This window comes from Lynx canadensis, chromosome B3, assembly GCF_007474595.2.
Source record: "Lynx canadensis isolate LIC74 chromosome B3, mLynCan4.pri.v2, whole genome shotgun sequence".
NCBI classification, from domain to species: Eukaryota; Metazoa; Chordata; class Mammalia; order Carnivora; family Felidae; genus Lynx; species Lynx canadensis.
Window position 1 is genome coordinate 84,331,846 of NC_044308.2, and position 288,358 is coordinate 84,620,203.

Genomic DNA, 288,358 nt, shown 5'->3' on the forward strand with positions numbered 1-288,358 from the left:
CTTTCCCAGAGGAGCAGAGTAGCTAAGAGTATAGGCTTCAGAAGCAAACTGCCTGACTTTGAATCCTTGCTTGGCTGCTTACCTGCTGTGTCCATGAGCAAGTTTCTTTCTTCCTTCCACCCCCTGCTTTTTTTTTAAAGTAAGAGCATGGGCAAGAGGGTCAGAGAGTGAGAGACAGACAATCTTAAGCAGGCTCCACGTTAAGCACGGAGCCCATCGTGTGGATAGATCCCACATCCCTGGGATCGATGACCTGAGCAACAGCCAGATGCTCAACTGACTGAGCTACCTAGGAGCCCCATGAGTAAGTTTCTTACTCTCTCTAAGCTTTTGTCTCCTCATCGGTAGAATGTTGGTAACTATAGTAGTACCTCACAGCTGTTAGAAGTGAGGAAGAGTTCATACAAGGAAAGTCCTTAGCACAGTATCTGGGCTCCATAAGTGAAGCCACTACTATGATTTAAAAATTTTTTTATGCTTAAAATCAACCTAAAGTGCATTTTTCGTTTTACTACCTTATTTTTTCTTATGTGTCATTGATAGTGATCCCTTATTTGAGGGATGGGATAACTTAAAAACATTTTCTATTAAAATATGTATGTAGCTATGATAAAACCATAAGAAAATCTTGTTGTTTTATTTGATGGACATTCCTGGTTATCAAGTTTTAGCTTTGTTTTCCTAGCTTTTCAGAGAAATAGGTGGATCCAACTACACCTTTTTAGATCTATAAGCACCATTAAGTGATAAATTTAGGCCACAATTATGTTTTCAAGTAGATATATTAATATCTGGATGTGTTTTTTTTGTCATAGTGATATAATACAACTTACACTACCAAGGTAAATGAAGGAAAGATTTGACATATTGCTTTGTTTGCCCACTTTTAGTTGACCTATGACAGTCTGGAATAATGACAAAAATGTTAATGCCCAAAATAAAACCATTAGAATTTCTATGCTTTTCTGTTGCTATCAGTCCTTCATTTGTAATAGACTGCCCTTCAAATGCTAATTTGTGTTAAAAAAGTAACTCTTAGGAAATGCTTCCAGTTCATATTGGGATATGACTTGCATTTTGAATTTTCAGTTAACTAAGAAATACACTTGTAAACTATGAACACAAGTCCTGCTTCAGCAGTGAAAATTGTAATTTGATGTTTAATTACCAATTTGCAAAATAAAATCATGCATTTGTAAACATTCCACAAAATTTTTAAATAATATCGTTGATGTCGTTAAGAGGAAAGGGATTTTGAATACAAGTAATGCAGAACTGTTCTTGTTTATGAAAGCCAAATCATAAGGTCTTTAACAATTGGCTCTTTTTCTTTTCAGTTTATTGCAGAGATTGTTTTTGCTGTTTTGGACTGTCTCAACCCTTGCTAATGACACTAGGCAGCCTCAGATCATACTACTAAAACCTGTTTACCTTAGCAACAAGCTAACTTGATTTTATTACCAGAAAATGGATTATGAATTCCCAATTATTAAAATGTTGGTTTTCAAATACTCAACTTTTGTCTTTAAGGTTTTTGGTTTTTTAGGTTATAGTTACATGCAGGATAGAAGTGTACAAAAATATTAAGCAGAGAGTAAGGAAAAACAATTTTTGTACAAGAGAGAAGGGAATATTTAAGATTACAGGGGTGTGGACCTTGTTGGGGTCAGGTAGAATTACAGATACACTACGCCATAACTTTGGAGAGTATTTCTGGATTTTGACTGGCATAAAAATGGAATTTAAAGTATATAACGCTCCCTGTGGCCCAAATAATGTATTTTATTTTTGACCTCTACAATTCACAAAACCTTGTGTGAAAACTTTCATACTAAAACTACAATAAAAATTTTAGCTGGAAATGCTCCAACTAGTTTAAGTAATACTGTAATCGGTGCAATCATGACTTTAATTTGGTTGAACATTGGGAAAAATGGGAAAAAATCCCCTTATACACGAACACACGCTCCTAAAACATAATAAAAATATGCCTTGTATTTGTCAAAATGGAACCTTGGGGCTGCCCTTTGCCCTCCTTCAGATATCACTTAACTTTTTCTCTAGTTATACTTAAGTATTTCAGAGAAGTGTAAACAAAATTTACCTTTCAGGCTCTTATTTTACGGGTATTTTGGCTAGACTGTCATCCATGTTAGGTATGGAATATGCAGCATGAGCCGTACATCTTAAAATCTATTTGACAAACCTTTGAAGCATACTACAAGGCTGTTTGGTTTTACAAGTGCAGAGACCAAGATCTGAGAGGGTGACTGCCCAAAACGCAGCTGCTGCATGGCTGCCCCGGGATCCCCAAGGCCAAGCTCCAGGTGCAGGTACGAGGCATGACGTCACCGGTGGTGCCAGGCGGCGGCTCCGAGAGCTGCGGACATGGGCTGGGCCGGAAGCGGTGCTGCTGGCGGCCCTCCTCGCTCCGCCCCACGCGAGCTGGTCGCTGAGTCGCCCAGGCCGCGGTCTGCCAAGCCGGAGTGGGGGGCGAGGCGCCGTCCGGCCCCGCCCCTCAGGCAGGTCCCACCCATCAAGGCAGCCCCACTCCTCCTGCCTTGGCGTGGCCGGGCGCGGCGCGAGGTGGGCGCTGCCGGTGAGTGCCAGTTCGTGACGGCCGGCTCGGTCCGCGCCTGGGTGGGGAGGCGGAGAATGGAAATGGGCTTATCGGCCATTACGTTCTATCTTGCCAGCGCCAGCAGCCCTGTAGCGGTGACAGCGATGGACCCGGAGCCTCTGAGCCGTGCGGAGGGAGAAGCAGTAGGAGCCTCTGGAGCTGCGGCCGCCGCGACGTTCAGGGAATCGACTCGGCAGGTAGGTGGGGCCGGCGAGGGAGGTGGCGGCACGGAGGCTGGGGCTAGGAGAGACTAGCTGAGAGGAGACAGCCCTCGTCCGCCGGCTGCCCTCTTTGGCCTGCGCGGTGTTGTGTTCCTCCCAGCAGGCCGCCCGCCGGAGGTGCGTTTCGGGGTTCGTCCTCACGGTATCCTCGCCTCTGCCCAAAGGCACCGGCTTGGGGCAAGGGGCGAACGCCTCGCCACAGCAGGGCGTCCCTCACCAACCCTTTCCGCTGGCAGCTCTGCGGACTGTGGGGGGCTCCCGGGGGTGCTATTCCAGCTTGGGGTCTGCGAGCGAGGAACGAAGGCGTGGCTCCGAAAGGCTGTCCTTAGAGTAGCTGGAAGCCAGGTGACGGCGGCTTCAGACACTTCCCTGACTCTCCTTGTGCAAGCGCCTGAGTTGTCTTGTTTGTGCCCTTTGGTTAGCTAATAGCAACTATGTGCTGAGCGTTTACAGGCTTTCTTTCACTTAATCCTGATAACTTCTGCATGATGTGGGCGTTATCCCCATTTCACTCGCGGGGTAACTAAGGCTCGGAGCTGCCCAATAGAAGCATAATGGGAGCCACATTTTCTAGTAGCCATTACTTAAAAAGTAAAAAGAAATTTTAATTTTTAATTATATATTATTAATATTTTATTAACCTAATTTAACAAAAAACTTAAATATGTAATTAATGTGAAAGTTAACAATGAGATATTTTACGTTCTTTTTGGTACAAGGCTTAGGAATCCTGCGTGTGTTTTAGACCTACTGCACATCTAAGTTTGGGCTATCCTCATTTTAAGGGAGCATTAGCCACATGTGGCTAGTGGTTACTGTGTTGGACAGCAGAAGTTTAGAGAGGTAAGGTCTGGAGGTTTGTTTTGTTTTCAGTTTGATAGTTTAAAGTAGTAGTTTAGGGGAGCCTAACTGGCTCAGCTGGTGGAGCATCCAACTCCATCTCAAGATGGTGAGTTCAAGCCCCACTTTGGGTGTGGAGACTACTTTAAGAAAAATAATAAAGTGTTCCTTTATTAAAAAAAAAAAAAGTAATAGTTTAGGAACTTTGGCCAAGTAAAACTAATGAAGAAATTGTTTCACCTGAAACTAGCTTATTAGTACAGTGTGGGCCATTAAGAACCTCGAGTTGCTCCTATGTAGAAATCTTTCCACCTTCAGTGGAAATGAAGCTTTTTGGGTAGCTTCAGTTTTGAGACTAACCACCACCTGAATGTTAGTAAGACATTTCCCCCAAACTACAGTTTCCTAGGGAATAGTGCGTGAATGCGAGTGTAGCTTCTTGTAGTATAGAATGTAGTTTGCATGAACAAAAACTTTTCTCCATACTAGTTTTTATATGGAATTTCTTGTTTTTCTCCTACTTGAGAAGGAGAAAAGTCATCAGCAAGAAGGAATTCAGGGGCAACACTAATTGATTAGGGAGCCTCTTTTCATTTTCAGTAGAGACCTGTTGCTGACAGGTACATGTGAACTGGACCTTTAAGTCTGTAGTGTTCGATATATTTTCATTTGGTTTTTCCTTCTGTTGTTATCATTGTTTTCATCACTGCTTCAAGCTTTGAATCACTCTAATAGCAAAGTAAACATACCTGTATTGATTTATCAGCTAAATATTGTTTGAAGAGAGGCTCTTTGTTTTTTGGTTTAGTGATATTATATTATTTTCAGATTCCTGGTTGAAACATAATAAATATCTAAACAGTAAAGGAGGCTGTTGAACAAAAAGTAGGAAGTCATAAGAATACCCCCATCACCAGTATCTCACATTCACTTTCACCAAAAGTAAGTTTCTGTTGTGATCATTCTGAGATTTCCTATACATACATAGTCTCTTCTGCATTAAACATAAATAGGTTCATACTATGCAAATGGTGTTCTGACTTTCCCTTTTTTGCTGTCTCATTCACATTCCTGAAACAGAAACATCTCTGGGAACCCCAGATCTATGCCTTTGAGCATATTTAGAGCAAAGAGGCCCAAGTGGGGACTTGGGTGGAAGGAGAGCCTCCTGTCCTTGATCAGTTGTCTGAACTGAGAAATTCTAAATGCAGTGTAGGGAAAGGAGTAAGAAATAGGAGCTTGGCTTTGTGTTTAGAATTTCACCTCAAATCCGGCCATTCAGTACCTGTTGTGATATCCTATCAGGCAGGTTCTTTGACTAGACTTTTAACCAAAATCTGAGCCTCAATATTATTAAAGGAGTGAAAATTTTAGTGCTACACATTCATTTATGTAGCACCTCTGATACCAAGAACTTATGATGTGCTAGGAACTATCTAGTGAAGGATACACACTCTGCCTACTTCCATGTTGCTACCTAGTTGGGGACGGTGACACAGAATAAATTCCATGATGTGCAGTACATGTTTTAAAGAAGTTCTTGGTGCTATGAGACTGTGTAAAAAGAAAATTGCCGTTAAAATCAGGCCCCGAGGAACTAGATAAGTTAATTTACAGTCTAGTCTGGTTAACTATAAAATGTGAATTGACAATGCATCTATTAATTTCCTGATGTTAGGAACCTCTTTTCGGATCTTTGGAATTTGTTAAAATGGAATTTGTATTATGGACAGTGAAATTTTTCTTACTAAGAGGTTTATTGTTTATCAGTAAAAAAGAAACATTTGCAAAATTCAGAGAATCACTTTCATTTATAATTGTTGGGAATTTTGCACCAGACTATTTTCATTTTCTGGTTGGTTTTACTCATCAATGCCTCCCTTCACTGTTCCCCCTTTCTTTTTCCCTAGAGGTTGGAATCACATGTCATAAACTGTCTTTCACAGGTTTTTTTACTTGCCACTCTCGTTCCTTAAGATGATGGGTTGACCAAACTATAGCCTATGGGCCAGATTCCCACTAGCCACTATATAAACTTTTTTTGGAACACAGCTGTACCCATTTATTATGTATTGTCCATGGCTGCTTTCACAGAGTTGAGTAGCTGTGATAGAAGCTATATGGCCTGCAGAACCTAAAATATTTACCATCTGACCTTTACAGAAAAGGTTTGCTTATTCCTGTTTAAGAAGATAAACCTAAAACTTGGGTTTTACTGTATCAAAAATTAATATTAAATTTTTAAAAGGAAGCCATTAGATAAAAGTCTCTTTAATAAAAATCTTTATATGAAATGTTACTAGAGCAAATAAAATGCCATTTTTAATTCTATATTGTGTGTAGAGAATATTACTCAAAGTTTTGTTTAAACTTAACCTCAGTGTTGGAATGAAAAATATGAATCATGTTTCAGCCTTCACCTTTGCAGGTTTTAAAAAATCTTTTGGAAGGAATATTGCCATGAGTCACAGCTAATGGAGATAGTAGCTAAGTTTATACTAATTGTTATGAACCAGCCAGAATGTTTTGATGTATTCAAGTTGTCCAAGGAAGGAAGGTAAAGTAGTTGAGCCAATGAGAGATATGCCTTCTCCTTTGCCTTTATCTAAGAAAGGAAAAATTAAGCCGATGAGAAATTACCAGAGGGAGCTGTGAGAAGCTGCTTCTGCTCTCATGGGGGTGGAACGGGACATGGTGATGTGCTGTGAAAGGTCTCAGCTCTGTCTACCGACAGGGACTGTTACTTTGGCATCAGATCCATCCAGATAGTGTGATGACTGGAGATATAACCCAACTCCTCTGACTTTCCCTTGCTTGTGAAGGGATCCGCAGAGCTGAGTAATGGTTCAGAAGGAAATATTGACATCAGAACACCTATAAACCAAATCTTATTTCAAGGGGAAAAATGAAATTGAGTAGGAATGGCTCAGTGTGCCTAGGGACCAGGTAAACCTGGTGGACCATTTGTTGTTCATTTTGTTTGTGGACATAATAAATGGGCTGGTCTTTCTTTATTAAGGGCCAGCATTTGTTTGAACCTTCAAGACAGGGTAGGGAGAATTGTGGCTTTTGTTTTTTCAGGTTAATCCAAAGTTAGCCCCTGGTCTCAAGATTTTCATGATCTCAGTTCACTGTACAGGAGTCGTAGATGCTGTCAGTGATGTCTTCGTGTGTCTTGGAGCAATGTATGTGTTCTTTGAGTTGGTTATAGCTGGATTCAAATCCTGGCTAATGACTAAACTTACCTTTGGGAAGTGAAGAACAGAGAGGCCATATATTTTTTCGAAGAAGGAACTTAGAGGATTAGAGGAAATAATGCAAAAGTAAAGTTACTTATATTTGTATAACTGGGCAGTTCTAGTCCACTATTTTTATCAGTATAATCCCATCTCTGCAACTGCAGTTCAAAGAATTTTCCTGTTGGTTGAACAACATTCATGGTTTTAAATTGTTTGGTCATATATACAAGTGTAAGACTCCTTATAGAGGACGAAATTTTTGAACTCTGGACTATTCTAGTATTTAGTACCTGTCCCTAGGAGTAACCACTTGCCAGATTTTTCTTCACAATTGCACTGGCCTTTTTGAAATATTCTAGCAAGGAGATGAAATAAAGCCTTTCTTAGGAGTTTAAACTTGAGGCAAGGTGACAGTGAAAAACCTTGTCCTCTCCCACAATGTGCATTTACTCTGAGTTTGGAACATGGCTATATATGTGAAGTAAAATTAGTATTTCCCTAGGAATGAGATTTGAGTGTAATTAGAATTCCATACATACTGTTATACTGAAATTTGTAAAATCCTTTTACTATCAGGAAAACTGTTGTCATCTATACATTACTGACTAAGAAATATGGAAATTTAGAGATAGAACACTTATGGCCTGTTTTCCAGATTTGATTTACAAATGAGTTTCATTTGGACTGCACAGTTTAAAATTTTTTTTCGGTTTGAATGTCTTCATGGGGGATGCTTTCAACCCAGGGTCTACCCTTCCCTATATAGTTTTGCTCACTTTTGGTACCAGTTGGCGTTAAAAAGCATTTTAATTAGGAACTTTTGGGTAAAGGAGAGATGCAGAGTTAAGTTATACTAGTTTTGTTTTGCCCACACATAGCTAAGCCCAAATCCAGGGATGTAGAATTCTCTGCCATGAACTGTTATTTTATTTTATGTCTCTACTGTATGTATATGTGCATCTATATGATTTTCCTTTGATATTGTACATTAATCCATAAATAGCATTATTCTTTAAATGAGTGAAGTCCAGAGTATCTTCACATATTATATAGCATTGGAATTGCTATGACTTGAAGTGCAGTGCTTGATTTCTTAGCTGTTGACTTCAAGAACGTTTATTGGTTAAGTTCTGTTTTTTACCCTCAGTAGTGAGTGTGCATGTGTTTGCATTATTATTCATTAAACTCCACATTTATGCTGACACTCTTGTGTGTATGTGACCTCTTTTAAAAAAACATTTAAGGATTGGTTTATGTTTCTTAATTCCCTACAATACAGCAACTAAGAATCTTTTCGCCATTTGAAAGATTAACCTCACTTGAAACTCATTATCTTATTATTGACATTAGATGAATAGTGAAAGAGGCTTTGAAAATGTAGAACTCGGAGTCATAGGAAAAAAGAAGAAAGTCCCGAGGAGAGTCATCCACTTTGTGAGTGGTGAAACAATGGAAGAATACAGCACAGATGAAGATGAAGTTGATGGCCTGGAGAAGAAAGACGTTTTGCCTACTGTTGACCCGGTAAGCTTGATACTTCTGTCAGTGGTTTTTAAAATTGATTTGTTTCCCCTTAAACATTGAATGAAGGGGCCTTTTGAGGTTTAAATTAACTATATATTGATTATCAAATTATACATTATGATTTTGGTATAAAATAGTATTTTTACAAATATAGATGGAAATATTTCCTGCATTTCAGTAGTGTGAAATCATTTGAGTGTCAGAATTCTTTGTCAGTGTAGCTAGGTTTCTTTAAGAGTTATCTTACTGAAGAGTGTTTGAATTCCAGTCCCTTTGAATTAAGGACTATAATAGTTTCCACCTAAAACTTAGGATTTGTCAGTTCTTTTTATATTGCCTCAAAGTTTGAGTAGAAGATGGGAGTGTACAGGGATGCCTGGGTGGCTCAGTTGGTTAAGCATCCGACTTCGGCTCAGGTCATCATCTCATGGTTCGTGGGTTCAAGCCTATGGCAGGCGCTATGCTGACAGCTCAGCGTCTGGAGCCTGCTTTGGATTCTGTGTCTTCCTCTCTTTCTGCCCCTTTCCAGCTTATGCTCTCTCTCTCTCTCTCAAAAATAAATAAACATTAAAAAAAATTAAAAAGAAAAGAACATGGGAGTGAATAGTTCTTAATATTATGTGCCTTATCAGCTAAATTTAAGAATTTCTAAATTATACATGATGTACTATAAAATTATAGGACTAGCTGTACATTCTTAAAAAGGAGTGTTGTCCTTCTAAGTAGGTTTTTGAGTGTTTAGTTGATCAATATTTACTGACTTTCTAATGGGTTCTCTTTCAGGCACTGGTGATACAGCAATGGGTACATAAATTTCTATTACATGCTAGTGGGCAGACAGGTAATAAATACATACTATAATTATTAGACTGAAAATTGCTATAAAGAAAATAAACTAGGATAACAGGATAGAGAATTATTAATTTGTATTCTATTTTAAAAATGTTATTACTAGTTTTTTATTAGATTCCACTCTTCATAAATTTTGGTTATTAAAAAAACATCAGATCCAGAGTCTCTACTATAGAATATATTCAAAGGACTGTGCAGTATACTCTGATGGCATTTCCAAATGCATGGAAAACATTGCAGAGGTGTTTCATGCACTGGGAGAATTGTTGGAATAAGTGTTTTTCTTTTAAATTAATTTGAAGTGATTCTTATTTATATACATTTGTGTATATATGTATGAATTTAATTTAATTTAATTTAATTTTTATGTTTATTTTGAGAGAGAGAGAGCATGAGTGGGTAAGGAGCAGAGGGAAGGGGAGAGAGAATCTAACACAGGTTCCATGCTGTCAGCATGGTGCCCGACGTGGGGCTCACAGACTGTGAGATAATGACCTGAGCTGAAATCAAGAGTTGGTCACTTAGCTGACTGAGCTGTCCAGGTTCCCCTTAAAAGTCATTATCTCAAAAGTTTCTCTCTACTTACAAAGAAACTGATAATAAAAGCATTGCGTAGAAACGAATGCATTCTTACTACTTTCCTAAAGATTAACTCTTTTTTAAAAAAGCTTTATTGAAGTGTGCCTGTGTGGCACAGTCAGTTGAGTGTCCAGCTCTTGATTTCAGCTCAGATCATAATCCTGTGGTCATGGGATCAAGCCCCACATTGGCCTCCACACTGAGCGTGGAGCCTGCTTAAGATTCTCTCCCTCCCTCCCTCCCTCTCTCTCTCTCTCTCTCACTTTCTCTCCCTCTGCCCCTCAACCCTTGCTCTCTCTCTCTCTAAAAAAAAAAAATTAAAAAAAGGAAATAAAAGCTTTATTGAAATACAGTTTACTTGGCATACAATTCACTGATATAAAGTTACAGTGACCTGGCATTTATTTATTTATTTATTTATTTATTTATTTATTTATTTAAATGTTTTATTTATTTTTGAGAGAAAGTGCACAAACAGGGAAGGGGCAGAGAGACGGAGAGAGGATCTCAAGCAGGTTCCGTGCTGTCAGCATGGAGCTCGAACTGACAAAGCAAACCATGAGATTATGACCTGAGCCAAGATCAAGAGTTGGACACTTAATCAACTGAGCCACTGAGGTGCCCCAGGTCTTTGATCTATTTTGAGTTAATTTTTGTATATTGTTTGAGGTAAGGGTCTAACTTCATTATTTTGCATGTGGTTTTCCATTTTTCTCATTCTTTTCTCATTGTATGATCTTAGTATTCTTGTCAAATTTGATCATAGAATGTGGTTTTATTTCTAGACCCTCAGTTCTCCTCCACTGATATATGTTATATGTCTTTCCTTGTGCCAGTACCACACTGTCTGGGTTACTGTTGCCTTATAGCAAATTTTGAAGTTGAAGGCATTGAGACTTTCTACTTTGTCCTTTTTCTCCCAAGATTGTTTTGACTATTCTGGGCCCCTTTCAATTCCATATGAGTTTTAGAATCAGCTTGTCAGTTTCTGCAAAGAAGTTAGCTAGGGATTATGTTGAATCTGTAGATAAATTTTAGAGCATTGATGTCTTAAGACTTTTGATTCATGAATCTTTAACTTGTTTAGATGTCCCTTAATTTTTTTCTATACTGTTTTGTAATTTTCAGAGTATAAGTTTTATACTTCATTCTTAAATTTATTTCTAAGTTTTTTTTTTTTTTTTTTGATGCTACTGTAAGTGGAATTGTTTTCTTACAGTTTTCTTCTCTTCCAATCTGGATGCTTTTTATTTGATGTTCTTGCCTAATTACCCTAGCTAGAACCTGCATTACAATGTTGAATAGAAGTGCTGAGAAGTGGCCATTCTCATCTTGTTCTAAATCTTGCGCAAAACTGTTCCATCTTTTACTGTTAAATATGATGAGGGTTCTGTGGATTCCCTTTATCAGTTTGAAGAACCTCCCTCTATTCTTAGGCTTTTTTTTTTTTTTTAATCATGATGCAGCCTTGAATTTTGTAAAATGCTTTTTCTGCATCAATTGGGATGGTTTTGAGATTTTTGTTCTTTATTGGTATAGTGACATTAATTGATTTTTTGGATGCTAAACAAGCCTTACATTCTTAGGATAAAACCCACTTGATCATTGTATATAATTATTTTTATATGTTCCTGATTTGGTTTGCTGGTAATTACTGTGAATTTTTGCACCCATATTCATAGAAAATACAGTAATTTTCTTGTAAGGTCTTTGTCTGGTTTTAGTACCAGAGTAATACTGGCCTCCTAAAATGAGTTGGGAACTGTTGCCACTCCTGGTTTTTTGGAGGGGGAGTGGGGGGAAGAGTTTGTAAGAATTGGTATTCTTTTATTTTTTTAAGTTTATTTATTTATTTTGAGAGAAAGCAGGGAAGGGACAGGGAGAGAGGGAGAGAGAGAATCCCAAGCAGACTCTGTGCTGTCAGTGCAGAACCTGATGTGGGGCTTGATCTCATGAACTGTGAGATCATGACCTGAACCGAAATCGAGTCTGATGCTTAACTGACTGAGCCACCCAGGTGCCCCCAGAGTTGGTATTAATTCTTATTTAAATGTTTGGTAGACTTTGCCTGTGAAGCTGCCTAGGCTTTTCATTGTGTCTGTTTTTTTTTTGTTTGTTTTTTTGTTTTTTTTTTTTAAAGTTTATTTATTTTGAGAGAGGGAAAGAGTGCAAGTGGGAGAGTGGCAGAGAGGAGGGGGAGGGAATTCCAAGCAGCTCCACTGACTGCAGAGGATGACTTGGGGCTTGATCCCATGAACTGTGGAGTCATGACCTGAACCAAAATTAAGAGTTGGACGCTTAACCGACTAAGCCACCCGGGCACCCTGTGTATAGTTTTTTTTATTATTATTACAAAATTGTCTTCTTTCTTTTTAAGTCCATTGTGGCAGTTCTGTTTATTTCTCATAGGTAAGTTATCTAATTTGTTGTTATGCAGTTGTTCACAGTATTCCTTTATAGTTTTTTCTGTTTTTTCATTTCTGATTCTAGTAATTTGGGTCTTCCTTTTTCTTGGTCAGTCTAGCAAAAGATTAATCAATTTTGTTGATCTTTTCCAAGAATAAGCATTTGGTTTCATTGATTTTCTCTTTTATTTTTTTTCTCCATTTCATTAGTTTTCACTCTGGTCTTTATTATTTCCTTCCATCTGCTTGCTGTAGGTCTAGTTTGCCCTACTTTTTCCAGTGTCTTGAGGTGAAAGGTTAGGTTATCTTCTTTCTTAATTAGCTATGAACTTCCCCTTCTAAAAAAAATTATTTTGGAGAGAATGTGTGAGCAGGGGAGAAGGGCAGAGGGAGAGAGAGACAGAATCTCAAGTAGGCTCCATGCTCAGCCTGGAGCCTGACACGGGGCTCAATCCCATGACCCTGGGATCATGACCTGAGCCAAAATCAAGAGTTGGTCATCCAACTGACTAAACCACCCAGGCGCCCTGAAATTCCCTTTTAGAACTGTTTTAATTACATCTCATAAATTTTGTGTGTTACATCTTCATTTTCATTCATCTCAAAGTATTTTCTCTTTGACCTATTGGTTTTTTAAGAATATGTGTTTTATTTCCCACATATTTTTTTTTAACTACTTTTTTTTTTTAAGTTTATTTATTTTTGAGAGGGGGGAGACAGAGAGAGAGAGAGAGAAAGCGTGCAGGAGGGTTAGAGGGAGAGAGGGAGGCGGAGAATCTGAAGCATGCTCTGTGCCATTAGCTGATTGCGGAGCTCGAATCCACTGACCATGAGGTCATGACCTGAGCTGAAATCAAGAGCCAGTTGCTTAACCCACTGAGTCACCTAGGCGTCCCTATTTACCCCATGTTTCTTAAATTTTCACATTTTTTTTTCTTTCTTGATTTCTAATTTCACCCCCATGTGGTTGGAGAACATACCTTGTATTCTTTCTCTCCTTTTAAATCTATGGAAGTTTGTTTTATGGATATCAGCATGTGGTCTGTCGTGGAGAATGTTCTGTACATACTTGAGAAAAATGTATATTCTGTTGTTAGGTGGTGTGTTCTATAGATATGTTAGGTCTGGTTGGTTCATAGTGTTTTTCAAGTCTTCAATTTCCTTGTTGATCTGCCTGATTGTCCTATTCATTATTCAAAATGCGGTGTTGTCTCCAGCTGTTATTGTTGAGTTGTCTATTCCCTTCATTTCTGTCAGTTTTTGTTGAGTCCCTCTTCTGAATTTTTCATTTTAGTTATTACACTTTTCAACTACAGAATTTCTATCTGGTTCTCATTAATAATTTTCATTTCTTTATTGATTTTGTCTTTCTAAAAAAAAAATTTTTTTTTTAACACTTATTTATTTTTGAGACAGAGGGAGACAGAGCATGAACAGGGGAGGGGCAGAGAGAGAGGGAGACACAGAATCTGAAACAGGCTCCAGGCTCTGAGCTGTCAGCACAGAGCCCAACGCGGGGCTCGAACTCACGGACCGTGAGATCATGACCTGAGCCGAAGTCGGACGCTTAACCGACCAAGCCACCCAGGCACCCCTGATTTTGTCTTTTTGATGCAACATTGTTATTCCTTCCTTTATTTCTTTAATTATGTTTTCCGTTACTTTGATGTTTTTTCTGTTAAATCCAACATCTAGTCACTCATGGGTAGTTTCTGTTGCCTGCTTTTCTTCCTGTGTACAGAGTATACTTCTCTGTTTCTTTGCATGACTCTTAGTTTTTTGTTGGAAATTGTACATTTTAGATAACATATTGCAACAACTCTGGGTAGTGCCCCTTGCCTTCTCCCTCTCCTCCCTCCCACCCAGTCTTATTATTTGCTTGTGTTTTTGTTTTGTTCTGTTTAGTGACTGTTGGATTATTTTAGTGAAGTCTGTCTCCTCCCCATGTCCTGTTCTCTGCTACAAACTAGCTGGCCTAAAAAAAAAAAAAAAAAGCGGGGGGGGGGGGGGCGCCTGGGTGGCTCAGTCGGTTGAGCGTCTGACTTCGGCTTAGGTCATGATCTCACAGCTCATGAGTTCAAACCCCGTGTCGGGCTCTGTGCTGACAGCTCAGAGCCTGGAGTCTGCTTCGGATTCTGTGTCTCCCTCTCTCGCTGTGCCCCTCCCCCATTCATGTTCTGTCTCTCTCTCAAGAATAAATAAAACATTTAAAAACATTAAAAAAAAAAAAACTAGCTGGCCTATAGTTTAGCCTGCATCTTTATAGACTCTAAGAACTTCCTCTCAATTACCTTTCACCATAATCTCTACTGATTTTGAGAGCACCCTTTGGGCTTGAACTTTTCCAGCTCTGTTGCAAATGAAGTCAGTTCCTTTGGGAAAAGATTAGGAACTATCTGTTTTATGGCTTATTCTCCTGGGCAAAATCTCTTAACCAGAGCTCTGAAGTTGGTGGTAGGGACAGTGGTGCATTTCTGAGTGACACACCTACTTTAAGAGCTGACTGCTTGGTGGAGGTGGGGAGCCTTAGATCTTTTTTGTTTTTTTTCACTGCCTCATGAACTGGGCATATCAGTGCCCCAATATTCTTAGTGGCACCATGCCCATGGTGTAGCCTCCATTCCATGAATGGGGGCTGACAGAAGGAATCCCCTGCCTGTCAACTGCATTTACCTGGAACTTAGTCTCAGTAATAGGTGGCTTGTGGGCAGGATCAGAAATGCTGATTGATGGCCTATCATGCAATATTTGTCCTTCTGAGACTGGCTTATTTTATTAGCATAATGTCCTCAGGTTCATCTAGGTTGTTGTATATGATAAGATTCCCTTCTTTTTTACGGTGAATTTTTCAATTATATGTATACACCACAATTTATTTATCCATTCATTTGTCAGTGGACATTTAGGTGTTTCTCCATCTTAGCTGTTGTGAATAATGCTATAGTGAAGATGGGAGTGGAAGTAACTCTTCAAGGTCCAGATTTCAGTTCTTTTGGGTAAATACCAATATTGTAAATGGGAAAAACAGCAGGATAGAGAAAGTATGACAGTGTTGTAAAAAACATACACACTTAGGAAAAGACTGAGAAAATATACTAAAATATTAATGATAATTATTTACAGGTAGTGGAAAAATGGGTGGCTTAGATGTTCTTTATATTTTGCCCCATTTTCTAAGTATTATACAGTAAATAAGCATTACTTTTGTAATCTAAAAATAAGTTGTTCAGTCCTAAAATTTGTATGGAACCACAAAAGACTCCCAATAGCCAAAGTAATGTTGAAAAAGAAAACCAAAGCTGAAGGCATCAAATCCGAGACTTTAACCTGTATTACAAAGCTGTAATCTTCAAGACAGTACGGTACTGGCACAACAGACATATAAATCAATGAAATAGAATAGGAAACCCAGAATGGACCCACAGATATATGGCCAATGAATCTTCAACAAAGCAGGAAAGAGTATCCAGTGGAAAGAAGACAGTCTCTTTAGTAAATGGTGCTAGGAGAACTGGACAGCAACATGCAGCAGAATGAATGTGGACCACTTTTACACCATACACAAAAGTAAATTCAAAATGGATGAAAGACCTAATTGTGAGACAGGAAACCATCAAAATCCTACAGGAGAAAACAGGAAGCAATGCTTTGACCTCGGCCACAGCAATGTCTTACTTGACATGCCTCTGGAGGAGGCAAGGGAAATAAAAGCAAAAATGAACTATTGGGACCTCATCAAGATAAAAGCTTTTGCACAACTGGGGTGCCTGGGTGGCTCAGTCAGTTAAACGTCTGACTACAGCTCAGGTAATGATCTTATGGTTTGTGAGTTCGAGCCCCACATCAGGCTCTGGGCTGTGGAGCCTGTTTTGGATTCTGTGTCTCCCTCTGCCCCTCCCCTGCTCGCTCGCTCTCTCTTTCTCTCTCAGAAAATGAATAAAACACTAAAAAAAAATCTAAAAAAAACCCAAAAAACTTCTGCACTGCAAAGGAAACAATCAAAAACTAAAAGGCAACTGACAGAATGGAAGAAGATATTTGCAAATGACATATCAGATAAAGGGTTCGTATCCAAAATCTATAAAGAATTTATCGAACTCAACACCCAAAGAACAAATAATCCACTGAAGAAATGGGCAGAAGACATGAATAGACACTTTTCCAAAGGAGATATCCGGATGGCTAACAGACACATGAAAAGATGCTCAACATTGCTCATACCAGGGAAATACAAATCAAAACCACAATGAGATATCACCTCACACCTGTTGGAGTGGCTAAAAATAACAATTCAGGAAACAACAGATGTTGGTGAGGATGTGGAGAAAGGGGAACCCTCTTGCACTATTGGTGGGAATGCAAACTGGTACAGCCTCTGTGGAAAACAGTATGGAGGTTCCTCAAAAAGTTAAAAATAGAATTACCCTACAACCCAGCAGTTGCACTACTAGATATTTATCCAAAGGATACAAAAATGCTGATTCAAAAGGCTACATGAACCCCAATGTTTATAGCAGCACTATCAACAAATAGCCAAATTATGGAAAAAGCCCAAATGTCCGTTAACTGATGAATGGATAAAGAAGACGTGGTATATATATACAATGGAATACCACTCAGTGATGAAAAAGAATGAAATCTTGCCATTTGCAACAATGTGGTTGGAACTGGAGGGTATTAAGCTAAGTGAAATAAGTCAGAGAAAGACATCACATGATTTCACTCATATGTGGAATTTGAGAATCTTAACAGATGAACATAGGGCAAGGGAAGGAAAAATAAGGTATAAACAGAGAGGGAGGCAAACCATAAGAGACTCCTAATACAGAGAACAAACTGAGGGTTGATGGGGGTGGGGAAAATGGGTGACGGGCATTAAAGAAGGCACTTATTGGGATGAGTACTGGGTGATATATGTAAGTGGTGAATCACTGGATTCTACTGAACCAAGACTACACTGAATGTTAACTAATTTGAGAATAAAAAACAAATAAAGCATTTAAAAAATAATAAAAATAAGTTTAAAAACCAAAAAGATAGCAAGTCTTAGTAGTTCTCTATTAAGGAAGAGATGGATACTTTATTCAGGAAGAGATTGATACTTAAATTTTTGTAGAAAAAATGAATCAGCTTGAGTTTGTATCATAAACTGGAAGTCTTGAAGACCAAGATCTAGTCCATTTTTCTTATTACTGGGATGGTGGTGGCGGTAGCGATGCTGGCAGTAGTGGCAAGGTTCCATTGTAGGCTCTTGAGTCATCTGTCCTTTTGATTCAGTGAGGTCAGTGTCTAAACAAAGAACCCTATACGTTCATTCTGTATAATTGTGTGTGATGATAGACGTTATTCGGGGATCCTTATCCAGTTCCTCAGCTCTGGAGCAGGTTTGACTTTTTGGTAGTCACCACATGGTTATTAGCAATTGTTCTCTTTAGAAACAACCCCAGGAAAATTGGTCCACTTAGAAATATATGCTTTCCTTCAAAAGTCTGCTTAAACCCTTTCTAAGTAGTTTCTTGGCCCTATCATTATAATGTGTTATAGAAACTGGTTCCATTCCCTAGATTACTGCACTGTCCCATTTGCTGGAAGCACTGTAAGGTAAAACATGAAGGGGGGCCTGGGTGGCGCAGTCGGCTGAGCGTCTGACTTCGGCTCAGGTCGTGATCTCGCCATCTCTGAGTTCAAGCCCTGCATCGGGCTCTGTGCTGACAGCTCAGAGCCTGGAGCCTGCTTCGGATTCTGTGTCTTCCTCTCTCTGCCCTTCCCCACTTGCTCTCTCTTTATCTCTCTCTCTCTCAAAAATAAGCATTAAAAAAAAAAAAGGTAAACATTAAGATGAGAGCATCTTAAACAGAGTCCCTAAAATAACCCTTATCCTCAAATAAGAGAGATGCTTCCTGCTCTGAATGTAGAAGATATACATATATTAGATTTGATTGAGGAAATCATAAATATACAGTATTTTCTTAGTTGAATGTATTTGCTTGGACACTCATTCTTGTGTAAATAGAAGTGGAGGAGCTAACTCACTTCAGTGTCTTTCCAAGAATCCTGTTAACAGAAATTCGCTTACCTACTTTTCATGAGAAGATTGTGTTATATGTTTCCCCCTTTTCTCTTTAGTTCGTCTACCCAGTTACAGATATTCTTGTGTTTGCTGTTTTAATACCCTTATAATCATGAACATATCTTAGCTAAGAATGTTATCTTTTTTCTCCTTCCTGGAAACAGTATTAAAATAATAATAATAATTGTTATTTGATTGATTGTTCTCTACTTCCTTTTGGTAAACAAAAATATTGGTATAGTGAAGCATGCTTATATTACTGATTTCATCCACAGAGGCAAACTGTCATCTGTGTGGCAAGCTTCACAGAAGTATTCTGTGGGAAGTGCAGCATCAAGATTAACAATGGAATTGTACAATGTAGATTGCATTCTACCATTGGTCCTGTAAATATACAGTCAGCTTGTCTTGGGCTATATGGTCTAGTCCCTTTATAACCTTTAAAGAAACAGAAAAACTCATCTTGTTGCTTATTGGTCATTTATTTTCCCACCATTGAAAGTTCATTTGATATACCCTTACTTATTCTGCTTCATTTATCTGAATCTTAATTTGCCTACTGTATCATAAAGTATGTTGTACTGTATGATTTAAAAAATTTTTTTGAATTAATTTGTTTTTAAATTTACATCCAAGTTAGTTAGTATATAGTGCAACAGTGATTTCAGGAGTAGATTCCTTAATGCCCCTTCCCCATTTAGCCCATCCCCCCTCCCACAACCCCTCCAGCAACCCTCTGTTTGTTCTCCATATTTAAGCATCTCTTATGTTTTGTCCCCCTTTCTGTTTTTATATTATTTTTGCTTCCCTTCCCTTATGTTCATCTGTTTTGTATCTTAAAGTCCTCATATGAGTGAAGCCATATGATATTTGTCTTTCTCGTACTGACTAATTTCGCTTAGCATAATATCCTCCAGTTCCAACCAGGTGGTTGCAAATGGCAAGATTTCATTCTTTTTCATTGCCAAATAATACTCCATTGTATATGTGTATATCACATCTTCTTTATCCATTCATCCATCGATGGACATTCGGGCTCTTTCCATACTTTGGCTGTTGTTGATAGTGCTGCTGTAAAAATTGGGGTGCATGTGCCCCTTCAAAACAGCACACCTGTATCCCTTGGATAAATACCTAGTAGTGCAATTGCTCAGTCATAGCAGTAGTTCTGTTTTTAGTTTTTTGAGGAACCTCCATACTGTTTTCCAGAGTGGCTTCACCAGTTTGCATTCCCATGTACTGTATGATTTCTTAAGGTCCCTTTCTATTTATTGCATCATCTCTCTGATACTGTGCTTATCAATAATAAAGACAAAAAACAGCAAGACAGGAGAAAGGCTATAGATTGTCAATTCATAAATAATCAAGACTATGACTTACCAACTCCATTTTTAGGGGCTGCTGCCTTTTTTGGTTATTCCATGGGTTTAAGGTGGTGGTAGTTAAATGGGCAAATATAAAATGTCTTTGTAGAATTCTGTCTATAAAACTTCTAAATTTTTAGTTGGATTGTAGTCTATAGTACTATTTAAAGAATGTTTTATGTGCCAACCAAGTATTTGATTACTTCATTCTGGCCTAAATATACAGAATGAGTTTAGGTATGAATGTTGCTAACCTGGCTTCTTGTTGCAGACAAAACTTACCTGGGGCCCCTACTTATGGTTTTACATGCTTCGAGCTGCCACATCAACCCTTTCAGGTACTACTTTTCTGTTTGAGTATTGTATAACTATTATAATATGCTCCAAAAACAGGAGCTTTGCCAAATGGGGTGTTTCCAAAGTGAAGGAGAAACAATAGGGAGGTAATTACTTTACTTTCAGCAGCTAGCTAGCATTAGAAGATGTTAATCTAATCTTCAGCTTCTGGTTGTGGTGTTTTTTTTTTTAAAAGAACTGAAAAATGGCTTTATTAATTTATTTTATATTAATTTTTGTGTTTTTGAAACTTAGTTCTGTCAGCAGCTATTTTGCTATTTTGTTACATGATTTCCTACTGATACTGTTGTCATTCTGTCTGCTTATTCTAGAGCCTGTAGTTACAATTCATTTATATTTTAATTTCATTAATATTTCATATCTTAAGTTGAGCTGTAACTAAGTCATATTTGAAGGAAATGAATTATCACATTATGACTTAATCATGCTAACTTTAAACATAGGTTTTAAATCATAAAGCTTTCCTCTGTTTCCAGTTTTAACTCCCTCATAGCTTCTGTCATTTTCTGCTTTTTACTAGAGCTAATTTTGAACAGTAATTCATACAAGAAACGTTTACTGAGCACTTAATATACCTACACAGTGTGGTGTAATGAAAAGAACATGAGCTTTACATTCAGACCTGGATTACATTTTGGATGTGCTTCATCAGCCCTTCTGAGTCTAACCTTTCACAGTGCCTGGCATGTGGCAGGCACTCAGTGAGTGTTAGAGAACAAGCCCTTCCTCTCCTACAGCCTAATGGTGTCCCAACTCTCTAAGAGTATATGTTTTTCTTTAAAAAATAGACACATAATAGATAATTATAATACATGGTGATATGGGTTATAATTAGAGGTATAAGGAGAGTGTTGTTAGGAACAGAAGGAGCCACTACTGCCTCTTGGGGAAATCAAGGAAGATACACAGAAGAGATGTATTAAGTGTTCACAATCTCCCTGAGGGCAGAGACTGTAACTTTTGTATTTTTACAGTGTCTTGCACATAGAAAATACTTAAGAAAAGTTTATGGAATTGTGTAAGTCATCTAACTTTTGTATCCTTAGTATGTGACTTTCTTGGAGAGAAGATTGCATCTGTTTTGGGCATCAGCACCCCGAAATACCAATATGCCATTGATGAGTATTACCGGATGAAGAAGGAGGTGTGTCTCCTTTTTACATTTTTTTCATTCAGTTCGGTTTACTGTGGACTTCATGGGTTGTGTAATGAGCATATATATCGTCCTTAGCTGCCCAAAAGAGAGCTCCCTTAGGATAGGCATTTCATTCTAGTGTTATTAATTTATCAACTTAGATATTTTTAATTTATGTATTTTTTAATACTGAAATTTCTCTAGGATCTTGGTGTGAAACTAAGCTAGATTTCATTGTGCTAGGTGTTATGTGAGGTGTTATTTAATCTTCATACATCTCTCTTTGGATTATTTTTGCAATTTTAAGATGAGCAAAGAAGACTTAGTCTCTATACTTAGGATATATAGATGTGGAGGGTTAGGTGCACAGAAAATTACAAGTATTAGAAATGTGTAAGTGCCAGTTGTTAAGGCACAAAGAGGTGAAGCAATTTTGTCTGCAAATGTAGTGAGGTCTTAGGGTGGGGGTAAAATGGGTTGAGCCTTAAGGAATGAGAAAAGTTTAGCTCTCAAGAGCATGGGCTGAAGAACCAAAGGGTCTGAATTCGAGTTTTGACTCTGCCACTTCTAACTTAGTAACCTTGAGCAAGATGCTTAACGTCTGTAAAGCCTCAGTTTCTTTTTTTTTTTAATTTTTAAAAATGTTTATTGATGTTTTGAGAGAGGAAAACAGAGTGTGAGTTGGGGGGAGGGGCAGAGAGAAGGAAACACAGAATCCGAGGCAGGTTCCAGGCTCTGAGCTGTCAGCACAGAGCCCAGTGCAAGCTCGAACTCGTGAACTGGGAGATCACAACTTGAGCCAAAGTCAGGCACTTAACTGACTGAGCCACCCAGGTGCCCCATGTAAGCCTCAGTTTCTTCATCTTAATAATCAGAAGTGTGGCATCCATGTTCAGGGTTGCTCTACAGATTAAATGAGTTAATATGTAAAATGCTTAGAAAAAGCACCCAATGTATATAGATGAGCATGGGATAAATATTGGAATCTTTTATTATTTTCCTTCAAGCAAATGGGGAGGGCAGCTCAGCTAAAGCTAGAATGTAGAGGCATGAAGAGAAGTCATGTATCTGGAGAAGTGGCAAGAATAGTACTTTGTCACTGGAGCAGAGTGCAACGGGAGAGTGCCTAAGGCAGCTTACTTTATATTTGTTATATGGTTTCAAAAATGTTTTATGAACTGGGGCGCCTGGGTGGCTCAGTCGGTTGAGCGTCCGACTTCGGCTCAGGTCACGATCTCGCGGTCCGTGAGTTCGAGCCCCGCGTCGGGCTCTGGGCTGATGGCTCAGAGCCTGGAGCCTGCTTCGGATTCTGTGTCTCCCTCTCTCTCTGCCCCTCCCCCGTTCATGCTCTGTCTCTCTCTGTCTCAAAAATAAATAAATGTTAAAAAAATTAAAAAAAAAAAAACAAAAAAACAAAAAAAACAAAAATGTTTTATGAACACATGAGTGTTTTTAACACTACCAGCCTTGTTTACAGCCTCATTACCTCATCTGGACTATTAAAGAGTCCTAAGTGTTCTCTTTTTCTTGTTTTCTCTCAAGCAAGCTCTAGAGTGATCTTGACAGGTTACTTATTCTGTACTTACTACCCATATTGTGTTGACTGATACAATTGCCACTTCTTCCATGAATTTAGTAGTTCTGGAACTAGAAATTACTTACTGTCTAAATCTCTATAGTGCTTATTCCTTTCTGTCTTAGTACTCTTTTTACATGTCTTAACTTCCCTCCTAGATTGTAAACTTCTTGAGGGCAGTGACTGCCTTATCTGTATACAAGCTGCTTACAGAAGCATTAACCATGTTATACCATTTAGTGAATAGACCACCCTATTCCACTGAATAGGCTGATATCCTATAATTGAAGTGATACAGTATTTAGCAATTAAAAAAATTTTTTTAATGTTTATTCTTGAGAGAGTTAGAGCATGAGTGGGGGAGGGGCAGAGAGAGACACACACACACAGAATCTGAAGCAGGCTGCAGGCTCTGAGCTGTCAGCACAGAGCCTGATGCAGGGCTCGAACTCATGAACCATGAGACCTGACCTCAGCTGAAGTCAGACACTTCTTCAGCTGGCTGAACCACCCAGGCGCCTCTAGCAATTTGTTAATTTAGATTAGAATCTGAAAAGATATAGCCTTTGTCAAAGTTAATTCAGGTCCCATCTAAGGGAAGCAGTGCTGTACCATGTTTTAAAAATAACATCACTTTCGGGGCGCCTGGGTGGCGCAGTTGGTTAAGCGTCTGACTTCAGCCAGGTCATGATCTCGCGGTCCGTGAGTTCGAGCCCCGCGTCGGGCTCTGGGCTGATGGCTCAGAGCCTGGAGCCTGTTTCCGATTCTGTGTCTCCCTCTCTCTCTGCCCCTCCCCCGTTCATGCTCTGTCTCTCTCTGTCCCAAAAATAAAAATAAACGTTGAAAAAAAAAAAATTAAAAAAAAAAAAATAACATCACTTTCTTTAAAATGTCATATAATAGTTTCCATTTCAGTTTGGGAACAGGGGACAGGGAGGTAAGTCTTGTCTTAATTTGACGAAACTGAATTGGACATGACACTAATGTTTTAGTTTAAGAAAAACAAAGGCACAAGTAGTTGAAAGCAGGGGAACAAATATTTCTTCTGGGCATTTATATTTCAACAATTCTTGATATTTCCTCTTTTTAGGAAGAAGAAGAAGAAGAAGAAAACAGGATGTCTGAAGAAGCAGAAAGACAGTACCAGCAGAGTAAACTGCAAGCTGATTCCATTGTCCAGACGGATCAACCAGAAACAGGGGCATCCAGTTCATTTGTGAATCTCAATTTTGAAATGGAGGCAGACTGTGAAGTAGTTATGGAAAACAAACAAAATCCAGTCTCTGTCCCACCGTAGAATGAAATGACTATCAAACTTCAAACTCTAGGGTTTTTATAATACCAGGAACTTTCACATTCTTTATTCAGTGGGACTTAATACAATTATTTATATTTTAAATTATTATCTGGAAAGGGAGAAATGTTTCTTTATTCTTAGGCTCTATCTAGCAAAAGCCAAATCTGAAATTTGGGCATTTATATTATGCTTTTACTGTATGTCAAATTAGTGCTTTGGTTTTAAAATATTCTTTAGAAATATAAGGACATTCTAGAGCCGTAATTGCCAATTAAGAGTTAAATTATCAAACGTGTCTGTTATTTGTGTTTGTAAGAAAAAAAATAGTTAAATTACTGATGAAGACTAATTGGAGCTGATCTTCCTGGTCTCAGATTAAAATGAGGACTTTCCCCCATAGATTTTCTCATGTTGTCTTACATTTATACATCTAACCATTAATTTCATACTAAGGATGGTTTACCGTGTGTAATAAAAGGAACAAGACAAAAGCACTTTGATTTTTCTTTCCTTGAGAATATTTTATGAAAAGATGATAACACCAATTTTAAGATGGGTTTACTTTTTTTAATGCAGGTTACTACTTAATCCTTCTCTTTTTCAGTACTCAAATAACTAGCTTTGAAAATTATGTTAAAAACACTAGTTACGGGATGAATTTATTAACGTGTTTGTATTCAAGTGGTAACACCTAGTGGTTATCCACATGGCATCCTGGTTTTGTCACTCAGTGGACCCTGAATGCTTCCTATGGGATAAGTCGTTGCAGTGAGGTGGGTGGAGTAAGGGACAGATGAAGACTTAACCCTTCCGGGGCTCACTGTTGAATATTGTATAAGGTGCCATGGTAGCATAGTGGTGACTGGTTATTACCTTTTCAAAGTAACAACAGTAAAGTGGACAATTTACTTAACCCAGGTATGGTCATCTCTCTAGAGTCCACTGTGCTATTGGCAAAACTTACAAAAGTGTAATATGAAACTGATTTTGAAAATATTCCTAAGTATGTGCTCATAGTCTTACAGATATCTGTATGTATGACTGATTTATAACTAAATGTGGGTAAGGAAGAATGTGTGGAGTATTTCAGAAACGCTGCTCTTAAAAGCTTTTTCACAAACTTAAAGCTTTCAGAGATTAATGGTTGTTCAAAACAGCATTAAGCTTTCAGTCTTAAATATTTTTATATAAAATATGGCTTCAGAGAAACTCTAACATAGGGTACAGTAGGCCTGTTAAGGAAATCTTTTATCAGTGAACACGAACATTTGGCCATTAAGTTCTTCAACTAAAATTTGAAGGATTTAGGAAAGATAATTTTTCATCTGGAATCTTCAGTTACAAGGATTTGTGGTATGGTACTTCATGGTATATGATGGTAATTTTTTGGTCATGGGTGTAAACTCTTTAATTTAGTACTTAAAGGATTAATCTTCAGATTATGTAATTAATGTCACCATAAATTTTAGTTTACCAGTAACGCTAAAACATGTTAACCTGACCTCCTCCAATTTGTTTTAAACTTCATTTGAGATAGGACCTCTAACTCAGATATTTATTGGTTTATCCAGTGAAGGCATGCATATCTAAAGATGATCTGAATCTTCTCTCTTGAAAGGCACTAGATCTGAAAGTTTACCTAGAAACTCTTCTGATTGTAGTAGAAGGAAGATGAATTATGAAGGTTTTGTTTCTTAAATTTCACTTTCTCTACTTGTCCAACAGTGGCCAGTTTGTAATGTTTATATAGTTATTCACTGTGCCTTAAATTTTTATACTTTACTTATGCAAACTATAAAATTTCCCAGAAATGCATTAAATGGTTTTGTCTTATTTTTAAGCCTCTTTCACTTTTCCTTCCTTTTCAACTCTTTTTATAATTACTATTTCCTTTGGATCATAGTTCATGATATTTTGCCCTCTTCTAATCTTTCTTCTCATAAACAAATTAAACACAGAACAGTATAATTGAGAATCTTTACACTGAGTTAATTTCTCTAACAAAATCCTTAACGAAATGGAGTTTTGTACAGTGTAACCCTGGTACTGGTTAAATAAAGCTAGACAGATTTTAAAAAATACAATAGTGTTTTTAGTTGAAATATTAACTTGAATACTTTTTATTGAAACATCCTAAAAAGAAACATCACATCCAAAGACTTCTAACCCAGAAATGAAATGGCTCTCTTCTAATGAATGGGTAAGTTTATAATCTCTGATACACTTAATGCTTTAGAAGACTCAAGGTTAAGTGACCACATATAAACAAATTATCCCTCAAGTATGCAAATTCTTAATGTCTAATGTCAGAAATATCCCATGAAAACTTCATTTCTGAAGATGATATAGGTTTAAAGTGGACTCCTACCTTTACCAAATCACACTTGCCTTACTTGAGCTAAGTGGAACCAGAATTTACTACCTCCTAAAACATTTCATCCTATTGCTTTCCAACTACTGCAAACAAAATTCCAATAACCAGAACATTTGCTGTGTTCTATAGGCATATAAAGTATTTTATTTAGGCCATTTCTAAGGATCCAGCTTGAAAGGTTTTGCATGCAGCATTCAAGTTTATCTTAATGAACACAGTCTAGTCTTTGAGAGATCATGTATCATCAAGGTCTGCAGAGTTTTCATTGTCATTTGCAACAAGGGCTTCTCTGTTCTCATAAGTCCAGAAGCCATTCAGATCGATTAGAATGGTGGTGACTGTGTCTCCTTGATTACTGTTGATTAAATCCTGAAGAGAGATTTTCAAAGGATCCTTTGGTTTAACCATGTCAAAGATTTCATCCTGTGAGAGAGAAAAAAATAACAATGAAACCTGGTACCTGATGAACTTAATTTCTTTCATATAGTGATGTGAAATTCAAGGCTGGCACTTGACCTCATGTAAAATTCTTTGTTCCAGTTTTTTTCTTTTCCATTTAACACACAACTCCTTTTCCCTACACACAAATTTTTACTGGAAGATTCCTTAGGTATGTGGCATCTATCTCTCATCTTAAGAGAGAAAGAAACTGAGGCTTGGAGTTTCATCTGATCCAAGCTATATAGCTAATTAGTGGTAAAACTAATGCAGTGTTCTTTGAATACATGATAAGTATCTTATACTTTAATGTTGTCTTCTAATTGTTGGTAAAGCAAGGTCTTGATTTAAGTGCAAACTCAGCTCAAACTAAAAACTTAAATGCTTCCAGAGCCAAGATAATGACAACGCTTCATTTCCAATAGTGATGTCAATGTTTTATACTCTGGATCTAAGATGGGTGGTGGGTGAGGGATATTCAGTATCAAGGAATTCCAGAATGACCATGAAATTGTGCTAAAAGTTACCGGAATAGATGGAAAAATCTCTTCTATATTATGAGGTATACTATATGAATATTTACAAGGAATTAGGTGCACGTTTTCTAATCTTTTTGCAGGAAAATTACTCAGGATTTAGTAGCATTTAAAGAGGGAGATTACATTTTAAAAAGATTAGAAGAATTCAGGTAAATGAAATCTATGAGCTTTTAATCTTGTATGTTTGTGAAACGTCCCTTTCTAGGTTAGTGGCAATTTAAAATTACTAATTCTTAGATTGCCTGTTGCATAGTTTCAGATTTGTCTCATTTATTATTATTATTATTATTATTATTGTTTTATACTTAATTAAAACTGGATGTGTTATTTTATTATTTCTTAGCCTGAACCTGAATCTGTACTAGATACTGAATGTTTTTCTTTTTTTTTTCTTTTTTATTTTTTTTAATGTTTATTTATTTTGGGGACAGAGAGAGACAGAGCATGAACGGGGGAGGGGCAGAGAGAGAGGGAGACACAGAATCAGAAACAGGCTCCAGGCTCTGAGCCATCAGCCCAGAGCCCGACGCGGGCTTGAACTCACGGACCGCGAGATCGTGACCTGAGCTGAAGTCGGACGCCCAACCGACTGAGCCACCCAGGCGCCCCAAATACTGAATGTTTTTCATAGCCGGTAAAGTCTACAAAAATGCTAAGTAGCAGCACGTGTTTCAAACAGTGGTAGTTTTCATATTGTAAGACTGATGTCTCCGTAATAGTATCAAAGCAAGCAAGACCTTTGAAGTAGCAGATTTAAAAAGTGTCCAAACCTAAATATAGTTGATTCTCGAACAATATGGACTTGAAATGGATGGGTCCGCTTAGACATAGATATTTTTGATAAATACAGTATACAGTAAATGCATTTTCTTTTCCTTACGATTTTCTCAATATTTTTTCCCTAGCTTCATTTTTAAAAATATAGTATATAAAACATGTAATATATAAAATATGTGTTAACTGTTTATGTTATTGTTTATGTGAGGCTTCCAGTCAAAAGTAGGCGATTAATTAAGTTGCAGGGAGTCAAAAGTTATAGGTGGGGGAGAGGGGGGTGCCTGGGTGGCTCAGTTGGTTAAGCATCTGACTCTTGATTTCAGCTCAGGTCATGATCTCACGGTTCCGTGGGATCGAGTCTTGCATCGGGCTCTGTTGACAGCGTGGAGCCTGCTTGGGATTCTCTCCCTCTCTTTGCCTCTCCCCTGCTTGCACACATACTCTCTTTCTCTCTCAAAATAAATAAACATTTTTTAAAAAGTTATACGTGGATTTCCAACTGCTTGGGTGAGCAGGGAGGGTATTGCCCCTAGCTCCTGTGTTGTTCAAGAGTCAACTATAGTTACCAAGTTAAAAATTCATTTTAACTTGGAATAGGCTGCCAAAGGATGCAGGTTATATGGATTCTCTTAATTTTCAATCAAATGAATGAATGCTTCCAATGAGAATACAGACTGACATGCTAAAATCATTAACTATACAAATCATTAGTCCAAGTGTGGTCTCAGTTACTAATGATTTAAATATTGGTTCAGAGCAAGTAACAGCAAATACTTGATTTCATTCACTTCATAGTTCATAAGTTTCTTTCATATAAAATTTCATTTAATATAGGTGATTATCTGTATTACATATATTAAAAGGTAGAGGAGCCTGGCTGGCTCAGTTAGTAGAGCATGCAACTCCTGGTCATGACTTCAAGCTCTATGTGGGTGTAGAGCTTACTGAAAAGGAAAGAAAAGGTAACCTTGACATCTTGAAACGAAACCGGATCTTGTCCATGGATTTTCATTAGTTCCTGTATGGCCTGTATGGATAGAAATAAGTCTGTAAATAAAAAATGCACAACAGCCCCCTTCCTGTCCCATGGCCCCTTTCTAGTTCCACTTCCTTTCCTATCAGACCACAAGCCTTATCATTTCAACCACTCTTGCCAATATTCTCAACTTCCTTGACCTTGCTTCACCTCCAGTCGGCCAAACTTAAACAATTTCAGTGTAACTACCAACCTTTCAAGATACATAACGTTGCTATTGAGAATTCCAGAAAAAAAGTCTACAGATTATTGCTACCATATAGGAATTGTCTCCAACCTCAGATCGGCCTTTACATGGCCTAGCGATTAATTTGTGATACCTGATCCACTCATTTTCCAGGAATGCTGTTCATACCCTCACCGTTCTTTTTTTTTTTTTTTTTTAATTTTTTAATGTATGTTTATTTTTGAGAGAGAGAGAGTGCGGGAGCAGGAAAGGGGAAGAGAAAGAGGTAGACACAGAATCCGAAGCAGGTTCCAGGATCTGAGCTGTCAGCACAGAGCCTGACACGGGGCTTGAACCCACAAACCGTGAGATCATGACCTGAGCTGAAGTCGGCCACTTAACCTACTGAGCCACCTAGGCGCCCCATACCCTCACCATTCTTTAAGACACCCAATACGCCACCTCTGCCTCCCACCCTATACTTTGCCTTCTACTTGACAGAAAAAAATGTAAGCAAAACTCCCTCAAACTTTTTTATAACCTTTAAGAACAACAACAAAAAACCCTAACTAAAGAAACTACTGTGATCCAGTTGGACTAATAAATATTTTAGGTGAGAGTCATTCACTGGAAAATTCTTGGTAAATAGTCAAATAAATACGTTGCAGGTGCTTACTCAGTATGTGGTGCCACTGGTATCAGTGTGTGCACAGGACATCTCTTTGAAGTAGATGAGAATCTTTAAGTACACCCCCAGCTACTAGAGGGGTAGACCTGGAGGTATGATCTAGAGTGCAACATCTAGGCCCACTTTATAACTGGAATATTGACGTACAAAGACTTTATGAACAGCTTAGGACTGCAGGACTCAGTACCAATAAATAATTACCTTAGCCCACACAACCAAGCCTAAATACTTTGATAAAATAAATGAGAGCAAGCAGGAGGGGCAGAGGGAGAGAGAAAGAATCTTAATCACACAGCTCGATTTTGCGACCGTGGAATCATGACCTGAGCTGAAATCAAGAATTGGACACTAAGCGAATAAGCCACCCAGGCACCCCAATATAAAATATTTGGCAAAATTTAGTATTATAAGAATGTTATAAAGAAATCTTTATGAAAAAGAGTTGAGGGTTTAATTTCCAAAAGATACATTTACTTTGTTTTCCTAAAATTGAATCTTCATTGAATAGGTCTGCCTAAAGTGGGAGATCCCTATGATGAGTTGGTATTATATTCTTATATTAGCCATTGACTCAATTTCTAAAAAATGTATACTAATACTGCAATTGTAATTTATCCTAATATTTGCAGTCATTACGACCTAGGAAATCATAATGGAAGTTTTAGAGAATGTAACATGAAACTAAGAAATACATAGTATGAAACTCAGAAACCAAATAGTTATTTTTAAAATATCTAAAATTTTTAAATGGCAAAGAGAAAGCCTCTGGAGAAAAATGGTTTATGAGAAAGATGTGAAAATGTCATTTTTTATCATTTAAAAAAAGCCATTTCTTCCTACTGTTGTCTTAACCATATAAAAATCACTTAGTCTTCTAAGGTAATGGAATGAAATACTACTATACAAAATTATTCTACCAAATGGAAAAGTCACCAAATTTAGGAATGATTTGTCTTAAAAGGGCAGACATTCCTATTTTTATACCTTGTGCATCTGAAGGCTTATCAGATAAGATACAATTAAATTTCCCTTCAGAACTCATCATGTTATTCCCTGAGACCACCTAAGGTGCAATATAAGTACTTCAGCAACAATGTTTTCATGCTGAAATGTGGCACACAATTCTAGCCAGTTTTAAATTTATTATTCCTATTTTTAAGTTACTTTCTTTTTATTAGAAAGTGCACGTGTGACACAGGGGTGAGGGGCAGAGGGAGAGAGAGAATCCCAAGCAGGCTCTGGGCTGACAGCATAGAACCTGACGTGGGGCTCCATCCCATGAGTCTGGGATCATGACCTGAGCCGAAATCAAGAGTCAGATGCCCAACTGACTGAGTCACCCAGGCGCCCCTAGCCAGTTCTAAAATTATTTTAAATATGATAATAAGGGGCGCTTGGGTGGCTCAGTCAGTTAAGCATCCAACTTCAGCTCAGGTCATGATCCCACAGTCTGTGAGTGTGAGCCCCATGTCGGGCTCTGTGCTGACAGCTTGGAGCCTGGAGCCTGCTTCGGATTCTGTGTCTCTCTCTGCTCCTCCCCTGCTTGTGTTCTGTCTGTATCTCTCTCTCAAAAATAAATATTAAAAATATATACATACAAAAATAAATTTATTTTTTACAGCACAGCATTTAAAAGAATCTACTACTGGGGCGCCTGGGTGGCTCAGTCGGTTGGGCGTCTGACTTCGGCTCAGGTCATGACCTCACCATCCGTGAGTTCAAGCCCCACATCAGGCTCTGTGCTGACAGCTCAGAGCCTGGAGACCACCTCGGATTCTGTGTCTCCCTCTCTCTCTGGCCCTCCCCTGTTCATGCTCCGTCTCTCTCTGTCTCAAAAAAATAAATAAACATTTAAAAAAATAAATAAATAAAAAATAAAAGAATCTACTACTACCAAAGTCTGCAAAAGTTCTACCTTTTCTGAACTGTTTAATTGAAGCTTCTGTAGGATTTTACACATTAGTTTTTGATCACCAAAGCAACGAATTTCTCATGCATATCTGTATCTCCATGTCCAGTATAACCCCTTACATATTTGCACTTTTTTAGTGTTCTACAACTAATCAAATCAGCTTTTAGTCAATTTAAATAGGAAAAAAAAAAAAACAAAACTAAAAGCAGACTTGATTTGCTTCTAACATCTATTAGTAAACGTTTTGTTAAATGAGACTTACCCTGAAGAAGTAATTAAGTGAAAAGACATTCAGATATCCTTTGTTCTCAATATCAAGTAATTTGAAAATATACTGCAGAGCTGCAGGTTCTTTTCGATTCTCTAACGCAAGAACAAAGTCCAGGTAGGTCTTATAGTCCTACAGAAAAGGATGTTCATTAGAAGCCTTATTTGGAATTAACTTTTCAAGTGAGTATCTAATGAATTGAAGCCATTTTACAATCAAAGATGGCAATTTTTTTTAATATGAAATGAGACATCCACTTGTATACTTAATATTGGTTTCTAGGAATTCTACTTGGCAGTTAATCTGTATTGGGAATAGTCTGGGGGACACAGCTCATTTTCTTATGAGACATTTGCTGCTTTAAGGAGTAATTTTCTTTGATTATGCCTTTGAAATGGACAGGACAGTGACCAAGCTATTGTACAATGCCACTAAATTAGCATCTTCATTTCAATGTGGTCAGTTTTGGGGGGGGGGGAGTTTATCTGGAATGAATAGAATAGTATGTTTAAATAGTTACTTTGAAATACTGTTTAAACATTTTTAAATCAGATGATTTCCAGTAAGAAGCCATCTTAAGACTACCAGACATTCTACTTTAACTGAAACTGTTCTCCTGCAAAGAAATGGAAAAAAGCACAAATAAAAGCTAGAATGACATAAGGAGAACAGAAAGCTTTCTCTACAAAAAAGGCATATTCAGAATACTTTTGCATGGTGAAAAGAACACTTGAGAGATTCTCACTTAGAAAAAAAATTTATATTCTTGGAAAATACTTTTTTAGGCTAACATTAAGAATTCCTTTTTGGGGCGCCTGGGTGGCGCAGTCGGTTAAGCGTCCGACTTCAGCCAGGTCACGATCTCGCGGTCCATGAGTTCGAGCCCCGCGTCAGGCTCTGGGCTGATGGCTCGGAGCCTGGAGCCTGTTTCCGATTCTGTGTCTCCCTCTCTCTCTGCCCCTCGCCCGTTCATGCTCTGTCTCTCTCTGTCCCAAAAATAAATAAACGTTGAAAAAAAAAATTAAAAAAAAAAAGAATTCCTTTTTGCATAAATTGCAATATAAAGAGCTAAAGAGATGCAGCCTCATCATGGTCTAACTCCGTTAACAGTTGAAGCCTCTGGTTTACTTTATTCACCAGAAGTCATTAGAATAGTACAAGCTCCTCACTCGAGTGTAGACAGCCGTAGGAGTCACAAAGCAGAGTTTCTGCACCTTTCCCTCCTTTTCCTGTGCCACCGGCTATCAATTGTGTTATTCAGAAAACTGCTATTAAAGCTAAATGATAAAACCTAAACCCCAATTCTCTTCTGACAATATGACCATTTCTTAACTGTCATTCGTTTGACAATTTATCAGATCCCTAACGTGTTTTTAACAGCAAGGATGGTGATTTTAAAACGCTAGATGGGCACCTGGGTGGCTCAGTCAGTTAAGTGTCCGACTCGGTTTCAGCTCAGGTCGTGATCTCACATTTCGTGAGTTGGAGCCCCACACTGGGCTCTGTGCCAACAGTGTGGAGCCTGCTTGGGATTCTCTCCCCTCTTACCCTGCCCTTCCCCCGTGCACTCTCACTCTCTCTCAAAATAAATAAACAAAAAAACATAAAATACTAGTTAGAATTTCCTAAAGTATTTTGCATTGTTGGGATAAAAGGACAGGTGCATGTTAATTGTTAGGTACTAACATAGCCACTTACAGAAAATAATACAACCTGATTCTTAGATTTAAACCATGGCATCTGTGGTACTATATCTGACCTGGTAGTTTAAAGAATGAATCATCTATATGAAAACAGTTGATAGGATTTGCCCATTTTTGAGATTTTTTTTTGTTTTCTCACTAGTCCATACTCTTCAGGGGAGGTGGGCAGAGGATAGGCTAAATGGGTGATGGGTATTAAGGAGGACACGTGCTGTGATGAGCACTGGGTGTTATATAAGTGATGAATCACTAAATTCTACTCCTTAAACTAATATTACACAGTATGTTAACTAACTAGAATTTAAATAAAAACTTGAAACATTAAAAAAAAAAGAGACGATAATGAAATGAAAATATTAAAATTTTGTATTTGTCCTGAGTCCATGTTTAAAGTGAACTTTCCTTAAGATCAAAGTCTCCAAAACTCAAACAATTTGATTAGTTCGGACTTTTTAAGATAGATGTAAAAATAATGCTGTATCACATCAAGAAAAGGGTTTGTGGGAGTTGCGGGAGCCTAAATTTTTAAAACTTATCAGAGCTTTAAACTACTACCATTTCTCCATCATATGTGAGACACTCCTGGAAAACACGGTCTAAGAAGACATTGGTCATGGTTGCTGTTCCATAGCGGGAGAGTTCTTCTTTACTGAGCATGCCATTGTGATCCTTATCAAGATTCAAATACTGGCCTTGGGAACAAAAGTTATAAAAAGACATGACAAAAGTAAAATTCTGATTAGAATACAAAAGAATAAACACAAAAAGTTCTTTCTATTGGTTAATACTTTGATTTTCAAACTATATTAGGGTAGTGCCCTAAGATCAACTATCCCTGGACTCTGTCACACCAGCCCTTAAGCTAGAACCAGTCAAAGAAAACCCATCATGAAGGCCATGGCCTTTGGGCTATTCCACATCATTATTTGTTTTCAGTTTGCAGGTGTTTAAAACTTTCCTAGGTGTTGAAATTAGAGAGAGATAGGGGTCAATAAAAAGCACTGAAATGTTAGTATTTGAAAGCAGAGATCAAGGATGCCAAAATGAATCAGAAGACCACCCAAAAGAATAGTGTAGCAGACTAATGAAATTAAAGGAAATAAGCAAACAGTCCCTAGAACACCTGCCTCTGGATACTGACAGCAGTGGCATTTTAATCACAATGCAAGATAATAGCTGATGTTCATAAAAATGCTCCTGAGTCATTAAGAAAGGGTCAAATTACATTCTGTATGTTCTATTAAAAAGCAAGAAAATGACAAGTAAATTTTAGTAATTTATAATACTAGCTCTTAAGGTAATTAGAATACTTTGATCCTAAGCTAAATTAGCCTATGTATAAAACTGTTCTTTGAACACCAATTAACTGAGGAAAGGATAACTCAAATTTTAGCATTATGATAGGAACCATACCATAAACCCTTAAGGCAGAAGGTGCAGAAAACCAATTAGTTTCTTGACTCTCTTTGGACAGTTCCTCATCCCTTAACTAAATAAACACAGAGACATGATTAGAAGACAGTAACTGTCAAGTGATATAATTAAGTATTTTAAAAACATATTTACCTCCAATAAATCATCTAGGAAGCTGCATGCTAAAATATCTTGAATTTTAATTTTCCCTTTAAAGAACAAACACAATTTCATTTAAAAAAAATAGAGGAACTCAATTTTATAAAGGTATTTTAGAAGAGTAATCACACAATTGGTATTTTAAAGTTTCATATTTTACATCAAAAAGAACCAATCTCCGTATATTACATAACAGGAAGAGCAAGTATCAGAATAACTGTTTTTTAGAACTGGAAGGAGCCACTGATTAACCAATTCATACACCATTTCAGAGGTTAGGTGACATGCCCAGTGTCACACAGCTGGTTATAGTTGGTGCAAATAAATCATAAAAGATATTTATATATTAAGGGCAATGACATGTTAGAAAAATAAATGACATCTTCATGACTTCTCTGCTTATTAAGATTTAGAATAATATCCTTATAATATCTAAGATAAGATTTTCTTTTACCTGTTCTTAGAGGGTCTAAAAAGAAGAAGAACTTCCTAACTGCTGTACAAACATAAAAGGAGTAAAAAGACTTTTCCAGCCCATCTAATTGTGGCAAAGTAGGGATAAGTTCCAATATGTAGTTTTCTAAGTCCTGAAAGAATAAAACAAATCAAAATGTTAAATCAAAGTGTTAAATGTCTAATCTTGTTTCTTCATTAGATACTGGAATATTGAATTTCAGTCCTAAAAATCATTCAGCATTAATAGTATATTAACTATGTGAGTGGTAAAACTTAAATAATTAAACTACTTAAATTAGTTATATAACTATGTGAGTGGTAAACATATTAAATTGTGTTTCTACAAATTTATTTTTTATTTCAATTTTAACATATTTTTGAGTAATACATTCTACAAAATTCCAAATTCAAAAGGAACAAAAAGTATTCATTGAAAGTCTTGTCTATTTCCTCTTCCCAGAGGTAACCTATATCAGCTTCTGATGCATCTTTCCAAAATAACTTATGCACATACAAACCAATACATATATATGTGTATTTCTCTTTCTCTTAAAAAAATTTTTTTAATGTTTATTTATTTTTGAGAGAGAGAGACAGAGAGAGAGAGAGAGAGAGAGACCGACCATGAGCAGGCGAGGGGCAGGGAGAGAAGGAGACACAGAATCCGAAGCAGGCTCCAGGCTCTGAGCTCTCAGCACAGAGCCCGACATGGGGCTCAAATTCACAAGCCTTTGGGGCGCCTGGGTGGCGCAGTCGGTTGGGCGTCCGACTTCAGCCAGGTCACGATCTCGCGGTCCGTGAGTTCGAGCCCCGCGTCAGGCTCTGGGCTGATGGCTCAGAGCCTGGAGCCTGTTTCCGATTCTGTGTCTCCCTCTCTCTCTGCCCCTCCCCCGTTCATGCTCTGTCTCTCTCTGTCCCAAAAATAAATAAACGTTGAAAAAAAAAAAATTAAAAAAAAAAAAAAAATTCACAAGCCTTTGAGCTGTGAGACCATGACCTGAAGTTGGCTGCTTAACTAACTGAACCACCCAGGAGCCCCTCTCTTTCTCTTTTTATGAAGGATATAGCAGCAAACTATGCAAATTCTTCTGTATCTTGCTTTTATCACTTAACAACATACTTTACAGTCATTCAATCCTGGCTCTCAAAGAGCTTCTTGCTTTTAATTTTTAAATTTTTGTATTTAAATTTTTAAAAAAATATTTATTTTTGAGAGAGGGAGAAAGAGAGAGAGAGAGAGAGAGAGAAAGGGGGACAGGGGCAGAGAGAGAGGGAGGCACAGAATCTGAAGCAGGCTCCAAGCTGTGAGCTGTGAGCACAGAGCCTGATGTGGGGCTTGAACTCACAAACCATGAGATTATGACCTGAGCTGAAATCGGACGCCTACCTGACTGAGCCACTTAGGCACCCCAAGGTTCTTGTTTTTAAATAGTTATGTATTTTTTCATTGTACAGATGTACCATAATCCATTTATTTTCAAAAAAAAATTTTTATATTTATTTTTGAGAGAGATAGAGAGAGAGAGAGCATGCAAGCAGGTGAGGGGCAGAGAGAGAGGGAGACAGAGAATCCAAAGCAGGCTCGAGGCTCTGGGCTGTCAGCACAGAGCTGGACGCGGGGCTCGAACTCATCAGCATGAGATCATGACCTGGGCGCTCAACCGACTGAGCCACCCAGGCACCCCAATTTTTATTTATTTTTTTGCTCTCTTTTCATTTTTTTAATTAATTCATTTTTTTTTTTTTATTTTTAAAAAAATTTTTTTTTTTCAACGTTTATTTATTTTTGGGACAGAGAGAGACAGAGCATGAATGGGGGAGGGGCAGAGAGAGAGGGAGACACAGAATCGGAAACAGGCTCCAGGCTCTGAGCCATCAGCCCAGAGCCTGACGCGGGGCTCGAACTCATGGACCGCGAGATCGTGACCTGGCTGAAGTCGGACGCTTAACCGACTGCGCCACCCAGGCGCCCCTAATTAATTCATTTTTAACGTTTATTTATTTTTGGGACAGAGAGAGACAGAGCATGAACGGGGGAGGGGCAGAGAGAGGGAGACACAGAATTGGAAACAGGCTCCAGGCTCCGAGCCATCAGCCCAGAGCCTGACGCGGGGCTCGAACTCCCGGACCGCGAGATCGTGACCTGGCTGAAGTCGGACGCTTAACCGACTGCGCCACCCAGGCGCCCCAATTCATTTTTAAATTTACATCCAAGTTAGTTAGCATATAGTGCAACAATGATTTCAAGAGTAGATTCTTTAATGCCTCTACCCGTTTAGTCCATCCCCCTTCCCATGAACCCCTCCAGCAACCCTGTTTGTTCTCTATACTTAAGAATTGAGTCTCTTAACGTTTTGTCCTCCTCCTTGTTTTTATATAATTTTGCTTCCCTTCCTTTATGTTCATCTGTTTTGTATCTTAAATTCCTCAAATCAGTGAGGACATATGATATTTGTCTTTCTCTGGCTAATTTCACTTAACTTAATACACTCTAGTTCCATCCACGTAGTTGTAAATGTGTACCATAATCCATTTAACCAGTCTTCTACTGATGGACATTTAGACTGTTTCTAATCTTTTGTGATACTAAAAACAATACTCCAGGGACAATAAGCTAATTTTCCATCCACAGATATTATGAGAGAACATGGGACATAATTTCTGTAAGTGAAATTGCTGAGTCAAAGAATGTGCATGTTCAGGGGCGCCTGGGTGGCTCAGTCGGTTAAGTGTCCAACTTCGGCTCAAGTCATGATCTCACGGTCAGTGAGTTCAAGCCCCGCATTGGGCTCTGTGCTGACAGCTCAGAGCCCGGAGCCTGCTTTGGATTCTGTCTCCATCTCTCTCTGCCCCTCCCCTACTCATGCTCTTTTCTCTCAAAAATGAATCAACGTTAAAAAAAATTTTTTTAAGAATGTGCATGTTCATAATTTTGATAGACACTGGCAAATTTCCCACCTTGCCCCAAAAGCCCACACCTACTTTACACTCCCACCAGCAAGTCAAGGCTAAACCAACAGTTCCCAAATTGTGCCCCAGGAATGCTGCAGTAAGCTCACAGGGGTGCAGCAGGGTATTTTCAAAATTTCAGGAGAACAGTGACATCTGCCAGAGAGTACATAATAGATGTCACTATGAGCTAGAACTATGAGCTCAAGGTAGTTCACATTTTCAACACTGATTGAGATATGTGCTTTTTAATGACATCAATCTTTGCAAAGCTAGGTTCTTGATGGTTGTGGTGATAAAGCAAGTACCACAGGAAAATTCGTATGGAATAGGAAATGAGGATGACTGTCCAATCTAATTGCCAAGTTTGACTACCCATACATTGCTCCATGGGCACAGATTCCGTTAGTAATTGTAATTTAAGAATGAAGCAAAAATATTACTTATTTTCAACTTATGTGTATTATTTTTTCAAATGGCTAATACAATAATAAGCTTAATGGATACTTTCATAAATTGTTTAGAACCAGCTGGTTAATAAATGCAACTGTTAGGTATTTTTTTTTTTTTTTTTTTTTTTTTTTCAACATTTATTTATTTCTTGGGACAGAGAGAGACAGAGCATGAACGGGGGAGGGGCAGAGAGAGAGGGAGACACAGAATCGGAAGCAGGCTCCAGGCTCCGAGCCATCAGCCCAGAGCCCGACGCGGGGCTCAAACTCATGGACCGCGAGATCGTGACCTGGCTGAAGTCGGACGCCCAACCGACTGCGCCACCCAGGCGCCCCAGGTATTTCTTTTGATGTAGAGGAACTATGCAAAAATTACGGAGATACTAAGGGCACCATGAATTGAGAGTCTGGGAAACCACACCCTGTTTTATATTCCCTTCTTAAATGCATTATTGAACTTTTTGATCTTTGTCAGCCTGAAAAATTCCTGGCCCTAACATTTATGACACTCATGAATAACCAAAAGCTTTCCTCTGTTTCTTTAATGAGTTTTAATGCTGTTAAAACACTATATTCTTTTTATTTTCTTTTTGAAAGGCTCTTTTTAGAAGTTGGAGAAAAAAAGTTGGAGGAAAAGAATCTAAAAAGGAATTCTTGTGGTCAATGTACGTTTTAAAAGTTTTTTGGGGGAAACACATTATTTGCAAAAACAAAAACAATATAAGAATCACCTGTAACCCAACCAGTGATAACTACTGTTAACATTTTGGTGTCTACAGTAATTATTAAAATAGGTTAATACTTACAGATTCCCGAAGGTACCCTTGTCCAGCAACATCATATAAACTGAGTCCTATTCTTGTTTGATGAAGCCAAACTGACAATACATAAGAAGATGAAATGTAATTTTAAGATCTGTCCTTTAGCATATATTTGGATAAAAGGAGATAAACGGCTAGATTAGGGGGACAAACTAGTAACTCTACAAACATTTCTCACACATATATTACCCCAAAATTGTCTGTAATGAAATATACCATATAATTAATGGCAGATATCAACACGTCTACCCTGCCTAAAGTGACAATAAAGTTCATGCCCTTGAGAATATTGTTCTACATCCATTAAACTTGGTGTTTCACCAAAAAGGGACAGCAATTGTAATGTTATGCCTTCAATGAAGGTGCATTTATTCTACCGAGGTTATTACTGTGACTAAGTATTAGTTAAAAATCATACATCTAGAACTTCACAGATCTTTCTGGAACTTAATAGGAATCATAACTCCAGGTTGTTTAATAAAAACTCCTAGAATGTGATGCTACAATTTTGAATTTGAAACTATCCTCAGGCAACTCAACCTACAATACAGCTGACCCTTGAACAACATGGGTCTGAACTGTGTGGGCCCACTTATACATGGATTTTTTTTCAATAAATACAGTATAGTACTATAAATGTACTTTCTCTTCCTTATGTTTTTTTTTTTTTTCCAAGTAGGCTTCATGCCCAGTGCAGAGCCCAATGCAGGGCCCAATGCAGGGCTTGAACTCACGACCCTGAGATCAAGACCTGAACTGAGATCAAGAGTTGGAGACTGAACTGACTGAGCCACCCAGGCACCCCTTTTTTTTAAGTAATCTCTACAAACAACATGGGGCTCGAACGTACAACCCTGAGATCAAGAGTTATACACTCCACTAACTGAGCTAGCCAGGTGCCCCACCTTACAATTTTCTTAATAACATTCTTTTCTCTGGTTTCCTTTATTGTAAGAATACAGTATGTAATACATATAACATATATAATATGGGTTAATCAACTGTTTATATTATTGGAAAAGCTTCCAGTCAATAACAAGCTATTAACAGGTCAGTTTTGGGGGAGTCAAAACTTATACTCATTTTGACTACATGGGAGGCCAGTACCCCAACCCTTGTGTTGTTCAAGAGTCAACTGCATATTGGTGAAATAGAATTACCAGTGAATTAAAATAATTTAAATCACCATACATTAAAACTCTTGGTTTAGCCTTTAATATATAGTATATATGTATGTATGTATGTATTTAATTTATTTAGAAAAAGAGAGCATACAAGTGGGGGAGAGGGGCAGAGGGAGAGAGAGAGAATCTCAAGCAGGCTCTACACTCAGTGCAGAGCCCAACGAGGGGCTTAATCCCATGACCTTGGGATCACGAGCCAAAATGAAGAGTTGGATACTTAACCAACTGAGCCACCCAGGCACCCCTAATATTTTTCAGTTAGTATCTTTAGGATACATGTTTTTGTTTTGTTTATAATAATGAACCCAAATTTATGGTAAGAAATCTCAGCTCTAGTAAATTCCAGGAGAGAAATGGAGTAATAAGAAAACAAATCTGGGTCAAATTCTGCTATTCAGACTTACTAAGAGAGTTGTTTCACATGGAAGGGATACTATAAAAGCATGTACCAAAAACTCTTTGATTCCCAGAGGAATTTAAGCACAATGAAAATGAAATCACCTTTCCTCATGACATAATTGAAGAATTGCATAATAGAAATTCTTCCGTAAGAGTCTGTATGAAGGAGTTTAGCAAAGACTTTTGCTGTAAAAAACTGCCTAAGGAAAGGAAATAAAGATTAAAATCATCTGCCAACATAATATTAAAATGACTTCTATATTGAATTAGTTAACAACAGCATGAATCCAAAGAATTAAAAATCAAAATGAAAAAAATCAAAATGAGAATCGTAGTTCAAAACTTAAAATATTAAGTCATACATCTTTGTATTTTATCATCCTGAGAATGAAAGCCCATACTGTTGTAAATAAATGTACTATATATATGTAGTTGCATGGTATGTAAATACTCCATATTATAAAGTATTATTTCTTTTAATAACTTCATACCAATAGAATTTTGACTAATTTTATTAAACTTGATTAATAACTCAAATGGACTCAAATTGTCACCCCACTGGCTTATACTTTCATTAACATTTATTTGAGGCATTTAAAATGTTTAACATACTCCTTTGTTAGTTATACTATTCTTACTTGCACTTTGGTCCAGCTTTTTCACCAACTTTCAAAAAATTTTCATAATTAATCATTGCTTCCTCTCCAATCATAGGTGGTGTTTGGTGCTTATCCAGCAAAAACCATAAGTTCTTAGGAGAATTGCAGAAATGAAGATGTTACAGTTAACAAAACAAAATTTAACATTGGTTAAATGTGTTATTTCCATTAAAATGGTAGCCTGATAGAAATTTAGTATTAAGATGAATCTTATCCCCTATTACCCTTTTGATTACTAAGAACTTAATACAAATAGCTAGCATTTATTGAATGCTTAAGTTTAAAGTTTTCTTATACAGCACTTCCTTAATCCATATTACTATGTGACATATACACTGTTATCTCTACTTTATAAATGAGATTTGGAGCACAGAAATGTTAAGTCCACTGTCCAAGATCACAGAGCCTGGCTAGGATGTGAACTCCCCCACTTTGACCCCATACTTGTGGCTCTCAACTTTGGCCTTGTTAGAATCACCTAGGGACTATTTATTTATTTACTTTTCAATATATGAAGTTTATTGTCAAATTGGTTTCCACCTAGGGACTTTAAAAAACAAAACTATTTTGGGGAGAACTGTGCCCAGGCAAGTTCTGCAGCTGACTTTGACAGGAACCATTGCTCCAGGGCCTTCACCCACTCTGCAGCAGTGATTCCATTAAGAAACCCTGAGATCCTGTATGACTTTAGTACAAATACAAAATAGCTAACATCCAAAGCAACCTTTTATTCTATGCTTACCTGTAATTCTTCATTATCTAATAGTTCTCTGCTTTTCCTCTGCAGAAAGACAGCTCTGGATTCCTCTCTTAATTTTTGTAGTAAGACTTCATCTTCAGCTGGCAGCTAAAAATACACTAGAGTTAATTTCTCTACACCTAAATTCTAGGATTTACACAGTTTTGGATTATGTAAAATATATTTGGCCTCATAAAATAGTACATAAATTAAGTACACACCCTCAAATTACTTTTTGCATCTCAATTTTTCTTAACTTCAAGTTATTAATTTAAAAAGTTCATTTAGGGGCACCTGGGTGGCCCAGTCAGTTCTAAGTGTCCAACTTCGGCTCAGGACATAATCTCACGGTTCGTTGAGTTTGAGCCCTGCATCGGACTCTCTGCTGTCAGTGCAGAGCCCATTTCAGATCCTCTGTCCCTACCTCTCTATGCCCCTCCCCTGCTTGTATGCACACACACTCTCTCTCTCTCAAAAATAAACACACATTTAAAAAAAAGATCCACAGAGAATTCAATGATCAGCAAGACCATATCCCCGCCTAGAAAGAACTAACGGTCCAGCCCAAGTTTCATTTTATATTCTCAGAGTGCTCTTTCCACTATAACCTTAGACTGACAAGATGAAATTAGGACTAACTGAAGATAGACCGCCTTAGCAGAATATGACTTCTGAGCCTGGATGATCTTACTCCTTGGAAATGGTCAAGCCAGTGTCTATTATGTTCCCCTCCAAGTAGAGGGTGTGCCCACTGGAGTGATTTCCATAAACAGGGCTTAAAAATGACTCATTCCAATTCGACTTCAAACAATTTGCTTCAAGGATTTCTTCTTCCATATCTCTGCCCCATTAAATGTGGCTAAGTAACCATAATCCAAATTAGCCATGATTTCCACCTTTCATTTCCAAGAATTAAGATGCCATCCCTCCCATGAAAAGGAAGAAATATTGGGAAGTAAGGCTGGGGATGAAACTCTGACTGTGCTCCAGTGGCTAGTCAACCAGCTAATCTGCCAAGGAGAGAAGTGGTGACCAAAGATAAAGATACTAGGTTCTCCAAGGCTGTGGAAAGACAGAGAGAGAAGAAACAACAAAAAGAACATCCCACAAATCCACATCTGCAGACAGGAAACCATCTGGGATCTGGAAGAGGTCACAGAGAGAAGGAAGAAATAGAAATGGGACATAGGGGTTTCCCTCAGGAACCACAATGGCGAGCCAAAGGTTAGTACTGGAAATACAGGAAAATGGACTCCTGGGTTCAGAAATGGGATCATATCAACATCTAAGGGCTGTTCCTGGGTTAGTAAGATACTATTTCATAATCCTGATTAAATGAAATCATGAATATAAAATGCTCTGAAGTACACTGGCACTCAATAAATGTCAATTCCCTTCCTGTGCCCCCAGACTACCAAAAATTTTCAGTTGTCTAGTGGACTGTTTAAGAAATTATGAAATACAAAAAGCAGAAGTATGTATGATATCATCCCATTTTTGCTAAACACATACATGTACACAGAAGTATGTAGAAGAATTCATGCAAAAATACTTATATGTCTGCAATGTTATGGGAAAATATCAGCTGTATTTTCTCTTTTCCATGACAAATGTGGCTTAGTTATATAATTTTTAAAAAGATTTTATTTTTAAGTAATTTCTACACCTGATGTGGGGCTCAAACTCATGACCCCAAGATCAAGATTTGGATGCTCTACCAATTGAGCAAGCCAGGCACCCCTAGTCATATAATTCTTAAAAGACTGCCAAACAGTATTATAAAAAGGTTTCCAATAAAAATGGTTTACTTGGAAAAAGTTTTTTTTAATATGAAATTTATTGTCAAATTGGTTTCCATACAACACCCAGTGCTCCTTCCAACAGGTGCCCTCCTCAATGACCATTACCCACCCCACCCTCCTTCTCACCCCCCCATCAACCCTCAGTTTATTCTCAGTTTTTAAGAGTTTCTTATGGTTTGGCTCCCTCCCACTCTAACTTTTTTTTTTCCTTCCCCTCCCCCATGGTCTTCTGTTAAGTTTCTCAGGATCCACATAGGAGTGAAAACACATGGTATCTGTCTTTCTCTGTATGACTTATTTCACATAGCATAACACTCTCCAGTTCCATCCACGTTGCTACAAAAGGCCATATTTCATTCTTTCTTATTGCCAAGTAGTATTCCATTGTGTATACAAACCACAATTTCTTTATCCATTCATCAGTTGATGGACTTTTAGGCTCTTTCCATCATTTGGCTATTGTTAAAGTGCTGCTATAAACATTGGGGTACAAGTGCCCCTATGCATCAGTACTCCTGTATCCCTTGGGTAAATTCTTAGCAGTGCTATTGCTGGGTCATAGGGTAGAACTATTTTTAATTTTTTGAGGAATGTCCACACTGTTTTACTTGGAAAAAGTTTGTACTTGAAGAAATAAATTTGTACTTGAAGAATATCTGGATAATTCACTTATATTAATACATTGCTCCTACTTTCTTTGTAAATATTGTTATAATTGAGTTTAGAAGGTAACAGGTTTAAGAGACATTCTGCTAAAATTCCACAGTTAACTTTTCTACAGTGGTCACATTTTACATAATACTAAATAGGTCTTATTCCTTCAACTTCAGCTCTAAGTAGCTTTCTTAAAGTCTTACTGTTTACTATAATCTTTATCAAAGACTTCACGGTTTTGGCATGAGGAAACATAATTGAGTCTAACTTTTCAAGTTTTCCATTTTAATCTATTTTTCAGTTCAACCTTGAGCAAAACGTATTATACCTTAGAACACGAGTAAAAGACAAAAGTTAAAAATGGTGATCAGCCAAGTAAACCTAAGTCTTATAAAAAGACAACATAATCCAACAGAATACCTACCACAAATATCCATAGGAAAATGAGGAATAAAAAGCCAGTAACCCAACAAAAGGGGGCCAAGTAACAACTTTGTGTTCTTATACTAATTTATATCAAGCCCTGAGATATATCAATTCCAAAACAATAAAATCAACTACAATGAAAGACTATATAAGATTTTAAATATAATCCTGTATTTATACAAAATAAAAGATGCTGATCCCATTTTAAAAATTACATTTCACTTATAAACTCTGTAAGACATTTGCTTAGATACTACTTACCCTATAATAAAACCGGGGAATGGTCTTATAGAATTCATTTGTGTTTTTCCTATCTCCTTTCCATTCTGAGTAGTATTTGGTAAATAAATCCATTTCTTCATCTTTTAATTCTTGTTCACTTTTTTTTTCTGGTAACAAGATAGATTAAAAGGGAAAAGCACTTTTGGAATAAGTATTTTTTACCATAGGGTAATTACAGTGCAAAAAAGACATTGAAAATTGTGCTTAGATACTGAACATCTATATTAATTTTCTGAAAACAGGAAGAATCACTATCTTCCACTGAAAAAGCCTCCCCTGCAACTTCAACCATATCTCAGCTGCTCCTTTCACTTCTTTTTATCACTATACTTGTCTCTTCCTCAAGTCACTGCCTCCCTTACAGACTTCTGGCATGTTCATGATTCATTCCATCAAAAGTATTTACTGAGCACCTACTACGTATAGAGCACTATTAGACACTGGGGCTAGAGCAGTAAGAAAACAGTCCTGGACCTCATATGAGTTTCAGTTTGCAATCACTGTTCCTCTACCTAATGCAAACCCCGTCCATCTGAGCTCAGACCTCAGGATGCTATTACCCACCAAACCACCTGCAGCTGGCCTATAGCCATCATATTTAGTCAGTCTGCCAGTATGTTGACCATAGCAACTGGTGCAGTGTTCTTCACCTCAATGTCTTGCATTAATCATCAAGGAAGGATAACGTTTATGATAGTAACCATGACACCTCAACTCTGAAGAGGGGGTCACCTCTGTCACTCAGTTCCATGGCAAGACCGCAGATCTTATCTGCTCCTAAATATACTAACCTTGTATAAAATCTTAAACTCTCATATACCCTCAGATAACTTTTCTCTCCTTCTGGTATTCAAAACCTCACTGTCATCATACCTACACTTCAGCCTCACTGAAATCTTCAATTCTGGGGTCTATTTTCTCAATAGTTTACTTTCCTCCTCCTCTTCCTCTTTCCACTTCCTTCCAACATGCCTATAGTTGTTCCCCTAAACCTCTCTTATGCCTGCATTTCTGCCACATGTGCCATGTTAATTCCTAACCTTGGACCACACTGTCGATTCTCTTATTTTCTGGCCATTTATTTTTGTTACTCTTTCTTCCTCATTTCAACTTTTGTAGTGTGACTTCTAAGTCCCAAGTGTATGTCACTAACACAGACACTGCTCTTGAACTCTAAACTCATACATTCAAAACAAAATATTTTCATCCTCACACTCCAACATACCTAATAATTTCCCACTCCTCACCTCACTACTCTTCTCCTAATTCCATGTTTCTATCCCAGTTAATGGTATTCATCCAGTCACCCAAGCCCAAACCCCTAGAGTCATTTTCATTATTTCACTCATTCTTTTTTCACTCAACTATTCTAGGGACACACAAATATGTGTGTGAGTGGACACATGCACATGTGTCCATACATACACACAACACTTTCAACAGTGTCTGGGAAAGCTTCATGAAGATGAAACTGGGCAAAAAACTGAAGAAGGCAAGGAAGCAGGCTATCCAGATATCATGGGAGAAGGGCATACCAGGCAAGGAAATAGCCAGTGCCAAGGCCCTAAGATAGAGGAGTGTGCCTGGTGTGTCCAGGGAAGAGGGAGGCAGTGAGTGTGGCTGTAGCAGAGTGGGCCAGAGGAAACGTAGATGAGGGAAGGCAGATTAATGGGAGACAAGGCCACTAGCTCATTGGTGAGGGAGAGAGCCACCAGAAACAATTAGGAGGCTAATGCAGTAATCCAGGTGACAGATGGTGGAGGCCTGGATCATGGTGGCTGCAATGGAGGCAGTTAGGAGTAAATATTCTAGATATATTTTCTTTTTAGTCCCAGGATTTGCAAACACACTGGATGTGGATATCAGAGAAAAAGAGCAGTTGAACATATCTCTAAAGATTTTGACCTGAGCAGATGGGGTGGCCAATATCAAAAAGGTGGAAAGCTACCAGTGAGCAAGTTAGAAAGGAAAGCAGGAGTTCAGTCTTGGATAAATTAAGATTAAGATACCTATTACAGGGGTGCTTGGGTGGCTCAGTTGGTCGAGCATCCGACTCTTGATTTCAGCGCAGGTCATGACCCCAGGGTCATGGGATCAAACCCCACTCCTCACTGAGCATGCAGCCTGCTTAAGATTCTCTCTCTCTCTCTCTCTCTCTCTCTCTCTCTCTCTCCCTCTCCCTCTCTCTCTTTCTCCCTCTGCCTCTCTCCTGGCTTGCGCACGTGCTCTCTCTCTCTCTCAAAAAAAAAAAAAAGAAAGATTCCTATTAAAACCAAGTGGCCATGTCAAGTAGGCAATTAGATATATGAGTCTGGCATTTGGGAAGTGGAAATACACATTTAGGAGACAAAAGCAAATATACAGTATTTAAAGCCTTAAAAATAATGGTTAATTTCACCATGAAGGTAAGTGTAGATAGAGAATAGAATAGAAGCTGACCAAGGACTTAGCTTTGGGCACTCTGATGGTAAATTGCTGGGGAGAAGAAAACAAAGATTGAGAAGGGATGACTAGTGAGGTGAGAAGAAAACTAAGGGAGTGTGTCTCCCAGAAACCAAGAGAGAAAAGTATACTTAGGACAAGAGTGAACTACTATATCCCTGGCAGGTCAAGGAAAGTGAGGACTAAACACTGACCACGGGAACAACACAGAGATCACTAATGATCTTGACAAGCAGGAATTACAGTACAGATTTAATCAACAGGGTTTTTTTTTAAAGTTATTTATTTTTGACAGAGAGAGAGAGAGAGAGAGAGAGAGAGACAGACAGACAGACAGACAGAGCATAAGTGGGGGAGGGGCAGACAGAGGGAGACACAGAATCCGAAGCAGGCTCCAGGCTCCAAGCTGTCAGCACGGAGCCCAATGTGGGGCTCGAACTCACGGATGGCGAGATCATGACCCGAGCCGAAGTCAGACGCCCAACCGACTGAGCCACCCAGGCGCCCCATAATCAACAGTTCTTTTTAACAAGCAATAATATAAGGTGAACAGGGAAATGAGGCATAGCTAAGAGGTAGAAGTTTAAGACAAGAACATTTCTTAAGGTGAGAGAAATACCACCATGTTTAAATACTGATAGGAATGACTGAGAAAGAAAACCTGGTGCAGGAGACAGAGACAACTGCAGGAGTACACCTTTGAATAGGTAAAAATGGGATCTAGCACACCACTGAAGGAAACAGCCTTAAATAGAAGCTGTACAACCTAAATGATTTACTTATTATTTTATTTATCTCTCCCAACACTAAAGCCTAAGTTCTACAAGGACTTTTTTTTATCTGTTTTGTTTACTGCTATAGCCTAGAACTGTACTTGGCACATAACAAGCATGCAATGGGGTGGGTTTAAGAGCGAAGCAGAGGGGACGCCCGGGTGCCCCAGTGGGTTGGGCGTCTGACTCAGGTCATGATCTCACAGCTTGTGAGTTTGAGCCCCCACGTCGGGCTCTGTGCTGACAGCTCAAAGCCTGGAGTCTGCTTCAGATTCTGTGTCTCCCTCTCTCTGACCCTCCCCTGTTCACACTGTGTGTCTATCTCTCAAAAATAAATAAACATTAAAAAAAAAAAAAGAGCAAAGCAGAGAATGGGGCACGTGGGTGGCTCAGTCGGTTAGGCCTCTGACTTTGGCTCAGGTCATGATCTTGTGGTTCATGAGTTTGAACCCCACATTGGGCTCTGTGCTGACAGTTAGGGGCATGGAGCCTGCTTCGGATTCTGTGTCTCTCTCTCTCTGCCCGCCCCCTGCTCGCACTCTGTGTCTCTCTCTCTCTCAAAAAATAAATAAATGTTATAAAAAATTCAAAAAAGAGAAGAGTGATGAGGATGTACAAGTACGTGTAACTTTTCCTATAAACGGCACAGAAAAATGTAGCAAAAGCTGGAAGGAGATGTGAGAAGAAATGTTTTTCTGGGTGGCTCAGTCGGTTAAGCTGCCAACTTCGGCTCAGGTCATGATCTCGCGGCCCATGAGTTCGAGCCCCGCATCGGGCTCTGCGCTGACAGCTCAGAGCCTGGAGCCTGCCTAAGATTCTGTGTCTCCCTCTCTCTCTGCCCCTCCCCTGCTCATGCTCTATCTTTGTCTCTCAAAAATAAAATAAATGTTTAAAAAAATATTTTTCTTACATGGAGTATATTATAACATGTTTGTCAGTTGATGGAAATGATCCAATAAAGAAGGAAAATCTGATAATAGCTGAGAGAGAAGATGAGAGTGAATAAAAGAAAGGGAGCATGATCTAATGTTGGAGTGGAGGAATTGTCTCAAATAGGAGCAGGGACAATTAGTTCATTTTAACAGTAAAGGCAGAGTGTATGGGGATCTACGGTGAGGAAAGGGCTGATAGAAATGGTAAGTGGGAACAGGTGAGCTCCGACTTTCTCAAATACATATACAAGTTCATCAACTGAAGGGTATACTGGAGAACTGGATGTCTGGAAGATGAGAACTGCCAGAACTGAGTGTAAGGAAACAAGGAATATGTGTAAATAAATGACTGAAACACTTCCTTTAGGTTCGTGGACATGAACTAAAAGTGAGACCATTCACCATGGTTTCGTTTTTCTCCAGCCACTTTTGGCTACCCTGAAGGCACGTGTGAAATAGGAAAGATAGTTTTAACCAGGTTGGTTAACAGGCAAGCGTGAAGGTGAAGGGAAGGGATAAGGGAAAAATATATTATGAAATCTAAAATGTATAAGGAGGGAAGTAAAAAAAAGTGTGATAATAAAAAGACAAAAGATCAATGGATTATAGGTTATAGTAGGATTAAAGAGTCGTTGGGACTGGGATTCTCAATTATTCCTCAAAAGCCTAGGTCACAGCCACGTAAGTTGGTGCTAAGGTAGCTCCTCATTCCGCAACTCCTTTTCCCGGGAAGTGGGGATCAAACCTTTCAGTAACCCTAAATCACAGTCCAACTGCCTTTGTCGAGAGAGCTTCCATAGAAGCGTAAAGTGCGGCTCCCAGTAGCTACTTCTCCATCTCCCCGCATCTTCAGGAATTTAGGGCCTGGCTATCTCTGCGAGCAGCCCCTCCCAAACTCACTGTTAGTACCGGTGCTGGGCGTCGCTAATCGCCGGCGAAGAATTTCTTTCCAGTCCATGGCTGACTCCCGCGCAGAAGCTCCTGCATTTGCTGTTTACTAACCGCTCCACCCCCTACCAGCTCAGACAGCAATCACCGCCCAACCCCGTAAAGGTCAGGAATATTCAATCGCCATGTTGGACATGGGCGGAAGTCGGCTGAAGAGGCGAACAAACGATTATTGCCACTGCGGCGAATACAGCTAATCACGTTAACAGCGGGCAACACGGACTTGAAAGGGACGTTAAAAACAATCCTCTTCAAGTCAGCACCCAACTTCACCAAGTCCAATTTGAAAGGTTCAGGATAAGGAAGCCCCACGTTGTTCTTTAACTTGGGGCCTAGGCGCGTATGGGCCACGTGACTCAGGAGTCCTTAAGCGTTTCCGGCCCGGGGATGGGGCGGGGGGAAGGTTTTCTTCCTTCACAATTTCTTTTCATTGCTCATTGCTGATATCTAGAGGCCATAAAGGTTCCCTGAATGTAGCAGACGTCAACAGCCAATTCTGCCACTAAAAGCTTCAAAGTAGTTTTTTTAATCGCCCTACGGCCCAGCGAAACGCTCGCGTCGAGTTCTGTCACGCCCCCGCGGTCCGGGCCCTCGCGGTGCATTCTGGATGCGGTAGTTTCCGCCGTGTTTATGGTTGCGTTCAGCGTGAGTGCTGAGGTGAGTTGTTGAATGGGGTGAACATTGTTTGTGATCGGTTCGTACACAGCAGGCAGTGACCTTTGTGTACCTCCCTTCCTTACTTGAATTGTTGGCTCTGCTGTCTCCCCACCTCCCCTGCCCTCATATCCTTACCTGACGTCTTTGGCGGCCTGGGAGGGTTGTAATGCAGGCCCAGGGCTCCTAGACTTGGGCTTTCGCCGCTGTCCATGCTGCTGCTAGGTCTGGGGTTGGGGACTCCTGGTAGCGGTTTTCCACTTTAAGCCCTTCCGTCAGCAAGGCTCCCATGGGATCCTACCTTTTTTCAAGGGCACACACGCGAAACAAATTGGACGGACCTCCTTGTGCTTTTTCCTCAGGTTTATAGGTTGGAATTTATCTGCCACCAGAAGATTCCTGCCCTATCGCCTGGTTCTGGGACTTGTGACTAACATTGGCTGTCCCTGGATGGTTGTTTAATGGAGAGAACTCACCAGACTTCGTTGTATTAATAGCGCAAAAAGCAGATCCTTGATTTGTGAGAAAATGAAAATCATCTTTTAAGAAATTGTGCTTTGGTTCTTCGCCCCTCACGCCCAATTCCTTAATTACGCTGTAGAAGCAGGGGCTTTATGAACATCTCTCTAATTATATCTGGTGCTGATCTCACCGCATGATGACTTTCTGTTTCACTGGTATTAGAAGCCTTCCTAAGTTTTGGAAGAGCAACCCATACCTTAGCGTAGGCCCAGGACACTCTTATTTCTCTCTCTTTCTCAAAGACTATTGTGGCATCAGGAACCAACAGAAGTGGTTTTCTCTTAAAGCGGTGTCTCCACAAAATACTAAAGCAGTGAATCTTCTGATTGCCAAGGCCAGATATCTCAGGAAAGGAGATGAAGGCAGTAATCAAGTTTTTTCTGATTCCCATCTTTTTGCTGCTGGAGCAGCTAAGAAGAGATCACAGATGAATACTAATAGGGAAGATCATGGCTTGCCACCTGTGAGGAACACTATTCAACTTCCAACAAGACCTCTGAATTCAGAAGAGTGGGATAAATTCAAGGAAGATTTCAAAGGAAAGGCTAATTTTGAAAGTTGGATCATTTCACAAATGGCTCACTGCCATAGCTCTATAGATGTGGCCAAATCTTTGTTAGCCTGGGTAGCTGCAAAAAACAATGGTATTGTAGGCTATGATTTGCTGGTCAAGTATTTGTATCTCTGCGTCTTTCATAAACATATATCAGAAGTTATTGATGTCTATGAAATCATGAAAGCCAGATACAAGAGGTTAGAACCTGGAGGATATACTCTTCTCATCCAAGGATTAATCCACTCAGACAGATGGAAAGAGGCCTTGCTGCTGTTAGAGGATATCAAAAAAGTCATGATTCCTTCAAAAAAGAACTACAATGATTGTATCGAGGGAGCCCTCCTTCACCAAGATGTAAACCTAGCGTGGAATTTGTATCAGGAATTGTTGGGTCATAATCTTATTCCTATGTTGAAAACTTTAAAAGCATTCTTTGACTTTGGAAAAAACATAAAAGATGATCAGTATTCAAACAAGCTATTTGACATTCTTTTGTATCTAAGAAATAATCATCTATATCCTGGGGAATCATTTGCACACAGTATAAAAACATGGTTTGAGAGGTAATTTTAATTTTTTTATATGTATGTTTTTAATTCAATACCGTTACCTAAAAGCAGCTGCCTCCTTTTTTTGTTGCTGAGAATTACTCTATTCAAATTATACTTTCCTTCCTTGAGATTTATTTCTCCTTAAAGACAACATTTTCTCTCTTTAAAAAAAGTAATAGCATAAACAAGTTGTTGTATTTTCCATTCATCACATAAAAGTGAAATTATAAATCATTTGTATGTTTGTATGTATTTTTTCTGTTTGGAAGGATCATCTGTTTTTTCTGAGGTATTCACTTTGATGTGCCTACCAATAGTACTTATGGCTGGAGTTTATAGCAAGAAAACTGGAGCTGTCTTTGGATCATATTAGTATTTTCAGAAGTTCTTCTGAAACCTAGTGACTGGTATCTGTTTAATCTATGCATTTCATCAACTTGGATGTTTAGAACAGATAAGGGAAGCCTGAGCAGACATGATATGCGAGTGTTAAAAATGGAAAATCTCTTCATTCCAGTTCATTTTGTATCTTTCCATCACCCAACTGCTCTCTCCAAGGCTCTCTGCTTTCTATTTGCTTTTTGTTCACGTTCCTGGCTGTGACCCTATTTATTGCTTCAGTTTTTTATTCACTGATTCACTACTAATTTTTTTAGGCACTTTCAAAAAATTCATTCTTTTTCTGTTTTTCTCTTTTCAAGTATATGTATATCCTTTGCACAGAGCTTTGAAGTAGCAATCATGTTTAATTATTTAACAAATTTGTTGAATATGAGTGGAGGAGCTAGATTGTGAAATTATTTGAATGCCAAGGATTTTGGGTTTTGTTCTGTTACCTTAGAGTAGAGTTCCAGGGCACCTGGCTCAGTCGGTTAAGCATCCCACTCTTAATTTTGGCTCAGGTCATGAGACCTAATCTCAGGGTTATGAGATTGAGCCCTGTGTCAGGCTCCACGCTGAGCATGGAGCCTGCTTAAGATTGTCTCCCTCTCTCTCTCTCTGCCCCTTCCCTGCTCTCTTGCGTGTGTACTCACTCTCCTCTCTCTCTCAAAAAATAAATTAAAAAATAAAAATAAAAAAGGTAATTGCCAAAACAGAAAAAAAGGTTGGAGAGGGATTAAGATTGGAAATAGGAAGATCTGTTTGGAGGCAATTGTAGGTTTGAATGAGAGATGATGAGATCCTGAATATGAACTAGGGAAGGAGAAGGCAACAGAGTCCTTAGAAACTGATGGTAGTATATGTGAGAGAAAAAAAAGGAATACATTGATTGAGCAAATAAATCAGGTAGTTTTGAATGCTTCCATTTGGGTAGGCACTTTGGGTGTTTTGTGATGTAAGATCTATTATGATGGCATTCACAACCTAATGGAGAATGCAATACTTGACAGTTAATGGTGGTGTATAAGAAGATAGTGTAAGGGAAGGAATTACTCTGGGCAGGAACAATCTCTGGCAGCTTCATGGAGAAAGAGTTGAGTTTGATTTAGAGGTTACACTATTAATGTTAGCTGCACAATCCCGTGAAAGTAGATTTAGACTTGAAGATGAGGGTTGAATGACCAGAGGAGAAGTGAAGGGAAGGAGGTCCACAGTAGGGTACGGTTCCCTCCTTAGCCCCATCACAGTGTATCACCCACTCTTCTAATTAAACCATCCTGGGGAAGTATCCTGAACATTTCAGAGCTCTTGCCTGCCGAGTTTCTAAATACAGTTTCTAAATAAAATGCCTATTTTTTGGTTCTATGGGAATCTGACCTTTTTTCTTTTTTTAAAAAAATTAGAATTATTATCTCATTTATTTTATCAATTTGTTTATATTGTTTTAAGTTTTAGGAATCTGACGTAATGATTTGGTCTTGTAATCTTTTTTTGTAGTGTTCCTGGGGAACAATGGAAAGGACAGTTCACAACAATCAAGGGAAGGTAAAGACCAGTATTTTATTTTTAACTTGTTTGATTCAGGTTTAGGAGGTTTTGTTGCTACCGATCAAAAAAATTTTAAGAATATTTTAGAAATAGGATAATTAAGAGAGTACCCAAGAAAAAAAGCCATATTTGGCATATGGAAGATTTGCAGTGCTCAACATGTTTTTCCCATAGGTGCAGTGAGCCTCATGTGAAGCCTCAGAGATATTTTGCCCTACAGATCTGGGACCCAGTTGTGTTTTGGGAATAAGTTTAAATACTTTATCTGGATGCCCAGCAGTCTACTTTTTTGGGTTTTCTGGCATACCTAATGTGTGTTATTATCAGTTTTACAAAAAATTGCATGTGATGATCACAAAGATTATAACATTCTTTTTAAATTACCTTTCAATTTCTTTCTGTCCTAGGATTATTCATTCTAGAGAAAATTCTTTTCCAGGATACCATTTAACACAAACTTTTGTAATTACAGTGGTCAGTGTTCGGGCTGTGGAAAAACCATAGAGTCTCTTCACCTGAGTCCAGAAGAGTATGAATTTCTCAAGGAAAAAATCATGAGGGATGTGATAGATGGAGGTGATCAATACAAAAAGACAACCCCTCAGGTGAGTCCTGAACAGGATTTATTCCTTTTTTTGGATTGCTTTTCTAGAGTAGGGGTTGGCAATTTTTTTTCTATAAAAGACTGATAGTAAATATTTTAGGCTTTGTGGGCCAGTAAATATTTTGGGCTTTGTAGGCCATACAGTCTCTGTTGCAACTTTTCAACTTGAAATACAATACATAATATAGTACAAAATGAATGAGCATGGCTGTGTTACAGTAAAACTATATTAATGAAAATAACAGTGGGCTGGATTTGGCCTGCCAGCTATAGTTGCCAACCTTTAGGAGAGACTCCTTAGAATTTAATAGAATAATTGGGGTAGACTGTCATCCATGTATTGAAGTCAGTTCTGTTTCGTGTAGATGCAAGTCCACTTAAGCCAAAAAGATAGGTGCTTATTTTTTTGTCTAAGTATTTCCAGAAAACTGTGTTCAGTAAATTCCCATGAAAACATGGCTTTTCACAACTCTTCTAATCAAGAGAATTGAAGGTAACTTGACAAAATTATTTCCAAATTTTCTAAGTATTGAATTTGATTCTGTAAGTCATTTTTAATAGCTTCATTTTGCTAATCTTCAGTACTTTATACTGGTTCACTAAGATTAAGTTGAAGAACTAAAATGCTTTTACAACTTGGGGAAAAATTGCTTATCATCTTACTAAATGCTTTTTCTTCAAGATACCAAATAAAAATAAGAAGTAAAAATAGTTTTGCCTTCTCCCCTTGACTTAAAATTGTCACAGAAGGCCCCTAGATCATATGAAAACTTTTAATCCTCAAAATAAAGTCAAAATATGGTCCATAATAACATTAGCTTCATTTTATGGAATACCTTTTAGCTAACTTTATTGATAAATAAAATTAGTTAACATTTATTAGTGATGCTAAGTATTTTATATTCATTATCTTATATATTATTTAATTTTTATAACCACCCTAAAAGGTACTATTTTATTTCTGTTTTATAGAGAGAGTGACTGAGGCTTTGGGAGATTAAATCTGCCCAAGGACCCCTCACTAGGACTGACTGACCCTAAAACCTTTACTGTCACACTCTATTGCCTCTCACTGCATGACAGTCCATAGTTCCATATAAATCTGACAGCCAGCTGGTTGGAGCAGCTTTAAGAATTTCTGCCAGCTGAGGGGCGCCTGGGTGGCGCAGTCGGTTAAGCGTCCGACTTCAGCCAGGTCACGATCTCGCGGTCCGTGAGTTCGAGCCCCGCGTCAGGCTCTGGGCTGATGGCTCAGAGCCTGGAGCCTGTTTCCGATTCTGTGTCTCGCTCTCTCTCTGCCCCTCCCCCGTTCATGCTCTGTCTCTCTCTGTCCCAAAAATAAATAAACGTTGAAAAAAAAAAATTAAAAAAAAAAAAGAATTTCTGCCAGCTGAAATACGATTTAAATAAATAAATTTCATTTCCCTCATCAAACATCTGTTGAACACTTATCTGTTAAGATAGACGCAAGGTTGTATACAAATTATGCTGTTTGCTGCCAAAAACTTAACCATTTCTGTTGTGGATTAATTGAAGTTTTCTCACCTTTCATTTTTTATTTAATAGTCTTCAACCTAAAGGAAAAATGAAAGAATAGCACAATAGACACCTACATACTCTTCATTTTGAGTAACCAATTATTACCATGCCATTTATGCATTCCCTCCGTATGTTTTTATGAGTTATATAAATGTAGGTTGTGGGGGCACCTGGGTGTCTCTCAGTTGGTTGAGCATCTAACTCTTGTTGTCAGCTCAGGTCATGATCTCAAGGTTTGTAAGTTCAAGCCCACATTGAACTGTTAGTGTGGAGCTTGCTTGGGATTCTCTCTCTCTCTCTCTCTCTCTCTCTCTTCTTTCTCTGCCCCTCCCTTGCTCACTCTTTCTTTCAAAATAAACAAATAAAAAAAAATAATAGGTTGTAGACATATTACCTTAAATATTTCAGCCTGTATCTTCTAAGAATAAGAAAATTCTGTTATTAAATACCATTATCACATCTAAGAACCTTCATATTAATATAACTTAATAAAAGGCACATATTCAAATTTTTCCAGTTGCCTCCTTGAAATGTATTTTATAACTTTTCCCCCCACTGATCCAGGATTCAGTCAAGATTTGTTCATTGCTTCTGGTGGTTAGGTCTCTCTAAATCAAGAGCAGCCCCTCCCACACTGCTTTTTTTTTTTTTTTTTTTTTTTTTTTTTTTTTTTAATGACATTGATGTTTTTTTTGAAAAGTCTAGGTGTTTTGTCTTATACTGGACTTCTCAAACTTTGTACCTGTGAATCATTTGAAGGTCTGGTTAAAATGCAAATTATGATTGAGTTGTCTAGGGTCCCAAGACTCTGTATTTTGAACAAGCTCCCAGATGATATGATTCTGGTCTTTAGACCACATTTTGAGCAATAAGACTTTAGACTGATTGATTGCTTTTTATTCATTAATTCAGTATAAAAGATTTTGGGTAAAGTATGTGGGTGATGCTGTGTGCTTACTGCAGCCACATAATACTAGGTTATTTTCACTATTGATGCTAAGTTTCATCACTTGATTAAGAGGACAACTGCCAGATATCTCCATTATAAAGGTACATTTTTCCCTTTGTAATCTTTGTAATTAAAAAGTGGGGTGCCTGGGTGGCATAGTTGGTTAAGCGTCTAACTCGTGATCTCGGCTCAGGTCATGATCTCACATTTCATGAGTTGGAGCCCAGCACCGGCTCTGTGCTGATGGTGCAGAGCTTGCTTGGGATTTGGGGCGCCTGGGTGGCTCAGTCACTTGGGCATCTGACTTTGGCTCAGGTCACAATCTCATGGTTTGGTTTGTGAGTTCGAGCCCTGCATCAGGCTCTGTGCTGACAGCTCAGCCTGGAGCCTGCTTTGGATTCTGTGTCTCCCTGTCTCTCTCTGCCCCTCCCCTGTTCACACATGTGCACATGCATACTCTCTCTAAAAAATAAATAAACATTTAAAAAGTAATCTGTGGAGTAATATTTCAGGACTATGCAGATATCCTGTCACTCTTGCGGATTTCCTGTTAACTCTTCACCTAGTGTTTTTCACATCATGGAGATGATCTCTACTTTTGGAGGTTGCACAGTGGTGATCTTCGAGTTATTTTATTCCTTCCACATTTATTAACTGGTACTATTCTATAAATGGTTTTTCTCTTTCTTGGAGCTCTTTTGTTTGTTTGTTTGTTTTTTAAACATTATTTTTGAGACAGAGAGAGAGAGAGCATGAACAGGGGAGGGTCAGAGAAAGAGGGAGACACAGAATCTGAAACAGGCTCCAGGCTCTGAGCTGTCTGAGCCTGACGTGGGGCTCGAACCCATGGACTGCGAGATCATGACCTGAGCTGAAGTCGGACGCCTAACCAACTGAGCCACCCAGGCGTCCCTGTTTTGTTTTTTTAATAATCTATATAGACATAAGGACAAGGACTTTTTTTTTTAATTAATTGTGTTAGAATCCATTACCATCATTATTCTTTTTGGTGCTCAAATTGTCTTGGATTTATCTTTTAGGAGCCCCCTTGAAGCCATCTCCTGTTTCTTTTTGGCATTTCACCACTACCCTATCAGTTTTTGCCCCCAGCTTTTGCACTTCTCTTCTTTCTGGCACAATCACTAATAGAATACTTTTGTTTGGCACCTCTCAGTGGTTAAACATTGCTTTAATTCCTTTTTAATGAATATCACTTTAAATCTAGATTAATAGAAGGAAGATTTGTTAGTATTCTCTTTTGGAAAAGACTTAGAACCCAGAGCACATCTTCTCGTTGGACAACGTTATACTGCAAGAGGAGTTGCAGGCTCCAGACTATGGTGAGAGTAGCAGAGAGTAGTCATATATTTAATTACTGTAATTGACAAAGTAACTGATTATATTCACCGAAGGATTGGAATATTTTAGGGCAAGGGAAATTATTCTCTTCAGTATGCTTCCCCGTTCCCCCTGAAGGTCTCCAACCCTATATTCCATCTCTTGAAGCTGCCTTTCACCTTCAAGCTGTTAACATAATAATAATTGCACCATTTATGGAATGATTATCATATGTCAGGTACTTCAAGATCTGTTACACTCATGACAACATTGCAAGGATATCACCCTTCTGAAGATGAGGAAGCTCAGGATAAGCAATGTATCCATGGTTAAAGAGCAGTGAAGAAAGTCATATGATGTGGCTGGATTGTTCAGGGTTTAGTTTTTGTGGTATTGGTGGAGGAGAAGGGGCAGGGATGGATCCAGAGCACCGCTAGTGGATTGGAGTAGAACCAATTCTTTTTCTGGGACTAGAGCCCAAGGCAAATCTGTCGTTTGAAGGTGTGAGAAAGCATATAGCCTAAGGAGCCTTGAGGAGAGTTTTAAGCCTTGGAAGTTTGGAATATTTGGGAGAGGATTGGAGAAAGTATTACTGGATGGTGCTGAAGTCCCAACTGAGGGTGGAGAGCATAAGTTTGTAATGGCATTGATCTGTGAGACATTTTCGGCATTCCTGGGCCATCTAGGAATAGGAATTGGGAAAGCAGATAGATGGGATGGTACAGGATTTTGCTAATCTGGTATAGTTGAGGGAAAACAGGAGTTGAAGGTGTAGGTGAAAGGATGGATCAGTTAATGGGCCAGGAGATCAAGCTTGATAGGAAGGAAGTAAAGATGGGTGGGAGCTCATGGATTAGGAGACAATAGACATAAAAGTGGATTGGAGGCTCATTGAGGTTGAAGAGCAAGCATAAAAGGAGTGAGAATGACAAACAGAAGATTTTGATCAGTGTGTATTAGAGTTTAGATGTTAGAGATTGAGTGCTCTACAGTGATGACAAAGTCCAGAGTATGACAGTTACGCAGATGAAGAGACTGAGAGCCATAAGTGCTAGATGGTCATCCACAGATTTATTGAGTGTCCATATGATAATTTTTTAATAATAATTTTAAAATTATTTAAATAAATAAATTGTTATTTAAATAAATTTAAATTAATTCATGTGGCTTTTTAAAATAGCCACATTTTATGGAATGCTTACCAGGTGCCAGGCACTGTGCTTTGTTATTTAGGCTGGTGATAAGGACTGAGTCGGATGGCAAATTCTTGATGCATGTAGAAATGTCTGGGGTGACACAGGTGATAGCAAAGAGGAGGAGTCAGCAAAGTATGGTCTGCAGACCAAATCCAGCCCACCACATGGTTTTATGAATAAAGTTTTATTGGAACACAGCCATATGCATTCATTTCTGTATTGTCTATGGCTGCTTTTGCCTTGCAGAATTGGGTACCTATAAAAAGACACCATGTGGCCCATAAAACCTAAACTGTTCACTATCTGGCCCTTTACAGAAAAATTTGCTGACCACTGGTATAGATGAATATCATAAGCCTTAGTTGATGTGAGGATTGGAGTCAGTGATTTTGAAATTTTATTTATTTTTGAGAGAGAGTGAGAGAGAGAGATGACAGTGTGAGCAGGAGAGGGGCAGAGAGAAAGAAGGAGACACAGAATGCAAAGCAGGTTCCAGGCTCTGAGCTGTCAGCACAGAGCCTGATGCTGGGCTAGAACTCATGAACTGCGAGATCATGACCTGAGCCGAAGTCGGACGCTTAACCAACTGAGCCACCCAGGCACCCCAAGACATAGTGATTTTGAAGGAGCAGTGGGTACTAGAAGAGGGCCTTTTCTTTCTCCTCAGTCCTATAGCATGCTTTGAGAGAATAGGTTCCCTAAGAACTAAGTAACTAAGAAATCATTGGTAACCTCAGGAAGAGTAGTTTTGATAGTACACTGGAGGCCAAAGCCAGCCATGTTAGAGCAACTGAGTGAACACACATTGAGTGTAAACTATACTTTTGAGAAGATTAGATGAAAATCAATTAGAAGAAATGGGATAGTTGTGGCTGGAGGATGGTAGACGTCAAGGGAGGGGATATAGGGAGATGGGAGAGACTTGTGCATGTTTAGGTGATGGAGAAAAGGTGTCAGTAAAGATAAAAATGTTGAATAAGCAGGACACGTAAGAGAGAGAATGGATTATGAATGACCCAGCTTCAGAAGTAGGAGGAGTTGCCAAAAAGAGCACAAATGGGGAGGTTAGAAATGAGAGTTCTTATTTGAGACTGTAGAAAAGAAAGTGAAGATGGGTGCAGATATAGATAATATATAGGTAAGAGGGAGAGAAGTTTGAGGGAAGTGGCATCTGTGTCAAATGGATATAAGGTGAGAGATTGGAGTCAAGTGGAAAGTCTAGTCAACACTAGAGACAGTAGAGACGGTTTGGAATGGTTCTTAAGGAGAATGGCAGAAATGCTAACTCAGGGCAGAAGGATTATGACAGGGTGGGTGCTGAGATTTGAATCAGTAATTTGTAGACATTACATGAATGTATGATTTAATATTTTTCTGACAGAGCTTGACTCACCTAGAATGGTAGTAGTAAAGACAAAATGTAACATTGGATCAGATTTTGGGTTTTGTTGGTTAGGGGTGACAATATGATAGGGAGCAAGGGAAGGTAGTTCTGACAGAGTAGTTAACATGATCAGCATGGGGCTCAGACTAGATGAGGAAGAAAGGTCAGAGAGCACTGTCTAGGAGAGTTTAAGGGACTAGTAGTCTCAATGTGGGGTAAAAGAAAAGGTATAGTGGGAGTAAAGGAAACAATACGAGAAGGCTGAGGTCAGAGAGCAGGTGAAATATTTGAGGTTAAGATTTCACAGGAAGAGCCATACCATGCTCTGGCCAGATCCAGCATCTGGTTTGGCATATACCCCAGGGTAAAGTTCAGCACCAGAGTATACCACAAACTGGATGGTTTAAACAACAGAAATTTATTTTTGCACAGTTCTGGACACTAGATGTCCAAGATCAAAACATTGGCAGGTTTGGTTTCTCCTGAGGCTTCTCTCCTTGACTGGCAGATCACCCCTTTCTTGCTTTATCTGCATATAGACTTGCTCTGTGTTTGAGCATCCCCGGTTTCTCTTTGTCCAAATTTCCTTTTCATCCAAGGACACCAGTCAAATTGGATTAAGGCCCGTCCTATGGCCTCATTTTACCTTAAACCACTTCTTATCTCCAAATATAGTCACATTCTGTGGTACTTAGGGTTAGGACTTCTTCAACATATGAATTCTGAGATGGCCACAATTCAGTCTATAACACCATTCATTGCCATATGTATTAAAACTATGTTGTATTCAGCATTTTCAGTTATTTTGTACTAGGAACAAATAGCTGAAACTGAGTTCAATATTGCTTTCTATAGTTTGCTTATAATTTAGAAATGGAAGGTATAAACCAACGAGTAAATATCCCATCCATGTTGAGTTTCTTTGTCTACTTAAGGAAAAAGTATGATATCAGCTGACCTCCATAAGCACCTAAAATGAATTCATCAAATAGAATTCTTTTGTTCAAATGAGTTGGCACCCTCTGATAAAATAGTTTTCAACCTTGGCTGCTGATTAGAATAGTTTGGGAGATGCTTAAAAATTAATGATACCTGGACTCCACCCTCTATAGATTTTGGCTTTAAATGTACAGTTCAGTGGTATTAAATACATTCACATTGTTATGTAACCATCATCCATCCCCAGAACTTCTTTCATCTTTTTTTCATATCTCTTTTCATCTTGTAAACTGAAACTATACCATTAAATAATAACTTCCCATTCTCTCCTCCCTCCCAGCTGCTTGCAACCACTGTTATACTTTGTGTCTTTATGATTCTCACTACTGCAAGTACCTCATATAAATGGAATCATACAGTATTTGCCTTTTTGACTGGGTATTTCACTTAGCATAATGTCCTCAACATTCATCCATGTTGTAGCATAGTGCAGACTTTTCTTCCTTTTTTTCTTTTTAAGTTTTAAAAAATGTTTATTTTGAGGGGCGCCTGGGTGGCACAGTCGGTTAAGCGTCCGACTTCAGCCAGGTCACGATCTCGCGGTCCGTGAGTTCGAGCCCCGCGTCAGGCTCTGGGCTGATGGCTCAGAGCCTGGAGCCTGTTTCTGATTCTGTGTCTCGCTCTCTCTCTGCCCCTCCCCCGTTCATGCTCTGTCTCTCTCTGTCCCAAAAATAAATAAACGTTGAAAAAAAAATTTGAAAAAAAATGTTTATTTTGAGAGAGAGAGAGAGAGAGAGAGAGAGAGAGAGAGAACATGGGGGAGGGGCAGAGAGAGGGAGACACAGAATCTGAAGCAGGCTTCCGGCTCTGAGCTGTTAGCACAGAGCCTGATGCAGGGCTCGAACTCAAGAACCTTGAGACCGTGACTTGAGCCAAAGTCAGATGCTAAACAGACTGAGCCACCAAGCTGCCCTTCCTTCCTTTTTAAGGCTGAATAATATTCCATTGTATGTATGTACCATATTTTGTTTATCCATTCATCCAGCAATGGATACTTCAGTTGATTCTACATTTTAGCTATTATGAAAATGCTGTTTATGAGCATGGGTGTACAGATATCTCTTTGGGGTTCTGCTTGCAGTTCTTTTGGGTATGTTACTGGAAGTGGAATTGCTATATCATACTGCTAAATCTGTTTTTAATTTTTTGAGGAACTGTGTTACACAGTAGCTGCACCATTTGACATTCACACCAACAGTGCACAAGGATTCCACTGTCTCCACATCCTTGGCAACACTTGTTTTCTTTTCTTTTATTTATTTTTTTTAATTTTATTTTTAATTTTTTTTAATTTACATCCAAATTAGCATATAGTGCAACAATGATTTCAGGAGTAGATTCCTTAGTGCCCCTTACCCATTTAGCCAATCCCCCCTCCCACAACCCCTCCAGCAACCCTCAGTTTTTTCTCCATATTTATGAGTCTCTTCTGTTTTGTCTACCTCCCTGTTTTTATATTATTTTTGTTTCCCTTCCCTTATATCCATCTTTTTTGTCTCTTAAAGTCCTCAAATGAGTGAAGTCATATGATTTTTGTCTTTCTCTGACTGGCTAATTTCACTCAGCATAATACCCTCCAGTTCCATCCATGTAGTTGCAAATGGCAAGATTTCATTCTTTTTGATTGCTGAGTAATACTCCAGTGTGTGTGTGTGTGTGTGTGTGTGTGTGTGTGTGTGTATCACATCTTCTTTATCCATTCATCCATCGAGGGACATTTGGACTCTTTCCATACTTTGGCTATTGTTGATCTTTTCTTTTTTTTAAATAGTATCTCTTCTAATGAGGTGGTATCTCATTGTAGTTTTAGATTTGTATTTCCCTAATGGTTAGTGATGTTAAGCATCTTTTCTTGTGCTCTTTGGCCATTTGTATATCCTCTTTGGAGAAATGCCTCTTCAATCCCTTTGCCCATTTTTGAATCAGGATTTTGTTTTTTGTTGTTGAGTTTTAAGTGGTCTCTATATATTCTGGATATTAATTTCTTATCAGATAATATGATTTACAAATATCCCCTATTCTATGAGTTTCTCTTTACTCTATTGATAGTGTCTCTTGATGCACAAAATTTTTTTATTATTGTGAAGTCCAATTTGTTTGTTGTTTTTTTTTGTTACCATGTGTCTTTGGTGTCGTATCCAAGAAAATCATTGTTGAATTCAGTTTTTGTTCTGTTTTCTTCTAAGAGTTTTACTCTTTTAGGTCTTAATATTTAGATCTTTGATTCATTTTGAGTTCATGTTTGTGTATGGTGTTATGTAAGGGTCCAGCTTCATTCTTTTGCATGTCGATATCCAGTTTTCCCAGCACCATTTGTTGAAAGACTGCCCTTTCCCCGTTGAATGGTCTTGGCACCCTTGTCAGAAATCATTTGACTATGGATGAGAGGGTCTGGGTTTATGTCTATTCTGTTGGTCTATATGTGTGTTTTTACACCAGTACTACACTGTTTTGATTACTGTAACTTTGTAGTAAGTTTTAAAATCAGGAAGTATGAGTTTTGTTCTTTTTAAAGATTGTTTTGGCTATTCAGGGTCCTTTGAGATCCCATATGAAGTTTAGGATGAGTTTTTCTATTTCTACAAAAAATATCATTTGGATTTTAATAGGGATTGCATTGAATTTGTAGATTGCTTTGGGTAGTATCAACATTTTAACAAGGTTAAGTCTTCCAGTTCAGGAACATAGGATGTGTTTCCATTTATTTATGTCTTTAATTTCTTTCAGCAATCTTTTGTGGTTTTCATTATAAAGTGTTTCACTTCCTTGATTAGGTTACTTCCTAACTATTTCATTCTTTTTGATACTATTGTAAATAGAATTGTTTTCATCATTTATTTTTTAGATTGTTCATTGTTAGTTTATAGAAATGCAACCAGTTTTTGTATGTTGACTTTGTAATCTGCTACTTTGATGAACTGATATATTGTAACAGCTTTTTTTGGGTGTGGAATCTTTAGGATTTTCTGCATATAAGATCAAGTCATCTGCAAAACAAAAATAATTTTACATCTTCCTTTCTGACTTGGATGCCTTTTACTTATTTTACATGATTAAATTGCTCTAGCTAGAACTTCCAGTACTATGTTAAGTAGAAGTAGAAGGCATCCTTGCCTTGGTCTTGATCTTAGAGGAAAAGCTCTCAGTCTTTCACCATTGAATATTATGTTTGCTGTAGGTTTTTCACATATGGCTTTTATATTGAGGTAGTTTCTTTCTATTCCTAGTTTTTGGGGCTTTTTTTAATCAGGAAAAGGGTTTTTTGTCAAATGCTTTTCTGCATCAGTTGAGATGATCATGTGTTTTATTTTTCCTTTATTCTGTTGATGTGGCCTATTACATTGATAGATTTTCATATGTTGAACCATCCATGCATTCCAGGAATAGACCTGCTTGGTCATATTGTGTAATCCCTTTAGTATGCTGTTAAATTTTGCTTGCTAGTATTTTGTTGAGGATTTTTGCATCACTGTTCATGGAGGATCTTGGTATGTATTTTTTTTGTAGTGTCTTTCTCTAGCTTTGGTAGAGCCAGTGTAATGCTGGCCTCCAAGAATGAATTAGGAAGTATTCTCTCCTCTTCAGTTTTTTGGAAAAGCTTGAGAAAGATTGGTATTAATTCTCTTTTGTAGAATTCACCAGTGAGCCATCAGGTCTAAGATGTCATTGCCGCCGTTGTTGTTGTTGTTGTTGTTGGGAGATTTTCTTACTGGTTCTGTTTCCTTACTACATATAGGTATATTCAGATTTTCTTTTTCTTTGTGATTATGCCTTGTTGTCTGTACCTCTGTGATCAAAAGCAGCGATCAGCAGAGCGTAGATCCCCAGTATTTGGAAGACAGGATCCTTTTTGTCCACCCAGGCTCCCATAATGCGTGCAAGCTGCTCTAGGAACATGACAGATGCCTGCCATTTGGCTTCGGGTGTGGAATGGGTAGTTGCTACTGTATTAAGTGTTAAAACTGAACAAAATTAACCACAGTTTATCATACAAGGCTCCTTCTGCAATTTGCATGCCTTCAACAGACTCCAGAGTTCCAAAATAGTTACATCAGACAAATTCTGTCAGTGTAATTGTTATCTAGGTGGGAGAGACAAATTCCTGGTGCTTTCATCTCCACCATCTTCCCCTCAACTTAGTGAGTTTTGACACATATATACTCCCGTGGAACTGTCACCACAGTCAATATAATGAATATATCATCTCCAAAAGTTTCTTTGTGCTACTTTCTAATGACTCCTGTACCTCACTCTTTCCTTGCCCCATGCCCCATAAACACCATGGAAGCACACCATATATAGTATTTTTTGTCTATTTTTTTTTAATATTGAGCATAATTTTGAGATTTCATTCATATTTTGTGTCTCAATCAATTTTATTCCGAGTAACATTCTGTTGGGGTGGATATACCACAACTTATAAATTCTTTCATTTATTGATGGACATTTGGGTTATTTCCATTTTGGGGCTATTCCAAATATAGCTAATAAGAACATTCTTTTATGTGGTGCCTGGGTGGCACAGTCAGTTAAGTGTCTGACTCTTGATTTCCACTCAGGTCATGATCTCATGGTTCATGAGTTTGAACCCTGTCTTGGGCTCTGTGCTGACAGGATAGAGCCTGCTTGGGATTCTGTCTCTGGCTTTCTCTCTCTGCCCCTCCCCCACACATTCATGTACTCTCTCTCTCAAATTAGTAAATTAAAAAAATATAAAAGAACATTCTTGTACAAGAGTTTGTGCTTTGTTCCTCTGTGTTTGTTTCCTAGGGGTGCCTAAGGATGCCAAATTGCTACAAACTGGGTAACTTAAAACATCTGTTCTCTCATAGTTCTGGAGGCTAGAAGTCCAAAATCAAGGTATTTGTAGGGCCATGCTCCTTCTGAAGGCTCTAGGGAAGAATCCTTCCTTCTCTTTTTCTAGCTTCACAAGCTCTTGACTCCTGGTAATCCTTGGTTTTTCTCGGCTTTTAGGTGTATTTCTCTGCTTCTTTGTGTGCCATATTTTCTTTTGTCTTTCTTTTCTTTTGTTTTTAATGTTTATTTTGAGAGAGAGACACACACAGAGTATGAGTGGGAGAGGGGCAGAGAGAGAAGGAGACATAGAATCTGAAGCAGGCTCCAGGCTCTGAGCTGTCAGCACAGAGCCCGATGCGGGGCTCAAACTCATGGACTGCGAGATAATGACCTGAGCCGAAGTCAGACGCTTAACCAACTGAGCCACCCAGGCACCCCTGTGTGCCATCTCTTCTTATGAGCACATCAGTCATTGGATTCAGGGCTCATCTTATTCCAGTATGATCTCATCTTAGCTAATTATAACTGCATCCAGATAAGGTCACATTCTGGGTGGACATGAATTAAAAAAAATTTTTTTTAATGTTTATTCATTTTTGAGAGAGTGAGAGATAGCACGAGCAGGGAAGGGGCAGAGAGAGAGAGAGGGAGACCTAGAATCCAAAGCAGGCTCCAGGCTCTGAGCTGTCAGCACAGAACCCAACACAGGGCTCAAACCCACGAACCATGAGATCATGACCTGAGCTGAAATCAGATGCTTAACCGACTGAGCCACCCAGGCGCTCCTGGGTGGGCATGAATTTTAGAAGGCATACTAACCACTAAAACTTTTCTTTCTCTTGGGTACGTATCTAGCAGTAGAGTGGTTGGGTCTTATGGTAGGTGTGTGTGTGTAGCTTTTTAAGAAACTGCCAAACTGTTTTCCAAAGTGGTTGTCCCATTTTATATTTTTATTAGCACTATATGAACATTACAGTTGTTCCACATCCTGGTCAACACTTACTATGATGTCTCTTTACCTTTAGCTACTCTAATGGATCTGAAGTAGTATTTCATTGTTTGTATTTTTTTTTAACATTTTTTTATTTTTGAGAGATAGAGTGGGACAGAACACAAGTGGGGGAGGGGCAGAGAGCGTGGGGGGGAGACACAGAATCCAAAGCAGGCTCCAGGCTCTGAGCTGTCAGCACAGAGCCCTACTGGGGCTTGAACTCACAGACAGTGAAATCATGACCTGAGCCGAAGTCGGACGCTTGACTGACTGAGCCACCAGGCACCCCTCTCTTTGTTTTAATTTATGTTTTCCTAATGACTGATAATGTTGAGCATCTTTTTATGTGCTTTGGTGAGTGCCTGTTCAGATATTTTGCCCATTGTTAAAACTGGGTTGCTTTCTTATTTAGTTGTAACAGTTTATATATTCTAGATATACTTCCTATGTCAGATTTTCTGCAAATATCTTTACTGTCTGTGGCTTGCCTTTCATTTTAATAAAATAGAGATTTGATTTAATTGTTCTGGTTTTAGGTCCCAGGCATCAGGATTTTCAAAAGCTCCGAGGTGATTTTAAAGTGCAGCCAAGGTTGGGGCACCCGTGTGGCTCAGTCAGTTAAGCGTCTGAATTCGGCTCAGGTCACAATCTCACAGTTTGTGGGTTTGATCCCCACATCGGGCTCTGTGCTGACAGCTCAGAGTCTGAGTCTGCTTTGGATTCTGTGTCTCCCTCTCTCTCTCTGCCCCTGCCTCACTTTTGCTCTATCTTTCTCTCTTTCAAAAATAAACATTAAAAAATTTTTTTTTAAATAAAGTGTAACCAGGGTCAAGAACCACTGCTTCTGATGTGAGGTTTTGGTCTACAGCCATACCACGATGAATGCATCCAATCTTGTCTAATGTGATGTTTTGCAGAACCCTAATGTATGTATGGCAGCTTCTTTTCTACAGGATAATTTTGGGAGAAAACCTCAGTCATAGGTAAATTTTTAGCTTTTCTGTTTTAAACCTTTGTTTACTGTACTTAGACATCACAGCCAGCAGATGGCAATAGTATCACATGTAAAAATTATTGTATAGTCAGATCAATTAGGTTAAAGGATTTGCTAACCTTATTTAATTATTAAACTGAAAGAAAGGCACCTGGGTGGCTTGGTCAATTAAGTGTCTGACTTTGGCTCAGGTCATGATCTCGTGGTTTATGAGTTCAAGTCCTACATCAGGCTCTGTGCTGACTGCTCAGAGCCTGGAGCCTGCTTTGGATTCTGTGTCTCCCTCTCTCTCTGCCCCTCTCTTGCTCCTGCTCTTTCTCAAAATAATAAACATTAAAAAATCTTTTAAAAAATTATTAAGCTGAAAGATATGCATGTCATTTTTAAGTCTGGTTAGTGATAGTAGGTAAAGATAGGAGCTGTATAAGTGACTTTGAAGTGAACAAAGCAGAACTCTGAATGGTATGTGTATCTTGCTGATTTAACTATATGAAACTAATTGAGAGAAGATCAGTGGAGATCAAAAAGTGTATTTGGAGGACACCTGAGTGGCTCAGTTGGTTAAGCATCTGATTCTTGGCTTTGGCTGTCATGATCTCATAGTTCATGAGTTTGAGCCCCACATCAGGCTCCACAGCTGGCAGCCTGGAGCCTGCTTGGGATTCTCTGTCTCCCTCCCTCTCTGCCCCTCCCCCACTTACACTGTCTCCGTCTTTCTCAAAATAAATAAACCTTTTTAAAAAGTGCATTTGGAGGGCACCTGGGTGGCTCAGTCAGTTGAACATCCAACTCCCAACTTAGGTCATTATCTCACAGTTCATGAGTTCTAGCCCCACATCGGACTCTGTGCTGACAGCTCAGAACCTGGAGCCTGCTTCAGATTCTGTGTCTCCCTCTCTCTCTGCCCCTTCCCTGCTCACACTCTCTCTCTCAAAAATAAATGAAACATTAAAAAAAATTTTTAAGTGCATTTGGAGCTATGTAGATACTGCTAGTTTAATATTAATAGTTAATAATTATGTTAATTTTTAATATTAAGATTTCCTCCCTTTATTTTCCTTCATTCTAAGCAGTAATGTTACTTTACAGTCCAATTTTTTTTTTAAATTCAACTGCTAAGTCTGAATTCACTTCTTTCTTTAATCTTTTTATTAGTAAAAATTTCAAACATCTGTCAAGGAGAGAGACTGGTATAATGAACCGCTAGCTCAATGATCATTAACTCATGGCCACTTTTAGTTCATGAACACTTCCACCTGTTTCTTGTTTGCTCCTCAGATTGTGAAGCAAATGTGATCTTAATCATTTGTCTTGTTAATTATAAATTCACTTCACTTGTTTCTCTTACCTAAAAAATTCTTTACACAGTGATTTTCTCTTAAAAACTAAGAAACACTTGGGCACCTGGGTGGCTTAGTCAGTTAAGCGTCCCACCCCTGATCAGGTCATGGTCTCACAGTTCGTGGATTCGAGCCCCACGCCGGGCTCTGTGTGGACAGCTCAGAGCCTGGAGCCTGCTTCAGATTCTGTGTCTCCCTCTCTCTCTGCCCCTGCCCTACTCACTCTCTCTCTCTCTCTCTCTCTCAAAAATAAACATTAAAAAAAAAAAAAGCTAAGAATACTTTAGAACAGTAAAAATTGTCAAACTTTTTGGTCTCAAGACCCTTTTACATTCTTTTTTTTTTTTAAGATTTTTTTTTTAATTAATCTCTCCACCCTATGTGGAGCTCAAACTTACAATCCCAAGACCAAGAGTTGCACGCTCCACCAACTGAGCCAGCCACGTGCCCCACAACCTTTTTATAGCTTAAAATTAAGGACCCCTGAGAGATTTTATGTGAGATTATATCTATTGATAATTACTGGATTAGAAATTAAAACTGAGAACCTTTAAAAATATTAATTTATTTAAAACGACAATGTAAATACTATTACATGTTAACATAAATAATATTTCCTTAGTAATAACTATCATCCAAAACAAAAAAAATTTGTGAAAAGAGAGGCATTGTCATGTATTTGGAAGTCTCTTTATATAACTTAATAGAAGACAACTGAATTTTTATGTCTGCTTCTGTACTCAGTCTATTGTATGTGATTTTGGCTGAAGCATATGAAAAAAATGTGACCTCATATAGGTAAACATAAAAAAGTTAAGAGTATTTTATTGACATTTTCGGGTAACTGTGGTTATTCTTTGATATTCTACCAAAACTCCACACTTTTGAGCAAATGAGAATGGAAAAGGCAGATAACATGTTAGTATTATTATAAAAATCATTTTTAACCTCACAGATTTCCCAAAGGGGTCTTACAGATGCCCAGAAGTCTGCAAACCACAGTGTGGGAACCACTGCTCTAGAAATATTCCACTGCAGATGTAGTTTCCTTTTTCTAACTCTTTGAAAAGTTTAAGTAAAATTTATTTCTCTCAGTTTTATTCTACAGACATTAACAAAAGAAGTTAAAGACAACAGTGTCACTACTCAGCTTATTTTCTATTTAGGGTCTTCTCTTTTAGCTCTTATTGAGACTTCCTGACCATTGGTCACTTTCCAAAATGGAAGTGCCTTTTGTTCTAATTATAAAAATGATGTTTATTAATTATTTAAAAACTACAGTTAAAATAGATAATTCTAAAGAGGGAAATAATAGCCTACCAGGGTCCTCTCAGTTTGAACTTTTAATAAAACTTTTTTTTTTAACTCTAAATGAAACTTTAATCACAATAGCAGTCCCCCATAATCCTGTGATTTAGGACTTCTTAAAAAAAACTTTAATGACTTGGGATTCTGTTTTCTGAAAAAGAAATTGGAGGAAGGCAAATCACCTATAGTACATTTAATTGAGTTTTTGTTACGGAACCTGGTCTGGATCACCCAGTGGAAGAACCAAGCAGTACTTGGCACTCAGAGATCTTGAAAGGCAGGAGGTTTATTTTACACCTGTGGGCTCAGAGGAGCTAACTCTCCAGAGGTCTGAGCCCTCAGCATACACAGAGGGAACAATTTATAGTCTGTTACTTAACGCATTCCGAATTAGTAGTAATTTGGAGCAATGCTGCAAGCAGGGTGGGAAGAAGAACCTGTCCTGTCGGTCGGGGACAGGAATTTTCCTATTAGTCCTGTCAGCCATCTTATAACAGATTTTTCCCTATCATTTTTAGGGCTAAGTTTAAGTCAAACAATTTGTTCTGCTTGATGATATCTCTTGAGTTAAATGACAGAAGGGAGACCTTCTGGTGTTTCTCTAACTACAGATTTAAGACAGCACATGTGACCCAAATGAATGTCAGTATAAGAAGTGATCCAATGAGGGGTGCCTGGGTGGCTCAGTCAGTTGAGCGTCCAACTCTTGATTTCAGCCCAGGTCATGATTTCACAGTTCGTGCGTTTGAGCCCCGCATCGGGCTCCGCACTGATAGTGTGTAGCTTGGTTTTCTCTCTCCCTCTCTCTGCCCCTCCTGTGCATGCATGCACTCTCTCAAAATAAACTTAAAAAAAAAAAAAAAAAGAACTGATCTAATGTAGGTGTTTGTTGTTGTTTTTAGTTTGGGTGGCAGCTGCAAACTTGAAAGATGTGAACTAACTGAGCCCTTTGTTGCAGTCTTCAGAACTTTGCTCTCTCATCTTTCTGGGTTTGAGGCTCCAGTTATCTCTCTTTTTTTTTTGCTCATTATCTTTTACGTGAACTATGAGGTTCCCCCCCGCCCCAGATTTTAAAAAATGTTGAATGGCAAATGGCAAACTTGAGGGGTTTGGTAGTTTAAGAAGAAAACCTGAGAAAGAAATTTATATGCAAAGTATAGTTTTAAATCCATGTATTTTGAAGTCTTTATTTATAAAAGCCCATTAATGAATATAGTTCTTAACTTAAAAACATTTTACCAAGGCATACTTAATTAATCACTAATTTTATTCCCCATTCCCTCTTCTTCAGCTCCACAATTGAAAACTGGAAGGGACACTTGGGTGGCTCAGTCAGTTAAGCGTCTGACTCTTGGTTTCAGCTCAGGTCATGATCTCACGGTTCATGAGTTCCAGCATGGGGCTCTGCTGATAGCATGGAGCCTCGTTGGGATTCTGTCTCTCCCTCTCTCTCTCTGCCCCTCCCCTGCTCACTCGCTCACTCTCTCTCAAAATAAATAAATAAACTTAAAAAAAAAAAAAGGAAAACTGGAAAATAGGCATGTAATCTCTAGATTGTCCAGGGTGTTGGTGCAAGAATTATGGTAAAATGTAATTAGAAAACTTAGGTAAAACTTCTAGAAAAATCAGTGAGTTTAGAAGTACAGGAAAGGTGAAAATGTAGAAAGAAGCAGGCTGATTCTTTGCAGTGGACTTCTCAATGTGAAATATTCTCCTTATTTCTATATTCTTCATTTTCTCTTATATAGTACTTACTGAAATTCTTCCAACTGGGATCAAGTCATTTTTATTAGAATTAACTTTAAGCAGTGCATTTCCTCCTGATGCTTTGCCGAGTCTTGTTTTACAAGGGAATGAGAATTGTGTGTGGTCGTGGGTGTTTGGTGGCTGCTGTTTTAGAACTGCGTGGTCATAGAGAACATAAAACATATTTCCAGGCAGATTTGAAGACAATGCTAGAATAGGAGGTTTCATGGAGATTACAGTGTTACAGGCAGAGGATAAAGGTGCTTTTAGACCCTTGATCTTAGCCAAAAGGCCGAGAAGCTTTAATAACGGTGCTTTTAGTTTAAGTGATTTGAACAAGGTGGGAGTGTGCAAAGGAGAAACTTGACTAATTTTTCTCTTAGGCCAAGGGCAGGGAAGTCTGGTCTTTCTTATACGCTGTGATCTTTTCTCCCTTAGATTCAGGCTGGCACAGTTTTTGTTATAATGTAGTTCCATTATCTAGTTTGGCATGGAAACCAAGTCATTTCTTTCTTTCTTTCTTTTTTCTTAAGTTTATTTCTTTTTGAGAGAGAGAGAGAGAGAGAAAGCAAAGTGGGGAAGGGGCAGAGAGAGAGGGAGAGAGAGTCTGCTGACAGATTCCCCTGAACCATGAGAACCTGAGCTGAAGTCAGATGCTCAGTCCAACTGAGTCCCCAGGTGCCCCAAACCAAGTCATTTCTTATAAACTTGTATTTATGAGAAAAATATTGTGAGTTCTAAATGACCATTTTATAAGTGAATTTTTAGAAATAATGTGTTGGAAGTGGAGCACTACCCAGAGTGACCACACTTTTAAGTTTTCTTTTCCTTAGAAACTGCTGCCCTAGATTTCTGATTCAGTTTTTTCTTTCACTATTGAATAAATGTAGTAGTTTTTATTGCCTTTTCATTTGTTCTCCCTAGAGAATAGAATGGTGTAAATAAGAGATTAGAAACGGTAACAAACTGGTTCTGAAGACTGTTTACTTGTGAGGAAAGAGAAAATTATTAATGTGATATGGCAGCAGCAGAAATATTGAGAATAAGGGCAGAAGGTCTCCTTCATCCTTCATAGTTCCAAATTCCTGATCTTTGTAAAGATACCCTTCTTCCAGCCTTTCTTCTCTCAGTAAATAAAACTTTCTCCTTCTAGTTATTTAGATATCAATATAAATGTCACTCATTCTTGACTTCTCTCTTTCCTTCATACCCTTCTTCCTGTCTACCAGAAAGTTCTGTTGATTTCCTTCAAAGGATATCGGACCATTTCTCATCACGTTCATTCACTACTACCAAGTTTTTGATCTAAGCCACCATCATCGCTAGACCAAGCAATTGCAGTAGCCTCCTAACTGGTTTCCCTGTTTCCCAGCGCCCAAGTTTGTTTTCAGCCAGAGTGATCCTTTTAAATCCATGTTGGATCATATCTCTTCTCTGCTGAAAACTTTCCAAGAGCTTTCCATGTCACTCAGGCTGAAAGTCAGTCTTTACAGTGACCTGAAAGGCTCTGCCTAATCTGGCATCCCATAGCCTCTCAGATCTTGCTCCATTCCAGCTGTATTGGACTCTTGTGTGTTTCTTTTCTTTTTCTTTATATTTCCTTCTTATTTCTCAATCCTACCAGATATGCTCCTACCTCAGGACCTTCACCCTTGCTATTTCCTCTTCCTCCCAATATCTGCATGATTATTTATCCACTGTTAACTCTTTTCTGAAGTATAGACTTGTTAGAATGTTTTTTTCTGACCACTGCATTTAAAATTGCATATATACCCTCACACCTTGCCCAAGCACTCTGTCCCTGCTTTATTTTTTCCATAGCACTTATTATCATCTGACATTACTGTATATTTTATTAGCTTTTAATATTTTTTTTCACATATTAGACTAGAAGCTCCATGATAGTAGGAATTTTTGTCTGTTTGAACTCTGTGGTATTCCCATATCTTAGAACAATGCTTGGCATGAAGATTCTCACTTTGTTGAATTAATGAATAATAGTTACCATTTACTAAATGCTGACTATGTATCAGGCACTGTGTTAGACCTTTGTTATCTTTAATCCTTTTGATAATTCTCTAGGGAAAGCAGCATCTCTTATTTGCTAGGTCTCAGAGAGGTTAAGGGACTTTGCCAAGACAAGCTTTTTGGCAGAGCTAGGATTAGAACTCAAGTAACAGAGCTAAGATTAGAACCCAAGTCTCTAAAATCTGAGTTCTCTTCATTAAGCTTACCTGTGTTCATAACGAAATACTAGGTCACTATGAAATTTAATAAGATTGTTTAGTGTTCTTCATTTGATAAAGGAAAGTATGCAATATATTTCTAACAATTTCTGTCTTGGATTATCTTGACTTTAAAAAATTAATATAGAGGGACACCTGGGTGGCTCAGTCAGTTAGGCATCTGACTTCAGCTCAGGTCATGATCTCGCACTTCATGAGTTCGAGCCCTGCGTTGGGCTCTGTGCTGACAGCTTGGAGCCTGGAGCCTGCTTGGATTCTGTGCCTCCTTCTCTCTCTGCCCCTCCCCTACTTGCACTCTGTCTGTCTCTCTTTCTCTCAAAAATAAAAAAAAACACATTTAAAAAAATGTAAAGATTAATATGGAATAAAGTTGGTTATTTAAAGGAGCAGTTATCTTGAACATTTACTTATATATAGAATATATTATTCCCCCAACATGCAAGGTAGAAGGGAGTGTTTATATTCTTGAAGAAATTTGAGAGATCCTTTCAAATATTAATTTTGCTTTTTAATTAGTTTTAACTATGTTTTTTAAAATAAAGCATGCATTTATATAAGGCTTATTATATGTTAGTCACTTTTGTGAGGATTTTATAGCTATTAACTCATTTAACATCATCTTCATAACCATTGGCAAGTTACTTCATTGCAATAGTGTCTGTTTATCTGCAGTTTCACTTTCTGCGGTTTCAGCAACCTGTAGTTAGCTGTGGTCTGGAAGCTGACTATCCTCCTTCTGACGAATTGTCAGGTCAGTAGTAGCCTAAAGCTGCATCACAATGCCTGTCATTCACCTCACTTTATCTCATCACATAGGCATTTTATCACCTCATATCATCACAAGAAGAAGGCTGAGTACAATACAATAGATATTTTGAGAGAGAGGGAGAGTGCATTCACATAACTTCTGTACAGTATGTTGTTATAATTGTTCTATTTTGTTAATAGTTATTACTGTTCATGTCTTACTGTGCCTAATTTGCAAATTAAACTTTATCGCAGGTTTGTATGTATGAAAAAATATAATGTATTTGGGTTTGGTACTATTCCTGGTTTCAGACACCCACTGGGTCTTGGAATATATCCTCTGCAGATAAGGAAGGACTACCGTATTCTTGTTCTCTGTTCCCTCATCGTTAAACAGAGCAGATTGAAAAATAAAATTAAAAAAAACATTAAACAGAGCAGATTGGACTCCCTGATCTCCAAGGCCGCTTCCAGGTCTGAAATGTCAAGACTTTCTAACTGTTGCCAGGCAATTTAGTTATGTTTTAGTCAGATAAGGTAGTCTTTCCCTAGTGGGAGTAGAGATGAGGGTGGAACCCTGAAAACAGTACAGAGTAGAAGAGGAAGTTGTGATTTAGATGAATAAAAATGCAGAACTTGGGGGTGCCTGGGTGGCTCAGTCAGTTGAGCATCTGACTCTTGATTTTGGCTCAGGTTGTGATCCCAGGGTTGTGGGATCAAGCCCTGCATTGGGCACCATGCTGAGCGTGGAGCCTGCATAAAATTCTCTCTTTCTTTCCCTCTGCCCCTCTCCCCTGCTTATGTGCTCTCTCTCTCTCTCTCTAAAAAAAGAAAACAATGCAGAATCTGTATCTAGCACAGTATCAGTCTGGGAAGGAAGAAAGGGAGCATCAAATCATTGTTGAGGTTTCAGTGGTGTGAAGCTCTTTCCCTCCCTGCCTTTCAAAGGTAGAAATTTGAAGTTAAGTTTTCAGCAGAGCATATGACACCTCCTTAATATTCAGTACTACTTTTTAGCAATAGGTTGAAACTTGGCCAGTGTTTCTTCTCTCCCTAGGTTTCAAGAAATAGGAGATAAGAGTTAAGAATCTGGTACATGAAAGTGTCAAACTTGAATCTGATCAAGCATCTATAGCCAGCTACTAATTTATAGGAAATATAGGGGAAATGTTACACCTAGAGGATACAGTACCAAATCCAGTCCATGGGAAACTCTGAGACAACCTAGTATCTTCTAATAAATCAATTGCAAGGAAACAGAGACCTGTAGATCAAAAGCAGTTTGTAATATATCAATCATTTGCAGAGTGTGTACTGTATTTGGCTTTTAATTCCTGATTTGAACAATCAGGGAAATCTGAACACTGATTGTTGGAGACACTAAGAAATTATTGTTTATTATTTTTTAGGTATAATAATGCTAGTGAGTTATCTTCTAAAAACTTTATATTTTAGGGGCATCTGGGTGGCTCAGTTGGTTAGGCATCCAACTCTTGATTTTGGCTCAGGTCATGATCTCATGGTTCATGAGTTCAAGCCCTGAGTTGGGCTCTGTGCTGACAGCATGGAATCTGCTTGGGATTCTCTCTCTCTCTCTCTCTCTCTCTCTCTCTCTTCCCCCCCCCCCCCCGTATTCTCACTCTGTCTCTCAAAATTAACAAACATTTAAAAACTTTATAATTTAGAGCTACACTCTAAAATATTTATGGATGAAAGATGTGATGCCCAAGATATGCTTCAAAAATAGCTGGGAAATGGGGGATGGAATGGGTACAGTTAGATATGAAACAAGATTAGCCATGAGTTGATAAAGTTAGTTTGTGGGTTCATTGGGATTTATTATATCATTCTACTTTGTATATGTTTGAAATTTCTATTGTAAAGGTCTTTTTAAAAACCGACATAAATACACATATGCTTTCAGGATAGAAATTGTGAAGAGGGAGTTTGATAAAACAATGCATCTTTAGTGAATTTCATGCAGAGGCAACATCTTTCTATAATATTTTCCCCAAACATATATTAATTGTCAAATACAAAAGTAGTTTAGAAATGTCACTATAGAAAGTGAAAATCCCCTTCTTTCATCAAATATTTAAAAATACTGAAAATTGTCATGTCTTTTGCACATGATAAATATTCTTTTTTGCATTTATGAAATGCATGAAAGATGAAATTTAGATCAAGAGCAGGAGAGAGATTTTCTATTGAACTACATTGCTTTTGCTTTGCAAAAAGATTAATGTCTGTTCTGGAGTTAAAAAAAAATCCTTTACATGTTAATCCATTCTGTAGTGAAAATGATAGCTAAAGTGGCAATCTGGAATGCTCCAGTGTGCATCTACTCCTGTCTTTAGTGCAGGTGGCAACTGCAGATTAATTCCAGTGTGGTTGGGCCTTCCATGAAGAGAAATTTGAACCCAAGAGCTTATGTTCTCAAGCAGTGCTAATTGGAAGATGTGGAGTAAGGGGATTTCCACTCTTTGTTAATAAGATCTCCAGGCGTATTTCCTCTTTGTTTTTGCATTTTCCTGAGCTATGAAGCAGCTGCAGGGTAGTAAAATGTGATTTCCTGCACTTGCAAGTACTAGGTTTACTTCTGGAGACTTATAATTGGAAGAGTGGAATGCATATGGATTGAGCTATTCACACAGCTGATTTAAACAGTTGTGTTGTTTTGTTTGTTTATAAATTCACTGCATTTGTGCCATTTATTCCGATGATTTGAAGTAGCAGATAACTCAGTTGTCTCAGAGGTGGGCATCCATCTTGACAGACCACTGCTTTATTTAACAGTAAGCTTCTTTGCAAACTAACTGAAAAAAACTATGAATGGCAAAATTGCATTCTGTCATCTTAATAAAAATATTATATCTCCTTTGCAGATTAATGCAATGTAAATGCTTGTCTTTGGGGTTGAACTTATTGTTTAACCTATAAATTCTCCAAAATGAGAAAAATGAGAAGGGGTATTTTTCAGGAACATGGGATAAGGCCATATCAGGTACTGCACGTGGGTGCAGTGTCACTGGGAAGTGAAAAGAACTTATTAGAATAAATGCTCAGGAGCTATTAAGCATTAGGTGAAAGGAGAAAGGCATTATCAAAAATGTATACCTTTTCTGTAGTCATTGTCTCATGGCCTAATAACCATGGTTCATTTTTTCAAAATATATTTAGGGGCCTATATTTTCGTAAATATAAATGGGCCAGTCCTCTGGATATAGAAATTTTTGAAGTGACCTCTTTTCAGGTTGCTTAATATTGTGTTAATAGTATAAGGCTTCTGTGTCTGCAATCCGAGAAACTCCATATGATTATTAGAAAACAAGAACCGATTATTATTTTTAATGTTTCCAACTTTATTGAGATGCAATGACATATAACATTGTATTAGTTTAAGGTGTATAACATAGTGATTGGATATATATAAGGAACTGATTGTTGTATAAAGTACCAAAATAACCTGACAGATCACTTCCAGAACTAGCAGAGCTGACCGATCAGATCCGAAGCACAGCATTCATTGTTCCCAACTGTCAGCTATGTTATCAGTGAAGCTGAGCTAGTATTAAAATCCAAAGTGTTTACTTTTAATTAACATTATTGTGTTAGAATAAAACTTTTAAAGTAGAATAACCTTATAAAGCAAAGGAATAATAGTAGATTTGGGGAGGAGGGAAAAGGAACATAACTCTTCCTCCCCTTGTTTTGTAATTAACTCTGGTGGTTCTTAGGTCTTGTTCCATAGGATTCTGATACCCCAGAAACTTTAGTAAAATTATGTGTAAATATGTGTGCAGTGTTTCAAGTGGGTTTTGGATTAGTAGGTAGACACCACACTTATATCCAGGGTAAAATTAGATTAAATTCCCTGTTTATATAGCTACGGACACCAAAATTTATCAGGCCAAATATAGGGGCGCCTGGGTGGCTCAATCGGTTAAACGTCCGACTCCAGCTCAGGTCATGATCTCGTGGTCTGTAGGTTCGAGCCCTGCATCAGGCTCTGTGCTGACAGCTCAGAGCCTGAGCCTGCTTCAGATTCTGTGTCTCCCTCTCTCTGCTCCTCTCCTGCTTGAGCTGTGTCTCTCTCTTTCTCTCAAAATAAACATTAAAAAGAGAAAGAAGAAAGAAAGAAAGAAAATGGCCAAATATAGAAGAAACAAGTGCAGTGTATTTCAGCAAACTTTCCCTAGGTCCCTGGAGTCCCTAATGGGGCTGAGCAGCCAGTGACAATGGCCATCCAAGGTAGGATCTCCCTATGTTAATTCATATTGCATCACAGATCTTTTATACCTAGGCTGACCACTGTTTACAGAGACAATCTGGATGCCTCCTTTAAGAGGACTTTTATGAGTATTGGGCTCTCCTGACTCCATAGCCCCTCCTCACCAGAGGAGAAACCACATTTCCCTGCAATGGAATGGATTTTTCTCCTGGAAGAAGACCAGAGCCTTTATAGTGTCCCTGATGGGATTTTTTTTCCCTCAGCTTTAATGCTGTTTTGTCTAAGTGACTCCCAAATTGTTTTCTTAATTCTGACTATTCTCTTGAATGCCAGATCAATGTAATCACTGCCTTTGTGACATTTATATGTAATATGCCATTATGAACTCAATTCAGTGTGTCACAAATCAAATTCTTCATAAACGCTTCTTCTCTTCTATCTTCTAGCTTCTGATCACACACCTTGAGTTTCTTTTTGTAACTTTCCTCTTTTCCACTGAGACTGAAGAGAGTAAAACTGCTTTGACTCCTCTCGTATCCTTAACCTTTGTGGCTAATCAGTCATGAATCTTGTTGTGCAGTATTGCTCTCATCTGCCTCCGCTTGTCCATTTCCACTATTTCCATCCCTTCACTACTTCTTTCCTCAACCATCAACTCCCATTTTACTTCCCAACTGGTTTTCATGTGTCTGCACTCTCCTCCTTCCATCTCTCTTTCACCACTATTGCTAGATCAGTTTTATCAAAACACTGATTTAGTTGTATTATTCCCTTACCCAAAAACCTTTTGCAGTTTCCCATTCCTGCCCTAAAAGTAGCTCCTTTTCTGGTCACGACCCACTTTTTTAGCCTCATCTCTTATTCTCCTCTACAAACACCTGCTGCAGCCAGAGCTGACTCACTGGCTCTGGCCTCCTTTGCTGCTTTTTTTCCTCTGCTTTTTCTCCTCCTCTAAAATGTACACTTGTCTCCAAACCCTTTTCAGACTTTTCCTGACCTCTCTAGTCTGCATTTATCTTTTCCTTCTTTTGAACTTGTAGCATTTCTGAACCCTGCCACACACTTGTCGTTGACCCTGTACTGTGTTCTCATTCTAGTGCTTGGTTTCTCACATCAGTATCTGTTATCTCTTCACTCACATTGTAAACTCTTGGAAGGGCAAGATGCCCTTCTTTGTATTCTCCACAATGCTTGGAATCCAGTAGGCATGCAGTAACTATTGTTACTTATGTATTATCACTCCAATGTTTATATTTCTTTTTTTTCAATGTTTCTATTCTTATGTAATAGCTACCATATACTTAATATATTGTTTAATCTTTACAATGATTTTGAGGGAAGAAGTATTTTATATACTTTACAGATGAGGAAATTGAGGCTCAAAGAAGTTCAGTAGCTTGCCAAAGCCACACTGTTTAAGTCATGAATCCAGGATTCAAACCCAAGTCTTTGGATTCAATTACACATGCTATTTACACTTGCTAGTAATTCTACTTCCTATTAGTTTGATGCATGTTTTTTGAGGGTGGAAGAGTGCTTAACACTTACCTTGCTATTACTTGCTTAATTAATGGTAGCAGAAAAGATGTGCAAACATGGATTAGCAGTAATTGCTAACAGGGATATGCAAACAGATGCAAACTGTACCAAGCAAACTGTGTCAGAGTTCACAGGAACTAAAATTTCCCCTTAATCTCGTTGCTTACTGGTGGAGTGACCTCATCTTCCAGTTGTCCGTTGTTCTTAGCGACTCAATATTTGTTTAGGTTGGACATGGGAGGGAAAACCACTGATGAGATGTACAAGACAACGTCATTTGAGCTTATGAGTATTCCCAGGGATATCCCCAAGATGTCTGCCTGTGTATTCTTGCCTCTCCCATTTACTGTTTCAGTCTTTCATCTTTTGGATTTCTTTCAGAGTGAAAATCACTTCCCAGTTCCTTCTGCCTTCCATGTAGACAGCTTCAGTGGGCTACTTTTACTACTGTGGTGCACAGGGATTTACTGTCTGCTTCTTTTACCTTAGTCAGATTTTGTATTGTTTACTCAGGCACTAGGAAATCCCAGGAATTTAAAATTTTCCCTTCTCTCTTCTCCCTTTTCTAGTCTGATTTTTTTTTTCACTGAAAGAGGACAAAAAGACAGCCCAAACCATTTTCTTTTTTAATTAGCAATAAAAATGAGTGTAGATGATAGTAGATTCATTCAGCTTTACTGCTAATGAGAAGACTTTAAACTTTGATGGCTTTTGCAGATACAATGTTGTTTCTGCTTTATAAAGAAAAGAATAGCTTATTGAGCTCAATAAAGTAATGAGTTAAGTAGGAGTCAGAAATAGAGGTTCTGTATCTTTTACGTAGTCATTAACTTTTTTTTTTTTTTTTTTTTCTGTATCCTCATTTTTCTAAGAGGGTTGTTTGGAGGACAGAATCAGAAGATATATTCAATTGTAAAGCATAAAGTAGTTTTCAAGGATGCACGACAGGCAATCCCAGGGGAGAACATTTGGTTTATAAATTATCTTTACTTGTGTACGGCAAAGGCAGTGGATCTCGTCTTAGACCAAAGCCCTTCTGAAGGGGGTGGGCTGAACAGTTTCTTTGGCCCCTGAATCAGAACACCTGGGGGAAAAAATGAAGTGTAGACATGCTTTCCTCACACATCTGGAGGCAGGTTATTGATACTTATAGGGATCCATCTATTTTACCACGATGTTAAGATAGGAGCAGGGATAGTTATTTTCCTGGTATCCTTTTTTAAAACCAAAGAGTTATATCTGGTGACAAACTATTGGTAAAACTTGTGCTACTGTTTCTATTTACCTAATGCACATGTTAGAGGCTTGTGTAGCGTAGACTTTTTGTAGTCAAATCACTTAATTTTATTGAGTCCTTACAATAGCTCTTTAAAGTAGGTACGTAGCTCTACTTTATACCAGAGGAATCTTGAGGTCCAGAAAAGTCCAGTGACTTGACCAAAGTCATATAAGCTAATGGGTGGCCCAGCAGAGAAGATGCAAACCCAGATCGGCTCCTTTAGTACCCCCACAGCTCCTCTGAGGGTTTGTACTTGTTCCTGGGAGGGATAATAATAATAATACAGTGTCCAAGGTTATTGTTAAAGGAAACATTTTGAATTTGATCATTTTTTAGGGTAGACAATGAAAAATCAGTAATGATTCTTAAAAAGAGCCTTGGGCAGCCCTCTGTAATTGCTTTTCTCTGGGAATTCTTCTTGAGGGCTTCAAGTTCTGTCTATATATAGTGCTAATTTTCTTTAAGACTTTTCCTTGTTTGAAAAGTGTTTATTTTCTGATTTTTTTTTCTGGGAAAGTTCTCAATGAGCTTTAGCTGTGCAATATTTAAATTTTGTATGTTTTGGGATCATCCATTGAAGGGACTTAAATTTTCTGTTTGCTTCCCAGGAAGGAGGGAAGTTAGTTAGGTACAGTGTTGGTGCTCTAGAGCTGGTTCCTGGTTGGTTGTGAAGTAGAGGGGATTTCCAGGATGTGTAAGCATGGATGAACTCCTTTAACTAAAGCAGAATTAAAAAAAAAAGTGATTTAACCAGCATTTCTGGGAGCCAGGTTTGTCATGTTCCCTCGTCTGATTTTTTCCTTTCTAATTTGGGAGTCTGCAATTAAAAATGGGATTGCCTTTTTGGGGGCGCCTGGGTGGCTTAGTTTGGTTGAGTGTCTGACTTCGGCTCAGTTCATGATCTCATGGTTTATGGGTTTGAGCCCCACATTGGGCTTTGTGCTGACAGTGTAGAGCCTGCTTCGGATTCTCTCTCTCCCTCTCTCTCTCTGCCCCTCCCCTGCTTGCGTGCGTGCACTCTCTCAAAAATAAACATTAAAATAAATTTTTAAAATTATTTTTAATGTATTGCCTTTTTGTCTTTCTGTTAGCTGGTCTTAAAAAAATTTTTTTAAGGTTTATTTTTGAGAGAGAGAGAGAGAGAGAGAGAGAGAGAGAGACAGAGTGCGAATGGGGGAGAGGCAGAAAGAAGGAGACACAGAATCTGGAGCAGGTTCCAGGCTCTGAGCTGTTAGCACAGAGCACAACATGAGGCTCAAACTCATGAACTGTGAGATCATGACCTTAGCCGAAGTCAGACCCTTAACTAACTGAGCACCCCAGGCTCCCCTTAGCTGTCTTTATAACTCAGTCAGGGTATGATATGAACAGAAAGGAGAGTGGGATTATAAAGAATACAGCTTTTTATTCTACCTAGAAGTTTAATTTATTTATTTGTTTATTTTATTTTAGAGAGAGAGGGAGAGGGGCAGAGGGAAAGAGAAAGAGAATCTTAAGCAGGCTCCACGCTCAGCACAGAAGCCCGTCATAGGGCTCTATCCTCTACCCTGGATCATGACCTGAGCCAAAATCATGAGTTGCATGCTTAACTGGGTCTGCCACCCAGGCACCCTTAGGAAGTTTAATTTTTAAACTATTTTTACCCGAATCAGATCTGTTTCCCCAAAGCCCATGCAAGATTTAAGAAATAACTTTAAGGGGTGCCTGGGTGGCTCAGTCAATTGGGAGTCCAACTCTTAGTTTCAGCTCAGGTTATGATGTCGTGGTTCGTGGTTTTGAGACCTGCATTGGTCTCCATGCTGTCAGTGAGGAGCCTGCTTGGGATTCTCTCTCTCTCTCTCTCTCTCTCTCTCTCTCTCTCTCTCCCCCTCCTGTGCTTGCTCTCTCTGTATGTCTCTCAAAAACAAATAATACAAATTTTAAAAATTTTAAAAAAGAAAAATGACTTTAAGCTTGTGAGTATGTACCATTCTGGTCTGGGATATTTAGTAGAAAAATCTATGTGAAAATACACTTACCTGCTAGAGAACACTTGTCTTCAACTCTGAATTCTAGATAGTTGAGAATTTTTTTAGGGAAATTTCCAGTCCTTTTTGCAGTTAATATTAGGCTATCATTGTGTTTCAAGGCAAAAGATAGATTATCTTCTTCCCCCCACTCCTCTTCCTTTTCTTCCTCTCTTCTTTTTCTAGCTGTATAGTTTTGCATTGTATAGGATTGTAATGGAACGCAAGGGGTTTACCACTTGGAGGGCAATCAATTAAACACAACCCAGGTAAATATTGAAAGCAAAGAAAAAGAACTTTTATTACTTGTTACAAGTAAGGAGACAAGGAGATAGCTCCCAAAGCCTGCCTGCCTCTGGGATTAGTACAGAAAGTTTTTATTCAGTGTGTTAGGGGGTGGGGCAGAGAGTTTGCAGACAGCTTTTGTTCAGTTGCACATGCCTAGCATGGCAACTGCTAGTGCGTACATTGTATGTTCAAACAATGGCAGAAAACTCTGCTCATAGCAAGAGATGTTAGTATTATAAGAAGCTAAAGGTAACTTCACGTCAGCTCCCGGGCCTCCTGCACAGCTCCTTAACTCGAATCCAGCTCAAACTGGCTCATGTAAAAGGGCTGTCAGGCAAGACACAACTAGCAAGGGCTATCAAGTGAAACACCTAATTAGTGTCTCTTTGGCTGGAACTGTTGATTCTGCAAAACAAAATACATTCCTTCCCTACTTTTGTCCCTTCTCCTTCTCCTTTCTGTTTGATAGCTTTCAGCCCTCTTATTTGAATAACTTCCCTTTGTATCCTAGCTAACAGAATGACCATAATTTACTTATTAAAGGATATTTAGGTTGTCTAAATTAAATCTTACTATTGCAAAAATGCCACAGTGAATCACCTTACACATTTGCAATTTCTCACATATTCCAAGATACCGTAACATAGATTACTGCAAGTTGAATTGCTAGGGCAATGGAAAAAATCAATTTTGATTGGCCTCCATAGAAATTTATCGGTATATATATATACATACTGATCAGCAAAGTATGAGAATTTTTGTTTCTCCACACTTTTGTGTTCCAGTGTGTCATCAAACATTTTGATTTTTGCCTATCTGAAGTAAAAAAGGGAATCTCAGTATAGGATTAATTTACATTTTTCTTTTTTTTTTTTTTTTTAATTTTTTTTTTTTTCAACGTTTATTTATTTTTGGGACAGAGAGAGACAGAGCATGAACGGGGAGGGGCAGAGAGAGAGGGAGACACAGAATCGGAACACGGCTCCAGGCTCTGAGCCATCAACCCAGAGCCTGACCGCGGGGCTCGAACTCCCGGAGGACCGCGAGATCGTGACCTGGCTGAAGTCGGACGCTTAACCGACTGCGCCACCCAGGCGCCCCTCTTTTTTTTTTTTTTAATTTCTTTAATGTTTATTTTTGAGAAACAGAGCATAAGCAGGGGAGGGCACAGAGAGAGAGGGAGAACACGGAATCTGAAGCAGGCTCCAGGCTCTGAGCAGTCAGCACAGAGGCCGATGCAGGCTTGAACGCACGAACCGCGAGATCATTGACCTGAGCCGAAGTCGGACGCTTAACCAACTGAGCCACCTACGTGCCCCTACATTTTCTTAATGATAAGTAAGCATTTTTTCATAGGTTTTAAAACCACTTGTATTTCTTTCTGCAAACTGCTTGCTTCTGTCTTGCTAGATTTTGAGTTACTGAGAGTTTTATAGATTTTTAGGAGCTTTTTATCTGAAAAAATTATGATTTGAATTTTTGAGACTTTCTTGTTTTCTTTCTTTCTTTCTTTTTTGTTTTTTTTTTCTTCTTCTTTCTTTCTTTCGTTCTTTCCTTGCTTTCTTTCTTTTTCTTTCTTCTTGCTTTCTTTCCTTTCCTTCTCTTACGTGTTTCTTCCCATGCAAAATTTTGAATAGTAAAATTTGTCAAACTTTCTCTATGGCTTTTGGGCTTTAATATTTTTTAGGAAGACCTTTTCCGTTACAAGATTATTTAAAAAATGACAAAGCAACAACCAAAAAAAAATCCTCCTTTTGTTTCCCCCACTGCTTTGTTTTCCCTCACATTTTTGATGCATTTGGAGTTTTTATGGTGTAGATGTAGTATAGTTCCAACTGACTTTTTTTGCACCAGCTAATTGCCTAGTTGTGTCAACACCATTTTATAACAACCTATCTTTTCCTCTAGTAGGTTGGTATCCCACTTTTAACATATATCAAATTCCTCATATATTTGGGTCGGGGTCTTGGACTTTCTATTCTAACTCATTAATCTGTGTACCTGACCATACTGTTTTGATTATTGGTAGTTTTTATATATATCTTAATATAGTAGAATTAATCCTTAGAGTTCTGACCCTTATTTTAATAAACTTTCAAGGGACAAATAGTACAGGGCTTATGATAAAATGTATTAATAATGTTCCCTTGGACAAAATCGTGTTTTGTATGTATGACAGAGTCTCATTACTTTTAATTTTTTTGGCTACAATTCAAGCACAAAACTATATTTTATGTAACAACCAATGTTACAAGTGAAAAAAATTTACATACAAAAAATTATGTCCTCTTGGTACAGTGTTGTATCTAATTGTATACTTTCCCCCCACAAATGCTGGTTGCAACCTATGAAACTAATTCGTAACCCAGTACTGAGCTGTGACCCCGCAGTTGAAAAATACCTTATTAGAATTCTATTCAGGTGAAATCCCATTAGTCTATAGTAGTCATTTTTTTTTGGAGGGGGGGAGTAGGAGGAGGGGGGATATCTCATCCTAAATAAATAAGGAAAGACCACTTCAAAGCAAGTAGAATTTCTCAACAAAAGAACTCAGAAATACATTTGCATTTCTCTCCCATTGTTTGCAAGTACTTTATAGGAGAACATAGTAGTCTTGATTGGCATGCCTTGTATAAGAACTTAGGCCACTTTTGAATGCAAGGTGTTGCAGCCAGTCTGGAAAATAGAACTGCCCTACAATCCAGCAATGGCATTGCTGGGTATTTACCCAAAGAATAGAAAAAGCACTAACTCAAAGGGATACATGCACCCCTATGTTTATTGCAGCATTATTTACAATAGTCCTGATAGGGTAGTAGCCCAATTGTTGAGGATATGGGGAAAGGGGAACCCTCTCAACCTATTGGTGGGAATGCAAACTGGTGCAGCCAATCTTGGCAAACAGTGTGAAGTTTCCTCAGAAAGTTAAAGGTAGAATTACCCTATGACCCAACAATTGCACTGGTAGGTATTTATCCAAAAGATACAAAAATACTGATTTGAGGAGGCACATGCACCCCAATGTTTATAGCAACACTATTAACAATAGCCAATTTATGGAAAAAGCCCAAATGTCCATTGGCTGATGAGCAAATAAAGAAGATGTGAGATATATATTACTCAGTAATCAGAAAGAATGAAATCTTGCCTTTGCAACAACATGGATAGAACCCAGAGTATATTTTGCTAACCAAAATAAGATAGTCAGAGAAAGACAAGTACCATATGATTTCCCACATGTAGAATTTAAGAAACAAAACAGATGAACATAAGGGAAGAGAAAGAAAAATAAAATAAGATAAAAAACAGAGAGGAAGGCAAACCATAAGAGACTCTTAACTATAGAGAACAAACTGAGGGTTGCTGGAAGGGAGGTGGGGGGGGATGGGCTAAATGGGTGATGGGCATTAAAGAGACCACTTGTGATGAGCACTGGGTGTTATATGTAAGTGATGAGTCACTACATTCTACTCCTGAAACCAATACTACACTATATGTTAATTACTTGAATTTAAACAAAATCTTATAAGAAAATACATTTAAAAAGAAAAATTAAATAAAAAGTAGCCTGATAGACGAATGGATAAAGTTGTGGGCTGTGTGTGTGTGTGGTCTGTGTGTGTGTTGGTGTGATGGAATATTACTCAGCCATAAAAAAGAATGAATCTTGCCATTTGCAACAGCATGGATAGAACTAGAGAGTGTAATACTAAGCAAAAATAAGAGAAAGACAAATACCATATGATTTCTCTCTTATGTGGAATTAAGAAACAAAACAAATGAGCCAAGGGGGAAAAAAGAGATAGAGAGGTAAACCAAGAAACAAACTCTTAACTGTAGAGAACAAAGTGATGGGTACCAGAGGGAAGTGAGGGGGTGATGGTAAAATAGGTGATGGGGATTAAGGAGTACAGTTGTCCTGATGAGCACTGAGTGGTTTAAAATAAAAGCTTTTATTTATTTATTATTTAAAACTAAAAGAACAGCTTTTTTTGTTCTGTTTATTGACTTTTGAGAGAGAGAGAGAGAGTGCCAGTGGAGGAAGGGCAGAGAGAGAGGGACAGAGGATCATAAGCAGGCTGTGTACTCACAGCAGCAAGCCCGATGTGGGACTCGAACTGAGGACTGTGAGATCATGATCTGAGTGGAAGTCACACACCGAACCTTCTGGACTGCCCAGGCACCCCAAAATAAAAACCTTTAAGAAAAAAAAAAGTACATAGGCCGCTTTTTAAATTGGACTATTTGGGGTTTTTGCTATTGAGTTTGAGTTCTTTATATATTTTTCATATTCCCTATCATATATATATGGGCTGCAAATATTTTTCAAACTATTGCAGAAGCCTTTTAGCTTGATGTAGTCCTACTTTTTATTTTATTGCTTTGCTTTAGGTATGATTTCCAAAAAATTATTACTAAGACCCATGTGAAGGAGCTTTTTCCCTCTGTTTTCTTCTAGAAGTTTCATGGTTTCAGGTTTTACATCTAAGTCTTTAATCCAGTTTGAGTTGATTTTTGTTAGTGGTTTAAGATAGGGGTGAAGTTTCATTGTTTTAAATGAATATCCAGTTTTCCCAGCACCACTTATTGAAGAGACTATCTTTTCTCCATTGAATATTCTTGGCTCCCCTTGTTAAATTTTAGTTGACTGTATATGCTTGGACTTATTTCTAGGCTCTCCATTCTGTTCACGGGTGTATTTGTTCTTAGGCTGATATCATACTGTCTTAATTATTATAGTCTTATAGTGTAGCTTGAAATCAGGAAGTATGATGCCTTGTTCTTTGTTCTTTTTCAGTATTTCTTTGGCTACTTGGGGTCTTCGTGTTCCATATAAATTTTAGGAGTATTTTTTCTATTTCTATTTTAAAAATGCTGTTGGAATCTTGATAGGGATTGCATTGAATCTATAGATGGCTTTTTGATAGTATTGGCATTTTAACAGTATTCATTCTTCCAATTCATCAACATAGGATACTTCAGCTCGAGACTTCAGCTCGTGTCATGATCTTACAGTTAGTAATTCGAGCCTCACATCTGGCTCTGTGCTGACAGCTCAGAGCCTGGAGTCTGATTCTATGTCTCCCTCTCTCTGCCCCTCCCCCACATCCGTGCTGTCTCTCTCTCTCCTCTCTCTCTCTCTCTCTCAAAAATAAATAAACATTAAAAAAAAAGAAGTTATATGAATGGCCAATAGGTACATGAAAAGATTCTCAACATTACTAGTTATTAGGGAAATGCAAATTAAAACCACATGAGATTATCACATTACACCTGTTAGAATGGCCATCTTCAGGGAGCCTGGGTGGCTCAGTTGGTTAAGCATCTGACTCTTGATTTCAGCTCAGGTCATGATCCCAGTTGTCTTGGGATCAGGCCCCGGATTGAGGTCTGGTGCTCAGTGTGGAGCCTGCTTAAGATTCTGTCTCTCTCCCTCTGCCTACTTTGTACATGTACTCTCTCCTCTCTAAAACAAACAAAAAGAATGACCATTGTCCTGAGACAAGAGATAACAAATACTGGTGTGGATATGGGAGAAAAGGACATCCTTATGTACTGTTTGTGGGATTGTAATTTGGTACAGCCACTATGGGAAACAGTATGAAATATGGAAGTTCTTCAAAAAACTAAAAATTCTAGTTCTGGGAACATATCCAAAGGAAATGAAAATACTAACTCAAAAAGATATCTACACTGCCATCTTCTTAGCATTATTTACAATAGCAAAGACAGGGAAATGACCTAACTGTCCATCGATGGATGATGGATAAAGAAGTTACACACACACACACACACACACACACACACACACAACACACACACAGACGGGAATATTATTTAGTCATAAAAAACAAGGAAATTTACCATTATGACAATATGGATGGACCTTGAAGGCATTATGTTAAATGAAATAAGTCAGACAAGACACTGTTATGATCTCACTTACATGTGGAATCTAATTAAAAAAAAAAAAAAAGCAAAACCCCCACCGAACTCAAACAAAAAGAGATCAGACTTGTGGTTACCAGAGGCAGGAGGTCGCGAGGAGAATAGGGGAAGATGGTCAAAAGATACAAACTTCCTGTTATAAGATAAATAAGTACTCGGTATGTAATATACAGCATGATGACAGTAGCTAAACCTGCTGTAGGATATCTAGGAAAAGTTGTTTGGAAGTAGCTCTTTAGAGATCTCATCACAAGGAGAAAATTTTTTTCCTCTTATTGTACCTATATGAAATGATGTTAAGTAATCTATTGTGACAATCATTTTACAATATATGTAAAGCGAATCTTCATACTGTACACCTAAAACGTAGTACAGTGATGTGTGTCATTTATTTCTCCAATAAAATGGGAAAAAAAGAGCATAGGCCACAATTTATTAGTATGTACTGTCCAGGAAGAAGGAAAAATTATTCCGAAGCAGGTGCTGTGGGGTTCAGGCCCTTCTGAGGACTACTCCACCATCTTCAAACATAGTCATTTGGTTGTCTTCTGGTTTTTGTGGTTGCCAGCTTGATTTGGGTTTCTCTGAGCTGTTGTAGAACATATGAGAGCATGGACTTCTAGGTTTTAAATCCCAAGTCCACCACTTACTAGTTATGTGACTGGCTTAACTCTCTGTGCTTTCATTTTCCTAATCTGTTAAGTTCCTAACCACTTTTTAGGAAGGAGGAAGTTAATATATGAAAAGACGCTTAGAATTCTTGTTTTTCTCTATGTTGTGATCTGCTTGTCACATAGAAAACCCTATAAAAAGTCTTTCTGTAACTCTTATTTGACTTGGATGTATATAGGATTTTCTGCAACCTCAAAATTAAAAATTTTGTGAGAAGAGGACTAGATGAATTTTTCATTAAGTTTCCCTGAATTTCATGAAATCCTTAAAGACTTAGATTTTTTGTTTAATATTAGGAAAGATTTTTTTTAAATGATTAGTTCTCATCTTTTGTTCTTTTTAAAACAGTTTTTTAACATTTATTTGTTTTGAGAGACAGAGAGAGGCAGAGCATGAGCAGGGGAAGGGCAAAGAGAGAGAGAGGGAGACACAGAATCTGAAGCAGGCTCCAGGTTCTGAGCTGTTAACACAGAGCCCAACATGGGGCTCAAACCCATGAACTGTGAGATCATGACCTAAGCCGAAGTTGGACACTAACGGACTGAGCCACCCAGGCACCCCAGTTCTCATCTTTTTGTCTGATTTATTCCTCATTGTTGTGAGGCTTAAGTTGTCTCTGTTCTCTGTCCTTTGTATCTATAATGTTTTTTTTCTCTTAACATTTCTTTTAGTTCTTTTCCCTCTGCATTCTTGTAGAATTTCTCAAAGTTGGTTCACCAAATCCATGTTCTGGTAAATTACTCATCTAATCTTTATGGCTTTTCATGGAGATTTAAATTCTGTAGTTGCAATTCGTTTTTTCTTGCATTTCTTTTATTTTTGCCAGGTCTCTTTCTTCATAAATGCAACTGAATTGTCCTCAATAATAAATAAACACTAATAAAATATGTCCCTATCCCCTGAGTTTTTGTTGTTTCTGAACTTCTGCTTTCTGCTTTTGCTACACTACCCATTCCTTTCTGGCCATTTTACCCACTCTGGTTTCTCTAGCACCTGTGTGCCAAGGACTCCAAGATATAATAGCTCTAGCCCTCACATTCTCACCGAACCCCAAACTTCCTGTTGGGCCATCTTCCTGAATACCATCCTTTCAGTGACAGGATGAGAGTGGTAAACTATTTATTCTTGTCTGTAATGTCTATTTGATGATAGTTTAATTACATGAAATTTAAATGTCTTTCCTCAACACTTTGATGATAGTATTGCAATATCTTCTGGTCTCTATTTAGTTACTATTGAGAAGATTGCTTTGGTCCAATTTTTTTTTTAAAGTTTTTTATTTAAGTAATCCCTACACTTAATATAGGGCTCAAATTCATGACCCCAAGATGAAGAGTCCCACACTCCTCCAACTGAGCCAGGCCAGGTGCCCTATCAGTCCAATTTTTGTTCTGTATATCATCTCCATCCTCCTTGTTGCTCTTTAAAATTGTTTTCACTTCTGCTGTTTCACTATGAATATGTAGTATGAATGTATTTCTTTTTCCTGCCTGGGATTCCACTGAGCTTCTTGAATCTGATGTTCATATCTTGAATCACTTCTGAATAATTCTCAGCCCTTATATCTTCAAATATTGCCTCTCCTGAAATTCCCATTAGACATTGTGAGACCCTTTCACTCTCCTCTATGTCTCTACTCTTTCTTTCTTTCTTTTTTTTTTTTTTTTTAGTATTTATTTTGGGCAGAGCACAAGTCAGGGAGGGGCAGAGAGAGGGGAACAGGGGATCCAAAAGCAGGCTCTGAGCTGACAGGCTTACAGCAGTGAGCCTGATGTGGGAGCTCGAACTCACCGAACCTCAGATCATGACCTGAGCTGAAGTCATACACTGAACTGACTGAGACACTGAGGTGCTCCTACTCTTTCTTTCATATTATTTCATCTTGTTATATTTCTGAAATGCATTCTGGGTAACATTTTTAGATCTATCTTCTAATTCACTACTTCCTTACCTCATATGTGTCTGTTCTTCTCTCTATACATTCATTTCTGGGCTTTTCCCCTATTGTTTCAATAATTTACAGACCACAGAATTCACCATTTTAAGTGAACAGTTCAATGATTTTGAGTAAATTTATATACTTGTGTGGCTACCACCATGATTCAGCTTTAGAATACTTCTTTCACCAAAAACTTTCATCATGCCCTTTGGAGGTCAGTCCCTGCTCCTACTCCTATAACCCCAGCAACCACTGAGCTGCTGTCTGTCTCTGTAGTTTTGTCTTTACTAATAGTTGTGTATAAATAGAATCATATAATCTGTAATGTTTTTGTCTTTAACTTAAAATAATGCTTAAAAAATATTGTTTTTACAATATATTAGATTTAGTTTGAAATATAGTGTTTTTGAGTTTTTGTTACATGTCAGTTATTTTTTCATTGCTGAGTGTATTTAAGTGTGTTAATACATCAGAGTTTGTTCATTCGCCAACTGATGGACATTTGGATTTTCTCCCATCCGTTTAGTTTCAGTTAGTTATTTTAGGATGTTAATTTAGAACTTCTCTTTCAATTGTTTTCGCTTCATTTTTTTCATGGTCTCTTTCTTTTCTTACAGTTTTGATTCTTTTGTACATTTTAATTATTTTTACATATTTTATATTGTCTCTTCGGTTTCTCCATTTTTCCTTTTGCCTGAACTCTTTGGGCATTAATCCTTCGGTGTGTCAGAAGACTCCCACATGGTAGATTGTTTACTCTTGTGTTTTTAATGTTAAATTGTGAGTTTTGGTTTTAGGACTTGCTCTTTCTATGAGTGTCCCTTTGTTGCCTAGATTATTGGTATTATCTCTCTGGAGAGGTTTGGTATTTGCTTCTGCCAAGTGTCCAAGAGATGTTACTGGATCAGAACCAGGTGTGTGTGTGTGTGTGTGTGTGTGTGTGTGTGTGTGTGTGTGTGTTTTAAAGTAAGCTCTACTCCCAACATAGGGCTTGAACTCATGACCCTGAGATCAAGAGTTACATGCTCTACTGACAGAGCCTGCCAGGCGCCTCTGGATCAGAACTAGTTTTTATGTAATTTCTCAGTGGAACATTTTAAAACACATTTAAAACACAAACCTGGAGTTTCTTTTTGTTCAGGGATTTTTTTCCTCCTACTTAGATCCCTGGTAGAGATAGAAAGGGTGGTGTATTGTGTTTTGACATCAGGGTTCCCATCTGTAAAGGTTCCTCTTTTATTCGGGAATTCACTTCCAATTTCTCCCCTTCATTTGGAAGGTTTGATATATCTCCAGGTTCCATGGTGGTATCAGAAACCAGGCTCCTGTTTGCTAATACCCACTCCATTTCTTTTCTTGTCTCCTAGACAACATTAGCATCAATTTTTATCCTTACCATTCTGATTTTCAGATTTGGCTTTATCTCTGGCACTGGGATACTTTTTCTTTTTCTCTTTCTTTCTTTCTTTCTTTCTCTCTTTCAAGTTCAACCATGCATAGGTATTTTTGTTGTATTTTACACAGCCTTTTAGAAACTTCTGGCAGAAAGGGTTTGTTGGGGTTTTTTTTCATCTTTCTGGAATCAGAAAACTCAGATAAGATTGTAAGTATTTAAAAACAGAGTAGCCATAGTATAGTAGTTCTAGCTATAATTACTAAATGAAAAACATCTCCTAAAATATAACTTGTTATTAAGGGAGTGTAAGCTTTCTAAGACTATTAGTTTGTTAGATTGCAGTGACATTTTCTAGACATACAATTTCGTTTTTCTTTGGCTACAGTAAGGCAATCATTTTAGTGTTCTTTTATTTCACACTTATTTGTATCTCATGGGGGTAAAGAAGGTATGCAAAGAAATTTGTCCATTAGATGCAGAGATGGATTTTTTATTGTGGTTCCATGTTAAGAACAGTGCTTCCCACCAAAATAGCTGGTATTCCCCTGTTTTTCCATATCTGTTATGACTAAAGCCAGTTGTTTTAATACTCCCTTTCTTCTAATCTTTGGAAAATATAATGATTGTTGTAGTACATTGGATATAATTAACATGTTGAGTTCATTGTTTCTTTTATGATGTAAAGTTTTGAGTATACATTGTTGTAGTCCTGTTTCCCCTGAGTTGGGCCATTGTAGAGGAGGATGTTAACTCAATACAATAATGAGAGAGATCTGTTTTGAATTTCCTGGTGAGGTTTATATCAAGTCTCCTAAGTAAACTGCTATAAACATATGGACCATCATTTCAAAAAATTGAAGAATTTAACCTCTTCTAGGTAGAAAGGTAAAAGAGAAGTTTTAGCATCTCTTGGAATATCATTTGTTGAGAAAAATCAGTTGCTTAACCTCTTTGCCTTCTCATCCATAATGTAGGAGGAGTAATAAATAGAAGAGTCAATTTCCTATTGCCATGTATATTGTGAGAGTCATTTATAATTAGGAAGTCAGATCTGTGATGGCAGGTGCTGGAATCATCTGTGTAATGTATATGCTGTCCCATTCCTTTATTTCTTTTTTTGATGCACATATTTGGATCATTTTTGCTACTCATTTATGATTAGGTAACAACTACAAAACAATAAATATCAATTCTGCTTCTTTGTTTCAAATAAGAAATTGGATATGATACAGAATTTAAAACTTTTGATTAGCTGTTTTAGAATTGTTTACATTATTTCCTCTTTCCCATATTGTAGTAATAAATAAGAATTGAATTTTTAAAACTTAAACTCAAAACATAATACATAAAAACTTTATAGTTATTTGAACTTTCAAATTGCCTAATCATTAATCATCAAATGTTCAAAGCTTTTGGTGTTTAGTTAAGGGCCTTGGTTGTTCTTTCCTCTGCCTAAAAGGCTCTTCCCTCAGAGGAAGCATGGTTGTTGACCCCTTCACTTCATTCAAGTCTTTGTTTAAATGTTACCTGATTAGAAAGACCTTTTCCTTTCACCATATCTAAAGTAGAGAGGGGCTTGGAAGAGTTGGGCTAACACCCTGCCCTGATTAAATTTTCTTCAAGGCACTTTTCTCTACCTAAAATTAAATATCTATTTGTTAACTTGGTATTGCTTGTTTCCTCTACTAATATATAAATTTCTTTAGCTCAGTGAATTTGTTCACTATTCTGTTCTGTTCCTAGGAAGAAGAATATTATTTGGCAACATAACACATGCTCAATGAAAATCTATGACTGACCAAGTGAATGTATTATAAACTTGTGGTCTGCAGGTGGAATCTAGCCCCAAAATGTTTTTGTTTGAGCTTCTTTGTATTTTATTCTTTTTAATAGTTATTTAACAGTGTTTCAAAATGCCAGATTTTTTATTTTCCTTGAAAAATTAAATCTCCTAGCCCTGAGTATTTATTTCATGTGGCAGCAATTAGCTGGACTGAGCACTGGGCTACTCCCTTTGTAAGGGACCTACATTCTCCAGTTTGTCAGCCTTTACTTCTTTCTATAGAATCTTGGACCATGAGACTTACACTATTTGCCCTTTATCATTTTGCCTGCTCTGTTGTGTTTTCATAGACTTGGCCCATTTTACTTATTTAGGTCACCTGCCTGGTCCTTGTAGACATTTGAGCTAACAATCTCTATTGCAAGTTATGGTGTTTGTATTTCCTATGCAGTAACACCTCTTAGATTTAAGCCTAGAAGTGTAAAATGAGTAAAGATGATAGAAGTTGTGACTTTTTATTGAAGGAAATATATGTTGAATTTGTAAAGCCTATATGTCACACAAATGAATTCCTTTTAGGCCAATGAGCACACAATAAGATGCTCAACATCATTAGTCATTTGAGAAATGTACATCAAAACCGCACTGAGGTACCATTTCACATCTGAAAGTATGAGTATAATAAAAAACACATAAAATAACAAGTATCGGCGAGGCTGTCGAGAAATTGGAAGCCTTGTACATTGTAGTTGGGAATGTAAAATGGTATAGCTACTTGGAAGACAGTCTAGCAGTTCCTCAAAAAGTTAAACAGAGAGTTACTATTATTACATATGGTAGCTCATGACAGTTTCCCTCCTAGATGTATACCCAAGAGTAATGAAACGTACATCCATCTAAAATTTGTACACAGATGTTCATTGCAGCATTGTGATGGAAGTGGAAATAATCCAAATGTCCATCAACTAATGAATGGATAAATAAAATGTGGTATAATCCATACAATGGAATATTATTTGGCAATAGAAAGGAATGAAGTACTCATTTATAATACTAATGAACCTTGAAAACATTATATTGAGTGAAAGAAGTCAGTCACAAAAGACTATATATTTGTATAATTCAGTTTGCCACGTGGTAAGGTAGTGGAATGGGGATTGACTGCTGAGCATGGAGTTTCTAGTAGGAAAGACAGAACTAAAATTGGATTGTAGTAATGTTGCACAACCTGTGAATTGTATACAAGTGAAACCTTGAATTGCAGCTGACTTGTTCTGCAAGTGTTCTGCAAGACAAGAAAATATTTCTAATAAATTTTAACTTGATAAACGAACGATGTTTTGCAACATGAATAATAAGTGATGCCGAATGCGTGATCACATGATTAAAACTGAGATGGCATGATCACAACTGAGCCAATGGTTCTGGAAATTTGATTTGGTATACAAGTGCTTTGGATTACAAGCGTGTTTCTGGAAGGAATTATGCTCACAAACCAAGGTTTTACTATACTTCAAATGAGTGAATTATATGGTATATGAATTATGTATCAATAAATTTTTTTCAAAAGAACTTCTTTTGTTAGTCAAGAAACAAATGATCAAAAGATTGGTGGATTTTCATACTTTAAATCATTAGCCAATCTAATCAAGTACAATCCCAGCAGCAGCACTAGAAAGAAATAATTTAAATTTACCCTCCATTAAAACACTTAAGCTTGCAGATTTGTATAGGCCTATGCCATAGTTAATATGCTGTCTCAGTAGGTCACCTCTTTCTTTGTCATGCCTTATCAGCATGATCTGCTCAGTGGCTTTTGAGTGCAACGACATATAAACTTGTTATTTTGAAAAGTGAGCATCTTGGATACACACAGAAAGTATTACAAAGTAATAAATTGTTACTCCTCGACTGGTAATATTTAGTAAATGGAGATTTCATAATGGGGGAAAAGCCCAATCTGACATTTAAAATTTTTCTGTGTATTAGATACGAATCAGGAGGCTAAATCTCCAGATGGAATTTTACTACACATTCTGTGATTGCACAGAGGTTCCTGAGACTCACCTTTCAAACAAACCATCACGAGTATAACCTTTTCCATTCTGTGATTTTAAGGGATTTCCAAGTCTTGTTAACATAGAATATCGGAACTGGAAGGGGACTTTGTAAGTTATCTAGTACTGACTCTTGATTTTCCAAATGTCCATTTTGCCAGTCACGGTGAACTGCCTTGCTTTGTCATTACTCCTGAGGTGAATACAACATAGTACTAAGAGCAGCACCACAATGATATATTGGAAGTATAGTGGGAAATCTTTTCCATGTTAATTAGTGAAACCTGAATTTTAGAATTTAATGCACTTGTTTTGTTTCCCTTGGTTCATTCAGACAAAACAAGAAATGGTCATATTGTATGCAAACTGTTTTAATTCTCCTTGATAGTTTTATTTCCATTTATAAAAAACAGTATTCCTATTGCAACTTTATTTAGTTAGTTTTGATATTAGTTGGAACTTTCTAAACATTTTTCAGGAAATATATTTGAGCAAAGAAATTTTTAAAAAGTGTTATGCTGAGTAGAAAGGAAAGAGGTTGGTCCCATACAACTGGAGTTGGCAAGGATAGAAAAGCTAAAGAAGTCAAGTGAGAAATGAAAGCATGCATATGGATTAGTGGTTGTTTTAATTTTATTTTTAACTAATTTAGTTTAAAATTTTTTTTTCAACGTTTATTTATTTTGGGACAGAGAGAGACAGAGCATGAACGGGGGAGGGGCAGAGAGAGAGGGAGACACAGAATCGGAAACAGGCTCCAGGCTCTGAGCCATCAGCCCAGAGCCCGACGCGGGGCTCGACTCCCGGACCGCGAGATCGTGACCTGGCTGAAGTCGGACGCTTAACTGACTGTGCCACCCGGCGCCCCTAATTAATTTAGTTTTAAATGAAGCCTGGTTGACATACAACATTATAGTAGTTTCAGGTGTACAACATAGTGATTCAACATTTAAATTTTTTTTTTTTTTTTTTTTTTTTTTTTTTTTCAACGTTTTATTTATTTTTGGGACGAGAGAGACAGAGCATGAATGGGGGAGCAGAGAGAGAGGGAGACACGAATCGGAAACAGGCTCCAGGCTCTGAGCCATCAGCCAGAGCCTGCGCGGGGCTCGAACTCACGGACCGCGAGATCGTGACCTGTGAGTCGGACGCTTAACCGACTGCGCCACCCAGGCGCCCCGTGATTCAACATTTATATACATTGATGCTCACTGAGGTAAGTATAGTTATCATCTGTCACCATACAAAGTTACTACAGTATAGATTATATTTCCTATGCTGTACTTTACATCCTTATGACTTATTTTAAAACTGTAAGTTTGGGTGGCTCAGTCAGTTAAGTGTCTGACTCTTGATTTTGGCTCAGATCATGATCTCAAGGTCATTAGATCTAGCCCTGCGTCGAGATCCATGCTCAGCATGGAGCCTGCTTGGGATTCTCTCCCTCCCTCTCCCTCTGCCTCTCCCTCACTTGTGCATGCTCTCTCTCCCTCTTTCTCAAAAAAAGATTTAAAAGAAGAATAATAATAAAACACCATACTGTCGTTCACATTTTGCATTTCCTCTAATTTCTGCCTGCTTTTGGTCATTGTCTAGTATCTTCAAATAGTTGGTTTTTATGTAAAATTTATATTATCTCATAGTCCAGGACAGACTATTCCATCATTACCAGAAATGGAGCTCCTTCTCCTCCTTTTCTTCCTTCCATAGCACTCATCACATTTGACATTTAATATAATTTATTAACTTATGTGTTTATTTTATGTCTCCTTCCACTAAAATGCAGGTTCCACTAAGTTAGAGTTTTATCTGTCTGGTAACTGCTGGGCACACAGTAGATGCCCCACAAATATTTGTTGAATAACCCAACTCTTCAAAATAGCCAGAAGTAAATAAAAACCTCTTGATGACCAAAGAGCTATTGTAGAGCCTTGTTCTTTCAACACAGTTGCACTAGTAGACTGACATATCTGAGGTTTACTTCTCCTTGGCATACAGAACAGGATATAGAGATTTTGACATTTCATTCTCATCATAACTACCATGTAAGTCAGTTTAGTAGGCAATAGCTAGGTGCAGATCGAATGAAATAGCATGTGAAAGTACTCTAGGAAGTGTACAGTGCTATGAGATTATAAGGTATATCAGTTAATTACATGTGGTTGCATTTATTAGTCTGGTCTTTTTGGATTTCATTTTGAAAGTATCTTTGTGTGCATTTAAAAAATTTTTTTTAATGTTTATTTTTTTATTTTTGAGAGAGAGAGAGCAGGGGAGCGGTCAGAGAGAGAGAGAGAGAGAGACAGAATCTGAACCAGCCTCCAGGCTCTGAGCTGTCAGCACAGAGGCCGATGCGGGGCTTGAACCCACAAACTGTGAGATCATGACCAGACCCTGAAGTCGGGTGATTAACTGAGCTACCCAGGTGCCCCTTTTTGTGTGTATTTTTAAGGGATGAATATATTTACTTATCAGAACAATAATAAAAGTCATAACAGTGTGTTTATGATAAAGCCCTTGCTAAGTTTTATTGTTTTATCTGGCTTTTCTTTTTTAGGAACTTGAGAGATTTCAGAACTTTGTAAAATGCTGTCCTCCTTTTGATATTGTCATTGATGGGCTCAATGTTGCCAAAACATTTCCTAAAGCTCGTGAATCTCAAGTTGTAAGTACAAGTTTTATTTTGTTATTCCAAATCTCTAGAAATATTTACTGTACTTATTTGTGATCTTCCTTGGATGTGTTAACTCCCCATTTTTCCTTCCTCTAAAAATAAGTTCCTAAAGGTGTCACAGTAACCAACCACTTATCTAAGATTCACTGTTTTCATCTCTGGCAAGAAAGTGACTCTTATAGGCTGGCCACGAGTGATTAAAAAGCCATGTAGTAGAGGGCCATTTCAGCCCTTTTTCTTTCTTTCTTTCTTTCTTTCTTTCTTTCTTTCTTTCTTTCTTTCTTTCTTTCTTTCTTTCTTTCTTTTTTTATTTTTTTAATGTTTATTTTTGAGAGAGAGAGAAAGAAAGGGAGAGAGCACAAGTAGGGGAGGGGCTGAGAGAGAGGAAGACACAGCAGGCTCCAGGCTCCCAAGTTGCCAGCACAGAGCCCAAGGTGGGACTCGAACTCATGAACTGCAAGATCATGACCTGAGCCGAAGTCGGACACTTAACCAACTGCACCACCCAAGTGCCCTCAGCTTTTTTACTTATATAACCTTTAACTAACCTTTTTCTTTTTTTTTCAACGTTTTTTTATTTATTTTGGGACAGAGAGAGACAGAGCATGAACGGGGGAGGGGCAGAGAGAGAGGGAGACGCAGAATCGGAAACAGGCTCCAGGCTCCGAGCCATCAGCCCAGAGCCCGACGCGGGGCTCGAACTCACGGACCGCGAGATCGTGACCTGGCTGAAGTCGGACGCTTAACCGACTGCGCCACCCAGGCGCCCCTTAACTAACCTTTTTCTACATCTCTACTCTTTCTTTGGGGTTACTCTGTCATTTCCCTGTGAGTCACATTCCTCTATTTGAAAATTTTCAACATAAACTAAGAGATGTTAATATACCCATACTTGTTTTTTCCAAACATAGTATGTTCATAAATGAATCTAACCAGCTCTTTTTTTTGTAAAGTAATCATTTGTTCTATAAGTTTATAAGTGTCCTGTAGTTTCTAATAGGAATATCATGATTTTTAATAGCAGTTATATAAAATTTTACATATAATTTATAGCAGTTTTTATACTCTATAGCAATTATTTTAATCCTCATTTTTATAGATTAGAATACTAGAAAAGTGAAGCCAATTTTGTATAGTAAATCTGTAGAAAGCAGTCATAACATCAGAATTAAATTGTAGACAGCTCCTGGATTTCAAGCTTAGCTTGTGGTTCGTACTGCTGGGCAATCTATGGCGATTCATCTGTAGTTAATCTGTGTTATTTCTTAAAATTACTGCCAATTTAAAAGCTTTTTCTCAGAGATGCGACTAGTCCCCGTTGGCCATTTATACTCAGAAAAGCTTACAAGTACAAGGCGAGGTTGATTTACAGAAATTTCTTTATATGTCTATCCTTTATGCCTACATTTTATGGTCAAATATTATGTACTTTTCAATCCTTTATTTTTAAAAAACACAAAAGCAAGTTGAAAATATTTTTGTCCTTTAGGTACTTGAAGGGTTATTTGAGGCAGCAATATTGAAAAGGGCAAAGCCAGAAAATGAAGCATAAAATTACTATCACTAGTACATGGTGGAGCTCAAAATCAGAAGTTCCTCAGCTAATCTGTGTAAAGTTTTGTATTTGTTTACCTTTTATTTGACATTCAGCTTCACACAAAGCAGTAAAAATTGGCTTGCCAGAAATATATAGCCCAAATTGGGTGAACATTTTTGGGGAAAGTAACACGTTGAAAATGCTGTAGTGGATACATCCCCTAGTATTATAGGAGATTTTTTTTTAATTTTTTTTTAACATTTATTTATTTTTGAGACAGAGACAGAGCATGCACAGGGGAGAGGCAGAGAGAGAGGGAGACACAGAATCTGAAACAGGCTCCAGGCTCTGAGCTGTCAGCACAGAGCCCGACGTGGGGCTCGAACTCACGGACCACGAGATCATGACCTGAGCCGAAGTTGGACGCTTAACCAACCGAGCCACCCAGGTGCCCCTATAGGAGAAAATTTTTTACATTTGGAAAGATCTTAGCAGATTTTGGCAAACCAAGAGGCAAAGAACAAAGATTAACCTATGAAATCATAGGCAGCTGCCACCACTTTTAGCTTTCACTCTTAAAATAATTTAATGTTAACAACACTTTATGTGGACAGGTAACTGTTATTACTCAGCTCGTAAAAGCACCCTTATCTTGTAGCAGTACATTGGTATTATATTTGGGAAACTGCAGCTCAGAGGCTCTCAGCTTAGAGATGCAACCTGAATAAGGAAAAAGGAAAAAATTTCCTTCTCAAGTTTTTTGTCAAATCTCCGAATCTAGAGATTTATATTTAAAAAAATACAGATATATCATATTTCTCATAGGCCTCTCCCCCCCCCCTTTTTTTTATATCTATTGTCAGACCCTCTTGTGGCTTAGTTTTATTCTTTAACACTTTGTAGGTTGTCAGAACTAGCTTCCCAGTTTTTCTGTTAATCTTGTAAATAGAATTTTAGCTTAGAAGTTAAGAATAAGGATTCCGGAGTCAGACTTTTTGAATTCTAGTCCTGGTTCTTCCACTTTCAGTAGCTTTCATGGTTTGAACAAATTACTTAACCTCTCTGTGCCTTAGTTTCCCAGTGTGTAAAATGGAGATAATAATAGTACCTATCTCACAAAGATGTTATAAAGAATAAATGAGTTAATATATGTAAGCATGTGGCACATTGTAAGTATCTAATAGGTGTAACTATTATTCTGATTACTATTCAGATTGATTTCCTATCTGGAACCGTAATTCTTGCTTTCAGTAGACCCTTATTTGGCAGTTTTTTTCCGTCGTATCATCTATGTAAATAGAATTAAAATACAAAATTCTGCCTTAGTATTAGACTGAATCTAGGTCAGGTATTCAAATAATAATTGAGAATTGAAGGCAGTACTACAAAAAACTTAAGAAAAATTTTAAATGCAATGATGTTTTTAAAAATGTTTTTACGTTTATTTTTGAGAGAGAGAGAGCGAGAGCAAGTGGGGGAAGGGCAGAGAGAGGGAGACAGAGGATCCAAAGCGGGCTCTGTGCTGAAAGCAGATACCCCAATGCGGGGCTGGAACTCAAGAACCACAAGATCATGACCTGAGCCTAAGTTAGATGCTTAACCTACTGAGCCACCCAGGCGCCCCTAATGTGATGATTTTAAGAAATTTTAGTTTCCTCTGATTATAAAAGTAATGCATGTAGAAAATTTGGAAATTACAGTAAATAAAATTATATATAGCCCTATCATTCAACAATAATCATTGTCAGTGTTTTATTTCCTTGCAGTGTTTTTCCATTTTCTTACCTAATTGAGCTTCAACTGTGTAATGACTATATATCTGCATTTTAATTCACAGTTGTTGAAAGCTCTCAATAAAAACGAAATTCTAAAAGGTATAGAACTACCCATTTAAGGGGCGCCTCGGTGGCGCAGTCGGTTAAGCGTCCGACTTCAGCCAGGTCACGATCTCGCGGTCCGTGAGTTCGAGCCCCGCGTCAGGCTCTGGGCTGATGGCTCAGAGCCTGGAGCCTGTTTCCGATTCTGTGTCTCCCTCTCTCTCTGCCCCTCCCCCGTTCATGCTCTGTCTCTCTCTGTCCCAAAAATAAATAAACGTTGAAAAAAAAAACATTAAAAAAAAAAATATGTTGAATCTAGAATTTGGGGCGCCTGGGTGGCGCAGTCGGTTAAGCGTCCGACTTCAGCCAGGTCACGATCTCGCGCTCCGTGAGTTCGAGCCCCGCGTCGGGCTCTGGGCTGATGGCTCAGAGCCTGGAGCCTGTTTCCGATTCTGTGTCTCCCTCTCTCTCTGCCCCTCCCCCGTTCATGCTCTGTCTCTCTCTGTCCCAAAAATAAATAAACATTGAAAAAAAAAAAATTAAAAAAAAAAAAAAAAGAACTACCCATTTAAAAATATTTGAGGGGTGTCTTGGTGGCTCAGTTGGTTAAGCATCTAACTCTTGATTTTGGCTCAGGTCATGATTTCGCAGTTCTTGAGATCAAGCCCTGCTTCGGGCTCTGCACTGACAGCACAGAGAAACTGCTTGGGATTCTCTCTCTCCCTTTCTGTCTGCCCCTCCCTCGCTCATGTACATACTTTCTCAAAACTCTCAAATAAATAAACTTAAATAAACAGTTAAAAAAATAAAATATTTGAGATGGAAGCACCTTAAAAGAGCACATAAAAAGGGGTACCTGGGTGGCTCAGTCTGTTAAGCCTCTGACTCTTGATTTTGGCTCAGGTCATGATCTCCAGAGAACTCTTAATGACATTGAAGAATTACCTTCCTGAATGGCACCCCCAAGGCATGGGTATAAGATTAAATGACCTTTTAAGGTAATGACCCTTTAGAAAGTTTAATCTTGATTCAGAGGCCAAATCTAGACAAGCAAGTCATTTTGGAGAAAATAAAATAGCTGAATCCAGCTAGCAAACTGAATATTTAGTGAACTACCCTTTAAAAAAATTTTTTTTAATTAAAAAAATTTTTTTTCCTCATGATAAGTGCACCCCTTAATTCCCATTACCTACTTCACCCACCCACTCCCTCTTCCCCTCTGGTAAATCCATCAATTTGTTCCCTGTAGTTAAGAGTCTGTATCTTGGTTTGTCTTTCTCTTTTTCCCTCTGCTCATTTGTTTTGTTTTGTTTCTTAAACTCCACAAATGAGTGAAATCATGGTATTTGTCTTTATCTCTTTTTTCTTTTTTTTAATGTAAGTTTTTTTAATGTTTACTTTTGAGAGAGAGAGAGAGAGCATGAGCAGGGGAGGGGAAAAGAGAGAGATACAGAGGATCTGAAACAGACTCCATGCTTGACAGTGGAGAGCCCAATGTGGGGCTCAAACGCACAAACTGCGCGATCATGACCTGAGCCAAAGTCCGACACTTAATTCACTGAGCCACCCAGGTGCCCTGGTGTTTGTCTTTTTCTGACTTATTTCATTTTCACATTATACTCTCTAGCTCTGTCCATGCTGTTGAAAAGGGCCAAATTTCATTCTTTTTTTTGGCTAAATGATATTTCATTATATATATATATATATACCATTTCTTTTTTATCCATTCATCTGTCGATGGACACTTGTGCTGCTTCCGTTGTTTGACTATTGTAAATAATGCCGCGGTAAACATAGGGGTGTATGTATCCTTTTGAATTAGTGTTTTTTTGTATTTTTTGGGTAAGTACCCAGTAGTGCAATTACTGGATTATAGGGTAGTTTTTACTTTAATTTTTTGAGGAACTTCCATACTGTTTTCCACAATGACTGCACCAGTTTGCGTTCCCGTCAACAGTGTGAGAGTCTTCCTTTTTCTCCACATTCTCGTCAACACTTGCTGTTTCTTGTGTTTTTTATTTTAACCATTCTCACAGGTGTGAGGAAATATCTCATGTAACTTGATTTGCATTTCCCTGATGATGACTGATGTTGATCATCTTGTCATGTGTCTGCTGGCCATCTAGATGTCTTTTTTTTTTTTTTTTTTGAATGTTTATTTATTTTGAGAGAGAGAGTGCACGAGCAGGGGAGAGGCAGAGAGAGAGGGAAAGAGAAAATCCCAAGCAGACTCCACTCTCAGTGTGGAGCCCAAAGTGCAGCTCAATCTCAACAACCATGAGATCATGACTTAGCTGAAATCAAGAGTCCAATGCTTAACTGACTGAACCACCCAGGCTCCCCTGGATGTCTTCTTTGGAGAAATGTTTGTTCATGTCTTCTGCTCATTTTTTAATTGGATTGTTTGTTTTTTGGGGGTGTTGAGTTATATCAGTTCTTTATTTATTTTGAATACTAACCCTTTATAGGATATGTTGTTTGCAAATATCTTTTCCCATTCAGTAGGTTCCCCTTTAATTTTGTTGACTGTTTTCCTTCACTGTGCAGAAATTTTTTATTTTGATGTAGTTCCAGTGGTTTATTTTTGCTTTTTATTTCCCTTGCCTCAAGAGACCTATCTAGAGAAATGTTGCTAGGGCCAATGTCAGAGCAATTACTGCATGTGCTCTCTTCAAGGATTTGTATGGTTTCAGGTCTCACATTTAGGCCTTTAGTCCATTTTTAGTTTATTTCTGTGTATGGTGTAAGAAATTGTCCAGTTTCATTCTTTTGCATGTAGCTGTCTTTTCCCAGCACCATTTGTTTAAGAGACTGTCTTTTTCCCACTGTATACTCATTCTTCTTTTATCAAAGATTAATTGACCGTATATTTGTGAGTTTATTTCTGCGTTTTATGTTCTATTCCATTGATCTACGTGTCTGTTTTTGTGCCAGTACCATACTGTTTTGACCACTACAACTTTGTAGTAAGTTTTGAAGTATGGAATTGTGATACCTTCCCTTTTTTTCTTTTTCAAGATTGCTTTGGCTATTTGGGGTCTTTTGTGGTTCCATACAAATTTTAGGATTGATTATTCTAGTTCTATGAAAAATGCTGTTGGTATTTTGATAAGGATTGCATTAAATCTGTATATTGCTTTGAGTAATACAGAGATTTTAACAATATTTGTTCTTCAACCCATAAGCATAGAATGTTATTCCATTTCTTTGTGTCCTCTTGAATTTCTTTCATCAGCATTTTATAGCTTTCAGAGTACAGGTCTTTAATCTCTTTGGTTAAGTTTATTCCTAGATATTTTTTATTGTTTTTGGTGCAATTGTAAATGGGACTGTTTTCTTCATTTCACTTTCTGCTGCTTCCTTATTAGTGTATAGAAATGCAACAGCTTTCTCTACATTGATTTTGTATCCTGCAACTTTACTGAATTTATCACTTTTAGTAGTTTTTTGATGGAGTCTGTAGGGTTTTCTATATATAATATCATGTTATCTGCAGATGATGAGAGTTTTACTTCTCCCTTACCAGTTTGGATGCCTTATATTTCTTTATGTTGTCAAATTGCTGTGGCTAGGACTTCCAGTACTATGTTGAATATAAATGGTGAGAGTAGACATTCTTGTCTTGTTCCTGACCTTAGGGGAAAAGCTCTCTTTTTCCCCTTTGAGTATGATGTTTGCTGTGGGTTTTTCATATAAGGTCTTTAGTATGTTGAGGTACATTCTCTGTAGACCTACTTTGCAGAGTTTTTTTTTTTAATCATAAATAGATGTTACACTTTATTGAATTCTTTTTCTGTGTCTATTGAAATGACCTTATGTTTATTATCCTTTCTTTTATTGATGTGATATATTATACTGATTGTTTTGTGAATATTGAACCACCCTTGCATCCCCAGAATAAATCCTACTTGATCATGGTATATGATTTTTTTAATGTATTGTTGGATTTAGTTTGCTAATATTTTGTTGAGGATTTTTGCATCTGTGTTCATGAGAGATACTGGTCTGTAGTTCTCTCTCTCTCTTTTAATCTTTTATCTGGTATTGGTATGAGGGTAATGTTGTCCTCATAGAATGAATTTATAAGTTTTCCTTCCTCTCCTATTTTTTGGAATAGTTTGAGAAGAATAGGCATTAACTCATTTTTAAGTGTTTAGTAGATTTTGCCTATAAAGCTGTCTGGTTCTAGACTTTTGTTTTTTGGGAGTTTTTTGATTACTGCTTCAATTTCATTGCTGATAATTCGTCTGTTCAAATTTTCACTTTCTTCCTGCTTTATTTATTTATATGTTTCTAGGAATTTATTCATTTTTCCTAAGTTGTCCAATTTGTTGGCATGTAGGTTTTCGTAATATTGTTACAATTGTTTATATTTCTATGGTGTTGGTTGTTATTTCATATTTCATTAGTGACTTTGTTTATTTGGATCCTCTCTCTCTTCCTCTTTTTATTTTTTTTAGATGAGTCTGGCTGGAGGTTTATCAGTTTTGTTGATCTCCTCAAAGAACCAGCTCCTGGTTTTATTGATCTGTTCTGTTGTTTTTTTAGTTTATGTATCATTTATTTCTGCTCTTATCTTTATTATTTACTTCCTTTTGCTGGGTTTGGGCTTTGCTTATTCTTTTTCTAGCTCCTTCAGGTATATGGTTAAGTTGTTTAGTTGAGATTTTTTTTTTGCTTCTTGAGGTAGGCCTGTATTGCTATATGTTTCTTCCTTAGAACCACTTTTGCTGCACTGTGTGGACATGTTTTCTGTTCTCTTGGATCTATAATTGGGAGTAGAATTGCCAGGTCATATGGTAATTCTCTATTTAAACTTTTGAGGAACTGCCAAACTTCCAAAGCAGCTGCACCATTTTACATCTCCATAACAGTATATAAGAGTTCCAGTTTTTCTGCATCCTCACCAACATGTTACTATCAGTCTTTTTTATTATAACCATTCTAGTGTATACGAAGTGGAATTTTTTGTGGGTTTTGATTTGCATTTCTAATGACATAGGATGTTAAGCATCTTTTTATGTTTGTTGGCCATTTGCATGTCTTCTTTGGAGAAATATCTATTAAAATCCTCTATTTGGGTGGCACCTGGGTGGCTCCATTGGTTGAGTGTCTGACTCTTGATTTTGGCTCAGGTCATGATCTCATGGTTTGTGAGTTCAAGCCCTGTCTCAGGCTCTGCACTGGCAACAGAGAGCCTGCTTGGGATTCTCTGTCGCCCTCTCTTTCTGTCCTTCCCCTGCTTGCGTTTTCTCTCTCTCATTCTCTCTTTCTCTTTCAAAAGTAAATAAATAAACATTTAAAAAATACTCTATTTTTTAATAGTAACTTGTCTTTTTATTGTTGAGTTGTATTTTTTATATATTCTGAATATTAGATCTTTATCAGGTAAATGATTTGCAAATATATTCTCCCAATTAGATTGTCTTTTGAAGCACAAAAGTTTTTAATTTTAATGAAGTCCAGTTTATCTATTGTTTTTCTTTTGTTGCCTGTCATTGTTGGTGTCATATCTAAAAAAAAATCATTGCCAAAAATAAATTAAAAATAATAATAATACATAAAAAATTAAAATATCATTGCCTAATCCTAGATCATGAAAATTTATGCCTATGTTTTCTTCTAAGAGTTCTATAGTTTTAGTTCCTGCATTTATGGTTTCTGAATATTTAGAGATATAGTCATGGGTAGATGATAAGCAATAATTTAGAAGATAGATTCAGATAGGACTACCTTTGACTGTTTCTGATTCATTGGTTTAATCTTTAGTAAATCTGGGGAAAATAAGACTTGTTACTAATCTTGTAGATATTTTTCAAATGTAAAGTGTATCCTGCTTAAAAATATATATATCTAGTTTCAAATTTTCAGAAGAAGAAAAGATCCAATTTGTATTTTTATTTTGAAAAGTGGGAAGGGTTCTGGGTGACCAGTGGTTAATTATATAGTCTCCTTTTTGAGGACAGTTAGAACATCTTAGCCAGGAATTACAATGTAGATTCAGTTACTGTTTACTGAGCACCTATTCCATGTCAGATATTGTTTTAAGATGTGAGGATATGTCCGTAGGCCAATAAATGCTAGGAACATAATTGGGCTAATAGGTATGTTATCTAAGCAAGACATTTGTAGTATATTGTGCATTTTGTTGTCCATTAACAGTGATTCTTATATTTGTATATGATTCTTTTTTTTTTAAATTTACTTCAAATGTCAGAGTAGAGAATAACGTTTACCCAAAATACATGGGCTAAAAATTTTTTTAATAAGTTTTGCAAAACAGTTTTCATAACATTCAGTTCTCCAGAATGTGTTGTAATTTGGGAGAAACTAAATTTGATTAAATTTTAAACTTTGACTAAAGTATCAGGTATGAACTCTTGCTCCATTGAACCCTTGACTCACTTGAACTGGTATCTCTTTAGCATTACCTTCTGCAAGATACAGTATTTTGGATTTTCTTCAATTGCATTTATTGTCTTTTAATTTAATAAACTTATCTTTTTAGCGTAGTTTTAGGTTCATGAATCTCTTTATTAACAACCATCCAACAGCATGCTATTTTGACTCTTACAAATCCTTCTAAAGAAAGGGGCACCTGGGTGGCTCAGTTGGTTAAGCTTCCAACTTCAACTTAGGTCATGATCTCACGGTTCATGGGTTCAAGCCCTGTGTAGGGCTTTGTGCTGACAGCTCAGAGTCTGGAGCCTGCTTCGGATTCTGTGTCTCCCTCTCTCTCTGCCCCTCCCCTGCTCACACTCTGTCTCTCTCTCTCTCCTTCAAAAATAAATAAAATATTATAAAATAAAATAAATCCACAAGTCTTCGGAGGAAAAGCTTTGCATAGCCAGAGGTAGAAATTAACTTGTATTTTTTAGAGCTTAAGTGAATAAGTAATTGGCACCACCATCTTCCCAGTTGTTCAAGTCAAAAACCAAAGATTCTAGCCTCAATTGCTCTTTTTCACTAGCTCCAAATCCAGTTGACTGACAAGTTTTTTTGTTGTTTTTGTTTGCTTAAAAACAATTTTTTTAATGTTTATTTTTGAGAGACAGAGACAAGCAGGGGAGGGGTAGAGAGAGAGAGAGAGAGAGGGAGACACAGAATCCGAAGCAGGCCCCAGGCTCTGAGCTTTCAGCACAGAGCCCAGCACGGGGTTTGAACTCATGAACCACAAGGCGAACTGAGATGAAGTCGGATGCTTAACTGACTGAACCACCCAGGTGCCCCGATGACAAGTTTTATTGGTCATAATCCCCAGATATATCCCATAATCTTATCTCTTTCCATCTCCATTCATATCATCTCTCATCTAAACTCCTAAGTGGTCTCCTTGCTTTTTCACCCTTGCCCTAATGTCTTTCAGTTACACTTAGAATGAAATCCAAGTTCCTTATCATGGATTATAGTACTGTTTTTTTTTCTTTCAATGGATAATGGGCACACTAGCATTTTTCCTGTTCCTCAAACACACTGAACTTGTTCCTGCCTTAAGGTCTTTGTACTTGCTATTCCTTCAGCCTTTAATGTTCTTTCTTCTTAAAATGGCAGGGTCATTATCAGCACCTCAGAGGCCTTCCCTAATTCTTCTGAAGTAACCCCAGTCTGCTTTCCTACCTTCTGCCTGCATTTTCAGTTACATCAACCTTATTTACTTTGGTAATGGATTAAAAATGGCCACAGATTCTTTGCAGCTCCTCTCATATGGAGATGGAGTCTGTTTCCCCACATTTTGAATCTGGGCTTGCTCTATGACTTGCTTTGGCCAGTAGAATGTGGCACAAGTGACATTGTGGGACTTCTGGGCAAGGGCGCAAGAGGTCATGCGGCTATGCTGTCACTCTCGAGGAATTACCACCTTGTGAACAAGCCTACATCAGTCTCCTTAAGAATGAGATGCCACATAGAGAGGGAGAGGGAAAAAGAGGTTAAGAAAGATCAGGGACACAGCCATCCCAACTAAGGCTCCAAACATATGAGTAAGGTCATCTAATACCAGACAGCCTCTGGACAACCTGCCAACTGATTGTGAACACATGGATTGGCCTAACCAATGCCATGTAGAGCAGAATAACTGTCCAACTGAGCCCAACCTAAGTTGCCAACCCATAATACTGTGAGAAAATAGGTGGTTATTTTAACCCAAGTTTCAGGGTAGTTAATTATACAGCAATAGTTATTTAATTCCTTCATAGCACTTAGTATCTACAATTTCCGATACATGTCTCTGTTTACTTTATTAACCTCCATCAGAATGAAAATGCCCCAATGTTGAAGATCTTGTACATCTTGTTTACAGTTATAGTTTCAGCACTGAGAAAAGGGCCTTACACATAGTAAATTGCTCACTAGATACTTAGTAAATGAATGAAAGGATGAACAAATGGATATAGAGTTATAGGAAATTATATAAACTGTTAGAAATAACTGGGTTTGGGGGTTAACTCTGAAAGACTTCTTGAGTTTCACTCTGCAACTTCATTCACTTGCTAGCTTTATGATCTAGGCTGTTAAAGCTCTTCATGCCTTCTGTAAAGATCAAATGAACTAATCATTGAAAAGCACTTATTGCAGTGCCTGGCACATAATCCAATAAATTTAAGAAGAAAAAAAAAAAAAAAAAAACCACCACCACCTTGTGAGTGCATTTAGTTGTCCATGGTCTTAACTTTGTAGGTACCAAAGTATGGTAGTTTTTTATGATGCGTTTAGTTTCCTAATTTAAATATAACTGACAATCTGCTCTTAGTTTTTTCAATTTGGGGGTCTTCATTGTTTTGAACTGATGCTTAGAATCTAAACCTGAGTGTCTAAATAAATGGCTAACTTTTCTGTAAAATAATTAAATAAGAAATATATTAATGGTACAGAGAAAATAAAAGACTGTATTAGTATTCATTAGGATAGGTTATGTAATGCTGCAGTCATAAACCCAAAATTTCTGGGGCGCCCGGGTGGCTAAGTGGGTTAAGCATCCAACTCCTGACTTTGGCTCAGGTCATGATCTCGTGGTTTGTGAGATTTTCTCCTTCTCTGTCTCTGTCTCTGTCTCTATCTCAAAATAAATAAATAAAATTAAAAAAAAAATAAACCCAAATTTCAATGGCTTAAAACAAATTATTTCTTGTTCATGCTGCATGTTCAGTGTGGATCATCTGTCTCATTGTCATCCTTATTCCAGGATTCCGCATAATTTTCTGAAATATTGCCAGACTGTGACAGAGGGAAAAGGGAAGGTGTAGAGCACATGCTGACTCATAAAGCTTCTACTCAGATCTGATACCTATCACTTCTGCTCATAATTTATTAGCAGCTAATGCAAGCTATGCAGCTACACCTGAGTTCAGTAAGATGGGGACTGGGGGGAAATCCTACCACATGTGCCCAGAAGGAGAAGGAGAATTAATGTTTTTGAATAGCTCTAATGACTACCACACTGAGGTTGGTGATGTCTTGCTTGTTACAATGGTCAAGTGTAGCCCAGGAGCTAGAAATGAGTTTCAGCATGACCATGCAAACTGTCTTCACCTAGGTTCTTTTTTCCAGTATCAGTTTCCTTCACCATGGTTTTATGTAGAAAGAACTGATGGTTGATTTTTTTTTTTTCTAGAATGAACAGATAGGAATTCTAAAGTCTCCATGACTCATATTTTACACTTTCACTACTTTCATTTTCAGGATGAGTTTTTCTTTTGAGCCACCAATTCATCATTAATAATTGGCAATGTGAGATCATCTTGAGGGGACAGGGACACCGTACTAACTTTTTACCTAGAAAATAAAAGGATATAAATTGGAAGGGTTCTTATTTTGAGTTTTCTCTCTTGTCTCCCCTGCCAAACACACACACACACAGGCTCACGCTCCTACCCATAATTCAGTCCTAGTGTCCTTGTTCCTTGCTCCTTTTGCAGCTTGCATTTTGGATTTTCGTTTGTTCATAATAAGCTCCTTTAGTAGAGGGTGTAGTGTATAGGGGGAAAAGTACATCATTTTAGTTAATTTTGCTAGCTGTTCAAAACTCTGCTACCAATTTTTGTCGATAACTGAGAATTGGTTAAAATAGCTTCTATAGAATGAAAATATATAATGTAATTTAAAAGAATTATGGCCAGACATCAGCACTGAATGCTTTATCCTTACAGCATGCTTGAGGCATTGAATAAAAAGTAGTTTGGTGGAAACACTGCAGAATTTGTTTTGATTGCCACCTCTTAGTTGGTTTTACTATAGTGAGAGAAAAATTGAAGCATGGGTATTAGCCAGTAAAGGTTATTTGGCAGTAGCATTTACTTAGCAATGAGTTCTCTCTTTTTTTTCTGCCACCCAAGTTATTTTATTTCTTTTGGTTGATTTACATACTCTTGTAAATGTTTCAATACCATAAAAAACCTAAGATACAATAAACTATGCTCAGTGTTTTGTGTGGTGTGTGTGTGATCTTGGGCATTTTTTTTTTTTTTTTTTTTTTTTTTTTTGCTCAAACTGTGGAAATATTGTAGAGTTTAACACCAACTGTGCTTGAAATTATGTTGTTTTTTTTTTTTTTTTTTTTTTTTTTAGCGTTTATTTATTTTTGAGACAGAGAGAGACAGAGCATGAACGGGGGAGGGTCAGAGAGAGGGAGACACAGAATCCGAAACAGGCTCCAGGCTCTGAGCTGTCAGCACAGAGCCCGACGCGGGGCTCGAACTCACAGACCGTGAGATCATGACCTGAGCCGAAGTTGGCTGCTTAACCGACTGAGCCACCCCGGCGCCCCGAAATTATGTTTTAATAATATTAAAGTAGCACAGAAACTCTTAAATTATCTTACTGTGTTTGCAGTGGCAAATGTTAGATTAAGTATTGAAGTATTTTTATTAATAATACCTTCTTAACTTTTAAATACTTTTCTCCATATATTTTTTCTTCCTACTTAAAGACTAGCTCTTAAGGACTGGCTTTAGAGGTAGAAGGTCTTGTTCCTTGGGTCTCAAAACTAGGATGTCATGCTGCTATTGTTGCCTTCAGAAAACATGTACTAACCCCCATGTTTCCTCTGAGAAGGTGTTTGAGTAACTTTTTTCTGTATTGAAATGTCAAATTGAAAACTTGTCATTTTTCTCAGTTTACTTTCGTAAGTTTCGTTGATTACTAATGATTGGAAATAAGTGATTGGAGATTGTTTCTAAACATGTTCTTAATTTTAGTCAACTGGTTAACAATAGTTTCTTTCCAGTGGAATTTAAAGACTGGTTCTTTCAGTGTTTTTAAGGCTAGGAGCTGTAAGAACAATTATGAATCCAGTTTTTTCTAGGTTAAACTGTAATCCGGCAAAGGACTTCACTGTTCACTTTATCTTTCTTTAGAAAAAATTAACATATTTTTAAAGAAAAAAAACTTTGAAATAAATATGTAGTATTACAAACTTAACCTCTAGTGATTCGGCTATATTTTAGAATATTGACTCTCAGACTTTAGTGTGCCTCAGAATCACCTTGAGGGCTTGTTAAAACAGGATGCAGGCCCTACCCCCAGAGTTCCTGATTCTGAAGGTCTGGGGGTGGGGCTGAGAAGGTAATGCTGATGCTGCTGGTTTGGGGACCACATTTTGAGAACCACTATAATATAAAGACAGTTTCTCAGAAGTGTGATCATACTGCTTTACAAAAACAAGCAGTTTATAAAAGGTAAACACTCAAAATTATTAGAAGTCTTAATAATTTTTAGATCGGGATTCTGCTTTTTTAACTGAATATATGAAACTCATTTTAAGGTACTGAAACTTGGTCCTAAGAATAATATACTTCTTCCACTTTCAAAGTAGAAGTTTGTCATGTTTCCATAACCAACAGTTACATTATCGAGTTGTTATATTAGCATTATGATGATTTTCAGGTACCTAGAATATGACTTTAAAAAAATATGTTAAGTAGCCCAAAGAGAATGTGCTAACTGGGGAAAGCCTAAGACTCAATTAATTAATTATAGGGAGTATCAAACCAGTGGAATTGCTTGTTTCTCTCTAGGGCATCTGAAATAATCACCCAAATAAGTCATTGTTAGTATGTATTTATAAGCCTAAGATTAAAAGAAAACCAGTGGTAACTATAAACTTGGACTGTGAATCTTAAGGCAGCTAACCTGTAGCAGCATTTAAGTTCTGTTTTATTGGGACTTTGGAAGGGCTGATAAGAGTTCTCTAATCTATAAACTTACTACATGGGAGAGAAAAAGTAGGTCTAATCTTGATTCCTTATTTTTAGAATAATTATATCTAGCTAGTCAAAGATGATCTAAGTGACTTGGGGAAATAAATAGGCATTAGTGAATGCCAATCTAGAATTTACTGAAAAACACAAAATATGTTCCTTTTCTTACTATTCATCTTTCATGACATGATAACTCAAGGAGGTCACATTACCTGCAATCAAATAATGCCACACTGACTAGGTACTTCCTTTCATCCACGTGCAATTCCACCCACTCTACCTGCCTGACACACATAAGAATTCTGTTTTGTTATGTGACTGCTAGAATAGTCTACACCACTCAGAATTATTCTTACATGTACCAACTGCTAATGGGGTGAATGATCAACTGTCACATAAGTGGGGTTTTGGTGAAGTAATCAAGGGAATAAGTAGAAAGATGAATGAAGCCAGGCAAAATTTCTATAATGATGTTAGCCTCATGTCCCTTTCTTTCCAGACGTCTCCAAAAAGGTATTATTTTGCATAGTGTTTGAAAGAAAATTTCCCCCATTGCGTTACTCATTCAAGTGATTGTGTGTCTTAGAACAGCATTGTTAGGAATACAGCGTTGCCAGGCTTCCATATCTGTTGTCTCTCTGACAAAATCTCAATGACAAGTTGATTCTTCTCTTGATGTGCCACTGATAATGTTTGTGTGATAACTGTTTGGGGTGTGGTGAGATTATCTTTGTGAATCATTATTGTGTGTACCTTGCTTCTATGACAATGTTTTAAAACACTTCCAGGAATGTGGTAGGCAGAGCTCCCTATGAAAATATAATACCCACTTTAATCAAAATTTAAAAATATATATTTGTTAAATCTCTAAGGTAAACAGCAATTCCAGAATGAGTAGTAAGTTTACTTAAACATATTTTTGGAGTTATATCAATTATTCTTACCTATTATTGCAGTGGTAATACTTTATTAGTCATTAATTTTATATTAAAATATTTATTTTAAAATAATTCTCCTTTTAAAATAGCTTCTATTTCAGACTTTTAACTACTGAAAGGCTGATTTTTCTCCCAGTCAAATACAATGAAGATCGATTGATTGAGATCAATTCAGATCTTAGATTTTATTGCAATATTTCATTTAGACGTGGTTTTTTTTCCTAGATAGTATTAGGAAGTGTATATAGTTCTTCAGGTATTCATCTCCCCCTCCACCATAGCTATTCTTTATTTGTAGATTATCTGTGTCCCACTTTGTTCTATGAGATAAAAGATGATTATAATAATGTGTACACTGCAGGGGCGCCTGGGTAGCTCAGTCGGTTGAGCGTTTGACTTCAGCCCAGGTCATGATCTTGCAGTTTGTGAGTTCGAGCCCCACATCGGGCTGGCTGCTCTCAGCGCAGAGCCTGCTTCAGATCTTCTTTCCCCCCCTACTCCACCCCCGTCCCTCCCCTTCTCATGCTCTCTCTCTCAAAAATAAATAAAGCATTAAAAATTAAAAAAAAAATAGTGTGTGTAATGCAGAAAATAAACTTAAAATAAGTTAAAATAAAATGAACTTAAAATAAGAGCACAAAGGGAATATAAGCTTAGGAAAAATAAGAGGCTTGAGTTTGGTTCCACAAAATTTATACCATGCAGTACTCTAGTAATTTGGCTGTAAATTCTGTCAACAGACTTGAAGATGAAAACATGATTGCGGAAGAGTAGGGGTTTGTCCTTTTATCTGCCTGTACATCATTCATAAGCACTCCACACTGCCATTTATAAACACTCTCTTTCCTTAAAGAGATTCTCACAGAGACTGGGATGGGTTTTGGGAGAGTGAAGAGATAATCAGAAAGTAGAGCAGTTTGAAGACACACAATTCTGGTACACCTTCTAAAGAAATTATTTCCACTGTAAGGTTCATTGATTTGGGGGATTCATGTAATTCATAAGACCAAATGGAAACAAATTGTTTGGGGAAAGTACCATTATTTCTAATATTTGAACCAAAGAGATTTCACTTGCAGGCCTTTTTAGTATAGGGCATGTGGGCACTGTGGGTGCTCTTTACAACACCCTTGTTAGGACCAGGCGAATGGACTGTGTAAGTATCAGCAGTAAAAGAGTCAGAAGAATAATATACGAGCTTGAGAGAACAGGCCTCAATAACTCATTATCATTAATGCTGTCTCAAGTTGGTGAGAAGGCCTGGTAGCAGAACTCATGCTTCTTGACCTCTTTGGAAAATGGGTAAGCTGGTTTTTCACTTTGGATCCACAGTAATCCACAGTGGTACTAGACCTAGTTTTTATTTTATTTTTTATTTATTTTTTTAAAATTTTTATTTATTATTTTTTTTTTTTAATTTTTTTTTTTTTCAACGTTTATTTATTTTTGGGACAGAGAGAGACAGAGCATGAACGGGGGAGGGGCAGAGAGAGAGGGAGACACAGAATCGGAAACAGGCTCCAGGCTCCGAGCCGTCAGCCCTGAGCCTGACGCGGGGCTCGAACTCACGGACCGCGAGATCGTGACCTGGTTGAAGTCGGACGCTTAACCGACTGCGCCACCCAGGCGCCCCAAAAATTTTTATTTATTTTTGACAGAAAGAGAGACAGAGCATGAGCGGGGGAGGGGCAGAGAGAGAGGGAGACACAGAATCCGAAACAGGCTCTAGGCTCCGAGCTGTCAGCACAGAGCCTCACGCGGGGCTTGAACTCACTAACTATGAGATCATGACCTGAGCCGAAGTCGGATGCTCAGCCAACTGAGCCACCCAGGCGCCCCTAGACCTTGTTTTTAAAATATATAATTTGATTTCAGTTTTTTAAAAAATCTGGCTAGGAAACATATATCTCTAATATACTGCCTATGTAGCAAGCACTCTTAAGATTTAAAGAGATACTCAGGTGGGTTGAAGTATCTGAAGTGCCTTTGGTTTTTGTTAAATAATTATAGCAAATACCATTTATTTTATGTGAAAAAAGAAGCTTGCAAACTCAACATCATTTAATTTAATCAGTGTAGTGCTTTCTCACTCAGTCTTGTGTAAATCATAAATGCCTAGAAAGTACTTGTGTACATAAAGTTACAAAATTAATCTGAATTGAAGCTTTCCGATTATTATAGATATCCCTCTCCACAAAAATATCTGCACATATTATGATATGAATGGCAGGAAAACCTCTTGAAAATTTTCTCATTGGTTTAGGAAAGAGATAACAGGCAATTTTACTGGGTTTAAGCTTAGAAGATAAATGGAAATAGCACTTCCTCTTAAAATGGACCAAAATAACCCTGCAAAATACACATAAAGTGTTTTATCAATATCAGTCTTTTACCAAAATAAGAACTTGAAAGTGAAAACTGCAAAGCCACATAGTTCTATGGTTATGAAAACATTCTAGGTATACCAAATTCTTAATTACTTCCAATATTTTGTTTTATTAATTCCATTTCAATGTCCACTACCTGGTTGTCATTCTGACATGTCATCAGAGAGAAAAAAATGATATTAAGATATCATAACATCTGTCATAGGGTCTCATCCAGAAATACCACCTTACATTTAATCATTACATCTTGTTAGACTCCTCTTCCCTGTGACAGTTTCTCAGACTTTATTTTGATGACCTTGACAGTTTTGAGGGGTGCTGGGCAGGTATTACATAGAATGTCCCTCGGTTGGGGTTTGTATGATGTTTTTCTCATGATTAGTGTGGGGTTATGGGTTTTGGGAAGGAAGACCATGGAGGTAAATTACTAGTCCCATAACATGATATTAAAAGTACATGGTATCAACATGACTTATCCCTCCTGTTGTTACCTGTGATCACCTGGCTGAGGAAGTGTTTGTCAGACTTCTCCAACACGATATTGAAGTTTTTCTTTTTCCCCCTCTTTTCATGTTGTAATCTTCAGAAGGAAGTCAGTATGCAGCCACATGTGGAGAGGAGGGAGTTATGTTCTTCCTTCTTGGAGGCAGAGGATTTACATAAATTATTTTAGATTCTTCTACATGGGAAATGTGTATATTGTCCCCCATTTACTTATTTATTTAATGCTTATTTATAGTAGTATGGACTCATGGATATTTTATTTTATACTTTGGGTTATAATCTAATATTTATTTTGTTGTTCAATATATTCTAGCTTTGGCAATTGCAAACTTTTTGTTGGCTCCTGTGTCTCTTTGACATACCCCCATCATTGTCAATGTTGTGAGCATTTCCTTACTTTCTGGCACCACAGTGTAACTCAGTTGTACAACATTCTTTTTTGAAAGCTAGAAAACACAGGTAATTAAGTAGGCTGCATCAGTCTCCATTGAAGGGAAAGATGCTGTCTCCATTTTTGATTATTGAGAACAATAAACAAGAAAGGTTAGTGTTTTTTCTACTTTTACTCCATTTTTCAATATCAAATAATACTTGTTTCTGCCACTTAGTGTAACAGTTTTGCCCAGTCACCTTTGATTTTTTTTCCCCAGGGGTTAATCTTATTTGTGTGTTGCCTGTTTTGGAGGATCAGCGTGTATTTTGAATTTTCTTTTTCCTTTTTTGTTTCCTTAGCAGTGGAGTAGGAAAGGTAACAGCTCAAAGGATAAATTGAAATAATTAGCATAAACTTGTTCAGAGCAGCTCTACTATTACTGTGTCTCAAGTAATCAAAAAGTGGTCGTTACCCATCTGATAAACACTAGTTACCTCTAAAAGGGAAGGGTTATATAGAATGTTGGCTTTCTGTATTTGTGTAGTTTTAGAATTTTTTTAAATAATGAACTTACATTTCTTTTATAATCTGGAAAATAGTAAAGGCTTATTTTTAGAGTCAGTGGAGATGCAAAGAAAAAAACTTACCCTTTCTGTGGTTTGAAATGCTTTGGAACTTAAGGACTTTCCCCCCCCCCCCCCACACCTGATATACTCAAGACTTGTAGTTATTTTGCATTAATATTGTTTGCCTGTACCTGTACTAGTGAAATTGGCATATCTGCCCAATTGTTTTATGTAATTGCAATGCCTGCTTTAAACATGGAGATTTTTGGTATTCTCTGACAGTCATTTCAGAAGTGTAAAACTTTTCTTTAATGAAGTTACAAATATATTGTAGGTAGAGAAGACCACTTATAAAAAGACATACAGTTTTGGTGTGTTGCTGCAGAAGGAATAGGTGGGAATCTTTCCCACTGGTTCTTTGTTCTGCTGCTTTTCCATGCTATCCTGAGACTTGATTTCTTTCTTTCTTTTTTTATATCCACTGGGTTCTCTATTCTATGCACACTGACCCTTACACCCTAAGGTTACTTACCTGTTCTTTTTCCTCTCTTCTTCACCCACCAACTTGGACCTGCCAACTCAAGGGAACCCCTCCACATTTTCCCTGGGATATGGCACAATCTCAAAATAAGAATGTCACTGCAGCCAGTAATCTGTTTACCTCCACACCCCCACAAGAGCCCCTAAAAAATGGCTCTCCCATTTCGAAATGAGGATATTTTAAATAAAACATTGATAGAGTTTTGTTTATATTTCTTTATGCCATAAAATGTGTCTTTTTGTCCTCTCCGTGTGTTCTTATTTTTATTTCAGTATACCGTAAAACAACCAGACATTTGTGTTATATAACTCAAAGCCAAAGAGGTTTTGTTTTACTATAACGTTTTGTTTGCCAGAGTTTAAATACAGCATAGTCACTTTCTAATAAAATCTTCTGCAAATCAACAAAAATAAGTTTAACTCTCTGTGCCCAGAATTCAGTTCAGTAAATACTAAGTTACTATTGTGTGGTTCTGGAAATGGCCTTATGGTGTTTGCCCTCAGGAAACTCACAACCTAGAAGTGATAAGACACATATTCAAATGACGGAGGAGCAGGGGTATTCACATCATTAGTGAGATGTAGATTAGGAGATTAGGTAAAGACTTCATGAACAAGGTGGCATTTGAGATGAACTTCATCAGGCAGAGTCAGTGGGAAAGGGTGGTCTAAGCAGAGGCAATGGTTTGAGTCATGAGTGTTTAAAGGCAGAAAATAAAGGCACACTTGAAGACTAGTGAGTAGACCACTAGTAGTTGGAACATAGCTTACTTGTTTGGTAGTAGTGGGAGATAAGGTTGAAAATGTTGGTTGTGGCCATGGTTTGGAGCACCTTAAATATAATATTGAAGGGTTGGAATTTTCTTTCAGTCATTCAGCAACTAGGTACAGTGGTAAATCAGAACAGGCATGATCATCACCCCTGTGGAGTTTATAGCCTGACGTTATAATAATCCTAGAAATATGTGTAAAATTGCAATTGTGATAAATGATACGAAACAAACAAACAGAAGGTACATGGTGCTATGAAGACATTTAAGAAAACAAAAACAAAACTTGACCTGGACAAGGAGATCAGGAAAGGTTTCTTTGAAGAAATGGCAAATGGGTTGAGGTCAGAGGGATGAATAGGAGTTAACTAAGTAGAGAAAGATAACAAAAAAGGAAGTATTTTAGGTAGAGAATAGCATGTGCAGAGGCCCTTGGTGGGGGCTGGTTAACAGGAAGATGACAAGTATGAGAGACTGAAAGGTCAGGATGGTAGGATTGGAAAAGGTCCAGACATTATAGACTTCAAGGAGTTGGTTCTTTATCCTAAGAGTGATAGAAAGCAGGGAATTGACATAATGCAGTTTTCATTTTAAAAGTATAATTCTGGCTGTAGTGTGGAAAGTGAATCAGTGATTTCCAGTTAAGGTGGTTCCATAAATTCACACTTTGATGTACCACTTATATACATCTATATATCAATGATAGATGAACTATAGAAACTACAAACTAAAAAGATATTGCCAAGCTCAAAAAGAAAACAAAGCATAAACAAAACCTTCAATAGAACTGTAACCACAGGCCTGCTTAGCTCTGAGTCCTAGAATAGGCATGGAGGCAGGGATTTAACTCCTTTGGGGTAGGAAAGACTAAAAGTGTGCCATGTGAGATGGGGCTTTATTGTTTAAAGCTAGAGCAGGAGCAAAGCTTCTCAAAATGGCAGAGGAAGCTGGGGTACTGGGGTGGGGGGTTGGGGGGGACCTTTTAACTACCATTTGAAGTTAATGGCCTGTCAACTAGTTGCAAGCCCCAGGAATGAAGACGGAAGAATACTCTAGCAACTCACCAGTGACAGGATCTGTGATATTCCCATCAACAAAGGACTCAGGAACTAGGGAGATGAGTAATCCCAAAACTTTTAGGCAGGGATAGGATCAGCATAATGGCAGCTAAGAATGTGAAAGAGAGAAAAGAACCAAAAACTCTAAACTTAAAATGAAAATAAGTCTACAAACCAAAACTCAAAGTGTGAAGAAATTTAATGCTAAGAAAGAAAACCAACAAAACAATTAAAACATAAATTTACAGGGACACCTGGGTGGATCAGTTGGTTGATCATCTGACTCTTGATTTCAGCTCAGGTCATGATCCCAGGGTCTTGGGATTGATGCCAACATTGGGCTCCATGCTGAACATGGAACCTGCTTGGGATTCTCTCTCTTCCTCTGTTTGTCTCCTCTGCTTATGTGCTCTTGCTCTCTCTCTCTCTCTCCCTTTCTCTCTCCCTAAAATAAAATAAATAAAAAACACATAAATTTATAGATCAAATTAATTCTGTAAAGGTTCAAATATTTTAAAGTATGTTTAATATATTTTCTCAGATTCAAATGAATATATTCTATTTAAGGCAAGCAAGAAAATATGAAGCAAATGAAACAGAAACAGATGTTTAAAAGAATCAGAACTCTTTTTTTTTTTTTAAATTTTTTTTTTCAACGTTTATTTATTTTTGGGACAGAGAGAGACAGAGCATGAACGGGGGAGGGGCAGAGAGAGAGGGAGACACAGAATCGGAAACAGGCTCCAGGCTCCGAGCCATCAGCCCAGAGCCTGACGCGGGGCTCGAACTCACGGACCGCGAGATCGTGACCTGGCTGAAGTCGGACGCTTAACCGACTGCGCCACCCAGGCGCCCCAAGAATCAGAACTCTTGAATGAAAAATAGTCATTGAAATAATTCAGTAGACATAATAAACTCTAGACTGGCCACAATGAAAAAATTTATGAATTGGAAGTTGGTACTGAGAAACTCACCCAGAATGAAGCATACAAAGATAAATTTAGAGAGGGAGAGACTAGGTAGAAGATGGACGAATCTTCAAATATTTAGGAATTAAACCGAGAATTTGGTAATGAACTGGATTGGGGGGGTGTTAATTGGAGAAAGTGATCAAAGATGATATCAAGGAATGGGTTTGTTTAACTGGACAGAAGGTGATGCCATTTCCTGAGAGGTTGGAAGACAGTTGGAGGGAAAATTACGAGTCTGCCTTTAGATATGTTGAGTTTGATGCCTCTGGGGTATCCAAAAGGAGATACCTAATAGATAGTTGGGCATATAGCCCTACGATGCAAAAGAGGAGTCTGGGAAGGAGGTAGAAATTTTAACTCAAATGCCTATAGGTGATAATTGAAACCATCTGGAATGAAAAAGGAGTAATTCTAGGACCAAGCTTTAAGGCACTCTAATATATAAACCAGTATATAGAAGAGGATAAGCTTGCAAAGGACATGGAAGAGTACCTACAGAGATGATAGGTAAACTGGAAGAGTAAGTATGTTATGGCAGCCAAGGGAAGAGAATGTTTCAAAAGGGAGCAGAGATTAATATTTTCAAATATTACACAACTATCATGGGGGAATGAGGATCAGGAGGTGTCATTGAATATAGTGATATGGAGATGATTGGTGACCATAGAATGAGCTATGGAGGTGGAGAGAAGGGATAAGCAGTCAAATGGAGTAGCTTGGACTACACACTCTGTTTGTCTCTCCTTTATCACTTACACGGAACATCCCACACTTTACTTAACTTCTGACACCAGATGTGTGGGTTTTTCACACATCAAGCAATTATCTGTGATACCAGCTGGTTGTCCTACAATTGAGTTAAATTTTTTTGATACTAACTGCAGTTAGCGCAGACTCCATAAGTTAAGGGCTCTCCCACAAGATTCCCTATACCCCTTAAATACCAATTGCAGTTCCCAGGTTGTCACCTGTACTTCTGACTGATCAGCTATAAATTGGAGGTTCCCATGACCCCTCCTCAAGTTTTATCGTTTGCTAGAATGGCTCATGGAACTCAGGGAAACACTTATGATTACCAGTTTATTATATAATAAAGGATATGGTAAAAAAATACAGATGAACAGCCAGATGAGGAAATACATAGGGCAAGGTCTGGAAAAGTCCTAAGTACAGGAGCTTCCATACTGGTGGAGTTGGGGTGTGCTACCCTCTTGGCATGCAGATGTATTGACCACCCTAGAAGCTTTCCAAACCCCATACTTGAGGACTTTTATAGAGGCTTCATCATTTAGGCATGACCATTAACTCAGTTCCCAGCCCCTCTTCCTTTCCTGGAGGATGAAGGGCTAGGGCTGAAAGTTCCAAGCTTCTAATCATGGTTTGGTCTTTCTGTGGTGATCAGCCCCTGTCCTGAAGCTATCCAGGAGCTCACCAGCAGTCACTTCCTTAGAAAAAAAAGATGCTCCTATCACCCAGGAAATTCTAAGGAATTTAGGAGCTCTGCATCATGAACTGGGATCAGAGACCAAATATTAAAACAAAAGATGAGTTCCTAGTATTCTTATCACTTAGGAAATTATAAGGGTTTTAGGGACTCTATGCCGGGAACCAGGGCAGAGACCAATATATGTATACTTTTCATTATGTCACAAGGAATAAAGGAAATTGAGGCTGTGAAGTAGGAAGGATAGAAACAGGGCAGTATCTGAAGGGGGATAAAGTAAGTAGACATGTGAGAGAAGATCCAAGTTGGGGTTGAAGCTGACTATGTAAGAGAAAAAGAGTGAATGGTTAGTTTATTAAGGAAGGTGGAAAGCAATAGGGTCCAGAGCATAGAAGGAGGAATTAGCCAAAACAGGAAGTATGGAGGGAAGAAGAACACAGTGTATACGGATATTTTCCAAGAGAGGATGTATTATTTGACTATGGAACTTTTTTCACAGAGCATTTTGAAGGGCATATTCTTCAAAATACACTTGGGGAAATTTTGCCTTAAAGCATAACCAACCGTCTTCCAAACTTTCTAAGTCATCAAGTACTATTCACTTGTTATATGAGAAGCTGTAACAGATATTCGAAATTAGTGTTTTTAATGCTTTTTAATCCTGGACTCCTTTTAGAATAAATTAAAAGTAATTTTAGATAGTAAAATGTTCTTTATACTTTCTTAAGATTAGTCTATAAAAGCAAAGAAATTGTATATTAATGTAGATTTAAACCTTATTTAATTTTGCTTGATCTTACCACTAATAACATCTAGATTTTAGTGTAAGGGTATTTTTTTGATAGAATTGATCGTTTTGTTACTGTGTTGAGGCAAAAAAAAAGAAACCTGAAAATCAAGCAAGAATATCCGAAAGGTTTTTTTACTGAATTAGTTAATTAAATTCTGAACTACTAAATATGTACACCTTATGTAGTTATCTAGAGCTTGGTATTTCACAAATGATATCTGTTATCTCCTTTAATCTGGCAACCACAAAAAAACTTCCTGCAGAGGAAGAGGTAATTTTCTGTTTACTTACCCTTCTCCTTTAAAATTTTTATCTTCCACTTTAACTTTGTTACAGGTGATACTCATGTCACATGGTCGTGTTACTGGAAAGTCATATTGGGAGATGATTTGTAAAAGAAATGAGAAAATTAAGAATTTCACATGTGCCAGGAACTGTTCTAAGCCCTTTATGTATGTTATCTCATTTATTCCTCACAGCAGTCTTATAAGGTGTCATTTCCATTTTACAGATGTAGAAACAAGGGGTTGGAGAAGTCAAGAAACTTGCCCATGATAAATTTACAGTTAGTAAATGTCAGAATTGAGACTCAAACCCAGGCTCTCTAACAGCAGAGGCTAAGACTGATAACACTGTGTTATATTCTTTTCTATCGATCTTGCCAGCTTTCTATACATCTGTTCTATTAACAAAGAAAAGCAGCTTCAGAAGTGAAAGGAAAGCCATCAGTGGCATTTGTTTATTTTAATTAAAAGTATTGACATGATCTTGAAATAGAAAATGTTCACAGTCTACCAAACACTTGAGACTTGTGATATCACCATAATTTTTTGCCTGTGTACATGTTGCTTCTGTAGTATGGCTAAGTTCTTTTTGCCTTTCAGGGCTCAGCTTGGGAATCGTCTCTCATTCCTAAAACCCCTTCCCCACATTCCCTGTCTTCTCCCAGAGGTCATCTTTTGTCTGGGCACTTGGCCTCTTAATGTGTGCTGTCTGAGTACCCCGCTCTCATCTCTGGTGTAGCATCAGTCACACGATTGCAATTGTCTTAAGTTCCTTGATAGCAGGAACTGTTCTTTTTAGAAATTTCGACATCCAGCACAGTGTCTGGCATATGCTAAGTATACGCAAAAGGTTGAGTGAATGTTTGACCCAAAGTGTATTTTTAGACTTGTGGAATGTTTGGTGGCTATGATAGTGGTTCTTATGATAGACAACATACCTTTTGTTTGGTTCTCCATTTCTTTCTGGTGAATAGTGTTTTTCATATCCCTAAAGGCTTGAGGTCATCAGATGGGAGAGGAGTGGGGAATGCTGTTAGCGAATTCCCTGAGTAGGGTAGAGGACACTGGTGTTACTCTTACTTCCCTTCGCAGTGAGAAGGGGGCCAAGCTGTAGAGTTAGGGGGAGGATAGTGGCATTCACATGAAACCTCAGAGTCTGTTGGTAGCTTATAGTTTACTGGTTAAGATCTCTGATTTAAATATTGGCTACGTCTACACTGTGCAGGCCCATAGCTATTTTATACTTTATATTCCCACCAACCAGCACCAGGTTTAAACCTTTTGGGCAAGGTGATAGATCATTCCTAAATATTCACCCCTGACCTGAAGCCAATCTCTTTTTCTCCATCACAAGTCTGTAGACTAGAAACATCATCATATATCAGATGTCAGAAAAACTGCACACCATTCCCACCACCAATGTTTTTTGACCAGGTGACCTTAGGTAAGACAGTGAGCTTCTCTGGGCCTCATTCATCTGTTTTCTAATGTGAGAGTTTTTACGTTCATGAGACCATATAACTAACCTGGATTGTTTCTCAAGGTCCATTCCATTTCTATTTTAGGACACATAATTTATATTAATTATTTAGCAGTGTTCCAGTGCTGTTCATTGAGAAAGTCGATGAGAAGTTTTCTTCTCTGTAGTGATTATACATTTAACCATTTGTTTGTCATTGTTGATGACAGTGTTGAAATTCTAACACATGAACTTCATTGCATTCAGTATGTTGATTTTTAACCCCTGAAGTTTGCTGATAGTAGATTATTATCACGTGGAGTCGTCTCTTTTTGAATTCTTTTCTCAAGGTGGTTGTGTTTCTTTTATTTTTTCTTCAGGACTAACAGCCTAATAATGCTGAGCAAATGAACTGTCAAGCCATTTACCTAAGGACGCCAGAGCCTCTTGGGCATGCGCCTACATTTATATCCTACATGACATAAATGCTGAAGTGTTTTCCTGGGCCTTTTAACTCTCTACTCTTTTTTTTTTTTTTTTTATGTTGAAAAAAATCATATTTAGATTTAGCCAACTGGACTCAGTTTAGATGATCCCAATTTTGTTGGCAACATCCAAAGCATCATAGTCAGGAGCCAGTTGAACATATGCTTTCTTTTCTCCATCAGGCCTGATCAGAGTGTAGACCTTGGCCATGTCAATGTCATAGAGCTTCTTCACAGCCTGTTTGATCTGGTGCTTGTTGGCCTTGACATCCACAATGAACACAAGAGTGTTGTTGTCTTCTATTTTCTTCATGGCTGACTCGGTAGTCAGGGGGAACTTGATGATGGCATAGTGGTCAAGGTTGTTTCTCCTGGGGGCGCTCTTTAGAGGATATTTGGGCTGCCTTCGGAGACACAGTGTCTTGGGTCCTCGGAATGTAGGTGACCTGCGGATCTTTTTTTTATGACTGTGGACGACTTTCAGCACTGCTTTCTTGGCCTTCAAAGCCTTTGCTTTGGCTTTGGCTTTGGGAGGGGCAAGGGCTTCCTTCTGCCTTTGCTGCCATCTTCATGAAAGGAATTAACTCTCTACTCTTAAAAGAAGGTTTTTGAACGTAAAGTAAAAGACCTTATAGTTTTATTGAAAAGCCTTACTTCCTGAAGGCAGAATTCAGATAACAAATATAAAGAACTGTAGTTGTCAGAAAAAAATACTTTCTTCACTATTACTATGCATACATTAATAGTTCGTTGTCCTGTTCTCCACCAACAAAGAAACTGCAAAGTATACATTTTAACAGCGATGGTATCTGGAACAGGCCTCCTAACCCTCCAGTTTAATCCTTATCAGCTACTATTCCATGCTGAGACAATGCTTCCTGTTTCCCTTTTTTTTTTCAACATTTTATTATGAAACATTTTTAAAATACATTAAAGTTTAAAGAATTTACAGCAAACATCTGTACACCCATCTCCTTGATTCTACTATTAACATTTTACTATACTTGTTTTGTTAGCTGTTTGTCTTTCTTTCATCTATTCATTAATTAGTGTGGATTTTAAAAATATATTTCAAAGTAGAATATAGCTATCTATACCTATTCTCTTTGATCAGTGTTTATATTCCTGCCCAAACTGGCTGGATTCAAGTGCGCAGACATGACCACTCCTCTTAAAGTTCTTAACGCATATTACCAGCCTTATTGGTACAGTGCTGTCAGCTTATACAGAGTGGTTTTCACAGAACAGACCAGTAACATTCTAGAGTAACATTGTAGATCAGCACTATTCAATAGAAATATAATGTTAGATTAAATCTTCTAATAGCCATATAAAAAAATTAAAAGAAACAAGTGAAATAACATTAAATCTTATTTAACCCAGCATGTCCAAAATGTTATCATTTCAGCATGTAATTAATATTTTTTAAATTACTGATGAAATATTTTATATTCTATGTGAATAGTAATTTTCATAGAAATCCAGTGTACCTCAATTCTACTTATATTTCAAGTGCTCAATAGTAACGTAGCTAATTGCTACCATATTGGACAAGATAGTTCTAGACTTTTAAACCTCAGGAGTATATTTCTTCTGATAAATGTCCATGCCTGAATATAATGACTTAGCAACCAGTTTCCTAATGAATGCAAAAGAAGTAGTGGTATGTATCACAGCAAGCCATACCCTTTTGTGTTGAGGTCATTTTTATTCTTAGTTCCCTTGTTAGAAACTTATTAGTCCCCCCCCCCCCAATCATTTCTCTTGATTTCTTGGCATCAATACTTAGAGTTGAATTGCATTCCCTGTAGCAATATTTAATGTATTTTTTATTAGTTTTCTGCCCCCTACCTCTAGTTTCAAGCTGTGCCAGTTTACCTTCTCCCTTTTTTGCTAGAGCAGTGTCTCTAAAACAGATAAGATCTTTATGTTGCAATTGTAAAAATAAAAAATAAATGCTAGTGTTAAAATATTAACCAGCATAGAATTATAAAAATTAAAAATTAATTAATGGTGAAATTGTTCTGTATCCTGATCGTGGTATTGATAAAACTCATAGAATTGCATATGTGTGTGTGCATGTGTGCACACACGCACAGACAGACACACTCAAACTCACAAATGGAAAAAAAGAAATTGATTAGGTGTTACGAAGTTTTGACTAGGAGAAAGACATTTGGCTGAATAACTAGAAGAACGTTCCTATGTATAAATTGAGTTATCGTTAATTATTTGTTGGAAGACATCTAAATTCTTTCTTTCTTTCTTTCTTTCTTTTTTCCACTAACAAAATATTTAATTTCAGGGGCGCCTGGGTGGCTCAGTCGGTTGAGTGTCTGACTCTTGATTTTGATTTTGGCCCAGGTCATGATCTCACAGTTCATGAGTTCAAGCCCTGTGTCAGGGTTATCCCTACTTGGGATCCTCTCTCTCTCTCTCACCATCACCCTCCCCCTACCCCCCTCTCCTGGCCATGCTCTCTCTCTCAAAATGAATATATAAACTTTAAAAAAATCTAATTTTGGATAGTGAAGATGCATCATCTCATTCTCTGTTTTCAGAATGGATGAGGAAAAGTCAAAGTTATATAAAACATTTCTGATTTCAGTTACATCTGGGTGGTTTTCATTTTTAACATTTAGCTCGTAGTTAGGAGTCTTGACTGAGCCCATGGAGAAGAGTTAGACTGGGAAGTCAGCAGAAGTGGCAAGAATAGCTAGTATTCTGACAGTGGCAGAATTTCGTAAGAAGAAGCTCATGTTGGTAAGTGTTAATTATCTTGAAAATCAACACATGTGACTAGCTAGAAATACCTGAAACATTGCCTAATTTAGACACTAGATAAATAAACTAATTTAAATATCTGGAATACTTAGATATGCCCACTAAACTTCTGGAAAGAGAAAAAAAAGAGCACAACAGTTCACCTCCTCCAGTTTTCTTCAGTAGAACAAGCCACTATAGGCTTTATGCCCACATCACATTGCACTATAATGGACAGTCATATATATAAGATTCACTCAGTTGCTACAGTGGAACTGGTGAACAATTTTTAGTGGGTGTTCAACACTGTAAAGATTAATTTTATGTTTTTTCTTAGGTACCCATTTTGTTGTCTTCACATTTCACAATCACCTTATTCGTTTGTTTTTCTTTGTTTACTCGTTCTCATTTTGCTTTCTCTCTTCCATGAGAGCAGAGACCTTGCCTCTTTTATTCACTGCTATATTCCCAGCACCTAAAACCATGCCTTGCAGAAAATAGCTGCTCAGTAAATATTTGTCAAAAGAATTAATGATTCTTACTTTTATAGATGCATCAATAGACAAATAACTATCAATCAGGAATAAGTATCATGTCCCCAGTATTCAGTATACTTTAAAGGCTGTTAAAATGCTGCTGATGATAGAAGCCATACTTTATTCTTTTATTCAACACTTGTCACATTTTTTTTTTTTTTTTTTTTTTTTTTTGCTAGGCATCCTTCAAATAAGAGGAAAACACAGGGTGTTCTTTCAAGGAATACTGCCTATCAGGGAAGTAGGTATACTGTTCAGATCTACAAATAGGAGAATAAAGGCTGAAATAGTCCCTATATTATTTATATTTTTGGAAAAGAGTTATATACTGTTTCTTTCCCTTTATGAATAGACATTCATAAACCAGCCTAAGTAGTGAAATTGTAGGACTTTACTCCAGAATAATATCCCAGTACATTAGGTCAGTTATCTGATAGCAGATTTTTTTCAGAAGCCCCAAACTAATATTGAATCTGTTCTCACTAGAGAATAGATTTAGAGAATAATTTTTTTAGAACTAAACAGAATGATTTTACTTTTTTTTTTTTTTTTTTTTAATTTTTTTTTTTTTCAACGTTTATTTATTTTTAGGACAGAGAGAGACAGAGCATGAACGGGGGAGGGGCAGAGAGAGAGGGAGACACAGAATCGGAAACAGGCTCCAGGCTCTGAGCCGTCAGCACAGAGCCCGACGCGGGGCTCGAACTCACGGACCGCGAGATCGTGACCTGGCTGAAGTCGGACGCTTAACCGACTGTGCCACCCAGGCGCCCCTGATTTTACTTTCTTATCTACTGTTGCTTTTTTATAATTTTTTTTAACGTTTATTTATTTTTGAGAGAGAGACAGAGCATGAACGGGGGAGGGGCAGAGAGAGAGGGAGACACAGAATCAGAAGCAGGCTCCAGCCTCTGAGCCATTAGCCCAGAGCCCGACATGGGGCTCGAACTCACAGACCGCGAGATCGTGACCTGAGCTGAAGTCGGACGCTTAACCAACTGAGCCACCCAGGCGCCCCTACTGTTGCTTTTTATAATAAGGATGTGTTATTAATAGACAGATGCAAAGGTTGTGAGGTATTATAAATTTTTTTTTTTTTTAATTTAGAGAGAGAGAGAGAGAGATAGGGAGCAAGAGCAGAGGAGAGGGGCAGAGGGAGAGATTGAGAATCCCAAGCAGTCTCCATGCTTAGCGTACAGCCCAACACGGGCCTCAGTCCCACAACACTGGGATCATGACCTGACCCAAAATCAATAGTTGGTCACTCACCCAACTGAGCCACCCAAGTGCTCCTATAAATTCGTATTCTGATTTGTATCAAGCAACAGGCAAGAATGTATGTGCCCTTCTAAAATAATACTTTTATTTTTATTTATTTATTTAAAAAATTTATGTTTATTTTTGAAAGAGAGAGAGTGCAAGTGGGGGAGGGGAAGAGAGAGAGGGAGACACAGGATCTGAAGCGGGTGCTGACAGCTCAGAGCCTGACGCTAGGCTCGAACCCGTGAACCGTGAAATGACCAGAGCCAAGGTCAGACACTTAACCGACTGAGCCACCCAGGCGCCCCTTCTAAAATAATTCCTTTAAATGGCTGGGTGCCTAGAGTACTTTTTGAGTTTAGGCTCTCATACTTACCAAAGAATGGCAGAGTATTATTTTTTTTTTTAATCTTTAAAAAATGTGTTTAGGGGCGCCTGGGTGGCTTGGTCAGTTGAGTGTCCGACTCGATTTCAGCTCAGGTCATGGTCTCACAATTTGTGAGATCGAGCTCTGCATCCGACACGGCACTGACAGCATGCGGAGGCTGCTTGTGATTTTCTCCCTCTCTCTCTGCTCCTTCCCTGCTTGTGCACACACACACACGCGCGCACACACACACACACACACACACTTTCTCTCTCTCAAATAAGTAAACTTTAAAAAAATTTTTTAATAAAAAATTTTTCTAATGTGCTTAATAAAAAATGAAAAGAAAAAAAATACTCTGGTTAGGATCTAATGTGGGGCTCTATTCTCAGCTCTGCTGCTACCTCCCTTTATGATTTGGGTAGTGTTTCCTTTTTGAACCCCAAATTCCTATTTATAAAATGAGGAGACCAGGCTTAATATACTAAGAGACTCTCAGTTCTAAAACAGTGATTCCAGCAGACTCCCTGTGAAAAACAATGCATTTCTTCCAAAAGAGGGTGCTGTGGTATTTCTGAGAGCTTTAGCATTTTCTTGAAAAGAACTGAACAGAGGTAGAATCTCAGCTTAATTTTATGTCTTCAGACTACCAACCTTTGAGAAATAGCATCTCATACCCTAAATTTATATAGATAAGGTAATATAAACCAATTCTTAATGTTATTGATGCTTCTAAAAGCTTTTCTTTAATGTTGACTTTAGAAAATCTGGCAAATAATATTTCAAAGAAAAAATTTTCAGTACACATAATCTCAACACTCAGTATTAATATTTTGGTGTATTTCTATTCTTTTTTTTTGTCTCATTCAATTTTTTACTAGTGTGTGTATGTGTGGGTGTGTGTGGGTGTGTGTGTATGTAAATATATATATGTATATGTATGTATATATATGTATGTATGTATGTAGAATGTGTGTATATGTATATATTTAGATCTTTGATCTATTTCAGTTGATTTTTTTTTTAATTTTTTTTTCAACGTTTTATTTTTATTTTTGGGACAGAGAGAGACAGAGCATGAACGGGGGAGGGGCAGAGAGAGAGGGAGACACAGAATCGGAAACAGGCTCCAGGGTCCGAGCCATCAGCCCAGAGCCTGACGCGGGGCTCGAACTCACGGACCGTGAGATCGTGACCTGGCTGAAGTCGGACGCTTAACCGACTGCGCCACCCAGGCGCCCCTATTTCAGTTGATTTTTATATATGGTATAAGGTATGATCTAGCTTGACCATAAATGTGAATATTTATTTCAGGACCCTCAATTCTATTCCACTGATCTGTATGTTTGTTCTTATGTCAGTACCACATGGTGTTAATTACTGTAGCTTTGTTGTAAGTTTTGAAATTGAAAAATGTGAGTCTCCACCTTCTTTTTTTTATTGTTTTGGTCATTCTAAGTCCCTTAAATTTCCATGGGAATTTTAGGATCAGCTTGTCAATTTCTACATAAAAGCCATCTGATGTTTTGGTATAGGGATTACATTGAATCTAAAGTATCTTGTTTTCATTTGTATTTTTTAAGTAAATAATGAGACTGACAGTTTTCATGTTTGTTAGCAGTTTCGATTTCTTCTGTGAATTTATGTTATTTCTGTAAGTTTATATGTTTATGCTTTTTTTTCTGTTGGGCCTAAAATTTATTTTGTTTGTATGCATTCTTTATAAAGCAAGTATATTGGACCTTATTATATTTATTGCAAATATTTTCCCAAGCTTTTAGTTTTTAAGTGGCCTAATCTAATTTTTTCTTTGTTTCTTTGGAAAATTTCCCCCTTCCTAAATTCATTCTTGTTAGGAAATCAGATGAATCTTGGCCACTGTGGTCCAAAAAGCCATTTAGAGGTAGATTACATTTTTTTTTTTTTAATTTTTTTTTTCAACGTTTATTTATTTTTGGGACAGAGAGAGACAGAGCATGAACGGGGGAGGGGCAGAGAGAGAGGGAGACACAGAATCGGAAACAGGCTCCAGGCTCTGAGCCATCAGCCCAGAGCCTGACGTGGGGCTCGAACTCACAGACCGCGAGATCGTGACCTGGCTGAAGTCGGACGCTTAACCGACTGCGCCACCCAGGCGCCCCTAGAGGTAGATTACATTTTTAAACTTATTTTTAAAATATATAAATAGAACTGTTTTATTAGTCCTAAAACAACAAAATTTTAAATACCTTATAATAATTATATCAGAGATGTTGTCAGTCTATCCTAATTCCTTAGTTTTATTTTGGGGTTGTTTTTGATTCCCCCTCTGCCCCGCACCCCACAACAAACCTCACCAAAGTACCTTGGTATAATTTGCTAGATTTACTTGGTGTTAAAAGACTTTCCTATGCACGCACACATCACTGGGTTTTCAGTAAAGCAATGTAACTTCAAGTTTTTACATGTAACCTCCTTCAAGATTCCCGTGTTCTTTTAATTCTGAGAAAGACTTTGATTTGCCTTGCCTTGCCTGTGTTCTCTGTTCTTAGTTCTTTTCCTGTGTCAGAAACTGTAAGAGTGGCTATTCTTTTTTCATTTTCTTTTCTTTCTTTTTTAATGTTTCTCATACTAATTAGCCAGCTTCAAGCTACAGAGTTTCTTATTTTTTTTTCTGTTCAGTCCTCTTCATTCTCTACCTCTTTCATCTCCTTCTTTCTAACTTGCTCTCTAAAGTAGAACATTCCTCGTTCTATCTTAATCAGGAGTGTTGAGACCAGATAGCGTAGCCCAGGGGTTCTTAAACTTGGCACTATTGACATTTTAGGCCAGATAATTCTTTGTTTGAGGTTATGTTGTTCATTGTTGTTGTTGTCCATGCTTAGCAGGATCCCAGGCCTATGCCCACTTAGATGCCACAGAGATGCAGTCTCTCTGACTGCTTCATCTATAAAAGGAGGACAAATACCTACCCATTGGATTTTAGTGAGAATTAAATTTAAAAATGCAATTTAAATGTTGATAAGTGCTCAGTTAATAGGTGATGTTATCATCATCATCACCATTCCATTGCTTACCTCCTCTAGTGAGCTGACTCTGAGATATCACATGGGCACATCTCAAAAATTTTCCCAGATTCTACCACTCTACTCTTATTTCAAGCTAAAAATAATCTCTTTCTCTTTGGAATTCCTATTTTGTCTCTGTCTTGTAGCATTTGCCACTCGTTATGTTATAGTTTGTTGTTGTTGTTGTTGTTTGTTTTTTTAATTTACATCCAAGTTAGTTAGCATATAGTGCAATAATGATTTCAGGAGTAGATTCCTTAATGCCCCTTACCCATTTAGCCCATCGCCTCTCCCACAACTCCCGCCCCCCCAGTAACCCTGTTTGTTCTCCATATTTAAGAGTTTCTTATGTTTTGTCTCCCTACTGTTTTTTTTAATTTTTTTATGTTTATTTATTTTTGAGAGAGAGAGACAGAGTGCAAGCAGGAGAGGGGCAAAAAGAGAGGGGGACACAGAATCTGAAGCAGGCTCCAGGCTCCAAGCTGTCGGCATAGAGCCTGATGCGGGGCTCAAACTCAAACTGTGAGATCACAACCTGGGCCGAAGTCAGATGCTTAACTGACTGAGCTACCCAGGCACCCCTCCCTCCCTGTTTTTTATATTATTTTTGCTTCTCTTCCCTTGTGTTCATCTGTTCTGTGTTTTAAAGTTCTCATATGAGTGAAGTCATATGATACTTGTCTTTCTCTGACTGACCAGTTTTGCTTAGCATAATACCCTCTAGTTCCATCCACGTAGTTGCAAATGGCAAGATTTCATTCTTTTTGATTGCTGAGTAATACTCCATTGTATATATATACCACATCTTCTTTATCCATTCACCCATCGATGAACATTTGTTACAGTCCATGTTTTTTCTTCCCTACATGTCACTCTATTTCTTGCAGTTCTCTGTATTTTTCACCTTTGTGGCTCAACACATTCTCACATAGTACACTGTCGTTAAATATTTTGAACAACTAAATAAATTTAGACACTGGTGGACCAGCTCAGGGTAGCCTGTTAACACCAATAGAGTAATAACTTGGGAGACACCATGACAGACGGCTTAAGAGCGCAGGAGCAAAGGTATCTGGGTTTGGATCTCCCAGATCTGGGTTTGGATCTGTCTTTCTTATTATCTGTGTGCAACCCAACTCCATCACACACTAGGCTGTTTGATAAAATGGTTTTGTGATTAGCAAATAAAACTTACATTGGAAGGAGAAAAATATTCCTTTTTATTTAAAGTATTTGGTCTTATGAAAACAATTTCGAGGTGTAAAAATCACTGGTGACATATAGTTAAGATTTATTCCTTTTTCTTAGTTGTGCTATCCCCCTTTTTAATTAACAATCCAAAAAGTGTGAAATTGGAATGTCATTATTTTTGGGTATTTACATTTTCTTTAAAAGCTTAAGAAATAGTCACAGATTTTTTAAAGCCCATTTTGTAAATTAATAGCAAGTTATGGGCAGAGTAAGATGGGCCTACAGAAACATTTTTTTCTACAAAGGGACATACAGCATTTATGAAAGTTAGTGGCCTACACGTGACATTGTTTAGACACTGAGTATTTGAAAAGTGTTTGGTGGACCCTCAGAAGAGCATACTTTGTCCCTTACCTGCATAATTTGGATTAGCTACCATTTCCTAAGTGACCATACATGACATTTGGATGGAGTCCACATCTAAATCCTACGTGTTAGACATAGCTTCATGCATTTGTTAAAGATAAGTTGGTACCATCAACTTCACAACATTACCAGTTAATTTTTTTGTAGTTTCTGTATGCCAACAGAAATGCTACTTGATTGTATTAAAATACTTACCCTTTTCTTTACTGCATGAAGAGTAGAGGTGTCAGTTTCAGGAAACATCGCAGAAAAGCTTTCCTGAGTGGTAGCTTTCCATATGGTCTCGGTTTTTCTGGTTTTCTGGTTTTTTTTGGTTTTGTTTTGTTTTGGTTTTTTGCTAAGCAGGAAATGACTAGAAACAAAGATTCTTCAATTTCGAAGTTCTCATAAATCTACTTGTCTTATTTCTCCCTGTCTCCATATTCATGTCTCTTTCTCAGTGTCCCTGACCTCTCTCCTTCTGTCTCTTGTAGTCCTTGGATTTAGGACTCATCTGGGTAATCCAGGATGATCTCACCTTGGAGATCCTTAACTTGATTACATCTTAAAAGACTCTTTTCTCAAACAAGTTCACAGTTTCCAGACATTAGGACATGGATATATCTTTTTGAGGTTCACTATTCACTATTAGGGTTCACCCTAATCTCACTCCACTTCCTGCCAGATTCACTTTGCAACATTCTGATAAGGAGCTGCAATGTTCATGGTCATGGCACATTCATGATTTCTCATCTCTACCTATCTTGTTTATGAGCAGTTCTAAAGGGTAAAAATCCTTCTTTCTGTTGAGCCAAAACCTGTTCTGGGATAATATTTGACAGTGGGTTCTAGATCTCCTATAAAGCTATATGGGATAAGAAAAACTTGTCCCATGATTCTCAGGTTCGGGGAGAATAACACATGTACTGCTTCTCTAGCATTCTGACACAGTCTTCTAGGGGTATGAGATCCTTTCCAGCATATATACTACCACCATCACCCTCCAAAAAAAAATCCCATTAAAAAATATATTAAATGAATATTTAATATCATTGTGAGCCAGTTGTGATGGATGTGTCATGAACTTCCTCCAGGAGGGTGGAGAATGGACAAAAGATTGAGAAATGCAATCTCAACCTTCTTCCTCATGACAGCCATTCAGGTAGATGAGGACAACTATTTATATTTCCCTGAGTCTTGTTTTCTGGAATCAATACTTTTCATTTCATTTACTCCCCTATGATATGGCTTCCATACCTTTCATTCAGAAAGTATTTATTGAGGGCCTAATATGAGTCACTATGTTAAGTATTAGAATGATGTAAGGATGAATATCCCAGAATCTGTGTCATCTAAGACTGTAGTTTGGGGGAGGATGTAAACAAATAAATTGTAAAAACACTGTGGTAAATATTTGGTAAGCTTATGTATAGGATACTGAGAGAGCATAGAGGAATAACTAAATCAGTAGTGATGAAGTGAGATCTAAACTGAGACCTGACAATCAAGAAGAGAGGAGGGAGGCAGGGCAGATTTATGTTCCAGGCAGAAGGAGCATCCACATTCACTTCCTATTTTGGAGCCATGCCCTCCCACAGGGGAAATCAAAGATGGCTCCAAACAGTTCTTCTTGTTGCTCCTTGGAACCAAGGGGCAGGCCTGAGGCTGGGGTAAGAATGAGGCACTCACCTCAGCTGTAGTATTTAAGGAGATGCCCCAAAATGCAGTAATTAATAAGGATAAATGTTTTAATGCAATATTTTAAAAATCACAATTAATGTAAAAAAATCCATGATGGGAGTGCCTGACTGACTCAGTTGGAAGAGTATGGGACTCATGAGCTCAGGGCCATGAGTTTGATCCCCACATTGGGTGTAGAGATTACTTAAATAAGTAAATAAACTAAAAAAAAAAAAATCCATGATGAACAAAATATCGAAATTTTAAAGAAAAACTGAATCACTGTTATTGATTGTCCCTTTTGTCATAGGCACCGGTATGGCTTGGCGTGGCACTATTATTGAACCTGTCTTTCTTTAAATTTTGATATTTTGTTCATCGTGGATTTTTGTGCATTGATTTTGATCGTGCAAAATACTGCATTAAAGTACTGTTCATCTTATTCAGTGAATTTTTTGGTGCCCCTTTAAATTTTGTGCCCAAGGCAAGGGCCTTAGTCACCTCATTCTGGTCCCAGCCCTGCAACTAAAATGGACAGACAAGATCCATGCTTAGCCAGGTGGGCTTTTCCTCCTGGGACTTTGACTCTGGAGGATATAAAGACACAGATGCGGTTAGAGACATTTCACAACGGCAGTGGAAGTCTGTATCCTGCCCTACTGTGACTGTGGTGTGTGTGCCTGCATGACATGCAAGCATGCTCACCTGAGGGTCCAGTGGTGGGCCCCGGAGGCAGTGTCTAATTAACCACTCCTGTGGCATGACCTTCGTTGTGTTACTACTCTGACCTTCTTTGGTCTTGTTCCTCTTCTGAACTGGTGTTGTGGTATTCGAGATTTATATTTCCTTCCTTTTTGAAAATTAGTCATGTTTGTTTATCTCCAGACTTCCATTCTTCCTTCTTTAGAGATAACCAGTAATGGCTGCACAATTATATATATACGTTTTCTTGGTATCTTAGGATGAAATTCATCCAGGCCTAGAAAAATGAACTCGCTTGGAGTAATTATTTTTTTCAGTCAATTCTCTTGTACTTCTTTTCTCATTCAGTCTTTTGTGCAGCATTTCCAACTTGAATATAACTTGGAACTTTTATTTTCTGTTGTCCATAACTTACAAATTGTAATAGTCATTGGACCTGAATATATGAACAGCAGAGATTAAAGGATGCCAGGCTCAGTGGATCTCACCAAAGACCAGCACCAGAGGCATCCATGGATGAAAACAAATGATACTCACCAAGAAACAGCTGGGAGACATTATTCAGTATTTATTACACTCAGAGTCCAGTATTTGGAAAGAATGGCCTCAAAAATTGACATATGTGTAACAGTACTACAGATTTGGTTCAAGAACTTCAGAGCATATTCAGTAAAAGCAACAAAAAGCTCAAAATAACAGTTACCTACAGAAAAAGTCATGAGAAATACGGACATACCACTCAGATCCACTGATGGGGCTAGCCCTGTCTCCCTGATTTCTGTAGATATCTGGCACCCCCCAGTCCAAGTTAGCATGTCCCGATTTTAAGGTCCCCATAGACCACTCTGATGGCCATAAAATAACTTATTTTGGATACTGCCAAGTCCCTAACACATACTGTCTTTGCCCCATTTTGTACTCTCAAGTTCTTTTCCCAGGCTGAGATTCTAATTCTCTGGTCTCCTTGCTAGGTAGAACTTAACCAGCAGTTCTGACCTGAAGGAGAAGCAGGGTGGGGCGGAGAGGGGAGGCAAGGAAGAGCAGGAAACAAAAAGGTCATGTGCTTAGGAAAAAAAATAATCTCCTTCTGGGCGTTAAATTTCTTGATATTATTGTAGTGAGTTTGCACCACTTTTTTTATTCATCCTTTAATAAATGCATCTCTACCTGTGTTTAATTTTTTTCTTTAGTTGCTTCTCTCCTTTTTTTCTCAATAGAGTCAATAATATTACAATTTTGTTTTTAAAGCCTTACCTTCCACTTGTCTTAGGTTATACTCCCTGTTAGAGTTTCTAGCTTGGAATTACTCCATACTGTCTGAACACTTTGACATTTTCTCTCTCAGGGTGTAGGGTCCTCCCATGGGAAATGTTTCCTTCCTTTGCTCTTATAAAGTCCAGACTAGTGAGGACCATCATGTCTTTTAAAGCCGTTGTCACATCATCTATAGTTTCCTCCTCGACAGTCTTTATACTCCTGAATAGCAGTTCTCTTTGTTGTTTCCTCTGCTGAGAAATGAAATTGTCAATATGATATCAACTTATCAGGTGCTCTACTTTTACCAGAATGAAACCTCTCACCCATGCTGGGAGAGATGACATTTCCCGTTACTACTGTATATCGTGTCTATATCTGTTTTGTAATCTGTATTAGGAGAGCATCACAGTTCGTCAACCACAACAGCATCATTAGAATAGAACATACCTTTCCAGTGTCATGAGTCTCAGTGACACTTACCTCCATGTGTTAACCTTTCAAGTTTTCCTTTTCTTGTTATCCATGTTCTAGAGATTGTTATTAGGAATAAGGCCATTATCTTACTCTCCATCTACTTGATTTTTCACTGATAAATTATTGAAAGGCTCTACTATAGTATTCTTTAGGTATCACACCAGCACCTCTATGTGGGAGCTCTTCTTGATTTTACATGGTCTTATTGAGACTTCAGACCCCACTCTATCCACAGCTTTAATGTGTACTGTCATATATCTAACAGTGGAAATGATGCATATCTTCTTATATCCTCTCTCTATGTATTCCCCTGACGTGTGTGTGTGTGTGTGTGTGTGTGTGTGTGTGTGCCCTTTAATTTCTTCAGGGTCATGGCAGATTTGGAGGTAGTGAACACTTAAGCACCCTGAGTAAGAGGTATACTGTTTCCTGGATAACTATCTTTTAACTAAAATTATAGAAACAGAGTTAGAAATCATAGCAGGGGGAATGAAGGACAGACAGTAAAGTCAAAGCAGGGCTTTTTCAAAAATAGAAAACCATTTTTTAAATTACACCTAGTGTCATCATAATATGTACATCTGGAGATCTTCTCGATCATGGCCATCAGAGTGGTCTATGGGGACCTTAAAATTGGAACATGCTAACTTGGACTGGGGTGCCAGATATCTACAGCAATCAGATCAATCTCAAAGTTTTTAAGTCAGATGAACAGTGGGAATATTGAGGACCGATACTATTTACCAAACATTCACGTAGCACTTCTGTGGGAGACAGTTCCAAAGTGCCTTATAAACAATAAATTAATTTACTAAATTAATCATTTAACCCTCATAAAAAACAAATCCTCCTATCAGGTGAGAACCAGTATTAGCTCCCATTTTGTAGATGAGGAAACTGAAGCTTAGAGAGATTAGGTGACATCCCTGAGGTCACAAAGCTAGTTAAGCAAGAGCTAGAATTTGAATTAAAGAAATCTGGCTTGAGCCTATGCTCTAAACACTACATAATGCAGCCTTTCCAATTTATTTTCTTTCTAAAGTTCCAATGGAAAAAAATGTTACAGCCTATACTAGAAAATACCTAAAGAACATGAAACATTACTGAAACAACAACTAATTAAGGATTTTATCAGATGTGTAGCACCTTGACCTTCATAATTATAACTTTCCCCAAAGCTACCTAATTACAATAGTGTTCCCTCCCTGGTAATTATTGTCTCCTTGGTTCTCTCCCCATTTCCCAACTTTGAAATTACATGGTTTGTATCTAGCTCTTGTTTATCTTTGACCACAGACTCCTTTTGGTTGATTGTGGTATGTTTTGGGTTGGGATTGTGGGAAGTTTATTGATTGTTTCCAGGGTTACACTAATGATGTCTTTTCATCTGTTTCTCTTTTAGCTTAATTATAATTTTTCCTGATAATTATTTCCACCTGTCCATGTTCATATCTAATCACTGATATTGATTGGTTTTGCTAGTATCATAAATTAATTTTTTCCATATCTCTGCATAGATTTGTGTTCTTTTCTGAATATATTGTTCTTGATTGTTTTAAAAGAAACTCTGTTGTAGTTAATTTTATGTAGTATAACATACTACATACATAAACTTATTAGGAACTCTGAATAAGAGAGCCTTAACACTTGAATACCTTCGTAGGGCATTTTTCTACTGTAGTGAAGAGAGACCCAAGAAATGAAATCAGTAAACAAAAGGCTAAGGATTCTAATACCTGCCCTTCTTCCCAACATTTGGTATGTTTTAGAATTTGTTATGCTTTCCTTTCTGGTAGTTATGACATCTCCCTGGCAATAGTACAATCTGTCTAGTCTATAAATTAATGATTAGAAAAGAACTTTAGAAGTTTTAGCTCCTTGTAAATCAAATGCCCCTAGCCTAACCACAGCTCTGACAAGTTATAATATTAAGTTGTCACTAGACTGCTAGTGACTTAATGACACTAAGTATTACTCTTATAAAAACCATGAGCTTAAGTATGTATATTTTACTGTAGTTGCCATAGATTCTGGCTTTCCTTGCCCAAGAAATATTTAACAAAGACCCTTCTGTTGTTGATCTTTGTGCCATGATATTTCTCAAAAAAAATTACTTGTGGACAATATAACTTTTGAAATGTAAACACACATTATTCGTTAAATCTTTACTGACTTCCTATCCTGTGCCAGGCATAGTGCTGGGTATTGTGGCAGATACAAAGGTGAGTAAAATGCAGTTCTCTCCTTGTCAAGGAGTTTATAATCTTGTAAATACTCAAGTTGTTCATATGTAGACTATTTATAAGGGCCCTAAGAAGTATTTCAGAAAAACTAAAAAAAAAAAAAAAAAAAAAAAAAAAAAAAAAAAAAAAAAAAAAAAAAAAATCATAGGCTAAGGAAAACTACTTCTAGCTAAGGAGGAATAAAAGAATACTTTATGGACAGACATCACCATTTAATTGGTTCTTTGTGACTAGGTTAGGTTTCTATAACTAGAGCTGAGGAGGTGGGAAAGAAGGGGGGCTGATTCTGTGTGCAGACAACATGTTCAAATAGCACTATGTAGCAAAGTAGTTCTTGGGAGGTAGGGAGTAAAGGGTGTGTGTGGGGGAAGTACTAAATATCACCCTTTTTTTCCTATTGTCAAACACTTCGTACCCATAATAGGATGGGATTTGAGAAAAAAGATGAAATTTTATACCCAGTTGGCAATAGTTGGATAAACAACCCAGAAAAATTCACTGTCTTCTTAATATTGGTGGTTATGTTATCTCCAAAATCAAATTTCTTCTTTTTGATTCTAAAGTGTATTTTGAATGGATTCCACTTATTTACCTTAAAAGCTGTGTTGTGACAACACAGCACATTGGTATAATATTCTCTTGGGAACATGAAGATCACCTGTGGTTTGGGATAAATTCATTTAGGCTTTTCCAGCTTGTACCTACAAATATGAGTCAGTCTGTTCACTTTTGATGGCCCTTCCTCCTTTTCCATCCTGTCTGTCCCTGCACTAACCCACAGGTCAGTAAAGAGAATCCCACCAAAAATAAGAGATTCTTTTCACTTCAAAAAAGGGACTCTCTTTACTTCTCCTTGGAGAGTCCCAATTTGTATCTTACAACAAAATGAAGTGAATGAGAATTTGAGCATATTAAAATATTTCTTAAAATTCTAGGTTAAAATTATAAATTAGTTCTTTTTTCTTCACTATTAATAGTTACATAACATGTAATTTAAAGACTTAAAATCATAAGCTCTAGCTTTACACTATAAAATTTTAAAAGATAATAACCAACCCATTAAGCATTATTACTTTTCAAAATGACAAAGAGAAAATATACCATGTAACTTTGATAAATGCATGTATTTAAAAGGGCATGAAGACATTAGCCTGTTGTGTGCCAGACGTTTCATTTCTGTTATTTCCTCCCTAAAAAAATACCAGGATTCCTAGATGTACTGTAGATGGCAGTACTTATATGAGAATGATTAGCAGATGGAGTCTTAAATGAGTAAAGTTCAGTTGAAATGTTCTTAATTTTTCTCATTTGCTGGATTTTTAAAAAATAATCATAAACTTTCTTTTTCACTCATGATGTTTCCGTTCATTTTTATTTCACCATCACCTGACCTCCCTCTCACCTCACCTTTGTTTCAGAAATCACATGTTATACAACCATTTTCCCTTTACATGGCAGTGATTGGAAACCAGGTGATTATACATATAAGATCCTGTGTAAAGTTCTGTAAAATTATTTTTTCTCAAGGAGGTTGAGTGCCACATGGCATTGCTGAAAATTCTGACTGGGACAGGGAGAACACTGTCACCTGTGTTTCAAATACACCATCATTGTATATCTACAGTTCCAGAGTTGATCAAATCTATCTTTGTATGGAGGGAAGTAGCTCTTCCATGAATATGAAAAGCTCTCTCATTCTCCCTAAACGTTGGGAATTTTGCTGTGGGATTCACTGAGTAAATATTTATTAAATGCTAATTATATGCTAGGTCCTGTGCTGGGTAGGCACCTTGCATTATATCCATAAAAGAGCATGGTACCTGCCTTTAGACACCCCTTCCCAAGCATAATAAAGTGTGGTAATTCTTATAATAGAAGCATGTAGAAGATAAAGTAAGGCACAGAACGGGAATAGATGGCTGTAGCAGATATTACAGAACATTCACAACATACTGTCCTTCAAGCCTGCTGGCCTCAAGCTCCTTCACAACACAGCACTTGAGGAAACTGCTATCGTTCTATCTAACAACGACAAAAAAACCCATATAAGAAGCCTATTCCCTATCCATGGCACAGTGGGAGAAGTGCTTAGGAGTCTAAGCAGTATACATTGTGCCACCCATTGTGCAAAGAAGGGGAAAGAAAACACACACACACACTTGCTTGTTCATGTCTCTTGAGAAGGCCACCCAACAAGTGGAAAATATTGGTTGCCTCTGGGGAAAGGAGCTAGGTGGCTGGAGGATAGGATGGGAGGGAAACTTTTCAGTGAATACCCTTTGGTTTCTTTTGGATTTTTGAACCATGTGGATTTATTACCCATAGGAAAATAAAGCTTTAATGGCTTGGTACATCACATTACCACATGAAGAGTTGTCCTTTATTTGGTGGGTTCTATAACCTACTAAACTCCTAAACATATGGTGGATAGGAGACAGGTATTGCTAAGGATCACGTAAGTATTTGTAACATTTTTGTTTTGGTTACAGGGAACTTCCCACTCTATTTTTCACAGCTCTCAACTAATAGATCCTGATAAACATCAAGTGGCTGTGAGTAGGAGTGGTTCCTCCCAGAGAAGCCAACTACAGATTTTTTATACAGCGAAGAGCTATATGTTTTGTTTTTGTTTGCTTTTGTTGTTTTAATGGAAATTACAGATGGTGTGTCCCAAAACCCATGGCAGAAAACAGATTGTGAACAGAAAAAATATGGTTCAGTAAGTACCTTTGTATTGCTCAGAATATAGAGCAACTTAGCAAATTTCTTTGGTGAGATGACTTGTTTGTGATATGTCATCAGAGGAATCATAATAGGACATATAGAGGCATCAGCTCTCCTGAAATAAATTTTTGTAGCTGAAATTTTAAGAAACATTGTGAATATGGGGCACCTGGGTGGCTCAGTCAGTTAAGCGTCCAATTCTTGATTTTAGTTCAGGTCATGATCTTGCAATTCATGAGTTTGGTTCCTGCATTGGGCTCTGTGCTGACAGTGTAGAGCCTGCTTGAGATCTTCTCTCTCCTTCTCTCTCTCTGCCCCTCCCTCACTTGTGCTCGAGTGTTCTCTCTCCCTATCTCTCAAAATAAATCAATAAAACTTAAAAAAAATACTGTGAATGCGTAAAGAAATTCCATAGAAACAGCCCATGTCCTTAGAAATTCTATATATATTTAATGGGATCATGTAAAGATGATGTTGAGGGTTCTAAGGAAACAGACTACAGGTCTAGTTGAAACCTGATAAATAGAACAGAATGAAAATCAAGGAATAATATAAGTTACCTATTTTATATACATGCATATATGCTCAAGTTCAGAATATGGTCAGTAGACATTACGTGACTGGTTAATCTTTCTTTGTGAATTCTGTTTCTATTAATTGGATAATAAAAACAGCTAACACTATGGTAGTGTATAACAATTTAGAGATCACTTCTGCAGTGTTCATCTTACTTGATCATGTGTTCAAGAATTTATTTGTTGGGGGGGGGGAGTCATATTATGGTGAAAATCCTCGTCTGACTTCCACCTCCCTGTATGGTTATGGCCATGTAGATACTTTTGATAGAAAAAAAGCAATTGAGTGAACTTTTCTTGACATACTTAGCCTGTTAACTAAGAAGAAAAAAATAAGAAGAAAAGTTCCCATCTATGCCAACATGGTCTTTCCACCCCTCTTTATTAATATAACTTTAGCTTCACTCTTAATAAGTCCATGCCAGAGCACAATAAAACTTGGCAAGACAGTTCAAACTGGTTCTGTCATCCCTTCTTTCTCCTCCTACATAACAGGTAGGAATTCCATTCCAAGGTTCTGGATTTTTTTACTTGCTCAGTCTTCCAGTTGAAAGGAATCCTGCTCTAACATATACTTCCTCTCTGCTCTCAAACTTCAGTTTTCCCCTTTTCTTTTATTCATTAATGCATTCATTCATGCAGCACATTTTAATTGATCGTCTTAAGTACCAGGCCCTATTCTTTGTGCCAGGGATACCATGAATGAAACAGAGAAAATCCCCTGCTCTCTTGGAGCTCACATTGTTTTCAATACATGCCTGCCATCAGGGCTGCTGCTGCGCATCACCCACAGGGGCTCTCACATCTTAGTCTGTGTGAATGTTGCCCTAGAGTTGTGCAGTGCACAGCCAGCTCAACTCCACACAGTGACCTTGTCTACTATGCTTAATTTGGATGTTTGTCAAAATTAATTTCCTATAATAAAGTCAGTCATTTCCCACATTCCAGCATTGCCAGAGTGCAGCTCTTTTCTTTAAGGAAAGCACATAAGTTCTCTCCCAGGGGGTGGAAGAAGTTTTGTGGAGAAACCAACCTTTGTCTTTCTTCAGACTACCTGTGTTAAGTTGCTCTCAAATTCACTTACCACTTCTTTCTTTACCTTCAGTAGTAATTGGAAGATTTTTTTCTTTGCCTTTAAAGAGTTCTCTAATTTCTTTTCTTTCTTTCTTTCTTTCTTTCTTTCTTTCTTTCTTTCTTTCTTTCTTTCTTTCTCTTTCTTTCTTTCTTTCTTTCTTTCTTTCTTTCTTTCTTTCTTTCTTTCTTTCTTTCTTTCTTTCTTTCTTTCTTTCTTTCTTTCTTTCTTTCTTTCTTTCTTCCCTGTACAGAGAAACATGGGAAGTTTTTTCTAGTTTTCTTTTCCCTCACGTGATCACAGCATCTCTCTTTTTTTTTCTTCCAAGCTATGTGGTTGCTCATCCACCTTGATTTGCGGTCAGTAAATGTGCAGTTGGTAAGAAGTCTGTGCCCTGTATTTTGAAGAGAGAGTTGCATTTCTTGTATTTATTTAGGAAGAGAGATATGAAAAAAGAATAGCATTGGATTCCATTATACCATTATCTTGCTTTTTGAGTCTGTGCAGTTCTAAATTCTTTAAACGTTAGGTTTTCTCTGTAACCAACATATGAAGCTGAAAATATTGATAATTTCACACACATACACACACACACCCCATCTGGAATAACTTTGAATTTATTTAAGAAAGCTGTCATGTCAAGACTAATTATTAGAATGAATGTATGTTTGAAGAGAGTAATTCTTTGTGCATTTGGGTTGGAAAACTTGAGACGTATATTTGTTTGAACATCTGTTATAGTTAGAATCAGATGGGAAGGTTTAGAGATTGTGCAATTAGGGAATGTTTTCTACCCACAAATTCTCTAGCTGTGTGCTTCACACTTGTTAACAGGCCCAGGGATGCTTGAATTCAAGTCTGCTTTGGAAGCTAATATTCTTAAATATTTTGTTTCCTCGATCTTTGCTGAAATGATCAACAGCATCAGGCTCCATCAAAACTTTCCTCCATGACGTGGCTCATTTGACCTGTGATCCTTTCCATGTCCAGCTTTCTACAGCTTCCATCTTTGTTGCAAATTGCACCCTTTATAGACCAGTGGGGGACCTCTATTTCAAATAATTTTGGGACATACACTAATCATATATAAGACATGAGGGCTCCTCTGGCCTTAGTTTTTCTTGGCAGTTTACTTGCCTCAACCTTTTTAGGCTTCAAACATGGTTAACTCTCTCAGATCCTTTTCCTCTTTCAATTCTTGTTCCCTATTTGTAATATTTCATAACTGAATGCCTTAATCTAGGACAATTTAACATCATCTTCACTGCTTAGTTGAAATGACACTCTTCAATGTTACTAGTGACTTCTGTGGGGAGATAGAAGCTAGTATTTGTTGAGTGTGTTCTGTGGAGCAAGCAGAAGGTGCCTGTGCAAGGCACTTTTATATGTAGCATCTCGTTTAATTCTCACAGCGGATCCACAGATAGTGGTATTTCTTTCTTAAGGATAAGGAAACTACAACTCAAAAAGGGTTAAGTAATTTGTCTCATAGCTAGTAAGGGGCAAAGTTACAGGATTATAAATACTTCTTTCCAAAATCCATGTTCTTCTGTAACAGATCTATTTGTCCCTCTTTCCTGAAATTCTACTTTGGCCTCTTTGTATCATGCTTTTGATTCTTTGGATCTCCATTGCTTTAATCACTAACTCATAAACAGCTAGCTTGCTCTAGTTTCTCTCTTCCTCATCTAAACTTCTCAAAAGACTAGTATACAATTTCTTTCTTGCTATCCATTTACTCCCTAACCCCTAAGGGATGGCTTAGCCCCCATCACTTTTTTGAAACTAGCCCCACTGAGGCCATCAATAGTTTCCTAATTGCCAGTTCCAGTGGACATATTTTAGTCCTTGTATTAGTCCATTTGAGTTGCTATAACAAAAAAGCATAACCTGGGTAACTTTATAAACAACAAACATTTATTTCTCACAGTTCTGGGTGCTGGGAAGTCAAGTTCGTGGCTCTGCAGATTCAGTTTCTGGTGAGGGCCTGATTCTGTGTTCATAGATAGCCAACTTTTCACAGTGTTCTCACATGGCAGAAGGGCAAGGGAGATCTCTCTGGCCTTTTTTCTAAGGGTACTAATCCCATTCAGGAGGGGTCTGTCCTTATAACCTAATCACCACCCCCAAAAGACTCCCGTCCCCACTTAATATCACACTAAGGGTTAGCGTTCAATATGTGAATTCAGTGGGGAGATACAGACATTCAGACATTTTCTCTTATACTTAGTACTTTATTTTTTTTCTTCTTGAAATGTAAATTCTATGAGTCCATACTTTTATCCTTCTTCTTGTACTCTGACCATTCCTTGTCATCTTTTATACTTGAGCTCCTCTTACCCCTTAAGTGTTGATATTCCCTGAAGCTCTGTCTCAGGCTCCACCTTAGTGGATCTCATCCACTTTCTGGGCTGTCAAGTTCCAAATCTGCATCTCTACCCTAGACAAGTACGTACTTTGAACTAAGAATGTCCAAAACTGAAGTCAGCGTCTTCATCCCTAACCTCTACTCCTACAGATGATACCACCATCCTTCCAGGCATCCAGTGTAGAAACCTGGGTGTGGTCTGTGACTCCTCCCTCTCCATAGCCCTCAAATCCAGTCATTCACCAAGTCTTGCCAATTTTACTTTCTAATTATTTCTCAAATCAGTTCTCTTCCTTCCCTCTGTTCTATAGCCTTCTCTTCAAATCTTTATTAGCATTTGCTTAAATAGGTACCATATCCTCGTAACTGGATTCTCATCTCCAGTTTTGTTTCTTTCAAATCCAACCTATTCTACAGACAAAAATGTAAATCTCAAACTTAATTTACAGTGTAACCATAGATTTACATTTGATGTTTTGACCAAGGAGATATCTGAATATGTCAAAAGATTTATTTTGAGGGCCGCCTGGGTGGCTCAATCGGTTAAGTGTCCAACTTTGGCTCAGGTCATGATCTCAACGGTTCGTGGGTTCTAGCCCCACATCAGGCTCTATGCTGACAGCTCGGAGCCTGAAGTCTACTTTGGATTCTGTGTCTCCCTCTTTCTATGCCCCTCCTCTGTTTGTGCTCTGCCTTTCTCTCTCTCAAAAATAAACATTAAAAAAAAAAGATTTATTTTGGGAACAGATGTGAACTATTTTGTTAAATTGTTCCCTTTTCCAATGTAGCCTTTTTATCTTCTTGCACTTTAGATATAGTACCTGATTATGCAGTGGAGCAAACAAAACTCTAAATATACAATGCACATAACCATTTTGTTTTTATTAACATCTTATTTTTCTATCTGTTTTATATGAAGGGACAGAAACTAAAACACACAACTAATAAAGTTAGACACTGTGCTTAAATAACCCTATGAAGTAAGCAATTAACTTTCCATTTTACAAACTGAGGTGCAATTAAACCATTTCCTAGAGTAAATAAATACAAGTAATAGATTCAGAATTCAAATGCCAATCTGACTCCAAAGTCCATGGTCTTCCCACTATGCTACTCTTCCTGTGTTGTGTATGTTGTTCTGTGTTATAATTTCCAAACCTGCATATGTAGCCCTCTCCTCACCAGGTAATTCTGGATTTGTCATACCTACAATTTAGGATAGCCTAGAATCCCAGAAATTGGGATGAATCCCAGAAAGTAGAATGAATAGCAGGAAAAGTAACCTGGCAGTGATCCAGGAGAATCCTGGTTGGAAGACCAGGCAGGAGACCTAATTGCATCTTGAAGTCAAGTGATGACAGTGAAACTAAGAAGAAATGAATGTGTTTAAATCAAGGAGTTAAAGCATCTTTGCAAATATATGTCCACTCTTTTTTCATGAAAACTTAATTCTCTTAAAATCGTAATCTTTTAGGATCTTTCAAAGCCATGTATAAATGGACCACATTTTTGTGCTTTCATAGCCTAACAATAACAATATGTAGTCTTTTACAGCTTACTGAGTCCTTTCATAGATATTATCTGATTTTATCCTCACATGTTTCTTTGGAGTAAGTGGTTGTATTTTTGTCATTTTACATATGAGGAAACAGGCTCAGAGGTTAAGTGACTTGCCCAGAGGTTAACAGCTGTCTAGTACTGCACGGAATCCATATACTGTGCTTTTCTCAGTGATGTTCTGCCTCCCCGAAAACGAACAATATTTCTCAAAGCAAATGATCACATTTTCACCGTTTGAATGCCAGCTTGGCAGCATATCATGAGTTGGTTAGATCAGGCAGTGGGTAAATAAAAACAGATGATCTGATTCATGCTATGGGCTATGGACTGAATTGTGTACCCCTGCCATGTTGAAGCCCTAACTACCAATGTTTAGGTTAACATGAGGTCATGGGGGGTTCTTATGAGAAGAGGAAGAGACCTGAGATTAGTGTCAGAAGAGGAAGAGACAGCTCTCTCTCTGCCACGCCAAGGACACAGTGAGAAGGCATCTGTCTGTGAGCCAGGAAGAGAGCATTTACCAGAATCCAACCATGCTGGCTCCCTAATCTCAGACTTCCAGCCTACAGAACTATGAGAAATACATTTCTGTTGTTTAAGCCACCCAGTCTATGATATTTTGTTATGGTAGCCCACGCTGACTAAGACAGTTCATAAAATGATTTTCTTGTGATAACTCCCAACTGCAATATTTTCTAGAATTTGATGCCTGCCTGGTCTACATCTTACAAACAGTATTGTCCTTCCTTTTGGCAGGTGACAGATAACAGGCACATTATTGCTTCTGCATTTCCTATATTGCCTAATAGGAGTAAGTAAATGAAGCCATACCATTGCCATTTCAACTCAGTGGTATGTCACACTGAAATAACTTTCCCATGGACATGAATTGTCCTGCCTTGTCTAACTGGAAAACCAAGGGTCTTCTGCTCTGTTCTCTATTTAAAAAATGAGAAAAGTTTTTTTAAACAGAGTGCTTGATAGGAATGTTGTGCAGACTGGCACAGAGTTGGTGGTTTATAAATCATTTCACTATCACCAGAGTTACTACTCAGACTGCATTCTGTACACATACATTCTAATTTTAGCATCCTTTAAAAATATTGTGGCTACCATTTCCTGGATAGTGGTCAAATTTTAAACCATTCTTTTCTTTGTTTTAAAACTGACTCAGGTAAGTTTTCTCACTTTGCCTGTTTCTGTTTTGGAAAATCATGCCTTTGAAAACAAATTTTTTTGTTTATTCCCATTCATAGATAGCTTTGGGGCATATATGAGCAGGCGCATGTGCATGTGAGAGTGTGTGTGATCATAGTCATTTCTAAGGCAACCAGTTGTGTTTTGAAGCAGCAAATAATCTCAAGGACAGCTATTATGCCACCTACTTTTGGATGTATCATTTTCCCAATACTCTCTTCCTAGGCGTATATGCAGGAGAAACCAAAATTTTTTTTTTTTCAACGTTTATTTATTTTTGCGACAGAGAGAGACAGAGCATGAACGGGGGAGGGGCAGAGAGAGAGGGAGACACAGAATCAGAAACAGGCTCCAGGCTCTGAGCCATCAGCCCAGAGCCCGACGCGGGGCTCGAACTCACGGACCGCGAGATCGTGACCTGGCTGAAGTCGGACGCTTAACCGACTGCGCCACCCAGGCGCCCCCAAAATTTAATTCAAGTAAACATCTGAATTCACATATAGAATCAGACTGCACTTTTTAGCATATCAGAAGGTCTTAGTAATTTTCTGACTATCTGGTGAGTCTTAAAAATTAATACCTTCACCTACAGTATGGACATAATTTTGATGAAATCTTAAAAATCCCATTTCTAGGCTTGGTGTAAATTTACAAAGTAGGATATAGTGCCTTGGAAAGTGTATTTTTTTACATTAGATTTCTTAAATTGGGCATATTTCAAAAAATCTCTTGCTGTCTTTCAAAAATACTGAAAATTATGGCTGCACTATTAATGCACGAAATTTGGAGATGGAATGAAAAGCCTCACATACTTGGGATTTTTAATTTTTTTGTTTTGTTTTCTGAGACATGTCAATGTGAAGGTATTTCATATTGAATGAAAATAAAGGGAGACTTTGACCTCCCATGCCTCATCCTTCTTTTTTGTCAAATCCTCACTTAGAGTAATCTTTAGAAAAGGTTTGACATCAAAGAGATCTGGGTCAGGATTCTGGCTCTGTCATGTGTTAGCTAGGTTACTAGCTTGGGCAAATAACTTCATTGCAAAGTTAACACTCTAAAACCAAACTTTCTGTCTCCTCCCTTCCCTCCCTCAGACCTATTCTTCTTTCTATATCCTCTATTTGGTTTGCTGGTACCACTGTCCATCCAGTTACCCAAGCCAGCAATTCCAGGTATTTCTACCTTCTTATTCTCCACATTCACGAAATTAACAAATCCTGCAAATCGATATTGCCTCCTAAATTAATCCCTCCAGTCCTGCACTAATATGGTAGCCACCAGTCAGTGGGGCTGTTGAACCCTTGAAGTGTGGCTAACCAAACTGAGAAGTGCTGTAAGTGTGAAAAACACACCATGTTTTGAAGATATAGTGTACAAAGGGATAGGAACTAGTTCATTAATCATTTTTATATTAATTTCATATTGAACTTTTGATTTTTGATATTGAACTACATTTTTGATGTAGTGTGTTAAGTAAAAATATTTTGTGTTTCTTTTTGTTTATTTTCTTAACTTTTAAAAAAATTTTTAATGTTTTATTATTTATTTTTGAGAGAGAGAGAGACAGAGCATCAATGGGGGAGGGGCAGAGAGAGAGGGAGACACAGAATCCGAAGCAGGCTCCAGGCTCCAAGCTGTCAACACAGAGCCCATGCAGGCTGGAACCCATGAACCGTGAGATCATGACCTGAGTCCAAGTCGGATGCTCAACTGACTGAGTCACCCAGGCGCCCCTCTATTTGTTTTTAATGTGGCTACCAAACTTATATTTGCAGCTCATGTCATATTTCACTTGGGCTGTACTTCTCTCGTCTGTCTTGTCCTATCTTATTTAGACTCTTCATCTCTCACTACTGCTGAAGTTTAATAATTGACCTCCCTACATTTTGAACCTCAGTGAGAATGCTCTTTCTGAAATGGACATCTGAAAGTGTCACTACTCTGCTGCCACAGCTCTTCAGAGGCTTGTCATCACATAAACCCAAGGTACTGTACAGTGCACAGTCCTGATTGTTTGACTTCTATGTACCTCTTGGCCCTTCTCTCACCTTCTCAGCACCTCCTTCCTCCTACCCTGCACTGTACACTCCACCAATCCTAAAATTCCTGCCTTTCCTTAAACATACTGTGTTGTTTCATTCATCTGTGCCTTTGCATTTGCTACTTCTTTAATCTAGAATATTCTCCCCTATATTTCCCCCATGTGACTAGGAAGTTTCGTTTCATTTCATTTTAACTTTCAATACTTGCCACAGGCCTCTCTTTTCAGCCTCCTTTGTAGAGATTCTGCCAACACCTTATATTTACTCCCAGTGAGCTCTAAGCTCCTTGAGTGTAGGTTACCATGTCTTGCTTACCCTTCTGTCACCTGGAGCAGAAGAGTTATATCCATTTGGTAAATTTTTGTATTGCACTAAAACTATATATATTACAGTGATTTGTTTACATGTCTGTGTCCCTGGACAGAACTCTTGGAAGAAAAGAAGTGAATCTTTTTTTTTTTTTTTCAACGTTTATTTATTTTTGGGACAGAGAGAGACAGAGCATGAACGGGGGAGGGGCAGAGAGAGAGGGAGACACAGAATCAGAAACAGGCTCCAGGCTCTGAGCCATCAGCCCAGAGCCTGACGCGGGGCTCGAACTCACGGACCGCGAGATCATGACCTGGCTGAAGTCGGACGCTTAACCGACTGCACCACCCAGGCGCCCCAAAAGAAGTGAATCCTATTGATATTAAGATCTATTAAAAAAAAAAAAAAAGGTCTATATACCCCAGCACCTCAAGTAGTGCCTGCCAGAGTGGACACCATATTTGCTGAATTGAATTAAATAAATTCAGGTAGAACCTACTCTGAGATCTGATTTCAGATTGACCTTTTAGGCTCAGTCATTCAGAGAATTACTGATTTGGAAGATCTCTAGGAATCCTTTTTTATCTTTAGTTTGGGGGATTGCTGTGTGTGCTGTTGTTGCTATTTTTCCCCTTCGTTTTAGGTATACTGATTTGTATACCTAAAGTTTGAGGTATACTGATTTGCTTTATAGATATTCGAAATAGTGAAATGATTACCATGCTAAATTTAGTTAACATATCTGTCACTTCACATAGATAGTTTTTTTTTTCTTGTGATGAGAACTTTTAAGATCTACTCCTTAGCAACTTCCAAATGTATAATGCAGTATTGTTAACTGTGGTCACCATGCTATACTTTACATTCCTAGAACTTACTTACCTTACAGCTGCAAGTTTGTACCTTTTGGCAACATTCACCCGTTTCCCCCACTTTCTTCTTTCTATTTTTTAACCATCAGATGTTTTTCTTGTTTTCTAAAGGTAATATACATGTTCATTTGGGGAAAAAGTCAAATACTATCAAATGATAGAAATTGAAAATTCTTGGGGCACTTGGGTGGCTCAGTCAGTTTAGTGTCTGACTTCGGCTCAGGTCATGATCTCATGGTTCATGGGTCGAGCCCTGCATCAGGCTCTGTGACCGCTCAGAGCCTGGAGACTGCTTTGGATTCTGTGTCTCCCTCTCTCTCTCTCTGCCCTCCCCTGCTTGTGCTCTGTCTCTCTCTCTCTCTCTCTCTCTCTCAAAAATAAACAAACATTTAAAAATTAAAAAAAAAAAGAAGAAATTGAAAGTTCTCTCAGTTCTGCTCCTCAAAGGAAACCACTGATAACAGTTAAGTGTGCATCTTTCAAGACTGTTTTCACACATACACACAATTATTTTGCACAGAAATGCCATCATTAAACATAGTTTTCTAAAATTTGCATTTTTAAAAATATATGCATTTCCAGTAAGTACAAAGTTTTGGAAGTGTCTTTGAACAGTCAGATTAGGGCAATGTTCCATAGTCTGCCTTTGTTCCTGGGCTGGTTAGAGTGCTGTTCTCTGCTGACCTACTTTACAGCCCAGTGATCACTCCTTAACACTTGTAGAGGAGAAAGCACCTATACCCAGAGGTTGCAGTATATGACCCTGCCACAAATAGAAAATATATCTGGAGTCTTGTTTGTTTCATCTTAAAAGTCAGTATAGATCTTGCAGTTGAAGATATCACAGCAGTTCTGTGTTTGTTTTCAAATCAGAAGCAAGGAGAGTCTCAAAACTGAAGTAAAATGGTCAGTCCAGGAGGATGTGCCTGTTTATCCTATGGGCTTCTGGGTGCCCCCAATATGTTGCCAAGTACTGTTTGTGCATACCCCAGTGTAAGAAATACAGCGTTAGGCTGTCAAAAAAAAGTAGCTAGGGATTTCCCACAACTCAGGAAGGAGGAAGCAATAGATGTTACTGGAAAAATCATAGTCACAGCTATAGATTAAGGGGCAGGATTAAGAAGGGGGAACATTTTGAAAAGAAAGGAGTTAGAATCAAGATGTATTCAGTATAAGGGGGTTACTGATTAAGAGAATGGGTTTGAAGTTAGAATTAGCCCAGGTTTGAAACCTGGCTCTATTTACTGGCCTGTGACCTTGAGCTAGTTCCTTAACTTTACTGAGCCTCAGTTACTCGTACGTAAAAGGGCATTAGGAGCAGGGTGGTAATAATGGTACCAAATTCATAGGACGTCTATGAGGATGAAGTGAAGATGTATATAAAGATGTTTAAAGTGCTTCTGACCCACCAGAATTGCCCAGTAAATTATGCTAAAGGGAGAAAAGAAGATGATTCTTTTTAGTTTACATGAATGTTTATTCTGTATGCTTGGAAAAAGCCTCAAAATAGCTCTTCTACCAAGAAACGACTCAGTCTGCCCACATCTCTGCCTTGATTAGAGCATAGTGAATACACTTGTCTCATTTGAGATCTAATTCCTCTTCTCACACCTCTCCCTCAAATCACATCCCCATTATTGCTTCCTGCCATTTCCAGTTTCTGTGCCCCTATTTCTTTAAGAAAAGCAGAAGTGAGGGAAATGTGAGGGTTTGGGGATTTCTAAAAACTGTTCCTAAGTTCTCATTGTTACATTACATTAAACTATACTTATGTGAATATAATATTTGCCAGATCTTTACTCTGGGAAACACAAAGGAATTTCCCCATTAGTCTTACATTTTAACTTTTTGGAGGACAGGAATTATTGTATTGGGCATACATAGTATGAGAGTTACACAGTTATGAGAGTTCATTACATTGATTTCTCTGTTGTTTTATTTTTCACTCTACACTTTGATTTCTCTGTTGTTTTATTTTTCACTCTACACTTTGCAGATGGGGAAACTTAGGCTCTTAACTCACCTCAAGGGCATAAGGTACATTGCTGAGCCTCAACTATTAGATTTAAACATAGGAGGTTGCTATTTTGCACCTCAAAAATGGTAGAATATTGGGAGCTTCATATGATTCATATTACAGAGCCTCTGTGTGTATGTGTGTGTGTGTGTGTGTGTGAGAGAGAGAGAGAGAGAGAGAGAGAGAGAGAGAGGAACATAATCATCTATAAATAACACTTTTTTTAAGTTTGTTTATTATCAAGAGATCATACGTGCATGCACGCCTGCAGGGGAAGAAGAGAGAGCAAGGGAGACAGAATCCCAAGTGGGCTCCATGCTGTCAGCAGAGCCTGACATGGGGCTAGAACCCATGAACTGGGAGATCATGACCTGAGCCAAAATCAAGAGATGGATGCTCTACCAACTGAGCCACCCAAGCGCCCCAAGAACACTTTAAATGTAAATGTATGATGTAAAGAATAATAATAATAAAACTCTCCTATACCTGTCAGATTAAGAAGCTCTCTGCCCTAACTTATTTTTCTTTCTTCTACTAACCTCTTCTTCATCCTGACACCCTGAGTATGGTATAAATAATTTTCTTGCTCTTCTTTGTTTAGATTTGAAAAACCAAGTAGCAAGCTCAACCCTAGCTGTGTAAAGAAAATCCAGTGTTGTTGCTATTAGATGACAACTCCCTGGAGAAGGTGAAGAGAATCTTTGGTTCATGGCTTCTCTGAGAGCTTGTAAGAGCCCCTTCTGGGGAAGTAAGCATTCAGCGTTAGGCGTGAGTCTTAGGAAACAGAGGTTTTATCAGGCATCTGGCAGAGTTATAGTTTGGATCAGTTACACAACATTTGACAGAAATATGGTCAAACCAAACAGGCTGCTGTTTACTGCCTCTACACTCACATGGCTTTCCTCCAGCTTTTAGGAGTAGATCAAAGCAAAACTTTCTTGCATTTTCAGTAAAATGCAAGTCTTTACTGATCCAGGCAGCAGGGCAGGGAGTAGAGAGTATAGTAACTCCAGACTGTGGTTAAGACAGCCAAGTACAAGCTCACGCATTTGAGCACTCTATGCTCAAATGAAAACCATGATGTGATGGTAGTGGAGATCATGGTGATGACTGTCCCCAGTGTGGCTGTCTCTGGACTCACTTTCCAATCTAGATTGATTGCCCTCTGAATCTGATACATAGACAATTATCCTGGAATGTCTTTTCACCATTCTCCTGCAATTCCCATCGCCTCTCTCCTGTATTGGATTCTATTTCCTGTTTTCCTCTTTCTTGGGTTAGTGTCTTTAGTGGAAAACATTCTCCAGGAGCTTCTTAAGGAAGGATGCATGGGAGGTAAAATTTTGGAATGCTTCCATGTCTGAAAGTGTCTTTATATTATTCTTACATATGATAGAGTGGCTGAAAATAGATCTCTAGGTTAGAAATAATATTCTTCCAGAATTTTAAAGATAGTACTTTATGTTTCCAGTGTTGAAAATTTGAAGACATTTGTTTTTTGTTTTTGTTTTTTTACTTTTATTTGCATTTAGTTTATGCAGAATGTACTTCAGAGCCATAAGTTTTTGTTTCTTCAGTTTCCTCTAGGATATCCTTCTCCTCTGTGCAACCTCCTCTTCTGCTTTAGGAACAATCTGCTCTTTTTTCAGTAAGGATCATCTCAGTGTGGAAGGGAGAGCTCATGTATGGGTTAATCTGCATGAGCCCTGTAAGTTCTGCACCACATCTTGGGGTCTTTGCTCACCTGGATGTGCTCAATGACCAGAAGATCTACATCCAAATCCTTAAGTTCAGCATTACTCTGTGCATTTTTAAACATGTACAATAAAAATTTGGCACTCTTAGCCGCTCTGGAAAGCAGTGTGGAGGTTCCTCAGAAAATTAAAAATAGACCTACCCTATGACCCAGCAATAGCACTGCTAGGAATTTATCCAAGGGATACAGGAGTACTGATGCATAGGGGCACTTGTACCCCAATGTTCATAGCAGCACTCTCAACAATAGCCAAATTATGGAAAGAGCCTAAATGTCCATCAACTGATGAATGGATAAAGCAATTGTGGTTTATATACACAATGGAATACTACGTGGCAATGAGAAAAAATGAAATATGGCCTTTTGTAGCAACGTGGATGGAACTGGAGAGTGTGATGCTAAGTGAAATAAGCCATACAGAGAAAGACAGATACCATATGGTTTCACTCTTATGTGGATCCTGAGAAACTTAACAGGAACCCATGGGGGAGGGGAAGGAAAAAAAAAAAAAAAAGAGGTTAGAGTGGGAGAGAGCCAAAGCATAAGAGACTGTTAAAAACTGAGAACAAACTGAGGGTTGATGGGGGGTGGGAGGGAGGGGAGGGTGGGTGATGGGTATTGAGGAGGGCACCTTTTGGGATGAGCACTGGGTGTTGTATGGAAACCAATTTGTCAATAAATTTCATAAAAAAAAATAATAAAAAGAAAAGAAAAACACTAATTTGAAAAAAAAAAATTGGCACTCTTTTTGGGACACCAACCTTGTGTCTAGCCCCACTCTTTGTAGCAATGGAATGGCATACATTGCTTCTGCAAAGTGACATCCTTCAGATACTGTGTGGCTTTTTGGATATGCATACCCTTGATGGCCTAGGCAGTTTCACATGTGTTGTTAAAGTGAACATGAAGATTTGAACCTCTTTTTTTTTTTTTTTAAGAGAGAGAGCACATGCTCACAAGCATGGGGGACGGGGGGTGGGGGAGAGGGAGAGATACAGAGAGAGAGAGAGAGAGAGAGAGAGAGAGAGAGAGAGAGAATCACAAGCAGGCTACATGCTCAGCACGGAGCCTGACACTGGGCTCAATCCCAACAAGCTTGGGATCATGACCTGAGCTGAAATCAAGAGTCTGGTGTTCAACCAACTGAGCCACTCAGGCACCCTTGAACCTCTTGATTTTCATGATTTTGTATGATTTTCTGGGTCAACTGAATAGTGAACCATTTTCAGAGATCATCTCAGGCTGCTTACAGGAAGAGTGGAAATCTGAAGACATTCTGACTCCCGATCTTTTCTATATGATTTTTTTTTTCTCTTTGGAAGCTTTTGGAATTGTCTTTTTGTTTCCAGCATTGTAAGCTTTTACAGTAGTGTGACTTGATATGGTCAAGTTGCTATCCATTCATTCTAAAAACTCGTATCTTTCTGTTTTGGGAAATGTTCTTTGATTATTTCATTGATGACCCCTCCTCTCTTTTTTTCCTGTTCGTTCCCTTCTTCCTCTCTCCCTTTCTTTTTCTCTGTCTCTCTGTCTCTTATTCAGATGTTAGATCTTCCAGGCTGGTCTTCTAAATTTCTTAATTTTTATCCCTTTGCTCCTTTCCTGGGAGGCCTCTTCAGTGTTCTCTTTCTACCCTTCTATTGCTTTTTTTTTTTAAATTCATGGTTGCAGCCATATTTTAATTCCTAAGAGCTCTTCTTTATTTTCTTCCTTTAAAAAAAATACATAATGAGTATATATTATCTCATGATTTTAATGATAAGTTTTTGTAGGATTTTGGCCTTATCCCTTTATAGTCTTTTGTTGTTTTTTTTTTTTCTTATTTATTTTAGACTCTTCCATGTCATAGGCTCTCCACAGCTGTGATAATTCTTTGCTATGTGCTTAAGATTAAACATAATCTCAAGAGCTGATTAGAAGCTCTGGGTGTGTAGGTGGGGCTTATTGACTTCATGGTAGGGTGATCTGGGTGGGCCATTTGTTGGGGAATTCCCAACAGTCAGTATGTCTAGGGTTTTTTCTTTGCCTGGTCAGATTCCCCAAAGGAGAGTTTCCAATCTCTTGACTGCAGGGCCAAGGGCTTACTACTGCCAGTGTTTCTGAGAGCCAAGTAGAGGAACAGGAACAGGTCTGAGTTTCTCTACATCCTGCTTTCAATATACGTATATTCACGTCATGCCTATTTTTCAGTATTGTACTCACACTGTGAAATGCGCACAGTACTCCAGTATAGAGATCCTTTGATTTACCATGTCCAAGTAATGAACTTTCAGACTTCCTACCCCCACCACAGCAGAAACAGTATGTATGTGGAGTGGGGAGGGAAGATTTAGGAATCTGATGCTTCCTTAACAGCTTTTATCCAGGTCTTCTGAGTGAACACATACGCCTCCAGTTAGCCTGCCTCCTTTGCTTCCAGTTCTGGAGTATTTTGAGAAACTAGGTTGGTTCTTAGTTCACCCCTCTTCAAAATTGACTTTGTTGGATCTGCAAGATTAGTTACCACCTGTCCATCTCCTTTCCAGCTTCCAAATTTTATTGCTGTTATCTCCCTTGTTTCCAGGTTCTTGTGGATTTGTCATTTTAGAAGGCTCTGTATTATAGTTTTAGTAGGGTTTCAAGTGGGGTTAATATTAGATGCATGTGTTCCTTTTGTCTTCTTAACCTGAAAGCTTATGTTCTACTCTTAAGTGTTGACAGAGAGATTAATACAAAAATCACCGAGGTCTGTGATAATACCAAAAGAATCTCTCTTTTCTTTCTTTTTTATCTGTTTTATTCTCTTTCTGTTTTGTTTTTTGTTTTTGTTTTTTGAGGGAGTGGGAATACAGTAGGGTTTGGGAGGTCTAAATTTACTAATCCAGACTGTACTGTCTAATAATAGCTAGCATTTATTGAGTATTTTTCCATGTGCTTTGTAGCTAAATGAATCTAAATTAATCCTCATAATAACCCAATTTGTATCTCCATTCTACCAATGATGAAACAGAGGCCCAAAAAAGAAATGTAACTTTCTTGAGGTCACACAGCTCTGACACAGTAGAGCCAGAATTTGAACTAGGCAGCCTGATATCAAAACTTATTGCTGTTAATTACTATACTATCAAATACTAGATATGAATTGCAAAAGTTTCTTTTATGTCTCTATTCAGTTTCATTTACCATATCAGCCTTTCCACTACAGAACTGTATAGATGACTTGGAACATTAACTGGAGATATCCAAGGTGTCTTTTTATATTCCTATGTCTCTCATATATTTAGAACTGACAGGCTTGTTCCAGAAAACAAAATCAAGGGGCACCTGGGTGGCTCAGTCAGTTGAGTGTCTGACTTCAGCTCAGGTCATGATCTCACTGCTCATGGGTTTGAGCCCCATGTCAGGCTCTGTGCTGACAGCTTGGGGCCTGGAGCCTGCCTCAGATTCTATCTCCATCTCTCTGCCACTCCCTTGCTCACACTCTGTCTCTCTTTCTCAAATATAAATAAACATTAAAAAAAACTTTTTTAAGTGAACAAAATCAATAGCCATAATATACTCTTGTGTGTGGCTCTCTACTAAAACAGAACCTATGTAAATCAATGCAGCCATGGAAAGGTTACATAAATTTTCAAGCCTCCACAGCCCCAGTCATCATATTCTTTCTTTTCTAGTCATTAAATGGTATCTATGAGCCTGAAAGTATTTTCATACTTTACCAGTGTGAGCAGATTACTCCCCGTACATGGAGCGGATCTAGAACCCTAGTGGAAATTTTTATTAAATTGTTGCAAGTGGAAATTAAAATGTATCCGAGTAAGTTAATTTAATCTTCCTGAAATTAGTTTTCAGTCTTCAAAATACTATCCTTTTCTGTCTCACAGTGATAAAGGAAACGCAAATATCTTACAGAGAAACTAAAAAGACCAAAGGATGCATGTAATGTTTGGAGAAAAGTCATACTATGAGTCAGGAGCCAAATCTTCTGTTTTCTAGACAGTGCTGACTCTCAGCTAGCTGGGGAAATCCATCTTGGCCAAGTTAATCATTCTCTAAAAGGCTGGACAATTGTGTGGGTGCTAATGGCATCAGAGAAGACAAGGTATGCAGGAAACACATCCCACACTTGACAGGATGTTCCCAGGGCAGGAAGGGCATTTCTCTTCCTCAGTAGAATTGTTTCATTGAATAAAGACAACGTGAGATCATTCAAATCTCCCCAAAATACCAAAGACTGATGAAAGCAGGATATATAGAACATGGTGAGTCTAGTGTAAACCAGTGGGATCATTTATGACATCATAATAAAGTAACAGTATTTTGTGTATATACTTTCTTCCAAGAGATTCAAAGAAATTTACATAGTCAGTCATCAAAGTTTTAAATCTTCTGTGGTCAGAGTACATGGTCCCAGAGATGGGAGTGGAACCCTGGTTTAGTCTCAGCCTTTTCTCTCTGGAACTCTACCACCATGTTTATGAAGCTTCCATTTGAATACCACCCAGTAAAGTACCCCTCCCCTCCTCACCCCAGCTTCTGCCGCTTCTCTAAAACATTTCCTTTTTTCATCTTCTTCTAATTCTCCCATTTTAATCAAGTGCTAATCTACATCTTACATGGTGGATAGCTCTTGAACAGTTCCACCAATGAAGTATCATTCATCTTCCTTAAGTAAAGAATGATATCTCTCTCTAAGATAGAACTGAGGCTGAGACAGCACCAGTAAGTAGTTGGCAAATGAAAACATGATGAGAAGCTTTGAGCCAAAACTTTGGTGGTTTTCCTAAACTCCTTCTTGTTGGTATTTTCCAAGGTATACAGAAAAATGTTGAATATAGCAGTCACCTGAGCAGGAATTCTCTTCCCAAAACTTAGCTCAAGAGAACACTGAGACTTACAAAAACAGAAGAGAGAATGAAACTAGATATGAGCTTACCTGCAGATGGTAGAAACAACACAGAAACAAGTAGAAAACTCCATTGTTCAGTGTAAGTTATGACTTGCCTTGTTTTTTCTGCTGTAAACTTTGTGGAGAGCACAGTGCATCAGTTATAAACATTGTGTTTGTAGTCTTCTGAGTCTGAGAACACTGCCTCTATAGAATCATTCATTGTGTATCTAAAGTGATTTCATATTCTCTTAGTTTGTGGGAAATAATTGTCAAAATTAATTAATGCACATGAAAGAAAAGGACCCAAAGAATTTTTACTTACTTTTCTTGCTTGCCTTTGACTTAAATGTTTATTTATTTTTGAGAGAGAGAGAGAGAGAGAGAAACAGAGTGTGAGTGGAGGAGGGGCAGAGAGAGAGGGAGACACAGAATCCAAAGCAGGCTCCAGGCTCTGAGCTGTCAGCACAGAGCCTGACTTGGGGCTCGAACTTATGAACCATGAAATCACGACCTGAGCCAAAGTCAGATGCTTAACCGACTGAGCCACCCAGGTGCCCCATAGCAACATTGTATTTAAAATTAATCTGCTTTCTGGAGCTCCTGAGTGGCTCAGTCAGTTAAGCATCCAACTCTTGGTTTTGGCTCAGATCATTATCTCACAGTTCGTGAATTTGTGCCCCGCATCAGGCTCTGCACTGACAGCCCAGAGCCTGGGGATTCTCTCTCTTCCCTCTCTCTCCCTGACCCTACCCCATTTGTGCACTCTCTCTCTCAAATAAACTTAAAAAAATTTTTTTAATTAATTTTTCATTTTGCAGTTCAGGTGCTGAACTACAGCTGTGTGTATGTGTAAAGAGGGGACAGGTCAAAGACAAAATCACTTCACATCTTCCTTGGTGTGAGCACTAGTATGGTTTTATCTGAGAAAAAATGAGGCCTCCAAAAGCTTGGACCAGTCAAATGCATGATGCCTTGCTCCTCAAACACCCCACCTGATCAGTTTTTACCTATAAACAGCTGCTGACCATTTTCAGAGAGAACAACTTCTACTTTAATTAAGCTCCCCTTCTACATCAGGTCCTTTTTTTTTTCCTTATTTAAATTTTAGTTGACGTACAGTGCAATATTGGTTTTCAGGAGTAGAATTCAGTGATTCATCACTTAAGTACAACACCCAGTGCTCATCACAAGTGCCTTCCTTTAATACCCATCACCCATCTAGCCCATCTGCCACCCACCTCCATCCATCAACCCCAGTTTTTCTCTGTTATTAGGAGTCTCCTGTAGTTTGTTTCCCTCTTTTCTCTTTTTTTCCCACTTCCCATCTGTATATTAGATCCTTTAAAGAAAACTGTCCACAGCCAAGTGCAGGAATTTCAACTTTCCATGATTCCTGAAGAGCTGTTTACACTTATTCATTTCACACGTTGAATATTACCATCAGAAGCTGCCAGGGAATGATACTGGGTGCCTTATCCACTGGGTACTGGGCTCCAACTAGCTGAATAGAATTGGGGACTGGGGGGGGGGGGCGTCTGCTCTTAACTAAGGCTAAGATAAGTAAATACAACTTCTCACCACCACCCCCATTCTCCCCCCCCCCAACACACACACACTAATACATTAAAAGGAGAGAGGTAGGGCTGAAGGTGGAGAGGTAGGTTGAGGAAGGAAACATACTTCAGCACTAACATGTGGCCCCCTGGGACCCCTTTTCAAATTGACCCCTGGTGGTTTCCAAAAGTCATTAGAGGGGAGAAACATTGCCAGAAAGAACATGCCATGAAAGCCAGATGGTTTTGAGATCCTTGCTCCAAAGATCTTTCCATATAGAAGTTGTATGTGAGTTGATGTCATTTTACATTTTTATTGATGATATCTTGATAGATAAATGTTCATAATACTGTTGAGGATATTGGGAGGGGGAGTGAAGAGGGTGGGAGGTAACTTATTTCACATTTTAAAAATAAAGCAATCTGAGTAAATAAATAAAATAGGAATTTGAAATTCCTGACTCGGGCCAGAACCCCCAAACCACAGATCCTGTATTGATAAAAATTTGGGATGAGATCTTCAGTAGTAAATAGGGAGAGCGATATTAGATGACTGATGTTTTGATGATGGCTCCACCTGTAAGTGCCTTTGGACCAAATGCGGAGCAAGGGATTATCATTACCCACACTGGCCTTCTCACTCAGCCAGGATGATGCCTGCTGAAAATCTCCCTACTGTGCCAACTGCTGCTGCCTCAAGGCACTCCCGGCTTCCACCCTCTTCTGGGTTTTTATGCTGTTTGGCTTGCTCTGTGAGTCCGAGGTCAGCTCTCACTCCTAATCTCACACCAGCTGTATCTCCTCCGTGTCTCTGCCCTCAAGCCTCCCGCTCTACCCTCCCCACCATCCCGCTGCCAGTGACTCACCTCCTGTCGCACACAGAAAATAGAAACTGTCAGGAGGAGTGACCTCATATTTCAACATACACACCACACACATACATAGATGAACCACATGGTCATGCCAATTTATCTATGCTCAAATCCATTTCAGTGCTAGAGGTGTTCTCTCTTTCTCTCTTGCCTATTCTCTGGATTCTCTTACTGCTTTCTCAGGAAACTTGTTCCAACAATTATTCTTTCTGTGCCTTGTATCTTCATCCTTTACCTTGCCGCTGACTTTTTCTGATCAGGATATAAATATTCTCAAGTCTTCTGTCTTTAAAAAAAACAAAATCAAATACCTCCTCCCTTCAAAATGAAGCTTCTGGAGGTTGGAAGTTTTGAAGAGACCACACAACATCGTTTCTGAGATGAAAAAAGCAGAATTGTTATTTTTGGTAAACAAAATACAGATATGCTTGTAAAACAGAGTCTCTCTGGAAAAAGCAAACTGTAACCTTATGTAATTTAGGAAACCAACTGAAATCTCACTCCTGTCCCCGTGGCTTCCTCAAAATGACTCCACGTTGCAGACCACACTTTGGTGTCTCTATAAGCACTGATACTTAGCCTCTCCTTTCTTCTTAAAAGCTCTTCATAGTCTGAGAGACTTCTGTCTCCTGGTTTTTCTTTATCTCTCTGACCATTACTCAGTTGACATTAAATTCTTATCATTCTAGCCTTCAAAAAATAGTATTCTTCATATTTCATCCTCAGCTTAATTCCTTTCTCTGTCTGTATCCTTCCTCTTAAACTTCTACTCCATGATGCCTTGAAATCTTTGTCTCCAGCCCAGAGCTTCCTGCTAGATAGTAGAGTCACATAACTGGCTGCCCACTGGATATCTCCCACCTGGGGATATGATGAGCTTTTCTTCTCATAGACCCTGTCTTGGTACTAACATTTGTCCAGTTGTCCCAGTCTTCCTTGGTTTATCCCTCTCCTCATCTCCACAGGTAATCAGTGACTAAGCCTGATCAGTTCTGCTCCACTAACTCTACTAACTTAGAAGGCTCTCTTCTCTCCAGCTTTACTGCCCGTGCCTCAGTTCTCATCTCTTACTTGAATTACTGCAGAAACCCCCCCCCCACTTGATCTCCTAGTCTAGCCTTCTCAGTTCACAGTTTTGATCTAACTTGGTAGTTATATCATGCTCCTGTTTTAAATTCTTTGTTTCCCGCCCCCCCCCCCCCCCGCCATTGCTTTCAGGTGGGAAAAGATTCCTTATCACAACTTACAAGGACCTTTGTGAACTGACTTCTACATTTATTTCCAGCCTTATTTGTGGCATTCCTCAGGTCATCCCACACCTTTGCTTGAGACACATTTGACAGCTTGCAGTTCCTCGAATGCGGTGTACTAATAAAGAGCTTCCACCTTCAACATGCTGCTCCTTGTCCTTGGAAATTCCCATTCCTTGCCTGGATAATTCATCTGAAACCTCAGCGGTCGCTTCCTCTGTGGAGATGTCCCTGACCACCCTCCCTACCCTCAGTGTGATTTAAGTGCCCATCCCTTGTGCTCCCTCTTAGACTTATTCAATTCTGTTAGAATCATTTGACTGTAAACTCCTGGAGGTTAGGGATTACTGTGTCTTTATATCTGTATCTCCAATGCCCCCTGTTTATTGACTGACAGAGAAGTTCTCGTTCATGTTCTATGAAGGAACTGGAGTTTCACATACACGCACATACATGAGTACACACCAAAAAAAATCCTTGAGTTTGGTTGACTCCCTAGATCCAACTACTAATTTATAACAAAAACAGAGGACTGGAGAATATGTTACATGATACAGGAAATACTGTAAAACAAACGGCCACATTTCTTTAACTGCAGTCAAGCAATTGCAATATATGGAGCTTTTTTAGATCCTGATTTTTTTTTTTTGAAAACTGTAAAAAAAAAATCATGAATGAGAAATACGAATAGTGTATATTTGACATTAAGGAATTATTGTTAATTTTTTAGATGTGATAATGGTATTATGTGCTTATTTGTAAAAAACAGTCCTTATGTTTAGAAGTATATTCTGATATATTTACAGATGAAGTGATATAATGTCTGGGGTTTGTTTCAAAATAATATGAATGGGAGAATAATCTGGGTGGGGATATAGATGAAATTGGATTGGCCATAAGCTGATAATTATTGAAACTAGTGACAGGCACACAGTAGTGTGATTATATTTGACTGACTTTTGTTTATATTCTTAGATTTCTATAATAAAACTTTCATTGTGGCAAAACATATACAACATAAAATTTATTTTAACCATTTTTATAGTTTCTAGTTTTTATTTAAATTCCAGTTAGTTAATGGGGTACCTGAGTGGCTTAGCCGGTTAAGCATCTGACTTCGGCTCAGGTCATGATCTCGACGTTAGTGAGTTCGAGCCCCGTATTGGGCTCTGTGCTGATAGCTCGGAACCTGGATCCTGCTTTGGATTCTGTGTCTCCCCCTCTCTCTGCCCCTCCCCGACTTGCACTCTGTCTCTCTCTCTCAAAAATAAACAAACATTAAAAAAAATTAATAAATAAATTCCAGTTAGTTAACATTTAGTATAATTTTATTTTCAGGATAGAATTTAATGATTTCATCCCGTACATATAACACCCTATTTTAACCTTTTTTTTTTTCTATTTTAACCATTTTTAAGTGTACAGTTCTGTGGCATTAAATGCTTCACATTGTTGTCCCATCATTGTCACCATTCATCTCTAGAACGTTTTCATCTTACCAAACTGAAACTCTGTACCCATTAAACAATAACTCCTCATTTTCCCCCACCCCTACCCCTTACAATCAGTATATTTTCTGTCTATGAATTTGACTACATACGTCACATAAGTGGAATCATACAATATTTGTTCTTTTGTGTCTGGCTTAATGTCTTAAGTTAACATAATGTTAACGTAATGTCTTCTAGGTTTCTCCATGTTGTAGCATGTATCAGAATTTTATTCCTTCTTAAAGCTGTATAATGCTCTGTTGTGTGTATATACACGTTTTGTTTATCTTTCCATCTATTGATGGACATTTGGGTTGTTTCCAAACTTTTTCCAGAAGGTATCTGATAATAACTATTCTCATATATAAGGTATACTGATTATAGTTATCTTGCTGAAGAACTGGCATAAAACTAATTTCTGTAGACATCAGATCCCAAAGGCTTAAGAGTTTTTGAAGACCTACAGTCCACACAACCCAGGAAGCGCAAGAGACTGCAGGGGGTGATGTATAAAGTTAAGAATAGGGAAAGGAAGTTACACTTGCAGTTTAGGATTACTCAGAAAAACTCTTGGTCTCATTGGCCTCTACCACCTCCCAAGCAGCTTTTCTACTTCCTGAGTATCCCTACGCAATTATTTCTAACAGATGTGGCCCTGCCAAATGTATTTTTACCCTAAGCTCAGGAACTACCTTTCAGCAATTTTATACCAAAAATAAGTGTCACTTACAAGTAAAAAAAAACAAAACAAAAACAAACAAAAACCTTTTATCTGTTCCTGTAGGAGATAAACCAAATTAGAATGGAAGCCAAACCAGAAAGTGTTTGCATCAAATATTAGTCTGAAATTTATTCTTCTTCTTCTGGTTTTTGGAAAATTATCCTTTAGACATCCTAAGGAGCAATGGGGTTGGGCGGGGGGTGGTGGTGGCGTTGAGATCCAATCTCTGGTTAACCTTGAGATACCCAGAGAAGTTCTAGAATCAATTTGGAATTTTGGATACTCTCCAGAAGGAGCCATACTATTTATTTTGTTCTATTATGTGGCTCAGATTCTAGATTACTTAGACGAACCCAGAACTATCCCTTACCATCTCATTCATGGTTTTCCACATTAGAACAGTCCAGAGTGGATTGTGGCTTCTCTGGTCATGACTGTCCTGAGTTTAAGAAAACCCTTCCTTATCTTTCTTATCTAAACTTATTTCCTGCTGATAGTCTCAGGAGAGGATTGCCTTTTATATCTTATACTGACCATCCAGGATGCATTGGATATTTGTCACATACCCGTTTGTCCTTAGGAGCCCCAGTTTGTTTTGGTTTAGAGGTTTTGTTTTATTTTGGCTTTTTTGTTTAACTTCTTATTTTGAGATAATTGTAGATTCATATACAGATGTAAGAAATAGTGACAGAGATCCCGTGTATCTTTTACCCACTTTCCTCCAATGGTAGCATCTTGCCAAACTATATTATCACAACCAGGATATTGACCTTGATACAGTCAAGATAGAGAACATTTCCATCACCACAAGGAACCCTCCTGTTTCCTTATTATAGCCATACCTACTTCCCTCCTGACCTCACCTTCTCTTTAGCCCACAGCTGCCACCAATCTGTTCTCAGTTTTTATTTCTCATTTCAGACATGTTATGTAAGTGGAATCACACAGTACATAACCTTTTGTGTTTGGCTTTTTTCCCTCAAATAATTCTTTGGAAATCAATCCAGATTGTTGCAGTATCAATAGTTTGTTCCTTTTTATTGTTGTTTAGTATTCGATGATCTAGATGCACCAGTTTAACTGTTCACCTATTGAAGGACATCTGGATTGTTTCCAGATTTTGGCTATTACAAATAAACCTAAGTAGTTAAACATATGTGTACAAGTTTTTATGTGAACATAGGTCTTCATTTCTCTGGGATAAATGCCCGGAAATACAATACCTTGGTCATGTGGTAGTTGCATGTTTAGTTTTACAAGAAACTGTAGCTAGAGTGGCTGTACCATTTTAAATTCCCACCAGCAATATGTGAGTGATTCAGTTTCTCCTTGTCCTCACTCACCAGCATTTGGTGTCATTACTATTTTTTTATTTAGCCATTTTGATAGGTATAGAGTGATCCCTCATTGGGTTATAATTTGCATTTCCCTAATGGCTAATAATTTTGGATATCTTTTCATGTGCTCATTTGTCATCTGTGTGCATTCTTTGGTGAAAGTTCTTTGGGTTTTGTTTTGTTTTAAAAAAAATTTTTTTAACATTTTTATTTGTTTTTGAGAGAGAGAGGGCGCGCGCGCGCATGGGCAGAAGAGGGGCAGAGAGAAAGGGAGACACAGAATCTGAAGCAGCTTCCAGGCTCTGAGCTGTCAGCACAGAGCCCAACATAGGGCTCAAACCCATCAACTGTGAGATTATGACCTGAGCTGAAGTCAGATGCTTAACTGACTGAGCTACCCACGCACCCGTTTTGTTTTGTTTTGTTTTTAAGTAAACTTTACCCCCAATGTGGGGCTCAAACTCACAATACCAAGATCAAGGTCACACGCTCTACCACCTGAGCCAGCCAAGCACTCGAAAAGGTCTTTGTTCATGTTTTATTTGGATTATTTGCTTTTTTTTAACTGTTGAGTTTTGAAAGTTCTTTATATGTTCTAGATATCACTTCTTTGTTGAATATGTGGTTTGCAAGTATTTTCTCCCAGTCTGTAACTTGTCTTTTCATCTTTTTTAACAGGACCTTTCACAATGCAGTTTTAATTTTGAAGTCCAATTTATCAATGATTCCTCTTTTTTTTAATTTTTTAAAAAGTTTTATTTATTTATTTTGAGAGCGAGGAAGGGAGAGAGAAAACATGAGCAGGGGAGGGGCAGAGAGAGAGAGAGAATCCAAAGCAGGTTCCGTGCTGTCAGCGCAGAGCTCAACGCAGGGCTTGAAGTCACGAACTGTGGAATCACAACCTGAGCCAAAATCAAGAGTCAGATCCTTGACCAACTGAACTACCCAGGCACCCCCAAAGATTCCTCTTATAGACAATGTCTTAGATGTCAAATCTAAGAACTCTGTGTAGATCTCTGGTCATGAAGATTTTTCTCCTAGGTTTTTTTCCTACAACTGTATAGTTTATGCTTTATATTTAAGTCCATTATCTTCTCTGATTTAATTTTCTGTATAAGGTGTGAGATTTAAATAGAGGTTCATTTTTTACTTATGGATGTCCAATTACTTCAGCACCATTTGTTGAAAAACTTACCTTTCCTTGGCATATTTATATGGGTCTATTTCTGGGTCATCTATTCTGTTCTATTGATCTATATGCCTATCCCTTTACCAATATCACACAATGTAGATTACTTTAGCTCTGTAATAAGGCTTCAGATGAGGTAGACTTATTTTTCCCACACTTTATTATTTTTTTTTTCAAAACTGTTTTAGCTGCTCTTCCTTTGCCTTACCCTGTAAGTTTATAATAATCTTGTCTATATCTCCAAAAAAAACTTGCTGGGATTTTGATAGGAATTGCATTTAAAACCCATATATCAATTTGAGGAGAATTGACATCTTTTTTTTTTTTTTTTCTTTTTAACTTGATTTTATTTTATTTATTTTTTTTTTATGAAATTTATTGACAAATTGGTTTCCATACAACACCCAGTGCTCATCCCAAAAGGTGCCCTCCTCAATACCCATCACCCACCCTCCCCTCCCTCCCACCCCCCAAGAGAATTGACATCTTTACTGTCTTGAGTGTTCCAATCCATGAACATGGATGGTGTTGTTGAGTTCTTCTGTATACTTGCTGATTTTCCGTCTGGGTCTTCTCTCAGTTGTTGAGAGGGGAATATTGAAATCTCAAACTATAATTATGGATTTGTCTGTTTCTCTTTTGCATTCTATCAGCTTTTGCTTCACATATTTTGTAGCTCTGTTCTTTGGTGCACACACATTTAGGATTGCTGTGTCTACTTGGTGAATTGATCCTTTTATCACATAATGTCCCTCTGCATATCTGGTAATTTTCTTTGCTCTAGTGGTAATTTTCTTTGCTCTAGATTCTACTTCATTTAATATTAATGTAGCCACTCTGGCACTCCTTTAATGAATCTTTACATGATTTAACTTATTCCATCCTTTAACTTTCCACTAGCCTATATTTTTATATTTAAAATGAGTTTCTTTTACGTAGTATATAGTTGGGTTATGTTTTTTAATCCACACTGCCCGCCTCTGTTTTTTAATTGGTGTATTAAAACCCTTTGTATTTCATGTCCTTATTGAAATGTTAGGATTTATGCCTGCCATTTTATTTTTTGTTTTATATCATCTCTATTTTTTTTTTCTGTTTCATATTTCCTGCCTTCCTGTTGGCTACTTGAACTTTTTTATAGAATTCTATTTTTATGTATCTGTCCTGGGTTTTTTACTGTGTTTTGTTTTTTAATATATAGCGTGTTTTAGTATAGATTTTTAATGGCTGCTCTGGGAACTGCATGTATATATGTACACACACACACACACACACACACACACACACACAATACCACAGTCTTCTGGTGTCATCATTGTAACAAGTTTTCTGTCTTGCTGGATGGCCTCTTTCCTGGTCCTTGGGCTATAGAAATTGGGCCTTTCTTGGGGTCTTTTTGTACCCATTGGCATTTCTGGGTTGCCAGCTTCTTCACTCTAAGTCTAGGATATATGAGTCAAAAAGAATATACAGGGAACTCACTTACCATGTCATTCTTCATGCCCTCAGGTCCCTAGCCAATCTGCTTTTTTCTCTGTGCCTTTCACAGTCTTCTTTTTTCTAATTTCTGATATTTTTCTTATATGCAAAATGGGTATAAATTTCATTTTATGGTATTTTTTTTAAGATTTTATTTTTAAGCAATCTCCACACCCAGCATGGGACTTGAACTCACAACCCTGAGATCAAGAGTTGCACATACCACGGACTGAGCTAGCCAGGTGCCCCTATGATGTATTTTATATTTTAGATGTGTTTGAAAACATTTTGATTTTTGGAAACATCAAACTTTCAAAGTCTTTATACGTTTGTTTTGTAGAATGTCTGGGCTTTTTAGTAGTACTTTAGAGATAGGGAAAAGTAGATCTACTTCCATCTTCCAAGAAGTGGAAATCCCCCCCAGTTTTATTTTTGATCTAACATAGAATTAAGGTAAATTTTCTTTTTCTTTACTATTCTGAGTATACCTGTGACTCTGACCCAGCCCCCTGGATCTAGCCTTGGAATTTACTGCAGAGGAAGTCTGCTCATGGCTAGACTGTCATAGAGTTTCAGGCCAGTGCCTTTATTCTGTAAACTCATCTTTCTTTCCTGTATCTTTCTTTTATTCTCTTTTGTTAGCATCATTTCAGAGAGCTGCTGCTACTACAGACCTCTAAGCCACAAGATGGTGCCCCAGAGCAGCTCAAGCTAATCCTTTTCTGTTCTTCCCTGGGCCCCTCTTTTTAACTTAATATTAGTAAACTCAAGGCCATTTATCTAAACCAGGGTATAGTAGTAAACTAAAAATATAAAGTGATAATCCAATGGAAATTCATGTGGAAAATTTTAAAACTAATTGTCATTCTTCTTAATGAATCCAGTTGTCGTTTTATAATTGAACTCACCGAAAATAATCTGTAATCTCAGCATAGTTTTAAGAAAGGAATGTTATGGGTGCCTGGGTGGCTCAGTTGGTTAAGTGTCCAACTCTTGATTTCAGCTCAGGTCATGATCTCACAGTTTGTGAGATCAAGCCCCAAATTGGGCTCCACATTGAGCATGGGCCTTCTTGGGATTCTCTCGCTCCCTCTCTCTGTCTCCCCCCTGCTTGTTCACATGCTCTCTCTCTGTCTCTCTCTCGCTCTCTCTCTCTCTCTCTCGCTCTCTCTCAAAATAAATAAATAAACATTAAAATAAGTAAATAAAGGGATGTTATAAATGCATTCTAAAGGAGATGCACCTCTCAGTATCTTTTGAGGTGTTTGAATCAATGAACCAAACTTTCTTATAGTGTAGATGTTTGCTTTTGATTACTAGCCTTTTAAAATTATGGCTTATAAGATTATATAAAAATGCATGAAATAAAACCACTGGTAAATACATATTAACAATCTTTGGGTGGGGAACAGAAATTGACAGATCTTTGAGTGGAAAAAAGAATTTCAGTGAAAGGTATCAGTCTCCGCAGAATCATGACATGGAAAAGTTGGCTGAAAAGATGCAATCTATTCCAGCCATATACAAACTTACAAGAAAAAAAAAGTAGAACACTTTGTTCACTTTATTCAAGTGACAACTTATGCAGAATACCTATGTATAAATGTACCAAAGCTGAGCTTGTTTTGGTTGAAACAGGGTCGGAAGTATAGGAACTAAACCCCATCCTCATTGAACCTCTCTGTCTCTATCCCAGTGGACTCTGCGGAACACACTTTAAAAACAATTCATTTTGGGGGCACCTGGGTGGCTCAGTCGGTTAAGCGTTCGACTTTGGCTCTGGTCATGATCTCATCGTTTGTGAGTTCAGGGCCCTGCGTCGGGCTCTGTGCTGACAGCTCCGAGACTGGAGCCTGCTTTGGATTCTGTGTCTCCTTCTCTCTCTGCCCCTTCCCCACTTGTACTCTGTCTCTCTCTGTCTTTCAAAAATAATTAAATGTAAAACAACAACAACAACAACAACAACAACCTATTTTGTCTATGCTTAGGAAACCCCCCCCCCCCCACCAGACCCAATGTAATGTAGCCTGACCAGTAGGCTGCAGTTGTAACAAAGAAACATTTGCTTCAGGCTTACAAAGATGCAGAATTGTTTTAAGGAATGTTTTCTCACCCCTTACCAGAAAAGAGTGTTTCACCATTGAGACTACCAGGTAGAAGAATCACTCCACTTACTTGACATTCTTCTCTTGGCCCTTTTGGGGACTGGCTTTGTGTTTTTTAGCTCTTGCACGTGGTCTCTCAACTAGCCAAGCAGAATCTGCAGCTGCTGGTCTTGGGCCGAAAGCACATGCTAACACAGCACTCCAGGTGGAGAAAGGATGAGATGAAAAAGGTGCAGAAGCAAGCCAGCTGCTTCTTTGCTGACAACATGTAAGTACTGAAGGCACTAGGTAAATTACACTAGGCTTCCATCATCTGCTTGTTAGTAACCTATTCTTGCCATTTTTTTTTTTTTATTCTTGCCATTTTTAAAGTGCATGTGTCTGAATGTATATATGTACGTATATTCAGCCTCATTCTTAAAGATTTGAAGCAGCTTACGAAAATATACTTTCTACAGCGGGATACATTTAAATGGATGAGAAAATAAAGATAAAGGAGAAATAGGAGGGAGATAAAGTCAGAAGTGAGATGAGTACACAGAATGCATGCCATAAGGTCCTACACAGATCATTTAACCAGTATTGTATAAATATGAGCACCCTCTGTGTTCTTGGAAAACAGCAGTCGTTCATTGAGTGCCTGCCTTCTTGGGATGTAAATAAGTAAACAAATAAAAAGGTCATGTAATTCCAGGCAGTGATCAATGGCTAGGAAGACAATAAAGCAGAGTAAATAGATTAAAAAGGATTAGGTAGGGGGTAGGTCAGAGGGTAGTAGATGGGGTGGTCAGGAATAGCCTTTTGGAGGGGGCAAAACCAGAGGGAAGGAGTCATTTGAGAAAATGGGGGAGGGTGGATGGAAGAACATATGAAGCAGAGGGAACAGCCACTGTTTAAAAAGCCCTGAAGCAGGAATGTGTTTGACATGTTTGAAGAAAGCAAACAAACTATTGTAGATGAGCTGTAGCAGCAAGAAGGAAAAGCAGGAGGTTCTGGACTCAGAAGGAAAGGACCATAGTACAGAAGACCTGTGGACTCGGATAGGCAAGCAAGGAGCCTGGAATTTATTCTAAATATAAAGGGAATGTTGCTATGAGCCACAGCTTCTCAGGAATCCAAAGAAACATGGAAAACATGGTGAGTGACAAAATGGTACAGTGTCCATAAAGAAGAAAGCAGCTAATCAGGAGGGGGCACAGACCCTCAACAGGACGTGTAAACTTTTAACATACACTTAGTTTTACATCCGATTTATGCTGACAAAAGTTTATTTTTAACTTTGCCTGGATCATGTGTGTACCTCAGTCCTGGGTATAGGTTTCATTATGTTGAATGTGGTAACTTCAAGATTTGTCAGTATTCCCCAAATCATTTATTCCTAAAAAGGTAAAATGACTCTCTGTGCATGGAACAGGGGGCTAACCCCTCGTTCAGATCCCAAACCAATCCCTTTTTCCTTAGCTAAGTCCTTTTATGTATTCACAGGAAGGGTTGCTTCTTTGTCTCTGTGAGTAGAAGACAATAATAATACTCTTCACACTCACTTTAGGCAGCATCGGATAGACAAGAGGAGCACAGGCTTGGGAATTAGTCTACCCAGACTCATATCAGCCCTGCCATCTCCTATCTGGGAAGATGTTTCCCTCTGTGTCTTCATATATAACCCCCATGGGGTTTCTGTGAAGATTAAGTGAGATAATATTTGTAAATAATGCATGAAAAACTGTAGCAGGGCACCAAGTACTTGGAAAGCATATATGTAAGTGCCATCATCATCACTTTTATTTTTCTTAGGTGGAGGAACTGGATAAATGCAGTGTTACAACCAAGAAGCCTGTTGGAAATTGGTCTCATGCTTGGTTTGGGGCTTGTGTTTATTGTGTCTGTTAAAGTTCCAAACCCAGTTGTAAAGACTGATTCAGTGACCTCCTGTGGCTTTGGATTTGAATATTTAAGTTTTTAACATTAATTCTATTTTCCACTAATGTACCAAAGAAGCCTTTTCAAACAGATACTATACTATAAGAGAATAGTATAGTGAATCTCCATGGAAGTGTCACCCAGCTCCAGCAATTACTATCATTTTTCTGATATTGTTGCATATAACCTCCTACATGTTTTCTATTTTTCTTTCCGCTCTCTTTTTTCCTGGAGATTTTAAAGGCGATAGATTCTAGTCATTTATCATTTCATTTGAAATAGTTGAGTATAAAATAAACTATAAATGGTCCTACTTTGGGTCATTTGGATCAAGGCATAAGACATACCACGTGCTATAGTCCAAATCTCCTGAGCAAGGCAACTACTTGGCTGTTTTTACAGCACACATACTACAGTGGTAAGTGCTCAATTGGAGGGTCTGTTAGAAACTCTGAGTCACTGGTTCATCTCATAGCAGGAGATGCCTTTGAGTGCTGATCTGGGTGACTACCCAGAAGCTTCTTTGAGATACCACTATTAGCTTTGAGGGCAGCCCATTATTTTTGGTAGCTTGCAAGGAAGTGTCATCCTGCCTTATTAATATTTTGAATATTCCTCAAATTTAAATGAGGAAAGGTGAGAAGGGGGGTGGCACGGGTATGCCCTGTGGTAGATAAGGCAAATAGGAACAACACCTTGGGCACACAGAGAACCAGGGTTCTCTGTGAATGTGAAGAGAAAGTCATTGTTAGAATTCTTCATTTTAGTGGGAGAGCCCACTACAGTGGACCAAGTCGAGCATTTGCATTCCCTTCCACTTAGCTTTCCAACCTGTGTTCTAGAGAATGCTGTCTACTAGCAAAGGACATGATGCAGGTAGTTTGTAAGCATCACTGAGATCATGTCAGTTAAGAATGCAGAGCACCTCTGAGGAAAGTAGATAGAGTAAGAAGTAAAAAGCGTGGTGAAGAATGCCATCCTCTGCCTCCTTGGGGCTGTGCTTAATTGTATTCTTTCTTATGCCTGGCTTAGCTCGGCAGACGACCCATTCCTTCTGTATGCCACGCTGCACTCGGGGAACCACTGCAAGTTTATCACAAAAGATCTGATGCGGGACCACAAGGCCTGTCTACATGATGCCAAGACCCAGCGCCTCTTCTTTAAGTGGCAGCAGGGCCATCAGCTAGCAATCATTAATAGGCTTCCAGGATCAAAAATAACCTTTCAGGTATGTTATTTGTTCTCTACATAATGCCAACAGAGTCAAGTACAGTATATAGTCACATATATAGGTATAGATATAGATATAGATATAGATATAGATATAGATAGTAAGAATGTGGCATAGTCAAAGAATGTTGCACTTAGTTGAAGGTTCTGAATGCTTTATTTTTCTCAGCTGTAGTTTGGTATTTGGGATTAGCCAGCTCCTGGACACAGAAAGTCTGCCAGAGCAAAAGTTTCCATAGACCAGCCTCACATCACGTTAATTGACATATCAAAAACATCTGAGATGTCATCAATTGTGACTTCAGTTATGTCACCAATTATAACTCCTCATACATGTTTTTTATTTTCCTGAAAATTCCTTATCCCTTATGGTTCGTCATATTTCTGCTAAGTAACTCTTTTTCCTGTTAGTTCACTTCTGCGGCATGGTCTCAATTGAGTTCTCCTTTGGTTCTAGTTTAGATCCCTGAAAATATGAGATCTCTTATCTCTTGTGTGAAAGCAAAGGGAAAAAATCCAAAGGCAAGCTATTATAGAAAAATACACTAGCCAATGTATATGTGGTCCAATGGTCAAAAAATATACAAAACAACAGCTCTATAGGAAAAATCAAGACTGGGGGAAACTATTCAGGACAACTGACTTGGTTTCCTCAACAACAACAGAATAACAAGAAAAACAGAGATGAAAAGTAAAGCTCTAATTAAAATTAACAGATAATTCAGTCACGATGTAATAACCTAATTTCAACTCCTAATCAAAGAAATCAACTGTAAAATATATGTACACATATTTAATAATTGGGGAAATGTAAATATTAGATATCTGATGATAAGGAATTATTAACTCTTAAGTGTAATAATATTGATCCTATATTTACAAAATAGATCCTTACTTTTTTTTTATTAAAAAAATTTTTTTTTTCAACATTTATTTATTTTTGGGACAGAGAGAGACAGAGCATGAACGGGGGAGGGGCAGAGAGAGAGGGAGACACAGAATCGGAAACAGGCTCCAGGCTCTGAGCCATCAGCCCAGAGCCTGACGCGGGGCTCGAACTCGTGGACCGCGAGATCGTGACCTGGCTGAAGTCGGACGCTTAACCGACTGCGCCACCCAGGCGCCCCAATAGATCCTTACTTTTTAAAGGTACATACTGAGGGGCGCCTGGATGGCTCAGTCAGTTGAGCTTCCAACTCTTAATTTCGGCTCAGCTCATGATCCCAGAGTCCTGGGGTCGAGCCCCACCTCGGGCTGCACACTGAGCATGGAGCCTGCTTCAGATTCTTTCTCCCTCTGCCCCTCTCTCCCACTTTCTCTCTCTCTCACAAATAAAAATAAAGGTACATACTAAATATTATAGAAGAAGGGATATGATAGCTGAGATTTGCTTCACAATAATCTTGGGGGGTGGTATGGATGAAATAAAATTATCCATGAGTTGATAATGGCTGAAGCTGGGTGGTGCATACATGGGAGTTCATTATACTATTTCTCTATTTTGTATATATGAAAATTTTCTTTCAGTCCAAATATAGACTCTCCTGTAGAGAGTCTTTAACCTTAAAGATGAACTCTCCCCCAAAAAAGAAACCCCTAATGCTAGGGTTCATCTTCACAGAGCTAGCTGCTCTTTGAAAATCCATTGTTAAGTAAGACAGAGAATACTCCTGAAGCAAACTGAGAAGTTGTCAGAAAAGAAAGGGAAATGGCCAGGTAACCCCTCTGTGTTGTTCTCAATGTTTGGCTCCCTTTTTAATTCAACAGCATATCCCCAGTTATGACACAGTGGTGCAAACAACTGGAGACTCATGGCACATACCATATGATGAAGACTTGTTGGAAAGATATTCCTATGAAGTGCCAACCAAATGGCTGTGCCTTCACCGAAAGACATAAAGACTATACCCCATGCAGAACTTGTGTTTGGGTGCCCTTCTGGTTGGCATCAGAGCTCTTCAGTCAGTGCTTGCTTAGAGCATTGCTCCTGTGTGATCCACTTTGTCCTGTTTGGTCCAGGTGTCAACAAATTGAGGGGTTTTTTTTAATTAAATAAAATATAATATCTTTTCATAAGCAGTTGTATTTGTATTTTTTTTTTACCAGCCATTTGTTTTTGGAGAATTTATCCATAGTTGGGGAAGTCAGGGCAGAGTGAAGTCTACGTTTCTCCTGTCGGGCCAGCTTGGCCATTCACTTGGACAACAGGTGCTTCTGGTATCCATTTTGCTACCCCTGACCTCACCTTCCAGGTCCACAAATAGCAGAGCCAATGCATCTAGGCCTAGGCTACTCATGTTGTTTCTAAACCCCTTCTACCATTTCTGGCATGATCTCATCCTCTACACATGATCTGCTACTCACACTGAATCACTTATGGTCCTCTGTGATAAACTGGCCAAGAAATCAGAAGCTTATTAGCAACTTTTACTTACCACCCAATGATTTGAGTGGGAGAGAAAGGAGCAGTTTGTTCTCTTTAGCCTGTGGTCATTTCTTCATTCTACAATGCCTTTTTCAAATTGGTTCAATATTTTGTGAACACTATTAATTCCATCACTCAGAATATGAGGGCTTTTTAAAGGATACAGATTTTTTTTCATTTAATCAAGTTTGACTTAGTTTAACAAAGTGATGAACTTTTCATGTTTGCCTCTCTTTTACTTCCTTGCCAGCCTGCTTATACCTCACTGGGCCTTAATTTTAGCTGGAAATATTCATGTCCACAATACTTTATGTTTTTTCTTTATTCACACATGCTGTATGATTTAATACTCAAGAATAGGCAAAACCGGGGGCACCTGGGTGGCCCAGTCAGTTAAGCATCCGACTCTTGATTTTGGCTCAGGTCATGATCTCACAGTTCGTGAGTTTGAGCCCCATATCGGGCTCTGTGCTGACAGTGCAGAACCTCTATAGGATTCTCTCTGTTTCTCTCTCTGCTCCTCCCTCATTTGTGCACTCTCTCTCTCAAAAATAAATAATAAACTTAAAAAAAAAAAAAAAGAACAGGCAAACCCAGTCTGTGGTGATAAAAATCACAATAGTAGTTGCCTGAGGCAAGAGCACAAGAGACCTTTCTGGAGGGTGATATAAAGTTCCCTCTATATTGATCTGGGTGATGCTAACTTAGGTGTATGTGTATACTGGTCGATTTATCACACTACTTAAAATGGATGCCTTTACAACAATATAGCTCAAAAAACATTAACCTTAATAAGATAGTTATTGGGGCTCCTGGGTGGCTCAGTCAGTTAAATGTCTGACTTCAGCTCAGGTCATGATCTCACAGTTCGTGAGTTCGAGCTCCGCATCGGGCTCTGTGCCTGCTCGGACCCTGGTGCCTGCTTCAGATTCTGTGTCTCCCTCTCTCTGCCCCTGCCCCATTCACGTTCTGTCTCTCTCTCAAAAATAAGTATTAAAAAACTTTTTAAGATAATTATTTACATGAAATAAATAATTACTTACATAAAGCCATATACACAGATATAAGTAGGGTGTGTATTATGCACAGAGAGACTATTCAGGAAAAACACAGGAGGGGAATGTTTCATCTCCTTACCCATTTACTGGATCCTACTCTGCTGCGTGCCTAGAAAAAATAGCTTTCCAGAAAAGTGTGCAATAATTTGAAAATATTGAAGATCAGAAAATTCTCCTACATCCAATCTGCTTATTTTCTAAATTTCATAAACTACAGACAGAAAACTGTGTTTTCAGTGAGTTACATTTTTTTAAAGTAACTATCCTTGTTTTTTGAAAATTTTTAAAAAAGAGAAATGTGTTTGTTAAATAAGCTTATCTGACAGCCTAACACAAATACCTCACAAGGAGCACATGGAGATGGGGGAGAATACAAAAGGAATCCCAGAACTTTGAGTGAACCTTGAAGAACAGAAAGTCCAGCAGTAGCATTTTATAGAGGAGGGACAGACCCTGAAAGATGAAATGGCTTCTGTGGATCCCATAGCTAGTTCGTGGAGACATTTCAACTGTAACCCACCTTCCCTGATTGCCAGCCAAATAATCTTCCTTCTCTACACTGTGATTTAGGTTAGGGTAGTTCATAAAAACTCAAACAGACTGAATCATAGGGCATCCAGTATTTAGATTGAGGGACTTAGCCACATAAGAGAAAGGGGGAAGAATGAGAGCAAAGAAACAAGGGAGTACCTCTTTAAAGGGTCCACATTTGTAGAATGGCTCTTCAGTGTACAAAATTGTGTCAGGGAAATTACATTATTTTTGAACTCTTTATACTATTAAAAAATACAACTCTGGCTCAGCCTGAAGAACATGTGACTCTTAATCCCAGGGTTGTGAGTTGAAGCCCCAAGCTGAGTATAGACATTACTAAAATAAATAAATAAATAATTTAAAAAATCCTAATTTCTGCTTGAGTTGAGGTGCATCTGTTCTTTGTCCAGGAGTAAGGGAATTCTAGGGCTGCTTAGTGTAAATGACACTGACACAGGACACTGAGGAGTGCAGGGATCTTCTGAAGGAAGGGAGCTGGTACCAAACACTTAGGCTGCCATTTTGTATTCTGAGTGAAAAAGAAAAAAAGCTACCAGTTAAGCAAAGTCTGAGACAATGGGAAAAGGAATTCTCTTAAGTTATGCTCAAGGGAGCCTCAGTGGCTCAGTTCGTGAAGTGGTGAAGCAGTTAAGCATCAGACTCTGGATTTCAGCTCAGGTCATGATCTCACGGTTCATGAGTCCCAGCGCAACATCGGGCTCTGCAGTGATAGTGCAGAGCCTGCTTGGGATTCTGTCCCCCTCTCTCTGCCCCTACTTTGCTTGCTCTCTCTCTCAAAGTAAATTAAAAACAATAAACTCAAAAAAAAAGTTATTTTCTGGATTAATAGTGTCTTTTAAGTCAGCTATGAACAAATGAAGGCTTTGAAAGGGCAAATGAAGGCTTTGAAAGAGCATTAACTCTGCCACTGGAAAATACCTCCAGGGGCGCCTGGGTGGCTCAGTTAAGTGTAGGACTCTTCATTTTGGCTCACGTCATGATCCCAGGATCATGGGGTCAAGCCCCATGTGGGGCACCGTGCTGACAGCATGGAGCCTGCTTGGGATTCTCTCTCTCTCTCTCTCTCTCTCTCTGCCTCTCCCCTGCTCATGTTCTCTCTAAATCAATTGATCAATCAATCTTCTAAAGTGCTTTGTGTTTCCCTCAGAAATGCTCCTGAATTTATACTCTCTTTGCCTCCTGCTGTTCTCGGACTGAATAAAGAGAAGATCTCAAAGGGAAAGCCTGAGTTAATTATTCTCTCAGGACTACATTGACACTACCTCACCTCAGGTGTCTTGTTCTTCACATTAATTTGTGTCTTCAAGTTTGCATTTAAATATAATTACTTGCTCTTTGGTCCTGTAGCAGGTTTCTCATTTTTTGAAAAATTGTCCTGATGTATTATGAAATACATCATATATGTTCACGTTGGATTTCTTTTTCCCTAATAGCTTCATTCTAAAGCAGGAATGGAAAGGAAGAGTGTGTTATATGGGCACCTGAATTCTGTCCATCATGGTGAGTCTTATACTCATTTGCTAAAAATTAGTATTATCAGGGTAATTGAGGGCAAAGCTAAATGGAGTCCAGATCTGGTATTTCAGCCGTCCTTCAGTAATTTGGAATTCCTAGAGTGAAAAACACCTAAGGGAGCCCTTGTGGGAATGACTGGGAGTATAGCAACATAGACCATTGTGAAGATATGGTGATATTTCTTTTTTCTTTTAAATGTTTTTTTTTTTTTTAATTTTTGAGAGAGAGAGGCAGAGCACGAGCAGGGGAGGGGCAGAGAGAGAGGGAGACACAGAATCCAAAGCAGGCTTCAAGCTCTGAGCTGTCAGCACAGAACCTGACACAGGGCTCAAACCCATGAACCGTGAGATCATGACCTGAACTAAAGTCAGACGCTTAACCGACTGAGCCACCCAGGTGCCCCTATTTTTTCTAATGTTTATTTATTTATATTTGAGACAGAGTGTGAGCAGGGGAGGGGCAGAGAGAGGGAGACAGAGAAACCTAAGCAGGCTCCGTGCCATTAGTGCAGAGCCTGACACGGGGCTTGAACTCACAAGTTGTGACATCATGACTTAAGCTGAAACCAAGAATTGGACACTTAACCGACAGAGCCACCCAGCCACCCCATTTATTTTGAGAAAGAGAGAGAGACAGCACATGAGCAGGGGAAAGGTAGAGAGATGGAGAGAGAGAATCCCAAGCAGGCTCCGTGCCATCAGCGAGGAGCTCAGCCGGTGAGATCATGGCCTGGGCCAAAATCAGACATCGGATGCTTAACTAACTGAGCCACCCAGGCACCCTGAAATGGTGCTATTTTGATTTAGGTATTCTTTCAGCAAATGGAGTTCTCAGTAAGAGAGACCAGGCAGCTGTTAGCGCCCCCTATAGCCCACAATGAGTAGGGTTCTCAAGTAAAATATAGGAATAGGAGTTAAATTTGCATTTACATTTTTTTAGTGTAAATATGTCTCAAGTATTGCCAGGACAGACTCATACTAAAAATATTGCCTATCTGAAGTTCACATTTAACAGGGCACCCTATATTTAGTACATCTGACAACCCTAGGTGAGACATACATGGGAGGGTGAGTGTTAGTGGGGAATGAAGCATCTAACAGCCCAGTAGTCTTACAGGAGGCAGGAGGGAAACAAGGAGAAGAAAGGAGGTGAGTAAAAGGCACCTGAGAGAGGAAGGAAAGGCAAGAAGACCAGCTTTTCCCTGCTGGTCCCAGCTAATAACAAATCTGCTTGAATGTACACTCTATAAGCAAAGGGACTTCTATTTAGAGAACTACTTAGAAAAAGCCATAGAAAGCAGTGAGATGAAAAAATATAAGAGATGGGAACACCAATGAGTACATGCAGTAAATCTGGAGAGATAGTCTTTAATTTTCTCTTGTCATGTCTATTTCATTTGATGTTTCAAAATTCCCTGAAGCTCTGCCACTGAAAAATACTTCTAGGGAAGCTCTGTCTTCCGAGATTTGTTCTTTGTTGGCAATATTCAGTCCGACGGATGCTTCCAGAGACCCTACATACACAACTTGCTTTCAACCCGGAATTGAAATAAACAGGAAGACAATTATCTAGTAGTCATTGATGGCAGCCAAAAATAGTTTGTACAGAGTCCTCTCCGTTCACTATTATCAAATGGATTAGGTTATTAAGGTAACCACGATAACTTATTGTAAATAACAGTGTCATATGAAGGGGTTTTGGTAGTTTCTGACAAGAAATGTGATGGAAATTTCAACCACATTAAAATGATTACCCCACCATCTCTTTGGTGTTAATTAAAATCCAGCACAAAAAGCAAATGCTGGAAAAATCACTGCTAGGGACTTAAATTTCTACTATGGTAGAGACATAAATTCATTTTTGAAGAGACTGGGTCAGATTGCCCTATCACTCTCAGCTAGACTAGAACATTACTTGGTATCAAGCTTAGTTCACATAGAAACCTTTAAAATTGAACAGATTTCTTTTGCTTTCTATGACCACATCAGAACAGAGAATGTCCGGGTTCTGACAGGTGCCAGTGGAATTCTCTCACAATTCTGCTGTTCCTTGGGCTGTCTGGGGCAGAGTGGTGTCCTGGCCTGGGAGAAGAGAATGGGCCTCCACTTCCATGAAATAGGTTCCTTTGGAAGTGGTCATGGCAGGTCTTCCCAAAGGTAAGTCCCCTGTTGCTTAAGATGTACTAAATTACTAAGTCTTTTTTCTTTTTTTTTTTGTAAGTTTATTTATTTTTTTAAGTGATATCTACTCCCAGTGTGAGGCTCAAACTCACAACCCTGAGATCGAGCCACATGCTGTACTGAGCCAGCTAGGTGCACCTATTCCTAAGTCTTTAAAAATATATTATTCTATTTTCCTCATTTCAGTGCCTTGTCCTAGAATCCACAGCTGCATTTTTTTTTCTATCCCTTGCTCCAAAGCTGGGCTGTCTGTTGCTACTAAGTTTTTATACATACGTAGATATGGCTATTACATGCACATGATTTTTTTAAAGGATCAATTCTCTGTAAACTCTTTTGTAACTTTTTGTTCACCTGAGAGAAAATGAAAACGTTTGTATGGTCTTCTACCATTTCTTCTTCGTATACTCTAATCATAATAATGTAAATTCATAAAGAGAGCCAGCCAAGTTAAGCTAGGGCTGTTGTATACCATAAACCACTACTTGCAGAGCTGTATACTCATATACTACTCAAGGCTTCCTTGTGTTCAGAAGGAAATTTGTGTTCCAGGAAGCTGTCACCCTGATAGTATCTATTGATTCAAATTAAGGGTCATGCCCTTTGGCATTTAGTCTTATTCTGGCAGGAGTGGTCAGATCTTTGAAGAAATGGATCTTTTCCAAGTTAGGCCCTCTGATGTCCAACTGCTAAAGAAAAAAACTCTAGTCAGACCAAGTTTTTGAAGAGAAAGTCTCAGGAAGGATTGCTGCTTTACACAGATAAAAAGGGCTTTTTATCTTTTAAAGCAAATCACATGGCTCTTTTTGTTCGTTGACCCACCAAGGGAAGTTTATGTGAGGCAATCAGTATTGAACAGTTTGTGCTTTATAAATGTCACCAGATTTTTTATTCTGGTCCACTGCCATTATCCCCGGAGATCTAACAACCACTTATATGTTGGTCTTGTTTCTTAACCTCTTAAACCTGGTCATTTTCAGCCCCCTGTGAGATGGCCAACCTGGACCTTTTAAATTACTTACAAGTGTTCCAGGGGTGCCTAGGTGGCTCAGTCAGTTAAGCACTGACTCTCCGTTTGGGCTCAGGTCCAGATCTCACAGGTTGTGAGATCAATTCCTGCCCTTCATAGAACCTTATGCTGATTGGAACTTGCTTGGGATTCTCTCTCTGTCCCTTCCCCTCCCCAAGCCCCACCTGCTCTGTTTCTCTCTCTCAAAATAAATAAGTAAACCAAAAAAAAAAAGGTGTTCTACCTTCAGGATTTCAAACTTTTAAGTTCTTCATTTTGACCACAACCTCTTTACCAACCCCACTCCTTCATCCCAACTACCAGTTCCTTGGTGTATTCTTTGGCCCATCCCTTCCTTACCTAAAGCCCTCTATTGTCCATCCCCATCTGCCTTTGCTTGCCTTCTTTTGTTCCTTTCACCTCCTGCAGCATCTTACCTAAACCTAATTTTGGACAGCCCCAAACCATCCCACTTCCTCCATTGCTACACACAAGTATTGCTAGAAAAGTCGTGAAATTATACAGCTGGAACTTCACTCTCATTTGAAGATCCTTGTTTTCATCTTTCATTGAATTCCCATTAATTTCCTGAAGGAGCTCTCTCACCCTTTGCAATATTAACTTGAAAAATGGCTTATCTCCTAAAGCCTCCATTCCCTTTTCTGTTAATTGGGAAGATGGGCTACAGCAGTACTTCTCAAACTTTAATAGACATAGAATCATCTGGAATCTTGTTTAAAATGCAGATTCTGATTTAACGTCTGGTGTACCAAGTGATGCAATGCTACAGACCATATTTTGAGTAGTATCGTGAGTAGCTTCAAGTGAGCTCAAGCTTATTTTAAAATAATAATACAACAACACTCATGAGTCTGAGTCCTGAGTCATAACCTCACTATTCTCACTGTCAGCAGATGACTTAACTAAGATCTACAAGCCATCTGCAATCTGCTGAAGCCTCTTCAGCAATTTTTGTCCTTTCCAGTAACTTTCCCATCCTGAACTTTTCTTCCTTTTCTTTTCTAGGTTACTTTTTCTACTTGCCTCCATTCTGTCCCTTCTTGGTGGCTTGAGACCTTGTTCTCTTCAGTTAATCCCTTTCCACTGGCTCTTTTCGCAGCTAACTGCGAAAAACCCTTGCTAGGGTTAGTATAATAGACAAACATCTCAAAGGTAGGCGCCATTTCTACCCCTGGTTTCTTTCTAATTCCACATTTGCAGCTGAGTATCTCTACCTGGGTGGCCTGAGGACCTACAAACTGAACCACTGTGGGAACCACTCATCTTCACCCAAAGCAACTTCCTGCCTTACTTTGTTATTTTTTCTTGTTCCTTTCCCCTTACTCGCATACCTACTCAATTAGCAAATTGTGTTGATTTATACCTTCAAAATGTCTGTTGCAGGCTAGTTAGTTGACTCTTGACTGTCTTTCAAAAAAAAAAAAAAGTTCTTTTGTAAAGCTTTGTACCTGAAGATGTTCATAATAGTGTTACTGATGATAATAATAAAATTGGAAATAACTAAGTGCTCAAAACAAGGGAATAAAGAAGTAAATGTAGTTTTTAATGTTATAGTGACTAAAATGAAACTCTGTGTGTTGGTATGGATTAAATGAAAAGCATCTACAAAATGGTATGTCTAATATCCCATTTTTTAAATAGGAAGGAAGGAAAGAGATACCTGGAGAAATGTATCTTAAATAACATTTTGTTGTGCTGCCTGCCTGGCTGAGTCGGTACAGCATGCAACCTTTGGTCTCAAGGTTATGAGTTCAAGCCCCATGTAGGAGAAAACATTACTTAAAAACATAAAGTCTTTTTAAAATTAAAAAAAAAAAGAAATAGCATTGTATTGATTCCAAAATATTAATAGGTATCTCTGGGTGTTAGAACTGTGGATGATTTTTACTTTCTTCTTTTCATCTCCTGCATAGCCTGAAATTGTTACAATATGTGTGCTGTATTCCACTGAGGCACAAATACAGTAGATACTAAGATTCCCAGATGAATGTGAGGTACATACACAGATTTTACAAAAAGAATAAAGAAGAATCTGACTCACAACCTCTGGCCTCTTAGCCAGGCCAAACATATAAAAGAGTCAGAGGAAAGAAAAAGATAAAGAAGTTTCTTTAGAGAGCCATTGCCAGGCTCTGAGTTGTGTCCTCTGCCCCCAGGACCCCAAGAAAGATGCTTCAGCAGGAGGACTTGGAGAGCCTCCTACAGTATGGGTGACCCAGAGTTCTGGTGCCTGAGAAAGCTGAAGCCTCTGGGGATGGGGCCTGAGTGTGTCTGCCAATATAGAAGATGACAGAAGGGCCAAAAAGCAGTATTGGAAAGGGAGTCAGAGGCTCCCTTGAGTCAAGGCCACTACTGCCTTGAAAGGTTTCCCAAGGGCCAGATGGGAGCCAGATGTGTTGGGGTTGGGTTGTCTTGGGCTGGAGAGGAACTTCTGGATGCCCAGAGGGTTGAAGAAGTTGCTGCAAGTAGCCACCTACATATAAAGATATACGGCCCTAGAAGAGTGGCCAAGAGAAGAAGCATCAGCTTTAACCAGGCTCACCAGAAGCACCAGCTTTAAGTAGCTGCTAGGCCTAGAAAACATTAACCATTCATTCTTACCTACCCTCCCATCCTAGCCCTCCACTGTCCATCCTCCACCTTGGCTGGGGGCAGAATTGAACCAGGAGTGACTGAACCAGAAAAGCCAACCATGTTCCCAATCCCTTTCCGCTGGGAGGCTTTAATCTGAAACCAATTTAAGCTGGCAGATTAGAAATGATGCAGTGCTGTTTGGAATTTTTATTGTTCTAGAACTGGATATTCTGATTTCTGAACTGAGACTTCATTTATTACTTAAAGTGACCATAGAACTGCATATTGTCTGAGGAACAGCAAAATAATGGGACCTGCCAGGTTTTCGTGTAGAGGAAAGAAAGATTGAAGAAAGGGTGGGAGAGAAAAAATCAAATTGGAGTTTTATCACAATCTGTTCATCAGATTCTGTTAGCAGAACGCAGATGCCTGCTTCCATCATTTCTTGCCCCCGCAAACTTAAACACTACCTATTCTAACCGTATAGATTCATTCTGCCTGTTTTTATACTTTATATAAACGGAATCTTCAGGATGTGCTCTTTTGTGGCTGGCTTCTTCCTTTCAACATTATGTGAAATTCATCCATATTGTTGCATGTAACTGTATTTCAGTCATTTTTATTGTTGTACAATGTTGTATAGTGTGAACACCACAACTATTGATTGTACCATTCATGGGCATTTAAATGCTTCCAGTTTTTGGGTGCCTGGGTGGCGCAGTCGGTTAAGCGTCCGACTTCAGCCAGGTCACGATCTCGCAGTCCGTGAGTTCGAGCCCCGCGTCAGGCTCTGGGCTGATGGCTCAGAGCCTGGAGCCTGTTTCCGATGCTGTGTCTCCCTCTCTCTCTGCCCCTCCCCAATTCATGCTCTGTCTCTCTCTGTCCCAAAAATAAATAAAAAACGTTGAAAAAAAAATTAAAAAAAAAATAAATGCTTCCAGTTTTTGCCTATTACAAATAGCACTGCTTTGAATAGTATATTACTTTTAACAATAGGGGGACAGCTATTTAAAAATCTCTTGTAAATATTCTTTCCCTTTCATAACCATTACTACCACCCCAGTTCAGGCCTTCAGAAACATTCACTTCGACTATTCACAATAGCCTCCTGATTGATATCCCCATCTATATATAGTTCATCATAAACAATGCCACTAGCTTTATATTCCCAGGGCATAATTATAATTATGCTGCTTCCCTTAGTCCAAAACATTAAATATTGGTGCACCTGGGTAGCTCCATTGGTTAAGCATCTGACTTCGGCTCAGGTCATGATCTCACAGCTCGTGAGTTTGAGCCCTGTGTCAGGCTCTGTGCTGACAGCTCAGAGCCTGGATCCTGCTTTGAATTCTGTGTCTCCCTCTCTCTCTGCCCCTCCATCACTTGCACTCTGTCCCTCTCTCTCAAAAATAAACACAAAAAAAAAAAAAAAACTTAAGGCAAAAATATTAAATGTCTCCCCATTGCCTTCCAACCAGAGCCTAAGTTCCTTAGCTTAGGCATTCAAGGCCTCTTCCTTGCATTTGTGTCCTAATCTAGAACATTTGTGAGTCCTAGTCAAGCTAGGCCATTGCCATGTCCTAAGCACAGGCTTTTTTTCCCTTATCTGCTTCTCTCTTCGTGTCACTCCCACTCCATGTTACATCTTGGTGCCACTGATTGACATTGCTTCCAACAACTAACACACCTGGAGGATTTCTTGTCTTCCTATGCTAAGCTCACATATACTTCTTCCAACAGGAAGCGTACATTCCCTATGGCCCAAGGTAATTTGCCATTTACAGTGCTCTGTTGGAGTCTACCTTATGTATCATGAACTGTCTGTTAGTGTTGCTTTTAGTCATGTTTCATCTTCCCCACTGAACTCTGATTCTGGTGGGGCCCTTGTCTGGTTCATCTCTGTGCCTCCCAGAGCAGCCAGCCCAGCTTCTTACTCATAGAAGGGGCTCAATACATGTTTGTTGAATGACTTTGGAGAAGTTGTTTGAAAATATCTTCCTGATTTTTATCTCCAATTCCCACTTCTCCTTTGAGTGAATTCCCCTCTTGCTCCATGGTATTTTGTGTGTGAGCTGGCTAACTCAAGAACATAGTCTTTGGTGTCTGATCCTTTGATCCTCAAGAAATACTAACTTCTCACTGCCACCCTCTATAATCATTACCATGTAAGCCCCCTATGTCTTATATGAATTCAGTATGATGTATTAGGCATCATTATGTACATGCACTGTGATAGCTGGAATAAAATTTGCTATACACCTGTAAGACTTCATTCCAGAATTTTTACTCTTGGAAATGTTTTAGATCTGTTATTGGTTGATTTTTCAAACTTGCCTTTGTTTGACCACCGTGGACAAAATGCATTTGGGGTGAAATCTGGGGATCTCAACTCAGGTCCATCAATCATTTCAAAGCAAGGAGAAAATAAGACTGGAGCATTCTCTTACTTTCCCATCAATAACTGGCTTCTCAAAACTAGTTCCTAAATTAGTGACTGAAAATATTGGTTATAATGATCAGAAACCTCATTCATTTGCTGTCTCCCCTGTTACTACCCCGAGAGAGGCTGGCTGATTCTGAGCATCAGAGATGACTTAATTTTGTGGTAAGAAAATAGGAATTAGAGGAAGCCAATTAGGAAACCTCAAGGAAGAGGAAGTGTCTCTAGGCTAAAGGGAAGGCTGCTGAGTCTTATTTCCTCTCTGTCCTTAATTCGGTCTCTTGGTGCTGGCGAACTTCTGTACCTCCCTTTCCCCACCTGATTAGGGGGCTGGAATGGGGGTAAGGGTGAGGGTGGCGAGCAGAGCGAATGAAGTTAAATAACATTCCTAAAGACCTCAAGATGATAGGTATGAAAATCTTATCAATGAACTGATTGATGCTTACAGTTCCCACCCCCCTGTCCACAGCCGTGGGTGAGGCTGCATGTGTGTGGGAGAGGGTGGGTAAGAACTGGCTGCTCTCCAAGTTAAGAAAATAGACTTTCACTTCTGAACAATAGCAGAGTGCAGTGCAGGTTGGTGCAGTACTTGGTTTCCTTCTGTACTAGGGTGAGATCAAAGCAAAATAGCCAACAATCCAGTCCTTTATTCACCAGTGGCTCCCCTTTACAAAGAGAGAAGCTGAGTTCAAGTCTATTAGTATGTGACTTATTTTCACAGTAGTGGTTAATATTTTTTTCTATGTGCCTTTAGGGTGGATACAGCATGCTTGCCTGTTTAAGAAACCAAGGTCATGGTCATCAGGTAGTCTGTGGCAAGGCTCAGATTGTAATTCAGCGCTTCTGACACTCAGAGCCTGACCATGTTTGAGACTCAGGCCCCTCCCTTCCCCTTCAGATTTTTCACTGGAACATTTGCTGTTCTCTTAAGCTATGCAGGGCTTCCTGTGTTGTCATACCTAAGGGGAAGTTGTATGTTAAAAACCACCAACGGTTAAGCCCAAGACAGCTGGGGTCTTCCATTGCTTCTTCCAGTATTCTGGGGAGACCCATGAGAACTCTCAAGTGTTTCTCAAGACCTTTGGCTTCCAGAAACAAGAGATCAGTCAAGCACTGCATCTTCATTTAAGGAGGGTTTGAGAAAGCAAGAGAAACGTCAAAAGTTGTAAGAGGATAATACTGACGTTGTTATAGCTAAAAATCAAGGGTAAACTGAAAGCTAAAGGTTTTGGCTCTAAAAAAGAAAAAAAAAGTTTTGGCTCTATATAAGGGAAGGTGGGGGATTCCTGGATAGTTTTAGTTAAATGTCCTTTGGGTTAGGCTGATGCAAGTTTATTCCCTTTCATAGCAAAGGACAACATTCTCAATACTGGCGATGACTAATAGAATCCAGGCACAGAATTATATGGACTGGTAAGGAAAGGATGGAGCAGAATGGAAATGACAGTTGTGTGACTGCTATGTCGACAGACATCATCTTGTACCCACCATTGGTATTGGAGGATGAGAGAACCACACAAGATGTTACGGACAAGGGGGCAGGGGAGTGTTGTTTTATTGGCATCTGGTCACGTAAAGGATTTGAAGGACTTTCAAGTAAAGGCATAATCAAGTGCTTCATGTAAGTCACAGAAGCACACTTCCCCCACATTTGGTGCATTTGTCCTTTTCTGCCCATAAATTATATAGAACTAGAGTACAGAGACATCACTTTTCTCCTTCCCAGAGACTCAGCCAGAATGACAACTCCCAGGCAGCCAACCATAGCTACTGGAGGAAGAGCTGTAGGACTGACATTGCTGTGAGAACGATACAAATAGGGAAACATACAAATAGAGCCAGGTCCCTGCCCTCAGTCCCCTGAGAAGCACCTGACTGGGAAGTCTGGCCAGGGAGCTGGGCAGAGGTCTACCTCCCTCCTACTATCCACCCATGCTGCTACATCCTGAGCTCTGTCCTGGCTCCAGTTGACCTTTGGGGTCCCTTAACATCAAGAAATCCTCACTCTCCTAAAATACTGTTACCAGTGTTGATGGCTAACTCACAGGGCATTGTGTTTCAACATCTGCTAATATCACATGGAAACACAGATAAGCTCCATTTTTATATTCCCTGGGCTCATTGTAAGCTAAGGGCTAAATTCTTATCTTGCCTTTAAACACCACGTGATTCAGCATGTCTGCAGTCACTGGGAATCTACGCTGCCACTTTTTACCTTTGCCTTGTGGGTAACCCCAACCTTCCACCTACCTCCACCCCCAGGGGAGAATGTGGGCCTTGCCAAATGGAGGCCCCCAGGAGATTTTCCAAGACTCACAAGATGTCAAGTCATCTCTAAAATTTTTCAAAAAACCAGAAAGTCATTTCAAAAAGTCTAACTTGGTGGCCTCACAGAGAGGAAGATCAAATTTTCCACACAGACACAGCAAGTCTGCCCCCATAGGCCTGTGTTAAAGCTACAAGAGTATTGACGACTTTGGTGAAAGCTCCCTAACCCAAGGGGGAAGTCCACCTGGGTGAGTAGTTTGGCTGCTGCTTGGCACCCAGTGGCACATATTCAGTCTGCTTCCAGGGGATTTCCCTTAGCAGTGGAATCAGCGAGGGGTTTGTCTTTCAGAAAGATTTCCCAGAGGAATTCATTTGTGTATGGGGAAAAAAATCTCAAATTCTAATATAAAATCTCTGACCTTTTAGGTTTTTGAAATTTGGATTTCTCATTTATTCACAACTCTCTCCAAATTAGGAAAAACAAACATAACAGAAAACTCAGATAGTGAGCATGCATATCCATTGAATGATCTGAGTGCTTACTTCATGCTAGACATGGTTTGCCATTGAGGATACACTGGGGAGCAAAATAAATGTGCCCACTGCCCTAAGGGAGTCTAATGTTCTAATTGTAGCTTTCAGTTTGTGTTTGTGTGGAAAATGAGGTTGATTCTTTCCAGGTTGAGTACTAAAATGTATATACCATCTGAAATCCAATGCCTCTTTCAGGGCCCAGCTTAAATGTAACCTCAAGAAGGGATGAGGATTTCTTTGAACATGTGACATTCTAATGGCTTCCAGTGTCTGTGATTTTAAATGTCCCATCACTGCATGGCAGTGGGAATGAAAAGCAGACATATCCTATCCCATAGGAATAATCAACAGGATTTGGTAACTGACCAGACAGGAAAGCAACAATAACATAAACTGTTTAATGTGCCAGGTTACATGCTAGGTACTTTGTTTAGGTCTTCACTTGCCTTCTCATTTAATCCTCACAACAGCCTCCAATAAAGTGGATCTTATCCAAAATTAATAGATAAGGGAATCCAGACTTAGAGAGTTTGCATAAGGTCATATATCTAGTAACTGCCACAAATGGCATTTAAATCCATATTTAAATAGAAAAGGATGTACTCCTAATCCCGATGCTGTAAGGGATTCATTCATTCAACTAATATTTATTGAGCACTTGATATATGGTAGGCATTGTTCAAGTTGCCTGAGCTACAGGAGTGAACAAAACAAAGATTCTTGCCCTCATGGAGCAAGTGGGGGGTGGGGGCAGTGGGGGTGGGGTGGGGGATGGGACAATAAACAGTGAACAAAATTATGAATTACAGAACAGAAAAAAAGAAAATGAAGGATCAGGATAATATAGGGACAGAGTAAGAAGTTTTGAGGAATCAAAGACTGCTGCAAGGTTTGGGTTCTGAGTTCTTGTAAAGTGTGGTACAAGGGGCGGGAACTGGCTTGGTGGGGGAAGAAATGACATGATGAGCTCTGTTTTAAATACATTGGGTTTTAAGGTACCTTGTGTCTCAAAGTGAAAAACATCCCACAGGCAATTAGATAAGAATGCGTTCTGGAGAAGGGTCCAGCTAGAGACACCAGCATGGGGTGGGGGTGGGGGGCTGTTGAGGCTGTGCAACTAAAAGGGTTCACCCTCCTTGGCAGCCTTACAGAGAACTCTTTATGACTATTCAGGTAAAGTCTGGTAAATTATAATACACTAGCGTTGCTCAGAGTGTGAGGAAAAAAGCACCCAAAAGGTCAGGAGTTGGTCCTGAGGGTAGGGTAGGGACCTGCGGCAGAAGTAAGGGACAACTTTTATCGGTACACTTGGAAATTAGAGCTGGAAAGTACCCTGTGTGCCAAAGATGTTGTATGCATTTAGTATTATCTTAATCATGTCTCACTTTTGGACTTTTTCAGCTTGATAAAAATGGAAGTTTAATTTTTAAAAACATTGTTGACATTTGGGGTTTCCTTAAGAACTACTTAAGAGGGTCTTACACATTTTTTTCCTTTAAATGCAAAGTGAGCTTAGGAGAAAATATGTTAAAGAGGTAAGAATCCTTGCTTTAGTATTAACTTACAGCAGGCACTCAAGTGCCAGAAACCTTGGCAAAACCGGCCTCCCAGATGCACAAACGGGGGACGTTAGGGACACCAGCCTAACGTCATGTTTTGCATTCAATATTGGTTAAATAGGAGTGTGCCTTGGGGAAAAGTCAAAATAGGCACCGTTTTACAATTTGAAAAGCCACTTTTCCTCCCCGGAGCCACCCAGTCCGCTACTCCCATTAGTTCATTCAACAAATGAACAGGGCTATACTCCACGTCCTTTCCGTTCTTATCAATTAGAGCAACTTAACTTCATGATTCCTCATATTCCTCACCTATATTTCCTCAGTTCTACTTCTAAGACAAAACTGTCGGGATTGCTGGCCTTGCCTGGCCAGAAGACAGTTCTGTTCTTTCCAGTAGCTACTAGAACCCGCTCCCTTCTGTACCTAAAATTAACGGTTACTGCCGCAACACCTGCAACGCATTTTCTCCTGTAGTAGGAAGAAAAGTGGATGGGTAAAAAGTAGATTAGAAAGAACGCAAGAAATCTAGACACAAGCTGGATACATACGTCCCCAAACTAACGAGAGACTTAAACACATCATCCATCCATTTAGGTCCCACCGGTAGGCAGATTATTACTCGGGGCCCCCAGAAAGCTTTTTCGTCCTTGCTGCAGTCCATTCACTTTCCAGATGAAAACTCTAAACCGCCACAACGCCAGTTTCGCCTGGTATCTGCACACAGCTCAGACGCGTAGCTGACGCAAGCGCTCACCGAAAGCGCCCCCACGCCGCACCGTCCCTGCTCTCCCCACCCCCCAAGAAGGGGTGTGGCCTCGGAACGCTCTCCGCGCCTGAATTGGAGCTGAGTCGCGAGTTCCGCGCGTAAGAGCGGATGAAGCCGGCCGGTGCCCCGGAAGCAGTTGCTGCAACTTCTGGGGGGGTTGTACGCCTGGTACGGGAGCTACGGGGCTCAGAGACAGTGCTTGAAATAGTGGGTGCGCCAACATGTCCCGTGGTTCCAGCGCTGGGTTTGATCGCCACATTACCATTTTTTCACCCGAGGGCCGGCTCTACCAAGTAGGTGAGTGAACCGAGTCCGCCTGTGGTCCACTCGAATTGCTCTGTCATGGTACGGCCTGGAACAGGCAGACGCGGCCGGAGTTTAGTCCGCGACTGAAGCATGGCCCGAGCTGGGACGGGAGAAAGGCCGAGTCAGGGTCCATTCCCAAGGTGTTCCCACGCCTGTCTGGAGGCAGGGATCGGGGGGCCCGAAGGCTGAAGGCCTCGGGCTCTTAAGGGCGAGAGGCCGCACCTCCTGGACACAATAAAGAGTTAAGGAAGGTAGGACTGCAATTCTGGACTCTGGTTTCTTGACGCCTTTTCACTTGTTACGTTTTGGCCTGGATGGGCCCAACATCTGGACTTCTCTAAAGAATAATTGGCACCTTAAGTTTGCCATTAAAACACTCCTCTCCGTTTTCCTTTGTTTGCAACATGTACTTCCTTGTAGTAGTTAATTCCACACTGGCATTCAGACCCTTTTATGTGGAGGACACTGTGGCGGTCCTAGGGGATGCAAAGATGTCACACCCTCTCCTATACTGAAGCTCACAGCTTAAAGGGAGTAACATATAACGTAAACGAACGTATAAAAAGGAAAGTAAAAAGAGCCAGATGACAAGGATCTACAGATCAGGACATCTTTGAAAAACTGGCAGATCGAGTGAGTGGCTGTCAATTCTGGAGCTGTTCTTGAAATTAGCATCCCCTTTTAAACCACATCTGAATGTTTCTAAATAGTTTAAAAGCTTGTTTTTGAATTGTGGATGAGAAGTGGTGAACTAGCTGTTTCCTGAAAGACAGACTTAGTGGCAATAAACCCTAAACTATTTACCATTCATTCAGTGTAACAATATATTTTGTTGGATTGAAATGGTGTCAGGGATTCTTAATCTCCTGCCATAGGGAATTTAATTAATATCTGGAGAATCTGATTTACATCTGACCCCATGATCCTTTGATTTTTGAGTGAGTTTACCGCCACAGTGCTTTGGGGAGGACAGTAATACCATCTCTGGTTGGAAATCATAGGAGAGTTGACCTATAAATGAGGTTCTCTTCACCTGTAAATTTTAGAAATAGTTCAAGATTTAGAAATAGTTTTAGAAATAGTTCACCTGTAAATGTTAGAAATAGTTAAAAGTAGTTTAGAAATAGTTCAATAGTGTGGAATGAAACTTACACAGTATATGGCTATATACTGTTTACAAGGTAGCAAGAAGCAACGGTAATTCAGTAACCCTTTTCACTCATCCTCAATCGAAAAATATGACCAAAGACAGAAGAAAGATAACTTCTCAAGGAAGTTTCATTTTTAGTTTCTTTCCCGAGTTTTAGAGAATTTTTCTATATTGGACTACTGCTTTGAATATTCTATTTTATGATTTTTAATATGTGAACAGGAAAAGTCAGACCTACTCTTTGCTTTGCTATATACCATATTGTGAAATCCAGCCAAAAAGTAGTCTTTAATACTTCCAGATTAGGTGAGTGGAAAGGCTGGATATAGTGTCAGTTAAGTAATTTAAAAAGATTTGGAATGAAACATGAAGTCCAAAAGCTTAATCTCTAGACAGGATGACTTTAAGCACTGCCTTGTTGAATAACACATTCTGCTATTCAGGGCACTAATTAGATATTGCTAGGAAAAGGAAAGTGAAAGAACAGTTAGTGTGAGCAAGCAGTATAGCGAAGAGGTCAGGCCCTGGAGCCTTACCTGGATTCAGATCCTTGCATAATGCATACTAGCCAACCTGGGCAAGTGATCTATGACATTAACATTAGCCTTAGTTTCCGTTTGCAGAGTTGGGTTAACAATTCCTTCCTGTGTGCTTGTTTTGAGGATTAAATATGATGATACATGTAGAGTGCTTAGCACAGTATTAAAGGCTCAGTAAATGTTTTTAGGTGCTTATTTGATTCTTTGGCTCATTTTTTTGGTCTGTTAGCTTAGTAGCTCTGTAAGCATGGAGTATTTACTTTTTTATGGTCTATCCATACTTGGTTCTCTAGTGAAATATTTGTACGTTATAATATTGTGAATGCTGTTGATGAGTTTATAAACTTTAGAATCCACCAGAGACAAAGTATATAAGAATTATGAGTGCAAATTGTTAACTTTGATAGTGGAAAAAAATAAAGCAAAAATGGGGAGGTGACTGGGGAAGGAAAGATTAATGGAGAGGTGAGTGTATGCTCCTCCTCTTCCATAGTAGGACTCAAAACATAAATATAGTCTAAAGGCAATAATTTAAAAAATAGAGATACAAATTTAAAGTTAAAATGTTACCCATAATTACAAGCTGTTGACAGTGTTTGCTCCCAGGGAGTAAGAAAGATTTCTCATTGTTGTTTGTACTCTTTAGTAACTACTGAAAATTTTCTTATAATGAATGTATTCAGGGTGTGTGTATGTAAAAATTGTAGAACTATACACAGAGCACCAGCTTTGAAATCTAATTTCAGAAATCCCTAAGTTATCAGTGAAGAAACTAAGGCCCAGGTGGAACAAAATAAACCTCACTATTTTCGGGCTTTTCTCTCCTGATTTTTGCTGATCCTTTGCTGGATAGGTCTGGCAAGGGAGGAGAGGAGTGTCATTTGAATGTGCCTGCCAGGGGGATATGAGCACTGCCCATGTGCTTCTAAGAAGGGAGTATACTGATAAGGAGCAGGAAAGAAATAGACTGGTAGAATCAGACTGGATAGGACACTTTTCTAATCTAGAAATACCAGTCTGGCATAGTATCAAAGCCAGGATTCCTGAGTTCAAGTTCTTGCTCCACACCAACTATGAGAATTTTCTTCGATTTGTAAAATGGAAATAATAATTTCATGTCCCTTATAGGGCTGTAAGGATTTAATGACTTAATACATACAATGTACTTATTAGAACAGTGTCTTTCACAAAGTAAGTGCTCAATAAATGTTTCAGTGAGGGATGCTGTCAGGAAGAAATGAGTGGGTGATAAAAATGGAATCAAGAGTTTTATAAATAAATGGACTGGGAAGTATTTACTGTTTACATTTTTTGCTATTTAAAAAAAAAAAAAAAAAAACTCGTGTTAAAGTAGTATTTCTGGGGCACCTGGTCAGTCAGTCGAGCATCTGACTTCGGCTCAGTCATGATCTCACAGTTCATGAGTTCAGGCCCCACATTAGGCTCACTGCTGTCAGCCTGGAGCCCATCTTGGATACTCTGTCCCCTTCTCTCTTTGTCCCTCCCCTGCTCATGCACCTCTCTCTCTCTCTCCCTCTCTCTCTCTCTCTCTCTCTCTCTCTCAAAAATAAATAAACATTAAAAAAAATAGTGTTTCTGAACCTAGACTTTTCATGCCCTCCTTGAATCGATTTGAAATTAAATGTCTGTATACATAAATACATACATATCATAACTACACCAGAAAGTAACAAGATCAAACACTACTATGTTTTCAAACCTCATATACACCCTCTACATCCCCATGCCAGTGCCAAGATTTCTAATGACCCCACCTGCTTAAAGATCACAGTTGTTTTGTCTTTTCATTTGGGAGACCGCCCATGAGTGAGTGCAGAAGGGGGGCAAAGAGGCAGAGAGAGAGGGGGTGGGGAGGGAGAGGATCCCAAGGAGCCTCCACACCCAGCGCAGAGCTGGATGCAGGGTTCAATCCCAGGACCTGAGATCATGACTTGAGCCAAAATCAAGAGTCGGATTTTCAACCAACTGAGCCATCCAGGCACCCCAAAGATCACAGTTTTTTTAAAGAGGGTAATAGGTGGTGCTAAGGAATGAGATGCACTTCTCATTTATGTTCCAAGGTTAGGGAAAGACGGAAGAATAAACAGCTGCCAAAAATCTTACAAAAAGTTTCTAGCATGCAGCATTGAAATTAAATAGACATATTTTGCAGAATACCTGCCTTGCCCCAGTAGAACAACCCTTTTTGGTGTTTTTTTTTTTTTTTTTCCATAACCAAACTTCATAGAATGTATAGATCTCTCATTTCATTTTTTTATTTTTCCAGCCCATGTTTATATGGGGGAAAAAAACCCATATCTATCTCTCAAAACTCAGTACAGCATTTTAAACAAAATTATGGGTGGGGAAAATCTTGAGTATAGTCCTGTAATTGGCAGAACCTCAGAATCATCTATAGATGCCTTGCAAAGCCGATGAGTGTTCATAAAGGGGATATGCATCTCTGCTGTTGCAAGTCGTAGTATGAGCCATTGTCTGGTATCGTGATTGTCCTGAACGTTTTATCACAGTATCTTTTATATTTTTCCCCTGTTTTTTTCCTAGTACTATACAAATGACTCCCAGAAAAGTTGGGAAAGTGCTGGGAAAAAGTATAAGGAAAGAAAGTGAATAAGAGATGACTGAAATAGATAACTATACAAAACAACTGTTGATTTACCATTTTGTTTGTGGTCAAGGAAGCAATTTACGTTCTAACCTAATGGTTTATTGTTAGGTTGAACCATGTGAAACTGCTGATATTTTACTATTTTTTTTACCTATTAAAGTGATTTTCGTGGGTCAACCTAATAGTTTACAAATATGTATTTTACTATGTATTTAAGGAAATGAAGACTTGAGATTGAGTGTAATTCATTATAATTTGTTCCATTTAAAAAATGGGAAATGGACTATCAGTTATTATCCTGCATAATTTTGGGCATTCAAAAACAGATTATGGAGATTAATGTAATAGTGCTTGCTAGTTTGTAAGTTTTTCTGAAATTTTACCCTAAAAGCCCCAATCTTTAGTGATGGAAATAAAGTGTTTAATTACTATTTCCAATATTTGAATTCTGGCTTTAAAAAACAAATACACCTTTAAATGTTCCCCTTATGCTGTTCTGTTTTTTTCTTAATTAGCCTTCAAGCTCCCCTCTGCTGTAAACTATATTTTTACCCTACCAGTGTTTCTTTAGAAGATACTTTTTACTTATTATGTTGTCTCAAGATTCTTTACTCCAGCAGTTTCCATTTTTCTGGAAATTACTATAAAATATATATTTTACACTGGTAATATTACAGTAGGGATTCATTTATATAAAATTTTATTGGAAATTACAGTGCAACATGGTGAGTACTAAAATAACAGTACAAAGAAGGTTACTATAGAAAGTGACACATGGGCCACCTGGCTGGCTCAGTTAGTTGAGCGTGTGGCTCTTGATCTCAGAGTTATGACTTCAAGCTCTATGTTTGGTGTAGAAATTACTCCAAAAAAATAAGAAATAAATAAAAATCTTAAAAAAAAAAAAAAAAAAAAAAAAAAAAAAAAAAAAGGAAAGAAAGTGACATAGCCAGGGAGAGCCAGGAAAGGTTCCTCAGAGAAGGTGAATTGATATAGATGGGAATTAGATAAGGAAATTTGGGGGGAACCAGGTTTATTTTACCTTTCCTTAGTTTCTTATTTTTTTTAATGTTTATTTTGAGAGAGAGAGAGAGAGCACATGAGCAGGGGAATGGGCAGAAAGAGGGGGGGAAAGAGGATCCAAAGCGGGCTCTGAGCTGATTGCAGAGAGCCCCATGCTTGCTCGAACTCACAAACTGTGAACTCGTGACCTGAGTCAAAGTCGGAAATTTAACCAAGTGAGCCACCCAGGTGCCCCTTCTAAGTTTCTTTCTTTTTATTTAAAAAAAAATTTTTTTAAGGTTTATTTATTTTTGATAGAGTGTGTGAACAAGGGAGGTGTAGAGAGAGGAAGAGACAGAATCTGAAGCAGGCTCCAGGCTCTGAGCTGTCAGCACAGAGCCCAATGTGGGGCTCGAACTCATGAACAGTGAGGTCATGACCCAAGCTAAAGTTGGGCGCTCAACTAACTGAGCCACCCAGACACCCTCCTATTTTCTTAAAGTAGTAACTTAAATAATTGATTTTAGACCTTGTCTAATATAAACAAGGCTAGCATACTAGTTTTCTATGCTGCATAAACATTACTACAAACTTAGCCGCTAAAACTAATACATTTATTAAGTCACTGTTACTGTGGGTCAGGAGTAGTTTGCTGAGAATATCACAAGGCTGCAATCATGTTGTCTAGGTTGTGTTTTCATCTGGAGGTTCAACTAGAGAAGACTCTGCTTTCAAGCTCACTGAGGATGTTGGCAGAATTCATTTCCTTTCAGTATAAGACTGAGGGTCCCAGCTACTAGCTGACTGTTCACTGGAAGACACCCATGGTTCTTTGTCATACAGCCATTTGGCAAGCCAGCAAGAAGAATCTCTAGAGTTAGTCTGCTAGCAAGACAGTCTTTATATATGTTCATATTTATATAAATATATGTTTATATATCTGTTTATATATAAACTATATATATAATTTTATTGATAAATGAGACACATACAAGTACAGTTAAGGACTGAAATTAGCCTCATGTCACAGGTAAATCATTTTATAAGCTCACTTAATGACATCTGTAAATGCCATAATTGTTACCTCTGATAATATTTTTGCATTCAAAGCTATCAGTGTACATTTCAACTTATGAAGTAATTGGAATTAGTTTGGCTGTTCTTAGAAGCATTAAACTGTATTAATTAAACATTTTTATTTTTAAATTTTGCATATTCATTTGGGGCAGACATTTACCTTTAAGGCAAAAAAAACAATGTTACAAAAAGATGATGGTAGGAGAAATATGCAATGGAAGGTAACATACGTTTTTGCTTTTAAGATGTCTTATGTAATAGGAGAATGACATCCCATCACCTTTGCCACATTTTGTCAGAAGCAAGTAACAGGTCCTGCTCACATTCAGGAGGAGGGGATTACACAAAGGTGTGAACACCCGGAGGCAGGGATTATAGAGAGGAGGCCACCTTAGGGTCTTTTTCCATAGCAATACAATTCCTTCTTTTAGCTGCATCCTACAAATTGTGATACATTATTACCAGTCAGTTCAAAATATTTTTAAGTTTCTCTTATGATTATGTCTTTGATCCATGGATTATTTAGAAGGGTGTTTTAAATTTTTCAAATAGTTAGGGATTTCAATACTTTAAAATTTATTGAGACTTGTTTTATGGTCTCTAATATATGCTCTATCTCAGTAAAAGTACCATGTGCATTTGTATTACACCGTGTGCATGTATATTCTTCAGTTGTTGCCAGTAGTGTTCTTTAGATACAACTCAGTCAAGGTGATCGATAGTGTGGTCCATATCATGAATGTCTACTTTGTGTGTTTATGTCTATTTCAGTTGCCTGGTGGTGGTGGTGGTAAAATCTTAAACTGGATGGGATTGGCCATTTCTCTTTTTAATTTTGTCAATTTTACTTTTATGTATTTTAAAGTACTCTTATAAGGTGCGTATACATTATGATTGTTCTGTCTTCTTTCTTATGAATTGATTTTTCTATGACATTTTTTGACATTCTGTGACATTTTTTTGAAGTGTCCCTCTTTATCTCTGATACATTTGTTGTCTTGAAATCTCTACTTTGTCTGATATTAATATTGTCCATTCAGCTTTCTGATGCTTACTGTTTATATGGTAATCTTTTTTTCCATTCATTTAGTAAAGTGTGTCTGTGGTAGATAGCATATATTTGAGGTTTGCTTTTTTATCCATTCTGACAGTTTCTGCCTTTAATTGGAGTATTTTATCCATTAACATTTAATGCAGTTGACATGGATTCTGCTATATTCCTCCAAAGAATGTTGATTTGTTCTAGGAGGCAATTAATTTGGGTGGCAGCTCGAATCTCCCTTTCTTTTATCCTTAGCTAAGCTGCCTGGAGTCTGTCTTGTGTATATGTGGTTATGGAATCAGCCAGAGATTTGGGTAACATAATATATGGGTTGAGTCTTTCCCTCTCTGGCTCTCTCCTTTCTTTCCCTCATTTTCCAGTAGCTGTAGTTACCCCCAAACTGTTCTCTAGTTCTTCAGGCTAAAAAGACTGAATTTTCTGTGGGTATTTAGCCCTGACCAGGGCCTGCACTCAGTCTATAAGCTGTGAAAACGGGAAACTCATTCATGCCATTCCTTTCTTCCAAGCATTGTCCTCCCCTTCTAGAATCTGCCTACTGTTTGTCACTTTCTGGTGTCTTCAGGTAGTTATTCAGAGTTTATGGTTTTTTATCTGTGGAGGTTTGATCTGATAGAAGCTTTTTGGCCATATGAGAAATAGAACTGAGAAGCATTTTGAAACATTATGCTTTAGAAATTATTTGTGGTGATGGTAAAAATAAACTATTATAATCTAGTTGAATCTAAGGTAGATTTGAGGATTTTCTTTATGGTGTTTTGCTAGAGTCTTTTTTACTCTATTTTTCTGTCTTCAATCTATAGCTACTTAGAAATATTTGATGAGTTTTTTTTATTATAGCTCCTATTAAAGGAAGTTCTTTGGCACAGGTAGTATCTTTCTTGGCTGGTCCTCATCACCAGTTGGCTTTCTGAACATAGGAGACTAGGATTCAGACCCTGTGCCCAGAGTAATACTTGACAGAATTTTTAAAACATCTATTATGTTAAAATGTCAATAATGATTAGAGTTATGAGTGACTTTTTTTTTACATTGTATTCTATAATCCCCGTATTTTCTACAGTGAGCAAATATATGACTAATATTTTATTTTAATTTCTTTTAATTTTTTTTTTTAAATTCAAGTTAGTTAACATACAGTGTAGTATCGATTTCAGGAATAGAACCCAGTGATTCATCACTTACATATAACACCCAGGGCTCATCCCAACAAGTGCTCTTCTTAATGCCCATCACCTATTTAGCCCACCCCCCATCCACCTCCTCTCTAGCAACCCCGAGTTTGTTCTCTGTATTTAAGAGTCTCTCATGGCTTGCCTTCCTCTCTGTTTTTACCTTATTTGTCCTTCCCTTCCCCTATATTCATCTGCTGTGTTTCTTAAATTCTATATATGAGTGAAATCATAGGATATTTGTCTTTCTCTGCCTGACTTATTTTGTTTAGCATAACACACTCTAGTTCTATCCACATTGCTGCAAATGGCAAGATTTCATTCTCTTTGATAACCAAGTAATACTCCATTGTGTATCTATACCACATCTTCTTTATCCATTTAACTGTCGATGGACATTTGGGCTCTTTCCGTACTTTTGCTATTATCAATAATTCTATAAACATTGGGGTGCATGTGCCCATTTGAAACATCACACCTGTGTCTTTTGGATAAATACCTAGTAGTGCAATTCTGGGTTGTAGGGTAGTTCTGTAGGTAATTTTTTGAGGAACTTGAATTCTGTTTCCCGGAGTGGCTGCACCAGTTTGCATTTCCACCAACCTTGCAAAAGGGTTCCCCTTTCTCCACTTTCTGACAGCTGTGAGGTGGTATCTCAGTGTGGTTTGGATTTGTATTTCCCTGATGATGAGTGATGTTGAGCATCTTTTCATGTCTGTTAGCCATGTGGATGTCTTTGGAAAGGTGTCTATTCATGTCTTCTGCCCATTTTCTCACTGGATTATTTATTTTTTTGGGTGTTGAGTTTGGTAAGTTCTTCATGTATTTGGATATTAAGCCTTTATCTGATATGTCATTTGCAGATATCTTCTCCCATTCTGTCCGTTGCCTTTTAGTTTTGTTGATTGATTCCTTGTGTACAGAAGTTTTTTATCTTGATGAGGTTCCAATAGTTCATCTGTTGCTACTTTTATAATTACAAAGTATGTTTATATTAGATTTAGATATTACAGAAATACAAAACATAGAAAGGGGTAGTCTCATTTGTAATTCTACTCTTCAAAAGCAGTTGTTGTCAACTGCATGGTGTTAAAGTAGTTTGTTTTCATGCTCCCTCTTTGATCCATCTGTTTTAACCTGGGGAATGGTTTGATATCAGCTAGAAGTGCACAAGCTGAAGTTTGTTATAGACAAACTAAAGAATCCTTGTTTTAGATATCATGAAAATCAGAAAAACTATGATCCAGAAAAGTTCAACTTGGTAGGGGAAAAGACAATACAGAATAATCTTAACAGCAATTAAAATTGCATATGGTCAAATTAGTTACTGGCCAAAATTAGCAGTAGTAGTAGATCTTGAGAAAATTTAGAGCAACTAAATTTGACCCAGGAAAACCAGACTTGGTAGAAATAATGACCACAAAACAAATTTTTCAAATTATAAAATGTAATTGATAAAGACTATATGATAGGGGTGCCTGGGTAGCTCAGTTGGTTAAGTGTCTGACTTCAGCTCAGGTCATGATCTCACAGTTTGTGAATTCAAGCCCCGCATCGGGCTCTGTGCTTACAGCTCAGAGCCTGGAGCCTGCTTCTGATTCTGTGTGTCCCTCTCTTTCTGCCCCTTCCCCACTCATGCTCTGTCTCTCTCTCAAAAATGAGCATTAAAAAAAATTTTTTTTAAAGACTTGATATGATAAATTAATTAAATCTTTTTTGGAAAGTTGGTACTTAGTCTGATGAAAATGATTAGTAAACTAAAATGAAAAGAAATGGAGTTGGTTTAACTAGAATTTATTATTATCATTATTATTTTAACTTTGCATGTCTTGGACAGCATTCCATGTTAGTTTGTATAGCTCTAGCTCATTCTTTTCAGTGATTGCTTGCTTATTCCATTTGATGAATCTATAATAATTTATTCCACCTTTTAAAAACACTATTCTGTTTTCCAGAATATGCTTTTAAGGCTATTAACCAGGGTGGCCTTACATCAGTAGCTGTCAGAGGGAAAGACTGTGCAGTAATTGTCACACAGAAGAAAGTACCTGTAAGTAATATTGCTCAGATAGCCTGTTGTTACAGAATATAATGTAAGGATTTTTCATGAGTTTGTACAAAATTATATTACAACCTATATACATTAACATTCTTGCTTTCCTCGTGCTTTCCCGTTTCACTCCAGAAGTATTTACTCGGCAGCTATGGACTGTTTAGCTGAGTAGACAGAATTAACATATTGAACTTTGTGGTAATGATTATAAGCACAGTGGGAATTCTAGGTCTTTTTTCTTCAGGAATCTTGCAACAGGCTTTGGTGATATAGTTCTCCCCCACAGGAAACCTATCATCTAACAAAGGAAAACAAAGTCTATCCCCTGCCTTTTTTAAAAAATTGGGTTTAACAATAAAATGAACAGAAGACATTTGTTACATAGTTTATCATAACTCCATAGTATTTTTTTATCCCTGCACTGGGACCTCTGATTTTACAAAAATTATCTTGATCTCTTTTGTTCATTAGGACAAATTATTGGATTCTAGCACAGTGACTCACTTATTCAAGATAACTGAAAACATTGGCTGTGTGATGACAGGAATGACAGGTAACTGATTTGATGTCTACTTAGATTTGTTATTTTCTTCAATTATTTACGAGTTTTGTATTAATTTTAAAAGGCTCCCTTTAGTGCCTGATGTGCCTGATATATAGGAGTATATTTGCCATCTTCCAAGGTTAGTATCAGTATATTCGGAGTATTGTGAGCTTTTTTGAAATCATAAGTATAATAGAATTAGATCTGTATACTACTGTCAGGGAAACTGGGCTGAGGCCCCTCTCATAGATGATTTATTTCATATATAGTTAATACTTTAAGGATAGTTAAGTCCATATATTTCAAACCTGGTAATAATGGCACAGTTAGAAGTAGATGAGAATTATAAAAATTACTTTGGGTTTCTGTTTTCTGAAATCAAGAGAAAATTCAAGCCTACAAAAAAGATAAGAGAAACATTCTCCTTAAAACTTGTTCTTTTGGGAATTATTAAACACTTGTAGAAACTATTTTCACGGCTGATAAAGGACTCAGCATAAAAGGAAGTGCTGTGTGTAGAACTCCATCTTTAAATATGTTTTCCTTTTTTGTCATGTATTTGTTGCTGAGTCATCGACCGTTCGTTGGTGGTAGAAGAAACCATAGTGGACCACTCTACCTTCCTTAAGTTAGAGTGGAGATTTTATATATGTATGGAAAATGGAAAATTGTCTGATTTTACGTTCACTCTTTCCTCTAAAGAAGTAAACTTGTTTTTTCTGCTCTAAGCGGACAGCAGATCCCAGGTACAGAGGGCACGCTATGAGGCAGCTAATTGGAAGTACAAGTATGGCTATGAGATTCCTGTGGACATGCTGTGCAAAAGAATTGCTGATATTTCTCAGGTCTACACACAGAATGCTGAAATGAGGCCTCTTGGTTGTTGTAAGTATGCTAACAAGGCTCACAAATGAATTACATTTTTTCAGAAAGGAATAAAAGAAAATTATATAAAGGGTGGAACTCTCTATAATAAATCAGCAATGAAGGGTAGGTTTCACAACAGTATTTTAGGTACTATCTCTTAAGCTTTAGGTGCTATTAGACTTTATTAAAATAGTTCTTTTAAGGATGTTTGATTTGAAAGATCCAAGTCACTGTTACATTGGGCTGTTGTAATGGGAGTTGTACTGCAATTCCAGATTACTCTTTCCATGCAGATGTCTCAATAGGCATCTTAACAATGTAGCTCTTTTTTTTGATCACCCTAAAGAATTAGGCTCAAACACATATACCTGTGGTTCATATTTGTAGACTATATTATGTTTTTTAAAAATAAGTAAAATTCTATTAGGAGAGAGATGAGGTTTACTGATTTTAGATTGAATGTAATACATTATCCTGAAAAATTGAACACGTTTGTTTTTGACATTGTGTCATTTATGGGAATTAAAACAGTGAGTGTAATGATTTTTCTCTAACATATGACCCTATTTTTCACCTCTCATTTAAAAATGCTCCCTCAGTTTCTTCAGTGATGCTCTTTCCCCCTTTTCCTCACTTTCCTTAGCTCATCTTCTGCTTTTCCTTTAAATGTTTTTGCTCACCAGGCTTTCTCTGTGATCCTTCTCTCCCTCTTGGTTCTGTGTCAGTGATCTCACCCTCTTTCATACTTTTCGTTTACTACCTGTATTCAGCCAGTCACTACTACGTTAGTGTTAGCCCAGTCCCTTCCTCCACAGCCTGCAGATGCTTCAGACTTGAAATCATTGCTGTTTTCCTACTTTTATCCTCAACTTCTCTTTGCTACGCCTACTCCACCTTCCCTGGTCATATGATTAGTCTTCGAGCTTCACCTTAGAATATCTGTTCTTTCCTGTCTCCTCTGTTCCTTCTTCATCATCTCTTGCCTTTGCCACTTAGTTTACTTGTCTCTTCTCTCTTTTCTCACTCTTTCCTAGTCTGTCTTCCATGTTGCTATGTGAGTTATCATTTTAAAATTAAATTTTGATTGTTACTCCCTAGAAAAACTGATTCCTCATCAGCTACAGTGTAAATTCCAAGCCCCTTAATATGACATGCAGTTTATTCCCAAGCACCTTCTTCCGTGTACTGCTTTCCTTCCTCACCTGAAGTCCCAGTAGTGCGTGGGTCTTTTGTCATCACCTGGGTATAACAAGACCTTTCATGTCTTGATGCCTTTGTGCATGTTGTTCCTTTTGCCTTGATTGCCCTTCATGTCCTTACCATCTATTAAACCCAGCTCATCTTGCAAGACTGGAGTAAAAAAGTGTTTGTTCCCTCAAGCAGTAAGTGGATATCTCTTTGGTGTTGCCCTATACTTTATATCAAGTATAAAATGTAAAGAAAATTAGAGGGTGACATAACCTTTGAATAAAACAGATATCTGATCACTGTCATAGTGTTTATCAATTAAATAAGTTTCAAAATTCCTCATTGGTAGACTCAGTAAAACATCTCTAAATGTGAATAAAGTGATTGACTACTACTGAATCTTAAAACAGAGGAAACTACAGGCATACCTCAGAGATATTGCAGGTTCAGTACAGACCACTGCAATAAAGCTAATATCACAATATAGTGAGTCAAATGAATTTTTTGGTTTCCCAGTGCATATGAAAGTTATGTTTACACTGTACTCTATTAAGTGTGCAATAGCATTATATCTAAAAAAGCCATGTACATACCTTAATTTAAAAATACTTTATTGCTAAAATGCTAACATCTAAACTTTCAACAAGTCCTAATCACTGATAATAGATGACTGTAACAAGTATAATAAGAATAATGGAAAATGTTTGAAATATTCCAGGAATTAGCAAAATGTGACAGACATGAAGCAAGCAAACACTATTGGAAAAATAGACTTAACACAGGGTTGCTACAAACCTTTATAAAGAAATGCAGTATCTGTGAAGTGCAACAAGGCAACACGCAATAAAACAAGGCATGCCTGTACATAAAAGAGGTTCAGATCTAGAAATACAAGAAACTAGGAGTTAAGTCATTCTTTAAATACTTTATTACCTGCTTTGCTGAGTAGAAAGAAGTTTGGTGTGGTGTTTATTTTTTTTATTTTTTTTTTTTTTAATTTTTTTTTTCAACGTTTATTTATTTTTGGGACAGAGAGAGACAGAGCATGAACGGGGGAGGGGCAGAGAGAGAGGGAGACACAGAATCGGAAACAGGCTCCAGGCTCTGAGCCATCAGCCCAGAGCCCGACGCGGGGCTCGAACTCACGGAGCGCGAGATCGTGACCTGGCTGAAGTCGGACGCTTAACCGACTGCGCCACCCAGGCGCCCCTGGTGTGGTGTTTATTTTAACTGTATGTCATTATAACATAATGGATTTGTAATAATAAAGGTCTGTGTACAGAATTTAGAATTTGGTTTCTCCTGACTACTAGAGGAATGTATACCAGCAGTATCAAAGATGGGCAGTCTGAAGATAAGCAAGTAGCCTCAAGGTATATTTCGTTTTGCACCACCATTCCCAAGGTGTATTCCACAATTTTGGTTCCCTGGAACCTTAAATTCTTTAGAACCTTAAGTTCTTAAAAAAAAGAGAAAAAGTCTTCCTTGGTCAAATAAATTAAAGAACTACTAAGTTTAAGTAGGTCAGTCTACAGCAGAACATTTACCATACTACTATATATTATTTTCTCTAAAAGGAAGATGAAAAATTTAACTGAATTCAACTTGAATTCAATTCAATTCAATTCACATTTATTTGGTAACATCTCAAGGGTTCAGAGGAATATGCTTTGAGTAATAGCAAGGATTTAGAAAGTTGTAAATTATAATTGTAATAATTCAAATTTTAAAAACATCTTTGATAAGCCTTTTGTGAAATGGAAAGTTCTTGGTTACCTAGTTTATCTGTGGTGATAACCTGTATTTTATCAGTGTTCTTTAAGCAAAATACATATCCTAAAATAGATGGACAGAATAATGATTAAGAATAGCTTTATGACAATACAAAGAAAGAAGAAATTGTGTTGTACAAAAGTATAAGATATTTCATGAGGGTCTTTCTTTTTAGGTATGATTTTAATTGGTATAGATGAAGAACAAGGCCCTCAGGTGTACAAGTGTGATCCTGCAGGTTACTACTGTGGGTTTAAAGCCACTGCAGCAGGAGTTAAACAAACTGAATCAACCAGCTTCCTTGAAAAAAAAGTCAAGAAGAAATTTGATTGGACATTTGAACAGACAGTGGAAGTAAGTTAGTCAAAAGGATCTGACCTTTTTTTTTTTTTTTTAATGCTAAATAGAATAGGGAAGATCATTGTATAAAGTGACCATCTAAAAAGGCTGTTCTGGATTTATCACAGAACCAAGTTTGTTGGCTTAATAGTAAAATTGGTGTCATTCAGCTGACATGGGAACAATGAGGACTGCTTGTATTCACTTAATTCCTTATCTCATGTCATAATGTATTTGAAACTGCTTCCAATAAAACACTTATAAAATGGGAAGATGTAACTAAAAATGAGAATTCAAGACCAGGGCCTGAGACCTGCATGGTTGTGACTCAAATTAGGCTTAAGCTTCCTGGGAGCAAAAGTGAAAAAATTGAGTCCGCAGTGTTACTCTTATGGCCCTAAAGGAGAAACAGCCACATACCAGATTCTCAGCAAACAAACATCTTCTTGGTTAAAGAATATATGCTCATGCGATAACTTGACAGAGAAATTCTATCTGGGATGCAAAAGCAGAGCTAGCTTAATGCAGGAATGATAGGGGATTGATTATTCATTATGATTGGGATGTTTTAAATGGACACAACAAGCTAAAATTTTACATAAATGTTTAGTAATCTTAGACCAAGGAAACCTCTTATTTACTGCCAAGAAGTTGAAAACAAAAATTTTAGTAAATTTTGGAAAGGAGGGTCTGGGATACAACCATTCTAAAGACTTAAAACATGATTCTGGTAAGTGACAAAAGAATTACTATCTAATACTTTTATGTTTGGTTGGCAGTATTATTTATAATAACGGGAGATATAAAGCTAGTTCTCATCTGGGAGGTACTGTGTCCTGTTTAAATGTTTATAAAAGGTCTTTTTTACTTGCAGTTCATAATTACATAAATGATTAATCACATCAGATACAGAGCCACTTTAAAACATTCTTAAATTGTTATTACTGTAAATTTTCCTTGAAGGAAGGCTGTATCATTCATGTTTATCCTCTCCCCCATCTCACCCCAAGTGCTAAGCATAGTGCCCAGCATGTAGAGGTCATCAAGCAAACAGACTGTTGTGTGTGATTCATCCTGTGTTTTTTGATAGACCCCTTTCATTTATGACTTGACTTAGTATAAGCCAAGTTTCTTCTCATTGGCAGGCAACATATTAGAATTAAGCAATCTGTTGGTAACACGTGGTTGTAGAACTGCATCACTGAAACATGGAACAAAAATGAATAGTTTGTGGTTAATTCATGATCTGAATAAGCTTGGAATGAAAAATCTTGGAATCTCTGAAAAATACTATTTTAATGTTGATACTTTTTTCAGACTGCAATTACATGCCTATCTACTGTTCTATCAATTGATTTTAAACCTTCAGAAATAGAAGTTGGAGTAGTTACAGTTGAAAATCCTAAATTCAGGTGAGTTATATTGTTGGACAGGTGCTTAAAGAAGTTCGCCAAGAGATAAATTACAGCCTAGAAGGGTAGAAGTGTGTGGGTCCATTTGTCCTACAACTTGGGGGGAAAAAGCATTTTTTTTTTAATTGCAGTTTTTTCCCTCATTACCTGAGAGATCTGTTTTAAAACTTATCAGAAATCTCTTTAAGGCAGACATAACTGCTTCTCATTTCTGAGTGATTTTATATCAAATATCAGCGGCAACATAAAATAACCTTCTTTATGTTAGGAGTAAAGTAAGTATAAGTGTTACCTTTTTTTACCTTATGGCCAATAGAAACCTCATCTCCCAGAGTAGTAGTTTTTAGTTTTTTTCAGGTGAAGCTTTGAGTATTTAGTGATTATTTAAGTGGAGCTTTGAGAGTAATATGAAATACTGATCTATATCAGACCCTGTCTGCAGATCTTTGGAAACCCCAAATTCTGAATATAGCTAATTGAATTGCAGATGCTGGGTGCTCGTCTGTTCTTACTAAGTAACTAACTCCTACAGATCAACCTTATAGCTTCCATGAGTCAAATCTATACTGGGTGCTTAACATATACCATCTCACTTAATCCCCCCAGAACCTTGTGAGGTGGTTTACTTACCATGAATCTGGATGCACTTGTGAAAAATACTTCAGTTAAATCCACAGATGCAGGGAACTGCTGGAAGGCATGTTAACTATAATTTGTATTTACTCTTAGGTCACAGTTACAGGGATACTTGATAATGGTTAGGGGTGGGAAAAAAGGTGGTAAACTAAGCTTAACTGGACCTTACAGAGTTTTTTGTTACTATGCATTTTTTCTTCTAATTTATTCTCTTTGTTGCCTGTAGGTAAGTGGTTTAAACATGAATGATTTAAGAAAAATTCATGGAATTAAAATTTTTTTGAATCTATACTTTTTTTTTTTTTTTTTTTTTATCTGTGGGAAGTAATTGTGTGTTTGGTTTTAGGAGTATTTTTCCTGCAGGAGCAATTTATAAATCTGCTTAAAGGACCTGCAAGTTCTTTTCTCTTTTTTTTTTTTTTTTAATGTTTATTTATTTATATTGAGAGAGAGTGAGCAAGTGGGGGAGGAGCAGAGAGAGAGAGAATCCCAAGCAGGCTCCACACTGTCAGCACAGAGCCCAACATGGGCTCAGTCTCACAAACCATGAGATCATGACCTGAGCCAAAACCAAGAGTCAGATACTCAACCAGCTGAGCCACCCAGATGTCCGTCTTTTTTCTAAAGGGCATTTTGACACTGGAGCTAAAATAGAATACATTATGTATAGGTTTGCTTTAAATATTTTCTGTCATAGCTACAACTAAAAGACTTTGCTTTCAGAAAACCTAATTTTAGATCTGATGTCAAAGAAGTAAACATTTTTATGTATAGATAAAGTTGATGAAATACCTAGGAATTCTAAAGGGATGACAGGTATACAGATTTTTTAAATCTGTAAATTGATAATTGTCCAAGTTGGGTGTTAGGTACACAGGAATTCATTACTATCTATTCTACTTTCGTGTGTTTGGAATTTTAGATAAGAAAAAGTTTTCAAAAAGTAAAATAGTTACGGGTTTTTTTCTCCTTGTCTTCTAGGATTCTTACAGAAGCAGAGATTGATGCTCACCTTGTTGCTCTAGCAGAGAGAGACTAAACATTGTATGTAGTTAGTTTACCAAATCCATGACGCCACTTGCCTGTGTGTTTGGTAACAACAGACCAACATTATGGAGGCCCCTGGATTGAAAAAGGAACCTCTCCCACTCCTCCTGCCACTGAAGTGGTTAGGACTCTGTATAAATAAAAAAAAAAAATAGTGCTTTTGGAAAATAATCGCATCTTGTCTTAATTTCACCTCAAGTTTTAAGTTGTATGCCTCTGGTGCATGCAGACTGTTAGTGCCCACCATCCTCACATTGTAGCTTTATTCTTTTTGTTGACAGAGATCCAAGTTTCTTTGGCTTTAGGAACTTAACAGGCAGAAGTTTAAACTATAGCTCTATGGCCTAATGAATAAATGGCAAACTAAAAACTGTGGTTGTATAACTTGCTCTGATTGTAAGCTGGCATGTGAGGCAAGACCTTTATTTTGCATTTCTTCATTCATTCAAATGGAATATTCCTGAACTGGACTCCCAAGTTCTGTCAGAGGTTTTAACCAGAGTGAAAAGATTGGCATTGTTATTAGTGGTTTTGAGATACACATTTAATCTCTACTCCGTAAGATGCAGTATTTTTAAGAGCAAAAATTGCAGTTACCTTTGAGAAACAATGAGGCCAGGAAAGTTGTAGAATATATGTATTTTCTATGCTGCCTTAAAATTATTTAAAGCAGACTTTAAAGAATTGGCCTATAGTAGAGATGCCACTATAAACAACGTTAAGGGAAAAAGAAGAGCAGATTATATTGAGAAAAATCATTACTGAACAGAATTAAGTTTTTTTAAATTCCCATAGTGATACCCTGGTGACATGAATCGCTAATTGTTACAGATGATCCAAAAATCTCGCAATTTCTAAGGTTGATACGTTTCATGTCCTCATTTGCCCTGGGTGAGACAGGCTGTCACCACACACAACAGGTGAACGTGGCTGCTGGCCTAATACAAATGCCTGGAGGCAGTTGCTCCTGTATCTGTAGCCACCAGTCCCACAAAAGGGGAGACCATGTGAACTTGTGACCACTAAAAGCAGGAAACTTCACAGACCACATCCTCTTCAGAGCTGAGTCATGAGTGCTAAAGGGGAAGCAAGGTCTTCCAGTTCAGGGGCTGCTGCTCTGGGATTACCCATCTATATCCACTAGGCCCTGTAAAGGTACTACCATTTTCAAAGTGGGGTCTGTGTAGACCCTCAGCCTACTTCACTGGACAGCTATACCCTTAGAGTATTGACCGACTCCACCCTTCTGGAGTCATGGGTGAAAGTCTAGCAAATACCTTGGCTATTTTGTAAGAAAATACCTCTTAGTGGTAGAAAATGCAAATTGCCTCATTTGTTAGAAAAATAAGTTTTACATTATGCAAAATCTAGACAAATTTAAGTACAGTAAACCCTTGGATTGTAAGTAACTTGTTCTGTGAGTGTTCTGCAAGATGAGCAAACATTCTAATAAATTTTAAGTTGATAAATGAGCAATGTCTTTCAATAAGAAGAGTACATGACGTCAAATGTCACATGATCACAACTGAGCCAATGGTTTTTGAAATTCACTTTGATATACAAGTACTTTGGATTACAAACATGTTTCTGGAAGGAATTATGCTCGCAAACCAAGGTTTTACTGTATAAAATAGTGGTTTTTTTTTAAAGACTTTATTTTTAGGTAATCTCCACACCCAACGTGGGGCTTGAACTCATAACCTTGAAAGCAAGAGTCACATGCTATACCGACTGAGGCAGCCAGATGCCCCAAGTATAAAATAGTATTATTAAGCTTCTTGGATTGGCTAAGTTATGCTTAAATGAGCTAGAAGAAATGGAAATGATCAATTTAAGTATGAACATTAAGTCACTCTAGTTCTGTTTGTGTGTGTGTGTGTGTGTGTGTGTGTGTGTGTGTTTTAAGAGTCTGGGATATATAAGAGTTAATGCAGAAAGGATCATAGATCCATACTATCAATAGTCCCCTACCGCAAGTGAAAAAACTGAGCTCAGTAAATTAATTTGTCCAAGATCACACAAGCATTGATGACAGGAGTAGACCCACACACAACTGTCTGACCCCAAGACTTCTTTGTCAGGGCATTAGATGAAACCTACAATCACTTACGTCAAGTTCTCCCCTCCCCACCATCAGTTAGGTGGCTAGATTCAAAATTCTAAAAAATGCCATTATTCTATACCAAGAATAACTGTTCCAAAAATAGAACACATATTTTCTCTATAATTATATGTCATAGAATATCTTCAGGTCAACAGAGGGAATATTCTCTATATATTCTGTCTCTATTTTGTTGTTGCTGCTGTTGTTGTGACTATAACTTCCTCAGAGACCTGGGCTCACCCACAACAGAAGGGCCGTGAGCTGCGCCTGCTGATAGCTGTCAAAGTGCCTATAATTCATGAGAGATGATGAGGCCACCCCAGCAGAGGAGGACGAGTAGGAGGAAGCAGGAAGATAGCCCTTGCCCTGGTGCCACCTGCCACGCCCTTGCCCTTGGTGGCAAACAAGCAGGTAGGGGTGGGGTACCAGAAGGGGATGTACATTTGGTACATGGAACTGTCCCAACATCTCATCCCCCAGGGCAGCCATAAGTGTAGCCCTGTCCCAGCCTCTTTTGTCAGTGATTTCTGGGATGGGCCATAGAAGCCTCTAGAACTCTGGAACTTTGCAAAATTTAGTGCATATCTTAATTTCCTGGGAGAGACCCATAGCTTTCATCAGATATTCAAAGAAGGCTATTGCCCAAGAAAGGCGAACCATTGGCAGAAAAAAAAAACAGTAGAAGGAAAACAATAGAATATGAACTGTGGTTATTTCTGGTGGAAATTAATTTGGTTATTTATGGTAGAACTATGAGCACATTTTTTATACTCTTCTGCATTTCTAATAAGGAATATGCATGAAGTTAAAGACGGATGTTAACTAATCATGGCTCAGTAAAATATTTTGCTGCCATTAAAAGTGTTTAAAAATTTTTTTAATTACATTGGAAAATGCCATGACATAAAGAGAAAAAATAGCATATGATTGTTTACAAAGTCTATGATTTCAACAATACAAACAATGTAGAAAAAACTCTTGGAACTGTTGGAACTAGTAAGTGTTTACAGGAAGGTTGCAGATATGGATTAATATACAAAAGTCAGTTGCTTTCCTATACACCAGCAGTGCACAATTGGAATTTGAAATTAAAACACAACACTACCACTTACATTAGCACCCTCCAAAAATTAAATACATAGATATAAATCTGATAAAATATGTGCTATATCCATATGAGGAAAGTTTTAAAACTGATGAAAAATTTAAAGGGCTTTTTTTTTTATGTTTATTTATTTTTGAGAGAGACAGAGCGTGAGCGATGGAGGTGCAGAGAGAGAGGGAGACACAGAATCTGAAGCAGGCTCCAGACTCGGAGCTGTAAGCACAGAGCCCAACGCAGAGCTGGAACCCACGAACCGTGAGATCATGACCTGAGCTGAAGTCGGATGCTTAACCGACTGAGCCATCCAGGAGGCCCTGATGAAAGATTTAAATAAATGAAAAGGAAGAGTCAATATTGTCAGGTTGCCAATTCTTCCCAACTTAGTCCATAGGTTCCACACAATCCCAAACAAAATCCCAGCAAGTAATTTTGTGGACATTAACAAACTGATTCTAAAGTTTCTATGGAGAGCCAAAAGACCCAGAATAGCCAAAGATACCAAAGAAGAACAAAGTCAAAGGACTGATACTATCTGACTTAAAGGCTTACTACAAACTTAGGGTAGTCAAGATAGCTTGGTATTGGTAAAAGGATAGGTAAATCAATTAGGACAGTTGGAAATCCCAGAAATAGACTCCCACACATATAATGAACTAATCTTTGAAAAAAGGAGCAACAGCAATTCAATGGAGAAAAAATAGTCTTTTTGACAAATGGTGCTGTAACAACTGGACATTCACATGCAAAACGTTCACCTATCACAAAAAGTAACTCCAGATGGATCATAGACTTGAAGTAAAACAACAAACTATAAAACTTTTAGACCATAACATAACCCAAGGTGACCTTGGGGTTGGCAATGAGCTTTTGGATACACCACCAAAAGCATATTCATGAAAGAAAAAGCTGATAAACTAAACTTTTTCTGCTCTGTGAAGACACTTAAGAGAATGAAAAGACTGGGGCACCTGGGTGGCTCAGTCGGTTAAGCGGCTGACTTCGGCTCAGGTCATGATCTCAAGGTCCGTGATTTCGAGCCCCACGTCGGGCTCTGTGCTGACAGCTCAGAGCCTGGAGCCTGTTTCAGATTCTGTGTCTCCCTCTCTCTGACCCTCCTCCATTCATGCTCTGTCTCTCTCTGTCTCAAAAATAAATAAACGTTAAAAAAAAAAAAGGAAAAGACAAGCCACGGGCTGGGAGAAAATCTTTGCACACTCATATCTGATAAAGAACTGATACCAAAAATACATAATTCTTGGGGCGCCTGGGTGGCGCAGTCGGTTGGGCGTCCGACTTCAGCCAGGTCACGATCTCGCGGTCTGTGAGTTCGAGCCCCGCATCAGGCTCTGGGCTGATGGCTCGGAGCCTGGAGCCTGTTTCCGATTCTGTGTCTCCCTCTCTCTCTGCCCCTCCCCCGTTCATGCTCTGTCTCTCTCTGTCCCAAAAATAAATAAAAACGTTGAAAAAAAAAATTAAAAAAAAAATACATAATTCTTAAAACTCAACAGTAAGACAATGTCCAGTTCAAAAACTGGCAGAGGTGCCTGGGTGGTTCAGTTGGCTGAGGACCAACTTTCATTTGGGTCACGGTCTCACAGTTTGTGAGTTCGAGCCCTGCATCCGGCTCTTTGCTGTCAGCATGGAGCCAACACTGTAGGTCATCAGGAGTTGCAAATTAGAACAATAATGTGATATCACTACACATCTATTAGGATGGTTTAAAACAAATTGACTATATGAAATTCTGGTGGAGATAAAAAGCAGCAGAAACTGGTGAGAATGACTCTGGATGGCAGTTTGATACCATCTTGCTGTAAGATCTAGCTTATGCCCACACAAAAACCTACACACAAATGTTTTTAGGGGTGCCTGGGTGGCTCAGTCAGTTAAGCGTCCCACTCTTGATTTCAGCTCAGGTCATGACCTCACAGTTAGTGGGATTGAGCCCCGCATCGGGCTCTGTGCTGACAGCACAGACCCTGCTTGGGATGGATTCTCTCTCCCCTTCTCTCTCTGTCCCTCCCCCACTCACACTCCCTCAAAATAAATAAATAAACTTTAAAGACAAACAAAAAAACCCAAATGTTTTTAGTAGCTTTATTCATAATTGCCCCAAACTAGAAGCAAGCAAGATGTCCTTAATAAGTGATTGGAAAACAAACTGTGGTACATCCAGACAATGGAATATTATTCAGCTCTAAAAAGAAATGTGCTATCAAGTTATGAAAAGACATCGAGAACCTGTAAGTGAACATTTTAAGTGAAAGAAGCCAGTCTGGAAAGACTAAGCTTCCAACTGTATGACATTCTGGAAAAGCAAAACTATAGTGACAGTAAAAAATCAATGATTACTGGGTATTTGGAACGGGTGAAGGAAAGTGGAGGATGGTAGGGATCAGCGACTAGAGAAGCACAGGTTTAAGGTGGTCAAACTATTGTTTGATACAGTACTGGCGGATGCACAACATTCTGCATTTGTCAAAACCCATAGAGATGTACAACACAAAGGGTGAATATCTATATAAACCATGAACTTTGGTTCATAATAATGTATCAATATTAGTTCATTGGTTCATTAGTTAATGTATCAATATTACTTCATAATAATGTATCAAATAAATGTGCTACACTAATGCAAGATATTCATAATAGGGAAAACAGGTATGTGTGTGGGTGCAGAGGGGAGTTATATGGGAATTCTCCGTACAATCCACTCAATCTTTCTGTAAATTTAAAACTGTTCTAAAAAATAAAGTCTATTAATTTTTTAAATGTTTGGAGAAAATTTCAAGAGAAAATTTCATATCAGTTATGAATAATTTTTCTCATTTCTTATACTTTAATGTATTTTCCAAATCTTTAAATGGATTATGTATTACTTATACGACCAGGCAAAAATTAAGTTCTGAATTCTAAAAACCTATACTGAAAAGCATGGATTTTGAAAACCTGATGGAAATTTTCAGTTTTTTAATGAGCAAATTTAAGCCCACATTTTCCTGGTGAAATACCAAAAGTGAAGGTATGGAGGGTCTTACCCATTTTTGAAGTGTTTGCACAGCCTACCTGGAGGGAAGCATTATCTGGAGAGGAGCCTTGCTCAGCTAGTCACGTGTTGGTCAAGACCCCTTGTTCAAACTCTCCATGGGGTGCTTGCTTTCCCCAGTTCAGAGCACAGACAATCCCTAACCCAGGTGGCCCAAACTCTGAGCATGCATGAAGTGTTTACATTTCCCGGGCCAAATCATCAGTGCCACACACAGCCCACGTTGGGGAACCTACAAAGTTCCCTGGTGCACAATCTCACCCTGCTTGTGGGTTATCCGTTAGACCTCACCTCTAGCCCTGGGAACCTGCCTCACCTTAGCTTTAGAGAAAGCATCAGGTGCTTCTGACTGAAAAAGAGCCTCCTGGGTAGCAAAAAGCACTATTTTGCCCACTGACCTCTTTACCAAGAAGGAAATCACTGAGCTCAGTGTGGTTTCAAATTCTCTGTAATACCACCTTTCTATGCCCACATCTCATGAGGGTAAGCAGTGAAGATTTTTGAACTGAAATGTCTGACTTAGTGTTCTTAGCCAGGGTTTCACATCAGAACCACCAGGGGAACTCTTGTGAAGAACACGAACCTGGCTTCCAATCTTGATCAATCAACTCAGAGGTTCCCAGGATGCTGCTCTGGACATGTGTATTTTGAGGTGCTCCCCAGCAGTTCTGGTGTTTGCTGCTGGTTAGGAAATATTATAAGAGGTAATTAACGGTGGCATGATCATAGTGAAGTGTATTTGGGGCTTATCTCCCCTTTACTCCTTTTTTGGTAAGTGGGAAGCTTCTGGGGTGCTGAAGAGTCAAGTGGGTGTCCAGGACGTGACCCCTGTACATTAGGTTAATGTCATTTGTGCCTTTCTGACCTCATCCTTGAGTCCTAAAGTCAGTCAAGGGGACAAAAAATGCAAATGTCTAACAATAATTAACCCTTCTCAGCAGCCCAGCTTGCAGCAACTGTATCCTGGGGTTCCCCTTGCAAGGGCTCAAGATCCAGAGGGACGTGAAGAGAATACAGGGAAATACACATTTAGGAGAAGGGAATGTGCCATTGTCCCATAAGACAAGTGGTGTTGCAGAAACTTTGGTGATGCTCTTCATGCCCCTTCTGAGAAGTTACCACAAGAAGACTGTCTGCATTAGACATCTTTCACACAGAAATCAGCATCTGGCCTAACTGCACAAGTTGACCTGCAAACCTCAGAGTTAACCCAGTCATGTAGGTTTTACCAAGAGCTACAGTGATTAAGGCTCTAGTGGGGACTGGAATGAAGATGAAAAGGAGAAGCAGAAGAAGAACAGGAAAGACCTGGTTTCCCTGGGCAGAGTAGGGATGTATTGGGGGGAGCCCCAGTGAACAGCCACAGAGTGCCCGGCCTCGCTGGGGTTTTCCAGGGATAAAGGCAGAACCTCGGTTATCAATGGGTCCTAGCTCTCTAGTTGATAACCACCATCAGAGCTACGTTTGCCTGGGTCAGTATAACTAGGGCCAGATTCCTTGGGCAGCCTCCAGGGGCCTGGTGAGCACAAGTTTCAGGGAGCTTATATAAGTTCTCACCAAAAGGGAAGGCAAGAAAGCTTCTGTGAGGATGGCCATGCTGGCATTTCTTTTTTAAAGATTTTTTTTTTAACGTTTGCCTATTTTTTGAGAGAGAAACAGAATGCGGAGATGGGGAGGGGCAGAGAGAAAGGGAGAAAGAGAATCCCAAGCAGGTTCCACGCTGTCAGTGCAGAGTCCGACATGGGGCTCGAACCCACAAACCATGAGATCATGACCTGAGCCAAAACCAAGAGTTGGACACTTCACACACTGAGCCACCCAGGCGCCCCAAGGCACTTCTTAAGTAATGGTGACACAAGGTGCCTCCATGCCCAGTGTGCTTCTGTGATGGCTCTAGGTTTTGGATGGACACGATGGGACAAAATTACCCCCTCCAAAAAAGTAGCTCATTGATCCTAATAGAATGGCTGGAGAGACTTGGGGAGTGACTTGGAGCAGGCTGCCAGCTTCTCTGTGCCTCTGTGTCCAGCAACCACCCGACAACATGTGCTTTAGGAGGGACCCGGGGAGGAGAGCTGCTGTGCAGGGGCCATGTTATTGCACCATTTCCTGTTAATGTAGGAAAGTTCTCTTTAGTTCTTCTGATTTACCGGCAAATATTTTTGACCCCTGCTACAAGTCAGACCCAGGTTTTGGGCCTGGGGTCACAGTGATAAACAAGGCGATGCAGCCTAATTCTCTCCGGGTGCTAAGGATTTGGGCTGTTGCTTCTTTCTCAGAGCATCTCCTGCGAGTGAGCTGTCACTGAGATGTTTGCATCCTGCCTCCATCCAGCAGGGTAGGGAGTGGACCCTTCACAGAAGCACACTGGGCATGGAGGCACCTTGTGCCAAACCAGCCTCCAGGCCGTCTTCCAGATGGGCTTTGTTGGGGCCCCCAGGGACCAGCAGCAACCTGCCTGTGATGGGTGAGAAGATGCCTCTAACAATTCTCATTTGTCATATGCTTAGTGTGTTCCTTTCCTGCCACAAACTACACGGAGATCCCTTCTGGGTTTTTTTTTTTTTTTTTCTTCTACTCTGTGTTCTTAAAAAACAAACGTCATTGTAAAACAGTATTGTATGGTTTCTTCTGAAGCAGGAAGGGCTGAAGGCGCTCACGGCTGCTCACAGCTGATTTCACATTTCTGAAAAACCCCAGTACCAGGCCTCCTTTACACAAAGTGATGGGGTGGGGGTGGGAGGGAGCTGATGGCCTTAGAGGGAGGGGCTTTCCATGCAGAGGTTACAAGAACCCGACATCAGACAACAGCGAAACTGGGAGTGAGGAGGATCCCGCTGAAAACACCATGCCAACAGTGCCTGCTGGCTACATACACACCCACCACTGAAGTCTCAGTTCTGCCTTTGTTCCATTTCAGGAAGCCTGAGGAGACCCAGGTGACAGAGACAGACTAGAGAGGTGGGGGAAAGGGGCACTTACACCCCCAGGCTCTCTCTGTTAGATTCAAGTGCCAAGGACTTCAACTCTCCAACAGAGAGGCTCATTGAATTCTTGATCCACAGCTGAGTAATTTACAGCCTCACTTTTCTCTTCTGTAAAATGATATAATCATAGGATCCATCTCAAAGGGTTGCTGTGGGTATTAAATGACATAATGCACTTAAAGTGCTGAATAGGTAGTATCAACAGAATATAGTGTAGCTCTTCCAGAATGGCTCTTAAATGCTTTCAAGTTTCTAAAGCATTCTGACCTTCCAAAATACAATTTCCTGGGAAATTTTCACCTAAGTAGTGGGGTGGACAGGGCAGAAGCCAGCCTATAGTGAAAAAGCCTTTCTTGCAAGCCAGAGCTGAGCAGGTGTGGCCTCAGTAACTTGCACAAGGCTCATGGCTCAGCCAGCTTCCCCCTTCTTTCTGGGTGAAGGGATTCCTTCCTGGGAACCTCCATTGCTCACTTGCTCATGACATCCACAGTCTGTAAGTTTTCCCCACGGGGGTCCCCGGCCTTTGGGGCTAATCCTGTCCTGGATAGAGCCTTCTTGTCCTGGAAGAACACACAAGATGGCATCAGGAAGCAAGCAGCTTCTGACCCTTCCATGAGTCCAGTCTCCTGGAGCTCTGAGGGGAACCCAGGCTCAGATCTCCTCCCACCTCCACACCTTCAGGGCCTGCAGAATCCTCAAGAACCCTGGTGGTCCTGGCTCAGCTGGACCCCAGCACAGAGCAGTAAGGCTCCGGCCTGTACCTAGAGCCTGCCTGGCCAGGGGCTCCTCACCCTGGGTAGCCTGGGGAGGAGAGCAAAACAGATGGAGGGAGGCCAGAGGGCAGGTGCCTCACCCAGAGAGTGTGTGAGTCAAGGCCAGTTAGGGAGGGAGGGGCAGAGGTGGAGGAGCACTAACTGGCCAGAAGAATGGGGAGGACAGACTAGAAATCCTCCTGTGCTACTGAGTTCCTCTCTGTAGTTTTGGGCCGTGCTAGTCAGCCTCTATAGAACGTCCAGGGTTTGTGCACCTTCTGTTCATATCCCTGTGGAAAAAGCATGTCCTCTTGAAATCTGCTTGTGTGGGAGAGATTTTGCAACCTCCTAGTGGCTTTGTCACCTGTAGAAAACTACAGGTTAGCTAACAAACCAACTTGCTTATCAGGTGATTGGAGCCAGATTGTAGGCCTTGAGGTGGGGAAGTCCTATCTTGCATGGCTTCCTTCCTTCTTCCCTTGGCTGGGCCCCACACAGCCTCCCCACACTGGGGACACATCCGCTGATACCTAGATCCTTCTCATCTTCCTGGAGTACAGGGAACATGAAGTTTCTGCTCCAGAGACTGACTGGATGGAAAACACCTACATTCCCAGGGCCTTGAGACAGTCAGTTCGAACCTGGCTTCTTGGGGGAAACTGAGAGGGCAGAGAGATCAGGAGTGTTTCTATGTTGCTCTGTACTCATCAAGCACACCCTCCTGCTCACAGGGCCCCTACCAAGCAAGAACTGAAGGAGAGACTATGTGACGGTGCCACCACACAGCGGGTGCCCCATGGGTGTTCTTCCTTGAGGCCCAAAGCCCAGTACAGCCTGATGTTCATCAGTATTGGTGGCACCTTAGAATGTCTGCATCTGACTTTTATTTTTTTATTTATTTATTTTTTTTTAATTTTTTTTTTCAACGTTTATTTATTTTTGGGACAGAGAGAGACAGAGCATGAACGGGGAAGGGGCAGAGAGAGAGGGAGACACAGAATCGGAAACAGGCTCCAGGCTCTGAGCCATCAGCCCAGAGCCCGACGCGGGGCTCGAACTCACGGACCGCGAGATCGTGACCTGGCTGAAGTCGGACGCTTAACCGACTGTGCCACCCAGGCGTCCCTGCATCTGACTTTTAATAGTGACTTACATGCTTGTGGAATGCTGTTTGATTTCTTTAAACCACTATGACCTGTTTTTTTTTTTTCATATTCCCAGCCTATTTCGAGTGGTCGTTGGACCTTTTTTATATTCAGAAAACGGGTCTGCCTTCTCTCATTTCCTAATGGCCTCCGCATCCCACCCAGCACATACGAACACTAAGCCTGGAGTCAGGCCATTTCTCAGGACACAAGAATAAAGAGGGTCAAAGGCCAGGTTTCTATTCCCTTCTCCTCGAAGTTGTTCAGTTGCTGGCGCCCTGGTGGCAGCCGCCCTGCCAAACCCAGGAGTCAGGCACATGCCTCCTATAGTCAGGGCCTGAGTGGAGCATGGTGCCCAGCCCCCACCCTGGGTGCTGCCTCACGTGTAGGAGCGCCATGGGGATTTTCCATCTTACAGCCCTTTCGGCTCCTCCTTAAATAGATCATCACCCGCCACTGACACAGGCCTGGGCTGGGCAAGCTTTCCTGCAGGTCAGCATGGGTGGTTCAGGCAGTGCCTGGGCTTGCTCAGGCCCTGGCCTCGCCCTCTGCAGCTCAGGAGGGTGGAGGAGGGGTTCAGCACCCCAGATATCCCTCAGCCCAGTGTTCAGGCCAAGGCTGTGTTCCCCCACAGCCTCTACCTCTGCCCAGGCCTGTTTCTTCCTGGCCTCCTGCTCTCTTGCTTCTTTCGGCTTTCACTCTGGAAGTCTCCCAGCTCTTCCAAAAAAGCCCCTCCAGGAAATTTGCTTGTTGCCACCAAATAATGCAAATGTGCTCCTGGGACTGCTCAGGCAGCTGCAATGTCTGTCTCTGAGAGACCCGGGAAAGGAGGACAAGACAGGCCCGTGTTCCTCAGTGCCCTCGGCGACCACACCCACGGGGCCAAGAACTCACAGCAGGGCCACGTGGGGACCAGACAAAAGCCTTGGCTTTGCGTGTAAGGGAACAGAGCTCAAACCAGAGACCTCTCCGATGTTCTGAGGTCCTTTTTGTCTGTTTAGTATATAAAAATGGGAGGCGTCTGGGTGGCTCAGTCGGTTGAGCATCCAATTTTGGCTCAGGTCACAAACTCACGATTCGTGAGGTCAGGCCCACGTCGGCTCTCTGCTATTGGCTAGTCAGTACAGAACCTGCTTCGGATTCTCTGTCCCCCTCTCTCTCTGCCCCTCCCCTGCTTGCGCTCTCTGTCTCTTGAAAAATAAAGAACATTTTTAAAAATTATATATATAATAAAGTTTTATATATATATTATATATATATTATATAATTATATATATATATATATGGTTTGTATAAAGTTTGTGTTCATGTTTAGCCTTTATCTCTGTTTAATTTAAAAGCATTGTCCTGACCAGAGCAGAAAGTGGAGACATGTGAGCAAACACCTGTAAGTCCCACAGTCCTGGGTCGTGACTCATGCAGTGACACACAAGAGCGCCGGTCGTCTAGGGGTAAGGGCCAGGACCTGGTGAGGGCCGCGCAGTCACGGCAGCCAACCCTCCTCCTCTCGCAGCTGCTGCCTCTCGTGATCAGGTCATGATTGCTCAGGAGAGGAATGGAATCCTAGGGGCTCTGGCTCCTAATTAAGGCGAGGTAGCAGGAACACTCACTGAGCATCTACTGTGTACCAGGCCCTCAGACTGGTGCTTGAAGTAAACGCTACCTCCACCGACTGTCTCTCGAGAGCAATCCTATGAGGTGGATGTTGTCATGCTTATTTGACAGATGGGATTCTGAAGCTCAAAATGATTAGCGATTTGCCCAAGGACACACAGGTGGTAGACGATGAGTCAAAGCCAGGTCTATTTGGAATTCAATGGCCATCAAGTCTTTCCACAGGCAGCTGTTGCCCAGAACACACAGCCTTGTCTTACAAAAGCCAGCACAGTTCATCCTATTCTCGCCCAGCTCCCGACTCCAAGTCTTGCAGCATCCCGACGCCTCCAACAGGGAGCCCAGAGCCTCCCTTGAGGCCCGTAGAAGACACAGGTATGAATTGGCTCAGCTTTCTGAAATGGCCTTTCTGGAGTGGTGGTTAACAATAATAAGGTAGGCGAAGCTGTCCCATTTTCACACTGAGCCCTCCAATGAGATATAAGGCCAAATAAGAAGCAAGTCAAAGTAAACTTGCCTTACAATTTCAAAGTGTAATTTGCTCGTGTTGGATGGTAATAGGCAGCTAAATTTATTCATTGTGGTCAGTGATGTGGATCTCATCATCCAGAAGTCAGGGAGGAGTTTGGGGCTCTGGGGCTGAGCCTGTGAACCTATCTCCTATTCAGGCAGGGCAACCCTTAACCCCCAGCTTGGCAGCTCTCATGGGAGAAAAGCCACAGGCTACAGCTTGGATCAGAGCTGGGAAGGGACGAGAATTATCAGGGCAAAAGCTCTGCCTCCCACAAAGTCTAGCAAGTCGTAACATAGGCCTCATTCTGCCCAGCCCCCCAAGCAAGGGCCTTAAGGTCAGCCCCACAGTCCAGGCGCTCACCTCCCCAGGGCTGCAGTTCAGGATTTAGGAAACAATGGGCTGCAGGTGAGTAAGAATCTTGAGGCCCTAAAATTTATGCAAACAAGGCCCATCTGCTCCCAGGTAAGCACAATGTGCCTCTACTATGTCAGTCTCTGACCCTGGAGAGGGGTGGCCAGTTGAGGGCAGCATCCTTGACCTGCCTGAGGTCCTCCTTGGGCCTCTCCACCCCTCTGACTCTCCTGCCAACCAGGATACTCACCCCTGCCTGTGGCATGTGTAACCTAACAGCTGTGGGGTGAGCAGAGAAGTAAACTTTGATGCCACCAGGTTCTTAGCAGCTGTGAGCTCTCTCTACTGCTTGGTGGTTTCAAGCCTTTCTTGTGGGATATTCATCTTTGTCCACTGACAACATCACCATCAGCTGAGTGCTGGCAGTGGGGAAGGACTTACCTGAAGGTAAAATGCATTCATCTTTGAGGTCCCAGACAGAGGCTACCACAAATCCTCACGTTTGCTTTGTTCAGGCTGTTTTTCTGGTGGAAAAAAACATTATTGAGAATATGGAGGAGGGGGCTTTCATTTATGTGTCAGAGCACAGATAGAGCAGGTGGGAATGCCAGCAAGAAGCCCCCCTTCTGAGATCTTGTGGTGGAATGAGGGGGGAGGCGGGTACTGATATGGACCAAAGGAAAAGTCTTGGGGTCTCTGGAGCTGCCATGCCCCATAGTGAGCCACCAATTCCCAGCCTCCCTGGTGACTTCTGTGCCATGTAGGCCCAATTTCCAGGGCTCTGGACCCACCAGCTACCTGCATCAGTATTGCCTGGGTACTTGTTAAAACTGCACATTCACGGGTCCCACCCTAGACATTCTGATCTCAAAGGAGGGGAAGAAGCTCAGGGAATCTTCATGCTAACAGTCCCCTCTGCCCCCAGGTGAATTTTGCACCCTCGAGTTTGAGAACCATTGCCCCTCCTACTCAGGCCAGACCTAGACCAGGGGCACCTCTATACAAAGCCTGTTTCCTCTTCCCTAGCCAGCTCCTCCCTCCCTGAGTTTCTGTGTTCATGGCCAGACATTCAGTAAGAGCGGCATCTCTCAGTATCCTGGTGTTTTCTACAGACAAATGAGTGGCCAGGCCTGAGGAGAAGGAGCCCCTCCCTAGAGTCCTGCCCCCTTCCTGTCACTCTGCCTGGACCTTGCCCTATGGAATTCTGGCCAGGCTGACGGCCTGGGAAAACCCCGTGGGAGCCTCAGAGGTGGCAGGAGGAAGGGGGGGACCATGGAGGTCTGGGAATGCATCCTTTTCTTGGGTGCTCTCTGACCCTCCGGGTGGAGGCCTTGGGCCTCTCCTCTCAGGGTGCCCACTGCACCCCATTCCAGCACACTCCTGTGACCCTGCTCTGCACCTCTGTGCCGGGTAGGCCTCCCCCTTGTGGGCCTGCAAATTTGAATTCATCTTTCAAAACCAACCTCGACTCCCTCACATTTTCTATGAATCCTTCCTACCACCCTGACAGAGACCTGATGTCTCCCTCTCCCATGGTGCCTGCGAGGTGGCACGTCTTTCATGTCTGTGGTCACGTCCCTCATGTCTGTGAGCCCTCTTGTCAGCAAAGGCTCCCTGAGGGCCTCTCCTCTGTGAGCAGCTGCAGCTTGGAGTAGGTGTGCAGGGAAGAGGGTTCTTCTGGATTTGGTCTGGAGGTAGTTCAGGGTTTGTTTTACATCTGCCAATGATTTGGGTAGGTTTCTTATGATCTTATTTCAGAAGTGAAGCAGGACCATGGGGCACCTGGGTGGCTCAGTTGATTAAGTATCCGACTTCTGCTCTTGTCATGATCTCTCGGTTAGTGAGTTTAAGCCCCACGCTGGGTTCTGGGCTGACAGCTCGGAGTATGGATCCTGCTTTGGAATCTGCGTCTCCCTTTCTCTCTGCCCCTCTCCCAGTCTCTCTCTCTCTCTCTCTCTCTCTCTCTCTTTCAAACATAAATAAATATTTAAAAAAAAAAAAGTGAAGCAGGACCAGCTCAGTTACACCTTCAACACTCACACAGGCCAATTGCTCTCCACTGTGGCATGCTATTTGCTCCCTGGGGCTTATTTGCAATTTGCAATTATTTTGTTGTTTTCTTGCCTTTTCCTCCGTCTTACTCACTAGAATGTGAGTGGTGATGTGGTGCAACCGCTTCCCTGCTGAGTTCAGAAACAATGCTGAGTGAGACCCAGGAGGTGGTCAGTTAATGTTTGCTGAAGGAGTGAATAGGGCTTTGAGATTAGTTTTCGTAAATCTCAACATTCTTGTGCATTATGTAATAATAGGTATGAAATTAAATCATTGGTCTTGCTCCAATGTACTTGACTCCCGGCCTTGGCTTCCACAGGCTCACTCCTCATCCTGATTCTGTGTGACCCAAGCCACTTGCGATGACGTCTGATTGGTTCAGAGGTGACTCTGCCACAGTGGCAAAAGCTAGAACGCAGGCAGGGAAGATGTGGAAGCAACCGGTCTGGGGAGGAGGAGAGGGATCTGGGTTTTCTCAGCCAGAGGCCTCAGGCTACTCTGCAAACCTGCTGGTCACCTCCTGGGCTGAGAGTTTACCAACCCACCACACCAGGTCAGATGTGCAGACCTGAAAGCATCACCCCATCCTCTGGGGAAGGACTCCCAAGGCCGGCAGATACCCAGTGTACAGGGCTCGCCTGTGATGAACAGCCTCCGCTGACTCTGGCCTGGTGGGCACCAGATACCAGCCAGCACCAGGCCTTTGTGTGATTTGGAAAAAGGTGACCCATCATTCAGATGGACACAACCCAGCACCATCTGGGTTAGTCCCCACTCATGCCTCAGCCCACACCTGCACAGTTGTACACAGCAGCCTTGACCCCAGGAAAGTCCCCAAGATTTGTAGGAAAAGGAAAGGCAGACACAGTACATTCTCCACCAGGCCCCTTCTCTGGGCCTTCCCCAAGCATTCCATCCCCTTTTGGTTCTACCATATCCCAGCTGGGTGAGGCTTGGACCCCTTCAATAGGACCCTGAACCCTGGGGGTGTCACACTGGCCCCACATCCAAGGATTCTAAGTCAGGTTCCTAGCTGGAGCCAGCACTGGCTGGGCTGTCCCACCTGGCTCCCCTTCAAGGCCTGACTTGGGCTCCTGCCCACACCTCCCCACCCTCTGTCCCCACACCTCCCTTTAGTGTTTACCACACAGAAGGAGGCGAGGCGAGTGAGCTGGGAAACTCCCGGCCACTGCTGCCGCCAGCTGAGTATAATTAGCTCCACTGCTCCCACAGAGGCGACACTGTGTGCTTGCCAAGCCCCTGCCTTCCACAGCTTGTTGGCAGCTACCCAGGGCAGTCGAGCCTCCCAGCCTGCCTCCACTGGGGGAAAGACAAGAGCTGAGAACAGAAGAGGGGAACAGAACCAAGATGGGGTGGGGGGAGCTTGAGCTTAGGGCTGAGTCCTGGAGCCCAAGGGAACCCTCGGAGTGGCTGTCTCCCCAGAGTCACCTCCTTGTTCCTTGGCCCCAAGCCCCTTGCTCGCAGCCATCCTGGGCACTGTGCAGGGGTGTGGCAGGAGATGCATCTCTGGGCATCTCTGGCCAGCAGCTGCCCTTGTTGGCTGGGGCTTTCCACAACAGAAACCTCCTGGGCTGCTGGGGGCTGGCCATAGGGGCCTCAGCTGTCCCACATGATGTGTTTCAAGTGGTTTTGCTTTTGAGGAACCTGCTGCCCAGGACTTGAAGGGCCTCCCCTGCCCCATGCATGTCCCAAGGATTCCACTGGCCATAGCCCCATTCTCTACAACCCTCCTGGCTTCTACCTACTTGCTGCTGGCCCTGGGTTCCCGTGTCCAAGGAGAGCTGAGCACGCACTTGAAATGCATCAGCCCTCACCCTAGAGTGATCCCAGGCTCTGCTGGAACTCTAGAAGGCAGACAGAGCCAGGGGATGCTCCATAAATATGTGCTGAATGAAGGAAATGGCCAGAGCTGCCAAAGTGTCTTTGATACTATGGCCTAGCCCTGTCCTCTCCACCAGGAACAGGCATGGATCACTCAGAAGTTTCATTTGAAAATTTGAAAATGGCCATTTGATTCCAGAGACAGCCTTCTTACAACCAAGGCTGCTTCGGGCAAGGGACTTGACCCCTGTGTGAGGAGCAGCCTGCGGCTCACAGGCGTCATAAGTCATCCATGCGACACTAGAAGAGGCTGCTGACTACTTGATCTGTATTCTTACTGATAAATATCCCATCTACCCAGCACTGGCCTTGCAGACAAGAATCAGAAGCTTCCGGTCTGTGGCCTTTTGGCCTCCTTACCAGCATGCCTTTCTGTGTGCCTGAATGGAAGGGGCAGTCACTTTCTTTATGGTTTGTCTTCTCCCTTATGTCTAGTTCATTCTGAACTTTGACATTCGAGGCAGGACTGTAAAGAGCAAAAGATAGATGATCTAGGATCTTCTGTTCTTAGGCTGTCTCAGCCCCTGAGGATTCAGCACAGACAGATGATGGTCTCAGGTGGTTGACAAGTTATCCACCAGGTATCCTGGAAATATGCTAAGGGATATAAAAGCGTGTCTGGATTAATGTTCTGCCCAGGGTCTGCCTGCTTGGGAGAAGTCTCAGGGACTGTAATGAAGGCTACAATGCCTCCCATCAGCCACTCAAGTAGAGGACAGAACCTCACCTCGGAAACAGGGCCAGAATCAGAGGAAGTGTGGTACTGTGGCCTTGGCGTCCTCCGTTCTGGGCACAAGGGAGACATAGAGCCTCAGACACAGGTCTTGACTCAAGAATGATCTCAATATCACCCCCACTCTTGGGAGGCAGGTAGTATAACTCTAATGCTGACAGAAAAGGTTTCCTCCCCGCTGCTTGGCTTCCCTGGAGCTGCCAAAGGGACCAGCGTATCTCCAACCTCTCCCTCTCCTGGGCCCCCAACCCAGGCACCCACCAGATCCTGCCAGTTCTCTTTACCGGCCCTCAGGCTTCCTTCCCTTTCTTTCCAGACCCTCCCAAAGAAGATGTCACCTTGAGCCCCCGAATGGTGACACTGACACTACTTGCTTCCCTACCGTCCTCTTACCCCTCAGTGAGATAAATCTCCTTAAAGCCTGAGTCACATCACTCTCCTGTCCTAAACCCCAATGGGCACTGTACCGCCTCTTGAGGGAAATCCTCTCCTCAGCCTTGGGTCAAAGGCTTTCCCACATAGTCCAAACTGTCTTTCAAGCTCATCACCGGCACCTCTTCTCATTGGTTTATTTTTCCTTCAAATACACCATTTGTCCATCCACTCACTCATTCATTTATATTTACCATGAATGGAGACTGATAGGGATGAAAATCAGCTTTCATTTTTTTTAATTAACTAATTAATTTTGAGAGAGAGAGAGCACGCACACAGCGGGAGAGGGGCAGAGAGAGGAGAGAGAGAATCCCAAGCAGGCTGTGAGCTGTCAGCACAGAGCTTGATGTGGGGCTCTCATTCACCAACCAGGAGATCACGACCTGAGCCGAAATCAAGAATCAGATGCTCAACTGACTGAGCCACCCAGGCACCCTTCATTTGTCAGTTTGTAAAGAGACAGGGGCAGGGAGCAAGGACGTGGCCCATGTGTCCATTGACAGATGCTGATATATGGCCTGGCCATTGTCTTTTACATTTTTAAAAGTATTTTTGACTAACAAATTGATTTTATTATATTGGTGCTCTTTCAAAATAATGTCTCTTTAATGTTTATTTATTTATTTTGAGAAAGAGACAGAGTGCAAGCAGGGGACAGGCAGAGAGAAGGAGAGGCAGAGTCCCAAGCAGGTTCCACACCACCAGAACAGAGCCAGATGTGGGGCTCAAACTCATGAACTGCAAGATCATGACCTGAGCCGAGATCAAGAGTCTTAACCGACTGCCCCACCCAGGCGCCCCTAAAATAATGTATTTAAAAACTATTTTCAAAAATAAGGTTGTTTTCTCTGTGCAGCGAGGTGGTTTTATTAAAGCACGGGGACATGACCCATAGGCAGAAAGAGCTGCTTCAAAAATAAGATTATTTTATTTTATACTTAAAATTTTTTTAACGTTTACTTATTTTTGAGAGAAAGAGAGGCAGAGCGCAAGCAAGGGAGGGGCAGAGAGAGAGGGAGACATAGAATCTGAAGCAGACTCCAGGCTCCGAGCTGTCAGCACAGAGCCCGACGCGGGGCTCAAACTCAAGAGCTGTGAGATCATGACCTGAGCCAAAGTTGGACACTCAACTGACTGAGCCACCCAGGAGCCCCGACCATAATATTTTTAAATGAGATTTATCCTCTGTATAAGAACTAGGAAGCTCAGAGAAATTCTGTAAACAGAGGGTATCCTTAATACCTTCTGCAATTTTTGTACTGCAATTTGTAAATCTTTCTTGGGCTCTGAGTTTCTAAAGGAACACTTGGCAGCTGGGAGGGCTGTCATGGTGAGTGCTTGCTGAGAGTAACTTTTCTTAGCTGTGTGGCCTTGGGCAGGGGCTTCCCCTTCTGAGCTGCAGTCTTTCCTCAGCTGTAAGGCAAGAAGATTCCACCCAGCTGGCACATGTGGTGAGGGTTTCATGACAATGGATACAGCAGGCCCAGCACAGGGCTGCCTCTGAGAGGTGCTGGATGAGTAGTAGCTCTTTTTGTTACTCCCAGGTGCCGGCCTCACCAGGACACTCACTGCTGCTTCCCCCTTCTCCTCACGGAATGGGCCCGCTCCATTGCACCGGGCCTCAGTAGGAACCACGGAAAGCTTTGAGTCTCACAGGGGAGGCTGTAATAAGTAAGTCACAATTCGCATATAGGGTTTACCACGTGCACAGCACTGTTCTAAGCACTGTATGTGGATATTAAATTTAATACTCCTACCAGCCTATCGGAGAGGTACAATTATCCCTGTTACAGATCAGGATGCCTAAGGGCACCCAGGCAGTCAGTAGCAGGCTGGTGCCTGGGTTTGCAAGCCGTCGCAGAGACGGTCCCTTTGTCTCACCAGATCCTCTCCTCATCCTTTGCCACCCTGCACTGTGTCCAGAGCAAGCTGACCCATGTGACTGATCCTGCCTTGACAGGTGCACCTGGCCTCCGGCTGCCTTTCGGTGTTGGCCAATGGGGAGCCCATGAGACACTAAAGGAAGGGAAAAGATGGAAGTCAGGAAGACCCTCCCTGTAGGGTCACCCAGGCTGGCTGTGACCCGGGAAGGAAGGTCAGGCAGCCTCTTGCAATGATTCTCTCCTTCCTAATTCCAGTAAGAAGTATGAGTAACTGTTGCTTTTGACCCCAGGGTGCTGCACTGTCCACATGCTCTCTTTCCCCCCTTTACATCTTTATAAATAGTTCTTGTAAAGGGGCGCCTGAGTGGCTCAGTTGGTTAAGCGTCAGACTTTGTCTCAGGTTGAGATCTCATGGTTCGTGAGTTCGAGCCCCGCGTCGGGCTCTGGGCTGACAGCTCAGAGCCTGGAGCCCGCTTCAGATTCTGTGTCTCCCTCTGTCTGCCCCTCCGCTGCTTGCACTCTGTCTCTCACATTGTCTCAAAAAAAAAAAATAAATAAACATTAAAAAAAAAATTAAAAAAAAAAAAAGTTCCTGTGTAAGTGAGCCAGCCACAGCCCTGTACTGCTCACGGCTACCCATCCGGCAAGGCTTAGCTTGTTTTGGGGTCTTATCAGTCTGCTGCCTCATTTATTTTTCATTTTTCTTAATTATTTTTTGAAAAGATTTAAATGGGCACAAAGGGATATATAGTAAAATTCTCCCTTCCTCTCTCTCTCGAACACCCTGCTCTCCCCACAGGCAACTGATGAAATGTTTGGGAGTGTTTTTATTGTGGTTAAATATATATAAGATTTGCCATTTTGATAATTTTTAAGTGTACAATCTGTGACATGAAGTACATTCACACTGTTGTACAGCCACCTGCACCATCCTTCTCAGCACTTTTCCATCTACCCCAACTGAAACTCCGCACCCATTAAACATGAACTCCTTGAAGTTGTTTCTCAGTGAATTTCTCCAGAGACATTTTACACATATTCAAGCAAATGCACGTAAATAAAAACATGAATGGTAGCTTCTTTTATACACCGTTGGCGTCTTGCTTTTTTCATTTAGTGATACATATTGGATGTCATGTCACATCAATAAATAATGCAATTCTCATCCTTCTGTTCAGCCTGCCCTTGTATGGATAGTCCCTATATGATTCAGTCTTCCCACCCTGATGGAAACTGAAGGTGTGTTCAATCTTTGCACAGATAGCTGCAGTTTGTTTCTAAGCTCCTGTTTCCTTTCCTGGCTCATTACCCTGCATCTCCCACTCTGCATCCCTACAAGGGAAACCAACCACTGTTGTGACTTCAGAGCCTTCCAGTCCTCCAGTTTCCTGACTTGCTGTACCCTCTCAGGGAACTAACTGTTCCTTCACCTCTGGCTCTGCAGTGAGCCCAGCCCACGTCTCCTGGGCCCAGCACCCTCCCTGGTGGCCTATGTTTCAGATGTGACAAACCACAATGACACAAGGTAATGGAAGAGGGCATTGGTGGCCCCCGTAGCATCCATGGGTGGGGTTGCCTTCCTCACACTGGCTCGTGGGGAGCACCGCACCTGCAGGGGCAGGGAGCCTGGCTGGCATCTGCTGATGTGAGGAGCTCAGCACGAGGTTTCCAAACTTGATTCAATCCCAGCTGAACTTGCTGGCACCTACTCGAGGGGGTGTGGCTGCTGATAGCCTGTTTATCTTTCCACCCACACCCAGCACTGCTTTTCCTCCCTAACACTGCCATTGCCATTTCCAACTTCTAGTTAAAAAAGGAATTGTAGGGGCGCCTGGGTGGCTCAGTCGGTTAAGCAGCTGACTTCGGCTCAGGTCATGATCTCGCGGTCCGTGAGTTCGAGCCCCACGTCGGGCTCTGTGCTGACAGCTCAGAGCCTGGAGCCTGTTTCAGATTCTGTGTCTCCCTCTCTCTGACCCTCCCCCATTCATGCTCTGTCTCTCTCTGTCTCAAAAATAAATAAACGTTAAAAAAAATTAAAAAAAAAAGAATTGTAGAAAAAGGAGAAACAAGATGGTAGAGAACACACCCTCCCCTGGGGGGGGGGGGAGAATATGTGTGTGTATGTATATATATATATATATATATATATATATATATATATATATCTCCAGATTTATGCTAGATATAGGGCAGGGTCAATTATAAAAAATGCTTTTCACATTATACTACTACTAATAGCACATGTTTTAGAAATATGCACATGATGCCTTTGTAGCCCTCACCCTGCTGTGAGGTAAGTACATACTGGGCTTTTTCATTACTGATGAAGAAAGAAACTCAGGGAAGTCAAGGGACCAGCCAGTCAATGCCAGAGGTGGGGCTGGACCGTCTTCCTGACCTCGAATCTCCACTACTGTGGACATTTCCCAGAGTTCAGCCTGCAGTCCCTAGGTAAGCTTGCTGGTGGATAGTGTTGCTCAGATGCTACCGAGGAAAAGATTAATTAACATGAAAGAACTGGAGACAGTAAGCCGCTGGGGGTAATGGGCACAGATGTGAGGTAACAGGGTCAGCAAAACTAGATCAGATTACAGGCTGAGCCCCTCGAGAATGTTGGAGGGAACAACTAGAAATGGCTGGAAGGCTGGAGACCAGCTAAAGGTATGTATGCATGGTCCTGAGAGCTGGCCCTGCCCAGGAAAGAGAAAGACTTCCCAGAAGGGACCTTGTCCTCACCCACAGAAGGCTTAAAGGTAGAGGTTTTTTAGCTAGAGGCAAAGTAAAAATGGAACCAGGAGTACAGTAGGGATGGGATTCATGAGGAATGAATTCAGTTGTATTCACCTCCTCTCCGGCTCCTCCCTCCAACATCCCTTCCTGAGGACCTGAGGTCTGAGGTCATCTCACGCTATCCAGCCCCCTAGCCTGCAGGAACAGCAAGAGTAGGAATGGAGACCAGGGGAGACAAACTTGGGTGAGGAGGCCTCATCTGCCGACAGTGCTCTCTGGAGAAAACCTTCTTTCACCCTGGCTTCTCAAGGTCAGCAGAGGAATGCCTTCAGAAGAAAGCAGAAGCTGAGGAGGGTATTTGGGGACCCCTCTCACTGATGCCCCACCTTCCTGGCCTCTCGGAGAGCACCAAGAACAAGGACAAGCTGGCTTGGTAAAACCAGCAGGTGCTTCAATGCCATACATCCTGAGTGCCCAGATGTGCAAGGCCCATGGGCTAGATGCAAGATGGGCCAGCCCCCACCCACAAAGGGGGCACAGGCAACCACTCAACCCACAGTAGCCTTAGATGGTATCAGAGAGGGCCTAAGAGAGAACAGACCCCCAGCAATGAGGGGTGTGGCTGAGACTTGCTGGGAGAGGCTGGGGAAGTTCACAGGGTTTCACACCTGGCTGCTTTCTCCTGGGGTTCCTGACAAGTTTTGGCCTCTCCCTCCCCAGGAACCACACACACACACACACACACACACACACACACACACACACTTCTGACCATTCTGTGTGTGCTGCCTCAGGGAAAGGATGTGAGACAGAAACAGAAGAAAAAGTATGGAAAGAAATCTTCCTGACCTCTGAGTTCCAGAATTATAAGTCCACAGAGGAATGGAAAACACAGGAATAGATGTGGGAGCTCCTTGACAAGGAATAGCAAGGCTTGCCAGTCTGGGCTTGGGAAGAGGGCAGAGGTGAGGGGTGTCCTGAGATATACGTGGATGTTGTTGAGGTCCTGAGAAAGAAACCCTGCCTGGGTTTCCTAGGCGGAACCCAGAGGAAGTGGCAAAGGTCCAGGTTAGAAATGGCTGTGGCGTGTCAGGCAGATGGGTCTCTGCCTCGCTGTGGGTGGCAGAAAGAGTCCTGTGTAACTGGTGTAGGGGTATGGAGGAGAGAGCAGACATGGAGGGATCCTGTGGACAAGAAGTGACAGCCCAAAGTGACCAGCCAGGGAATCCCAGTAGATGCCAGCTGGCCAGCTAGCCTGGAGAATTGAAGGTGCTCCATCTGTCCTCTCGTGTACTGAACTCAGGACCATCCCAGGAACTTTGAGGGGACGAGAGGACCAGCTGATCTTTGAACTGATGACAAGACGTGTCTGCCCCCTCAGGGGGATGGGAGATGAAATGTAGAAATGAGAAAATCGATTATTGCACACCCAAATATGTATATTGAAATTCTAACCTGCTGTAAGACAGAATCTATAAGGGCAGCATGTATATTTTTTTTAAAAAGCCTACCAACAAAAGACAAACAATGAACTGGGGGGAAATTATTATACCATATATAACAAAAATACTAATTTCCTTCATATATGAAGAATGCTTCTAAATCAGTAAGATAAAAACTTGCAACATATGGGATAATTCATAAAGGATATAAGTAGTTCACAGGAAAAGAAATATAAATGACTTCTTGCCACTTGAAATATATCCCTCAGGGTGCCTGGGTGGCTTGGTCAGTTGAGTGTCTGACACTGGATATCGGCTCAGGTCATGATCTCATGGTTTGTGAGACAGAGCCCCACATCAGGCTCTGCACTGACAGGGTGGAGCCTGCTTGGGATTCTCTCTCTTCCTCTCTCTCGGCCTCTCCCCAGCTAGTGCTCACACACACTCTCTCTCTCTCTCTCTCTCAAAATAAATAAATAAACTTAAAAAAAAAAAAAAAGGAAATACATCCCTCAACCATAATGAGAGAAATGCAAATTAAGATTATAATGAGATACCATTTTCACCTATCAGCTGGGAGGAGGTTTATAAGTATAACGGAGCTGGATGCTGGTGAGAGAGGACAGGGAGATAGCCTCTCTCATGACTGTTGACGGGAGGGTAAATTGGCACAGCCCCTTCGGAGAGCAAATTGGCAATATCTATTGGAATTAAAGTACACCATTTTCTTTGACCCTGAAATTCCAGTTTAAAGAATTTACCCTGCAGGTATAACCCCACAGGTCCACAAGGATGTTCACAGTAGCATTCTTTCTAGTGGCAAAAAAAAAAAAAAAAGGAAAAACCCAGTATCTATTAAAATGGGACTAGATAAACAATAACACATCAGTGGAATACCATGTGGCCACTCAAAATGACAGATTTGTGTAGGCTGATGTGAAAAGATCTTCGAAATACACTGGTAATTAAAAATAAAAGCAAGGTGCAGAACACTGTATAGAGTCTTCTGCCAGTTGCCTTATAAAAAAAGAATGTATAGGGGCCCCTGGGTGGCTCAGTCTGTTGTGCGTCCTACTTCGGCTCAGGGCATGATCTCGCAGTTCGCGAGTTTGAGCCTCTCGTCGGGCTCTGTGCTGACAGCTCAGAGCCTGGAGCCTGCTTCAGATTCTCTGTCTCCCTCTCTCTCTGCCCCTTGCCTGCTCACACTTTCTCCCTCTCTCTAAAAAATAAATAAACAATGGGGCACCTGGGTGGCTCAGTCGATTAAGCATCTGACTTCTGCTCAGGTCATGATCTTGCAGTTCTCGAGTTTGAGCCCCGGGTCAGGCTTTGTGCTGACAGCTCAGAGCCTGGAGACTGCTTTGGATTCTGTGTCTCCCTCTCTCTGCTCCTCCCCCGTTCATGCGCTTGCTCTCTCTCTCTCTCAGAAATAAAGAAACTTAAAAAAAATTTTTTAATAATAAATAAATAAATAAACAAACATTAAAAAAAAGAATCTATATGCAAATATATGCCTGTTTATGCATGGTTATTTCTGAAGAGGCACAGAGGTTAAACAAATACCCATATATTTTCACAGGATAATTGTGTACTGTTTGAATGGTTCGTGTCTGTGGACGTTTCATTTGTATAATGACACTATGAGTTAAAGTGGGGAGCGGGAGTGGAGGAGCAAGGGGAGGAAGGCACAGAAGAGCTTCTGCTGGCCTGAGGCTGAGGGAGGCATGTTTGTGCTAGGGAATGAGTGCTTTCTAGGTGGACAGCCTCAGACTTCAGGAACAGGGGCTGAGTCACAGTCACCCTGGAAACTGTGACAAAAGTTCACAACCTCCCAAAGGCAGGCATTGCTGACGTGTTCTAGAATAGTTTATCCTGGAGGAAGGAGCACCGGAGGGGCTCTAGATGGGGCTGGGAAGGACTAATAAGGAAGTGCCTGCAAGGAGAGATGGAAAATGAGTCCTCTTGTCCCCAGCTGTGCTGTTGTCAGTCTGTCAAAAGAGCTTCCATTTCTCAGCAAAATCTACCTAAGCTCAAAGGTGAGGTCAGCAAAGAGTTTTAAAAGAGTCGTTTTAGACATTATTTGGAAGGATGCAAATGCTTATACAAGATAAAAGAAGATGAAAGAAGAAATTCAAAGTCTAGTAACAGATGAGCAGTGAGAAAACTAGAAACATAAGTTCAAAGTCAATTCAAATTATTCAAACACGGAGATCCCATTTTCCACTCATCAGATCAGTAAAAATTTGCTAATTTTGTATTTGCTGCTATTCAGTATTGGTGAGAGTGTGGGAAAACAGGTGCTCTTAAGCACCACTGGGAAGAGTGAAAAACGCTCTTTTTTTTTTTTTTTTTTTTTTTTTTGAGGACAACTAGGCAGTAACAACATGTTTAATGTGGGTTTGCTCTGATCCAGAAATGTCACTTATGGGAATCTACCCCTGATGCAGGCTGGTAAACACACATATGTCTTTTCTCTGTCACCTGAGAACCTGAAAAACGACACCATAGTAGCAATAAGCACACTGAGCACCCAGATCTTGGTTTCTAGAACCATTCTCCAATAACAGGGCCCCGTGGAGAACAGACTGACTCTAAGACTGAGAAAGATGAGCCTGGAGCACCTTGGAGTGCTGGAAAGTAAGGAGATAATTACAAATACATTGATAGGGTATGTCAAAGGGGCACAGGAGCCAAATGAAAGAGATCCCGATGGCCTAAGCTGGAAGATTTGGGCAACACAATCAATTGGAGTAGAACCCAAAATATAAAATGAGTCCATATTGATATAAATAAATTAATAAATGGAGAAAAAGAGACATATCTTTGCAGAACATTTTTAAAAATTTTTTTAAATATTTGAGGCTGACAATAGCACTTTTTTTAAAATTCAAATCCAAGTTAGTTAACATATAGTGTAATAATGATTTCAGGAATAGAACCCAGTGATACATCACTTACTTATAACTCATCCCAACAAGTGCCCTCCTTAATGCTCATCACCCATTAGCCCATTCTCCCACCCAACACCCTTTCAGCCACCCTCAGTTTGTTCTCTGTATTTAAGAGTCTTACAGTTTGCCTCCCTCTCTCATCTTATTTCTCTTTCCCTTCTCCTATGTTCATCTGTTTTGTTTCTTAAACTTGTGCAGAACAATTTAAAGACAGAAATGCATGCAGAGTCCAGAAATGCTCGAGACAATATCATGGCATTTTCAGAAAAAAAAAAAAAAATATATATATATATAGTGTTACTTGTCTATAAACATTTTGTTTATAAAAGCTTCAAAAATCTCAAGCTTCAAAACATATGCAATACAATTTGCAAACGTATACATACATATTATGTGTATGTATACATGTACATGTATATATACGTTTGCAAATTTAAATGCTTAAGAATACACATACACATATATACATATATATACTGTAACTTCAATCCTGGCAAAGTTGTAAGAAACTTAGTATGTACATCCATCGCGGCAAGCAATATAATTTCATACATGCCTTTTGGACAGCGCCTTGGCAATATCCATCAAGAACTAGAAAAGATTTCATACCCCTGAACACGGTAGTTTCTTTCTTTTCTGGCAATTAATTAAATCCAAAAGGAAAGACAGCAAAGAAAGCAAATTGCATTTTTGCTGCTATTTTATTTAAACAAAACTGGAAACTGTCCCACAGGAGGTTACAAAATGATACAGTCACTTGGAATATTAGTTAAGTACTAAAAAGGATGATTATGAAGACTATATAGGAACATGGAAAACACTTCTGAGCATTTATGAGAAAGAAGTATAAAGCAAAACATGCAAGTATACTATAATTTCAACTTTGTAAAAGTCTGCACACGGTGGCTGGAGGCCTGGGAAACTGAGCAGGTATACCGTTGGCGCCTGGACCCTGTCCCTCCCACATCACACACCCAGCCTTTCCTCTCTGCCTTCCAGGGCTCCACAGCAGACGGCTGTGCTCATCGCTTAGTTTACTCCAGGCAAAGAGAGGGTGCTCAAACACATATTTTTGGAAGAAATGTTTTGTCAACGTTGCCGCGATATTCTGCCACTTTAAAAAATTCTCCTAGGGGGCTCCTGGGTGGCTCAGTTAGTTAAGCATCAGACTCTTGATCTCAGCTCAGGTCTTGATCTCAGGGTCATGAGTTCAAGCCCCGGGTTTGGTGTGAAGACTACTTTTAAAAAATGTAAAAAATTCTCCTAAATATTTACCGGTGAACCTGGATTCAAACTTTAACAGTGTCTGTCAATGTCTTAGTCCCCACTGAGGCCTCACCAAAACCTCCCACGACTCACACATCCTATTCAAAGTTTCCGTTGCTATCACACAGCCACCTACCATCTCTCGAACGAGTGCAAGAAAGCCCCTGTGCGCCTTCATGCAATGCAGAGGATTTTGAAAGGTCAAACATGACTGCTTGAAACTCAAAAGGGTTTTCCAGGGAGATGTTTGGATCTTTTCTGGAGAATCTAAGAATCAAGACATCTCCCATCTGAGCGAGTTCATTTTCAGTCCAGGGAAAGGGATGGAGCTGAGGCCCTCTACAGTGTGGCAGGAGCTAGAAGTGGGGCTGGAACCCCAGGGCAGCCCTATGCCACGGAAGGCAGCTACCTAGAGCAGCGCTGCAAGAGAAATGGAGTGTGGCCGCAGATGTAACTGTAAATGCTCTAGGAGCCACATTAAAAAGAGTGAAAAATAGATGACATTCATTTTAATGTATATTGTTTAATTCAAAATCTCCAGGCATGCCTGGGTGGCTCAGTTGGTTGAGCATCCGACTTCAGCTCAGGTCATGATCTCACACTCCGTGAGAGACACTCGCCCCGCTTCTGGCTCTGTGCTGACAGCTCAGAGCCTGGAGACTGCTTCGGATTCTGTGTCTCCCCCTCTCTCTGCCCCTCCCCTGCTCATGCTCTATCTCTCTCTGTCTCAAAAATAAATAAGAACATTAAAAAATTTTTTTAATCTCCGAAACATCATTTCCCTGTGTAATTGATAACAATTATTAATTGGTATTTATTTTACATGCCTGTCTTTGTACTGAGATCCAGCATATATTTTATTCTTACAGCGTATCTCAATTCAGATCAGCTGTACTTCAAGGACCCAAAAGCCATTTGCGAGCAGAAACTACCATATGGAACAGCACAGCTCTAGAATTTTTATCTTTTTTCCTTTTCTTTAAAAAATTTTTTTTAAATGTTTATTTATTTTTGAGACACACACACACACACACACACACACACACACACACATGGAGCGTGAGTGGGGGAGAGGCAGAGAGAGACACACACACAGAATCTGAAGCAGCCTCCAGGCTCTGAGCACAGAGCCTGATGTGGGGCTCGAACTCACGAGCTGAGCTGTGAGATCATGACCTGAGCCAAAGTTGGATGCTTAACTGACTAAGCCACCCAGGCACCCCTCTTCTTTCCTTTTGTGTTTTCTTCCTCCCTCTTTTCTTCCCCCACCCCTTTTCTTCCCCTCCCCCTCTGCCTCCTTCCCTCTTTTCCTCCTTCCTTCCCATTTCTTTCTTCCCTCCCTCTTTCTTTCTTTCTTTCTTTCTTTCTTTCTTTCTTTCTTTCTTTCTTTCTTTCTTTCTTTCTTTCTTTCTTTCTTCTTTCCTCTCTCCTTCCTTCCTTCCTTCCTTCCTTCCTTCCTTCCTTCCTTCCTTCTTCTTTCTTAGAAAACCAAATCATTCGTTAGAAACTAAACATTTTGGGCACCTGGGTGGCTCAGTTGATTGTCTGACTCTTGATCTTGGCTCAGGTCATGATCTCACAGTGGTGCGTTCAGGCCCTGCATGCTGAACATTGGGATTCTCTCTCTCCCTCTCTCCTTCTGCCCCTCCCCTGCTCATGCACACTTGCTCTCACTCTCTCCCCACCCCCTCAAAATAAATAAATAAACTTAAAAAAAAAAAAAAAAGAAATGAGACATGTGTCTACCTGCCTACAGCATTCTCCGGGCAGAAAATACTAGGAAACTTTATTTTCCAGAACTCTCTTCTGTCCAGTGGCTATTTCCCCTTTCGTGCTGTAGCATGCATGTGACTAGTTACTTTCTTTGGGCTTTCTGGTAGCTCTCTGGTTACCAGATCCAGTTACATATCTGGTTACATATCCAGTCCCTATACACCTATTGTCCATGGTTGTAGGTAACAAAGGTGAGCTGTCTCTCTCTACTGAGGGGGCAGGCTCACGCAGGCCCTTAACTCTTTTCCGGTAGTCTTTAGTATTTGGTGAGGCTCTCCATGTCTGTTTCATGATTGGAGTTGTACTTTGCATTGGAAGTTGGCTGGTGGCCAGAAGTTCTTCTAGCCCGGAGAGTCCCTGAATCCATCTCTGGGCCTGAAGGAATGTTTGAGCCCCAGAGTAGGGGAGCTCACAGAATTAATTACGCGGACTCTCCCATGTCCCTTTACAATCCTGGAAAATTGCTGTGGGAATTCAGCTCCTGAAAAAGAGATCTAGAGAGGAGCACTTTTGAGGAGATGGGAAGGATAGAGAGGAAGAAGTCATCTTCTAGGCATCATTTTCCCAGAAGTCATTACTTCTTTATTTGCATTTCCTTTCATTATCAAAGTTTAAAAAAAAAAAAAAGGCACGATTGCAGTTATGCAATGGTTTATGCAGTTGCTATGAGCCTGAAAGCATTCTCTGGGCTGTGTGTGAGTCGGCACATCCCTGGCTTCCCGCACTCAGGGCGACAGGAGGCACTGGGAATTTCTCAAATGTTCACAAGAATGTCAAGAGGGAGTTCTGAGTAATCATAATTCCTTGAAGTTCTTGTGGGAAAATGCAGTCCCGATTTCCTTTTAGAGACAACAGTCTTTGAAAACCACTTGCCATGAGGGTTTGCATTTGTTTATGGTGCAGAGAATGGTAAAAATGCGCTTCTGTGGAAGGCCCCAGCCAGTGAAAAATCCTCCCATGTGGACGTCACAGTTCTAAGCACAGAACAAACTCGAATTCTCCAGCCACCAATGCTTGATGTATTTCTGGTCCACGCAGCTCTGGTGTTTTGGCAGTTTATGTGATCAGCCCGATAAAACTGTTGATGTTTCTTGTTGTCTTCTTCTCTTAGAGACCCAAATCTTGGTGTCTCTCCCCTGCCCCTGTTCTCTCCTGCCCTATAGCTATTTCCTGGGCAGAACCTCGGAACCAAGTCTCCAGGATGATAAGCCGGATCTGCTTGTCACATGGTGGGCCAAGGAACCCCCTAGTCACCCCATCCTCACTACGGGGCTCTTGCTGCCCCTGGAAGTCTCTGTCTAGTGTCACACCCTCTCTGGTCTCTGGTCTCTACCAGCCAGGCTGACAATTAGACTAAGTAAGGAGAAGGCAAAGAAAGAAAAAGGAAGAGATAGAAAAAGGATAGAAAAGGAAAGAAAAAAAGCCAAGATGCCTGGGTCGCGCTCTGCAGTGAGGAGTAGTGATGGCAGGAGCTGGTCTAAATGTGGCTGTCCAGCCCGCAGGTGTAACTGAAGATGGAGATTTCAAGATGTGAGGAGATGCATGGGTTGATGGAGACTGCAGTGTGAGGACCTTTCTGCCCACTCTGGCAGGGCTGCCTGACCAGACCCACTGGTGGCTGCTCACTCCTCCCAGCCTGGCCATGCTGATCTAGCCTGGACTCTTAGCACCTGTCATCAGGCCTTTGTTTTTGTTTTTGTTTTTGTCTTTAAGGAGCAAAATAATAATAATTTAAGAAATCTCTTTTGAGGATCTCAGCCAACACAAACTCTTTATAATTCCAGAAATAGGGGCACCTGGGTGGCTCAGTCGGTTGAGCATCCGACTTCAGCTCATCATGATCTCGTGGTCTGTTAGTTTGAGCCCCGCTTTGGGCTCTGTGCTGACAGCTCAGAGCCTGGATCCTGCTTTGGATTCTGTGTCTCCCTCTCTCTCTGCCCCTCCCTTGCTCACACTCTGCCTCTCTCTCTCTCTCTCTCTCTCTCTTCCTCAAAAATAAATAAACATTAAAAAAAATTTAAAATTCCAGAAATAGCCCACATATGAGTGGCCTTATTCCCTCAAGGTGTTCGGGGCCAACTCCTACCTTCTTGGAGGAATGCAGAGAAAGGGTGAGCCCTCGGGGTGCATGGATCTCTTGGCAGCCAGCCAGGCATCTGGTCTGTCTGTGGAGGTTCAGGCTCCCTTGTGGGGACCACATGAGCATCACTCCTTTTTGCTAAGCAGCAAGACATACATAGGAAAGTATGGGCTTTAGTTTTTTGTGCCAGCTTCACTTTGTTTCTTCTGTTGTTCATTCAGTCATCTAACAGACACTTATGGAAAGCCTAGGAGCTGAGGTAACAGAAGCGAACACCTACGGGGCCTGGCTCGAAGGGGCCCTCACCTGGACTGCTGGGAAGGCTCATCTCCTGTGCATCCCCGGTTTCCCTCCAGAACATGAAGAGCCCTCACTCCGAAAAGTGCCTACAGAGCAGTTTCAACCCCTCTGTGAATGAGTTTTGGCAAGCACACGGTTGAGTCACAGTCTTGGTGACACAGAGCACGTGGCTTTAAATTGCCCAGAAGTATGACTGGCACTCCAGCCTGTGACAGCCTCCCTACCCTGAGGGATTCTGGAGGAGCCACTGTCAGCTCACAGCAAGGGATCCAAAGATAATCCTTCTTGTTTTCTAAAAGCCAGCTGTTGAGTTTCAAAGCCCGTCCGTACATGGTGAATTCCTTGAAGGCAGTTGAAATAACCACTGATTTTTTTTTTTTTTTAATCACCTAAGCTGAGTGCTTTTTTCTGAGAAGAGCAGATTCCCCTGTGGGTCTCCCGAACTTGAGGGGAAGGCAGAGAATGTTCTTGCCTGGGAGATGAATGGTGTGATCAGGCCAGGTTCAAACAGCTTGCTGGTGGCACCTCAATTCCTGACCCTGGAGGTTTACATGACCCACAGCGGATGTCTGCCTGACCCTCCCCTGAGCAGCCCCACTTCTCCTACGCAGGGCAGAGCAGAGATGGGAGAAGGCAGTGAGCAGCCATCCCGATGTCCACCAAGCAGGCTAGAAGTGAGGCAGCTGGTGGCTTATCAGTGACAGACTGCGGTCTGACTCACCACCCTGTCACAGCCCTTGGTGGAGGACTGACCCACAGAGGAAATTACACAGCACTCCGTGGCCCATGGTAGAGGCAGGGGCTTTTCCAAGTGCATCAACTGGGAAGCAGCCTTCACCCACGCCAGAAGACTTGGAGACCCCCACTGGCTTCAGGAATAGGGTAGCCTGTGCAAACGCCTCGCACGGTTCCTCACTGGCCGGCAGGACACCCAAAGCCCTGACCCATCTGTGACACGGCTGCTATGCTCACCAAACCGGCCTTCCACGCGGTTCCTCAGGCTGCAGCATCAAGTTGAGCTGCAGCCATCCGCCCAGAACTACACTGTCCCAGGAGCTTGCTGAGGGACCCTCAGTCAGAAAAGACAGTCCTGCCAGCACAACCAGATTCTACTCCTCTCAGGTCGCTGTGTGACTCTGGGAAACTCAATTAAACTCGCTCTATCTCAGTTTCCTCATCTATAAAATGTGTCTAGAACACCTACCTCACACACCTACCTCATGCAGAATACATGCAAAGGGCCTGGCACATAGTAGGTGCTCTTCAATACATGTTCCTCATTTTTTTTTAATGTTTTTTAATTTATTTTTTATTTTATTTTTTTTTTTTAATTTTTTTTTCAACGTTTATTTATTTTTGGGACAGAGAGAGACAGAGCACGAACGGGGGAGGGGCAGAGAGAGAGGGAGACACAGAATCAGAAACAGGCTCCAGGCTCTGAGCCATCAGCCCAGAGCCCGACGCGGGGCTCGAACTCACGGACCGCGAGATCGTGACCTGGCTGAAGTCGGACGCTTAACCGACTGCGCCACCCAGGCGCCCCAGTTTTTTAATTTATTTTTGAGAGAGAGAGTGAGAGCATGAGTGGGGGAGGAGCAGAGAGACAGGGGAACAGAGGATCCGAAGCAGACTCCGTGCTGTCAGCATAGACCCCGAATATGGGGCTTGAACTCACAAACCATGAGGTCATGACCTGAGCTGAAGTCAGACACTTAACTGACTGAACCACACAGGCACCCCTTCATGTTCCTTGTTCTAAACCTGCTCTGAGGCACAACTCAAATCGGCACCAGAGTTGAGCCCTGGTGTCAACTCTCAGAGTTATCGCTTTCCCTCTCCCATATCCAGTCCCCAACTTTTCATGCAAATATGTGGCTGGAGGAAACAAGTTCCATCATCGTAATTGAGGAGTTGATTTCTCTGGGTGGTGTGAAGGATGGCCTAGCTCGAGACACCCACCCAAGGGGCAGACCACTGAAGAGGATTCTTTTCCACCCTCTCCTTTCCTACTCTGGATCTGACACCCCAGGACCATCCTACAGGTAGCCAGATGTGGACAGAACTGGCTACCTTCTCCTAAAAGTGGGGTGGGCAGGAGGGAAGAAGTGATGGGTGGCACCCAGGCCTTGCACCTGGAGTTAGTCCTAGGAGCTACCTCGGGGAAAACATTCAGTCCCATGAGGACTGTGGCTGGTTAGGATTCTCCTGGAACCCAGAGGACAGGACTCTTCTGTAGATTCTTCCAGTCCACCTGTGCTATTATCTGGGGTAAGAGCTACACTGCCATCCCCTTCCACAACGGGGATTCCATGCTGGGATTACTGCGTACCGGTTATGCAGAGGCCTGCAAAGGTGGGCAGCCAAGGTCCTGCCTCTCCAGAAAGTACCAAAGAATAGATCAAATAGGTATGTAACGAGAAAATACCATCCAAGAATCTTCCCTCTGCCTAACCCAGTCACCCCAGAGCTCCTGCCCCCTCCTTCTGTGCCTGCTGTCCCCTCAGCCTAGGGGCCCTTCTACTAGCACTCCCAGCTCTGGACCACCTCCCCAGGGCTCCTCTTAGGGCTCCAATTCTCTCCCGGGCTGAAGTTTATCTCAACCACCAAATACAACTCCCAGAGGTCAAGGCCAGTTCTTGCACCTGGTCCCCTGAACTTGCACAGTGCCCAGCACATAGCAGGTACTTTGAGGCCAAATGGAGTTTTGTGTGTGTGTGTGTGTGTGTGTGTGTGCACATGTGCATAAAAGGAACAAATTCATTGTGCATCTATTAAGTGCCAGGCCAGTGCTAGGCTTCTTCAACTGGGGTGGGGACAGGGAGAACCCTATCTCTATTTTTATTTCCCCCATTGCAGGATGCTCTGCCAACAGGGCCCCTTACCTTCCCAGGCTCTTTCCCTTACCCACAGCTGCAGCTAAGAGCTTTAGGTTTGCAAAGGGTTTGCTTAGGTTTGCTTCACATCCAAGGCCTGGGCCGCCTTTTCCAGAAGACCCTCCTCTCAGACTCCATCCTGGGCTCTTTGGGGGCAAGATCCTTACTTCCTCCTGGAACATGGGAACCACCTGGGATGGAACAACTGCCCCCAGTGTTTCAAGAGTTCACTCGGGCTAATGGTTTCCTCCCTGTAGCAGCCTGGCAGTGGGGGCAGACAGGGACTCTATATGGCTAAGTAGCTCCCCTGAGACCCCTGCACAACTATCGAGGTTGGTTTATTTTCAATCCATTCTACCCCCCCAGCTGAGCTTTAAAAAGTGCAATGGGGGGGGGGGGCGCCTGGGTGGCTCAGTCGGTTAAGCATCCAGCTTCAGCTCAGGTTATGGTCTTGCAGTTCATGGGTTTGAGCCTCGCATCGGGCTCTGTGTTGACAGCCTGGAGTCTGGAGCCTGCTTCGGATTCTGTGTCTCCCTCTCTCTCTACCCCTCCCCTGCTCTCACTGTCTCTCAAAAATAAATAAACGTTAAAAAAATTTTTTTTAATAATAAAAAAAAAGTGCAATTTGGGGTTGGAGGCATGGCAGAGACTCATGATGTCACCTCTAGGAAGAACTTTTAGTTATTTTGCATTTGGTCTTTAAAACCACCCTGCATGTGGGTTTGTGGGGAGGGCAATTATTATCTCTAATTTACAGATAGGAACCCTGAGGCCCAAAGATTAAGGTCACTCAGCTGCCACACTGAGTATCTTCTGAATCCTAACTCAGGGCCGCTTTCCACCACCAAGTGCCACAGAGGCAGGTCCAGGTGCCTGGCACTCAGGCTAGAGGAGGCAGGGCCTAGAGAGAGAGTTCTGGAGACACCTCTCCCCAGGGAACGAAGATCAGGAGACCCATGGCTCCACTTAATTTTTTTTTTTCAACGTTTATTTATTTTTTTTTGGGACAGAGAGAGACAGAGCATGAACGGGGGAGGGGCAGAGAGAGAGGGAGACACAGAATCAGAAACAGGCTCCAGGCTCCGAGCCATCAGCCCAGAGCCCGACGCGGGGCTCGAACTCACGGACCGCGAGATCGTGACCTGGCTGAAGTCGGACGCTTAACCGACTGCGCCACCCAGGCGCCCCTCATGGCTCCACTTAATGGCTGGCTGGCCCTGGGTGTTGAGGAAGCCCTGAAGCCATAGTCTCAAAAACAGAGACCGTGAACCCCCTTTGGGCTGCCACGTGATCGTAGCTGATATTGAGGTAACATGTAAATACCGCTTTTCTGTGCACCAGATACCATTCAAGTACTTTCCAGAGATGGACTCATTTAATACTCACAAAACCCTAAAAGGCATTGAGATTATTCCCATTCTACAGATAAAAAGTTGGGGGCACAGAAGGGTTAAGAAACTTGTCCAGGTTTACAGGACCTAGGAAGTATCCAATAAACATTACTTTTTGTCAACTCTTTTTCAGACTATTAGAAACAAGACTGGCACCTAAATGTCTGCCCAGGACCTGAGATCAAGTGGCCCCAGTCTGTTTCATCATTGCTCTGCTTACAAAGGTACTGCTTTTGCTTGGTAGGTACAATCGTGGATGGTTTGTTGGATTTTGTAAAAAACATAATTCCTCTTAATGTTTTATGTTGTTGGGATAAGAAGTATATTTTTATTCTTAAGTAACTTGGAGTCACTGGTGCTTTCCTTCAGCTGGGATTCCGCACAACGGTGGCCCAGAGAAGGGACAATAAGTAAGCAGCTGTAATTTCTAAGTGGTCTCAGGGTGGAAACGGCGATTCAGGGGCTTTTCTGGACAGGAGACCTGAGCATGCTGGTGACAGTGGCCACGGAGCAGAAGAGCGCGCACCTGAGGCTGGTGCTAGAGACCTCAGGGGAGGAAGTATGTGCTCCACGAATGGCCCCAGAACACAAAGCCAGAGAGAGGCCTGGCGTTTCAGGGGGATTCCCTTGACTCTTGAGACCTCTGGATGCAGCTAATTTTATACGGTTATCTCTAAACTGCAAAGACAAAACAAAACCACCTAGACGTGAGCTAGCAGTGCATGACGGTTGTCCCTCCGGCTCCTCTCTCCCCCCCTTCTCTGCCCCGCGGGGACAGCAGCACAGAAGCTGGGCGTCCAGGGCTGCTGCGGGAGGGAGAGCACGGCCGGGCCGTTCCCTGCCCCCACCCACCCCCACTCGCTGCTGCGGGCTCTTGCAGGGCTCGGCCATCGCCGCCCTCTCTCCCCCGTAGGCCTCTAGGGTCGTGACCACTGCTGCGACCCTAGGCCTTGCACTGAGCCTCAAGCGCCCCCCACCCCGCACACCCTCCCCCTCGCCTTTCTCAAAAGTCTCTTTATTCAACTCTGCAGTGAGGAATTACCTGCTGTGCGGGTGACGGTTACACCAGTGATGTGCACAACAGATATTTCAGACCCTCTCCTCGTATCCAGTCCTCACCCCCACAGTATCCTGTCAAAATGACCTCCACGAATGCCACCCTCCACTGGGGACGCCCAGAGCCTGGGAGATCCAAGAGCGGTGCATTTAAAGGAATTGGTAGGGCTTATAGTCTGAAAGCATGAATCCATCCTGGGAGGAGGGCCCGCAGGAACACGACAGACGGATGTGACGAGCACATTCCTCCAGATGTGGAGCCTCTGGATGCACCGGGGATCAATGTGACCCCCTCCTCCGCGCCAGCCGCGTGCGGCGCACGCCGGGGCGCACAGAACCCTTGAGGAGCTTCCAGACTGCGGAGCTAACCCCTTCTTTCCCACAACAGCCCCACCGAGGAGCAGCGAGGGGGGGGGATGACAGCTCCCGGCTCCTGCGTCAGCGGGTTTGAGCCGCACGGAAACCACGCCCAGCGCTCCAAAGAACCAGTGAGGCCTGGAGGTTCGGGCATTTCGGGAGATGCTGGCCTGCGCTGCTCCCGGGATGCGGAAAGCCTGTGAGCCTTGGGAGAAACAGGAAGCGTTCACGTACAGGTCCGCCCTTGGCACTCTCGGCTTTTTCCAGGTCCAGAGAGCAATATGAAATGTATCCTGTTACGGTAACATACATGAGTCAGCTGAATCCTGTTGGGGCTTCTTCCCCATGTGCCCAGATTTATGGTTGGGGTGGGGGCAGGGCCTGGAGCGCAAAGGATCCTGGACGTAGCAAGCCAGAAGAGAAGTTGGGGAGCTTCTGGCCAACTTCCTAACCACCCTGATTTCACAGACAAGGAAGGGCCTGGGTTGCAGAGCCGGGCTAGAACCCAGGAATCCAAAAGCCTGGAACTGCACCTTTCCCGCCAACCCTGCTCTCCTGTGGCACTAAGCTGTCTTCTGAGCAGCTTTTCTAAACCCTTTGCCAAAGGCCTAGAGGCTCAGGTGAAAGATACTTTGTTGAAACCTGGTTGTTCAGATGCTGGGAGGGATGATCCTGGCAAATTAGAGAAAAGTAAATGCTGCTTTCCAAAGCTTTTCCTGATGACCCTTATTGGAGTTACCGTTCCCTTTCCTTCCCTGAAATCCTCTGTTTCTCTGGATCTCCCCAAGTCGACTGTAAACATTAACATTCATCTATATCAATCCACCTTTTCCATGTAATGTCAGTGCTCTTTCCTCCTGCACAGTACACAGATTCCTAGGCAATTTTCCACTTCCCCATTCATGTCCTACCTGAACAGTGTGTGTTCAATTTGGATAAACAGTCACTCTAGAACAGAAGCCACAGACATCCAAGGACTGAGGTTGAAGAAGGTCTGAGTGCTAATGCCTAGGCCATCCCAGCTGGGACAAGGCCTTCTACAGCCCAAGCAGGGGTGAGGATGGGGGTTAGGGCCAGATTAACAGGAACCGATTGAGATTGTTCTCTGGAGCAGAGCATATAAAAAGACTTCCTATTCTCCCCACCTTACAATTAATATTCATGGTTGTATTATTGAGAGCTTACCATGGCATTTGGATTTCTCCTTTTAACTCTATGGATAAGAACTTCCAAACCCCCCAATTTAAAGATGAGAACACCAAGGCACAGAAAGGTTGAATGATGTTCTCAAAACCTCATGGTTGACAAGTGGTAAGGCCAGGAGGCCACCATTAACCACTATGATCTACTGTCCCCTCCCCCTGAAAGTGATTCTGTGGTGGCCTCCCTGCCCTTGATGGGATGTTGAGGGGTCCTCTGAGCAGAGAGTCACAAAGGCTGCTCAGGCACACGGAATTCCAAGATCAGGGAACTAAATTCTTTTTTATGTCACCATCAGGACTCCAATAGTACCATGACTATTCCTCTGAGCTGTGAGACATCCTTGCCCGGCCTCCACCCCTGGGTGCCCAGTGGGTCTCTGAGGCAACAAGTGAGCACGGAGAGGACCTGTGGGGAATGGGTTCAGCCTGACCCTAGCCCCAGTCCCAGTGCTGCCTGCTGGAGGATGGGTCGTAGAACCCTCACCAGAGAGCTGGTTATTCGAACAGACTGAAACAATAAGGCTGGAAACCAAGCCAAAATGCCAGGCTAAGAAGCCAGAAAAAATAGGAAAGGTGCCTCCCCTTATCAAGATCACAGAGGTCTTGTTCACTAAGCAGCTAGAACAAAAGGTTCCAATCAGAACTCAAAGTTGTTGTTGAAGGACACCATTTGGGAGGAAAATCAACACTGTGTGGCTGGTCCACTCCTTTCCCAGGACAGGGTCTCAGCAATCTTTCCTGCATCTGTGAATGGAGATTTCAGCAAACAGAAAGGCATGTCCGGCTTCCAGTTTCCTGACCCTGACGCAGTCCTCGTTGTCAACACCAGTGGCTTTCTACCTTCTGTGACATTTACTGGGCTATTCATTGTACTACTTTCTTAATCAAGGGAAAATGAAGTAAAAAATCTTGGGAAATATAGGAAGCTCATTGCAGGAATACCTCAGAAAGGTGACTCAGTACTTCTTCATTTCACAAAGGGAACCAGAAGTTTCACAAGAACGTTGTTGTTCCCTCTAACTAAGTGGATTGAACCAGGATTTCCTGACTCCTGAACTTTTTGCTGATGGCCCTGGGCTCAGTTACAAGATTCGTGATTGGCAGCAATAGTGTGCTCACCTTTTCAGAAACGGTTGAGTCTGGAATGGCTGAGTGACCTGATGTGCTTCTGCAGAGCCTCCTAGACTAGTTCAGCCCTGGTGGTAGCCAGGGCATTCTTCTGGAACACTGGGAAATGTTGAACTATGAGTCCAAGAAGCAACATTGCCAACAGAAAATTTGCCTATGAATAAGACATGAAATCACATTCAAAAGCAGATGCTCCCCAAAAGCTTTCACTTACAGTATGCTCAATGGTTTCTGATTTTTTCATTAATGTCCATTTCCTCTTATAAATGTATTTTGTAAATGTATGTGGACATTTACTATAATTAGTCAAGAAACTGGAAGGATGGAGGTAAAATTTTTTTGTTTTACTAGTGGCTTATTTTGCAAAATTACTTAAGTTGTTTATTTTTTAAAAAATACTTTCCCAGAAGTCATGCCCTCCTTACCAATGCTATAATCTTCCTAATTTTGCACAAACTTCACATATAGTGTATTTTAGCCAGCAAGCATTCAGTTAGCTTTAGAACATCCCAATTGACATCTCACATCATGTCATGCACTCGCTGATGGCAACCACAGCATGATTAGGCCTGAGTTGACTGGAAGAGTTGAGAGAGTTCAAGACTTATCAGTGAGTCCCAGGAAGGTCCCAGAGCCTACGGACTGAACCGACACTACCAAAACCACAGAGGCTCAGGACTGGGCAGCATTGGAGAAGGTTCTAGTGCTGGATTACTTTTTGTTAGCATGCATATGCACACACACACTCATATGCATACACATATACACAATCATTTTGTTTCATAGTGGAACTTCTTCCTTACTGAGAGCCACTTTTCCAAAAAAGAGGATGTCAGTTGCTTCTTCTAGAAGCTATCCTAGCCTTCTGCTGACCCCAGAACTTCTCCGACTCAGCCAGTCCCTCTCTGGGCTGGGAGTCACAAGTATTGTTCCCAAAAGCTGCCTGGCAATACTTTTCTCAAGGATTGGAAGTTCTTGAGACTAAGAGCCATGATAGACTTTTTGAAATTCCCTATAACACTCAAAGAACTATATACTTAAAAAATAACCTAATGAACACTTGGGCTATTTCCATAATTTGACTTGGGCTGTAGATAATGCTGCTATAAACATCAGGGTTCATGTATCCCTTTGAATTAGTATTTTTCGGGTAAATACCCAGTAGTGCAATTACTGGATTATAGGGTCATTCTACTTTTTTTAAAATTTTTTTAATGTTTATTTATTTTTGAGAGAAACAGAGACAGAATGTGAGTGGGTTAGGGGCAGAGAGAGAGGGATTCACAGGCTCCGAGCTGTCAGCACAGAGCCCGACGCGGGGCTCGAACTCACAAGCTGCAAGATCATGACCTGAGCCAAAGTTGGACGCTCAACCAATTGAGCCACCCAGGCACCCCCCCCTTTTTTTTTAATGTTTACATTCTACTTTTAATTTTTAGAGGAATCTCCATACTGTTTTCCAGAATGGCTACACCAGTTTGCATTCCCACCAACAGTGCAAGAGGGTTCCCCTTTCTCCACATCCTCACCAACACCTGTTGTTTCTTGTGTTGTTGAGTTTAGCCATTGTGACAAGTGTGAGGTGATATCTCATTGTGGTTTTGATTTGCATTTCCCTGATGATGCGTGATGTTGAGCATCTTTTCATGTGTCTATTGGGCATTTGTATGTCTTCTTTGGAGAAATGTCTGTTCATGTCTTCTGCCTATTTTTTAATTGGATTATTTATTTTTGGGGTGTAGAGTTTGATAAGTTCTCTGTAGATTTTGGATACTAACCCTTTATCATATTTGTCATTTGTAAATATTTTCTCCCATTCTGTAGGTTGCCTTTAGTTTTGTTGATTGTTTCCTTCGCTGTGCAGAAGCTTATTATTTTGATGAGGTCCCAATAGTTTATTTTTGCTTTTTGTCCTTTGCAGTAGGAGACATGTCTAGAAAGAAGTTGCTATGGCTGATGTCAAAGAAGTTACTGCCTGTGCTCTCTTCTAGGATTTTTATGGTTTCAGGTCTCACATTTAGGTCTTTAATCCATTAAAAATTTTTTTAATTTATTTAATTTTTTAATAATCTCTACATGACCTTGAATTCATGACCCTGAGGTGAAGAGTAGCATGTTCCACCAACTGAGCCAGCTAGGCACCCCATTTTGAATTCAGTTTTGTGTATAGTGTAAGAAAGTGGTCTAGTTTCATTCTTTTGCATGTTGCAAAATGTTGGTTTTCCCATCACCATTTGTTGAAGAGACGTTTGTTTCTGTTGGATATTCTTTCTCTCTTTGTTGAAGATTAATTGACCACATAGTTGTGGGTTCATTTTCTGGGTTTTCTATTCTATTCCATTGATCTCTTTGTCTGTTTTTGCACCGGTACCATATTGTCTTGATGACTACAGCTTTGTAATATAACTTGAATTCCAGAATTGTGATGCCTCCAGTTTTGCTCTTCCTTTTCAAGGTTGCTTTGACTATTTGGGTTCTTCTGTGGTTCCATACAAATTTTAAGTTTGTTTGTCCTAACTCTGTGAAAAATACTATTGGTATTTTGATAGGGATTGCATTAAGTGAATGGATAAAGAAGACGTGGTAGATATACATACGATGGTATATTCCTCAGCCGTAAAAAAGAATTAAATTTTACCATTGGATTGAGCTACAGAGTATTATGCTAAGCAAAATAAGTCAGAGAAAGACGAATACCATATGATTTCACTCATATGTGGAATTTAAGAAATAAAACAGATGCACAAAGGGGGAGAAAAGAGAGAGAAAGGCAAACCAAGAAACGGACTCTTAATTACAGAGAACAAATTGATGGTTACCAGAGGGGAGGTGGGTGAGAGTATGGGTTAAATAGGTGATGGGGATTAAGGATTGTACTTATTGTGATGAGCAATGGATGGAAGTATGGAAGTGTGGAGTCACTCTTTTGTACACTTGAAACTAATATTAGGCTGTGTGTTAACTAACTGCAATTTAAATCAAAACTTAAAAAAAAAGGAACCTAATGAACAGCACTTTCTATAATTTTTAAATGTTTTTTATTAATCTATTTTTGAGAGAGAGAGCACAAGCAGGGAAGGGGCAGAGAGAGAGAGAGAGACAGAATCCAAAGCAGGCTCTGGGCTCCAAGCTTTTGGCACAGAGCCCAACACAGGGCTCGAACTCATGAACTGTGAGATCATGACCTGAGCTGAGGTCAGACGCTTAATCGACTGAGCCATCCAGGTGCCCCATTTTCTATAATTTTAAAGTGGCTTTTAGTACTGGTTTGAGAGAGAGAGAGCATGAGTGGGGGACAGGGACAGAGAGAGAGAGGGAGAGAGAGAAAATCTTAGGCTCCACGCTCATCGTGAAGCCTGACATGGGGCTCTATCCCATGACCCTGGGATCATGACCTGAGCCAAAATCAAGAAACAGATGCTAAACCAACAGAGCCACGCAGGCACCCCTGTATTTTACTTTCTCACTTAACATACTACAGTATATACTGCATGTACATTTCCATGTATTTCAGCTATCTGTTACTGTTTAACAAACTACCCCAAATTTAGTGGCTTAAAACTACCTTGATTTATTATTTCTCATGATCCTGTGGGTTGGTTGGGAGATTCTTCTGCTCCACATGGTGTTACTCACGTGGCTGCATTCAGCTGGGGGCTCAACTGGGCACCTCTGTTCTTCTCCATGAGCTGTCTCATTCTCCCAGGCATCTCCACACTCCCACTGGCTAGCCAGGACTTCCTTAAAGCATGCAGCTGGATTCTAAGAGGGAATATGCCAAGCAGACAAACCTAAAACACAAGCGCTTATCAAGGCTGTTCATGTATTATGCCTCCTTAAAGTCCCATTGGCCAAAGCCAGACACATGGCCAAGGCCAGGGATGATGTGGGAGGGACTACACAAGGACAAGGATTCCAGGAAGCTTGCTTCCTGGGAGGGCACAGTCTACCACAATGTAGCAGTCTGCCGCAACATCCTTCTTTTCCAGAGGACCGTGAATAGTTATGGATTTGATGATGTCAGGTCCAATCACTTGTGAGCAAACCTGATGTCAGGATTGTGATTTTGCAAGGACAGTGTTAGAATTGTGTCTCCAGGCCAGTGCTGAAGTGAGAATTACTTACTGGTGAATGAGCCTGGCTGTCTGTGCAGCACCTGACTTGTCAAAGTTTGGATGGCATCCACTCACCTTGGCTACTGGGTAGTTCTCCTGAAGTGTGGGATGGGGGCAGTGGGATTCAACACTTTCTCCTTGTGGAAAAAAAGAAAGGACATCATGTGAGAGATCAAACTAGTGATGGTTGAGGGCACTTGGGTGGCGCAGTCGGTTGAGCGTCAACCCTTGATTTCTGCTCAGGTCATGATCTCATGGTCTGTGAGATGGAACCCTGTGGAGCCTTCTAGAGTTTCTCTCTCTCCTCTCTTTCTGCCCCACCCCCCACTTCTGCTCCCACTGTCTCTCAAGAAGAACCCAAGACCCAGAAAATGACTACTAGTGATGGTTGAAAAGATGCAAGAATAAGCAAGAGACACACAAGGAGTCTCTGTGAAGACACGGTCCAGCAGGTGAGCAGATGGATGTTTCCTTATGTACGTATTTGGAGATTAACAAAGTTCTTGAAACATATCCATTGCAAATGTCAGGCAGCTGCTGTATTAATGTAATAAATCTTTTGCTGATATTAATAGAATTTAAATTTAAAGGGAAAACAATTCACTCAGGGACACCCTTCCCATCTCCAGATCCCCTTTCTGAATACCTTTCAAGAAAGGGACAGACAGCCAGGGGCCACCCCTGCCCAGCTGCAATCAGTAATTTACTCACAACCCTATCACTTGTGTCTTTTTCCCAGGCTATGGTCATTTTCTTGCCTGATTGTATGTAAGTGTAAACATAGAGTAGGTACATTTTGTATTCTTTTTAAAATTCAGGGGCGCCCCGGTGGCTCAGTTGGTTAAGTGTCTGACTTTGGTTCACAGTTTGTAAGTTCAAGCCCGCATTATCGGACTCTGTACTGATAGCTCAGAGCCTGGAGCCTCCTTTGGATTCTGTGTCTCCCTTTCTCTCTGCTCCACCCCACTCACACTTTCTCTGTCTCTCAAAAATAAACACTTAAAGATATTAAAATTCATCACACGTACCTTTCTTTCTCCTATTCCGTGTCATGGTGTGTTTAATTCTTCCTCTGGAGTAGGTATCTAAACTTTCTACACTGTTTCTATTATAAATAGTGCTGCCATGAACATCTGGGAAAATCTTCCATTTTGAGTTATTTTCTTGGAAGTGTACTTCTAAAGTGGGTCAGAGAATATAAATATAGCTCTTGTTGCCTATTTCCAAACTGACCCTATACTTACCTCACCAAAATAAATTCCATATGGAATGAAGTTAGATATTTTAAAAAAAAGAGCAAAAACCCCACAAAATTTAAAGGAAAGCAAAAGAAAATAAGTAATATAACCATTGGAGATGAGAGGACTTTCGGAATTTAAAAGAGAAATAATCAGGGTGCCTGGATGGCTCAGTGAATTGAGTGTCCAACTCTTGATTTCAGCTCAGGTCATGATCCCAGAGTTGTGGGATTAAGCCCCACATGGAGCTCTGTGCTGAGTGTGGAGACTGCTTGAGATTCTCTCTCCCTCCCTCCTTTGCCCCTCCCCCTAGTTCGCACACATTCTCTCTTTCTCTTTTGCTCTCTTAAAAAAATAAAAATAAAAATAAAAGATTGATAAGGGCGCCTAGGTGGCTCAGTCGGTTAAGCAACCATCTGACTTCAGCTCAGGCCATGATCTCACTGCTTGTGAGTTCGAGCCCCACATCGGGCTCTGGCTGACAGCTCAGAACCTGGATCCTGTTTCTGATTCTGTGTCTCCGTCTCTGTCTGCCCCTCTCCTGTTCATGCTCTGTCTCTTTCTGTCAAAAATAAATAAACTTAAAAAATTTTTTTACAAAGATTGATAGATTTGATTTAAAAATATTTTAAGCCACACCAAACTGAGATGAGTAAAGATTATTTCCTGTGGCAAGGAAGGAAATACCTCTAGGCTGGCCTATGGCCGCTGTATCCCAATAAAATGTAGACAGTGAAATCCTTTCCCAGGAATAGCACAGAAGTAGCATGTACCTTGTGGGAGAAAATATACTCAGAAAACAGCATTAGAAAACACATGGTATGCCTGAGATTTAATACCATGGCTAAACATTTCAACTAAGTCCAATACTATGATTATAAACTTTTTAAAAACTAAAAGAAAATCTGGTGAAAGATATTGATAGGCAAGGTGACAAAGTGTTAAAACTCTTACTGTATATTAAATGGGAAAGAAAAATAATATAATTCCAAGATAAAGAATATGAGTAGACAAATCACAAAAGAAAAATACAATTGATTACTAACCAATTGAAAAGGTATAACAATCAAATATTTGCATTTAGTTTTTTTTTCCATCTTAGAGAAAGCACACGAGCAGCGGGGAGAGGGCCCGAGGAGCTCAGCATGGAGACTGACTGTGGGGCTCAATCCCATGACCCTGGCTGAGATGATGACCTAAGCCAAAATGTAGTCTGACGCTCAACTGACTGAGTCACCAGGCACCCTCAAATATTTGCATTTAAAATAGGGTATATTTCCCACCTATCAAATTAGCTGACTTTAAAAATGTATAATATCCAGGGTTAGAAAAAGTACTGTTGTAGAAGTGTTCTTACTAATACCCTGCTGGGAGACTGGGGCTTGCTCCCAGAAAGTGCACAGATTTAGCAATGTTGTAAGGAGCCTTAGTAAGCCCATCCATGCCCTTTGGCCCAGTCAATACATGCTCTTATAAAATTCCATCCCAAAGGTATCACCTTAAATACATAAGAAGCTCTGTATGCAACATTCTTTCCAGTACTAAAAAAAAAAAGAAAAAGAAAAAGAAAAAAAAGTGGAAATTAAGTATCTAATATTAGAGAAGTGACTTGGTAAATTACAGTATTTACTTATTAGATTTTATGCAACCATTAAGACTTACTATTTAAATAACTTATATAATATGAAAACTGCTTACATTATGTTACTTTTTAAAATAGATTATGAAAGTATATATACACAACTGTATAAAGAAAAAAATGGCATAAAATCAGGAAAGAAATGGGGCACCTGGGTGGCTCAGTCGGTCAAGCGTCCGACTTTGGCTCAGGTCATGACCTCACAGTCTGTGAGTTTGAGCCCTGCGTCAGGCTCAGTGCTGACAGCTCAGAGCCTGGGTCCTGTTTCAGATTCTGTGTCTTCCTCTCTCTCTGACCCTCCCCCGTTCATGCTCTGTCTCTCTCTGTCCCCAAAATAAACAAACGTTAAATTTTTTTTTTTTTTTTTAAATCAGGGAAGAAATAATTCAAAATAGTAATTTGAGAGCTACTCTGTAGCTGAGTTTGTTGGGTAAGGAAAGTCTTGTTGAGTTGAATTTTTTCTTCTTTCTTTCTCTCTTTCTTTCTTTCTTTCTTTCTTAAGAAACATGCATTTCCTTTATAAAGAAAAAGAACTAAATGTATAAAAGGAAGACACCGTGAGCCCTCCCTTTCTGATGGCTGGGATTAGGTCATCTGATTTCTTCCTGCTGGCTGAGAGGGGCCATTTATAGTCATTTGATTTTGCATTTCACAAACTTTTATTCAAATGTCCTCCAAAAGATCAGGAGAACTGAAGATGTTATGTGGGAAATTAGGGGATTACAAGGAGGGGGTGCAGGAGCAGGATCCATGTGGATTTAAAGTTTAGAACTAATTGAGGCACCTGGATGGCTCAGTGGGCTGTATGTCTGACTTCAGCTCAGGTCATGATCTCACAGCTGGGCTCAGCTCGTGAGTTCAAACCCTGTGTAGGGCTCTATGCTGACAGCTCAGGGCCTGGAGCCTGCTTCAGATTCTGTGTCTCCCTCTCTCTGCCCCTCCCCCGCTCATGCTCTGTCTCTGTCTCTCAAAAATAAACATTAAAATGAATAAATAAATAAATAAAGTTTAGAACTCAAAGTAGAACTTGATGGAGACAGGCAAGATGGGAAATGAAGCAGCTACCATGACTTCACATTCTCAGTAGAAATATTGAAATTAACTCGAGCCGTGTTCATATTCATATATTTATTCAAAAATATTTATTGAGCACCTAACTGGGAATATAGAGTGGAAAAGATACAGGCCCTGCCCTCCAAGGGGGACACAAATGGTGAGAGAGAAATAGTTACAGCACAGTGTGCTGGTTGCCATGATGATGCTGAGTAGGGAAAATGAGGGCACCAAATGATGCTTGGAGCATGACGACACTGATGTAAATAAGCATAAAATCAACACCACCAAAGACCGGTACTGAGCACTGGTTATGGGTAAATAGAAGTGTATAAAAGTACACAAAATGGATCTGGAGGCTACCCAGCAAATTCAGGAAAGTGCTACCTCTACAGAGAGGGGAGAAGGGAGGGAAATGCAGCAGTGGGGTGGGTGGGGGGAGGTGGGGGCAGCTAAAAAGGACTTTTTACAAATTATGTGTCAAGTCCCCTTTCTTTTTTTTTATTTTTTTATTTATTTATTTTTTTTTTCAACGTTTATTTATTTTTGGGACAGAGAGAGACAGAGCATGAACGGGGGAGGGGCAGAGAGAGAGGGAGACACAGAATCGGAAACAGGCTCCAGGCTCTGAGCCATCAGCCCAGAGCCTGACGCGGGGCTCGAACTCACGGACCGCGAGATCGTGACCTGGCTGAAGTCGGACGCTTAACCGACTGCGCCACCCAGGCGCCCCTCAAGTCCCCTTTCTAACTGAAAGGAAAAAACTATTGCAAACAACTATCATACAATGTGATATTTGGGCAGGGGGAGATGCTTTGGTTGAGATATGTACCAATGTGATAGGATGGAAGGAGGAGGGTTTAGGAATGCTAGGGAGATTGGGGAAGGGGTTCTGCGAGCTGAAGAGGAGTCTGCTAGCCTCAGCCAGACCTGGGCTGGTGGGTGGATCCAGAGGTCTTTCAGCAGAGGAACAGCAGAAGCAAGGATATACAGAATGTGGCAAGCGTGTGTGGCTGATAAGGAGGCCACACAGGCAGGACCAGATCCTTGGGACCTCATGTGCCCCCAGAAGAACTTAGCTTCATCTTGAGGATGCTGGAAGGTTTGCTTTGGGGCTATGTGAAGGTGAACTAGGGGAGGAAGTTACCCTAGGAGTCAGAGACCACCCTGGGTTGTCCTGGAAGCCCAGTGGTCAGCCCACCACTCATCCACTTGCCCAGGGGCAGGCATTCTCTGTCATTGCAGGAACCTCAAATGCACTCCCCCAAATAAAGCAACACAGGATGTTTGAGCGGCCCTTACAAGGGCAGTAGTAGTGGAGAGCAGTTTCAGGAGAGGAGTAGTGTGGGTCAGAGATCTCAGCAACCTGGGGAATCAGTGGGATGGAAGCAAGGGCTAGGTGGAAGGTAGTTGTCATTTTTGGGGTGTGTCCAGCACCCACAAAGAGCATTCTCACCTCCTTTGGAGGAGACTGCCTCATCCCTACTTCCTTCAACAAAAGAGAGCCATAGAGATTTAAGGCAGTCAAATCCTCTCCACTCCACCCCCTTTCCTGCCCAGTCAGGACAGGAATGTGGCCTCCACCTGGCCAATGGACATTCTTGCCTAGGGTTTCAGATCCTGGGCAAGTGAGCTGAGGACAGTGAGTGGTTAGAGGTCATTTACACAAGCAGGTACAGCCGGGTTGCTGCAGTCTTGGTGCACAGGCCATGACCTTCTTCTGGCTCTCTAGAGAGCTCGGTTCCTGACTTTCCTGACCCTGCTCTTCCCAATCTCTTGTCTATTCTGTGAGCTCTCCACTCCCTGTGGGCTTCCACCAACTTCCCCTTTGCTTAAAACCTGCTGGGGCTGGCTTACAGATTATGGATGCAAGCATCAGCCTGAGTCAAGCACTCATCTGATAGTTAGTAATGGGGAGTCAGCCAGAGTATCCCACACTCTTCTCTTCACAATATATCTTGTTCTTAATTCATCCCCCATCCCTTCCATCTGGGCAACTGCAACTGCTTCCTAACTGTTTTCCCTTATAGCTCACTCTGCATCCTTAGCTCTGCTAAGTGTCACTGGAGCCCTTTATCCTGTCACTTCTCTGCTCAAGAACCTAGTGTGGGTCAAGTCTAGACATCCATACACTCCTTTAATCTGATACCACTCCCGCCATCTGACCATAGAAGCCCAGTGTGTACTCCTTGAATGGCTCCAACTGGACACCCACCTTGGCACTTCCCCTGTTGGAAAGCCTGTCCCTTCTTGTCTGTCCAAACTCTGGCAAGAATTTGGCTCTCTGGATCTGGTTCAGGGTTCCTAGGAACTTGTCTTGGTTTGGGGCATCACTGACCCTCCCTGCGGGCTGCTGCTGTCCTCTGTAGAAGGCCTGGGATGGGTCAGGTGGCTGTTGATGGTTCCTCCCAGTTTCCCAGTCGAACAAATTCCATGCAAAGCCCCCTCCCCACACTGTTGTTCACCCCTTTCTTTCATGAGGCCCCAGCCCTGGAAGAGGTCATGGAGGGGCCATCCAAAGGTCTCCCTTTCTCTCCCTTCTTCCTTCATCATTACAGTCCTATGAACTGGGTGGGTGCAGTTGGTCTTGCCCTGTTGCACCCCAGAAAAAAGGAGACACATACGGTCCACAAAGGCACAGAGCCCACTGTTGGCCCCAGTCACACGTACCGCAGCCTGACTGGTGTGCAGAGTCTGGGAGTTGGTAATGCTGTAGTCTACAGGACTCTCCCCGGTGGGTGCTGCTGCCCGGGCCACTGCCAACCCTGCGTCATGCTCCGTATGACTTTCTAACCATTTTCTGCATTGGGGCTTTTCCTGAAACCAAACCCTCTGCCAGCACAGACCTCTTGTGAGGTGAGCGCCTACTAGGCTGGCTCTCCAGCTCATGGTGGCTCTCCTTCTGGTCATCGATCTGCCTAGGCTCATCGGCCGATTCGCTGCAGGCTGTCAAGACTTGACAGGTGTAAACATGCCCTACTTTGGGGATATAATTAGACCCGTCTGATTGTCTCCCTCGGAGTGTTTGTGGGACAGGGGTGTGAACATATGTGTGTGGGTGAATGTGTAAGTATGAATGTATGTGTTAAGAGTGTGGATGTGTGTCAATGTGTGTGTAAGAAGAAGAGCGAGATTCATTGAGGGGTTGGCCTGTCTCCATCCTGTGCCTATCACCTGTGCTCTTGGCAGCCACAGCCAGGCTCACCTGCCATGTGACAGGACACACAGGAAACAGGCAGAGCTATTTGTTTGAGAGGAGCACAGGTGGAGGCCCAGGTGATGTCTGATGGCCTCACCACTTCGGTGAGCCTCCAGAGCCCTTGCACCAGGGACTTCTGTTACTTGTGACCCAAACCATGGTCCCTGTCACCCTGGGTTATGCTTCTGTGTTTCCTGACTGGCCTCTGTCTCAGACTGAGTTTGTGAGGCATGCCCAACTGTGGTTAATGTTTTTTAGAACAAATTAAATATGACAATAGCTTTATTTTTTCCTGACAACTAAAGTAATAGAGAAATATACGAAGAAGAGAATTTTAAAAATCCCTCTGAATTATTAATTATTTTTTTAAGGTGTGATAATCGTATTAAAGTTACATCTTTAAAATATTGCTCTTCTCTGGAGCACCTGGCTGACTCAGTCGGTGGAACATGCAACTCTTGATCTCGGGGTTGTGTGTTCGAGCACCATGTTGGGTGTAGAGATTACTTAAAATAAAATCTTTTAAAAAAAGAAATAAAATCAGGGCACCTGGGTGGCTCAGCCGACTTTGGCTCAGGTCATGATCTCATAGTTTGTGGGTTCAAGCCCATGTCGGACTCTGTGCTGACAGTTCAGAGCCTGGATCCTGCCTCAGATTCTGTGTCTCCCTCTCTCTGGGCCCCTCCCCCGCTCACACTCTGTCTCTCTCTCTCTCAAAAATAAATAAAAACCTAAAAATTTAAGTAAGTAAGTAAGTAAATAAATAAATAAATAAATAAAATGTAGTTTGTATTTTTAGGCATAAGGACTAAGATATTTAAGGGTGAACTTATATGACCTTTTATGAATGTACATGTGATGACTGGTGTTTACTTCAAAATAAGAGAGGGAAAGCAGGTGGATGGAAGTATACATGAAACAAAATTGCCCAAGAGCTGATAACTGAAGCCAGGGATGGGGTTCGTTTTAATATTCTTTCTGCATTTTTATCTGCTTGAAATACAAAAAAACAAAAACAACACCTCACCCTTTAATCCAACTACCCAGAAATAACTACCATTAACATCTTGGGACATATGTCACTCAAATTTGTCATCCTAACCCACTTATTATGTTTGGAGGAGATGCCATAACTTGAAGCAAAAATGCCAGCCACTCACGTTCTCAGCCTCCATTCTCAGGCACATGACAGAGCCTCCAGCAATCACACCCTCTCCCGGGACCTTGAATCAGAGGCTAATAATGGGAGGTATTGTGTGGACTCCATTAGGGCCACAGTGGGTCAACTTAGGCTGCCGTGGTAAGCTCACTAGTTCTTCTCTTTGGCTCCTTAGCCTTCCTGGAGATTCTGAGGGCTCCCCCAAATCCTCTCACAAATATTTTCTGCCTAAATTATCCAGAATTTGTTTCTTTCCCTCAAACTGAAAATCCTGGTGGGCACAACATTTTGTATAGTTTTTTGCTCACTGACAAGATTATACTATGCAAACTGCTCTGTAAGGTGCTCCCCCCACCCGCCGCCACTTAATAGCATGAGGAAGGAGTCTCTGTAGGTATACAGACCTCCCTCCTTTATTCTCTCAAACTGCTGCTAATGCTGCTTCAAGAATGAGGGCGCTCTTCCCTGCCTTTCCCACAAGTGGTAGAAGGGAAGGAAGGGTCTTCATAATAAAAGTTCACTTTCTCATAATGAGTCACGATGTGCCCGACCAGCCATCCCCTATCAGTGGGCTCCTGGCCAGGCCCCAAGAGAGGGGTGTGTGTCACCCTCCATAAGCAGGCCCTGCTTTTCCACTGAGCCTCCTCCCCTGCGCAGACTGAGCCTGACCCCCTGCTGATTACGGGAGCAAAGGTTACACCATCCAAGGCTTTACAGGGCTGTCGGAGGTCAGGAGCCACCAGGCCTGCCGCCCCCCTGCCGGGGCCCACAACAACCTTCAGTTTCCCACCTTTGGTCAGGCACCTCATTGATCAGGCCCTCCTAGTCCAGCCCCGTGGAAACTCCTGTGTGTCAGGTACAGTTTGAATGGGCTCCCCTCAGCCTGTCTGGTCCCCGTTCCAGGCGACGACTATAGGAGGCCAAAATGGGGCTGGGTGAGGGTGGAGCCCTGGGGCAAGGCACAAGGTCATGGAAGCTGTAGGTAAGCTCCTTGCCCTAGTTTGTCCCTAGAGAATCTGGTCCCACAGGTCCTGGGCTTCCCTGAGAGGTAGAGGAAGGAGTGCTACTTGCAGGGGTGGGATGCCAAAGGGAGGGTTGTCAGCTGCTTCGATGCTACTAATGTGAATACTTTTTTTTTTAATGTTTATTCATTTTTTGAGAGAGAGAGACAGAGCGCGCGCGCGTGTGAGCAGGGTGGGGGGTGGGGGCAGAGAGAGAGGGAGACACAGAATCTGAAGCAGGCTCCAGGCTCGGAGCTGTCAGCACAGAGCCCAACATGGGGCTAGAACCCAGGAAGCTTAACCGACTGAGCCCCCCCCAGGCGCCTGCTCATGTGACTAATCCTAATAGGACAAGCTGTCATCTGAGCTTTTACTACGTGCAGGGCGCTTTGCCAGAGTTTCACAGACACTAGCATCACAGCAACTGCCAGAGAGCTGTGCCATCCTGCTTTACACAAGAGAAACTGAGAAGCAGAGAAGTTAAGCAACTAGCCCAGGGGCGCAGTGGTACAGATTGGGGCCCAGAGTGGGAGCCAGGTTGGTGTACCCTCAGGCCTGCCTCATTATGAGGAAAGTGAGCTTTAATTATGGAGACCCTGCCTTTCCTTCTACCTGCCCACTTGTGGAAAAGGCAGGGAAAGAGAGTGAGAGACCGCCCTCATTCTTGTTGCAGCATCAACAGTGTTTGAGAGAATGAAGGAGGAAGGAGGTCTGTATACTTACAAAAGGACACCCCCCACATACTCTTAACTGGGAAGTCCCTCTGGAGGCTGCCTCTGTCCAGATAGTCACCAGTGGTGACGCCCCTTGAAACAGCTGCCCCCAGGCCCCACGGGCATTTGCTCACTGTACCAATCTCCGCCTCAGAGGGTCAGCTGAATGTGGTCTAAACTTAATCACAAATGACCTTGCACAGGGTTTCCCAGCAGGCCCAGAGAACGTGGAATTTTCTCTCTCCTTTGCAGGTGGGTTCCTACCAGCCGCTTTCAAGAACTCTCCCAGCACTGTGTCCACAGCTGCGCGGTGAGTTTCCTATGCACTTGTAGCAGCTCTATCAGTTACTTTTTTTTTTTTAAGTTTGTAGATATGTATGTAATCTCTACATGTGGGGCTCGAACTCACGACCCCCAAGATCAAGAGTTGCATGCTCTTCTGACTCAGCCAGCCAGACGCCCCCCTCTCAGTTACCTTTCAGACACTCCTGTGAGGTACTTTTCCAACCTTTCCGATGAGGAAATTTTATGAAATAGAAGTCGTAGCAAGTGGCTTCTCAGAGTAAAATGGGTTTGTGTGGCAGTCAGAGCTACTCAAGACTAACGACAGCAGTAGTGGAAAATGGCAGTTGTTGGGAGCTTCAGACATCTTCAGTAAATGAGGAGGCTCACCCTGGCCAGCCTGGTGGGAAAGGGCCTTGGGGGCCCAGGGGGCAGGGTTCGAATCCCAGCACTGCCACTTTTCCTGGCTGCATCACCTCACACAAGTTGCTAAACCTCTCTGAACCTCTGTAAAATGGGGCTAATAATGCCACCTCTGCCCTGTAGTGATCTTATATGTAAAATGGCTGGCATATAGCCACTGTTTGAGAAATGATGCCTCCTATTATTTTTCACCAGTAGCTGGATTACCTGGGTACTTGGTGGTGTGAATTTATGATGTGAATTAATGCGTTTAAAGAGAGATGTTGTAGCTCAGGCTCTTCAATTACAGGTGAAATGACAGAACATGTAAAACTTGTTTCTTGACCCTTGCCTCACTTGCTCTGTGTTCCAAGTGTAGAGTTTCCTCTGCAAACTCCCTGTTAGCCCACCCCCAGCCCCATTCCCCCTCTCCCCCCGCCACCCCCCCCCAATTGCTCACGGGTCTATGTCCTGAATTTTTAATCATTTTAATTTATCACAATGTCCCTGTCATGTGTCCTCATATTCCTCAGACCCTTACTCTAGGCCTAATGACTAGTCAGTTTGGGGATGAATCTACCCCATCCTGCCCCCTCGTTTACTGTCTACATTAACATAACTATTCTTCAACTTCATTATAGTAACTTAACTATTCCAAGCTGCTCTTGCCTAGGCAAATAACTTGATTGTTTATCATAGGAATTTCCTAAAAGACCCATCAACTCTTTAGTAGGAAGCATCAACAGACAGTTCATGCCTGAGACACTTCAAACCCCTTGCCTTAAATAACCCCTCACCTTGCTCTTTCCAACCCCAAACTGCTGTTATCTTGAACTTTTGCCAATCCCAATCAAGCCCTGCATTGAAAGACCCGCTTAAGACAAACTTGAAATTCTCATTGAGATTTGACCTTGTGTCATCCCCTTGGGGTGCTTTTGGGACTGTGGGCGGAGGATCCTGTGCGTAGAGCCACTCTTGCCCATCTCTGGGTGTGCATTTCAGACCTGGAAAGTACTGCTTACACCCCAGCAAGGCTCTTTGGTGGTGAATCTGCTGGTGGAACAGTTATTCCCAGTTCTGCCTTCAAAAAGGTGAAAGCTTTCTACTCCATTTGACTTGTAAATTGATGGTATTTACATATCAATGGTTCAGGCCTCTCCTTCAAACCGGAGGCTTACTCTGTGTTTTGTGGAGAACTGAGTTAAATGCAAATACCCAGAAATGTTTTTTGACCCTGGAGCCAGGGCTGCTCGTCCCCTACACTGGCCGGCCACACACGGTGGGTCACACGGCAAAGTCCTGTCCTGGGAAGTTGCCTCCCAATGGCGGTTGTGTGTGTGTGTGTGTGAGGGCTTGGAAGGAGAACGTTAAAACCCAACTTAAAATGGAATCAACACTAGAACATTTCACCTGAAAGAAGCCCATTCATTAGTCCTTAAAACTTGCACTTGCTAGTTTGTATTAGGCCTCCCTGGAGATGAATATTAAAATACAGCCAAGTTTTTAGAAGTCTGACCAAAATGTTTAATGTGGTGACTTTGGGTACACCTAGCCTCAATCACAAGTGAACCTAGACCGCACAACTGGAAACTCCTGGAAGGACAGACATGCCTCACTTCCTTTTATTTAGCACCACATGAAACTCAACACTAAACATTCAGAGATGAATCCGGGTCCCCGCTATTGTTCAGGTTACTGAGGTTTCCTGCGAGCTCACATCTTCCATTCTCTGCCTTATCATATAGTTTCTATGAGACACTCTTCCTTTAACAGGACACCTCAGAATTCAAACCATCCTTTGTAATATTTATCCCATTTCTGTAGGATACCTGTAATGAATGTGTAAGAAACAGGTTCAAAATTGATGAGTTGCGATCACTTCAGTCAGTGGGAATCCCATGCGTGCCTTTGAAGCCTGCTTTATTTATTTGTTTGTTTGTTTTATTATTTTTTTAAATGTTTGTTTATTTATTTTTTGAGAGACAGAGATAGAGCGGGGGGGGGGGGGTTGTGTGAAGGGGGGAGGCCAAGAGATTGGGAGAGAGAGAACCCCAAGCAGACTCTGTACTGTCAGCACAGAGCCCAATGCGAGGCTCTAACTCAGCCGAAACCGAGAGTTGCACACTTAACCAGCTGAGCCACCCAGGTGCCCCTGAAGCCTGCTTTATACTAACAGGTTGGGAATGTGGATCTGGAGCCCACCCAAGCCTGGCGTTGTGTGGCCTGGGCTGAGGTTCTTAAGTTGACTGTGCTTCAGTTTCCTTATAAAAAAATATGAAAATAATAATAGCACCTACCTCACAGGGTGGTTTGTAGATTACAGGAATTAATATTTGCAAACCATTTAGAATAGTGTCTGGCACATAGGAAATGCTGTATACATGTTTAATAAATAAAAGGTGAATTTATTATTTTATCCCATGATATATGTTACCATAGATCAGTTGAGTGAGATTTTGAAAAATACATTGTACAAACAAAATACGACAATTTAAAAGACTTTAAAAACTTACGTTTAAATAGCTCAATGCTTTCCATATAAGCTATAATTCAGTAAATTAAAAAAAATTAATTCCAGTGTAATTAACATACAGTATTATGTTAGTTTCAGGTGTACCATATAGTGATTCAACAATTCCATATACTACTCAATGCTCATCAAGATAAGTGTATTCGTGGGATGCCTGGCTGGCTCAGTCCATGGAGCATGTGACTCTTGATCTCAGAGCTATAAGTTTGAGCCCTACTTGGGTGTAGACATTGCTTAAAAATAAAATCTTAAAAAAAAACCAGAGGGGCACCTGGATGTCTCAGTCTAGTTCTTGATTTTGGCTCAGGTCATGATCTCACAGTTCATGAGATTGAGCTCCTGGTTGGGCTCTGCTTAAGATTCTCCCTCTCCCTCTGTCCCTCTCCTACTGTGCACGCTCTCTCTCTCTGTCTGTCTCTCTCTCTCAAAAAAAAAAAAAAAAAAAGATAAGTGTGCTCTTAATCTCCTTCACCTAGTTCACCCATACCGCCCCCCCCCCCACCTCCCCTTTGGTAACCATCAGTTCTCTATATTTAAGAGCCTGTTTTTTGGTTTCTCTTTCTTTCTCTCTTTTTTTCTTTCGTTCATTTGTTTTGTTTCTTAAATTCCATATAGGAGTGAATTCATATGGCATATGTCTTTCTCTGACTGGCTTACTTTATTTTGCATTATACTTTCTAGATCCATCCATGTTGTTGCAAATGGCAAGACTTCATTCATTTTTGTGGATAAATAATATTCCATTGTATATATATATCACATCTTCTTTATCCACTCATCTATCAATGGACACTTGGGCTCCTTCTATAATTTGGCTTGGGCTGTAGATAATGCTACTATAAACATTGGGGTGCATGTATCCCTTTGAATTAGTATTTTTCGGGTAAATACCCAGTAGTGCAATTACTGGATTATAGGGCCATTCTACTTTTAATTTTTAGAGGAATCTCCATACTGTTTTCCAGAATGGCTGCACCAGTTTGCATTCCCACCAACAGTGCAAGAGGGTTCCCTTTTCTCCACATCCTCACCAACACCTGTTGTTTCTTGTGTTGTTGAGTTTAGCCATTGTGACAGGTGTGAGGTGATATCTCATTGTGGTTTTGATTTGCATTTCCCTGATGATGTGATGTTGAGCATCTTTTCATGTGTCTATTGGGCATTTGTATGTCTTCTTTGGAGAAAGCTCTGTTCATGTCTTCTGCCCATTAAAAAATTTTTTTAATGTTTATTCATTTTTGAGAGACAGAGTGCAAACATGGAGGGGCAGAGAGAGAGGGAGACACAGAATGTGAAGCAGGCTCCAGGCTCTGAGCTGTCAGCACAGAGTCCGGTGTGGGGCTTCAACTCAGGAACTGTGAGATCATGACCTGAGCCGAAATCGGACACTCATTCGACGGAGCCACCCAGGCACTCCTGCCCATTTTTTAAGTAGATTATTTGGGTTTTTGGTGTTGAGTTGTATAGTTTTTTGTATATTTTGGACTCTAACCCTTTATTGGATATGTCATTTGCAAATATCTTCTCCCATTCAGTAGATTATCTTTTGGTTTTGTTGTTTGTTTCCTTTGTTGTGCAGAAGCTTTTTTTTTTTTTTTTTTTTTTTTAATTTGGATGTAGTCCCAGTAGTTTATTTTTGCTTTTATTTCCCTTGCCTTAGGAGACATATCTAGAAAGATGTTGTTACGGCTGATGTCCGAGAAATTACTACTGTGTGTGCTGTGTTTTAGGATTTCGATGGTTTCCTGTCCCACATTTAGGTCCTTAATCCATTTTGAGTTTATTTTTGTGTATGGTATAAGAAAGTGTTCCAGTTTCATTCCTTTGCATGTAGCTGTCCAGTTTTCCCAACATCCTTTGTTGAAGAGACTGTCTTTTCCCCATTGCATATTCTTGCCTCTTGTGTTGAAGATTAATTGACCGTATAATTATGGGTTTCTTCCTGGGTTTTCTATTCTGTTCTATTGATCTATGTGTCTATTTTTGTGCTAGTACTTTATATTCAATAAATTAAAAATATGAAATGATGGCAACATTTAAAAGAAGTTATTCTTTTTAAAAAATTAATTAGTTAATTAATTTTTAGAAAGAAAGAGTGAACATGAGAGGAGGAGGGGGCAGAGGGAAAGAGGAAGAGGATGTCAAGCAGGCTCCATGCCTAGCACAGAACCCCATTCAGGGCTCAACATGGTGCTGGGCTCGGGGCTTGATCCCACAACCTTGAGATCATAACCCCAGCTAAAATCAAGTGTGGGACGCTTCAAGGACTGAGCCACCCAGGTGCCCCAGGGAGAAGTTATTCTTTGGTTAAGGTTTTCCCCAGTATATTTTCGTCAACTCTTTGTTAGGGCTTCTCATATTCTGATAAGGATAGCGGGGACTATGTCAGGGAAGCAGCTCTCCCTCCCCTCCTTCTAGGGGCCTGGTCAGGGCCACATGCCACACCAATCCTATAAGAAGGTACAAAAAGTTCATTTTAAAAACCAACTTGTCAGGGCGCCTGGGTGGCTTAGTCTATTAAGCGCCCAACTCTCGATTTCAGCTCAGGTCATGATCTCATAGCCCTGCATCAGACTCCGTGCTGGGCATAGAGCCTACTTGGGATTCTCTCGCCCCCCCCCCCCCCCCCCCCCCCCCCCGTCTCCCTCTCTCCTCTCTCCCACTCTCTTTGCTCCTCCCCTGCTTACACTCTCTCTCTCAAAATAAATAAATAAAACTTTAAACAACAACAACAAAAACAGCCTCCTGGGTGGCTCAGTTGGTTAAGCATCTGACCTCAGCTCAGGTCATGATCTCATGGTTTGTGAGTTCCAGCCCCACTTTGGGCTCCTTGCTGTCAGTGCAGAGCCCACTTGAGATCCTCTGTCTCCCTCTCTCTCTGCCCCTCCCCTGCTCATTCTCTCTCTTTCTCTCTCAAAAATTAATAAACATTTAAAAAAATAAAAACGAACTTGTCAACTTCTTAATTAGTGTATCACCCTTCAAATACATTTCCTTGAAGAATTTTGTTCCTTTCTTGGACCTCAGTTGATTATACCTTTGGCCTTGTATACCTTTGGTCAGCCTCCTTCCTTATTACACTTACTTGTTTCAATGGCAGCTTTGTTGGTCTTGGCCAGCAGTGCTCAGGATCCTGCCCTACTTTCCAAAAGACTCATGTTGCCCGATGCTGGATCATCCTCATATGTGGCTGCCGAAGAGCTTATCCTGGTTTGCAGTGGTACCAGCTGGAGAATGCCAGCAAGTGCTGGCCTTAAATAACTAAAACAGCATTTTATTCAAAATGTTATTCAAAACGCTCTTCAGAGTGTGCTCCTCGGACCAGCAGCACAGACCTTGTCTGGGAACTTGTTAGAAATGCAAGTGTCAGGCCAGCTCTGGGCCAACTGAATCAGAACCTGCATTTCAACACCATCTCCAGGCCACGTTGCATGCTGAGTTGAAGATGCTCTGGCCTAAGGCATGCACATCATTTGCCATTAATTCAAAGGCTGGCGGCAGATGCCAGACTCAGCTCTGGATTCCAGGATCACACACAGATACAAAAATGAACAGCCTATCCCAGCCCATAAGTTTTGTTCTGAGTATAGCTTTGTTCTCTGCCACTTGTCAAAAGGGTGCCACTGGTCACTTGGGACATGGAATAAGAATAGATAGTACTGGCCGGGGGAGGGGTGGGGGCAAATAGCTCACATGAGTGTAATCCCGTGACCCCTTCCCCCACTGCACTCAGTGTTAGGGACCCCTGGTCTGAGCTCACATCATACTCTGTGCTTCATCTTACCCGCCTGTCTTAAATGTGCTTGTTCAGTTCTCTTTCTGACCTAAGCAAGGAGCTCTTTGAGGCAGAGGCTGTGACTGGTTCCTCTTAGGGTCTCTGGTCCCTGGCACAGGACCTGGCGAATAATAGTGCTTTATAATGTGAATGAATGAATGCATCTGAGAGTTCTACTTCTCTAGGAGGGAAACACACAGGATATCTGTTTTTAGTTCCTGTAATGCTCCCTTAAAATGGGGGGCACGACCTGGGCTATTCTTGCCCAAGTACCAGTGTTGGGGAATGCTTTTTGGGCATGTTTCTGACTGGAGTTCCACTCTGACCTTTCTTGCCAAAGGAAACTTCAACTGCACCTAAGGCAAGCTGATGAAAACAGGGAGGAAAGGGGGTGAAGGAAGAACCCATCTCACTGACTCAGTTCTAACCGTCAGCACTTAATCACTTCCAGTAGCAATCGAAGTTTCAATGCAAATACCCCCAAGCACCCAGGCCCCACATGGTCTTCAGATTGCTCAGACTGGAGTTTGTTCCCTCTTAAAGAAACACCCTTCCTTCTGGAAGGGACTTGGAACATGTGACCTATAAAGGAAATTTGTCCTGAGGATGAGGCAGGCAGAAGGAATCAAGGAACTAAATTCAAGGAAGTTGCTGATGTGACTTTTTATTTCCCTCTTCTGTCACTTCCCTCTTTCCCAAGGCTCTCGTACTTCTACCTGTCCTGACAAGACCTTTGGCTCCTTGGAGAAAATTGAAGTGCATAAAAGGCTCTCAGTCTGCTGCTCTGTTTTCTTTGAAAACTTCTGGTTTGCTTAGAAATTTGCTGAAGACTTTCTACAGATTAGAATGTTTCCATTCTAAAATTTTTCTTTAGGGAACTCCAGACTCCAGCCACCCAACCACTGGCATGAAGGAAAGAAAGTAGGTTTAAAATAAAAAGAAGAGAAAGAAAGGAGATGGAGAAACAGGAAGAAGAACCAGAGAGTAAGAAACTGGGCCAAGCGACCTCAAGATTTATGCAGACAATGGAATCCACCCTGAGGGTTGGGGTCCTGAAGAGCAGAAGAGCCGAAGCCTAGAAATGTGGGAGGCTGGGCCCAAATGGGTCAGAAGAGGCCCCTCCCTGCCATGACCATGGAAGGTGTCACCCCCACACAAAAGCCAGCCATTAAGGAGGCTTCTGAAGAGTGGGCCACATCCCTTTGTCCCACTTCTCCAGTCTTCTCATAGACCTGGAGTAAGAGTGATGAGCAAGTTGGCACAAATTCAGTGCCATCACAGGGGGAAAAAGCAGCACGTCTGACTGAGCAGACCTAAGCGAATCATTCCAAATTTGGAAGCCAAGTTTCCAACCTGTGTTCTTTTAGATAGGAGGTGGATATTCCTCCCTCCTCTGCCCCCACACCCCTCTTACCTCTTCTACTCATGAGCTGACAGAGCTGAACCTAGTCGACATTCACGTGTCACATCACAAAGCGGCTGGGTTCATGTGTTCTGGGATGCACAAGGAGTTTCAGTGATGGGGGCCTGGATCACTTTGAAAGATGGAAAGACTGGTACAGGGGCTATCACAGTGCTCAGCTCTAGATGACTGAAGCTGTAGGAGGGGGACAGGACTGGCTTTGGTCAGTCCAGTCGACAGCAATACACTTTATACATTGAAAGACCCACTGTGTATTGGCTCTTTTTTGGTCTGAGGAAGGTGACCATCATATTCACTTGACTTTGACAGCATTTACGGATCTGGAAAGGGACAACTTAATGGCGATGTTTTCTAAGGTATAAAGTTCATGAATTGTATTTATATGCCCTTCTGTATTTTATAGAATGCCACGAACTTTCCTTTATTACTCTTTCTACCTAGGCAAGAGATGTATTTTAGGGATGAAAACATCGATACAGAGCATTGAAACATAAGTTTCACAAGTTACTGATTTCTTGTCAAATCCATTAAGTAGAATTAGACTGCACTGAGGAAAAAGATTTTTTCAAGCCTTCATACTACAGCTGGTAACAATAGGTTAATTTAGAGGTGGAACGCAGGTAAAAGATGTTAACCACCTGAAAACAAGAGTATTAGTTGACCGCCTGCCTCTTCTGCAAGGTGACCTAGGACAGGACATTCTCTGGACTTGTTTCTTCCCCTGTGAAATACAGGATGTTGTGCAATAGCTTGTATTTTTCTTTAGCACTGTGTGCCTGGCACTCTGCTATGCTTTGTACGTACATTGTCTTGTGCAATCTTCACAACAGCCCAGTTTATAAGTGAAGAAATGAAGGCTCAGAGGTGGGTACCTGCTAAAAAAACATTAGTGCAGTCCCATTCCCGAGCCCGTTCCTTAGGAACTGCCAGTATTATAGTCAAGATCTTTCCCAGCTCTATGACAGGATTTCATTCAGCATATCCCACTTGACCCAAATAATTTCCTAAAGTGAAACGGTCTTGGCACAGATTAAACCAAGATGAAAGCAATTGATAATGGAGGTTTCCAGCTGTAGGCCAAGCAGCTTGCTGCCACCCCCAGCCTGAGAATGGTGTTTCCTATCTTCTTGCAACAGCCTCCCCTCCCACACACAGGGCCCTGGGGCCGCCTGCAAACCCCGGCTGGGAGTCCTGCATACACAGCGTGAGAAGCTGCTCTCTGAAAGGTCTTTGTGGCTGGCTGTGGTAAGTGCTCCCACACAACTCTCCACCGCCAGTGGATGATCGGATAACTCTCAGATTAGGAACCCCGCTGCAGCCCAATGAGAATGATCAGGATAATTCTGTTTGTAAAAATCTGTTTAATAAATACACATTTTAGAAGTACCAAAATAATTACCAACAAAATACACAATGTACACCATTTACAGGAGGGTAACACAAACCTTGATAGGTAGTGACTTTTAACCCCACACCGCCAAAAGGTTGAACAACACACCTGGTTGTTACACGTCACAGGATACCACTGAGCTCAGCCACGGAATCCATGGTGACTCAATGGCAAAAGCACAATAAATAAAATGTAATCCTTTCATCACATTTTTGGATAACCTTCTCCAAAAACCCCATAGAGGTGAGGCTCGAAAGTGGTTTTCTTTGAATTCCAACGATCTTCTTTGTCCCCCTTCCAAAGTTCACCAAAAAAAAAAAATGGGGGCTGATCCAGAACAGTAAATGTTCAGGCCACGCAGTGTGAAGTATGGTTGTAAGTAACCCCTTTTGATTTTTTTTTTCTTTTTTTTCTTTTTTTTAGAAAAATAAAACTCTCTTTTTGTACAAATATACAAGTCCATGTTCTTTTAGGTACTTTTTGAAGCTCATAACGTCAGGCGTTGGCCTCCAAGCACACAGTCATCATAGGGCAGCTAAACATATGAGAAAAAAAAAGGCACGTTAAACTCCCAGAGCTTTGCCAAAAGCCCTGGGATAATGGTGAGGGCTGCTCCTGGAAGGAACTCAAGTATTCTTGGATTCTATTCTCCATAACCCAAACATAAATTAACTTCAGGCGCTGAGGAGTTTTCCTTTAATGTTCCTCTCCTTTAAAAAGGGCAAAGAAGACAGACACTCTTAGGATGCTACTGGTCATGCACCCTGAAGTTTGAGAACTTCACTACATTGAGACCTGTGGATAAAGAGTAGCTCTAGGGGCCTGGGAAGGCAGTGCTTTGTGCAGAGTGACAAAGTGGAGACTCACCTCGTCCTCTGTGAACTCTGACTCTGTGTCGTAGCTCTCCTCATCCTCGCTCTCTGGCAGCATCTGAAGGTTTTCTAGGGTCAGCTGGCCCAGCTGCTGCTGTATCCGTGTACTTGGACGGCCCCAGGTGAGCTGGTATGGGGAGTAGCCTTGGTAGGTGACTCTGTTGACATCAGCCCCGCACTTCAACAAAAGCGACACGAGGTCGGAATTCTGCAGGTCCACTGCAAGGTGGAGGGCAGTTCGGCCATTACAGGGCTCCTGAAACCAATAGGAATTTGAGATGTTTACAGCTGAGTTTGGAATTTCTGCTTGCAACAAAAATATGTGAAATCTTAGGAGGGCCCTAGAAGCTGATGCATTCCATCTGGAGACATGAAGCACTCACCTGAGCATTGACATCAGCACCCAAAGACACCAAAAGCTCCACGATGCCCAGGTAGCCATGGATAGAGGCTAAGTGTAGACAAGTGTGA

At 40.0% G+C, this 288,358-nt stretch overlaps 6 protein-coding genes across 13 annotated transcripts in view; 3 read left to right on the forward strand and 3 right to left on the reverse strand.

Moving 5' to 3' along the window:
* Positions 1–2,519: 2,519 nt before the first annotated feature.
* FAM177A1 (family with sequence similarity 177 member A1) lies at positions 2,520–26,158 on the forward strand. 2 transcript variants are annotated; one of them, XM_030318941.1, is made up of 6 exons: positions 2,520–2,599; positions 2,697–2,817; positions 8,271–8,444; positions 19,986–20,052; positions 21,118–21,215; positions 23,873–26,158. In XM_030318941.1, the coding sequence occupies exons 2-6, from the start codon at positions 2,725–2,727 to the stop codon at positions 24,077–24,079; spliced, it is 639 nt and encodes a 212-aa protein (XP_030174801.1). In that variant the 5' UTR covers positions 2,520–2,599; positions 2,697–2,724; the 3' UTR covers positions 24,080–26,158. The 2 variants fall into 2 exon arrangements, with proteins under 2 accessions (XP_030174801.1, XP_030174800.1); XM_030318940.1 differs by lacking the exon at positions 2,520–2,599 and having other exon boundaries at positions 2,627–2,817.
* Positions 26,159–26,574: 416 nt separating this feature from the next.
* PPP2R3C (protein phosphatase 2 regulatory subunit B''gamma) lies at positions 26,575–51,809 on the reverse strand. 5 transcript variants are annotated; one of them, XM_030318933.2, is made up of 13 exons: positions 51,423–51,809; positions 46,355–46,482; positions 43,215–43,319; positions 42,452–42,564; positions 41,916–42,013; positions 40,216–40,286; positions 36,007–36,139; positions 35,547–35,602; positions 35,394–35,469; positions 34,536–34,672; positions 32,272–32,409; positions 29,175–29,234; positions 26,575–26,876 (listed from the first exon to the last, which is right to left on the reverse strand). In XM_030318933.2, the coding sequence occupies exons 1-13, from the start codon at positions 51,478–51,480 to the stop codon at positions 26,688–26,690; spliced, it is 1,362 nt and encodes a 453-aa protein (XP_030174793.1). In that variant the 5' UTR covers positions 51,481–51,809; the 3' UTR covers positions 26,575–26,687. The 5 variants fall into 5 exon arrangements, with proteins under 5 accessions (XP_030174793.1, XP_030174794.1, XP_030174795.1 ...); XM_030318934.2 differs by having other exon boundaries at positions 51,432–51,780; XM_030318936.2 differs by having other exon boundaries at positions 26,787–26,876; positions 29,153–29,234; positions 51,423–51,783.
* Positions 51,810–52,034: 225 nt separating this feature from the next.
* LOC115516370 (protein only RNase P catalytic subunit) lies at positions 52,035–186,302 on the forward strand. Of its 2 annotated transcripts, XM_030318942.1 has the most exons (8): positions 52,036–52,127; positions 52,487–53,765; positions 55,632–55,679; positions 56,155–56,287; positions 103,557–103,664; positions 181,196–181,344; positions 184,029–184,224; positions 185,994–186,302. In XM_030318942.1, the coding sequence occupies exons 2-8, from the start codon at positions 52,780–52,782 to the stop codon at positions 186,123–186,125; spliced, it is 1,752 nt and encodes a 583-aa protein (XP_030174802.1). In that variant the 5' UTR covers positions 52,036–52,127; positions 52,487–52,779; the 3' UTR covers positions 186,126–186,302. The 2 variants fall into 2 exon arrangements, with proteins under 2 accessions (XP_030174803.1, XP_030174802.1); XM_030318943.1 differs by lacking the exon at positions 185,994–186,302 and having other exon boundaries at positions 52,035–52,127; positions 182,871–184,116.
* On the reverse strand, positions 131,830–132,362 carry LOC115516372 (60S ribosomal protein L23a-like). Its single transcript, XM_032593696.1, is given in 2 exon segments — positions 131,830–132,341; positions 132,343–132,362. Coding segments are annotated over 2 exon segments (471 nt in total). The 3' UTR covers positions 131,830–131,890.
* Positions 186,303–203,263: 16,961 nt separating the features above from the next.
* PSMA6 (proteasome 20S subunit alpha 6) lies at positions 203,264–222,092 on the forward strand. 2 transcript variants are annotated; one of them, XM_030318945.2, is made up of 7 exons: positions 203,264–203,427; positions 214,021–214,115; positions 214,590–214,671; positions 215,392–215,547; positions 218,666–218,844; positions 220,147–220,241; positions 221,859–222,092. In XM_030318945.2, the coding sequence occupies exons 1-7, from the start codon at positions 203,352–203,354 to the stop codon at positions 221,914–221,916; spliced, it is 741 nt and encodes a 246-aa protein (XP_030174805.1). In that variant the 5' UTR covers positions 203,264–203,351; the 3' UTR covers positions 221,917–222,092. The 2 variants fall into 2 exon arrangements, with proteins under 2 accessions (XP_030174805.1, XP_030174806.1); XM_030318946.1 differs by lacking the exon at positions 220,147–220,241 and having other exon boundaries at positions 203,266–203,427.
* Positions 222,093–286,966: 64,874 nt separating this feature from the next.
* Positions 286,967–288,358, reverse strand: part of NFKBIA (NFKB inhibitor alpha) — a 3,268-nt gene continuing 1,876 nt past the window's right edge. The window contains exons 4-6 of the mRNA XM_030318948.1: positions 288,271–288,358; positions 287,883–288,143; positions 286,967–287,550 (exon numbers count right to left, since the gene is read on the reverse strand). The exon at positions 288,271–288,358 is cut by the window's right edge and continues 1 nt beyond it. Of these exons, the coding sequence (XP_030174808.1) occupies positions 287,503–287,550; positions 287,883–288,143; positions 288,271–288,358 (397 nt within the window). The 3' untranslated portion in view covers positions 286,967–287,502. The remainder of the gene's footprint in view (positions 287,551–287,882; positions 288,144–288,270) is intronic.

Excerpts from the sequence above, each read along its gene's own strand:
- LOC115516370 (XM_030318942.1), top strand. The coding sequence starts at position 52,780 with ATGATGACTTTCTGTTTCACTGGTATTAGAAGCCTTCCTAAGTTTTGG. Across the intron at positions 55,680-56,154 it reads TTCACAACAATCAAGGGAAG|TGGTCAGTGTTCGGGCTGTG; the intron begins GTAAAGACCAGT and ends TTGTAATTACAG. Across the intron at positions 184,225-185,993 it reads GATCAAAAATAACCTTTCAG|CATATCCCCAGTTATGACAC; the intron begins GTATGTTATTTG and ends TTAATTCAACAG.
- FAM177A1 (XM_030318940.1), top strand. The coding sequence starts at position 2,656 with ATGGAAATGGGCTTATCGGCCATTACGTTCTATCTTGCCAGCGCCAGC. Across the intron at positions 2,818-8,270 it reads TCAGGGAATCGACTCGGCAG|ATGAATAGTGAAAGAGGCTT; the intron begins GTAGGTGGGGCC and ends TATTGACATTAG. Across the intron at positions 21,216-23,872 it reads ATTACCGGATGAAGAAGGAG|GAAGAAGAAGAAGAAGAAGA; the intron begins GTGTGTCTCCTT and ends TCCTCTTTTTAG.
- PSMA6 (XM_030318945.2), top strand. The coding sequence starts at position 203,352 with ATGTCCCGTGGTTCCAGCGCTGGGTTTGATCGCCACATTACCATTTTT. Across the intron at positions 214,116-214,589 it reads TCACACAGAAGAAAGTACCT|GACAAATTATTGGATTCTAG; the intron begins GTAAGTAATATT and ends TTTGTTCATTAG. Across the intron at positions 220,242-221,858 it reads GTTGAAAATCCTAAATTCAG|GATTCTTACAGAAGCAGAGA; the intron begins GTGAGTTATATT and ends CTTGTCTTCTAG.
- PPP2R3C (XM_030318933.2), bottom strand. The coding sequence starts at position 51,480 with ATGGACTGGAAAGAAATTCTTCGCCGGCGATTAGCGACGCCCAGCACC. Across the intron at positions 40,287-41,915 it reads CAATTATGTCATGAGGAAAG|TTTGGCTTCATCAAACAAGA; the intron begins GTGATTTCATTT and ends ATGTATTGTCAG. Across the intron at positions 35,603-36,006 it reads TTTAGACCCTCTAAGAACAG|GGAAAATTAAAATTCAAGAT; the intron begins GTAAAAGAAAAT and ends TGTTCTTTAAAG.